Below are 288,358 nucleotides of genomic sequence, written 5' to 3' on the forward strand. Positions count from 1 at the left end.
TAAAAGACATTTGATTACTCTCACGTAATTTTGTAATTTGATATATATTAGGTTTTTAATTTCAATTCAAATATAAATTTATGATAATGATAATGTCAATATTTCTTAAGTATGATTTAAGAGAACGCCTGCGACTCTTCGTTATCTATTCTATTTAATTTCTAGCGAGTAGAGTTTAAGCTATTTGTTAAAAAAAGAAATCTAAACAAAACAAAATTACGTGAAAAGACAAGAGTATCTCGAAACGACCTGATAATTATCCCAAAATGTATTGAATCTATTGCTAAACGTCGGGGCCGTTTCGCCGCGAAGAAACCAAGCTCTTCGAAAGCCTCCTCCTTCTACTTCTCATATAAAAACATCTCTCTCTCTCTCTCTCTCTCTCTCTCTGCGTGTATTGCAGACTTTGATGTGCAAGCTTGGAGTTGAACAAGCATGATAAATTCAAAGACAGACAAACTGGTGAGAAGGACAACCATGGTGGCAACTGTCACTGCTTCCTATTTTCTCTTGACCGCTGACTATGGCTCAGAACCCAACGCTCTCGATCCTGTATGTTTTTCTTTTTCTATAAGAATTTTATTTACTTATTTATTTCAAAGGGTCCATTTGGTTGCAAATCAATAAATGAAATGAAATGAAACTGTATTGTTGTTGTTGTTGTACATGTGTAATTCTGCAATTTCTTAGCATCGGAGTGAAGCAGAAGCTTTTGGATGGGTTAGTTTAGAATTTATGATATGGGTTTTCTGCAATTTTTTCTCTCTGTATACTGGATTCTTTTACTTGATATCATCTCTATTCGCACTTGCCTTTATTTCCTCAATTGCAGCATATTTCTTTCAAATTTTTATATTTTCTGTGCATGATATCCTATTTAGTTCACAATTTGGGGTCTTTTATATAATTGGGTTTCTTAATGTTTCTAGTTATGGAGCAAATTTGGGGGAATAGGATTTTTGTCCTTTGTCCATTTCAATCTCGAAAAATATAATCTTGATTTTTTTTTTTCTTAGGGCAACTAGTTTTGATCTCCATCATAGATACATCAATGCGATAGTTGGATACTGTGGGTGGAACAAGTGCTGCCTACGATAGACTGCAGTGCCTAGAGTATTGTTAGCCATGCCTTGTTTAGAATGTCAAATTTTCAAGATGTGAGAATAACTGAATGCTAAGATGAAGACGTTGAGAGACAGATATTTGTAGTCATAATGGATGAGTCCAAATTGGGGATGAGATTTACGAAGTGATATGAATGGTTTGGTTGCATCCATTGAAGATCCATGTGAGGGGAGGATCATTCAAGGTAAACTTTAGAAAGAAGACGATGGCCTATATATGGAAAATTGGCGACACAGAGACAGGATAGGCTCTCCTCCCACCCCAAATAAAAATGGGACAAAAAGAGTTAAGAGGCACAACGTTCTTGGTATTGATCAACCAGAACTGATAGTGTTGGAGATTTCTTGAGAAGAAGTGATCAATTTCTTTTTTGTTTGTACTCTGAACTTTTGAATCTCTTTGCGGGTGTAAAACGTTTGGAATCTAATGTGAAAACGTTTTTGCTTGGTCATGATTTGTAATGGGAATCATTGAGTAGCTTCTAGTGTCATTTTTTTTTTTTTTTTTATAAGTAAGAGATAAATATTATTGATATGAATCAGATAGGCATAAGCCATGTAAACCGGAAGTATAGCTTCTAGTGTACTGAGGTGCAACAATGGGATAAGGGGAATGATTTAAACTCGAAGAACGAAATGAAAGAACTACCAAAACTATGATTGATTGCAACATGTTTGTCTAATTAATATTAAAAGTTACACTAGAGACAAAATTTTGCAAAGGGGCATTTTTATTTTTGGTGGCGTGGCAAATGCAATGCAAAGTCCCATCCTAGCTAACAACAGTACTGTAGACTGAAAGTCAGGATTATATAGCCATCTGAAATGGTCCTCAGTTGACCAGAATGACAAGTTTAATCTAGGATTCATCTTGGTTCTACAGATTACTACCCCTTTAACTGTAGGACCTTTATTTTTGGAAGTGATAAATATATTGATGCAACCTTTTTGTTTCACCCTGTTGTGGTTGCCTTCAATAATAGGGACATGGAATGGAATTCCTGACACAAGCATTACAGGTGCCAGAACCTTGACATATGACCATGAGAAGCCAGAATGCTTTCTAATTATATGGTAAATGTGATATTCTGATAGCAAGAAAGGTTAAGCATTGATAGAAAGAGAAAATTTAGGAGCTTATCCTGGAAATGGAGTGCTAGATGAACACCTACTATACCTCAATAATTTTCATAGAAATCTTTGTTACTTGCATCTCAGTTACAATTAGATTTTCCCTCCTGAGGAGGATATAGGCATTTGGGTTGTGTGAAATATTGCCAGTGGTAGTTTCTGAGTTCAAATTTCTCATCATAGAACCCGTAGATGGCATTTGGGGTTCAGAATCTTTAGTGAATCACTTGAAGTTTTTACCTGTAAATTTTCAGCTGCTTTTACTTATGTGTTTTATATATGTTGATTTTCTGTCAATCTTTATGAACTGATATACTTGTTTCCTCTTTTGTTCTCTCTCTCTCTCTCTCTCTCTCTCTCTCTCTCTCTCTCTCTCTCTAACACACGTGTGTGCAGTCACACATAAGCATGCAACGTTAAAGATTTGTTTTATTTTGGACTTCTTGATGAAACAAATTTTCAATGGCAGATTAAGAAGGCAATACTGTCAGCACAAAATTCTGTTAAGGAGTACGTACTTGGACCAAACAAGGAATCTCAAGACAGTCAATTGGGGAAGCTGGGATCCCGTGGCACCAAGGAGCATCCTTAGTTAACGGCAGTTCACTTTGCATAGGGAACTTTATGGGTTTTAGAGAGGTTTTTACAACAATTGTCGAGTATTTGAAAGTTGTATGTAACATGGAACGTAGATCTTTTGGCACATCTTTTATTTTGTCTCATGGATTTCATATATTCGGATCTCTGGCTGAAACCAAAACTTTACATCATGTTGACATTACATGCTATGGATTGGAGAGCATGTACATTTTGTTGAAGCCTTTTCCTTTTGGGTTATGCTGTTCTCTAGAGTTAATGTTATATACTATACTCTCATTTGACTCTCCTCACTCTACTGATGTGGCATTGTCCATCAATTACTAGATCAACCATTATGTATGAAATAATAAATTTAAGAATTGCTAGATGATGTGCTTTGTAGTATTACTCTTCTTTCTTTTTCCAAGGTTGCTTTGATGAAATGAGAAGGCTGCATTTTCAGACCAACTTTTATAGTTCAATCCAAGAGGAGAATGAGAAAATCTTGAGGGCCGTGCCAAAAAAGCGATCATACGTTCCAAGTGCAAGAGTTGAGGGGGATAATAACTCGTAGGTTGGGGGGCCATAAAGCTATTAAGTTCTGTAAAATTTAGGTCTTTCATCCGCCCTCTCAAAGGTAAGGACATTCTTTCATGCTCACGGACAGTAAAAATTATATTTAAATCCATGATGCTATCAAGGATTTTGGTCTAGCTATAAATTATAGGAAAATGCTTGTCCCACCGAGAGTGAGTGTCAGGAAAGGTTACCAATTGTGCATGTATTTTTACTTTTTTTTTTTTTTTTTGAAGATGTGAATCCATTCATCATAGCGAAGTTACAAATGTGATTTAACAAATCAGGACAATCCCAACTGTAAACCAACCTACGCATCTGCACTGGAGTACCCCGCACACTAAGTGACGGACTTTGTCTTTAACTTCTAAACCTCTCCGAAGAGAGAAAAACACTCTGTATAAAACAGAGCTAAACAACCTTTCTTCCAAAGAAGAAAGATACACCCACACTCCATCCTCCCAAGGAGGAGGAGTACATCCACACTCTCTCCTCTCCAAAGAGGAAGAGAAACCACACCTACCATCCTCCAAAGAGGAGTAGGACTAAAACCCACATTCCTCTAAAAAGGAGTGGGACTCCAACCCATTTATTATTAACATCCTAAAACAGAACAACAGATTTAAAACAAAAGCTAAAAAACTGAAAAGCCCAACCCAATCCAAGCCGATCCAAGCCCAGCTAAAAACTGTCTTGTATGCACGTGGAGGCCCAGTCCAAACCAAGCCCAGCTTATGTGCACGTGGGGGCCCAGCCCAAGCCAACCCGTTAGGGTTGCATCGTCTGCTTCTCCCGCCGCCACCCCCGTTAACCGTCCTGCACAGGAGCCGGCCAACCACCACGATGCGTGGAGAGCACCACCGACGCAGATGAAAGCACGACAGCCCATAAACCCACACGCCCAAACCAGATCAGCAAGCTCCTTCGCCCCGGCCAAAACCGATACCAGGTTCAACCCCTTCACCATCGCCAGCCCATAACCACCGAACCCTCCTTCCACCACTTCGGCTAGACTAGACAGAGGCCGGAGACAAAATCAAACAAGCCGGCGAGGGTTTATTCCAGACACCCAATCTAAAGACCATATCTAGCAGAACAAACTACCCAAAACGAAAACAAAAAATGAAACAGAAAAAACCAAAACGAAAATAAAATCAAGGAGAGCACTGCATCACCCGATTCCGGCCACCATCCCAAGGAGTGACGCGCCATGAGTTATATTCGGACTCCACCCCAAAACCCCTTTGAAACCCCCATGCAGCTCGGCATACCACCCGAAAACACCCTCTGTTTTCCATGGTTAAAACAGAGGTCCTTCACCCCACGGGAAATACCCAAAACCCAACATGCAAAAATCCTCTCCAGGAGCTAAATCCGATCAAACTCACACCGTAATCCTCTGAGCAAACCCCACAGAAGACTATACCTCACCAGTCAGGAGCATCACCCAAACACGGGACCGAGAACCTCCACCCCCAAAATAATCAATCTCCGCCCAGCTGGGTGTAAAAACGGAGAAGAGGCCTCAGGACGGAACACATCCTCTGGTGGAGGCGATAGAACACGGATTTTATTTTAGAAGAAAAGAAAAGTGAAACAGAAAAGAGAGGGGTTGGAGGAGGAGGGAGGAGGAGCCGGAGCCCCACCTCCCTCGGACGGTATTCAGCGTCTATTTCCTAGAGAGAAGTTGGAGATTCTCTCACTAGAAGTTAGGAAAATAATAACTTATGTGCATGTATTTTTACTTAATGATTAAATGAAGTATTTTATAATGATTTTTTATTTTTTTTTAAAAATATTTAAGTGGTTTAAAAAATGTTTGAAAAAAAAATTTACACATTCGGTGACTTTTCTATGTGGATCTAGCATTGTCTTAAATTATAAAAGACTACCTAATTTTCAAAAAATCAAATTTCTTTTAATACGATTGATTCATAAAACTTAAAATTTTCCCTATGTTTACTAATAGGTATACCTCTAATTTCTAAATTAAATCTCATAACTCTATGTTTACTAATTTCATATAGTTTAATGAACGAAAGATCCTGAGTTCCTGTCCCTGTGGCTGTAGATAAGAGAGGAGACATTGAGAATATAGTCTTTCAAAAAAAAAAAGAGATGAGAATATAGTGGTTGTCTCTGATGCTCACCGTCTTAAATATACACGTACGATTCCCGCCCTCAATGCAAATTTGCACCTCACTCCATTTTGTTTATCCAAACAATAAAAGAAAATGAAAAGGAAGAACGTGTAAAAACCTCCTTCACAGAATAACCGTTTCTAACGAACTAATCCACTGTGTCTGTATGTCCGTCCCTGAACTCTCTCTTACTCAGAACTCTGAAACCCTACAACATAATATGCTCTTTCTCTGTCTGTCTCTGACTTCCACAAATGACACAACCATTAGACCCCATCAAACCCATTTTCAAACTCTCTCTTTCTTCCTCCTTTGCTCCCAAATCTTTCCCCAAGCTTCAGCCTTTATCCCTTCCCTCTTCCATACCCAAAACCTCCCTCTCCTTCAAACTCCAGTCCTCCTCACAATCCCAGAACCCCAACCCGCCTCCCTTCTTTGATCTCGCCAAAACCCTGATCTCTGTCCTCCGCATCGTACCCGATTGGGCCGACGGCGTAAAAGAGCGTGGAATGCGCCAAAGCCGCACCCTCTACAACCATGAAGAATGGGTTCACCATCGGAGCTCGCTTCGCCATTTGCGCCACGTCTTCTCGAGCCTGTCGTCGCGGGTGATTCTGTCGCTGGTGCCGCCCGTGATCGCCTTCACTTCTTTCGCTGTGTTGATCGCCGTTTATAATTCCGCGGTGTCGTTGCACTGGTTGCCGGGTTTCTTGCCAGTTTTGAAGGCCTCGTCGTTGCCGTACCAGTTGACGGCGCCGGCGCTCGCTCTCTTGTTGGTTTTTCGGACCGAGGCTTCGTACTCGAGGTTTGAGGAGGGGAGGAAGGCATGGATCAAAGTGATTTCGGTGACCAACGATTTAGCAACGCAGGTGATTTCTGGGGTTGATATTTCGGGTAATGATGCGCCGCTCAAGAAGGCGCTTTTGCAATATATTATGGCATTTCCAGTTTCGCTTAAGGTTGGTTCTAATTTTCCAATTTACTTTCTTCCTCTTGCTGTTGCTGGTATCATGTTCTGCTTAATTGTTTTTCTCGGCGACCTGTAACCATACCCATTTTTTTGCTTGAACAGAAGGTGTACAAATTTATGAATTTGATATTATTGCGCTTTTCAGAAGATTTCAGATTCATTTCTTTTTGCAGTTTAGCGATTGTAATTTGCTTACGTCTAGGTTGGTAACACAACTTACTGATGTGAACAGTCTAAATGCAGTGTCATGTGATTTATGGCTCAAATGCTAGGCAAGACCTCCAAAATTTTCTTGAAGTGGATGATCTAGAGATAGTACTCAATTCAACGCATCGGCCCTGTTGCATTATCGAATTCATCTCTCAAAGCCTTCGGTTGCTAAAGTTGGAGGAATCAAGGAGCAACTTGTTGGTAATTTCCTTCTTGGATTAATTAAGTTTTCTAAGCCTTCCATTTCAACCACCAAAGTTTCTACAAGTGATCCAGAGTATTTCTGCTTTTTCTTTAGGGTATTTTATTTCATCCCAAGATGTTGGATATGGTTTTGCAGTTATCTTGATTGGTAGACTTATGATTCTTAATATTCAGCCTTTTTGCTTTCTTCAATGGTAGCAGATGTTTGTGGATAACTTCGAGAATTGACTTATGTTACAAACTAAAATTGACACTACTATTTTACTTGCCTACGCACACTCAAGTTCCCCAAAGCCGTATGCTTTCTTCAAAGTCCTTTTTAATCGACATCTTAGTTTTCTACATGCGATGCAGGAGTCAAAGATTTCATGTTTGCACGAAGGAATTGGTGTTTGTGAACAACTAGTGGGTATCCCTATCCCACTTTCCTACACTCGCTTGACTTCAAGGTTTCTGGTCCTCTGGCATCTCACCCTTCCTATCATACTGTGGGATGATTGCCATTGGATTGTGGTTCCCGCTACTTTCATTAGCGCTGCATCATTGTTCTGCATAGAAGAAGTATGTACCTCTGCTGTCTGCCATTTAATGTGTGATTGTATTTACGTGCTAGAGAAGTTCATTGTCATGTGGTTGCCCTTTTTGAATTTCTTGAAAGGGGAGAATGACACTGGATTTCAATCAGTTTTCCTTCTCATTATTATGGAAGTGCTATTGTTATAACTAAATTTTATCCCTGACACTACTGATGTGGCAAGGGCACAATAGAAACTAATATTAATGTGAAGTTATGCAGTCTGAAGGATAGTTTTTAGTAACATGCTCTCTCTCTCTCTCTCTCTCTCGTGCATATTTTTCAAATGAAGCACAGGTTCAGTATGCATTTTTTGATAGGTAAATGTAAATTTTATTGATAATAACAATAGGTATAGCCCAAACACACGGGTAAGTACAGCTTTGATATTCTAACATGATGAGAATTGGTTTTTGTAGGTTGGTGTTCTAATTGAGGAGCCATTTCCAATGCTTGCACTTGACGACCTTTGCAAGCTGGTTCACAACAACATTCGGGAAGCAATTGCAACTGACAAAATAATTCAAGCTCAGCTTACTGCAAAGTTAAGGAATCACTCTAAGGAACTCTCACCAAATGGCTGGCCTAATTCTTAGATGGATTGGAAACCATTTTCTTTTTTACAGTTCTTTGGAGTTGCAGCAAGGTGAATTGTCTGTCAACTTTCACTCACAATTTTGGCCACAGAGCATGGTGCCTCTATATTTCCCTGTTTGTGGCGGTGGTGGCTGGTTACCTGCATCTTCTGTCATCTAATTTACATACTGTGGTGGGGCTTTAGCATTAAAGAATGTAGATATGATATGGTTTAGACCCAAAAATTTGCTTTGGATTATGGTGTATATATGTATATAATAGTCAGGTGTTAATAGAATAAATCTCCTATAAGCTGTTATCAGTTTCTTTATTGATTGGTTTTAGATTATTTCAATAGCTCCAAAGAAGATTACTAACCGTGCATATATTACAATCTCTTTATATGGAAAGATTTCATTGTGTTGTGCCTCAAAGTAGAAAATGCCTCTTTAGTTCCTATGATAGTTCAATTTCTTGTGTTTTGTCAGTATTTTTCGTAATATAATTAACAAAAATTAGATGGAGGGACTGGTTTAAAACATTGTTGTGTAAAGTATTGTGAGAAGTGATATGTGTTTATTATCTTTCAAAGTTAAAACCCTCTGGACCAACAAATGAATTTCCCTTTTTCTATTTACTTATTTTCTCTATCTTCTTATGTTTAAGAGAATATCTTCAAACCAAATGTGGTGTAAAGCCATGTTTCACACCACCCAATAGAGAGGCTGACACCTCATTCTTTCATTGCTTTTGAAGATAAAGTCTATCAAACGGGATTAAACCCCAATTACAAGTTGAATCTCTCGTTTCCTATATGTTGTTTTTGTGTTGGGAGCATGCAGCTACCAGTCGGACGTGTGAGCATGTTTATTTTACACCCACAAATAATCGAAAGACACATAAAGACGGTAACAAAATGAAGAATGAATTTGCATGCAGTGAATCTCCTCCCCCACTCGTCGTCTCTGTCCTCCGCCTCCCCCCCCCCCCCCCCCCCCCCCCAACTCTTCCCCAAAAAGAAACCCGATCTTGATCTCAGAATAATGCTCGACCCCTCCTTGTCTCCTCCCCACTCCCCTCAAAACCCGATCTTGATCTCTATTCGTCGTTCTTGAACTTCTTTTTTGCAAATAAAAGTTTTAGAGAAGTAAATACAAGCAACATAATCAACAAATATCTACTAAATAAAAAAAATCCTCTTTTTTAATAACGAGTAAAGCTGTTGAACAATTTTTCCAAGAATATATGTGTGTGTTCGTGTGTTACTGATTTGCTTGTTATATGTGATTTAATACTAAAAGTATAGAGCATCTGCTTTTTTGCTTCTTCTTCTTTTTTTATTCTCTAAGATTTTGGGTTGGTTTCTAGGTTTATGTAGCCTATATGGGAAGTAAAATTGGCAGAAACTCAAACGAGATTCTGAGTCAGGACCATCAAGTGCTTGCATCTATTCATGGTGGAAGCTAAGGTGTTTATGTGCTTCTCCAGTCTTTTGCATTATTGGGTTTGTCACTTTTTGCATGACTATCTTATATATGTTTGAGAATATTATTGTAAGTAGTTGGTTGTGGAAAAGCATTGAGCTAGCACAGGCATCTCACGTTTACAGTTACAAACATGGTTGCAGAGGCTTTGCTGCCAAGTTGATGGAAGACCAAGCTTTCCAGATTTCTAGTGAGCATATTTCTTTTCAAATTCCCCTATTTCTGCGACAAGAAGCAGATGATCAATCTTTTTGATAAATCAGAACAAGCACATACAGATTGTAGCTTGGTGTTTCAACAAGTATTTTTAGTATCTGTTGAGAGAGACGAAGATGAGTTCGCCAGAGGAGAAGAAAGAGAGACCGTCAGACGAGGGGACAAAGGAAGAGGAGAGAGAGGTTGCATATGAAGGGAGATGTATCGAGAGAGCTTCAGGGGAGAAAAGCGAATATGGAAGAGAAAGAAAGAGAAAAGGGTGAGGGTAGAATACGGGGGAATGAAGGAAAATTAACGAGAATGAACTTGCATATACCGTAAGTGCCATGCGTATGCTATGTGTTACAATTTAAAGAAATGAAGACTTGTATATTGATTATATTGAGTTTTCTCTTAAAATATTTGATTTACAGTGTGCTATTTATGGAGAAAGAGAGCCCTACACTTATTCAAGCATAGCAATGAGCAGGTGGTGTGCACTGGCATGCCTAGACCACCTATGATACAGTTACAATAGAAAATGATTCCTCAATACAAAATGCAAAAGTTAAAATAGAATTACACAAAAAATAGTCTAGAAGTATCTGCAAGCAAGGATGGTTGAAGGTCTTCTCGTGGAGTCGAGGTGGATTCTTTTGCAGTGGACTCATTGCCTGGAGCTAAGGTGGAAACAATGGGAATTGTAGTGCTTTTACCCTCCCACGAGTCCAACATGAGCACCATGGTGAGACTTGATTGAATATGTAGAAACATAGAGGTGGCAAGAGCTTTGGTAAGAGCATTCGCAAGTTAATCAAGAGAGGAGATGAAAGCAACATTGAGTGTTTTTGCTGAGACACGATCACACACAACATGGAAGTCAATTTCCATTTGCTTGATTTGGGAATGTAGAACAAGATTTGCATAGAGGTATGTCACACCTAGGTTGTCACACCACAATGTAGAAGGCGTAGAGAGAAAAATGCCAAGATCTTTGAGTAGCGACTGAATCCATAAGATCTTGGCAGTGGTGTTGGCAAGTGCTTTGTACTCAGCTTCAGTACTTGAGTGGACAACAAATTTCTACTTCTTGGAGCCCCATGAGATGATGTTAGAACCAAGGAAGACACAGAAACCTCCCATAGAAGATCGGTCATTTGGGCAACCTGTCCAATTAGCATCCGAAAAAGCATGCAAAGAGTAACTTGGACATGGCTAAATATGGAGACCAAGGTTGAAAGTGTGCTTAAGGTACCTAAGAATTCTCTTCAATGCCTACCAATGAGGAAGCTTGGGTGCATGCATAAACTGGCATACCTTGTTGATAGAAAATGCCACATTTGGACAGGTAAGAGACAAGTAGTGGAGACTCCCAATAGTACTTCGATAGAGGGTAGGATTAGTGAAGGCAAGTCCATCAGTGAGGGATAAATGAGTGGAAGTGGACATAGGCGATGTAATGGGCTTGGTCAGATCCATATGAGTACGTTTTAGCAGATCACCAATATATTTGTGTTGGGATAAATGAAGGTCAGTGGGAAGTGAGTTAATTTCAAGACCAAGAAAGAAACGTAGTGGCCCAAGGTCTTTTACAGAAAATCATAAACTGAGAGAATGAAGTACAGAGGAGATGGCATGCGAGTGAGAACCAATAAGTATTATGTTATCGACATAAACAAGGAAAAAGAGTGTAACATAGTCATGCTTGTAAATGAAAAGAGATGGATCTGCATTAGAAGATGTAAAACCGAGTTCAAGGAGACAATTACTTAGGTTAGAGAACCATGCCCTTGGTGTTTGCTTAAGGCCATAGATGGCCTTATTCAACCGACACAGGTGAGTGGGAAAGTCTGGATTAGTGAAGCCAATAGGTTGGGTCATGTACACTTGCTTGTGGAGATCACCATGTAGAAATGCTAAATGTCCCATTTCTTTGTAATAGAAATGGACAAAATTGTGTGGATAGTTGTCAGTTTGACAACTGGACTAAAGGTTTTGGAGTAGTCAACCTCAGCCTATTGGTGATAGCCTTTTGCTATCAAACGAGTTTTACGATGCTCAATTAAACCATTAGATAATCTCTTGGTCTTGAAAACCCAACGACAACCCACCAAATTAGTGGTATTAGAGCAAGGAACAAGAGACCATGTATTGGTTTGTAATAAAGCTTGAAATTCTTGGGATATGGTAGTATACCACTCAAATTTGGCTGCCTTTGTGTAGGAGTTTGGTTCTTCAGAAATGGAGGTGGTATTGGTGAGATAGCTACGTGGTGGTGGCCAAAGTACCTTTCCATCAATGTATTGACGTGGACTAATGGAGTTGGTTTTAGATCTGGTGACAATTGGAGAAGACAAAGAAGAATCATTTAGAGAATCGGTGGAAAGTGAAGGGGGAACAGTAGAGGGGGGTAGGAATGAAGAAGATAAAGATGAGGTGTCGAGATAAGATGAAGTGGTAATGATTGAGATGTTGTATCAGGCCTAGTGGGCTAGGCTTGTGAAGAGTTAGGTGAGTGATGTGAGTTAGAGACAACAAAAGGGGTAAAAGGAAGAGTAGTGGGTCGTGTGGGCCAGGTTGGGAAGGTATGTGAGTGAGGAGGGGCAGACATGGGAGATGGACCCAGTATTGACAGAATAGTAGATTTAGATGGATCCTGAGTTGAGGAAGTAGATAAGGGAAAAATGGTTTTGTTAAAAATGACATCACACGAAAAATAAATTCGGCCAATAGGGATATGGAGGCACCATACCCTTTGTGAGAATCACCATATCCTAAAAAGAGACATGGAAGGGAACGTAGGTCCAGTTTGTGATGGTTGTAACGTTTGAGATGAGGGCAACATGTAGTACCAAAAACCTTAAGAAATTTATAATCAAGAAGCTTTAAAAACAGTTTCTCATAGGGAGATTTATTGTGTAGAATAGGGATAGGAAGCCGATTTATTAAGTATATAATTGTGTGAAAAGCATCGACCCAAAATAATTGAGGTAAAGAAGCTTGGGCCATGAGGGCAAGGCCCGTTTCAACAATGTGTCGATGTTTATGTTTCACAGCCCCATTTTGTTGATGGGTGTTAGAGCAAGATAGTCTATGGGAAATGCTTTGTTTTTTAAGAAGGGTGTGGAGGGAACGATATTCACCACCCCAATCACTCTGAATAGAGAGGATTTTGGCATTAAACAAGAGTTCAACATGCTTTTGAAAATTAATGAAAACTAAGAAAACATCAAATTTTTGAACTAGTAGGTACCACCATGTATATCTTGTGAAATCATCTAGGAAGGACACATAATATCCAAAACCTTCTAGAGAAAGAACAGGGGGCAAGGCCCCATACATCTGTGTAAATAAGCTAAAGTGGTTTAGTAGAAAGCCGATGTGAGGTCCAAAAGGGTAGTTGAGTACTCTTGGCTTGGCGACAAGTTGGATAGACAAGAGAAATAGTAGTGTTGAAAAAAGGAAGTAAATTGGACTTGATGATACACTGCACAAGTTGAAGAGAGAGATGCTTGAGTCTTGCATGCCACTGTGAGGAAGAAGTACACTCACCAACGAAAGCTTAAGGAGAAGAAGAAGACTTAGGCAACGGAAAAGAGTAGAGGCCATTATGCATAGGACCATGAAGAAGAGGAGTCCTCATCTTGGAGTCCTTCACAATGAAAAAGGAACTGTGAAACTAGAAAAGAAGTTGTCAAAACAAAATTGTCTAACAAAAATTAAATTCTTGGTGATGTAAGGAACATGCAGTAATTTTTTTAGAAGAAAAGAACGAGAAGAAGTGGAAAAGGCAGAGTCACCAATATTGGAGATCGGAAGACCACAACCATCACCAACTTGTATCTTTATCAGTACCACCATATGGAGCCAAAGTCAGGTTAAGGTTGGAGAAGTCGGATGTTAGGTGGTTGGTGGTTGTAGTGTCTAGTTACCAAGCTATATCAGGAGTAAAGGCTGAGGTGGTATAGTGGGCTGTGAGAGAGCGAGGTGGGTCACTTTGATATTTTTAATTGAAGCGATGATAGCATTTGAGGGCAATGTGACCCACTTTGCCACAAACCTGGCAAGTAGGTTTTGAGTGGGGAAGGGATGAGGGCATCTGGGTAGGGGAGTTAGGAGAGTATGTAGGAGAAGAAGAGAAGCTGTTTTGACCTCATTCACACCCACACTAGTTATCGCGATAGGTACCACGATGAGTACCATGACCTCGAGTAGAAAGGAGGTGGATATGTTGGCTGAGGGATTAAAGGAAGAAGAGAGATGGGTGTTATGGGCTAGGCAACTTTCATGAGTGAGTAAGAGACTGTAGAGCTCTTCAGTGGAGAGGGGTTCAAGTTTGGCAGTAACAGATGTTATGACTGCATCATATCCACTGTTAAGGTTTGCAAGCAGATAGGGGTGAAAACCGACCCCTTCGGCGAGGTTTTTGGGCAGAACCGCCGCTGATCGATGAGAGGAAAAACGGTGGACGAATCGACCGTAACCGGTCGACGGGGAGGAGAACAACCGGCCGTATCGACTCCGGCGGTTCTCTGGCGGTTTACGGTCGGTTCTCGATTTCCCTCCGGCTGCGTCGTTCATCTGAGAGAGTAGAGAGAGAGAGTTGCAGAGGAGAGAGAAAGGGTTAGAAATGCAGAAACGAAAAGGAGAGGAAGAAGACGATACGCATATTATGTAATATCTAAACGGCGCCTTTTGGTTTAATACCAGACGACGCCGTTCTAATTTTTTTTTCTGACCTTATAGACAAAACGACGCCGTTCTACTTAAACTTAAGTAGAACGGCGTCGTTTCATATTAATAAAATAAAAAAAAAGAGTATTATTACATTGGCTGGTTTAGCGGTTTGAGCTGGCCTCAAACCGCTACCGAACCGACGATAGGTGGTTTTGCTAAAACGTTGCCGCCCGCCGACCGGTTCCTTGGCAGTTTCGGCCTGTTCTGGCTTCCGGTGGCCGGTCTGAGTCGGTCACGGCCGGTTTCTCGATTTCTTGTACATCCCTACAAGCAGATAGGAAAAGAATTCAACTAAGGTCAGGGTAGAGCCAACAACATTCATGGTGCTAGAAAGGTGCTTGAACTTTTGGAAGTATTCAGAAACAGAGTTAGACCCTTTAGAAATGATGGCTAGCTGATATCATAGTTGGATGATACGGGCATGAGATTGAGAGATGAAAAGTTTGTCAAGGGCATTCCAGACATCATGAGTAGTGGAATAACCTACAACTTGAGCAATAAGGTTACCAGATATAGATGAAATTAAGGCACTCAAGATAAGCTAGTTAGTTTGAGTCCATGACAGAAAAGCTAGCTTAGGAGTATTATCATAAAGAGAGGGAGAAGGGACAACGCTACTGCCATCAACAAAGTGAAAGACCTGCTGGCCTTTGAGATACGAGATCATTTGGGCACACCATAAGAAAAAATTATCTTGGGAAAGTTTGATAGTGACGAGATGGGAGAGATGAGGAAGAAGAGGGGTAGAGGAGGATGGGTTTTGATTCAAAGTTTTGAGAGGGGAAGACTCTTCCGCCATGATTTAGACATTAGTCTTGAAATAGCTCTGATGCCATAAAGAAATGAAGGCTTGTATATTGATTTTTCTCTTACGATATTTGATTTACAGTGTGCTATTTATAGAGAAAGAGAGCCCTGCACTTAGTCAGGCATAGCAAAGAGCAGGTGGTGTGCATGGCATGCCTAGACCACCTATGATACAATTACAACAAAAAATGATTCCTCAATACAAAATGCAGAAGGTAAAACAAAATTACATAGAAAATAGTCTAGAAGAATATGCTAACAAGGATAGTTGAAGGCCTTCTCATGGAGTTGAGGTAGATTATTTGTAGTGGACTTGTTGCTTGGAGCTAAGGCGGAGACAATGGGAATTGTAGTGCTTTTACAATTTTACTAGAGAGTGTATAATGGAGATGAACATCTCGACCGATTTGAAGCTTTTTCCTTTTGTGTTTAGCGCCCTCTCTTTTCTAAACCACTACCGTCGCATCATTACTGCTTTGTTTTTTGTTCATAACATTGGTAATATCTCTCGTTCTCTTTATGTCTGTTATTATCTCTTTCTCTAAATTGGTAAAAAAAAAAAAAAAAAGAACACATCTAAATATCCAGAAAAGGGCTAAAAATCCTTGGGTGTTGGTAGCTCTTGATTTTAATGGAAGCTTTCTGATGAGTGTGCGAAAGTGCACTCTAAATACCCTATTATTGGATTAAAATGCTAAAATATAAAGAGAAATCATAGAAATTAATGTGTACTCTTGAATTGATTTTCTATTTACGTTGGGATATTCATAAACAGTTTTTTATGTTTAATTTCAAAGAATATAAAAGAGCAAGTCAAAATTCAATCAAATTCAAAGAAGGACTTTCATGGGATGATATTTTTAATTTATGTATTTGATTTTCAATCACTAAAACTCTTTTGTTTTATCATTCTCAATTCATCGTTAATGTTTTCTTCTCCAAATGATCATAAAATTTATTATGTTTATGGATTTAGTCATGTTTTTTCTATTGAATGAATTAGTTCTTTAATTATATTTGGATCAATTATTTATCTATCTTGATTTAGTTCTTTGCTGTAATATCGCTCACTGAATATATTGTCGTCATTAGATTTTCTCAATATGGATAATAATTTACGTATTTAAAAGTGGTGAATGATTTTTCAAAGAGTTACATTTGGTTTAATTTTGGTTTATAAATCTATACCTTCCGATTGAGAATTTCAGAAATTGAATTCTCAATTGAGTTATTCAATAAATTAAGAATAATTAAAATACTAGATTTGTGCAAGGGATTCTCGACGCTTTACTGTTTGTCAAATTTGAGTATTTTTTTCTTTTAGTCACTTTGCTTCACTTTAATTTGCATTTAAAATTAATCTTTATTTCTCATAATTCATTTAATATTTTTATTTAGTTTCTTTGTTCCTTTTGCTATTCTTTTAATTTGACTCAATGTGGAATCGACACTCCAAAGTTGTGCTACAATTACCACGTTATTCTTTAGGCGTAATCAAATTTTGATGCCATTGTTGAGGAGACAGTAGAAAAATTGTTAGATATTTTTTCTTTTCACTAGTTTGTAAAGACGATAACTTCGTTTCATTTTTTAGCTTGCTGCATCTTTATTTTATTTTCTTTTTATTTTTATATTTTTTTTAGTGTTACATTTTTCTCTTCCTTGCATCCACATGTATAGAGACACCTTGAGTCGGTTTGCTTGTAGACATGTGTTAGAGTCAGAGTTAGAGTCTAATTTTTCTAATCATTTGTTTGATAATTTTTCTAATTCTGAAGAAATGAGTGAACACAGAGATCAACCCACTAGGACCCTTCAGGATTACCTTCACCCTATACACATAGCCACACCATTATGCATCATGTTTCTAGCTAATACTCGCCAACTAGATTTTAAAACATGGATGATACAATTACTCCCTACTTTTCATGGCTTGGAAAATGAAAATCCATATGTGCACATTAGGGAGTTTGATGAAGTAGTTGTAACTTTTCATAGTCAAAATGCAAATGATGACATTGTAAGACTTAAGTTCTTTCCTTTTTCTTTGAAAGATAAAGCTAAGAGTTGGCTATACTCACTGATACCACGATATATTGAGTCATGGAATAAGATAACTTAGGTCTTTTTTAATAAATACTTTCCCCAACATAAGACCAATGCTTTAAAAAGGCAAATCTCCACCTTTGCACAACAGGATAGTGAGACTTTGTATCAGTCTTTTGATAGATTTAAGGAGCTATTGAGTATGTATTCTCACCATAGGCATGAGAATTGGCCCTTAGTGAACTAGTTTTATTAGGGACTTACACCTAGAGGGCACTAATTTGTGGAGATGATGTGTAATGATGAGTTCTTACAGAAAGATCCTGATGAGACTATAGAATACCTCAATGAACTTGTTGAAAAAACTCACACTTGGACTGGACCTTGTGCTACTGAGAGCACAAATAGGTTACGACCTGCAGGAAATCTAATTGGTGGTGAAATTTACCATTTCAGGGAAGAGGATAACCAAAAGGCTAAAGTTGAGATGCTCACTAGGGAGTTAGAGGTGTTAAAGACTAAGGACTTAAAGCCAACACACGTGGCTAATCATCCAAAGTCTTTTGAACCATATTTTGTATGTGGCGAGATAGATCACCTCGTCTAAAAATGTTCCACATTTGCTGAGATGAGAGAGATGTATGAGGAGTAATGTAATGCTTTAGGTATGTATACGAAGCTTGTTGCACATTTTTCTAATACCTACAATCCTGGGTGGCATAATCATCCCAATTTTAGCTGGAAGTCTGAAAACCAGCCGCTTGCACAACTCCCTATATCATATCTTACACCTTCATCTTCTAAGAACTTATTAGAAGATACTTTACATGCCTTTATTGAGGCACATAGTAAAACTAATAAAAAGTTTGAATATTTGATTATGCAGATTGTTGAAGAAAATAAGGAGATAAAAAGCCATGTATCCAAGATGATGAGCTACTTGAGTGTGAATGAGCGTGGTAAGTTTCCTTTTCAATCTCAATCCACACCCAAGGTCAACATATGTCACAAGGAAATTTGAAAGATGTCAATACTATTGTGACAAGAAGTGGTAAGTCCTTACACATCCCAACAACTGATAAGCCGAAGAATGTTGAAGAGGAACAAAACAATGATAGTACCTAGTTGTCCAAAGAAGCCGAGGTAATCAAGAGCTCAGTTAAGGTACCATTTTTTCAAACTTTAAAATTTGGTATGTGAACTTTGGATTCTAGTAATGAAAGCTTGGAGAACCTCAGGAAGGTAAAGATTAACTTTCATTTTTTTCTTGTTATTAAACAAGTTCTTACTTATGCAAAACTTCTCAAGGATTTGTGTACAGTTAAGAGCAATCACCATGTTAAGAAGACAGTATTTCTAATAGAGCGAGTTAGTGCTCTAATTGAGCAGCAAATTCCTCTTAAGTATAAGGATCTTGATTGTCCAACTATTGTATGTAATATTGGGAATCATGAATTTAGGCAAGCCTTGCTAGATTTAGGAGCTAGTGTTAATTTGATGCTTTATTCCATTTATTTCCAGCTTGATTTGGGTGAAATTAAACAAATTTTTGTTGTGCTTCAATTGGTTGACTGTTCCGATAAGAAACTGAGAGGGATAGTTGAGGATGTCTTGATCCAAATTGACAAATTTCATTATCCTGTTGATTTCTTAATCCTTGACACTAGTTCTGTTGTTGACTTTAATTATAAAATCCTCTTAATTTTAGGTAGACCTTTTCTCGCTACTGCTAACGCTCTTATTAATTGCAAGAATGGTATAATGAAACTCTCTTTTGGGAATATGACTCTCGAGTTGAATATTTTCCATATTGAAAAACAACTAATAGAGGATGACGAGTGCCACCAAACTTACATGATTGTCACACTTATAGACAAGGGAATTCACACAACTTATGATTTGATCCCATTGAATATTTTCTTGTTAATTTTGAATTTGATACTATTAGTGATTCATCTAATATTGTTGATATTTGTGTTATTTTAGATAAAACTCAAGATTATGGAACACGGGTATGGCAATCGAAATTTGAGGAGTTGCCTAAGAAAGGTGAAAGATAGATTCCTGTAAGTATAAGAGCACCAAGAGTTAAATGAAAACCTTTGCCCAAGTAAAAAATCTATAAAGTTAAAATGAAAACGTTTTATGGTAAAAATATTCTTAGGAAGAGGTTTGAGCTTAATGACCGAGTATACTTATATAATTTTTGATTTCACAAGCACCAAAGAAAACTTCAGTTTAGGTGGACTGGCCCCTTTGTAGTGAAAAATATTTTTGAAAATGGGGCGGTAGAAATAGAGGATCCTAAGTATGGCAGATCTTTAAAGTAAATAGTCAACGTCTTAAAGTATTAATTGATAGACAAGTTCCGGAAGTGGAAGACATTTTACTTGTAAATCCAGTCTATCAACCTTGACCACATCACCAGGTATGTTTTTCTTTATTTGTTTTATTTGTTTTGTTTTATTTTCATTTTCTTTTTTTTTTTTTTGCTTTTCTTTTTTTTTTTGCTGTTATTTTCTTTGTTTTTGTTTGCATGATAGTTTTATTTCATCATTTCAGGTTACCATCTTTGATACTTAACGAGTTACACACGTCACTTATCAGGTGTATTCTACTATTTTTAATTACTCCCCATTCCATTTTGATTCTTAAATATTGAAGACAATGTTTTATTTAAGTTGAGGGGTGATGGTGCAAATTCAATATTTAAAATACTTATTGAAACTCTATGATATATTTTCATCCTTGTTGGAACTCCTTCTTTGAAAAAGGTCGAAAAGTCTTTATTGCTGAACATCGCATTCTTCAATAGAAGAAACCCAACAGAAAACCACCTCTCAAGCACTATACTTGTCAAGTTGTGCAAATAAGAGCTCAAATTTTTGGTAGTGAAGGCAACTCTCATGCTTCTATGATAGTTCTATCTCTTTCATTTTCAGACACTACCAAGATGAGGTCTATGTACAAGCAAACATTTCACCAGTGTCTTCCCTTGCAAATCATGATATTTGGTATATGGGTAGAGTTAATCAAAGAATAACTGGTTATTATAATTTAATTCAGTTCGATGGCTTGGAAAACACGATTCACAACTTGGCCACCTCCCTTCTTTGCTTAAGGCTCTAGCTATGCTTTCCAAGCATTTAAGGTTTCCTTTTATTTTTCCATTTTTGCTTTTGATTTTTGTCGATGAACTTGCTTTCGATCCTATTTGATTGCTTGAAAAAGAAAAGTAAGTTTAAAAAATTGGAATCTATAATTTGATTTATAATTGGAATCAAAGGGGAACTCCTTTATCGTTAGGGTAGTTAGGACTATAGCTATCAAGAATTTTCGAAGAATTCCTCCCGACATTATTAAAAAATACTTCTTTAATTTTTAAATAAAAAATAATTTTGTCGGGATCTATCATCGAGACCCTATATTGGGACATATAGCATTTTCACTACCTTTAATGACCATGTCAGGTAAAAACAATAATTAATGTAAGAATTAAGGCATAATTACTTCATTTGGTTGCTTTAGTTTGCTATGACTACGAACTAGCCTATGGTACAACATTCTAAAATTGGTGTATAATTAATTGACTCCTTCATCCACTTGTTAAACTTATTAATGGGAAACCTCCCTCCGTGTAGGTAGGTGGCCCCCCACCAAGTAATTGAGAGCCTCCCATCGATAGTCCATCACCGTGGAGATCATGGGTACCCTACGAAAGGAGAGGTGGTTCCTTCCATCTTCCAGGGTGACTCAAGACACATTTGAAGGGAAAGTTGACATCCTCCTATCTTGCAAGCTGACTAGTAAGCACCTCATTATGAGAAGGTCTCTGCTTGAGGTGGCTTGTGGAGGGAAATCCAAACCCTCCACAAATTAGTGGGGCGGCTCGCAGCCACCATGTGATGAGAGGAAGGGGTAGTGGATGAGAGGAAGGGTTCAGAATATTATACTACTATTCATTGTTATCATTATTTTTTACTTACTTTTTATTATTATCAACTACTATTTAATATTTTATTATTATTTTTTTATTACTATTCAAAGAATATTTAAGATAATCTCAATGTTCAAATGCAACCGAATTACCCCTTACGAAGACAAACAAATGTTTCCCAAAAGTTCATAAAAAACATAAAATACCTTTTTAGGTTAAAAAAATAGTAAGAATAACAAAGAAGGTAAGCAAACAATCAAAATTAAAAAAAAAAAATAATAAAAAGTTGATATAATTAAAAAAAACAATCTTGATGAAATTAATAAATTAAAAAAATAAACCTAGCAAATAGAAAAGGTTTAAAGACTTTAAAATTAACGATAAAAAAATAACAGCATGAAAAACAAAACCAAGAATTAAACGTTGACACAATTAAAAAGTCTATAAAACGTTAAAAATTCTCTTTTTGATCTTTGAAGTTTTTTATTTTTATCGGTATTTTGTCAACTTGCTTACTCCTTCCTTCCGTCATAAGAAAAAGAAAGAGAATGAGGCTAAACAGAATCCTTCATGAGATTTCCAGACGAATAGAGAATAACTTCATCCGAGATCTGTCTCCTAGTATTACAACAATCACTTTCAGTAAAGAAATATGCAGGCAAAGTGCTCTCACCAAGGATCTGTAGCATAATTTGTTCAGCAGTAGTCCTTTCTACACTCCTACAGTTTACATCACAAGTTTCTACCACAGATTCTTGTCCATATTCTCCCTAAAGAGCTTTTGAATCACCAAAACTTCTCCAAAACACCGCACAGTTCACTTGGAAGTAAAAATCTGTAATTTGATTAAACCAAAATCATAGACCCAAATCCCTTTCTGGTCATTTCTACTTCCAAAGTTGCCTCCTTGTGCCAACCATTACATGATGGCTATTTATAAGTTCTGATTTTGTGTGTTCAAAACTCAAATGGAGACAAATTCCTATAATGTTTTACAAAGTATATAACAATACAGGCAAACCTCTCACTAAGCATTCTTAGACCTGTAAAGTTTGCCGATGCTTTAACCACTAGACAAAAATTAATAGCTACCATGCCGAGCTGAATTTGCCCTCTGAAATTATTAGGTACATCCCTGCATTATCATTTGATAGAATCATAAGAGTACATCTTCAAACATCTGAAACAAATGTGAGGAAAGACATCTGCAAATGAGGCTGCATGCTCAGATCAGAGAACCATGCTGGCCTTTTCCATTGTAAACAAAAGTGAGGAGGGAAAGCTCAATCAGCTAAATTGTTTCCTTCTCTCAATCCATAGGAAGATGAAAACCCAAACTTTTACCATTTGTCACATTCGTTACATTTCAAATGAGCTCTAGTCACTTACATTAAAGATAAGCCTCGAGCACCACATTCTCATTCGAGGTTCTGGACTGTAACTTCTTTACTTTTAATCTTTTATCTATACTATTTATTGCCACTAGCAGACTTTCGCCATTACTTCCATGCCAAATGGGCAAAACTTCCACGACAATTTTTTGCAATAGATTTTGCTCGATACCCTCTTTAAGAAGCTCTTCAATATCCCCAAAGTTCCCCCTCACATCCAGCAGAACACTGCAAAACCCTTGACGCTTACAATATTCCAGAATTGCCTTCAGATTTATCTGATCCATAACCACTGTTTCAATTCCCTGTAGAACCGTTTCCTGCTGTACATCCATCTTTTTGTCTGTGAAGATTATCATCTTAGCAGTTTCCTCAGTGGAAAGGCCTGGAATTTTGATTGGAGGATGAGAAGTTCTTGCTGTTAGAATCCAAAGGGGTTGCTTGGCTCCAGGTTCTTGGGATGCTGGAATGGAGAACTTATCATCTAATAAGGTGGGAGAAAGTATAACTGCATCATATTCCTGCAACAATTGTGAGTAGTAGCCACCAGGCTCTTTCACTCCTTTGCCAAGCTGATCTAACACATTGCCATTAACCGAGAGAGAGTATCTGCAGGTCACAGTGTCATTTAAATTGAACTTAAATCTTTTATATTTACACAGACTTGAGATAAAACTGCAAGTTGTAAGTAAAGTCAGAATATAAGAACCAACAAGCAACATTTTTAAACAACCAATTGAAGGCTTTAACCAACTATTACATGATCAAAGACATTATTTCCATTATAGAAAAAATATGTAACTATTTGGGGAAGTTCAGGTTCATTAACACAAGCCCTGACTTTGCATGAACAATAGGTAGGCTCCTATGCCTGGAGGTTACAACACTGCAATACCACAAGGAATACAACCTGCTAGAACATGCAGCAAAGCTGCGAAACCCCAACACGAGTATGCCACAAATACAATGCTCAAAGAAATCACAGGCACCTTGTACCTTACACAACCAGTACATGCAGATGTCTTGTATATAAATCCAACCAGCCAGCAGAAGAAATGCGACCAGATTACCATAATGTAAACAGAAAAATAAATGCAACTCAACAACCAGCCTGGAGATTATCTCAAAGAAGGTAACTTTACCTTAGTGTTAAAAAGGGATTTCCAGTCAACATTTGATGGATATAGGCCTCATTAAGCCTCTTGCATAATTCTTCTTCCACACCCACACTCACGTCAATTCCTGCATCTCTCAGTTTGTCCACCCCCTTCAAAGCCACTATAGGGTTTGGATCCACCATACCAACGACTACCTTTATCACTTTGGCTTTAATCAAGGCTTCAGTGCAGGGAGGAGTTCTCCCATAGTGATTACATGGTTCCAAGCTCACATATGCTGTTGCATTCTCAGCCAAATCCCCAGCATCTCTCAGAGCAAACACCTGCAAATTTCATCTTTTGATACCATATATACAGCAAAGGTTTTACATCAACAAGACTTACATTATTCTCCCTCTAATTACGATATCAAGTCAGAAACAAAGAACTCTTTATATATACATATATATAAAGGAAAACTGCACTCTCAACAAACGATTTACTACCATAAAATACAAACTTAAATAGATTAATCCGAGAAGTTTCTTGTTTAAAAATTATACTCCATCAGTCAAGTCGCCGTTAATTGATTTGATGAAACAAATCAAATAATTATAAAGTTATTTACATCAGCAAATGTGAAAAGAGAGGAGAAAAAAAAACCACAAAACGCACAACAGAATATCTGAATAAGTACATTTCATTTTCTTTAGACATGAAGAACTAAAAGAAAGTTATTTACCTCAGCATGAGGCTGTCCAGCTTTTGGGTGAAACCCTTCCCCAACAATTTTCCCATCCTTGACAATCACACATCCCACCATGGGATTGGGACTGGTACACCCAATTGCCTTCCTGGCAAGCTCCACACACCTCCTCATGTAAAACCCATCATCATTATCTTGAGCCATTCTTCCACATCTGACCCTAATCAAACCAGTACGCTTTTTCAAAGTAGTTCGTGATTTGGAGACCCTATTAAATAAATTGCAAAACCCGGACTGAGAACTGTGGCTCGAGACAAGTTTGAAGGACGGGAAAATATGAGGAGAGGGCGAGTAATTTGGTGGTATGAGAGTGTGATTTGGAATTGAAAGTCTTTGAATTTGCATAACTTTTTTCTTTCGTTTTTTGGAGATAAACCAAACGAGAAAATGCACAGTTCGAGCGCAAGTCTACAACCGATGTAACGCCCCAATCCGAAGTCTGGTTGGCAAATACAGCAACTTTAGTACTCTCAACGTGAAGTTAAAATTTTCCACAATAAATACCAGATAAACTAATTTCACAATAACAATCTATTACTTTGCGGTATCAAAATATAATTATTCATATCGCGAAATCTCCAAAGCAAGACGAGTTACAAAACTGGCAGAGTAATCTAAAATCATTGAGTTCAGAGTCCTTATTGCCTTCAGAAAACATACCTTTAAGGGTTTTGAGTCAGCTTTCCGAAGGCTAAAATATAGTAGAGAGTGGCATTCACTTCCTTCGGTTCGCCCTTCTCTCTTCCCTCTGTCGCACGCGCGTCTTCACTTTCCTATGTGGCTTTTTACAGTAAAACGCATGCGTTTTACTCAAAAATCAGTCGGAGACTTTTTCCCCCAAATCAGTCCATTCGAATTTCTCAGAGAAGGTCTCCCACCAACTTCGCCTCGCCCCTCCCGCTCGGTTCTCAACCCAACTTTGTACGTTTTCACTTGGCAAAAAACATCTGTTTTGAAGGTAGAAGATCAAAATGATCAATTTTGAATGTTCACATACTGACAATAAAATGGTAGAAGATCAAAATTGTTAGAATACACAGCGGAAAGTACCTCAGGCTTAGCTTAAAGAAATGCTCCACAAGTTTCTCCAGCACGACAAAAAACCAAGCATTTTCTCTTAGTGGTAAAGTGTACTACGTAGTTATAAAATTAGAGTAACACTTAATAAATCCACAGCCTATAAACTATTTCAAGAGAGAACAAGTGAGAGAGATTTTCACTATTGTGATTGATGCATCAATATCAAAAGGAGGGGGGCTATATATAGCCCCCCTACACGGCTGGCCATAAAGGCCAGCCTCAATACGCTGGAAACGCATGGCTTGTTTACCGGCTGTGTAACGCATGGCTTTAAGCCATGCGTTATAACGCATGCAACCAAAGGGGGGGTCTGCCCGTGTGGGCGCCCCCTCCATTTAACATCTCCCACTCGCACACAATGGGCATGACCCTAGGTCTGCATCTCTCTAATGTTCTCAATCTTGTTCACACAAGTAAATAGGCCGTGCGACCACCAAGCATATCTTCAGAAAGGTGGGAGTACATACACTAAATCTCTCCCAGAGAAGACTAGCATAGTAACATCCCTAAAGTGTTTGGTTATGTCCTAGACTCATTCGATCGCATCAGTTCAAGCATTTTCGAAACCCTCTTGAGTTTCAGAAAACTCAGAACAATGCTTGACTATCTCTAAATCATTTCAATATGTTCACAACCTTAGTCGCTACCAGTATGTAGCGTCATAGTTTGACGTCAGCAAACACTATCGAAGATGCGATATCGAAGAATCTTCCCTTTGCACTCATATCAGTCAATTTTGGTCAAACCGCTTTCCCAGCAATGCCTCTTTAGACCGTATTAATCATGGCCATAGACAACATGCCAAAGTAGCAGACATTATAACCTCCATCTTGTGACATAGTCAAAAGTAAAGGATACTTAAAAAAAATGAGACTCACACAGTGAGAAAGAGGAGAACCATTTACTCACTTACTCATTTGGTCGAATAAGCACATGTAGTATGAAATACATGCTACGGTGGATTTCTCTTTTTTAAAGAGCATATGTCTATATCAACACCGTACATATCTTAGTCTAGTCGCTCCTTAAGCGTCTAACCCGAGTTCCTCTATTTGCTCGCCTCCAAGGTGTCAAAGAGGATCTCACATCTGGCTAACCACAGGCTACATAGGTTGTGGGGTAACCCATGCATAGTCCTCTCATTGGACCTGATCTTAGCTCCCACTAAAACCGACATATCTTTGTGTCAACTAACTTTTTCACTTAGACAAGTATCTTAGAACACAATGTCTCATCTCTACTCGCTTCTCAAGCGCTAGAGGCGATCGCTCGTGTGAGTGAGCCGATCTAAACCTGTTGACATATCTTGTGTGTGAATTAGAAAGACAATACGATAAAGACAATAACTGAATCATATTGTATTAATATCCCAAAGGAAAGGTTACATCTCAATGTCATTTGAAACACAAAAAACATTTACAATCTACGTAGTCCTAGATTCCTAACATGAGCCTCAAAGACATCTCTTGCTATAGGCTTCGTTAAGGGATCAGCAACCATGCGACTTGTAGAGAGGTGTTTCAGAACCACTTCCTTTTGCGCTACCATGTCTCTGATGTAGTGATATCTGATATCTATGTGTTTGGTTCTTCCATGGTACTTAGAGTCCTTAGCATATGCGAGAGCAGCCGTGCTATCGCAGAATATTGTCACTGAATCTGAAGAATCCATGCCAATGTCTAAATGCTTGAGGAATCTTCGTAACCAAACAGCTTCTTGAACCGCTGCAGAACAAGCTATGTATTCTGCCTCCATGGTGGATAAAGCTATACAGGGTTGTTTTTTGCTGCTCCATGTAATGGTGCCATTGTTGAGCAGAAAAGCATACCCAGTGGTTGATTTACGCTCATCTAGGTCACTGCCCCAGTCGGCATCGCTGTAACCTTTTAGCTGCAAATCTGAACCTTGATAGCACAGCACATAGTCTGCAGTTCCCTTGAGATATCACATAATCCTCTTGATTGCTTTCCAGTGAGCCAGTCCGGGGTTAGATTGGAATCTACTCACTAAGCCAACTGCATAGCATATGTCAGGCCGAGTACACATCATTGCGTACATCAGACTACTCACAGCATTAGCATAAGGGACACGGGCCATCTTTTCCTTTTCCATTTGAGTCTTAGGACATAACTCTTTAGACAAGTTCTCGCTTTTTGCAACAGGGGTGTCAATGGGTTTACATTCACTCATTAGGAAACGCTCGAGGACTTTCTTTATGTAAGTCTGTTGGGACAAACACAAAAGTCTCTTTGAGCGATCTCTGTAGATCTTAACTCCCAGAATGTATTCTGCTTCACCCATATCCTTCATCTCAAACTTGAAGGATAACCACTCTTTTGTGGCGACTATCAACCCTTTATCATTTCCAGCTAGTAGTATGTCGTCAACATATAATGACAACATAATGAAACTCTTCTTGGACCTTTTGACATAGACACAATGGTCCTCTATGATCATCGTAAACCCATTCGAAAGAACGGCTCGATGGAATCTGAGGTACCATTGCCTAGATGATTGTTTTAGGCCATATATTGATCGTTTGAGCTTGCACACTTTGCGCTCTTGACCTTTGACCACAAAACCCGTTGGTTGATCCATATAAATCTCCTCATCTAGTTCTCCATTGAGAAATGCTGTCTTAACATCCATTTGGTAGAGTTCCAAATCCATGTTTGCTACTATAGCTAGAATCAGGCGAATTGAAGCAAATCTCACCACTGGTGAAAAAGTTTCCTCATAGTCTATACCCTCATGTTGGGTATATCCTTTCGCCACTAAGCGAGCTTTGTACTTATCTATCGATCCATCCGACTTGCGTTTGACTTTAAGAACCCATTTGTTCCCAATAGTCTTACGCCCTGTCGGTAGATCAACCAGATCCCAGACCTGGTTAGTCTTCATAGACTCAATTTCATCATTAAGAGCTTTCATCCACTCATCTTTAGTAGAAGATGAGAGAGCCTCATGAATTTTCCTAGGCTCATCATCATCATGCGGAGCTACCATAAAAGCTTCCCCTTCAATCTCAAAACGACGACGGGGAATACTTTCACGTGTGCTTCTACGCGGCTGAGGTTGTTGTGATTGATTGACAAGCAGTGTGCTCCTACTCGGATTTAAGTCCCTTTTATCATTTGTAGGAGCTTGAAGAATTTCTTCCTCATTCTCAACTAAATTCCTTGGAGCACTTTCCTCTTGTTCCACAATCTCATGAAGTTCTAAACTCCTGTCAACCTCACCTCTACTTGGAAATTCATTTTCAATGAAGTCCACATCTCGTGATTCAATCTCAGTTACACTTCCATCAGTTTGTTCACCTATTAACACATACCCTTTAGAGTGTTCTGAGTACCTTATAAAGATACACTTCTTCCCTCTAGGGCCTAATTTCCCATACTTATGAGAAAGATCATGAACAAAACCCGTTGAACCCCATGGCCGCAAGTTACTCAAATTGGGTTTCTCGCCGGTCCATAGTTCATATGGAGTGGAAGTTACTGATTTGGAGGGCACTCGGTTAAGAATGTAGGCAGCAGTCAAAAGTGCATCCCCCCAAAAAGAAATTGGTAGGTTTGCTTGCGCCATCATTGACCTAACCATCTCAAGCAGTGTTCGATTTCTCCTTTCTGCCACGCCATTTTGCTGTGGTGTACTTGACATCGTTAACTGTCTTTTGATTCCTTTTTCATCACAGAGCCTTTTAAATTGCTCAGAGAGATATTCTCGTCCTCGGTCAGTTCTTAGAGTTTTTAAACTCTTATCTACTTGATTCTCAACCATTCTTAGATATCGCCTAAAACATTCCAATGCTTCAGACTTATGGGAGATTAAGTAGATATGACCGTAACGTGAAAAATCATCTATAAAAGTGATGAAGTAGACACCTCCGTGTCTTGCCCTCACACTCATTGGACCACAGATATCTGAGTGAACTAATTGCAGTGGAAAAGATGCCCTAGTGGCTTTTCCAAACGATTTTCTCTTAGCTTTTCCCATTAGACAATGTTCACACGTGGGCAAGATGACCTTAGCGAGATTGCCTATTAGGCCTTCTCTAACTAATCGAGTTATTCTATCTTTCCCTATATGGCCAAGCCTAGCATGCCATGTGTATAAATCCAAATTATCAATAGATGAAGAAAGAAAAGCAATAGATTCATTTATATTATAATAAACCAAATCCAATATCATAAAACTGTCTTGAAGAAAAGCATTGCCATAAAACACATGGCCTAAATGAAAGGAAACATAATTGTTTTCAAAAACAATCCTAAAACCAAGTTTTAATAGAGTGACAACTGAAAGTAAGTTTCGTCAGATCTCGGGAGCGTATAGCACATTGTGGAGAAAAAGAGTGCGGCCACCCCGCAAGTCCAGCTTGTAGGTACCAAGTCCCAATACCTCCACGCTAGCTCCATTCCCCACCTTGATATCACGGCTCCCAGTTGGAATCCGGCGATACTCCACAAATCCGACTCTATCTCGCGCTATGTGCTCGGTCGCTCCTGAATCAACAGTCCACAAAGGATAGGAGTCAGCAACCATCACATGGCTAGTTACAAAAACAATGCGAGAAAAGTCAGAGTGTACCTTCTTCGGCTCAGTGCAGTCACGAGTGAAGTGGCCAATTTTTCTGCAGTTGAAGCACTCTAATTTTGACTTGTTTTTCCCGCGCTTGCCCCTCTTGGTGCGCTGAGAAGTTCCTGGCACTTTTTTAATATGTCCAGCAGCCACTCCATTCTTGGACTTTTTGCGCTTAGACCTTGATGCCTTGCGCGAACCAGCATTAGCCACATAGGCCGTATGATTGGGCTTAGCAGCCTCTAGGCGCTCAGCCTCCAATTCCAAATGACGCGAGACATCATCAAAGTCTTTGATATTCTCGTTATGCGTCAAATTCTGGCTCATGTTCTCCCAAGAATTCGGTAGTGATCTTATCACTGCCTGTACTTGCTGTTCATCTGTCAGGTTGTTTCCTGCCGACCTAAGTTCGCGGATCATAGTTGACATAGCCCTAAGATGCTGCTTCATCGTATGGTCAGAGCGCATCTTATAGGAGTCGAACCTCATGGTTAATCCACGCAACCTAGTGGCTGAAGTCCCACCAAACTTCAACTTCAAAGCCTCCCACATGCTTTGGGCAGTGTCATAGACCTCGAACTCACACATTAGATCATTGTGCATGCTGCTTAACATAATTATGCGCGCGCACCGATTTTTCTTAGCCCATTGGGTATAGGCTTGTTGATCTATCTTGTGTTGTTCTGAGTTCCCTTCCTCAGGCATAGTAAGGGTGTGAGATAAGGCCTCCAAGACCTCTTGCTCATCTAAGACATATTGAATCTTGCGATGCCATATGTCATAGTTTTCCCCATCTAATTTCTCCCCTTTGTTTAAGTCAGCAACAATAATTTTGGATGCCATTTCACTACAATACGCAAAGAAGGGATATTACTCACACACCTAAGAAATCTGCCGCGTCCTTTCAAGTTAGAAAAAGAATAATTTAGACATGTCGCAAGATCGAAAAATCGCTAGACTTCATAATCATCTCTTGCGCCACAATATCCAATTATTAGATTTCTAACTCAATTCCCGCGCAAATTTTAAAAACGAATATGGGAGAATTTATCATCATAAATCTCAACCATACTCCCACTATCTTAAGTAGTCATCTAGGCCTAGTCACATGTAAAGACATAACCTACTAAAACCGCAGTAACCTTTTGGGCCAGTCTACAAGGACAGCTACCCAGACCATAGTAACCTGTTGGGCCAGTCTACAAAGACAGCCAGACTACAGCAACCTGTTGGGCCAGTCTACAAAGATGGTTCATATGAGACCATTACAGTCCATTTTTCTTGTCCCATCAGTGCATTTACAGTTCTTACTGGGGCCACTGTAGTCCTTTTGGCTATGCAGTGCATTTACAGTTCTTACTGGGGTCACCATGGTCTTTTGGCTATACAATGCATTTACAGTTCTTACTGGGGTCACTGCAATTCTTTCAGCCTATCATTCACATTGACAATTCTAACTAAGACTACTTAGTGGGATTTTCTATTTTATCACTAAAAGAAATAAAGACTAATGTCTAAACATTCAAGTCTAACATTCATAGATGATAAAATAATCATATTTCCACATGTTCAATACACACATACATGTTATCACATTTAATCTCAAAATTAAATAAAAGATCACATGTAATATAACATTATGGAAAAAAAATAGCATGAAAACAAATATTCACATGTTATCACATTTAATCTCATAATTGAATAAAAGATCAGATGTAATATAACAATATATCTAAACATATATTGAATCATGCCAAATTTTTTTTTATTTTTTATTTTTTTTATTTTTTTTTATTTTTATTTTCGGGTTTAAAAAAAAATACAGAAAAAAAAATTATGGGCTTAAAAAAAATAGCCCATTCCTTTTGTTCTGCTTAAACCCAAAACAAAGTGGCCCAAAGGGCCCAAGCCCAGCCCGGCCCACAAAGGATAGATGACTAAAGTCATCTTCTTCCTCCCGCGAGTTACTGTTCACGTGAACAGTAACTCGAAAAAAAAAAAAATTCAGCTGCTGCTTTTGGACATCACCGGCCCCCCCGATCACCGGAAATCGCTTCCAAAGGAAGCTGGGTGCTGCCGCAGCACCTAGGTGGTGCTGGCAGCACCTCACGGTGCGCGCTGCACCCTGGCGCAGCATCGCTACACCGAGCTGGTGCTGCTTTGGCGCAGCATCTCACGGTGCGCGCAGCACCGAGCCGGCGCTGCTCTGGTGCGCGGCTCTGGTGCTGGCAGCACCCCTCAGGTGCGCGCAGCACCGAGGCAGTGTTGGCAGCACCCCTCAGGTGCGCGCAGCACCGAGGCAGTGCTTGCAGCACCGTCATGGTGCCCCCACGATGCTCCGTGTACTGTGGGCTCCAGTCGGTGCATGCGGCACTGTGGTGCGCGAAGCACCATTGCAGGGGTGCTGCGCAGCACCCTACGGTGCGCGCTGCACCACCATGCTCAGGTGGTGCGCGCTGCACCACCAGGTGGAGGAGTGGTGCGCGCTGCACCACCGTGTAAGGGTGGTGAGCGCTGCACCACTGCAGCGGCTTCGGCCAAAAAAAAAAAAAAAACTTTTTTTTTTTTTTTTTAAAACTGCAACACCACATGTGTGAAAAAAAAATAATCACAATTTACATGCATATTCCAAAAAGAAACTGGAAGCAATTATAGTACACGCTCTGATACCAATGTTAGAATGCACAGCGGAAAGTACCTCAGGCTTAGCTTAAAGAAATGCTCCACAAGTTTCTCCAGCGCGACAAAAAACCAAGCGTTTTCTCTTAGTGGTAAAGTGTACTACATAGTTATAAAACTAGAGTAACACTTAATAAATCTACAGCCTATAAACTATTTCAAGAGAGAACAAGTGAGAGAGAGATTTTCACTATTGTGATTGATGCATCAATATCAAAAGGAGGGGGGCTATATATAGCCCCCCTACACGGCTGGCCTTAAAGGCCAGCCTTCAATACGCTGGAAACGCATGGCTTAAAGCCGCGTTTACCGGCTGTGTAACGCATGGCTTTAAGCCATGCGTTATAACGCATGCAACCAAAGGGGGGGTCTGCCCGTGTGGGCGCCCCCTCCATTTAACAAAAATGATTCAAACTTACTATGGAATTTGACTTTTCTTTAGTCCTCACACTGCGGCAATTCGGCAAATACCTTTCCTTCAAAGAACTGCATTCCATAATCCTCACTGCCTGCAATGACAACTTCCATATGAATAACAGACCAATGAAAATAATCAATCAGTAAGCCAAATGGTTTGAAATTACACCAGATTTGCTCTTTATAGGCAATAATGATGCTGATGAAGAAGTAAACGCTTCTCAATACGCTTTTAACTTCGAATCCTCCAAAAACGCTTCTCAGTACGCCCACTTTTTCCGCAAAGTTTCGTATACCAAATCAAGAAACAATCTCCTTGTATCCTATAACACTCATAAAATACCCTTTATAAATAAACTCTTCCGGAATAACGTATTACCAAAACTCGGGTGACCAAGAAACAAATCTCATTTTCACTGATAAAGTGGCAAAATAAATTCCATAGAAAAAACCACATTCTCTCGTAATCATAATTCGTGCTAAAAGAAAAAAAAATAAAGTCAATACCGGCATCCAACGTCAAATTTGTAGAGATCAGATTTAAGAAAATACAATCAATCACTAATTTTCTTTGAAATACTCGAATAATAATTGGTTGCCAACATCTTTGTTCAACCTCATGTGGATGTCAAGAAGAGAAAAACAAATAATCGCTCCCTGTAATGTTAGAATCTTTTCAAAAAAAAAAAATAAATTAATAGGTTTTTGATGTCTTACTAGATTAGTCTCATCATAGGATCAAAACTGCAATTTTATTAATCATTTAAGAAGTACCTTTAATTGTATATCATTATTCCTTAAATATCCAATAAAATAGAATATTAATCTAATTAGAAAATAACAATTATAGATAGAATAAAACTAAGAAATACTAATCTAACTAGAAAATCAATAAATTAGGAAAAGATAACTATCAATTAAAATATCTCCACTAATTATGGAACATCCTTCTAATTTGTATCGATTGCCAGCTCCCCTGAAGAACTTAACTCTGGCAATGTTTGACCATTGTAAATAGCAAATAGATGTGGATGTAAACGCTGGACTTCCAATGCTTGCAACCAAATTGATTCCCAGTTTGGATGATTTTTTCACTGCACTAAAAACTTGTAATACCCTCCTCGACGAGTTGTAAGAAATTAGTGATCAAGTATGGAGGCAAGCTCATCTCGAGTAGCTGTATTTGTTGGGACATGAAGAGTTTGTATCTGTGATGCCTCTAGAGCTGGTAATGTGGAAAAATCATTTTCATCTCCCTTAAATTTAGTAAGATTTTTTATTTTAAAAGTTGGGCTAATACCAAAATCAGAGGGCAAATCAATGATATATGCATTGGTGCCCAATTTCTTGGCGACTTTAAAAGGACCCGCTTGTCGTGCATGAAACTTGGTAAAACTCTTCGGACGAAATTGCTCTGATCTTAAACGAATAAGAACCATATCAGCCATATTGAATTGCCTATTTTTGCACCTTGCATTTGTAGAAGTTGCATAAGAATTTGTATGAAAGGTAAGGTGTTGTTTGCACTCTTCATGAATGTCCCTCATATATGTAGAAAAATCTAGTGCAGCTCCGCTTGGTCTGAGAGGCAACGATAATGAATTGTTATCAATTGGAGTGTTAGGTTAAAAACCATAAACCATTTCGAATGAGGTGCACCCTGTTGATATGTTAACATAATTATTGAAAGCAAATTTTGCTTGAGGAAGTACTATATCCCAATTGGTGACATGATCTGTGACGAGGCAACATAATAAATTCCCAAGCTCATGTTGGTTACTTCAATTTGGCCATCTATTTGGCAATGGAATGCACTAGAATACCTCATCTTCATCCCCATTTTTGTCCACAATGTCTTCCGAAAATAACTTACAAATTTTATGTCCCTGTTAGATACAATAAAAGCTGGAATACCATGTAATCAGATTACTTCTTACAAGAATAATGCAGTAATCTTTGAGGCATCATAAGTCTTGTGACATGGAATGAAATGCAACATTTTTTAAAAACGATCCACGACCGCCATAATTGAGTCATGTTGTCGAAAATTTTTTGGCAACTTAAGAACAAAGTCCATGCTAATATGTTACCATGGCTTGTCCGGAATGGAGAGTGGTGTATAGAGCCTTACTTGTTACTTGGTTCTTTTATTTATTTGGAAAATCTGACAATGATCAACCACTGTATGCACATCTCTACGCATCCAAGGCTAATAGAATCGATCAGCAATAATAGCAAAAGTTTTTATCAAATCTGAAATGCCCAGCTAAACCCTCACCATGGAGTTCTATAATTAGGAACTCGCAGAAAGACCCACAAGGAATGCACAGCTATGTTCTGTAAAATAGATATACATCTTTCAAAGAATATTCATCACTAGATATGTGTACATGAGTAGACAAATTACTCCACACATTGCCGAAGTCCTCATCTTTAGCATACTACGTTTTAAGACTTTCAAATCCTATAAAATTAGTTGAAAACATATGCAACAAGTAGGGTCTCTTGCTTAAGGCATCAACTAACTTATTTTCAATCCTCAACGTATGCCTGGTAACAAACTCAAACTGCTGCAAATAGTCAATCCAGTGAGCATGTCGGGCATTTAGCTTACTTTGAGAATTTAGATGCTTTAAAGAATCATGATCAATGTAAAGAATAAAGTCTCTATGAATCAAATATGGTCGCCAATACTTGAGAGTTTGAATTAAAGCATAAAATCCCATGTCATATACCGAGTATTGCCGGCGAGTGTTATTAAGCTTCTCACTGTAAAAAGCGATGGGGTGACCTTCTTGACTCAATACACCACCTATTCCTACATGTGAGGCATCACAAGCCACTTAAAATACTTTAGAGAAATTAGGCAACTTAAGAACTGGTGCTTGCCCCATCTTTTCTTTAATTTCAGTGAAAGCCTTGACAGCTGCGGCACTCCATGAAAAATTCTTTGCTTTCAAGCACTCAGTGATTGGGGCCATTATAGTGCTAAACCTGCAAATAAAACGGCGATAAATGTGGCCAAATAGTTGAAGCTCCTGACTTTGAAAAAATTCTAGGGCATTGGCCCAATTATGAACAACTTGCACCTTTGCGAAGTCAGCCTCGATACCTTGATCAGAAATTATAATTGAAAAATTTTGCACTTTTCTTCATAAATGAACACTTGTCCTGATTAATATAGATCTGCTCAGCTCTCAAAGTCTTCAATATCTTCCCAACATGGCCTAAATGGTCCTATAAACTTCGGTTAAAGATTAAGATATCATCAAAATAAACAAAAATAAATTTACCCAAGAATGGCTTGAGAGCTTGTCATAACGCGCATGAAGGTACTTGACATATTGGTTAATTCGAAGGGCATGGCTAGCCATTCAAACAAACTATCTTTCGTTTTGAAGGCCATCTTCCACTCGTCACCTGGGTGAATATGGATTTGGTGGTATCCACTTTGAAGGTCGATCTTAGTGAAAATAGAGGAACTACTTAGCAAATCCAACATGTCATTAAGATGGGGAATGGGAAAACGGTATTTCACTATTATTTTATTAATTGCTCGGCTATCTATACACATCATTCAACTACCATCCTTTTTAGGCGTAAGTAAAACTAGAACAGCGCAGTGGTTAAGACTCTCTTGAATAAAACCTTTGTTTAACAATTGTTGAATTTGCAGGTTGAGCTCTCCATTTTCTGTTGGGCTCATGTGATAGTGCGGTAAATTAAGCAAGGTTGATTCGGGGATCAAGTTTATAGCATGTTGCACATCCCGTATTGGAGGTAGTTGCTTCAGCATCTCATTCGACATAATGTCTTGAAATTCCTCCAACATTGTGGCGAGTTTCGTTGGAACATAACCATCATCTTGTTTCATTTCGTGCCTTACTACCATTAGTAGCATAGCTTCATCATGTATGATTCGAGAAAATTGATGCATGGTCAAAACTGGGACAACTTTCTTTTTTATCTCAAATTAGAGATCTGCAAAGGATCCAAAACAAATTTCTTACCTTTAAAATTAAAAGAGTAAGTGTTAGCATACCCATCATAAGAAATCCTTCGATCATAGAGCAATGGACGCCCCAATAGCGTGTGACAAATGGTCATAGGGCTCATGTCGCACCAAGCCTCGTCCACATATTTTTTTCCCAATAAAAATTTAACCAAACATCGTTGCTTCACTAGGACTAAGTTCTCTTCATTAACCCAACTAATCTGATAAGGAGTAGGATGCTTTTCAACTTTCAGCCTCAAAGGTTATATTGCAGTTTTGAAAATCACATTCATGTCGCTGCCATTATCAATAATGACATTCAAAACTCGACCATTATGTTCCATGCGTGTGTGAAAAATATTGGTACACAACCACTCGGGATTAGCCTGGAGCTCTTTCTTAGTTCCGGTCAACACTAAATAAATCACGCAACTAGGTAAATCCGATGCAGCCAACTTTTCTTCTTCATCGTGACTACCCCCATCAATCTCCTCTTCATCCGTTTCTTCAACAACGTCCATTACCAATAATTCTTTTTCACACATGAAGGCTAAATTTTTATCTCTTGTAGGACACATAATAGCATATTGTCCAAAACCTTTACATTTATAACATTGTGGCCCTTTGCTGGTAGCTTTTGCTTTCCTTTCCGGTATTCAAACACCGCGCCCCTGGGTTAATCTTTTAGCAATGTTGGCCTTTGGAATGAAGGCGTTGTGACACGTTCTAGTCTTGGATATGTTGATATTGTTTTCCTCCCAATCGAGGTCCCCATTTGTTTCTCAATACGTAGTGCCAATTGATACGCCTCCTCTACATTGATTAAACGTGCAATCAACATCTCCTTGTGTAGATTGCTACGTAATCTGGTATGGTATCAAGCTAAAGTTTTATGTCCAGTGTCCACAATCTTGCTGCGGATAGTCAACTCTTGGAAGCGGTCTATAAATTGATCAACACTCAATGACCCTTGCCTGAGTTGTAACATCTCTTCGAATATCATTTACTCATAATCAATGGGCAAATATTTTTCCTTTAGTCGCTCCTTCATTTCCTCACAATTAGAAACTGCTGGAAGTCGAGTACGGCGTAATTGTTCTTCCACACTTCCCCACCATGCTCGTGCATGCCCCTTTAATTTCATCTGAACATAACAAATCTTTCGATCCTCTGATATAGCAAACCAATCAAAATAATCCTCAACAGCCATTAACCAGTTTTCAAAAGCATTGGGCTCTAATTTCCCATAAAAATATGGCACATCAGCCTTAATATTCTTAGTCAGTTCATCAAGAGGTTGATAATCTGTGTCATGTCCACCATGATCTCAATGAAAATTTTGTCCATGACTTCGAATTAGAGGCCGACGATCCTCAAATCCCCGGTCTTCTTCATCTTCCCAATCTTCATCAACATCTCTATCACTTTCGTCCAACACCTCCCTATGAATTGGGCCACACCCTCTTAGATTGAAAGGCCTAAACTCCTCTCGAGCTTGACGCTCATCCATGGCATCTAGTTGGTGAGTGAGTTGCTCTAAAACTGTGGCAATTTAATTGATTTGTTGCTGTAAATTGGGTTGTTCCATACCTTGATTGTTCAAATTTTGGTTGTTTTCCATGGCGTATGAAGTACCACGACGGGTTACAAGCATAGGGTGCTAAGCTTCTTAAAGAAGGAACCTAGCTTTGATGCCAAAATTGGTGCCAACTTCCTGGTTCAACCTCACGTCGATGCAAAGAAGAGAAAAGTACAAAATCTCTCCATAAAAATAGATTAACAGGTTTCTGATGTCTCACCATACTAGTCCCATCTTAGAATCAAACATGTAATTTTATTAATCATTCAAGAAGTGCCTTTAATTGTACATCATTGATCCTTAAGTAGCCAACAAAATAGAATACTAATCTAACTAAGAAATAACAATGACAGATATAATAAAACTAGAAAATACTAATCTAACTTAGAAATAACAATTGCAGATAGAATAAAATTAGGAAATACTAATCTAACTATGAAAGTAATAAATTAGAAAAAGATAACTATCAATTAAAATATCTCCACTAATTATGGAGCATCCTCCTAATTTGCATCAATAATTGCCCAAAACATCCATTAAAATTGAGACTTTCTCTTTGTTAGCATAAATCTAACAGAAATTCTCTTCATAGAAGGAAGATCGAGGAGAAGCACTATACATGGGTGAATCCTATCAAAACTCTAAGAATTAGAATGCCGTAGATAATGGTTAGTAACTGGTAATACGAAAAATTAAGACTTATAAAATTTTCTGGAAATGAGAGAGAGAGAGAGAGAGAGAGAGAGAGAGAGAGAGAGAGAGAGAGAGAGAGAGAGAGAGAGAGAGAGAGAGAGAGAGAGAGAGAGAGTGTGTGTGTGTGTGTGTGTGTGTGACTAGTTCACATGGTTTACCTTGCCTTGTCAGTTTTACTTACAAACATGGTTACGTAGGACATTGTGAAAGCTCTAGATTTTTTTTATTTTTTTTTAGAAAATCTTCAAATCAGCTTCTGTAAGGAAAATCTTTCCAAACAAGAATGGGTTCAATTTTTAAATTTACGGTAGAAGATACCCGAGTAAGGAAAAATACCTTACCGTGGCACAGATTAACTTATTGGGTTCTCTTCTGTAGATCTCTGGAGTCTAGATGCCGGATTCCCTTTCACAGATTTCTAGAGTTTTGTAGAGAAAGACGAAGTGGGTTTGGTTTCGAGTCGTTTAAGTGCAAAACCGATCGTGACATGGCAGTTAGACTGGGTTTGCCAGGTCACGTGGTGTGTGGTGTTGGAGAGAGAACTGGACTAAGTATAAATTTCCTTAGATGGATATGATAGTGGACTTGAGAGTGTCTGCTTCTCACATGCATTCGTGCCTGCCCACGTGTATAAGAGACCTATGAGATTACTAATGTACCCTCTCCTATTTATACACCTCAATCCCCCAATTACCCTTTTTAAGACTAATATTAGGTACAAGTCTCAAATAGACAAGTTCCTTTTGTAATAAAATGAATCTCATTATTAAAAAATATTTTTTTACACATTTTTAAGGTGGGATCTATTTTTTTACAAAAATTTATTCAAAATTTGTCTATTTCAATTTATACAAATTATTTCTCCTTCAATATAGCCCATTAGTTTGGGAGCCCTAAATCCCCATGTTCTTCCAACTCTCATTTTCCTTAATTATAAACATCTTTGGAGTTTTTAGGATTACGTGGGGATATTGAGATAATTTTAAATATTCTGTAAATAGTAATAAAAAATAAAAAAATTGTAGATAATAATAAACAGATTGTGAATAGTAGTGTATTTCACTGACCAAAGACAGCCCTACTAATCTGATTTAGTGTGGGTTTGAGAAAATATATCATGTCCATTTCATACTATTTATTGTGTATTTAATACTAATTATAAATTTGTTTAGATTTATTTTATGTGTCGGCTCTCTAATTAATTCAAATCCTTTTGCTCGTCATTGATAGCAATTGTGTTATAAAAAAATATTCATAATTTTTTGATTATTTAATTATATGTGTGATCAATGAGATAATAAAATATAATAAATAAGAAGAGGATAAATAATATTTTCAAGTAAAAAAGAATAAATTAAATTTTAATGTTAAATTATAAAATTAAAAAATAAGGTTAAAAAATGATTATTTGCGCTAATATGGCGAAAAACATAGAGCGAAACAAGCATTCCTCCATTTTTTAACACATTTTGTTGCAGATCTAGAAATAGAAGAGTGAAGGACGACGGCAAGCAAGTGGTGTGGGAGAGAAGAAGATAGAACCCTAGCACACGTGAAGGGTACTTGTTCTGAACTGAAGAATGGTCAAAGTTGAGCTCCTTAGTTGGGTGAAGTTCTGTCGTGCGTCTTTTGTTATGTCGTGGGTCTTATTATTTTGTTGAATTTGTCTTATTTAAGTTGAGTTGATATGTTCTATGGGCAGTATGCCCAATTCCCTTTAAGTCATATGAGAGTCAGTAATTAAGTCCATGGCCATTTCATGGCCCAGTTGTGAGGTATGAGGCCTTTTTTATTGTATGTCTAGAACCTGGGATGTTTTTATGCGAATACAAGTAAAACCCTAGTTTTCCCTTCTATCTTTGATTCTTGGAGGCGCCCCTCCCTCGAAGTATACATATGTCATTTTCATTTTTCACTACATTATCATTATTTTTTCCCAATTTATTAGCTGTATCACAAGTGGTATCAGAGATACCGATTCTTTGTGGATCATTATTACAACTATGGTTGAAGTCACAAGGATGAATCAATTGCAAGATGGATTTAATGCTGTTAAAAAATCTAATGAAGTGTCGGAGATGGAGGTCATGTCCATAAAAAGATAGCTAGAAGTTGTAGCTCAGCAGCTTGTACCCTTGACTACATAAATGCACAGGAGGAATAGTAACATTGAATCTTCCTCAAATGTATAGAACCGAGAAGAACCTGCCCTACATCAACACATGGGTGAGATCCAAATAAGAACCCTCAGATTCGACTTCCCTGTCTTCCATGGTGAAGACCCTGCAAGATGGATATACAAGATACATCAATTCTTTATGTTCCATGATACACAACCACAACACCGAATAAGGCTTGCCTCTTTTCATATGGAGGGTAAAGGTCTCACTTGGTTCCAAGATTTAAAGGAATTTGGACAACTTAGCCCCCGTTTGGTTACATAGTTCATATGAGATGAAATGAGATGTTTTGTTGAAAGTTAAAAAAATATTATTATAATATAATTTTTTAATATTAATTTTGTTTTAAAATTTGAAAAAATTGAATTGTTTATTATATTTTGTATGAAAATTTAAAAAACTTGTAATGATTAGATGAGATGATATAGTTTGGTATTTAGTAACCAAACCAGGCCTTATTGAGACTCTTTTATTAAGGCCTTATTGGTGATATTTGGTTCTAGTGCCTATGATGATCTGATGCAAGCACTCACCAAGTTAAGATAAAATGGTACTTGGAAGATTATAAAGCCAAATTTGACACCATATCTAATCGATTGAAGGGGTTTTCGAATACTTATAAACTCAACGATTTCCTTAGTGGCCTTAGGGATGACATTCGCTTGTCGGTAAGGATGTTCAACCCTCTCAACCTGACTTCCACCTATAGCCTAGCGAAGATTCAAAAAGAAACTGTCAACCTTACCAAAAAAAATATCATAAGATTGGCCTGAAGTACTCTTTAGACCTTGGCATCCTTAAAAACCCCAACTAGCCACCATCTTTCCACCCCAAACAAACAATTGAACCCAACAAAACCTTCCCCAAACCATCCCTGCCTATACAAAAAATTAACCATCAACAAATGAAGGAAATGAGATACAAGGGACTATGTTACTATTGTGAAGCAATATGGAACATCGGGCACAAATGCCAAAGCCCAAGGCTGTATTTCTGGAAGATGTTTTATTGGAAACTGAACTTAATGATTCCTGTGATGAGGAGCAGTGTGACAAGATTATGGAAACACCAACTGTGGAAATGACTGTGGACCAAGGAGGGCTAGAAATTTCACTCCATACATTGACAGGTTCTCACAACCTAAGAACCATGTGGGTGAAAGAAAGAATTGGGACTCAATGGATTACTATCTTGGTGGATACAGGTTCTACCCACAGTTTTTTAGATCTAGCAATCATAAATAGAAACCAATTGCCTCTAGATTCTATGGAGAAGGTGAAGGTGCAAGTTGCAAATGGGGTTTTAATTCCTAGAGAAGGGAAATGCAATGGCATGAAGGTTTTAATCTAGGGGATTGTTTTACAATGGATGTGTATGTATTGGTCTTAGCGGGCTATGATATGGTGTTGGGAATCAATTGGTTAAGATATTTTGGGTCAATTTTATGAAATTTTGAAAAGTTGTTGATGAAGTTTAAACAGCAATGAAAGGATGTATCCATTTAGGGGCTGTCCGGGGTAAAAATGGTTGAAGAAGAGTCATTCAAGAAGCTGAATGGGCTAGAAAAATAAAGTAATTTTACAAGTGATTGAAGAGACTATTGGGACAAAACTGACATCTACTGAAGAGTTCCACCAGTCTTACAGCCACTGTTAGTGCAATTTGAAGATGTTTTTTCAAAACCTAAGGGGCTGCCCCCATCCCTGTCCCACGACCATGCCATTCACTTAATCCCAAATACTAAACAAATTTCTATAAGACCTTACCAATGCCCCTATTATCGAACGGAAAAGATTGAAAACTAAGTGCAGGAGCTACTGTCTACCGGGGTTATTAAGCTCAGCCAAAGCCCCTATTCGTCCCTAGTGTTATTGGTTAGAAAAGTCAATGAGACTTGGAGGTTGTGTGTGGATTATCGGGACCTAAATAGTGTCACCATTAAGGATGGGTATCCTATTCCAGTCTTGGAGGAGCTCATGGATGAGTTGCAAGAGGCCATCATTTTTTCAAAACTGGATTTAAGATCGGGTTACCACCAAATTTGAGTTAAGCCTGAAGATGAACAAAAAACTGTGTTTAGGACGCATGAAGGCCACTACGAGTTCCTAATTATGCTATTTGGAATAACTAACACTTCCATTAACTTTCCAAAGTCTCATGGATGAGGTATTCTGACCCCATTTGAGAAAGTTTATTCTTCTTCTTCCTTTTTTATTTTATTTTTATTTTTTTTATATGATACTCTCGTGTACAAAAAAACAGTAGTGGAACACGTGAAGCACCTCCAAACCAGCCTTGATTCACTAAGGTAGCACAAGTTATATGTCAGGCGATCAAAGTGCCACTTTGGGTGCAAGAGGATAGTCTATTTAGGCCACCTTATCTCGGTAGAAGGTGTACAGGAAGATTATGATAAGCTTCAAGCAATGAGAAATTGGCCTTTACCTAAATCCCTCAAGGCTCTAAGAGGGATTTTTAGGGCTAACGAGATATTACTGCAGGTTCATAAGAGGCTATGGTGGGATTGCCTTCCCCCTAATATGAATGTTGAAGAAGGATGATTTTAGGTGGAGTGAGGAAGCTACACTAGCTTTTCACAAGCTGAAGGAGGCGATGACACAGCCACCCATCTTGGCTCTTCCAAATTTCTCAAGACCCTTCACTATTGATTGCGATGCCTCTAGAAATGCCATTGGGGTAGTTTTAATGTAGCAGGGCAAGTTGATAGCTTTTTTCAACCAAGCCTTGCAGGGAAGAGCACTTATAATGTCAATTTATAAGAAGGAATTATTCACCCTAATTTCAATTATGCTTAAATGGAGACCTTACCTAATAGGGCAAACCTTTATGGTGCGCATCAACCAGCAAATTCTTAAACATCTTTTGGATCAAAAGGTTGAGACCCCAATGCAACAACGCTTGATTATCAAGTTGCTAGGGTATGATTTCATGGTGGAATACAAAAGGGGGTCAGAAAATAGAGTCTTCGATGCCTTATCAAGGAAGAATATGGTTGGGGATGGTGAATTAATGTCGATCACATTTTCCAATGTGCATTGGATTGAAGATTTAAAGGTTGCCTGTGTCATTGATGCACATGTACAAAACTTTCTTACATTACATCATGAGGGTAAGTTAGACCCTAAGTACATAGTAAGGGATTGGCTCTTGATGTACAAGAACAAATTATATGTTCCAAAACGGGGTTAAAAAATAAGTTGTTGGGATTGTCACACAACAGCCTGTGGGGTGGTCACTCAGGCTACGAAAAAACCATCCAGCGAATGATGAGAGACTTCTATGGGAAGGCTTAAAAAGGGATGTCAAGGCATTAATCAGGAGTTGTGACTTATGCCAATGAGTCAAAATAGACAACACCCTTCCTAGTGGGCTACTTCAGCCGCTGCCTGTACTGACATGACTATGGACTCACATCACCATGGATTTCGTGGAAGGGCTGCCTACTTCACAAAGGTTCAATGCATTATAGGTGGTGGTTGACAGGCTGACTAAGTACAACCACATTATTCTTCTAAAACATCCATATACAGTTAGGGACATTACTAAATTGTTTTTCAAACATGTGTTCAAGTTGCATGGGCTGCCACAGTCTATTGTATCTAACTGTGACAACACATTTTTTAGCCAATTTTGGCAAGAAGTATTTTCCTTGCAGGGGGTTCAACTATCTCTAAGTACGGCATACCATAATTAAATCGAAGGACAATCTAAAGTTGTGAACAAAACCGTCGAGAACTATCTCAAGTGCTTCAGTGGAGACCAACCTAAAGAATGGGCTAGGTGGATACCATTAGTTGAGTGGTGGTACAACTCCACTCAACATTCATCAATGAGACTGACCCCCTATGAGGCTCTCTATGGGCAACCCCTACTTAGGTTATTGTATTATGTGTTAGGGACCGTGCAAGGGGACACCATGGATGCCACTCTAAAGACTTAGGACCAGATCACAAAACTCATCAAACACAATTTGTAAAAGGCGCAAGATCGGATCCAGCCATATAGGTAGAGCACCGTGGCACAGAGGGAAAATCTTAAGCTAGCCCCTCGGTTTTTTGGGCCATTTCGTATGTTGCAAAGCGTAGGACTTGTGGCCTACAAGCTGGATTTGCCGACCTCCTCAAGGATCCACTCCACCTTCCATATCTCTCAATCAAGCTCGGTTCTAAGGCCATTGCCCTTACCCACGCTACCACCAGTAGATGACCAAGGAACGATTCGGCTAGAGCTTGAAGAAATACTAAATTGTCACATGATTAAGGTGGCCAACCACGTGTAGGCGGAGCTTCTAGTTCGCTGGCAAGGCCAAGGGGCCAACGATGCCACTTGGGAAACTTACTCACGCTTGAAGGAGGAGTTTCCCCACCTTGCGAACAAGGTGTTTTGTTTAGGGGGAATATGTAACACACGCCATTGCATATTTGAAAATAGAAGAGTGAAGGACGGCGACAAGCAAGTGGTGTGGGAGAGATGAAGATAGAACCCTAGCAAATGTGAATGGTATGTGTTTTGAACTGAAGGATGGTCAAAGTTGAACTCCTTAGTTGGGTGGAGTCCTGAAGAATGATGGGCTACAAGCATGTGGGCCGATGGCCTTTTTTTATGTTATGGGTCTTGTATTGTCATTGGGTCTTGTTAGTTTGTTAGTATGTCTTATTTAAGTTGAGTTGGTATGATCTATTGGCCACATGCCCGATTCTGTTTAAATCATGTAAGAGTCAATAGTTAAGTCTAGGGCCATTTCATGGCCCAATAGTGAGATATGAGGTCCTTCTTATTATATGTTTGGAACTTGGGCTGTTTTTGTGCGAATACAAGTAAAACCCTAGTTTTCCCTTCTATCACTGATTCTTGGAGGCGCCCCACTCGAAGTGGGCATCTATCATTTCTAGTTTCTACTACATTATCATTATTCTCACCCAATTTATCAATTGTGTCACACATTTCAATCCATGTGTGTTCCTTTCTCTTGCTTCCTCAATATCCACCACTTTGTCGTCCTCGCCATCGGCCCAGAAGTTTTTTTTCCCACTTCGAAGTGGTTCTCATGCAGATCCCCCAAACAATGCTAGAATGCAGATCTTCACTTGTTTTTGTTTTTTTTTTTCCTTCTTCATTTTCTTTTTTGACCAGAAAAGATCACAAACATGACTATCAAAAAACAAGAAAGAAGGCTTTTGTCTGGTGGAGGATATTGAGATGCTTACTTCTTTGCTGCATTTATAGATCATCCATCATATGGGGATTTCTCACTAGAGTCTTCAGGAGAATTCACTTGTTATTATGAAAGCCATTTGTTCGGCTTGAGAACAAGAGTCTAGTTATAGTCCTTTGATTCAAGAGATTCATACATTGTTATCTCATTTTCCTTGTTTTGATATTTTTTTTATGTTAATAGATAAGGTAATTAGGTAGCGCATTGATTGATACAACATGCACGCTTTGTGACTAATACTCTTAAATGGTGGCAAAAACTTCCCAAATTTATTTTAAGTAGCCTTGTAGTGGGTGTTGTTGGCCTTTCTGCTATGCAACGTCTATATGCTTGTATGTGCTTGTATGTTGAAGACTTTCCTTGTATCTATTCATTTATAATGAATGAGCAATACTTATTTTTTTCAAAAATAAAAAATAAAAACTAGTGAAGACTTGTAGAGCAATTTTCTTTGCTGTCAAGCCATTGCAAATAGAAAGTGGAGAGAGGATGGGGGGGGGGGGGGGGGTAAGAGATATTGGTGGTATAAGGTTGTTTGTGGGATTGAGGTACTGGGGAATTGCGGGCAAAGAAGCTGATGAAAGGCTCTCTGTCTAGGGATCTCTCAAGTTGGAAAATGAGGGGGACAGGGGTTCGGGGAAAGGGGGATGGAGAGTTGGGGATGAAAAAATAAAAAAGAAAAAAAAAATTAATTGATGTGATAGTGTCTCCAATAGTTTTCGAAGGTATTTGAGATAATTTTTTTTTAGGGGTAGCAGTAGGGGCCCACACTTGCCCATGCGGGGGCTAGTTTACCCAAGCAGGGCCATGCCCTTCCATCGCTCCACTCTATATAATAAAAAAGTTTTAAGTATTTATATAAATATAATGTATATAAATATATATGATTTGTTGAAAACTTGAAGTTATATTCAAGTTATTTGATTGCCTAGGCAATGCAATCCAAAATATAACTATAATAAAGTTTTTGAATTTTTTTTTTGTATTTATAAATTTTAATTTACAATTTAAATTATGTTATAACTTAGATCTAAAAAAATATTTTTAGACTGAAAAATAGTTTTTAGACCCAATAGACCATCGACAATATTGGCCTGGGTAGGGGGTAGAGCGGATGAGGCGTTCGGCCTTGCCCCCCAGCACCCCCAGCCTTGCCTCTCGAGGGGCAGGGTGTGTGGGGTGTGGGATGCAGGAAAGCGTCCACCCCGCCTCGCACCATGCTAGTATCATCCCTATTTTTTTTGACATGTCGTTAGAAACGTTACCTAACATCAAGTAGATTTTGGTCTCGTTTGGTTAAAACAGATAAGATGAGATGAGAAATTTATAAATAATATTGAAATAATTTTAATTAAAATTTTTATGAAATTTTGAAAATTAGAGAAAAAAATTCTAAAGTTAAAAAGAGAGTTATAATATAATTTTTTAATATAATTTTTATTTTAAAATTTATAAAAATTGAATTAGTTTTTATAATTTTGTAATGATGAGGGAATGATTAAAAGAAAAAGTTTAAAAATTTAAGATTTAAAAATATTTATATGTTAAAATGAAACTAAACGAGATGAAATGGGGTTTCTCAACGAAAATAAGGCCTCTTTTTTTCTTTCTTAACCCTAAGGTCCCTAACCACGTAGCAAGAAAAAAATAAACCCCAACTTCCCCCCAAAATTTCAGTTACCTCCAATCCACGCACGCAGATTGAATCTCTCTCTCCCTCTTCCTGTCACACAGAGAATTTGTGGTGTCTTGCTACAAGTCCAATACATCATGGCCTTGTTGAACAAAAACCTCGGAACTAGAGAAGACGCTAGGAACTCCGAGGACGAGGATGATGAGCTGGAGCAGCTGGAGTCCGAAGTGATGGAAATGGCGCAAAAGATTCTCGATTACAGAGCCACTCTCCCGGATCAGCTCCGGACCACTCTCGCTTCGGTCCTCGCAGCTCAGAGACCCGTTTTCCCTAATGGGTTGGAACCAGCCCTATCCGGAGGTCCTATTTCTGGTATATCTCATGTTTTTCTAGCTCTCACTTTTTGCTTAATTATATTTGTTTAGCACGGTGGTACTCGGTCGTGGTCTTGTTTGGTAGCCAAGAAAATGAATGAGGAAAAAATGATGTAATGTTTTTTCATTTTTACATGTTTTCTGCTATTCCCAAATTAAAGGTAGAAGAAAAATTTTCGGTGGAGTGGTGTATTAGGCTCTAGGCTAATAGGCTCACGTGACTGTAAATGTGGCTACCTTGGGTCGTATAATGAAAATCTGAAAATCGTAAAAGAAAAAGTTATCTGAAAACAATATTTCAAGATTTTCAGTCCTGGCATATTTTTTATGGGGGAATTTTCTGCCTCTTCTTTTGTAGTCATAAATGGGAAATAATGATAAAAAAAGATTTAGTTCGAAAATTGTTATATGAAGTTCTGCGCTTAGCTTGTGTAACTTAGAACATGATTGATTAATATTGGAATTTGAGGAAAAAAAATTACTTAACAAAAAAGCAAATTGAGGAACATAATATTATGGATGATGCAATCAAATGGGTTTGGCTTGTGGCATCAAAAACTTGGTGCAAGGGAAAATGATGCTTAAGTTCAAATCAGCTGGTTTACCTTTCAAAAAATATAACTCGGTTGAAAGTTTTAACTGTAGAAGTCGAGTAGGGTTGATTGATTTTGTAGCTCAGCCAAGGATTGTCCGTCCTTTGAAACAAAGAGGCCTGGTTAGCCATTAGCCACCAGAAAATGTAACTGTAGACGTTGTTCACTGGGAGAAAGGAGATTAGAGGGATTATTCGTTTAGGGGAAATGAAGTAACTATTAATTTCGGTTTAGGGAAGATGCTGGGTATTTTCATTTGATTTCTTATTTAGTTGAGAAGATGGAATAAGGATGGAATGCGAGATAAATACTTGGACGTGATGTAATCTGTCTGAGGTGGAGAGGGTTGCAAGTGGAATTTGATGCATTGATTCTGAAGGTGGAAATTCTAAGAGCAGCCAAGCTGACCTTCCAAAAAGGACTCCTTTTCTCAGTCCTACTAAATCCCATGCCTGCTCGTAACTCTGTTGCTAAGAAATCAGATTTGTGAATGTGTGCAGATGTTATCTATGGTAACATAGAATGTAGCACTTGCAATTAGAATTACTAATAACAGTTTTTTTCTTGCTTTCTTCCTTTGCCTGCTAAAATATTTCCTAAGCAAACTTCTTAAACTAGAATTGAACTTTAATCCGTTGGTGTTTGCTTTTGAGGCTTCAGTGACTTCCTTATTGTTTATAGTTCAGTTACTCCCTCTGGAGTGGTTTGAGACACTCACCTTGTATCTGTGATACAGATGCAGGACAGGTCAGTTCTAGTGAGGGGGCACAACAGTTAGAAGGGGATCAAGAGGCTACTGAGAAAATACGGTTGCTTAAAGATAAAATTTCAAACAATGTCTCAGCTATGCCTGTTGTTCTGAAGAGGATGAAGGAGTGTTTATCTAAGATTGACAAATTGGATTCTTACAATGGAATTGTGCATCCTGCATTCAAGAGGAAAGGGACTAGCTGACAATTTTATCATGCTTGCTTTATTTATATACCAGTTGATTTGAAGAGGAATGTCAAGAGTGTTCAAATGATTGATCACTTAATTTGCTAAATGGGGACATGCATCCAGCGTTGGAAGTGATAGGGATCTACTGCAAAGTGTTGTCTCCTACAATGGATTTCAGAGTTTCCCATGTATTGTAATTACTCCAAAAAGGGATTGCTTTACGGTCTGTACCATATTGTGTTGATAATATCCACAGAGCTCCCCTTGCATCTATTGATTCATTACATCAAATGAAGAGACGATGCTAATTATTGTAGGATGTTTATATAGTTTACACTATCTATTTTTCTTTCTTCTGTTGCTTGCTTCTTAAATATATGATGAAAACTAAGAGCCGTCTGGTAAGTAGTCAAATTACATTTCTTTTCCATTTATCCGTGGAAATTGTTGCATGATTTTACAAATTTACAACAGTTGGTTTAGATAGGGAAGCTGCCGTTTGACAACGCCGGTATGCGCCAATGAGAGTGGGAACAGACCGGTTACCGAAAGCCTGATATCGCTTAGTAGAACTGGCAAAATCAAATTACTTATGCAGTTTCAGCATTTCCCAGCAATCATTTCTTTTTTCCTGGGAAACAAAAAGTAGGAAAAGACATACGGGGTATATGGTACTGCAATTAAGTGTGAAGCTAAAATGAGGAGTATTTTACACGTCAGCACAAACACCATCCACAAGGGGCATTTTTTTAAACAAGATAATGTTGAATGTGTTCCAATGTGCAGCCAAATCGTGGAATATATCAAGAGTATCAAACAACAGTTAATTTAACCACTTTCACATATAGAATCAAAGTGCTAAACATTTACAGCTAATTACATCATCATCAGAAGTTAATTTGGGTATAGAAGAAGTTATTATTACCCCACCAATATTCCCCACGTTGCCAACATCGACGATCACGGTGCTCAGCCCCTTTCCCACAACAAAAATGCTTTTCCCAACAGCAACTATCTGGCAGGGTGGTCTTGTAAGCAAAGGTGACAACCTACCAACTGGCACCCATTCCCTGGTTTCCTTCTGCCACATTATCAGCCTGGTTCCTGAACTCTGATCCAATACGTACAGGGTCCCATCCAAAACAACTGCCGGTCCCCGCCATCCCGACACCAAATCGGCATCTGCATGCTGCCACCTGCCACTTGATGGTTCATAAACCACTGCATGCACATCAGAAGCTACAGCAGAAGTGCCACTGCGAGTATAAATCCTCCTATCCATGACTATGGAATCTTCAATTTCAGGAATAATTTTTGGGTCTGATTGAGACTTCCAATCGTTTGTATGAGGGTCATAAATATCCAACGAATGTGGATTGCTTGAATTTGAATCTAACCCACCAATGGCATAGATTTTCTCATCTAAAACTTCACAAGCAAAATAACACCTGAATACATGAAACTTCAAAATGATTTTCAGTCTTCCAGCGCCAGGGAAAAGAAAATGATCTTTGAGGAAGAAACAAAGTTACAGGGAAACACATACTAGTAGTGTACATGCATCATGCTTGACCATTAAATTACCTTAAAATAAAAATAAACTTGATATTTAAACAATCTCTGGCCAGAGTTTCATTGGGAGATAGCGATTAAAAGATTAATATTCATCTAATCACTCAAATGCATACAAGGAAAAGAATTTCATTGTCCTATTGAGGTCAATCAAACTGCCTCATGCCAAATTAGAGAGGGAAAAAGGCCAGATCCAACAAGCGGACATTGTATTGAGAGAGAGAGAGAGAGAGAGAGAGAGAGAGAGAGAGAGAGAGAGAGAGAGAGAGAGAGAGAGAGAGAGAGAATGCAAGGGATTTTAAAAGGACTTTACCACCAACCAAGAAAAAAATGCAAGGGCTAAAATAGGACATACAAAAGGGAAATCTTGCCAACCTGTTTTCTTTCCCAAACTCAACAAGAAGATGTTGGAAAGCCCATTCAAGGAAGTTTTTTTGGGAGGGTAGGTAACTGTGCCTTTTATTGTTACTACACCCCTCCCCAAATGTTTAAATCCAAGCAAAAAAAACTTGAACCCAACTGCACAATATAGACCGAAAAAATCTATTTGTAAGTTGGTTTATTGACAAGGGAATCCCCTTTCTCCTTTCTCTAATAATAAGAGTTCCAAACCTATCTCACTAATAATAAGAATGGGGCAGTTGTAGTGCAAAAGCGCCCCTATCGAATTCAGCACTTCATAAACAAGAGTCACACACTCTTTAAACACCCAATTTTGAAAGTAAGATGCTGAAAATTGGATCATTTGTACTTCTGACTCAAAATAAATTCTAAAAAGAAAATATTGTTCTTATATATGACATGATGCAGAAAAAGATAAAGCAGTCAATCCTATTTTTCATGTCTCACTGTGTGAACAGGTTACAGCAAACGAATGATATTAACATTTTTTATAAGTGAAATAATCAGTATTAAGAAAGCACCAAAGACACCCGATATCTTTGGGACAAAATTAATGTCACTAATCCAATGATATTAATCATGAGGAACAGAATCTTACGACTTCCACAGATTCCATAAAGAGTAGGCTATCAGAATTGAATGTGAAGAACACAGCATTTACCAGTGTGCAGTGCAAGTGAGGAGTGTTACCTTGCAGTTGACAATGGAGCTGCATCACTCCAGGAACTCATTGAAGCATCATAGCAATAGACTTCATTGGTAGCATCTTCAGACCAACTACAGCCACCCAATAAGTATACTTTCTTTCCCAATACTTCAAAACCAATCCCTTTTCTCTTCACGCTGCGGGGTGGAAGCCCTTCAATGGGTTTCCAGCATCTTCTTGATGAGTTGGGGTCCAGCACATAACAGCAAGCCCGATCAAACTTGTCTCGACACAGTGCATAAACCCAAGTCTCATCAAGTTTATGCTTTTGGCGGTGAGAATGCCACTTTTCACTGCAAACTAGGTCTCTCCATCTTTTTGAGACACACTTGAGCAGTGTATGGTACTTTCGAGGAACTCTTGCTAGGCAGAGAAGAGCAATGTCATCTGGAAGTCCACATATAAGAGGAGGTTCAGTCAATTCTACTTGACTGACACCGTCTGATCCACTATCTAGATGTTCCATTGCAATACTGTGCATGGGTGAAAGCCTGCAAGATGTGAAAAAGAACCATAAGCCTCAAACATGCAGCATTTTGTAGAACCTGACAACCCAACCACATGCTTGGGGCTTCAATACCTAAACCAGTATTTGCAATTTAACTATGCTAAATCCTCAGTGGTATGATAGACGATAGAAAAGACTCTTAAGTGCCCTGGCTTATGATTCATTGAATGAAAATTATCCTGTAATTTATTGATAAAATATGCAAAATCATAGGAAACATATTATTTGAAGTTGTAAAACTTATCCATTTCTTCATATAGACTAATAAGTTTCCATTAATGAAACCTTGGTTTTTCCTTACCTCCCTATCTCATCCGTAAGCAGCAAAACCAAATCCTAAACAAATTGGGGGCTCAAAAAGAATACCGGATTCAAGTTTCAGCATTTGGAGATATCCCAAGAATTAATATACTAAGATATATAAATCAACGCAACTGCTAAAAAAAATCTAAATACGATTTGAAATCCAAAAATGTAGAACACGACGAACTCAATTCAATTTGCACATTCCCACGAGATCACTCAGCATACCGAAACACAGAGTTATGAAGATAACAATCGCATTCTAAGAAAAAATTCTTTCAGAGAAAACCTCTCTCTTGATGAAAAAGAAAAGTAAAAAAGTTTAGGTAAACTAGCCACTCTTTTCAGATCAGGGAGATAACCCAGGTGTCTATCCTGGTTTCATTCCAATTATATGTTCAAAAGGAGTAACAAATTAAAGAAACAAACAATAATCATTTGCTTGATTCCGAAACGATCAAACGAAAAATAAAGATGGCAGTACATTTTAACGGCCAGCGCAAACCAAGTGTTGGAGAAAAGGGGGTGAAATTTTCATTTATTTTCCAGGACGAATTATCAGCAGCCAAACCGAGCGAAATAATTATCAAGCTAATTGATTGGAAAGCCACCATAATTTCATACATTGCACATGCGAATCGAAAAGAAGGTGTACAGATATTATCTATCGAATAAAAAAACTACAAATTGTTAAGACAATAAGAAAACTCGAAGCAAACGGAAGGTGTAAAATCGCAAAATATTTTCCAAAAGAAGAAGGGATTTTTGGGGGAACAGATGACAAACCTGTGAAAATTAAGATTTGAGGCCGTGGCTTCGATTTCTCGGTGTGGAATGAAGCGGGTAAAGCTATTAATGTCTAACGCAGCACGTACCATACAGGTCCGTCGTCAGGGGCAGATTGAAAAATTCATTATTCACTCGTCATTTCCTCCTACGCTATACGCAAATACGAAAATACGTGATTTGCCATTTTTATTTTATTATTTAAATACATAAATATATAAATAGCGAGAGGCAGATTTCGTAAAAAGTAAAGTTTCGACGACCCGATTTGCACTTTGCACGGGTTTGGGCCGGTTCAATGTTTACGGCGTCACTTAAATCCACGGTGATTCATCGAATTTTAAGGTCTTAGAAGAATATTAAACGACCGAAAAATATAGTTACAAATATAATCGTGCATTAATATGTGTATTAATATGATGTAATTGATTAAAAAATAAATTTTATTAAAAATAATATTAATTTAAATTTTAAGTATGAATAAATCAATCTTTATATACAGATTAGTGTACAACTGTACTTGTATGAAATAAAACTCTTAAACTATTAAAGTTTCGTTTAGTTGTTAAATTCAATATTAATTCATTTTAATTTTATTTTAAGTCAAATTTAATATTAAAATATTAAATTATTAAATTCATCTTAAATTAAATATATTTTTCTATAAAACTTATAATTTTTTTCAACTAGTGAAATTTATAATTTTTTTAATTTTTAGTTTTGCTATATATAAATACAGTTGTATACTAATCTGTGTACTAATACTGATTCATTCATACTTAAAATTTAACTTAATATTATTTTTAATAAAATTCATTTTTTAATTAATTATATCATATTAATAGACAGATTAATGCATAATTATATTTATAACTATATTTTTCTTTTCGTAAATATTTATAAACTCAAAAATAACTTATAAACGGTTGAACCGTTCTCCCCCAAATTACAGTTCCAATATAAATTTGCCACGTAGATATAACTTGTTAATAACTGTACAATCGCATTGTAGACAAATAAAAAATTTTCACTTCAGTCCTCCCTCCCTCTCTCTAGAAAAACCCTCCAGCGTCTCCCTCCCCTTTCTCTCCCAAGAAATCACCCATCACCCATCAACCATCACCCATCTGTGCCATTTCCTTGCAGGTGGTTGTCCCCACCGAAAAGCAATTTTGAGCTTTATGTTTTTATTCTTATTTTTATTTTTGTTTTTTAAAGAACGTAGTGTCTTGTCTAGGGCTGTGCTCCGATTCCGACGGAGTCGGAATCGGAATTTCGACTTCCGACTCCGACTTTTTGTCGGAGTCGAAATCGACCTCCGAGTCCGATTCCGAGAGGAATCGGAGTTCGATTCCGTTCGGAATTCGGAATGGATTTCCGATCGAGTTCGGAATTCCGACTTCCGACTTTAATGCCGACTTTGATACTTTTTTTTTTTTGTTTTAAAATTCATTTTATCCTTATTTTCAAAGCTTGGAAATTATATAATGACTTGAACACATTAAAGCATATAATTAATTAATGCAGAGAAGAAATTTTCCTGGTATAACGAGTATTATGGACAATATTTTTAATCACGTTAAAGCGTATAATTAATTAATAAATTAATTAATTTTCCTGGTATTGTCGAGTATTATGGACAATATTTTCAATCACGTTAAAGCATATAATTAATTAATGAATTAATTAATTTTCCTGGTATACGAGTATTATGGACAATATTTTCAATGCAAAAGGTCAAATATATTTGAGCACGTTAGACTGCATAATTAATTATTATTCATAAATCAGAAAGTCCTAAACAATTAATAATAGGAATAACAACCTATTTCAAAGTTGCAGTAAACAGTCCATAAAAATAAACATTTTGATTCAACCAAAATAAAAAACATAATTTGCACTTTGCAACATCGTACTTGGTCATTTGAAGTACCTGAAATTAAGATAAAAAAGTATTCAATCAATAAATATAACTAAATATTGATACAGAAAATTGAACACAATAAAAGTAAAATTTAATTACCATTAATACCAATAAAGATTAAGTTAATTCTGACATCAACTTATCTTTATCCATACTCCATCATTCATCGAAAACTATACTGGGGTTCACAATTACATTTGTGAAATGATAAAAAAATATAAATTAAATAAATTTCCGAAATCATAAAAACAATTAAAATAATCAATAATAAAAAATCAAGTAAAATAAGGTTACCATCTTCAAGCCTATAGCTCTCATCATCAATGCCAATGCTATCTAGTCCAAGGGGTGTATCACTGATCCAGTTCTGTGTGCAAACGAGGGCCTCCACGGTTGACGGTGCCAAAGAACTCCGGAAAGCATCCAAGACTCGACCTCCAGTGCTAAACGCCGACTCAGATGCAACCGTTGTAATAGGAATGGCTAGCACATCTCGGGCAATACGAGAAAGGATAGGATACTTGATGGAATTAGCCTTCCACCAAATGCATATCTCAAATGCAGGACTAGGTGCCTCGACCTCTTCCATAAAATACCGTTCAAGCTCTGAAGTACACCCCATAATATTCTTCGATGCAACGAGCTGATGATACTCGTTCATGATGTCATAATTCCTACGACGTCGAGGCAATGTGTCAGTCGGGCTAAAGTCATCAGAGGGAGGTGTCGGAGTCACGTGTGAGGTACCCGCTGAAGATGAAGGCTGTCCACTATTTTTGTAGTGGTTGTACAAGTCATCGAGATCAGTTTTCAGCGCTGTAATAAAAAATGCAGCCTTCATTGCCCCGAGGACGGAATTTGCCCAATATTCTATCACGGCCAACTTGATTCGGGGGTCAAGGATCACAGCTACAAAGAGTAATCTATTTATCTTCTCAATTTGCCCCCAATATTTATTATATTTGGACAACATCCTCTGAGCCATACCAGATAACAGTCCGCTAGGGTCATCGCAACCATCTTCCAAGTGGTGGTGTAGTGTCGAGATCTGACTGAACCACAAGTTTGCAGTCGTGTATGCGGATCCAGATATTTTCATAGTAATATCATAAAAAATCTGCAAAAATGTGACAAAGAATCCTACACTCGTCCAATCATGTGTGTCCGGCGGACCGAGCCCCTTTCCTGCAGGCTCCAGCAAAGCATACCGCAGACCCCCATCTTCCACCTCCATCCGCTCAAACACTTTTTGGTACCTCTGTGCCACATCCAACATCATGTATGTAGAGTTCCATCGAGTGGGAACGTCCAAGCACAGCGTCCGAGAATGTTTTATCCCAAGTTGTTCTTCTATTGCCCTGAATTTTTTCAGCCTTTGCGGGGAAGCCCTCACATACCGCACAATGTTGCGGACTTTTGTAATAGAATCGTTAACCTCTTTTAACCCCTCAGTCACAATCAGGTTGATTATGTGAGCACAACAACGAATATGGATAAACTCATGGTCCCGGATGACATCATCTCTCACTCTCGTATTCCGCTTGAACCATTCAATTGCAGTATCATTAGCACTGGCATTGTCAACTGTAATGCATAAAACCTTCTGTATTCCCCAATCTTTTAAGCAATCATCCATCGCTGCCCCAATTGATGCACCCTTATGATCAATTATTTCTTTGAATCCAATAATCTGTTTTTTTAAAGTCCATGAACTGTCTATGTAGTGTGCTGTAATACACATGTATGAAACATTCTGTATAGACGTCCATGTGTCAGTCGTAAATGAGACTCTCTAGCCAGTCGTCACAAACATTTGTCTCATCTCAGCCTTCTCTTTCAAATGCCTTTTCATACAATCTCGCATCACTGTATACCGTGACGGCATTGGGAATCGTGGCTCAATAAGCTTGATAAACGATCGGAACCCTGTTTTCTCAACTGTAGTAAAAGGCATCTCATCTTTGATGATCATCTCGGTAAGCGCATCTCTCAACATCTTCTCACTATATTGAGGGATGACCATTTTCTTGGATTGCGTACCATCAGTTGCAGTAGAAGTTTCATAACTTAGCGTTGTCTGATCTCAGGCCGCCAATCCTTTCGCTATCTTATACCTCTGGCAACTATTTAGATGTGATATCAAACCAGCAGTGCCTTGTTTCTTTGAATGACATGCAACTTCTGTGCCACAATGGCTGCAAGCTGCGTGCGGCTCCGAGGGATCACCGTCAACTTTTGTGAAATGTTCCCACGTCCACGACCTTTTTTTATTTGATCGTGGACGTGGTGGTCTGGTCCTCGTGGATGAAGGTGGTGGTACATCCGGCTCATCCCCAAGCCCCATCTCCTCCTCATCATTAAATGTATCCTCATCTTCTATGTTTACCAGGAGTGGGAATCGACTACTTGCACATGAAGTTTGTGTTCTGGAAGTGGGTCTGGATCTCGGTGCTGGGGACGGAATTGTGGCATCCTGATCTTGTTCTGGCATCCCATATGGTTATTCCTCCATAGCTTGAAATCTGACACATTTAGTTAGATTCACCATAATTAAGGGATCATGGTGAATCATATAATAAATGGATGGCAATACAGCTAAATGAATATGTTACCCACCATCACTTAATGATGATGCTGAAAATTAATATATGCGATAACACATTTATATATATATATATATATATATATATTGTCTGGAGTACTTAATTAAGAACTTATTAATTAATGCCTCTGCATTAGTTTCCTTATTAATTACTAAGAAAATACTCAATTTCCGATGAACACATCTTTATTTTTTATTTTTACAAAGTTTGGTAAATAATTAAGAATTTACTACTGTATATATGGATCAATAACAATCTACACATATGAGCATGACTGGCCTATATAATAAACTAAATAGTTTTCAGGCATGCAAAATTAAGTACTAGATCATCTGTATTATATATATGTTATGTAATCAACATATATATGATCTCCAATTGACATTTAAAAATATAGATGAACTTCTATCATGGATATTGATGATGAGACTTGATTAATTGGAAGACTACTGGTAAAGTCAACTTCAAATTACTAATCTCTAGCTAGCATGCATACATGAGCTCTGAGTTAGCGGGTGATTAATCCTGTTTCCACACTTTTAATTGGATGATGATGATATTGATAGTTGATACTGATAACTATAATAATGATAATATAGTTTATCATGCTTTCAAATCTCTCATGAAAATTGATCCAATATTAGTCATTCATACATATTACAAGCTAAGCTAGGTAGCTAGCTAGGAAACCATATTTCAGCCATTCATATTAACAAAGTTAAACTGTTTTTCAGGTCAGTCACTTTATTTCCTGCTGCTTCTAGAAAAAGTGAAGGTAGACTAAACTAATATTATTGTTAGTTTAAAATAGATCATTAGTAGCTCTAAATAGTAATAGTTTTTGGGAGGATAATAAAAGTAGAATCAAGATGAGATCAGCTAAGGGAGGATCGGGAAGAAGTTTTAAAAGAAAGAAAAGAGAAACATTTCCCAGTAAATAAATGAAAAAGATTGGATAAAAGGGGAAATATTGTAAAATGAAAGTAAAAGCGATATAAGATAGAGGGTGGCTAGCTTCTTCATAGATGGGAGAAAAGTTAGTAAAGAAATAACAGATGAAAAGTAGAAGAGAAAGTAGAGAAGATAATGATCTTTTGGTGATTCTAAGGTTGCAACATAATTAAGGGTTCCACAATTTAAAGTAGAAAAGGTAATGATCTTTCGGTGATTCTAAGGTACCAACATAATTAAGGTTTCTCAGAATAGATTCTCATCTATGATTTTCTTAAACCTTGCTATTTTGTTATGCCTTGTTAACTTTAACTTATTTAACAAAAGGCTTCACAAAGCATGAAAAGTAGTGCACGTTTGATATTTCTTAGGAAATATTTTCTTTTTTCCATCTAAAGTAAAAGGTTGCTTCAACTTTGCACAACCCGTGCCTTATGGATCATGCATTAATGTTATTTAGCATTCCCAACCTTCAAGTTCTCAAATATTGTAAGAAGCATTATTCAAGCCCGATAAATGCAATAAAGTAACTTTGGACTTCTTTTTCAGACTAAGCAGCTTGCATATTATAAATGTTTTGCTTCCAAGGGTGAAAATGTCCAGTTGTATGGGGTTTGGGAAAGTTCTGTTTAGTGGCCAGATTGATCATTAATTTCCTTTTCGTAATATGACAAGAGAGATCATAAAACTATTTTAAGATCAACCTAATATATATGATTGATTTATTAATCTTATAACATGGTCTATCATTAATGCAGAGAAGAAATATGCATGCACTCCTACTAGTACTTAAATTTATTATCTAATTCAGGAGCTGGATGATAATATACAAGCTACTATATATTGCCATGATCCTTGGGAAGCAAAATCTAATGATATTTATATATGATATATCGCAAGTACTGGATCACAAGTGGAAACAAATGATATTTTCTCAACTTTGATCCTTCTTTTGCTACATGAAAAAAGAAGTACGTAGTGGGCAACGAGACTCTCGTTGTGACATTTTCACAAACAGGTGGCCTTCTATAACTATCACCAGCAGTACGTAGTGGCCGATCGAGTACGTACCCACCGGGCCACCAAGTTACCAACGCAGGACTCTATTAATCTTATGAGATCTATACCCACCGGGCCACCAAGTTACCAACGCAGGATCTATACTCTATTAATATACAAGCTATTAATCTCACCGATTGGGAAAATATACCTGGATTTGGCACTGCGGCCGTGTGGCGATGCTACATCTGGCAGTCTACGGCCGACGTAGGTCCGTCGGGGGCTGCGGCGTGCGGCGTGAGAGCAACGAGCTACGTAGGTGTCAACTGTCAAGGTGAGACCGTGAGACAGACTTGAGAGCACTGAGAGTAAAGCAAGATTGTGTTCTTGCAGTGATGGCAGTCGGGACTCGGGAAGAACGGTGCCGTGATTCAAAACGGCGTCGTTCCCATTTAAATGGAACGACGCCGTTCCAGTCAATAAGGGTGCAAAACGACGTCGTTTTGCACTTGGATATTTTTTTAAAAAAATAAGTCGGAATTCGAAACTCGGAATTCGGAACCAAAACGGTTACCGAATCCGATTCCGACTTCCGACTCGGAATCGGAGTAATTCCGATTCCGATTCCGAGTTCCGAAACTTCCGACTCCGCCGGAGTAGGAATCGGAGCGGAACCGGACGGAATCGGAGGTTTCGGAATTTTGCACACCCCTAGTCTTGTCTTGGTGCCTTTTCCCCTCCATCGCATCTTCTATGAACAATATCCTTCCTGCACTGGCATTTGCAACAGCTTGGATTTTTGGGTTAGTTTTAATATCAGGATCATTTATACATGTGGTGGTTGGAGAAGTAATGTTGATGACTCTAATCCAAGTACGGGAGCTCAATTTGCCAGGGGCGAAAGAAAGATCAGACCACCCTGCTCAATCTGCTAGTGCAACAAATAAGCAAGATCTCATGAAGGGTTCTCTACTGATTATAGCATCTTCTTCTTCTTCTTCTTCTTCTTCTTCTTTTTATTTTTTTTTATTTTTTATTTTTATTTTTTAATTTCCTGTGCTCCTTTTCCTTTTTCCTTCACTGATCATGGTTGCTTCTTGCAGGCAATCCACGATGCAGACTGGTAGTTGAAGTTGAAGAGCCTGCGCAGGCTGGTAATTGGAGGATCCGACTTCAATCCACAACGAAGAAACTGAAACCTGAGAGCAGAACTCTGCAACTTAAAAGCATTGTCATTGCACAATGCAAATTAAAGAAAAATGCTTCAAAAAAAAATTATATTGACCTAGTTAAACTTTTCAAATTTGAGATTTATGCTACAATAAATATTAGTTACTCTTTATATTAGGATAGCTCCTGTACACGGGCTAAAAGAGCATTTGATTATTTCTTTACCTAACACTTCTCTTTCACTTCGCTTTCCCTCGGTTTGTCCTCGCCAGAACATAAACTTTTTTTTTCTCTTTCCCAGTTTCTTCATCTCATCTTATTATTTTATCCATTTTTCTATTACTTCTAGGTTCTTCCCATTTCTCATTCCCCTACAATTATTTTTTATTAAATAATTAAGTTAAAGAAAAAAATAATTAAAAAATAATAATTTTATTTTTAAAAATTAATATATGAAAGTGTATTTATAAAATATTAAACAAAAACTTATCAAATATTATTAAAAATAAATAATGTGTATATTATTATTTAGAGTTAAAATGACTAGTCTAATGTGGATTAATCTATTTAGAAGTCTATATTATAACTAAAAGACCACATTAAAATTCTCTTTTAGATTTGATAATAGATAGCCCATTGCCAATGCTCGGGGTCAGTTCTGCCTCATCTTCTTGGCTAGCTTCTTCTTTATCATGAAGGTCTTGTGTGACGGCATTTTCGTTGGAGTTTTAGTATATAGAAGTACAGTCGCGTACTAATCTGTATATTAATTTTGATTCATTCATACTTAAATTTTAAATTAACACTGTTTTAAATAAAATCTACTTTTTGATCAATCATATTATATTGGTGCACAGATTAGTACACAATTATACTTACAATTATATTTTTCCTTTTCGTTAAGGGAGGTCAGTGCCAACGAGAAGAGCTGCAGATGGAAACCCTATTCTTTTGTCGTGATTGTTTTGTCTAAGTTGGCAAAGATTCTTTCCGAAATTCGGGAGTTTTCTTAATGGGGCTTAAATCCATTTTTCAAGGGGTGAAAAGGATGTGCGTTTTATCGTCCAGTATAATGAGTCCATTGTACTTTTTGTAAAATTGCTGATGTGGTAAGAGTGTTATTAGGGGACTGTTAATGCCTCGACGACAGATGAATAAAGTAAAAGTCCATTGAAATCATCTATTGAGAAGTTTCCTGTTTTAAAAAATGATGACAATAAAGTAAAAGTAAATATGGAACGAGAAAACAATTACACACAATACAAGATTTACATGGTTCGGCAAATTGTCTACATCCATGAGAGCTGCAGAGGATTTTATTATTGAAGAATATCACATTACAATAATGGATTAATCACTGTACGTCCACAGTGTTTCTGCAGTATGACCATATGATATAATAATCATATATATAGTCAAACGGCAGAAAAAATCCTAGATCTGTGTAAAATGCATGTTCGCTCGAGCGGCGTGTCGAGCGCGCGTCGAGCGAACTTCCTTCCCACATTCGCTCGAGCTCACTGTTGAGCTGATATCGAGCATTCAACTCTACCTGAATTTGCTCAAGCGGCCAATGTCTCCGCTCGAGTGGTGTGGACCAGACTCCACAGTACTCAACAATTCTCCCACTTGGAGACTAGTACACTCGTTGTATCACCATCTTCCTCAAACATGATATCCTCCACCTTTGTAATTCACTGCCCCTGTCTTCATGCTAGAAGACCAACTGAAGTTGCGCACAACTTCAGTTTCTCAAGTGTAACACCATTTGTCAACATATCAGCAGGGTTCTTGCTTCCACAAATCTTCTCAAGTAACAACTGTCCGTCATCTAACAATGATTGTATGAAGTGATACCTGATCTGAATGTGCTCGGTCCTAGAATGAAATACTGGATTCTTAGCAATGAATATGGCACTCTGACTATCACTGTAGAGAGTGCATTTCTGATTGTTTTTACCCAATTCCTCCAAGAAGCCTTGTAGCCATATCATCTCATTTGCAACCTCTGACACTGCAATATACTCAGCTTCTGTAGTAGACAAAGAAGCTGTTTTCTATAGATTAGAACCCCCATGACACTGCAGTACCACCAAGTGTATAAATAAAGCTCGTAATACTTTTTCTGCTATCAATATCTCCAGCTAGATCAACATCAATATAGTCCTGCACCTCCAAGCTCTCTCTAGAGAAACAAACACAGGTTTCTAAGGAGCCCTTTAGGTACCTCAAAATCCATTTCACTGCTTCCCAATATTGATTTCTGGAGTTACTCATGTATCTACTCACAACTTCCACTGCATGGGCAATATCTGGTCTTGTTTAAACCATAGCATATATAAGTGAATCAATAGCTGAGGCATAAGGAATCTTACTCATGTAATCTTGTTCCTCCTTTGACTCAGGTGACTGATTCTTGCTGAGTCTGAAGTGACTATCCAAGGGTGTGCCACTTGGTTTGACCTTGTCCATATTGAACCTGCTGAGTACCTTTTCACATACTCAGCCTGTGAGAGTCTAAACGTACCTTTGACTCTATCTCTGACAATTCTCATGCCAAGGATTTGCTTTGCAACTCCCAAATTCTTCATTGCAAAATGCTCTGACATCTGCTTCTTCAGATTATTGATCTCATCAATACTAGCCCCTGCAATAAGCATGTCATCCACATAAAACAACAAAATAATGTAAGAATTGTCAAAATGCCTGACATAGCAACAGTAATCTGCCTGATATCTAATGTATCCTGCACTATGTATGAAGTTATCAAATTTCTTGTACTATTTTCTAGGAGCTTGCTTCAGGCCATACAAGCTCTTCTTCAATCTGTAAACTGAACCTTCATTTCCTTGTAGCACAAACCCCTTAGGCTGGTGCATGTAGATGTCTTCTTCAAGGTCTTCATGAAGAAAAGCTATCTTCATATCTAACTGCTCAAGAAATAAATCTTCAGTAGAAACCATAGCCAGTACCATCCTGATGGTTGTGATCTTCACCACAGGAGAAAAGATCTCAGAGTAATCAATACCCTGTTCCTGCTGAAAGCCTTTTACAACAAGTCTGGCCTTGTACCTCATACTGCCATCATACTCAATTTTCACTCAATACACCCATTTGTTGTTTAATGCCTTCTTTCCTGATGGAAGTTCTGTCAACTCCCATGTCTGATTCCCTAACAGGAAATCCATCTCATCTTTCATGGCCAACTCCCACTTGCTAGAATTTTCATCTTGCAAGATTTTTTTGTAACTCTGTGGTTCTCCACCATCTGTTAATAGAATGTAATTCAAAGTAGGTGAGAAACGCTGTGGAGGACGTATAGTTCTAACTAACCTGGGAATTGCAACTGTAAGAGTGGACGATTCTGAAATTGCCTGCAGAATACGAGGAGTGGGTGCACTGGACCCACTCTCTTCGTCACTCACATCTCTACACTGCACTGTGGCCTCTGGTAGGTCATCCAATCTTACAAACTCGGGCTCTTGAGGAGCTACTACAGAAGCTGTACTAGACTTATCCTTGTACATAATTTTCTCATTGAAAATCGCATTCCTGCTTCTTATAATCTTTCGACCATTATCATTCCAGAAACGATTGCCAAAAGCCTCGTCTCCATAGCCAATAAAATAACATTTCTTTGACTTAGCCTCAAGTTTAATACGAGCATTAGAATCAATAAACACATAAGAAAGACAGCCAAAAGTTTTAAGGTGAGAAAATTTGACCTCTTTCCCGCTCTAAACCTCCTTAGGCAGTCCACAATCCAGTGGAACTGATGACCCTCTGTTTATCAAGTAAACAACAGTACTGACTGCATTTGCCCAGAAAGTGGGTGGTAGTCCAGTGTGCAACCTCATGCTTCTAGCACGCTCATTAATGGTTCTGTTTATACGCTCAGCAACTCCATTTTGTTGTGGTGTCCTAGGAATGGTCTTCTCCATTCAGATACCCAGAGCTGCACAATATTCCTTGAACCCACCATCGACATACTCACCACCATTGTTAGACCTCAAACATTTTAGTTTTAAGCCTGTCTTTGTCTCAACCATGGCTTTCCAAATTTTGAATACATTAAATACATCAGATTTATGATTCAAGAAATAAACTCATACCTTCCTACTATGGTCATCAATGAACGTGACATAGTAGCGAGAACCTCCAAGAGATGCCACTGGGAAAGGACCCCACACATCTGTGTGCACAAGATCCAATCTTCCTGTCTTAGGCGTTCTGCCACTTTTCAAGAAGCTGACCTTTTTTTGTTTTTCTATAACACAACTGTCACACATACTGAGATCAACAGACTTCAGTTCTAATAGCTAACATCTAGACAGAAGTTCTTTCATACCCTTCTGACTCATATGGCCAAGCCTGCAATGCCACAAATCTGTTGTGCTCTCTGCAACGGTAGTAGCAATAGTGTCAATCAAACCAGTAGTCATTTATAGTATACCAGTTTTCTTACCCCGAGCTAATACCAATGCCCCTTTTGTGACATTACAGGTGCTATCTGAGAACACCACTGAATGACTACATTCATCGAGCTGCCCAACATAAATGAGGTTCTTCTTCAACTCAGGAATGTGCATGACCTTTTGCAAGGTCCATTTGTTCTTGCCAGGGAGTGCAATATCAATATCTCTCATCTCCACTAAGTTCAAAGCCTCTCCATCAACCAAATATACCTTTCCAAAATCACCTGCAATATAGTTCTGCATTAGCTCCCGGTGGGAAGATGTATGGAAGGAAGCCCCTAAATCCAGTATCCAGTCATTAACTGGACAATGAAATAGTGCATCCTGTACTTCTTCAGTTACCACATTAGCATTATAATTTTCGGTCTTCTTAGGATTTTTGCAGTTCTTCTTTATGTGGCCAGCTTTGCCACAATTCCAGCAAGTTGCCTGCTGTCCAAGCCTCGACTTACTCTTGCTCCTGTACTTTGATTTTGATCTTCCCCTGTTTGAGTTCTTGTCATTTGATCTCTTTCGAGAATCAACATTTAGAGTTGAATTCAAACCCAAGGTCTCGCCTGAATCTTTCCTGCGCATCTCCTCAGCCAAAATCAAATTACGAATATTATCATATTTCAATTTAGATTTACTAGCAGAATTACTGACAGCCATTTTCATGGCTTCCCAACTATTTGGCAGTGAAGCCAATAGTATCAGTGCATGTATCTCATCATCAAATTCAATTTCAACAAACGACAATTGATTTGTGATAGTATTAAAATCATTCAGGTGTTGTGCAACAGACGTACCATTTGCCATTTTCAAATTGAATAACTTTTTCATCAAATGTACCTTGTTATTCGCTGACAACTTTTCATACATACCTGACAAAGCCGCCTTGAGATCCATAATCGTCTTCTCCTTGATGACGTTGTGTGCAACGGATCTCGACAGGGTTAATCGAATAACCCTCAGAACCTGTTGATCTAACAGGTTCCAATTAGCATCATCCATCTTTTCCAGTTATTTTCCCACTAGTGGAAGATGAATTTTCTTCCCATAGAGGTAGTTCTCTATCTGCATCCTCCAGTATCCAAAATCCGTGCCATCAAACTTCTCGATTCTCAATACTTTCAATTCATCTCCAGCCATCGTTTTTTTTTTCTCAGACCCGAACCTGGCTCTTGATACCAATTGTTGTAAAAAATGATAACAATAAAGTGAAAGTAAATATGGAACGAGAAAACAATCACACACGACACAAGATTTACATGGTTCGGCAAATTGCTTACATCCACAGGAGTTGCAGAGGATTTTATTATTGAGGAATATCACACTATAATGATGGATCAATCACTGTACGTCCACACTGTTTTTACAGTACGGCCATATGATATAATAATCATATATATAGTCAAATGGCGAAAAAAAAAACCCGTGATCTGTGTAAAATGCATGTTATGTCAAGCGCTTCGAGCGAACTTACTTCTCACATCCGCTTGAGCTCATTGTCGAGCTGACATTGAACATTCAACTCTGCCTAACTTCGCTCGAGCGGCCAATGCCTCCGCTCGAGCGGTGTTGACCAGACTCTACAGTACTCAACACTTCCCAACTCGGACTACATAGTTTTGGCCCCGAGTCCTTGCGATTTGGGTAAATCTAGTTCCCTTTTTTCTTTTTCTTTTTTAAATAACAATCTAGTTCCTTTATTAACATGCATGGAGGTATATCAAGAAATATGCCACACTGCTATTGAAAATATCGATTGATAGACTATAGTAATCTAGACTCAAATTTCTTCTACAAGTATGAGAGAGAGGTTAGGCATTATTTGTTTTTACATATGAGATGAGATGAGTAGAGATTAAAGTTGAAAGTTAAATAAAATATTATTTTGCATATTTTTTTAATATTATTTTTATTTTGAGATTTAAAAAAATTGAATCGTTTATTTGATTTTTATTTTGAGATTTGAAAAAGTTGAATTATTTATTTTATTTTATATGAGAATTTGGAAAAGTTATAACGGTGAGATGAGATGAGATAGTTTGTGAAAACAATAGATTTTAGTGTTTATATATAATGTATAATATGCATCTAATACATATAAACTTCAGATTTTAGTACTTCTTTTTGATGGGGTGAAAAGAACTCAGTCCAAAATTTTAAACTTTATGTTATGATTCTAGAAACATTAGGAATTGGGTTTATGTCTAAGAGGGCAATTGTAATTAGTCCAGGGTTATGCTTGTAATTTTTTATTCTATATCTTTTTATCTTATAGGACTTAGTCATGGGCCACGTTTGGAAAGGTGGGTTAGGGCATGTTTGGCGTTGCGTTGGAAGTCTTAAAAAGTACTTAAATATTCTTAGAAACTCTTTAATGAAAAATTTAGGTCGTTTGGGTTTTAAATATTTAAGCACTTTTAATCTCAAATAAATTAAAAAGACGTTTGAGGAAAAGCATCATTTTGGTGCTTTTTCTCAAATGTGTTTTTTCAAATAATGCGAAATGTAATTCGAATTTTAAAAAGACTGTCAATAGACAAAAATATCCTTACAACTTTAAGATAATTACAACTTTCAAACTTTTAAAGATATGATCATAATTTTTAAAAATTCAAATAATCGTCATTTCTACCTCAGAAAGTACTTTTTTAATTTGTTTCCAAACAAACGTAATATGTTTGAAAGTGCTTTAAAAATATGATTACCAAATAGTAAATAAATTTTTAATAGTAGAACTTATTACTTAAATTATAAGTTATAAATTCTAAAGCTATAAGCTATATTTTTCACCACAATCCCAAATATGCACTTATGTGTTAGTGGGTCAGTTAAGTCCTTTAAGTCGTCAGTTATTTCCTTAGTCCAGTAAATATGAGTTGAATGAGTCCAATGTCTATTATTGTTTCCATTTATAAATATTGCACTTGATCATTAATGAAATGCATTGGATTTTATCCAAAATATTGTTTAGTGTTTGGAGGTCAGGCCCCTCGAAGTTCCTAGCTATATTTACTTAATTACATATTACAATTATGCACATAACAAATGGTCTCAGAGTCACGTTCCTAGGCAATGGTGGAGGGTATTTGTCACTCTCGACTTGCTGATCCAGTGTCTATTCTGAAGGGCGAGACAACTCAATGGAGAGAGGAGCAAGAGCGGCAACAGTAGTAGCTAGAGATGGTGCTAAAGCAGATTAGTAATTTGGTTGCCAGCTATAATCAATTGGTTGTTACAACAAGAGCTAATAATTCAGGTGAGGGCTCCTCTGAACCAGTGATGAAAATCAATAATAATCCTCTATTTGATGGAAATACAGGGATTCAAGAATAGACATTTAGGTTGGATTTTCCAAGGTTTGGTGGTTTGGAACTCGTGGAATGGATTCTCAAGGCCCAACAATTTTATGCTTACTATAATACTCTAGAAGAACTCAAATTGCAAATTGCTTCTTTACATATGGAATGTAAGGCTCTCTCATGGTATTGTTGGTTGATGGATTCTAGCCTAGTCCATTCTGGGAGGAATTTGTGGTGGTTCTCAATGTCCATTTTGGGCCTTCGGCTTATAAGGACCTGATTAGGGATTTCACAAAGCTCCACTAGACAAACTTAGTGGAGGAATACAAAACCGAATTTGAGATTCTATTCAATAGGATCAGTGGACTTTTTTGTTTTGATAAATAAACGATTTATATTGATCAATGACAGAGCCACTATTACAACTCTAACGCCCTAACTAGGTAGGCACATTAGAGACAAGAAAATCATGCAGGGCCATGCCATTAAAATCCACAGCAATAGTCCAGTTACAAAGTGTTCTAAAAAATAAAAGTTTAAGCTCCTCCACTGATCTTTCCTGGTCTTCAAAGGTCCGTTCATCTCGCTCCTGCCACACGCACCACATAATGCATAGGAGAATCATCTTCCAGATGGCTTTAATTGGTTTTCTGCCCTGTATATTTGACTAGCTGGCCAATGTTACCTCTACAGTTTTAGGCATCACCCAAGCCATATCCAGTCACGAGAATACCTCATTCCAAAGAGCCATTGTTGTATCACAGTGTATAAGGAGGTGGTCTACCGACTATCCTCCTCTTCTGCACATGCAACACCAGTCTGTAATAATGATCATCATTTTCCTCTAATTATCTATGATAAGTATCTTTCCCAGGGAAGCAATCCATACAAAGAATGAGACTTTAGGAGGAGCCTTATGTCTCCAGATTTTTCTCCAAGGATACCAAGAATTGGGCTTTTGGGTGAGGGCCTTATAGAAGGATCGAACTAAAAAGCTTTGAATCAGTATTTTTTTAAGTGGACTATGAGATGACTTGCGGATTGTGGTGACCATGTTTAAGCCTACAACACTGTCAGCTGCTTTTGGACTTGCAAGGTTACAAGAAGAAGAGGTGCATCATAGGTTCAAATACTAAAAACCACCCGATCTACCCTCAACCCAATACCCCTAGACTACCTGCACTTGCACCCATACTAAAACTATCCCCACCTCCACCAAGTTCTGAAGCAAGAAATCCCCAGCCTAACAACCCACCACTTATCCCCAACATAAGACCCACCATACCTATTAAGAGAATCTCCCCATCCCAAATGTAAGAAAGGCGAGAAAAATTACTATGCTATTACCATGATGAAAAATTCCAGTTGGGACATAGGTGTCAAGCACCTAAATTATTTTTGTTGAAAGGACTAGAACCAGAAGGAGAAGATGTAGTATGTGAGGGTATTCCCAAACAGGTGATGGGAGCCGTCCAAGAGCCTACTGAAAAAGGAGAGTTATTAAGAATTTCCCTTCATGCTATTTCGGGCACATCGTTCTCACAGACTATGTGATTATGGGATGTAGTAAGAGACCAATCAATCGTTGTCCTAATTGATATAAGAAGCAACCTAACAGTAATGGTGGCAAGGTACCAAGTTTGGAATGTTGTGAGGTAGTCCCATTTCAACTACAAGGTCAATCATTTTTAGCACATTTATACTCACTACCCTTGGTAGCATTTGACCTTGTATTAGGTGTGAATTAGCTCTATTAGTTGGGACCAATTCTTTGGGATTTCACTAAACTTACTATGAAATTTATGTGGTATGAAAAATTAGTTCAGTTACAAGGATTTAGTCTATCGGATTTCACAAGGGATGATTCTATTTGGGAGGAATCGAGTGAGCATCAGAGGAAGTTTCCAAACCTTGCAAGCAAGGTCTTTTGAAGTGGGGGAGTATGTTATAATTCTAGAAGCAATAGGAATCAAGTTTATGTCTAAGGGGGCAATTGTAATTAGTCCAGGGTTATTTTTGTAATTTCTTATTTCATTTCTTTTTATCTAATAGGACTTGGTCATGGGCCACATTTAGAAAGGTGGGTTTATGTGTTAGTGGGTTAGTTAAGCCCTTTAAGTCCTCTGTTATTTCCTTAGTCCAGTAAGTATGGTTTGGATGAGTCCAATCTTAGTTATTGTTACTGTTTATAAATATTACACTTGATCATTAATGAAAGACATCATATTTTTAAAGACATCATATTTTATCCAAAATATTGTTAAGTGTTTGGAGGTTAGGCCCTCAAAGTGCCGAGCTATATTTACTTAATTACATATTACAATTACGCACACAACACTTTAACACAATAAGCAAACCTTTTTTTTATCCTATTTGTACGTTATAGAATTTACCAGTTTGTAGACATCTTAGTTTCATGATGTTTTGAAATGATTTTTTTTTCCTATTTATTTTTCAATAATAATGATTGTTTAGATTCTCATCTTGACTTTATCAAATTCTTATCAATTAGATTTTACTTTTACATTTTAATTCTGCAGTGTTTGAAGTTTTGTTAATTCGATTTATATATTTGATGGGTTGCCACTCAAAGAATTGTGCTGCATCTTATTGATTAAAAATTTTGGGAAGAAAATAGGAATAGTTGAATGTCATGCACTTAACCAATTGTTTGCCTTCTTAAGAAGTTGACATTCTTAAATTGTTTGCCTTTTAAATGACGATAGTATTGTATGCTATTTTTTTAGCATGAAGCTCGAAGGGCAAAAAGGAAGATAAGGTGTCGGGTTATAATGACCCGCCAAACATATCCTTGATGGATTGTTCAAACTCTATGAAGGTCATGTTTTTGTTTATAGGTTTTTTTGTCAACCTTTTCTTGATATTGTTGGCAAATTGAGACTAATGCTATTGCTTTGCTTTTTATCTAGGCTTATGATGCTATGCCAAGAATATCTGTTGTTGGGCTAGAACCTCTATATGCTCCTCCAACCCCAAATGCCCATCCAAATCCATATCCTACACCAAGTCCCTATCGTCTCCCTCCAACCCCTAATGCCCATCCAAATCCCTATCCTGATCCAAGTCCCTATCCCTGTCATGCAAACCTATATGGTCCAACTCCATATGCTAATGAAAATTTATACATGCAACCAAATCCCTATGCTCCACCTCCAAACCCATGTGTTACTCCTAGAAATCATAATGCTCCATCTTTAAGCACCAATGCTCATTCAACTTGTTACCCCTATATTTGGGGTTGTTAGGTAATATAATACATTCTTTGATTATTTTATTATGCGTAATATTATTAATCAAATTTTAACTTTATTTAATGGGTTCGTCAAAGTTAATTAACTTATTAGCTTTTAACCACTTTGTAGCCCCAATTAGCATAGATGCATCAAGAAAAGTTGAGGAATTTGCTGAAAGTGGGCATGACAATACTTCATAAACAACTAGTAAGAGTGTGATGGTGGAGCTCCCTGCAAGTAAGAAAGGTACAAGTTTCCACTCAAGCGAGCATGTGGATTGTGCACTATTTAAACTAGTGAGTCAATTGTAAGACTTTATATTTTAAAAATTCCTTATTGAATTCTTGGTTGTTTAACTATATGTGCTTATTATTACATGTCAGAGGAAGATTGTGAGATGGATGCTGAGAGGGGTATTGATGAGAATGGTAGTGTGAAAAATCCTAAACCTACACTTGTTGATGAACCCAGATCTGGGATGACTTTCAAGGATGAAGCTACACTAAATGCTTATTACAAGCGTTATGCAAAGGAAGAGGGATTTGATATGAGGATACAAAGGACTAAATGAGGGACAATGAAATATATAACACTTGGTTGTTCAAGGGGTGGTCAGCATACAAATAGTGGTAGTAATGTATCGAAGCCATGTCCCATAACAAAGCCAAAATGTAAGGCAAAAATCAATGCTCGGTTTGTTAATTGTTAGTGGTGATTAACTACTGTAGAACTTGCACACAGTCATGGATTGAACCCACATAAATTTGGATATTTTAGATGTCGTCACTTGATAAATGGAAGTTATAATTGAATGACAGGGCTGGGATAAGGATGAATAAGAGCTCTGGTGCATTTGTTGTTGAAGTGGGAGCCTATGAGAACCTTGAGTTCATAGAAAAAGATTTTCAAAATTTCACTGACAAGGCAAGACACCTTTGCCAAGGGTGGCACTCTTGGAATATTTTGATAGGATGCATGATATGCATTGTAATTTTCATGCCACTATGGACTTGGATGAAGAAAATAGATTAAGAAATGTATTTTGGGCTGATGCACGAAGTAGGACATTGTACCTATACTTTGGTGATGTCGTAACATTTGATACGACTTATTTGACTAATAGGTACGAGATGCTGTTTATACTATTTGTTGGTATAATTCATCATGGTCAATCCATACTTCTAGGCATAGGGTCGATATCTAGTGAAGATACAGAGATGTTTGTATGGTTGTTTCAAGCATAGTTGAAGTGTACGGATGTTCAAGCCCCAACAAAAATCATAATAGATCAAGACTGTGATGTTAGCTTTAAGGGAAGATGGAATTCTGATACTTGTGAATTAAAAAAAGAAAAACAATAAAGATAGAATTGCTTGTAAAAGAAGAATAATATGCCTATTCTGAGGGACTATGTCTGTTGATACAATTAACTAATTAATTAATTAAGTTCTATGTTGTCATTTATAATGTTGTAAATAATGTAAAAGACCATTGATTTCATAATGGACAGACTTTAGGCAAAATTACTTCAGGAATTGGCATGGGAGAGATGATGATGCACATATGCCACTTTGATCATGTTACTTGACTGTTTATGATTTTGGCATCGATTACATTGAATGACTTGCATGGGGTTTATAGAATCATATATGTTTTTGGAAAAAAATATGCGGCAATAGGCAGGATAAAGACATGTCGTGAGTAGGAAATATGGCAGAATAAAGTAGTTAGAGCACTAGCAATGAGTTATTTATCTTCATCTTTATCCTCAAATTTGAATAAATTTTCCTTAAAATCATCTACATTGGCTTATTTATATGTAAAATTATGAATAACTATAAACAGTCTTTATTCATCTTTGAAGATGTCATTTTTCTTCTTCAAATATTATTTTTATTGTTTTTTTTTTCTCTCAATCGGAACGGCTCTTTCCTTCCTCTTTCGCTCGTTTCTTTTCCTTTCTCTTCATGCTCGTTTCTTCTTCTCTGCTCTTTGCTCTCTCGTTGCTTAAGGCATGGCTCTCTCATTGCTCTCTCTCTTTGCTCCCGGTTCTCTCTCTGCTCTTCACGGCTCTCTCTGCTCTCTTTGCCTTCATCAACAACAGCTGATCCATCAACAACACTGTTTGAAAACCCTAGCCAAAGGTGATTTTGTCTTCCATTACTTGTTTTGATGGTACAAATTTTTCATTATTTCCCCTGATTTTGTGCTACCTTAGAATGATTTAGGGGGTTTTTCTTTTTGAAATGATTTCTCCTGAATTCCCCTGATTTTATGCATACAATAGGCTCTTCTATCAATTTTTTTATTTTTATTTTTTATGATCAATGATCTTGTACATGCCTTTAGCCTAGATTGCACGAAATAAGTTGGAGAATTTGACACTGATTTGGGAAATTTCTGGGAATATTGGCATGCACTAAGTTAGATTGCACGAAATGAGTCACTGTAATTGCATGAAATTAGTAGTCTCTTCTCTCAATTTTTTTGATGATCAATGATCTTGTACATGCCTTTAGACTAGATTGGAGGATGTGAGTTGGAGAATTTGATACTGATTTGGGGAATTTCTGGAGTTTCTTGGAATATTGGCAGGAAATTAATCTTAAAATGTACATTGGAGGATGTAGATTGTACAAAATCACTAACTTAGATTGCACGATTCACTAACTCATTATTTGATATTGGCATGCATAAACATGAATGCAAATAAATTGAGGATAAAAAAACAGATACATATGACAAGAGACAAACTTGGAATTCATTCAACCAATAATTTATATTCCCATCAGTTCAACCTGGAATCGTTTGTATCAAATACATGAACTGCTAAACAACCCAAACTAAACTCTATCTGTTTATAGTCATGGCAACCACCGCGACCAATTTCACCTCAAGTTGGAGGTAGAACCAGATTTTACTTCCCATCGTGTCTTTTAGTTTTTCCCAGCAGTAAGTCACCAAATTTTCTGTTTTTATTTTTATTTTTTTTGTTTTGTTTCTTTCTCATTCCCTGTTGTAATTTTCTAAGGTTGCACCTTCTTGTATAGTAACAAACAAAATTATTTAGACTAGATGCAAACTTCATTAGTAACTCATTATTTGATATTGGCATGCTTATAAAAACAAAATACAGCTGGTTGCTATCCATTTTTTTTTTTTGTATGCCTTTAGACTAGATGCATAAATTGTTTATGTATGCCTTTAGCCACATTGATTGTTTATTTATGCACAATATGTTTATGTAATCTGGTAAGATATTCAGCATGCAGTTTGCATATAATCTCTCATGTGCATTGCATACATTGTTTCCCATGTGCTGTTTGAGTAACATTTATCCTTTAATATTTTGTTGAAAGATGAACTGTTTAATTGATGATGATCCCTTCTTCACCACACTGTTGGAAAGTGATGAAATTGATATTAACAACCCCCATATGGGCAGTGCAAGTGTTGATGTCCAAGTGACACAACCCCAACGGAAAAAAAAAGGAAACAAAAATCCTAAAGGGGTGTGTCATTTACTGCAGAGAAAGATACTATCCTCGTTTCAGCTTGGCTTAACATTAGTATGGATCACATACGGGAGACTGACCAATCATCTACACAAATGTGGAGTAGAATTTATGAGTACTACTCCACATATAAAAAACCTAATTGTCAAGAACGGTCTATAGCCTCTTTGACCAATCGATGGTCAATCATTCAAAAATGCATCAATAAATTCTATGGTAGCTTAGCCCAAGTTGAAGGCATGCATCCAAGCGGTGCAAACAAAAAGGACAAGGTATAATGCTTTTTACTGCTATTTTGTGGTTCTAATTATTAAGTATTTGCAATGACATTAGTACTAATTGTGGAAACTATTTTTGTAGATTGATAAGACAAAAATCTTATACCGAGAGAACCTCAAACATAACTTTACCATGGATCATTGTTGGAATCTATTGAGGCACCAACCGAAATGGCAAGCACACATGGACTTCATAAAAAAGAAAAATGGGTCAAGTTCAGGTATTACTCCAAACTCAATAACTTTAGGGGAAGACATTGAAAATGTGCCCGTCAATTGTAGGAGACCTCCCTGCAAGAAAGTTGAAAAAGTAAGAGAGAAAGAAAGAAAAGTAATGAAAGACAACATTTAGTAATTAAGGAGGCCTTAAGCCAAATGATAGATGATAGGAAGACTTGTATGATGGAGAGAAAAGAATCCCAATTGAAGTATGAGAATGAAATTAGATCTGAGTTTTATTTATTAAGAAGAAAAAACTTGATTTGAAAATTAAGGCTAAAGAAGATATATCTGACTTAGTAACTCCTAAAAAGAGAAAGATTGATATTTAAAGATATTGATTCGCTGAATGGTGAGCAGCAAGAGTATTTCTATAATCTTCAAATTGAGATCATTAAGGAACAAAGGAATAGGGCCATATCTCGTACATAGTTTTGGCTATGGTTACAAATTTTGGATTTTTTGAAATTGTAAATACTGTGGTGACATATTTTGGGTCTTTTTGTACTGCTGGTTGCACCAAATTCGATTATTTTTTTGTACTGCTGGTTGCTATCATTGACATGGAAACTGTTGGGAGTTGCTGTGGAGCTAGTGGTTATTGCTGTGGAGCTGAATGGTGCTGTCGTGGATCTGCTGTGGAGCTACCAAGTTGTATTAAAATCAACTTTGTGGATTTTCTATTAAGTTGATTTTTATATATGGGATTTATTTAAATTTGTAAGGAGGTTCTTTTGGTCGGAGGTTGAATTTGTATGACATATATTTTGCAAACACTGAATTTGTATGGAGTAGAATTGTCCAAGTTGTGAATTTGTATGAAATTAGAAATCACATAGAGTATGTGTAGATTTTTCTGTGTTGCTAAATATATATATATATATATATATAGTATATTGAATTTATTGGACTTGGATGTGGAATTTGACTTAAATTTATTGGACTATCTAGGTTTTAGGAAAAAATAATATTTTATTATTATTTGGTCAAAAAATACATAATCCAATATAGGAATTTTCTTCATATGCAAAATCAATCTTTAAAAGATGTAATTTTGCATATGAAGTTGTATAAACCATTACTAATACCCTTAGGCGGGGAGTTCAAATGGAGTGAAAGAGGCCCCTGGCATCCAAAGGTGAGGATTATACCTAGGTAGGGGACAACTTTTGACGAGCTAGAGACATGCTCTCTAAACACCTATAGCAAGAGACATGCTCCGGTAGGACACATTCGACAAGAGGCATAGTTCAGTAGGACACCTTCGGCTACAAGCATATGTTGGTAGGTAGGGGCGGTTCAATATATTTTGTTTTAACTTAAAAAATGATAATAATATTTAAATGTTAAATAATGAAATTTTATTGAAAATGTTTTAGATGCAAAACAACTATTAGGTCTCGTTTGGATGTTGAGTTGAGTTTCAATTAGTTGCGATGAGTCGAGTTCTTTATGAATGGTGAATTGAGATGGTGGAATGAGTTTTGTGAGGCTCATCTAAGATAATTTTATATATGTTTGGATGTTAAAATGAGTTTAGATTTTTTATAAGAAGTTGAAAAATATTGTGGGTCCTGCATGTAAAGAAATTTTGAGTTAGAAAAGGTTGTGAGTTCTATGTGTAAAGAGATTTTAAGTTGAGATGAGTTTAATAATTTAAAAGTTAAGTATTTGAATATTAGATTTGGCCTAAAATTGGACTAAGTTCCAAACGGGGCCTTAATTAAGATCTCAGTTCAGTCCAAGTTCCAAACTGGGCCTTTTAATGTATAGTTTTGCTTAAAATTATAAGTACTATAATAATTTGAAAGATAATCTAATTTTTCTATAAATCGAGTATTATCTCGTATTCATAATACTTCTTTTAATACTTAATTTTGAAAACAAATCAATGTCATTAATATCAAAATACACATAATATTCAAGAGTAAATAATCATTTTCCTACTTCTATTCCAGTTTCACCCTTGTTTTAAAATTTTATACATTTTGAGTAAAACTTTTATATTTACTGGTTTTTTAGGCAAAGTTTTTTTTTTCCATCTTTTATGCTATAACCAATATTTTTTTTCTATATATAAATAATTTCTTTTTTGAGAGGCATAATTGTTTTTTTTTTTTGAGGGGGGGGGGGGGGGGGGGCTACTCAAGGTGGAGGGTGGTGGCTTTAGTTGCCTACCCCTTGAGTCGGTGTTGTCGGTAGGAAACCTATGCGAGGTGTATCATGTTAGGATACTTCTTGTGAGACTATTCTTCATATTCTATTATTACCCTTCCAGATAAAATGTAAACTCTTGAAAAATATGTTCTTAGGCATCAAAGGTATTTCCTAAAGAATAAAACAATGCAGATGGAAGAACTGTTTTCCTCACTTAACTTTGGAGGATCGTATGTTGTTGTATTATAGATATTATTGGATAAACCAATCTTGTTACAAATATTTGAAAGTATTTAAATGTACAGAGAGTTTGTTATTTCCTAGATTTGTTGCCGTGAACTTGGTCCTTATCTTCATGCTTGTTTTGAACTTGATCTTTATCTGTTTGTTGAGATTCGGGTGTGCCATTATCTTGAGCAATATCTGTTGGTTGAACTTTATCTGTTTGTTGTGGATCAGTTGTGCCATTACGCCCCCTCAATCGCAATGGGAGCTCGTGGACATTGAGATTGTCTCGGGGAGTGCAAAACCGGGCAGTTAGAAGTGCTTTGGTGAATGAGTCCACTATTTGATCGGTGCTGGAGATGAACCGAACTTGAAGTTGATGTTGGGCAACTTGATCACGTACGAAGTGGATGTCCAGTTCAATGTGCTTTGTAAGTGAGTGATAGATGGGGTTGGCCGTGAGGTGCATGGCCCCTATATTATCGCACCAGAGTGTAGGTGGATTCGGACTTGAGATGCCGAGTTCAGAGAGGAGAGATCGGAGCCACATAACTTCAGTCGTGGTATTGGCAACCGCTCGATATTCAGCTTTGGTGCTTGAACGGGATAACGTTGGTTGTTTGCGCGAGCTCCAGGATATTAGATTGGAACCAAGGTATACACAATAGCCACTTACATATCTTCTGTCGTCAGGACAGCCGGCCCAGTCGGCGTCGGAGAAGGCATGGATGTGGGTGGATGAGGTGTGGCAGATGAGAATGCCATGGTGGATGGTTTGTTGGAGATAACGAAGAATTCGTTTGACTGCGGTCCAATGGTCTGTCTTGGGACGCTGCATGAACTGGCATACTTTGCTGATGGCAAAAGTGGGGTCTGGTCTTGTAAATGAGAGATACTGGAGAGAGCCAACTGTGCTGCGATAAAGAGTTGGATCAATGAAAGGATCATCTTTGAAGAGTGATAAATTGGCTGTTGTGGACATGGGGGAGTTCACTGGCTTGGCATGTAGCATATTGGTCTTTTTAAGCAGGTCAAAAATATACTTATGCTATGAGAGGAAAAGTCCACGGTCATCCTGTAAGGCCTCAATGCCCAAAAAATAGTGTAGTGGCCCAAAATCTTTTAGGGCAAAATCTTGTTGAAGATTTGTGATGATTGAGTGTAACAGAGATTTGTGAGGCCCAGTTATGATGATGTCATCGACATATATCAATAAAAAAATGACAGCCTAATGTGACCTGAAAATAAATAAGGAAGTATCGGCCTTGGAGGCAGTGAGCCTATTTCTACTAGTTTATTGCTAAGTCTTGAGAACCAAACCCGAGGTGCTTGTTTGGGCTCATAAAGAGATTTGTAAAGGTGACACACATACTCAGGACATGATGGATCAGAGAATCCGGGAGGTTGGGTCATGTAAACTGTCTCTTGTAGGTTGCCATGTAAAAAGGCATTTTTGACATCGAGTTGTCGAATGGGCCAATTTTGTGACATTGCAAAAGAGGGAACAGTACGAATAGTCGTGGGTTTTATCACTGGACTAAATGTATCATCATAATCAATACCTGGTAATTGGTGAAACCCTTTCGCAACGAGATGAGCTTTTTAGCGTTCAATGGACCCACCAGCTCGTTTCTTGATTCGATAGACCCACTTACAACCCACAAGGTTTATATTGGGCTTTGGAGGGACTAGGACCCATGTGCCGTTGTCAAGTAGGGCCTGAAATTCCTCATTCATGGCTTGTCTCCAATGTGGGCTTTGTGAGGCAGAGGAGAAGGAAGTGGGCTCAATTTCTTGGGTTTCGGTGAGTAAGGCTCGTGGAGTGGGAGTCATATCAGGTGGAAGATTTTAGGGCTTGTGGATATTATTTTTGGATCTTGTGGTCATGGGGTGGAAATTTTGAGTTACGGAAATGGGCTCGGGTTGGGTGTTTGGGCTTGAGTTAGGGCATGATTCATTTGATAGGGAGTGCGGTGGGTCTGATGAAAAAGAAAGAGCATTTGTCGAGAAGGGAGGTGGTGAAATACAGAGGGATGAGGGCAGTGCAGTGAGAGAGATTTGAGCGACGGGAGAAGGGGGATTCATTTGTTGGAATGGAACACGGGTTTCATCGAAGATGACGTGCCGGGAGATGAAGATTCGACTGGTTGATTGTTGCAGGCAACGGTATCCTCGATGGTTGGGGCTATAGCCAAGCAAGACACAAAGATCTGAGCGGTTATCCATTTTGTGGGAATTATAGGGATGAAGATAGGGCTAGCAAGCGCACTCGAAGGTACGGAGGAAGGTATAGTCAGGAGTTTGTTTGAAGAGGAGCTCAAGTGGAGTTTTGTGGTGAAGGACGGGAGAGGGGAGGCGATATATGAGATAGGTGGCGGTGGTGAAAGCATCATCCCAATATTGGTGTAGGATTGATGCAGTGGCCATTAGGGTGAGGCCGGTTTCTACAATGTGGCAATGACGCCGCTCGATAGACCCATTTTGTTCCTGAGTGTGTGGGCATGACAGACGATGAACGATGCCGGAGGTAAGAAGATGTGATTTTAAGGCTTGAAATTCACCTCCAAAATCGGTTTGGACGCTTTTGATTTTGCAATCAAAGTAACGTTCGATTTGAAGTTGGAAATTGATGAAGGTATGTGCAACTTTTGATTTTGCATCAATAGGGAATAGCCATATGAATTTAGAGAAATCATCAATGATTCTTAATTAATATTTATTTCCATGAATAGATTCAGTGGGCGAGGGCCCCCATACATCCATAAAGAGTAACTCAAACGGGGTAGATGAAATAGAATTCGACAAATGAAAAGGTAATTTATGACTTTTTCCTAATTGACAAGCATGACAAATTGGAAAACTTTTATTATTGCTGACTGATAGACGATGCTTTGAGAGGATTTCTTTCACTGTGAGTAAAGCAGGGTGTCCGAGTGGTGCATGCCATTGAGGAACCGATACTCTTTCGCCAATGTAAAAAACTGGACTGGTGGAGGGAGGGGTGAGTGTTTGCAAAGTGTAGAGGCGATTTTTACTCGGTCCTCTGAGAAGGGTAGCACCCGAGGATGGATCCTTGATACAGAAAAAGAATGGGTGAAATTCAAAATAAACGTTATTATCGTTTGTGAATTGAGAAACTGACAATAAGTTCTTTTTGATTTCAGGAGCATATAAGATTTTGCTGAGAAAGAAAGACTTTGAAGCTGAATAAAGACAAGAAGAGCCAGTGTGAAGAATTTTCAAACCTTGTCCATTGCCCACTTGAATTTGATCAAGTCCAATGTAGGGGTCAGCATTAAGGAAGAGGTTATTGAGATTGGAGGTAATGTGATTGGTTGCACCAGTGTCAGGGTACCAGTTTTGATCATATATGGGAGCAGGGGGAGGAGGTGTGTCGGATTGGGTTATGTTTGCTTGAGTGTTGGAGGTGGAAGGAGATTGGTATTGGTGGTTGAATCTAAACCAACAAGTTGCGGCTGTATGGCCAATTTTGGAGCAGATTTGACATTGGGGTCTGTTTGGATGTGATGGTTGGTGAGATGAGAAATTTTGGAATCCACACCCCCTGCCTTTGGACCGATTGCCATAATAAGGAGTACCTCTATGTGAAGGTAAACCAGATGACCTCGACTAGGGTAGTAGGTGGCAATGTTGGCTGATGGTAGACTGAATTCATTGGATGCATTCTGTTGGCTTAGGCGATTTTCATAAGTGAGGAGTCAGCATATAGGTCATCAAGTGAGATAGGATCTAATCTAGTTGTAATGGAGGTGACAAGTGAGTCATATGAGGAGGGAAGACCAGCAAGGAGGTAAGAGGTGATTTCTGAGGAGCTAAGGGGATGACTAATGGCAGAGAGGGTGTTTGAAAGTTGTTTGACTTTGGTGAAATAATCGGTGATTGTGAGGGATGCCTTTTTGAGAGTAGATAGTTGGAAACGAATGCTGAGGATTCGGGCAGAGGAAGTGGAAGAGAATGCTTTCTCTAATGCAAGCCATACATCTCTAGAAGTGGTAAGACCAACAACTTGGGTGAGAAGGGATTTGGTGAGGGAAGAAATGAGGGCACTTAAAATTATTTGATCTTGTTGGGACCAGTGAATGTATTGGGGATTAGGGACATGTGTGGAGGAGGAAGGAATTGTGATGGGTGGGCAGGGAATGGAGTCGTCTAGGTAACCAAATAGATTTTGGCCACGAAGATATGGTATTAATTGAGCTCTCCAAAGAAGGTAGTTATCTTGGGTGAGTTTGATTGTGATGAAGTGATGGAGTTGGGTGGGGAGAATAGAAGCAGCAACAGCGGAGGGAGAAGAATTGCTGGAAGAGGAGCTGACAAAGGATTTGCTGGAGGCCATGGATGAAAAGACGTATGTCTTTGTGAGGCTCTTGATACCATAAAGAATAAAACAATGTAGATGGAAGAACTGTTTTCCTCACTTAACTTTGGAGGATCGTATGCTGTTGTATTTATAGATATTATTGGATAAACCAATCTTGTTACAAATATTTGAAAGTATTTAAATGTACAGAGTTTGTTATTTCCTAGATTTGTTGCCGTGAACTTGATCATTATCTTCATGCTTGTTTTGAACTTGATCTTTATCTATTTGTTGAGATTCGAGTGTGCCATTATCTTGAGCAATATCTATTGGTTGAACTTTATCCGTTTGTTGTGGATCAATTGTGCCATTATTTCCTACTAGAATCATCTGGTGTCTTTCCTTAGCTTCACAAGTGGTGTATGGTAAAGCCTGTGGTGGAGTTGGATTAGTAGAAAATTGACTCAGCATTTGTCATCATCTGTGGGAGATACTGACTATTTCCTATTAAAATCCACTATTGAGACAAGATCTAGATGTCGAGAAGCTCCCATACCCAAAGTGATAGACACGATCACATTGGAAATGCACATAGCCAACCGAATGGATAGGAGCTTTTCAAAGATGAAGGAGAAACTACACAAATGACCCAAGCTATGTAAGCGCTCCAACGTAAAAGCGAGGAGTTGAAACATGACTTTGAGAATAAGGATGCCGAGTCAAGGGAGGGGGAGATCTTTGATGTGACCAACAACGTGACGAAGAGACTCAAAGTGAAAGTGGCCAGACCAAGACAACTGTGATGAAAAGAAGAGGATATAAGACCATCTCAAAGAAATGTTGGAGAAATATGAGGAAATGACGAAGAGAACGGGTATGTTGTATTAAGTGGATTATTTGCCTAAGATTTGCCGTTCAGAGATAATGATGGTCTCTCTATCCCTAAATTCAAGGTTCCTTAGATGGAGAGAGAGGATTGAATATATATGAGAGAGAGAGAGAGAGAGAGAGAGAGAGAGAGAGAGAGAGAGAGAGAGAGAGAGAGAGAGAACCCTAAGGATCCCAAACTAGTCGCCACCCCTAGACTGGCAAGTGACATCTCACCTCTGTCACAAACAAGACTAACGGGCCCCGATGACCTCGTTGAAGGCAATCTAGAACAGGTCCTCCCTTCGAAGACCTAGGCTTTAGTAAGATTCTCTGTCTTTCTCAAATAAGACATCGACTGTTGATTTTGTGCCTTTGCCACAGTCACAGACAAGTCTGACAAGCTCGAACGACTACATTGAAGGCCCTCCGATGTCGATCCCCCTCTAGCAAATAAGATTTGGTTTTGCACTTTAATCTTGCCAAGATCTACTAGGGCCGTTCAAACCTATGGCCACAACAAACAACACTGACAGGCTCCGATGACCCCCAAAGGACACTCTGGTGACGACACTTCATTCGGTGATTGGGGTTCACCATAATACCTCTCGATCCTTCGATCTTCAATAATTTGTAGAGGATCTTTTTATGACGTTTTAGAATTTAGTCATGGGTGTTTTGGTAGTCTTCAATTCAGGTAAACTCAGTCGTCGCTGACACTGAATTTTATAGCAAATCTTCATCCAAAAGCCTAAAATCTGCACAAAAGGCTTATGTTCATATTTTTTGCTTAAATATTTGAAATGAAGCTTGGGAAGCCCCTGCATCTTATAACAAAGGTTTTAAATTAATATGGGTCAGTTGATGCGCTTTTGGGTGAAATCGAAGGCTTTTGAAATTTTACCAGAAGTACGAAGGTCCTCATTAAAAATTGTGGAGAGGAGCATAAGAGCTTGGAGATCTATTACTATGAGTCATAGTGGTATAGAGTGGCTGGTGGCTACAATGGAAGCAATGTACAAGATGGGAGAAATTCAGAATTCACAAAATCTTTATGCGAAATAAACAGAACCTTCATAGCTCAACAATGCTCCAATGTGCATGATAGGTTTCTAACTATCACCGATTATGATGGAGGAGGTTGGTAAAGTGTTGTAGTCATTCTTGAAAGGGTACAAAGGTCTCGATTGGGAGAAGTTTGTTGTTGAATTATGAAGAACTGATTAAATGTTTTCTTTCCAGTCATGTTGATAGGTCAAGAAAGGAAAGACAGAACATCAACTTTGAGTTGAAACAAAAAGCCCAAGCACAATCACGGTGGCGAGGTGATCATATGCAGCAGCTTCGAAGGAGGGTCATGTTTCGGTGACTCAGAGTAAGGGGAATTGTAAAAGTGGTTTGCATATCACACAAGCTCAGAACCAGCAGAAGGAGGATGATTCCTCTGAAAGAGAGGAGTATGGCAGTATGGTTGAAAAAGTGATGCACAATACATTTAAGGAGATGGAAACCTAACATGTCGAGTTGAAGGCAGCAATCGCTTTCTTGTCCACGAAAATAAACTTGCTTTTAGCTGGAAGCAATAGGGCTATTAGAAACCAGCCCAAGATAGGCCCAAATCCTTTAAAATTAGACAAAGGAAAACGAAAAATTGGATTCAATCCTGTCCCTCTAACCAAATCCAGGAGAGTGTGGCGGGTTTAAAAGGAAAACCAGGTCATTTGAAGTGGGTTCTACGTCTGGTATCGTCATGGAGACATCTGTAATGGAATGCCATTTGCCACAGGTGACACAGGAAAGGCCGATAGTCGATGCTACACCCATAGCAAGTGTTCTCAAGGAAAATGGTGTAACATCAAGGTTAGATGTAGCGTCAGTCAAAGTTTCACATAGAGGGTCGTCAGAGGTGAAGGAACTTATTATACTGCAAAGACTTGCTGCCAACCCAAAACCTCTAATGGTGACCTTGACCTCACCTTTGGAGAGAACCAATGGAGTTGTTGAGGACATTAGGGGGAAAAATGTGTCATTGGTGCCTTGTGAGGATGCATGTTTAGGGCCTGATGATCAGTTGGGAACTAGGCCTGGGGAAGATGTTGTCCCCTTGGTATCTCTTCCTCCGTTAAACAATTTAGCTAGATCATCATTGGATTGGGTTTTGCCAAAGGTTAAGGAGATACAACATTGTGTTGGGATTACATGTGGAGGGTTTGAAGAACAATTAATTGCTCTACTCATTGCAATTGAAGTGTGCCACTCGCTTGAAACAAAATCAAGTTTTAAGAAGAGAAGAGAGTTAAAGTATCTTTCTTAGGCAATCAACTACGACACAAAGGGAGATAGTACAAGTAGAGGAAAGACTAAAGAGAAGGCATAAAGCCTTCCTCAATCCTCGTAGGATTATTTGGGTGGAGTATTAATTATGTGGGAAACAAAAAGTCGTGGTAGGTACAGTGACTTGCTTTGCTTTAGGGAGGTGTGTTTTGTCCCAGTAGGGCTTGGTGTATATTGGATAGGGTTCTAATTTCTCCATCTTGGGTGATGTTTATTAGGGGCTATCTATTATGGGCTAGATGTTCTCTCTAGTATACATATAGTGTACTTGGTTATACCTATTATTATTAATACATTTTTACTTATAAAAAAAGAGGTTCCTCATGTAGATCTTTACGATGGGTCCAAGGACCTCGTTGAGCACCTGGAAACCTAGAAGCTCACATGATGTTGCAGGGGCTATCTATATAAATAGCATGCAAGGCCTTCCCCCCTTGACCCTCAATGGGATGACCAAGGAAGCATGCTAGTTGGGTCGATCACGGGTTTGATGAATTGCATCTACAGTTCCTCATATAGTTCATAGCCAACAAGAGAAGGAGAAGGCCAGCTACCTACCTTCTCACGATGATATAACGTGAATTCGGAGAGATAGCAAGGCCTTCTCTTGATCCTCGAGGGGATGACTAGGGGATAGTTTTGGAGCTTGCGAACCGAGTTGATTACGAGTTTTGATGAATTAGGTCAATAATTCCTCATGCAGTTCATGCCAACAAGAGAAGGAGGCCAATCGCCTTCTTACAGTGAAGCAACATGAGGATAAAACTTTAACCAGGATGAAAAGATCACATTGGCCACCTTGCTTAGAGGCATGTGGCCCAAGAGCCTATTTATGTTGGAGTTGGCACGAAAGACACTAGCAACTTTGTGAGAGTTTAGGGAGTGGGCCAACGACCTTGTCAATGTTAAGAGCATTGGGCTTAGTTAAGCCACAAGAAGGGGGGATATTGTGGAGCAAAGAAGGAAGGGAGAAAGTCCACAAGATGAGAAAGAGAAAAGTGACAGAAGGATGATCGAAGAAGAAGATACAAATGTAGTGATTGATGACAAGAGAAGGCATTACAGGCATTCACTTGAAATGCTAGAGCTATGCACACAAACGAGTGTGCAAGTGGAAGAAGAGCAGCCTTGGCAATCAAGTGAGGAGAGAAGAATGTGCCAAGATCGGATGATTTCTGCACCTATTACAAGACATGAAGTCACAACACAATGAAATGCTTTACCCTAAAGAACCAGATTGTGGAGATGTGAAGAAATGAGGAGTTGGAGCCCTTTGTGGTTGAGCCCCAACCCTAGCCAAAACCTCCAATTACAGAGGAAAAGGAAAGAGATTGCAAGGAGTGCTAAGGAGGTAGAGTGGAAGTCTGAGAAGACAAGACAAAAGTATGAAGAAACACTTGAAATGCTAGAGTGAAATTGCTAGAGCTGTGCACACAAACAAGAGTGTGTAAGCCAAAGAAGAGCCTTGGAGGTAATCAAGTGAGGAAGAGAAGAATTTGCCAAGATCGGATGATTTCTGCACCTATTACAAGACACAAAGTCACAGCACAATATGCTATACTCTCAAGAACCAAATTTTGGAGATGTGAAGAAATGAGGAGCTGGAGCCCTTTGTGGTCAAGCACCAACCCCGGACAAAACAAAAGATTATAGAAGAAAAAGAGAGATTGTAATGAGCGCTAAGGAGGTGGAGTGGAAGTCTAAGAAGACAATACAAAAGTCAGAGGGGAAAAAAAAAACACACACAACAAGGGGTGGACACTCGCCCCATTGACAAAGTCAAGCAATAGGCACCCCTTGACGAGAACCGCACCATAGCCAAGGGCTTTTCTGACGAGGGGTGTGATGTCATTTGTAAGTTATGAGGAAAAATGTGTGTTAAACTTATTAATGACTAACCCAAGAGCGGGGTTGAATTAAGTTGTTTTAAAAAATTAACAATTGTTCAATATAAACTATGAATAAAATACAAAGCATCAGCAAATAGAATGAGTAAAGGTAAGAAAGATGCAAACTCAATACTTTAACGAGATTCAATCTTACTACCTACATTCTTGCCTCAAGCTACCCCAATTTCCAAATTCACTAATCAAAATCTCCTTCAGGTGTAATTATAAATCTGTTACATCTTTGAGCAATACAGTTTTAAAAAATCCATATAGAACAGCTTCTATGCTTACAAACATATTACGAGTGGTGATTCAATTGTTCCTACTACACTCACAAGGGTTAAACACATCATTTTATTGTTTATACAAAAGTTGAAAGTGAGTAGTTTATTAGAGTATAATTCTTAATGAGTGAAATGAATCTCCAAATTTCTAAATCTTGAGCCTCAAAGAATATCCTCTCATTCTAGCTTTTCAAAATGTGTAATTGTTTCCACAAAATAGTGGAGGCTAAGCAATGGATTAACCTTTACCAAATGTAGCTGAAATGTTAGCCATAAAATTTTTAACTTAAAAGATAATTAATCTTATAATAAAACCATTGTTTTAATATCAATTGTTGTTCAAATAACTAACTAGTAGTAAATATTGACAATCTAACAATCATAAATTAAATACACAAAATAAAATGTGAATAGAATAATAGTAATCAACAGTAAATATAAAAAGCAATGGTAAGAGAGATACAAACTTAATATTAGTCTCACTGTCTACGTCTTTGCGCCTCAAGTTATCTCTTGAGAATTTTCAAATTCATTATTCAAACTCCTTTAGGTAGAGATAGAAATACACTTTTGAGCAACACTGAATTCGTGTAGAACACCTTTTACAGTTCAATTGTCTTACAAGTGATGATTTAGCTATTCCCAGTGTAAAATTTCTACTACACTCAAAAAGATTTAAACACATTTTTATTATTTGTATAAGAGTTGATGATCGTGGATATAGGTTATCATAGTACATTCTTTAATGAGTAAAATGAAAACAGTAGAACATAAACTATATCTTTTAAAATAAACAAGTGTTAAAACTCAATGCTTATAAAAAAAAAAAAAAAGAATGAATGAATGAAATCTTTCGATAAATAAATATTGTAAAGTTTGTAATTGTTGTGTGATTTTTAAAATGCGATTTATAGACATGTTCATTTTCAAAACAAAAACAAAAATCAATTGTAAAAAAAAAAAAGTCACAATTTTTACCTTTTTGCAGTCAAAAGGAAAATAATGAACTATTCAAAATTTTCAAACAAAAACTTCTACATTTTGTATGTCAAAAAGATCATTAATCACTTTTAAAACTTTTAAATATATCTTGCACAAGTGAAAATGACAATCAATCATCTTTCAAATTTTAAACTTTTAATTATATCATGCATATATGAAAAATGACAATCATTTTTGTTTTGAAAATGAACATGTCTATAAATCGCATTTTAAAAATCACACAACAATTACAAACTTTACAATATTTATTTATCGAAAGATTTCATTCATTCATTCTTTTTTTTTAAACATATCACGCATATGTGAAAAATGCAAAATGATATCTCATGAGAAAATATTTTAGCCTTAAACTTTTTTGAATTTTAAAAGAGATGTACATAAATACTCTAAGAGTTTTATTTGTAAATTTGTTCCATTTCTTGCCTATTCTTGATTTGTCAATATCCTTAACTCCATTTTCTGGATAATTTAAAACTCCTTTATGCTTGATCTCATTTGTTGTCATCAAAACCCTTACGTAAATATAGAGTTATATGATGTTGAACCCCAAATTTCAGGCATCATATTATTTTATATATATCTACATATGGAATTTGATCATAACAAACAAGTTCAAGCATAAATGAGTCACACAATAAAGTCAAGCACATCAATGTATCAAACAAGAACAAGAAAGGGAATAAGCTCACAAAAACTCGAGTAAATTCTGTACATCTCTTCCACATTTTGAAAAATGATTAAGACTCATAAAACATTAAGCTACATTTTCTACATGTGCATTGTGCATGATATATGTGAAAATTAAAAATTTTGAATTTTTAAAAGATGATGGATTGTCATTTTTTACATGTGCACGACATAATTGAAATTTTGAATTTTGAAATTTTAAAGATGATTGATTGCTATATCTCACATGTACATGATAAGTTTGAAAAGTGAGTGATACTCTTTTTGACATACGCATAATGTTTTTGTTGGAAAATTCTAAATGATTCATGTTCTTTTTTACATATGCAAAAAGTAGAAGATTTGGTTTAAAAAATTTTAAAGGTGATTAATGTTGTCTTTAACAATGTAAAAATGAGAAACTTTTTGACATTTGAATATTTTGAAATTTGAAAAGAAAGTCTCATATGTCTATTAGTAGTAGTTTACTTGAGATCTTCAAAATCACAACACAACACACATCAATTACAAGCTTACGGTTTCAATCTCTTCTTTAAGCATTGATACAAACATTAGAATATTATTAAAGCATAATGGAATGAGTAAATCCATATACCTTACACCAAAAGAAAATCTTCAGCAGAATTGTTCCATCCTTTCAATAAAGAAATAAGAAGTAGACATAGAAGAAGAGGAAGCAGAAGAGGAAGATTAAAAAAAAAATACAGAAAAAAACCAATCAAAAGATTATTAAAATATTGCATAATGAAGAACCTCCTATCCTGATTGCAACGAATGCTCTTCAACGCTAGTTTTAGACTTTTTGCAATTTCCACTCTAAGCATTCATTTTCAACAGCAAGAAACCCACTAAAACAATTAATATAGTCAATATGCAATCAATATGAGTATTATTAAAACATAGCATAATAAACAATTCCATTCCTTGATTGCACTGAAAGTTCCACAGGTACTTTACAACTTCTAATTTGTTGTACTAAAAAATTAAACCCTAGAAGACTAAGCTAATCCTCAGTTGTATCATGCAAGATGAGTCAAAATTATGTGAATTCGATATGTTGGCCAGGTTGTGTTGGATCCAATGTATTCCAATAGTAGAGTTTTTAGTAGATTTATAATTTTAAATATTATTTGTGTTGTTGATATTGTTTTTGCGGCTATGAATATTATTTAGTGCAATGGGGGCGTGCCCGTTGTTCTGTACTTTGTTATTGAGAATTGTTTGAGGTGGTAGCGATGCCATGGGCATCCCATAGTGGTGGAATTTGCGGTTTTTGTTTTGTTGATATTATTTTTTATATTTTTCAAATCATATTTTTAGTAGTGTACATTTGTTAATTTTAGCAATCAGCAGATTTAATTAAAAAAAAAAAGAACATGTTTGATACCACCATTAGAACACTATTAAAGCATAATGGATTGAACAAGTCCTTACCGCTGTTGCACCAAAAGAAAATCTTCAATGGAGCTTTTCATTCTTTTCAACAAAGAAATGATTAAAAATAGAAAGAAGATGCAAAAGAAGAGAGAGAGAAAGAGGAACTAGAAGAAGAAGAATATAGAAAAAATATTGGAAAAAAACCAATCAAAAGATTGTTAAAATATTCCATGATAAAGAATATCATACCTTGATTTCAATAAAAAAATTTCAGCACGAGAGTTTTAAACTTTTTGCAATCTCCACTCTAAGCATTCTTTTTCGACAACAAAAAACCCTCTAAATCTCAATACAACATCAATATAATAGTATTATTAAAACATAACATAATAAAAAATTTCGTGCCTTGATTGCAGTAAAAGATCTTCAATTAGAGAGTTTCACACTTTTGATAATCTTCCCTCTAACTACTCTCTTTTAAGGCAGTGGAAAATCATTAGCCCCTCCAACAGTATTACGTTACAATCTCGAATTCATTATATCAATCATTTAACTCTAAATAGACCATGATAATCATCAGTTGTATCATCTAAAAAGGAGTTAAGGAGTTAATATTATGTGAATTTGATAGGTTGGCCAGGTTGTGTAGGATTCTTTATACTTCAGTAGTATAGTTTTTAGTAAATTTGTAGCTTTAAATATTACTTGAGCTGTTGTTATTGATTTTGCATGTATAAATATTATTTATTGCGATGGTGCCGTGGCCATTGTTTTGTACTTTGTTTTTAATAATTGTTTGAGGTGGTAGTGCTGCCATGGATCCATGCTTGTGGACTTTGTTGTTTTGAGTACTGTTCATGGTTGTGAATTTATGGTTTTGGTTTTGTCAATATAATTTTTTATATTTTTCAAATAATAGTTTTACTAGTGTTCATTGTTAATTTCAACAATGAGAAGATTTAATTAAGAAAAGAGAATACGTTTGATTCTAATATTGAAATATTATTACAGGATAACGGAACAAATAAATACCTCTATTGCACCAAAAGAAAATCTTCAACAGAATTGTTCCATCCTTTCAACAAATAAATGAGAAGTAGATGCAGAAGAAGAGAAAGCAGAAGAGGGAATAGAAGAAGAAGAAAATAAAAAAAATACAGAAAAAAACCAATCAAAAGATTATTAAAATATTGCCTAATGAAGAATCTCATACCTTGATTGCAACGGAAGATCTTCAACATAAGTTTTAGACTTTTTGCAATCGCCACTCTAAGGATAGGTTTGGTAAGTAAGATGAGAATTTTGAGTTAAGATGAAAATTTAAATTATTTTTTTTTAGTATTATTATTGTTTTGGGATTTGAAAAGGTTAAATTGGAATTTGAAAATTTTAAGTTATTTATTGTATTTTATGTGAAATTTTGGAAAAGTTGTAATGATGAGATAAAAATTTTGAGTTGAAACATTTTTATCAAACCTGCCCTAAACATTCATTTTTGACAGCAAGAAAACTCACTAAACCTCAATATGACATCAATATAAGAGTATTATTAAAACATAATATAATAAACAATTTCATACCTTGATTGCAGTAAAAGATCTTCAATTAGAGAGTTTCACACTTTTGGCAATTTCCACTCTAACTATTCTTTTAAGGCAGTGGAAAATCCGTAGACCCCTCCAACAGTATAACGTTACAATCTCGAATTCATTATACTAATCATCTAACTCTAATAGACCATGATAATTCTCAGTTGCATAATCTAAAAGGATTTAATTATCATATGAATTCGATATGTTGGCCAGGTGGTGTATGATTCTTTATATTTTAGTAGTAGAGCTTTTAGTAGATTTATAGCTTTAAATATTATTTAACCAGTTTGTATTGAATTTACGTCTATGAATATTATTTATTGCAATGGCGCCGTGGCCATTGTTGTGTGCTTTGATTTTGATAATTGTTTGAGGTGCTGCCATGTACCCATGGTGATAAACTTTGTTGTTTTGAGTATTGTTCATGTTTATGAATTTGTGGTTTTGGTTTTGTCAATATTATTTTTTATATTTTTCAAATCATATTTTTACTGGTGCATATTGTTAATTTCAGCAATGAGAAAATTTAATTGAGAAAGGACAATATGTATAATTCCAATATTAGAATACTATTATTAATGGATGACGGAATAAATAAATCCACACTTCTATTACACCAAAAGAAAATCTTCAACAAAATTGTTTCATCCTTTCAACAAAGACATGAGAAGTAGTCTAGTAGACATAGAAGAAGAGAAAGCGGAAGAGGAAGTAGAAGAAGGAAAAGAAATGAAAATATTATTAAAATATTGCATAATAAAGAATCTCATACCATGATTACAACGAAAGATCTTTAGCATGAGAATTTTAGAATTTTCGCAATCTTCACTCTAAGCATCCATTTTGGGCTGCAAAAAATCCTCCAAAACAACTAATATAGTCTATAAGACATCAATATAAAAGTATTATTAAAACATAGCATAATAAATATTTTCATACCTTGTTACTTAACAAGAGAGCTTTCACACTTTCGGCAATCTCCACTCAAAAGTAATCTTTTACTTTAAAACCTCTAATCTTTTGTACTAAAAAATTAACTCTAATAGATCATGCTAATCCTCAATTGTATCCTCTAAGAGGAGTCAACATTATGTGAATCTCATATGTTGGCCAAGTGGTGTGGGATTCGTTGTATTTCAGTTATAGAGTTTTTTGATTTCTTACTTTAAGTATTATTTGTGCTGTCGGAATTAATTTTGTAGCTATGAATTGTTTATTGAGTAATGAGGTCGTTGTTGTGTACTTTGTTATTGAGAATTGTTTGAGGTGATAGTGATGCCATGGACTCATAGTGGTGGACTTTGTTGCTTTGAGTATTGTTCATGAATGTGGATTTGTGGTTTTGGATTTGTTGATATTATTTTTTATATTTTTTTTACTGGATTACATTATTAATCTCAGCAATGAGAGGATTTAATTTAAAAAAGAGAACACGTTAGATACCAACATTAGAATATTATTAAAAGCATAATGGAATGAGTAAATCCATATCTATATTGCACTAAAGAAAATCTTCAACGGTTCCATCCTTTCAACAAAGAAATGAGGAGTAGTCTGGTAAACATAAAAGAAGAGAAAGCAAAAGAGGAAGTAGAAGAAGAATATAGAAAAAATACAGAAAAAGATTATTAAAATATTGCATAATGAGGAATCTCATACCTTGATTCCAACGGAAGATCTTTAAAACGAGTTTTAGACTTTTTGCAATCTCTACTCTTAAGTATTCATTTTCGATAGCAAGAAACCCACTAAAACAACTAATATAGTCAATATGACATCAATGTAAGAGTATTATTAAAACATAGTATAATAAACAATTCCATACATTGATTGCACTGAAAGATCCTTGACAAGAGTTTCAATCTTTTGGTAATCTTCACTCTGTATTTTTTTACAACGGTAGAAAATCCATAGCCCGCTCCACAAGTATTACTTTACAACTTCTAATTCGTTGTACTAAAAAACTAGCTCTAGAAGACTATGCTAATCCTCAGTTGTATCGTGCAAGATGAGTCAAAATTATGTGAATTCGATATGTCGGCCTAGTGGTGTTGGATTCTTTGTATTCCAATAGTAGAATTTTTAGCAGATTTATAGTTTTTAAATATTATTTGTGTTGTTGACATTGTTTTTGCAACTATGAATATTATTTATTGCAATGGCAGCATGCCCCTTTTTGTGTACTTTGTTATTGAGAATTGTTTGAGGTGGTAGTGATGTCATGGACCCATGATGGTGGACTTTGTTTATTTGAGTATTATTTCATAATTGTGAATTTGTGGTTTTTGATTTGTCAATATTATTTTTTATATTTTATCAAATCATGTTTTTAGTAGTGTACATTTGTTAATTTCAGCAATGAGTAGATTTAATTTTTTAAAAAAAAAAAAAAAACATGTTTGACACCAACATTAGAACACTATTAAAGCATAATGGAATGAATAAGTCCATACCTCTGTTGCATCAAAAGAAAATCTTCAACGGAGCTATTCGATCCTTTCAATAAAGAAATGAGGAGTAGAAATAGAAAGAAGATATAGAAGAAGAGAAAGAGGAAGAGGAACTAGAAGAAGAAGAAGATAGAAAAAATATTGGAAAAAAAGCAACCAAAAGATTATTAAAATATTCCGTAATAAAGAATACATATCTTGATTTTAATAAAAGATCTTTAGCGTGAGAGTTTTAAACTTTTTGCAATCTCCACTCTAAGAATTCATTTTTTACAGCAAAACACCCACTAAACCTCAATATGACATCAATACAAGAGTATCATTAAAACATAACATAATAAACAATTTCGTACCTTGATTGCAATAAAAGATCTTCAACTAGAGAGTTTTACACTTTTCGCAATCTCCACTCTAACTATTCTTTTAAGGCGGTGGAAAATCCGTAGCCCCCTCCTCCATGATAATTCTCATTTGTATAATCTAAAATGAGTTAATATTATGTGAATTCGATAGGTTGGCCAGGCGGTGTAGGATTCTTTTATACTTCACTAGTAGAGTTTTTAGTAGATTTGTAGCTTTAAATATTATTTGATCTGTTGGTATTGATTTTGTGTCTATGAATATTATTTAATACGATGTTGTCGTGGCCATTGTTGTGTACTTTGATTTTGTTAATTGTTTGAGGTGGTGCCATGGACCCCATGGTGGTGGACTTCGTTGTTTTGAGTACTGTTCATGGTTGTGAATTTGTGGTTTTGGTTTTGTCAATGTTATTTTTTATATTTTTCAAATCATATTTTTAGCAATGTACAGTGTTAATTTCAGCAATGAGAAGATTTAATTAAGAAAAGAGAATACGTTTGATTCTAATATTAGAATATTATTAAAGGATGATGGAATAAATAAATCCATACTTCTACACCAAAAGAAAATCTTCAATGGAGCTTTTACATCCTTTCAACAAAGAAATGAGAAGTAGAAATAGAAGGAAGTCGTAGAAAAAGAGTGAGAAACAGGATCTAGAAGAATAATAATATAGGAAAAAACCCAATGAAAAGATTATTAAAATATAGCGTAATAAAGAATCCCATACCATGATTGCAACAAAAGATATTTGGCACGAGAGTTTTAGAATTTTCGCAATCTCCACTCTAAGCATCCATTTTGGACTGCAAAAAATCCTCTAAAACAACTAATATAGTCTATACGACATCAATATAAAAATATTTTTAAAACATAGCATAACAAATATTTTCATACCTTGCCTGTACTTAAAGCTCTTTAACAAGAGAGTTTCACACTTTCAGCAATCTCCACTCAAAAGTAATCTTTTATGATGGTGGAAAATCTATGGCCCGCTCCATAAATATTACCTTAAAACCTCTAATCTTTTGTACTAAAAAACTAACTCTAGTAAATCATGCTAATCCTCAATTGTATCATCCAAGATGAGTCAACATTATGTGAATCCAAGATGTTGGCCAAGTGGTGTGGGACTCATTGTCTTTCAGTGGTAGAGTTTTTAGATTTGTAGCTTTAAGTATTATTTGTGCCATTGGCATTGATTTTGCAGCTATGAATATTATTTTATTCCGATGGCGGCATGGTCGTTGTTGTGTACTTTGTTATTGAGAATTGTTTGAGGTGGTAGTGATGTCATGGACCCATGGTGGTGGACTTTGTTGCTTTGAGTATTGTTTATGAATGTGGATTTGTGGTTCTGGATTTATCGATATTGATTCTTATATTTTTTTATTGGATTACATTATTAATCTCAGCAACGAGAGGATTTAATTTAAAAAAGAGAACACATTAGATACCAACATTAGAATATTATTAAAGCATAATGGAATGAGTAAATCCATTCCTCTATTGCACCAAAAGAAAATCTTCAACGGAATTGTTCCATCATTTCAACAAAGAAATGAGAAGTAGTCCAGTAAACATAGAAGAAGAGAAAGCTGAAGAGGAAGTAGAAGAAGAAGATAGAAGAAATATAGAAAAAAGATTATTAAAATATTGCATAATGAAGAATCTCATACCTTGATTCCAACGGAGGATCTTCAACATAGTTTTAAACTTTTTGCAATCTCCAATCTAAGCATTCATTTTCGACAACAAGAAACCCACTAAAACAACTAATATATTCAATATGACATCAATATAAAGTATTATTAAAACATAGCATAATAAACAATTTCATACCTTGATTGCACTAAAAGATCTTCAAACAGGAAGTTTCACAATTTTGACAATCTCTACTCTTAAGTATTCTTTTATGACAGTAGAAAATCAATAGCCCGCTCCATTAGTATTACGTTACAACCTCTAATTTATAGTACTTAACATCTAACTCTATTAGACCATGCTAATCTTCAGTTGTATAACCTAAAAGGAGTCAACATTATGTGAATTCGATAGGTTGGACCGGTAGTGTTGGATTCGATATACTGCGGTAGTAGAGTTTTTAATAGATTTGTAACTTTAAATAATATTTGTGCAGGTTGCATATATTTTGCATCTATGAATATTATTTACTGCAATGACAGATTGGCCATAATTGTGTACTTTGATTTTGGTACTTGTTTGAGGTGGTAGTGATGCTATGGACCCATGGTGGTGGACTTTGTTGCTTTGAATATTGTTTATGATTGTGGATTTGTAATTTTGAGTTTTTGTCAATATTATTTTTTATATTTTTCAAATCATATTTTTACTGGTGTACATTGTTAATTTCAGCAATGAAAAGATTTAATTAAAAATAGAGAACATGTTTGATACCAATATTAGAATATTATTAAAGCATTATGGAATCAATAAATTCATATGTCTACTGCAACAAACGAAAATCATTAACTGAGCTATTCCATCTTTTCAATAAAGAAATTAGAAGTAGAAGTAGAAAGATGACATAGAATAAGAGAAAAAAGAAGACGAAGGACAAAAAAGAAGGTAGAAAAAATATAGAAAAAGAAAATCAATCAAAAGATTATTAAAATATTATTTAATAAAAATTGTCAAAAGATCGTTCCATCCTTTCATGAAAGAAATGAGAAGTAGAAGTAGAAAGTAGTAGAAGAAGAACAAGGAGGAAGACGGGGAAGAAGATGAAGAGAGTGAAAAGAGCAAAAAGCATTAGGAGGTGAAGAAGCGAGCCTTGAAGAGAATGAGAGAAAAAGAAAGTGGAGAAAAAATTAATAATAAATATATTGTATAAAAAAGACTGGGGCAGATAGAGGTGTGCATCAAAAGTATTAAATGCTCCAACCTGTTACTAAAACCATTTTGACCTCCTAAGCCATGTCTATTTAAAAATATGTACTACATTTTATATAAATGTCTATATATAAAGACTAATAAAACATAGTGTAATAAAGAGTTTCATACCGTGATTGCACCAAAAGATTTTCAATGAGAGAGTTTCACACTTTTGGCAATCTCTACTGTAAGTATTCTTTTCGTAGGTGGAGAACCCACTAAAACTATAGCTCATTCCATAAGTATTGCATTACAACCTTTAATTTTTTACACTCATATTGTATAAGGATTAAAAAAACAAACTCTACCAAACCATGTTGATCGTCAGTTGTATTATTCAAGTGGAGTCAACATTATATGTGAATTCCATATGTTGGGCAGGTGGTGTTTAAGTCATGTTAAATACATATTGAGAAAATACAGCTTTAATTAGTAGACTTGTACCTTATGATAGACAGATAGTGTTGGATTTGTTGTACTATTTGTGGAATTTTAAGTAGAATTGTAGCTTTAAATATTGATTGGGTTGTTGGTGTTGGTTTTGAAGCTATGGGTCTATGTTGTTTTGATTCTTGAATATTATTCATGATTGTTAATTTATGATTTTGTTTGTCGTGTTTTTCTATTTTTTGTTCTATATTTTGATTGATTTAAATTTCTAATTTGATAATTATCAAAGTTTAATGAAATAAATAAATCTATACATCTATTGTAATTTGTACCAACAAAATATCTTCAACGGGGACACCCTTTTGGCAAAGGAAATAGCTGACCAACCATTTTCAACGCTACATAAGGAAAAACAAATTTCTTTTTTAAAAAATGACTAACTAAAACGTATATTACGAACCCAAAGCATAATATGCCTATGTTGCCCCAATCTCTTCATACTTAGTTGGAATGAGCATAAATTCTACTAAATGGAGGTTTCTTCTAAATAAAGCTTTTACAGACAGAAACTCGTATACGGTATTTTTTTTTTTTTTTTTGGCTGAATAGTCATATACAATATTTATTAGGACTGCTAGGATGGACACCAAATGTACACCTTACAAGGGCTTCTAGCATAATATTTAAAATTAGACATGAAATTCAACAAGTTTAGAAGATTTGATCTCATCTTAACATTAAAGTCCGGCTGCATAAACAGTAGAGAGAGAGAATCTGGCTCGCCCAACTCAACTACTTCTAATTCGAACATCAACCTTGATGTTCTGTTGAGTACTTGGGAATTATTTTGGCATCCACAAGCAGCGTGTGTTTTAATTTAAATCAAACAAAGAAAAGGAATAGCATTGAAAATCATCATGCAGAAAGGTTACTATAAACAGAATCGATGAGACTGCAACTCAAGAATTAAGTGAAACCAAAATCATTCAAGGAGATTAGTTTTGAGATACCTCCCTCTTTTATCTTGCTGCTTGTGAATGAACCGGTTTCCTGCAAGGCAAGAATATTGTTAGACAAGCAGGTGACTTTGAGAGAGAGAGAGAGATCTTCCCTTCAAGAATCGAAAATGCTCATTTGGATGACACTTTGGTCCCAGCATTGAACTATGGGTTCCAAACCTCTCTATCCATAAGTTGTGAGAGATGAATTTGTAAAAAGGAGAATGATGACATTCACAGTATGTATGTAAGTAATGGTGTGTGTGTTCATATAAGATTTCTTCCTCAAAAGAAATTGGAATTATTGAATTGCACTTTCAATAAAAGAATTACACAAGAACAGAAAGGATTGTCCCCACATAAATTTGCGCCCAACTAACTAACGTCAAGAAACCATAGAAGACAATCCTTGAGTAAAACTTTGAAGGGGTGAAAAAATTGAAAATCAAATAAGGAGTTTTCCACAACCTTTTGCTCAGCTCCAGAAACTATGTACTTTGCAACATCAGTAGAGCAAGTAAGCTTATCTGCTTTCTCATCAAGGATCTCAATGGAGAATTCCTACTTAAAAGACATAACAAGCTCTAGCTTGTCCAAGCTGTCCAGGCTCAAGTATTTTTAAAAATTATTTAAGTTAAGTGAAAAAACATTAATTTTCTTTGATCATGGGCTAGATTTTGTGAAACGTGTATATCAAGATAGAACGTTATCCAACAGGCAGGATTGTTCAATATACAAAAGATACTAGCATGTACAGTATAATTTGTGATTTGTTGTTTCCCCAAACAATTTAAGAGGGACACATAACACAGTAACTTTGGAAGACATCTATCAATTACCTTAGAGGCATCAATTTTATCAAATTTCTGAAGTAGTTCAAGCACTCAGTCCATTATTTTATCCAGGCTGGTTATTGTTGATGAGCACATCTTGCGACTCAATTGCTTGAGCACATTCCAATTGTCAGCTAATAACCACCTTTCAGCTTATACCTCCACCCTCACATACCTCAAGATGGAATCTCTTAATACTCTGCCTTTTCAAAAGAGCTGAGAAAGTAGGAAAAAGTTAAACAATACAACTCTGTTCCAATATGAAGCAAAATTTATATGATAAAAAGGATATGAGTAACAGAACGGAAACTAGTTAATAACGAGAGTGGAATGAAGAAAGGAACTCGTAAGTTTGAACCAGTTAGGAAGGTTCTCAACATCTACAATGTTTCTTTTATTCTGTATAAGTGCATATACAATACCCATATTATGCAAAAGTAAATGATGTTTATAATTATGAAAAACTTGACTTAGCTCGGACTTATACAAACTTCAACATTTTGGCAAAGATTCAACTTCACCTAAATATGTAGCCTACACTTGTATGCGGCAAGTAAGGTCTAGCATGTGAAAACTACTCGATCCATCACCAAATACAGGAGGTTTTACCAGAAGAGGAAAATAGCAAGAACCTACAGAAGAATACTAACCTCTAGTAGTATCTAAGCATTGCATACCTGTTGGTGATTGGGACCACAAGTATTTTATGGCACCAAGGAAACACCTAGGTAAAAAGTGAATGCAAAACAAGCAATTGAAATTTGCATGTGCGAAACCTTGAAATTTACAAATTGCTTACAAGCCTATTAAAAAACACATACTGATAAGCAATAGCATGCACGAGTACATGGCAAAACTATTTGAATCTAGTCCAGGAAACTTCCCAGTTAATTAAACAGGTTTTGTATGCTCTCTTCAATAGCAGATCTTGGACGCTCGATCAAGTTGATTTTGGATCAAGGAAATCAACACGGGGATGCTACAAATAGAGAGGGGTTTAGAACTCCAGAGGGAGTCAGAAACACCTCTGGACTCTTGCAGAGGAACGAGAAAGACCAAAGCAGAAACATAAAAAAGAAAAGGAAAAAAAAAAAAAGCCCAACCTATCAAACAGATTTGCCGTGGGAGTAAAGGAGGAGAACAGGGGAGTGAGTCTTCTTGTATTAGAGCTTGTACCGTCCGTCTACGTTCTTGAAATACGTCTTCAGCCCCTGAGATTGCTCATTCATTGTAGATGAAGACGATGTCATGCACCGTGGACGTCGTGCCGACGCACCCTGTTTACGCAGTCGTTGTTCCCGTTGTGCATCATCATCTCGACTCTTTCCGTCTCTCTGCTGATCTCTCCTTGTGTAAAATCTTTCACGCTCTGACATTTTCGTAGCTCTCTCTCTCTGATTCTATTGATTCTTCTCTTCCGAGTCACTGTATTTCTCTCTCTACGGAGTATATTTATTCTAAGAGTATACAACGGTAACATGAAATGAGGAATCCAACGCCTGTTCTCTATAGTTAAGTTTTGAATTTTCTAGGCCGTTGGTTTTAAAATTTAAATTCTCCACACTTGTATTCGTTTATGTTTATAATTTTCTTGGCGTTAATATGCTAGTAATTCTAAGCCGAGCATGGAACCCTAAACCGCCATCGCCTGTCACAAGACAACGTTGCCAAAAACCAATACCTCGTCTAATTTCAATTTGCACCACTTCAGCAAACTGAAATGGCTAGAGATCATCGTACCAATAAATAAAAATAATGAGAGCAAGAATAAAGTCAATCGAAAACCCATAGAATATGAAAGCTCATTGTAATAGGAAGGAATGGAAAAGTGATAGTTTGACAATGACAAGGTCTGGTTAGACAAAAAATGAATATGAGACATAAAGCTGTAAGATAATACATAAATTAAGGTGAATAGATGTAAAGAGGGATAGAGGCAACAAAGAGGGGGATCTACTTCCTTTAAGGTTTGGAGAGACTATTGGATAGAAAGAAGGAACCAGAGAGTTTCGATATTACTTTCTAAGAGCTAAGTGATTATAGAAAGTTTAGTGAGAATGAAAAGTTTGTATTCAACTATGTTTATAGTGAATTTTACACTCAAAATCTTTAGACATAGATCTCAATACTGAACTATGTAAATATTTTTATGTTCTTTATTTTCAGCCATATATCATTAAACAAATCATGAATGATCACTCCAAATATACCACCACCAAGAATCACCACATGAGAGGAGATGCCTGAGTTTTGATCTCACCACCTCGATTCAACATTGAGAAAACTGCACTGATACCTCCAAGCTATCATCCTTTCTGCCGTGAGACATCCAAATCATTGAGTTTTAGTACTCAACATTCAACACCTCTAATTATAGAGTAAAATGGATAAAGAAAAATGCCACATGCATGTTATACCTTGAAATGATTGAAGTAAAATTATTTAAATAAAAAATGGCAGGTAAGAGTCACCTTACGATTGATGGGTAGGGAAATTAAGTGCAAATCCAAGTATCTGTTTAACTACTCCAAGGCAATTTTGCACATTAATACATTAGTCCAACTTACTTGTCACCCTTTTAACTAGGTCAGGTGCGATCTCTACAGTTTTTTATCTAAGTAATGATATCCGCACAACACATGATTTCACAATATATTTCATAGCACATGTTATAAAATAAGGATATTCTTGTAAAATGATTTACTTTTATAATGAAGTTTACAAAAATATCGTTCCTTTTAAAATATTATTGTGTAAAATGTTATAAAAGATGATGTGTTTATTATTATTTTTAATCCCTAAAACGGTGAATAATCAATTCTAATGCTTTGATATTTCTTTAGAAACAAACTGATCTGGTTTCCTTTTCGGGAAATGAAGATGCCCCAAAAATGTCATTTGATGTGGCAGTTTTGAAATCACTTTCCAATTAATTCTTAGCAAAAGGATACCGTTTAATTTCAAGAATTTTAACATTTTCTTCTACCTTTCATTATGCATTGAAAAGAACCCGTAATTGTTGAGGTATGAAGAGTGAAAATCTGCTTAATTTAATTTTGAAAACTATAAATCAAGTTGAGTTTTAGGACTCGTTTGGACACTGTGTATCTTAAAATTTTGTAAATAGTAATAAAACGATCTGTAAATAGTAATAAAATTATTTGAATTAAAGTATTTTATTGCGTTTCGAAAAATGAGAGAATTTTTTTTCAAATAAATATATTATAAAGTTAAAAAATTATTTGAATATAATTTTTGTTTTGCCTTTACCTTCTAGCAATGAATCGACATTGTGGTGACCACTACCAATCACGAAAGGAGTGAAATTCGCAATTATGGCTATCGATGAGTTCAGTAGGTGGAATCAGAAGCCCTAGTTACCGTTACAACTTGGAATACAATGGGAGAACGTACGTTCCCTCGGAGCACGGTGAACTATGACTCTACTCAAGCCACCCGCAAGCCATCAGACAAATACAAGTAGAAGCCGTAAACAAGACATTTATAGGGAGCAAGTTTTGAAAAACATGTGACCAGTCTTCTACTTAAAACTACTGAAGACGACAAAGCTACATAGTTGGAGGTCTCTTCTTGTATCATTGTAAACCAGTTCACAGCTTCGATGTGACGGGTGGATTTGGACTTCTATCCTTCCTAATTAGGCCCTCTTGAGTTAATGATACAAGAAGCCGCCATTTAAGACATGCAAAGACCAATTGATGACACAAGATTCATTTGGAAGGAGAGAAGTACCAAATGAACAATGTTATTCATCTTAAATGTTGTCATCTTTAGGAACACTTGCTGATGCGATGTTTTTCAAATAGTTTTATATATCAACGACTTAAAATATGTCATATATAATAATCGTGATTAGGAATGATAAGATCTAAGATGAAGAGTATCATTTCTTATAAATTTGTAATGAAGTCTTTACCTCTCCCTTTCTATCGAACATTTGGCCCGAAACAAAGCCCCGTGCATTGTTGGCAACAGGACTGTAGATCTAACAAAAAAAAAAAAAAAAACCTAGACTCATTAGCACCTCAACAAATCTAAGCATGAGAACTAAACGTTGCCAGACATGTACCACAAAAAATATCCAATTATCAGCTCTGACCGACCGGTGGAACCACATCCTGAAAAGGAAATATGAAAACAAATTACGATAGTTAATGAAAAAATGTGGCAAAGAAAATACTCTTCAATCAATATTGCCAATGAAGTCAAACGCATATACTACATGTATGTTAAGATAATCTAGTTTGCCAACAAGAGATACATCCAAGTCATGACCAGAAATATCATTTCTGAAAAATGAGAGATAGGCCTGCTACCCACCCTATGCGGGTGAGGTGCCAGGCAGGGTTGCTGGGCTGGCTAGATGCGGGTACCACCCAAAACCCCAAGGAGAGCAGCGAATCCATTCAGAAACACATTTAAATAATGGATACAGAGAGTAAGCAGCTCTCTAGACTGAAACAGTAGCCTCACTTAACTTTGTGCTTCTCATAAGAAAGCTAAAACCAGGCCCATACTGCATACAAACATGTTCTCAAAAATATTTTAAACATTTGTCAAATAACTTGGTCACTAATTACTTCATTACACTGGTAGGACGGAGATACTTACGAGTGGTTTAGACTAACAGAAATCGTCTCCAAATCCATCCTACGGTGGGGATTCAAACTTACATTAAGAAATATTAGATCTGATGCATATGCCACAACACATCTACAAGCAACCAAAACAGGATGCTAAGAAAAATAATAGAAAAAATAAAGCTAATCGAGCCTTCGGCCAGAGCGTCATTAATCATCTGATGAAGAGGGTAGTCCAGATAATCATAAATTATAAATACAAGAAAAAATCTGAATTATTCGTTTAATCATAGATCATCATGGCCTTACTAATCAAGTTCACATGGTATACTAGCAATTCAATTGTGTAAATTGTCAAACAGAGATGTGATGTGGCAGGTTGCCAAAATACACTAGCAAATTTTTTATTTTTATTTTTATTTTTTATCAAGACAGTAAAATGTTTCCTCGAAATCAAAGCAGACAAAAGGACAATGGACCATATCGCATGAGCAATACAAATACTCATCCCGCTTTGTTCTAATCCAAGCAAAGCATAATCAACCAGTAAACTTGGAGACAAGTTTGTTAAAAGGCTTGCTTACCTATGCAAAGCCTGGTCATCAGAGAGTTTATCCCTTGCTCTCAACCAATACCTCAAACTGCAAGACAGTAAACACGTACCCGTAGGATTGGCATGTAAACATGGATATGCACGCCACCAAACAAATTTCCAGAATTTGTGAGGTGCATATTCAGCCCTAAAAAAAGATGAGTATCTAACACATTAAACGAGGATAACCTTGGAGGAGATTTAAACCCATATGTTGAAGTGCTGGGCTCACAAAAACGAATCTCTATGGGCCAAGGGATATATTTTCCTGTCACCACCATGTTCCGATAAGTCCTGAATCCAGGAAAACTACAATTAGTTATTTAATACGAGTTTTTCCTTGTTACTGCACCTTAAACATTGTATTTTGATTGTGATCTTTGAGAGAAGGGGGGGGGGGGGGGGGGGGGGGGGGGGGGGGGGGAGGGTTGGAACAAATGAAGTAACTAAAAAAAAAAAACATAAAGACAACGGCAAAAGGCTACTAATAGATATCCATCTCTTTCGTTTTCTGAAAATAGAAGCATAGAATTGATAGCATTAAAAAGTTCGCTTTAGCCAAAGCTGACAGATCATATGTAAAGCAAAACTTTTCAGTGCGTAACTAGCAGATGAACCAGAATTTACAACATGGTTGCCATTCCCTTCATTCTTGGGCTTTAGCAAAGCACCTACAGCCTACCCTGATTTCCTTTAAAGGAGGCTCACAAGCTTATCAGAGTAGTATCCAACATGCGTGAAAGCACATTTATTGAATGTTTGTTTCTATTGATGAAGGCTTGCATGCATCTTTTGTTTTTAACATGGAGGAACACTATGCTTTAGGAAGGTATTCTGTAATTTGAGAATTGTTGAAATGGTTCTTCCAAAACTGGAGCAGACAGCCTCTTTATGGACAAGTGCTCCCAGGTTGCATCCACATAACATATGAATCTCAGAAGAATGTGGGAGACTTAGACCAACCAAAAGGCTGGTATGCATTTATACACACTTAGTAAAACAATTCTTCATGTTTATGAAGGTATAATAATAAGCCCAAGTGTATCCTAGGACTCCCATGCAGCATGGATAATAGAATAGTCAATGTGGCAATACCAAAATAGCATCTTCTTCTGATACTTTTTTTTATAGGTATCTTCTTCTGATAATGCAATTTTATTAAAAGTAGGGATGGGCAAAGCCAAAGTAGACAGCAAGTACAAAAAAAGGAAGCATAGCAATAAGAAGAAAAAGAGCAAAGTCTTTCTCTCATCTCCAAAGTAAGTAAAGGTGGACAAATATGCTAGTTGCCAGTGCCCATCTGCAGCCAGGCATGTCATGTTTAAGCCAACATTCATGTCATCCCTAACCATCTTTCTTTAAACATATATTCGCTGCCAGGGGAATGGTGAATTCCATATAGATCATAATTTCGTCAAAAAAAAAATCCTAAAATGGTTTTGCTTGCTAACTGGGGTAGCCTTATACCAAAACCAAAAGTTACAAAATGTGAAGTAAAGAACTTCTATTTTTTGAATTTCATTATAAAGTTCACCCATACGAGAGTGAGGAATGAAAACCAACAATCGACTTCACACTTTATTGGATCACGGTATAAATTTCTCCAATTAATTTCCAAAATCTCAATTGAACAAGGACTGTAGGGCTTAAAAGAATAAGGCATGTCCAACACTGTAAACTCAAAAAGGTTATAAGCAGAGGCAAAGGCACACATGAGTATTGGTAACGATGATGGTTATACCCGTCCATACATGCACATCCGCATGAAAACAATCATATAACAATTTACAAATAGAGCGCAATAGCAGTTAACTATATAATCTTACCTTGGAAGAAGTGGATTGGTAACGAAGCTCTCATGAACCTCCTCCATTGGCCGAAGCTGCAAGTCAAAGTTCAATAATAACTACAGAAATAAACAGGAAACACTAAGGAAAGTGAATATTATTTACCATCTCTGGCGGGGGTACAGCAGGCATTGTTACTTCTTGGTGGTCAAACCCTTCTTCTTCTTTCTGCAAAATCAACTTAACTTGGTTATATTTATTTACTTTCGAGAACTAAGTTAAGCTTTATTGATAATAAAAAAGTGTGTAATCCAGGAAAACGTGGAGTATACAGGATATCCACCCAAGCTAAAAAGTGAAAAAAAGAGAAAAAGTCCTGATTACTAGAAATAGAAAAACAAGATTGGGCAATCATACATAAGAAAAGAGTTCTAAAGAAAACATCCTTCTACCACCATTTCCTCACAATCCACTAAAGTTCACTCATTCTTTTCCCACCAAATGCCCACCACATAACACAAGATGGGATCAACTTCCATTTAGTAGCCCCATTTAGAAAACAAAATTTCTCTCCTACATAACGAAAGGTCTTCCACTCTATACAGCATAACCAAATTAAGCTTGAACCATCCAAAAATAGTGTTCCCTAAAGCACTTGCAACATGAAACACAAAGATGGTCAAATGTCTCCCCATTTCTCTTGCACGTACAGCACCAATGCACGACTACAATTTGACTCTTTCTATGACTATTAAGTAAGGTTCTTCCCGAGTGCTTGAGTTCAAACAAACAACGCCATCCTCAGTGGAGCCTTATTCCTCCAAATTTCCTTCCAATGAAAGAGAAACTACCATGAGGAGATAATGCTCTTTAAAATGATCTAACATCAAAAGTCCACTCGCTTTGATTGAGTCCAATGAAGCCTATCCACCCCATCCCTTCTCCATCATATGGAGTACAATACATCACAAAAACAAGTGATAATCCCCACCTCCCCACCTACTAAAATTCTCCGACTAGATTACCTTTAGGGCCTTCTCGCCACACAATGCATCAGGCCAGAACCTTATCTTAGAACCATCCCCGCCCCAAATCTGGTAAAGAGAGAGAACTCCTCCCAACCCATCCAAATATTCTAGACCAACACCATGCAAACCATTAACTGCAAGAGAACACCACCCACTCATTCACACCTGTATTTCGCATCCACCACTACCCTACAATAATTTTAACATTCTAAAAAAAAAATAGCAACATAACCACTTTCCCAATAAAGCTCTATTAAACAAGATAAGGTTTCTAAAGCCCAAGCCTCCCTCGAAAATTGGAGAGCACACAATAGACCACTTTACCAAATGGAACTCGGTTCTCATCATTTAAACCTCCCCACAAAATGTCCCTCTACAACTTCTCCAAATGATGAGCAATACCCACCAGAGCAGGAAACAGTGACATGAAATAAGTAGGTAAATTTGATAGAGTACTCTTAATCAAAGTTGTTGTTTTCCCCTCAGACAAATATAACTGCTACCATACTGCCAAATGATGCTCCAACTGAATGATATCATCCTACAAACATCTTGCCTTTAAAGCAACACCAACGGGAGGATGAAGAAACCTGCACCCAAGGATAGTGGCCAAGCTATAAACATTTTCTATAGAACCAATGGGAACCGATCTCGAATTTTCCAAGTTGATCTTCAAAAATAATAACTGCAATGAGCAAGGAGTATAAAGAATCCCCTCACAAAAACTTAATGTATCTTTTGCAAACAGAAGATGAAGAAATAACCAGCCCATTAACAGCCCTTGGTCCCATAGAAAAGCTCGATAATAAACCCACATCCTCCATTGCTGATATCATTTTACTCGTAGCTTTCATGGCAATGACCAAAAAAACCATTAGGAGTGCCATTCACTAATACCAAGAAACACACCATAGAGCTGCAGAAAGCTATCCAACTACAACATCTCTCCCCAAAACCACACATCCTCATCATATACAATAGAAAATCCCAATTAGCATGGTCATATGTTTTTTCTATACCCAGCCTACATAATAATCTAGGTACTCCAAATTGAAATCAGGAATCAAGGCACTCGTTCGGCATGAGTACCGAGTCCAATATTTACCTCCCCTTGACAAAAATGTTTTGTTGAGATTGGAGATAATCTTCTCCAACAACAATTTCAACCTATTTTCCAAAACTTTAGCAATGATTTTGCAAACCCACCAACAAGACTAATAGGGTGAAGATCCTTAACATCAAGGGCCTTTGGTTTATTCAGGCTAAGAGCAAGAAAAGTTGTATTAAATTTCTAACAAGCTTACTCTAGCATGGAAACACCTTTATAATGACTTCCTTGACTATCTCACAACATGTTTGGATAAAGGTCAAAGAAAAACCAACAGGACCTGAGGCTTTATTAGCAGTAAGAGATCTCTCCACTTCTGAAACCAAAGTATCCTGAAATCTTCTCTCCAAACAATTCTTCCCATCCTCATAAAGAGAATCAAACGAAAGCCTATCCAACATGGGTCTCTAGTCATACTGTTCAATCTATAAACTCTTGTAAAAGACCTTGGTTACAATCACGGCCAAATTCAAGGATTCCAACTGTTTTTTTTATAAGTAAAAATTTATTAATGCCAATAGGCGTAGCCAAGTACACTAGATGTATACAAGAGAAAACACCTAGTTGGGGTGCAATAAAAAGATAAAACTCATCTAGGAAAATGGACCTAACAAAGCCCTAGCACAAGCCCAAAGACACGCCTGCACCAAACCACCACCAGCGCACCAATGCCTATCCCACCAAACCAGATTTTGCCCTTACACCAAGCCACTGTAAATTCCCCAACACACTCCTCAATACTTGTAAACTCCGAAAGGGCCTACTCCACCAAACCCGTATTCCAACTGTTAGAAACTGGTAACATATCAAAGGCAAGAAAAGTGCATGATGATCATAAGATTTTAGAACTGCTGGTCAAAAGTCCAACTCCAACTCAAAATAATGCAACCAAATTCTTACTTGAAATGAAGCGAGCAGTGTGAATATCATGTTTCCCTTTTGGATTGCATCTACTCTTCGGGTAGCAAAGCTTTTTCCATCACAAAGCCGATGAACTTCATATATAAATGGCTCTACAAAAGCATATGTATACCATTAATGACTGTCTCACTTATTTGTTATATTTGATGAAAAGGATAATAGACAAAGGTACCTGAAAATTTGTAGCATCTTTATTAAATAAATTTAAGCAGTGGGTTAAAATTATGAAGATATATCATTAATTCCTGTAGCAGAAAACAGTATATATACCAACAGTGCATAGATATACAACCTGCTGAGAATTTTGACATGCAAACTGCAAGCACAAAAACCATTTGAAAACCATAGTTTGTTCATACTTCTAGTTCATTATGATTCACTCAAAAGTATATTGGATTTCCATGGAGACAACAAGAGGCTCAAAGACAAGCATGCTTAAACATAAAAAGAAATTCTGAAACAGGGCCTAAATTAGAAACGGAGCCAACTAGGAACCTCCAATCACTTTTCTGCTGAATTCACTATCAAGTCTTAGTTGTGTATTTCTTAAGATGAAAGGGACCAATATAGAAGGAGGGAAAGTCATAGGATGAATCTACCAAAGATCTTTTTTTTCTTTTCTCAACAATGTAAAAGGTAAAAGGTAACCTAAAAGATAGAGACGTCCAAAATATTCATTATTATAAAGTCTAGTCTCAAGATGGTAGGGAACAAATTTTTCTCTCACAACTATATGTTTAAATTTAGCTAGACTAGGAAGTACATGTATCTGCACTCAAAATGTAAACGAAGTATTCCTAAAGAATTGCAATTGAAAAGAAAGAGAAACAAGAAAATCTACAAATGTAATTGTATAAGGGATGCCAAGCTCACAGACCACTCTAACAAAGATCACCAAAACACTGATTGCAGGTCAATAATAATTGATAACTCCTCACCACTAGATGTAAAGTTATTTATTTCCTTTCCCATCACCCGCATTGATCAAAGGGGACAACATGCCAAAATTAGAACTCCTTTACTTTCCAAAACCATTAGCCCACTCAAACAGCAGATCGATTTGCTTCTTTGGCACCACCCATTTGATTCCAAACACAGTAAGGACAAAAGATCACAGATCGCTTGCTATTACATAATTATTCGAAAAATGATCTCCATTCACAGTTCCACAAGTACACTACACATAAACTCCCATCTACTTGAATAAAGTTCTTTTATTGGGATTTTGTGGTGTCAGGATTTTCCCTAAAGCTCCTGTCCATATGAGAGAGAGAGAGAGAGAGAGAGAGAGAGAGAGAGAGAGAGAGTGAGTTTAGCATTAGCATTATTAGGAACCTTGCAACACTGAATATCCGTCCAAGGAACTGCACTCACTGGAACCTCTTAATAGCTCATATAAAGAACAAACATTGAATCTTCCTAGATGATGGAGGTTACATCGATTGGTTGCATGAGGTAGAACATATTTTTTATTACAAGAATGTCCCGGATCGTATGAAGGTCAAAATGGTTGTCATCAAGCTGAAGGGTTGAGCATATGCTTGGTGGGAGCAATTAAAGTGGTCTGAGAAACGACAAGGCAAAGCCAAGATTGGTGATTGGGACAAGATGAAGGGCAGGCTCAAATAGCTATGGAGATTTGAGATAATGAGGAATTTGCTTGAAAAGGCAAAATCCCAATTGTTTCATAAAAATAAAATACGTAATAAAATAAGATGCTTGCCAAAAATTTGGCTCACATCATAATCAAAATCATATCTAAAAGTGAAAGTTAAATATTTCCATAAAAAGCAAAAAATAACTTAAATTGACGCTTTCAAGAGGAAAAGAGTTGATTTCTCTCTGTTTTGCATCTTTTCTCATTCTCAATCCCTAGTTTCCTTTGATTAACTAGCCGTCGGAACAATTTTAATTCTATCCAGCGTTAGATGATCAACTCTTCCACATGTTGGAGTTTTTGAATATATTATTCAAATAGAATCATCAGACTCCAACTCTCCAGCATGAAAGGTCCTATAAACCTGATATTTCATGAACGGACTTCAACATCGTCAATAAACCTCAAATAAAAATATACAGGAGCATTTTTACCATAGTAAATAAATAAAGAATTGAGAAACAAACTTTCAGATGTAATTCCCACACCAAACAGTATGCTAACACACTCTTCTACACCATCCCGGCCATGAAGTCAATACAGCCTACAAACCTCCCCTAGCCTGCCCTAATATTTCTATAAATACTACCCCCATGAATACTCCTCACCAACTCTATTATCCATTGGCCTCACTTTAAAGCATATGATGCCTACCACTTCTAGAATATCTCCAAACCTAAAGGAACACTTCCACCTACCCAACTTCCCTCTCTGGCTCACCATTACAAGTTAAAAAGCATGGGAGATCATGGAACCCATTGCCTGAACTACCTAAAAGAAATACTGGAAGGGCTGAAATTAATCAACACCAAGAAGTGTAGAGTAAAAACAAACTTTTTTTTTTAATTGGCACCAAGTGTTAGGGACAAAAATCGTCCAATAGGCCGAAACAAGAGAAAGAATCATCCATAGCCCACGGTGGTGATTCGGGCCTTGAGGATGCAGTCTGGAGACCACAATGACAGTTTGGGGGAGTCAGTACGGTGCCCATACATACATCCATAGCAGTAAATGATAAATGAATATAGGAAATATAAAGAGAGAATGGGACACACAGATTTCCGTGGTTTGGCATAGAGCCTATATCCAAGGATTTGGAGGGAAAATCCACTATAATGGTCTCTCACATCTCACTATACAATGGGATCAGTGACCCCTTTAGCCTAGAGTAGATCATATCTCTGGAGTCTCTCGCGGTGAAGTTGAAGAAGCCCTCTCAATGATCCAGCCAAAGTTACCTAGGAGCCTCTCTCTCTCTCTCTCTCTCTCTCTCTCTCTCTCTCTCTCTCTCTCTCTCTCTCTCTCTCTCTCTCTCTCTCTCTCTCTCTCACACACACACACACACACACACACACACACACACTAGATCGTCCCCTCTCCTTTGGGTAGGAAAGCCCCCTTTATTGAGGCCTTGGTTGGTGAGGAATATTAGCTTTATGTCACATCACCATCTCACTTTGTGTCTAACTTCATTTCCCAAGCTCCTGACACTTTTCCTTGTCTTATCATCTTTTCCTTTTTCTATTCCCTCCTACTTTTGATGAGGGTCTGCCAATGGACTAGGCTTAGAATGCTATTTTGGACCTAGTATTTTTACCCCCAACACCAGGTGTCCGGGATCAAAGTTCCGACTAATTATGGGGGTGAACAAACAGTCAGCAAGGAGTTTCCCAAAAATGCACCTCGGATAATTCAAAAAAAAAGTCCCCCAGTCCGATGGCCCCTAGAAACTGTTCTAACCTTCAACTTGGAGGGAGCATCAGACATGGCCCTTACCACTTAAGCCAACCCCCCAACCCCTAGGGGTTGGTTAAAATGCTCGAAACAATCATATCCCTCCATGTTTCTCCAAGCACCATCTCTTTGACAGATAAACTAAGCAATCCTAGTTACATGAAGAAGCTTTTTTAATATCTAACTTCAAAACCAACCTGGTAGTGTGACTTTTGAACCCCAAATATTCATTTGAAACAAGCAATGAACCCAAGGTCTGTCTCCCTGCCACAAAAGCATGTTGACACCCTGAAATTTACTTCTCCAGCACCATATTCATTCTTTTAGCCAGAACCTTTGCCATAGTTTTATAAATACTCCCTACCAAATCAATGGGCCAAATATTTGATGACATAGCACCAAGTTTTTTAGGAATCAGCATAGTGAAAGAAGCATTTAGAGACTTCTCAAGCCTCCAGGTATTACAAAATTTATTAAAGAAAGACACAACATTTCCATCTACAACCACCCAACAATGTTGGAACAAAGCCATGGTGAACCAATCCAACCCAAATTTTATCTACTCTCATATCACTGAGAGTTCCTAACACTTCTTCCTTCTCAAATATTTCCAAAGATATCTTGTCGGCCAAATCAATAGAAGGGAACTATGTTACCCCATTCTTACGTGTACTTTTATTGAATGATTATTTTAATTTAATTAAAATATTGGTTCTTTTGTTTTAAATTTATTGAATATTAATTGGATTTATTAGTTGTGAAATTTATTTTAAGGTGCTTTCTTAGTATTAATTATTATTTTGTGTTTAAATTGCTATTTAATTTAATTTAGTTTATTTTTATATTTAAAAATTTGTTGTTAGTTTTTACTAGTTATTTATTATATTTTAGCAAGGTAATGTGTTTAAATTATTTTATTCAATTTATAGCTTTTAAAATTGTTTTCTTTGGATCAATTTTTGAACCTTAGATGTGAGGATTGGACCTCATTTCTTTCCCTTCCTGTTTCTTTTTTCTTTCTTTTCTTCTTTCTTTTTCCTTCTTCCTCCTTATTTCTCCCCAGCCCCATGCAACGTCTCTCCCTCCCTCTCAGACTGTTTCCTTCATCTACCCAGCCCACCGCCGCTCGCTGGAGTGGCCCTCACCACCCCCACCGACCGGCGCACCTATCCACCGATTTCTAGCCTCTCCCGCGCCACCATTAACCAACACGAGCTCTTCCAAGCCGCGGTGTCATTTTGCTATAGCGCCTCCGTCGTTCCACCTCCGGCCACCACTTCATCACTGACCTCTTGCCAACCTAAACTACCCATTTCCAGTTCCGATCCGTCGCCGGAGCCTACGAGCTCAACTCCGTTTTGGCCTTTTTTCACTTCCACCGCCGTTTTCACCGCCACCCACGGCCAACCCTCATTTCCACTAGTTTCATAAACGCCTCTAAGCCATTCCCTATCAATCCCAAGTCTTGGTTTGTCCCCATTCAAAAGTGGGTATTTTTACAACCCACAGCCATAGTGTTTTTACACTGTTATGTTGCTTTTCCTCCACCTTTTGCAGCCCATTGATCCTTCGAAAAATATTATATAGCGCTGTAAGTATTTTCCAAACTTCATTTTAGATTTAAATATATTATTACTTTTACAATAAATTGTAACTGGTTGGTTATTCCGGACTGAGTCCAAGGAGTCAGGAGTCGGATGGATTTGAGGATGGAGTTACTTATTTTTTGTTGATGTTGAGATTTGTTGGATAAATTGTGTTTTGATGTGTGCATTGCATAGAGCATGCATGTTCATGTTTAAAAAGGAAAAATTGGATTTTTCGCATAATGACATACATGTACATGTGTTGAATAATGAAAACTGGGTTTTCGTGCGTAAATGGATTTTTGGGTGCGTGTGTATCACGACCCCAAGCCGAGATGGGGTATTATCTCGGTGGAGCTCATCTGGTCACTCGGGAGCATAATATATTGAGTGACATCCCCTGAGTTGTCACTGGGCTACAACGAGAGCGAGCGGGAGGGTAACACTCTCGTACCGACTCCCTGGCCCCTCTGCTAGCGGGGCTAGAGGATGCTTGGCTACGTACGCGCTAGGCGCTAAACTGGAAATTGCTCGTTACGAAGTCACACGCATGGTCGTTACCCATAGTGTAATAAAGGGAGCCAGGGTGTGCGAATGACCCCTAAGGGAGCTCATGGTGCATTCGATTAATGAAGAAGGAATATTTTGGGCCAAATGTGACTTTTGGAGTGAGTTGGAAAATGAATTATTTTTGGGCCAAATGTGATTTTTTCCATGAGTTGGAAAGTAAATATTTTTTAAAAATATTATTTTTGGATCTCATGCATATGGCATCCTGTTCATGCATATTGTTGAGTTTTACTATATTTTTATCTTGTGGGTGTTTGGATTATTACTTACCTGTGGTACCGTCTTTGGTATCATAGATTTTGGTGCAGATGAGTAGGAGGAGGCTGAGCCTGAGGAGGCGGCTCCGCCGGAGTGCTGGTTTGGGGTTGTATTGTTGGAAAATATTTTCCATTGCCCTTATTTTATGTATTTTGGATTTGTGACAATGTTAAAGTTGTAGTATTTCATTACGCTTGTTTTAAACGAGTTTGTATTTAAACAAAATTCTGATACTTAGTTGAAAGACTTTTTATTACCGCTGCGTTATTTTTATGTACACGTGTTGCATGTACACACACTTGGCACTCAATGATGGGATGCGTGATCCGTGTTGTTATCATCCCGACGCCTCGATTTCCACGTGTCCATATGTGAGAGTTGGGGGCGTCACAGGAACTGCAACCTTACTGTTACAAACCCTAGAAAAGTCGCCTTAGGACAAGCCTCGACACTGCCCTTGGGAGGCAAGGACAGCACCTTGGCTAACCCACAAGTATGCCTTGGCTCGTGGGGTGACACGCACGGGGCGCCCAGCATGCATGCATGCCTTGGCCCGCGCGGTGGCACACACGGGGCGCCCAGCATGGGGGCTAGCGAGAGCTTGCCTGCGCGCGCAGCCTGGTGCCGCACGCCCATGCAAGTCTCAGTGCGCAGGCCCATGCGCATCTTGGTGGGCCGCGTGGCCCTTGGACGCACCCATGCGCCACAAGGCCTTGTGCGGCACTTCCAGCCCACCCAGCCACACTTCAGTAAGGATAGTGGCATGCCCACCAGGCATGCCATCCAGTGCACGGCTCCAGCCCGTGCCTTGCAGAGCAGGTTAGTGGCATGCCCACTAGGCATGCCATCCAGCGCACGGCTCCAGCCCGTGCCTTGCAGAGCGGGTCAGTGGCATGCCCACCAGGCATGTCATCCAACGCATGACTCCAGCCCATGCCTTGCAGACTCAGCGCCTAGGCCACCAGCCTAGACCATGTCGTGCACCACCATGGCTCACCATCAGCAAGCCATGCTACACCACCTGACCATGGACCAACCCAAAGACCGCCGTGCACCCACTTAGCCCACCATGGGCCATGCATGCCACGGCTAGCCTTGGTCCATGACCACTATCATGTTATTTATTTTATTTATTTAATTTTATTTATTTATTTATTTTCAAGGGACCTATTGGGGGTTTCCAATTTGTATTACTTATAAATAGGACATCTTTCATTTGCTTTAGAATCTTTTGGCAAACTCCTAGAGGGAAGACTATTGTTTGAGAGATCACAAACCGGTGCCTTGCACTTGGGCTTTTTGGGTGAAATTCGTGAATCCCAAAGAGAGAATTACACTTTGCAATTCGTAAATAAGTGTGATTCATTCATCTTGTTATTTGCAACTTGGTGCAATCCGTGAATCCAAGTTGAGTTCTTCAATATATGAGGTTTATTCAATTATTGTGCAACTTGTGAATCAAGTATTGAATTATTATCGTTTATGCTTTTGTTCATTCAAGTTCATAAGTTTGTGCTTTTGTTCTTGAGTGTTCTTCATTGTTCTCGAGTGTTCTTCATAATTTTTGCTCTTCCAATCCATCCAATCCATAAAATCTCCCAACGCTTGTGTTTGTCAATTTTCCATAAATTGTTTGCTCCATCTTATTAGCCTTGGCCGAAATTCCCTTCCTTTGGGAATTGAATTCAAATTTTGGCAATCCTTGCCTAATTTGAATTGCCTTATCCGCCCACTCATCTTGCCAATTAAGGTTCCTATACTTTAGGAATCCTAATTGACCAAGCCCTCCTTCCATAGCCGGCCATACACCTCATCTTTGACTTCCAAGATTTTAGGAAACTTTCCTAAAATCCCTCACAAGCCAAACTCGGCCAGCCCTAGCCTCCCACTCCCAAAACACTAAACCTCCATCCTAGCCGTCCCTCATACATCTTCTAAATCCTAAACCCCATATTCCAAGTGGCTCCAACCCTAGCCCACTCTAGTGCCCGTGCGCCCATCACCATTGAAACCCCCACAATCCCTTGCCCATTCCATCACTCCATACACCCATTTTTGCCTAAACACCTAACCACACCATACCCAAGTGGTCATCTTGACCACTATTGCTCGAGAACCAAGCAAGAGAGGAACAAGAATTCGGTCATCACTAGACCACCATTGGCGTGGAGAACTTATGGTCTAGGGACTTGACCAAGGTCCCTAACACTTATCCTTGGAAACAAGTAGACTGATTCTTTATAATGGTTACCACACAAACAAAAACCAAATCCTTAACCTCTTGTTCTCCATTGTGGTTTGACCTTGCTATATGAATGAGCTAATCAAAGAAACTAATCTAGTACTATTTGTCAATAGGTCTGAAGACCTTTTCCATTGGATTTCTTTCATTATTTATAGAGAGTTACATATTTGTTGCTAGATATTTCAGCACCTAATTGCTGCTAGATTTTCTGTACACATTAAGTATTTCCCACGTTATCTACAGCCCAGATTTTCTGTACACGTTAAGTGTTTCCCACATTATCTACAGCCTAATTATCTATTATATACAATCTAGATATACAGGCCTAAATTATCCCCGTAACATCCCCCCTCAAATTGACGCTGGTAGATCAAGAAGCATCAATTTGTCAACCAAGAATTGATGTCGATGCCGAGAAAGAGCTTTAGTGAATATGTCTACAGTTTGACGTTCGGTGGAAATGTGAGGGAGAGTAATCATATGTTTGTCAAAAGATTCACGTATGGAATGGCAATCAACTTCGATATGTTTCGTACGCTCATGGAAGACAGGATTAGCAGCGATTTGAATAGCACTGGTATTATCAGCATGAAGAGGAGTGGAATGCAACTGAGGAAAACCAAGTTCACCCTATAACCCACGAAGTCATGTGATCTCAAAGCATGCGGAAGACATAGCACGATACTCAAACTCAGTGGAGGACTTGGAAACTCTGTCCTGCTTCTTACTCTTCCAAGAAATGAGTGCATTGCCTAAGAACATTCACCAGCCAGTAACAGAGCGACTAGTATCCACACACCCGGCCCAATTAGCATCACCATACTCCACCAACTGTAAGAAGATTCTTTAGGAAAGAACAACCCACGTGTAAAGGTGCCCTTCAGATATAGAATAATGCGGCGAAAAACGACTAAATGAAGATGTCGGGGAGCCTGCATAAATTGACTGACTTGCTACACAGCAAAAGAAATGTTAGAACGAATAATCGTCATGTAGTTCAAACTCCCGACAAGCTGCCGATACAAGGATGAATTTGATAGAAGCTCACCTTCCTTCTGACGAAGCTTAAGATTTACCTCTAAGGGAGTAAGAACAAAGTTACCCGATTGGAGACCAACCAATAAAATCATTTCTCGTGTGTATTTGTGCAGGTGTAACAATGTACCAGTCGGAGTAAGCTGCACCTTAAGTACTGCAGGGGACCAAGATCTTTCATGTGAAAAGAGGCTTTGAGATACTGTTGTAATTGCTTAATTAACTCACTATCGGAGCCAGTAATCACAATGTCATCAACATATACCAGAAGCAATACAATTCCTGCAGAAGTCTTGCAAAGAAAAAGAGAGGAATCAAACTACTGAGCAAAATGAAAAGCAAGCAGTATAGAGCGAAATTTATCAAACCATGCACGTGGAGCCTATTTTAGTCCATACAAGGATCAGCGTAGCCAACCAACCTCTAAGGAAGGTGTAGCAAACATGTCGGGAGGTGGAGACATATAAATTTATTCCTTCAAATCCCTATCTAGAAAAACATTTTTCACATCCATCTGCCGAAGAGACCACCATTGTGACGCAGCAAGTGCCAAGATAGTCCGCACAGTAATCATTTTGGCAACATGTGCAAATATCTCTTCATAATCAGTACCATACTCCTATCGGTTCCCAAGAACCACGAGACGGGCCTTATATCTGTCCAATAAGCCATCAGCTCGAAACTTGACTGAGTACACCCATTTACAACCAATAGGTTTGACACTAGAGGGACAAATCACAAGATCTCAAGTGTGATTGTTTTGAAAAGCTTGGATTTCTTATTGCATGGCCTGCTGCCAACATGCTTGGGTGGCTGCCTGGGTATAAGAGTGAGGAACAGAATAAGTGGAAAGAGTGATAGTAAGCGAGATATAAGGAAAACTATACCTATCCAGTGGATGTGTAACCCAGGTAGAGTGCCGAGATATAGGAACCGCAGAATCAGATGACAGATCAATGTCTGGAAGGGGCGTTGAAGAAGGGGCAAGACGTCGATGATACACCATACCTAGTTTAAATCGCTTAATAGAAGAGGACACATCATCAAAAGCGGGAAGAAGGATAATAGGAGGATCAGAAATAACTTGAGACTAAAAGAAATATTGATTTTCGAAGAAAATCACATTCTGTGAGATTCAAAATTTGTTTACATGAGCATCATAACAAACAAATCATTTCTGAGTATGACTATATCTCATAAAGGCACAGGTAAAAGACTGTGTAGCAAGCTTGTGACGCTCAACAGGTGGCAGATGAACAAAACAAACACACCTAAAAGTATGAAACGATTGATACTCAAGAGGTATGCCAAATAATCAAAAATAGGGAGAATCTTAATCTAGAGTGGTAGTGGGCAAACGATTGATCAAATAGACAGCAGTAGATAAAGCTTCTACCCAGAGCTTAAAAGGTACAGAAGAATCAATCAACAAAGTACGAACAACATCTAAGAGATGACGATTCTTACACTCGGCGACTCCATTTTGTTGAGAAGTATAAGAACAAGAACGTTGGGAAATGATCCCCTTTTGCTGAAGAAAAGTCTAAAAATAATGAGACATGTACTCCGTCCTAAGTCAAAGCATAAAGTTTTAATACAAGTAATGAACTGTGTCTCAACAAGTGCAACGAATTTTCAAAAGACAAAAAATACGTTAACTTTAGAACGGAGAAAATATATCCAGGTTAATCGACTATAATCATTGATAAACGTCACAAAATAACAATACTGGCCATGAGAAATAACAGGACTCACACCCCAAACGTTAGTATGCACAATCTCAAAACAATTAGAAGCACAACTACCATGCGCAGGAAAAGGTAAAGTTTTACTTTTACCAAAATGACAAGTAGCACAATCAAAAGATACTGGAGAAGAAGAAAAAAAAGAATTTTTATTGCCCAAAAAATCATGTTTAATAAGATGACCCAAGACAACAGAATTATGATGACCTAATTTCTTATGCCAGACTTCATTAGTTTTGGCAGTAGCCATACAAGCAAGAGAAACAACATTAGGAATAGAAAACTATAAAGGAAATAAACATCTCACTTTAGGCCCATTTGCGATCATCGTTCCTGACACTTGATTCTACACAAGACAACCACCACAAGAAAAGTGAACATCATAATTCTTATCTATCAATTGTCCAACAGAAATCAAATTGGTAGACAATCTAGGAGAGACAAAAATATTGCTGAATGAAGAGCCCAATTTACCAACAGTAGAAATAGGAAGAATACTACCATTAGCGATCTGAATATTTTGCGAGCCTTTATACTTACGAACCCCATGGAGACCCGTTGTATTACTAGTTATACGATTAGAAACACCCAAATCAACAATCCACGAAGTTGAGTTATGCAAGTTTTGGTCTCAATACCTCTTTCCATTGGTTTCTTTCATTTATATAGAATAGAGTTACATCAGAGAGCCGGCATTTTCAGCCTGATTTTAGCAGTTGATTGCTGTTGTTTACCCTATACACATTAAGTATCTAAAGTCTATTTACAACCACCTATTTCTCTGCTATATCATCTAGAAATAGAAAGGCCTAAAAGTCAATTTACATCCACCTATTTCTCTACTATACCATGTAGAAATAGAAAGGCCTAAAATTATCTCTGTAACATCCCCCCTCAAATTGATGCTGGTGGATCAAGAAGTATCAATTTGTCAATCAAGAACTAATGCCGGTGCCGAGAAAGAGCTTTAGTGAATATGTCTGCAGTTTGGCTTTTAGTGAAAATGTGAGGGAGAGTAATCATATGTTTGTCAAAGGATTCACGAATGGAATGACAATCGACTTTGATATATTTCGTACGCTCATGGAAGACAAGATTAGCGGCAATATGAATAGCACTGGTATTATCAGCATGAAGAGGAGTAGGATGCAGCTGAGGAAAACCAAGTTCCCCCAATAACCCACGAAGCCATGTGATCTTAGCGCATGCGGAAGACATAGCACGATTCTCAAACTCAATAGAGGACTTGGAAACTCTGTCTTGCTTCTTACTCTTCCAAAAAATGAGTGCATTGCCTAAGAACATGCACCACCCAGTAATAGAGCAGCGAGCATCCGCACATTCGGCCTAATCAGCATCACTATACCCCACCAACTGTAAGGAGGATTCTTTAGGAAAGAACAACCCGCATGTAGTGGTCCCCTTCAGATATTGGATAATGCGACAGACAGCAGTTAAATGAAGATGTCAATGAGCTTGCATAAATTGACTAACTTACTGCACGGCAAATGAAATGTCAGGACGAGTAATTGTCAAATAGTTCAAACTCCCAACAAGCTGCCGATACAAAGATGGATCTGATAGAAGTTCTCCTTCCTGACAAAGGTTAAGATTTATCTCCAAGGGAGTAAAAACAGAGTTACCCGATTAGAGACCACCCAATAAAATAATATCCTGCGTGTATTTGTGCTGGTGTAACAATGTACCAGTTGGAGTAAGCTGCACATCAAGGCCAAGAAAGTACTGCAGGACCAAGATCTTTCATGTGAAAAGAGGCCTTGAGATGCTATTGTAATTGCTTAATTAACTCAGTATCGGAGCCAATAATCACAATGTCATTAACATATACGAGAAACAAAACAATTCCTGCAGAAGTCTTGCGAAGAAAAATAAAGGAATCAAACTGACTCTAGTAAAATGAAAAACAAGCAGGTTAGAGCAAAATTTGTCAAACCATGCACACGAAGCCTGTTTCAGTCCATACAAGAATCAGCGTAACCAACAAACCTCTGAGGAAGGTGTAGCAAACATGCCAGGAGGTGGGGACATATAGATTTCTTCCTTCAAATCCCTATGTAGAAAAAGCATTCTTCACATCCATCTGCCGGAAAGACCACCCTTGTGATGCAGCAAGTGCCAAGATAGTCCGTACAGTAGTCATTCTGACAACAGGTGCAAATGTCTCTTCATAATCAATACCATACTCCTATTGGTTCCCAAGAACCACGAGACAGGCCTTATATCTATCCAGTGAGCCATCAGCTCGAAACTTGACTGAGTATATCCATTTACAACCAATAGGTTTGACATTAGAGGGACAAATTACAATGTCCCAAGTGTGATTGTCTTGAAGAGCTTGGATTTCCTCTTGCATTGCTTACTGCCAACACGCTTGGGTGAATGCCTGGATATAAGAGTGAGGAACAGAAATAGTATCGAGAGTGGCAGTAAGCGAGATGTGAGGAAAACCATACCTATCTGGTGGATGTGTAACCCGAGTGGAGTGCCGAGGTATAGGAACCGCAGAATCAGATGATAGATCAATGTCTGGAAAGGGAGTTGAAGAAGGAGGAAGACGACGACGATGATATACCATACCTGGTTGAAATCGCTTAATAGAGGAAGACACGTCATCAAAAGCGGAAAAAAGAGTAATAGGAGGATCAGAAATAACCTAAAAATGAAAAAAATATTGATTTTCAAATAAAATCACATTCCATGAGATTCGGAATTTATTTACATGAGCATTATAACAAACAAATCCTTTCAAAGTAGAACTATATCCCATAAAGACACACGTAACAGACTGTGCAGCAAGCTTGTGACACTCAACAGGTGGCAGATGAACAAAACAAACACACCCAAAGGTATGGAAGGATTGATATTCAGGAGATATGCCAAATAATCGAAAATAAGGAGAATCATAATCTAGTATGGTGGTAGGTAAACAATTGATCAAATAGACAGCAGTAGATAAAGCTTCTACCCAAAACTTAGAAGGTACAAAAGAATCCATCAAAAATATACGGACGACTTCTAGTAGATGACGATTCTTATGCTTAGCGACTCCATTTTGTTGAGGAGTATAAGGACAAGAACGCTGAGAAATGATCCCCTTTTGCTAAAGAAAAGTTTGGAAAGAATGAGACATGTACACCCTCCTGAGTCAGAGCATAAAGTTTTGATACAAGTATTGACCTGTGTCTCGACAAGCGCAACAAATTTTTGAAAGACAGAAAATACGTCTGCTTTAGAACGGAGAAAATATATCCAGGTGAATCGACTATAATCATCAATAAACGTCACAAAATAACGATACTGACCATGAGAAATAACAGGACTCACACCCCAAACATCAGTATGCACAATCTCAAAATAGTTAGAAGCACGACTACCATGCGTAGGAAAATTTGAAGTTTTACTTTTACCAAGACGACAGGTAGCACAATCAAAAGATACAGGAGAAGAAGAAAATGAGTCTTTATTGCCCAAAAAACCATGTTTTATAAGATGAGTCAAGACAATAGAATTAGGATGATCTAATTTCTTATGCCAAACTTCATTAGTATTGGTAGTAGCCGTACAAGCAAGAGAAACAAAATTAGGAATAGAAAACTGTAAGGGAAATAAACGTCCTACTTTAGGTCTCTTCGTGATCACCATCCTCGACACCCGATACTGTACAAGACAACCACCACGAGAAAAGTGAACATCACAACTATTATCTACCAATTTTCCAACATAAATCAAATTGGTAGAGAATCCAGGAGAGACAAAAACATCGCCAAATGAAGAGCCCAAATTACCAACAACAGTAATAGGAAGAGTACTGCCATTAACGATCTGAATATTTTGCGTGCCTCTATACTTACGAATACCATGAAGACCCATCGTCTTACCAGTCATATGATTAGAAGCACTCGAATCAACAATCCAAGAAGTTGAATTAGTACCCGTACCTTGAAGGCCTAAGGCCGTGAAAGCAGGCACAATCATCTGTTGGACCATTGCTGGTGTGAGAACAGATGAATCAGAGCTTACAGTAGGCGGCACAAAATAAGCAGAAGATTGAACAGCAGCCTAAAAAGCTTGGGATTGGCGATTCTGAGGCCGTATTCGACAGTCTTTGAGGATATGGCCCTCTTTTTTGCAGGAGAAAATATTGGGAGCAGCCACTATTCACCACTCCACACCACACATCCTATAAAAAATATCTATATATCCTATGAAAAGCATCTCTACATTCTATAAAAAGCTATAAGTGTGCTGTGAAAATGAATAGTGGCTGATGCATAGTAAATCCCTTTTTGCAGTAGTTACAAACTTTCTTAGAACAATTGCAAGCAATATGACCAAATTCCTTGCAACTGAAACATTGCAACTTGTTCCTCCCTCGCCCTTGTGCTACATAGGCTACATTCACAATCTCGGAAAAGACATTCTCAGAAGTCATACTCATCTGCGTAAATAATTGTTTTTCTTCATGCAACAAATCTCCCAAACAAATGTCGAAAGAAGGAACCGGATCACGGATCAATAAACCAGTTCGAACAGGCTCAAATTCGGGTCAAAGCTTCATTAAAAATTGATTGCATTGACTCTCAGCATGAACTGCTTGAAGAGCAGCAAGGGCAGTAGTGGAAACCTTAGCATGAGCAATGGCAGAATACTTGGTCCAAAGGTTAATAAAACTAAAATAAAATTGTGCGATAGGTAAATTGCCTTGACTATAATTACTAATTTCCAACTCTAATTGGAACTTCCGAGCACTATGATCTTGGAAGTAAATACGGTGAAGATAATCCCACATAGCCTGAGCCATAGTAAAAGACCAAAGATTGGTAACAAGATGGGGCTCAATCGTTCCCAACAGCCAGAAGATCACCTTAGCATCCTTTACCTCCCATTGGGCAAATTCCTTATCATCAGTGGAAACTCGAACAGAACTATTAATATGATTTGATAATTCTTTCCCTTTCAAAAACATCTTAAACTGAAATTCCCATGTAGGAAAATGTTTGCCAGTAAATCGTACAATAGTATTTTCAATAGACATTATGAAAGTCTATGAACAAAAAAATAAATAAATAAATAACCGAATAAGAGAGGCCCAAACACGTAATGCAAATGATATAAGCCTATGGAAATAATTTGCAATACAGATTATCAGCCCAAATTATCAACACAAAAGAGGACCCAATCACGTATTGCAGCATAAGGTTCCCAAAATGATAATAGGAATATCAATTGGGCCAACGCAAAATGATCCACTCAAAGTAATAGAATCCCACTCGAAATTAGCCCACGGGAATAATAATAATTATTATAAAAAAAAAAAACTCACGGCAAGAAGCTCTTCACTATTGGGCTCACACGTATTGTCTTTGCTCTCCCATTGAGCAAAAGAGACTCACGGCAGGAGGAAAGACGCACGGCCCACAAAAAAGAAAGACCCACGAGAAAGAAAAAAAAAAATTGCCCACGAAAAGGAAGCCTGAAGGTGCCGTGAACAATGGCAGGAAAAAAAAAAAAAACACGGCAAGACCCAAAAAAAATATGACCTAGAAAGAAAACATTGTCGATAGCCACACAGAAGTGGTCGACCACCACACAGTTGCACACAGAACCTGCCGACAGCCTCAAAGCCACCCACAAACTGTTACGGAGATACTTTTATGTTACAAAGTTATTTTTAGTAACTACCTAAACCTAGATAGTATAGCAGATAAATAGGTTGGATATAAATAGACTTAATGTGTAAATATGTCTGTGTATAGTAACACCAGCAGCAATTAAGCACTGGAATCACGCTGAACATTGAGCGCCCTCTGTAACTCTCTTTATATAAATGAAGGAAACAAAAGGAAAGAGGTATTCAGACCAAAAACTGACATGGTATCAGAGTCCCATCTCTGCTTCCGGAGTCTCTATTGGTCTTAATCCTCGAGTTTTTAGTGAGTCGACACAGGAGGAATTTTTTTCCTAACTATTCCTGCAAGGTTTCTTCTTGCTTTCGGTAGTTTTGTTGGAGTCAGAGCTGTCTGGGTTGTCTCAGCTTCTAGGCTCCATCATTTGGTGGCTGTCAAAATTTTTCAGAGTTGCGCAGGTCTGTTCTGGTTGTGGGCTAATCTTCTCGGTGGTTTTCTTTTGGTGGCTGCACCTATCTCGGTCTGTTGGCACTTTCTGGTGGTGCCTAAGTGATTCTCTCGGTGCTCTTGGTTGTCGTGAGCCATCTTTTAGTTGTGGGTCATTTGCTTGCAGTTGTCGGCTTCTCTTATTTTGCCGTGGGCAGGTTTCTTCTTGCTTCCATGAGCTTCATTTTGGTGCTATTTTGGTGGGCAGGCTTCTTATTTTGGTGGGCAGATTTCTTCTTGTTTCCGTGGGCTTATCTTATTTTGCCGTGGCTTTGGGCTTTTATTTCACTTGGTGATTGGCACTGTTTTGACTAGGGCTGTACGCCGACACGACCCGACCCGACCCGACCCGCAAAGTGTTCCGACCCGACCCGCAAAGAGCGTGTTCCGACCCGATATGTGACTATACCGAACGGAACTCTTCCGATTTTATACCGTTACCGATTACCCGAACCGAACTGATTCGGGTCGGTTTCGGTTATTCCGATGTTGGACGATTCAAGCCACTTGGAGATGATGCTTCAGCCTTGCCTAAAGGACAGACCATAAATGTTGGAACCAAGGATGATGTTTCTGCTGTTAAGAAAGTTAGTTGCTCTCCAGTCTAATTATAGATAGTTATAGATCAGGGAGGCTAAACCTATCTTGCTGCGCTTGAAATCTGAGGTTTCCATCCACAACTGCGCTTGAACTTACAGTTTTTTAATTACTGACAATGATATATATATATATAAAGACGCGTAATTACTAAAGAGAAAAGCTGGCCTCCCCCGATGACCCCATCTTCGTTAATCGAGTCAATTTCAAGAGCATGAAAATCACGACCCATGCGGCGTAAGAGCGTCATAGGACAATGGCGAAATGGTTGCAACCGTTGGTTGATGATCATCGAAACCTGAATAATACTTATTCTTGCATGGAATGTAAGACTAGTACATCTTGTCGTAAGGGCAGGTGTGGAAAGGTGAGAAATTGGGAGCTTACAGAGAACTGGAGAAGTGCGACGGAGTGACTAGTCCAACAAAGATGAGAGATGAGAATAACTCGACGAACAGGGCCTGTAACTTCACTAGCTCCCTCCTCCGACATTTCCCATGTTCAGATTCGTTCTCTTCCTCCGCAAACACAAACGGACAACAGAAACATGCCACAAGTGAGAGAGAGATGCCCGGTATACCCAGCCATGTACGCGGTTTCAAGAGACACTACCAATGGAAAACGGAAAGCGGGTAATTACCCGATTTCTAACCGCTTTTCAAGAACGGTTACGGAAACTTCCGAATTCTCTTTCACACCATTTCGAGTCGGTTAATTCATGGCGGGTCGGGTCGAAATTTTCGGCCTAGGCTGATTCCCGGTTATTTTGTTCACCCCTAGTTTTGACTTAGGCTTGCTTATTTTGCCGTGGCTTTGGGCTTTTATTTCACTTGGTGATTGGCACTGTTTTGATTTAGGCTTGCTATTATTATTATTATTATTTTGAGATTGCTTGAGCTGATTTTTTTTAATAGACTCTCATCATGTCTATTGAAAATACTATTGTACGATTTACTAGCAAACATTTTCCTACATGGGAATTTTAGTTTAAGATGTTTTTGAAAGGGAAAGAATTATCAAATCATATTGACAATTCTGTTCGAGTTTCCACTGATGATAAGGAATTTGCCCAATGGGAGGTCAAGGATGCTAAGGTGATCTCTTGGCTGTTGGAAACGATTGAGCCTCATCTTGTTGCCAATCTTCGGTGTTTTACTACGGCTCAGGCTGTGTGAGATTATCTTCACCGTATTTACCACCAAGATCATAGTGCTTGGAAGTTCCAATTAGAGTTGGAAATTAGTAATTATAGTCAAGGCAATTTACCTATTTCAATTTTATTCTGGTTTTACTAACCTTTGGAGCGAGTATTCTGCCATTGCTCATGCTAAGGTTCCCACTGCGGCCATCGCGGCTCTTCAAGCAGTTCATGCTGAGAGTCAACGCGATCAGTTTTTAATGAAGTTTCGACTCGAATTTGAGCCTGTTCGAGCTGGTTTATTGAACCGTGACCCGGTTCTTTCTTTGGACATTTGTTTGGGAGATTTGTTGCGTGAAGAACAGCGGTTATCCACTCAAATGAGTATGACTTCCGAGAAGGTCTTTTCCAAGACTGTCAGTGTAGCCTATGCAGCACAAGGGAGAGGGAGAAACAAGTTGCAATGTTTCAGTTGTAAGGAATTTGGTCATATTGCTCGCAACTGTTCTAAGAAAGTTTGTAACTACTGCAAGAAAGAGGGTCATATCATCAAAGACTATCGAATACGGCCTCAAAATCACCAATCCCAAGCTTTTCAAGCTGTTGTTTAGTCTTCAGCTTCTTCTTCTTCTAAGCCGCCTACTATAAGCTCTGATTTATCGGTTCTCACACCAGCAATGGTCCAACAGATGATTGTGTCTGCTTTCACGACCTTAGGCCTGCAAGGTACAGGTACTAACTCAACTTCTTGGATTGTTGATTCGGGCGCTTCTAATCATATGACTGGTAATACGACAGGTCTTCGTAAGTATAAAGGTACGCAAAATATTCGGATCGCTGATGGCAGTACTCTTCCTATTACTATTGTTGGTAATTTGGGCTCTTCATTTCGCGATGTTTTTGTCTCTCTTGTATTGTCTACCAATTTGATTTATTTTGGACTATTGGTAGATAATAGTTGTGATATTCACTTTTCTTGTGATGGTTGTCTTGTGCAGGATCAGGTGTCGGGGACGGTGATCGCGAAGGGACCTAAAGTAGGACGTTTATTTCTCTTACAGTTTTCTATTCCTAATGTTCTTTTTCTTGCCTGTACGGCTACTGCCAATACTAATAAAGTTTGGTATAAGAAATTAGGTCATCCTAATTCTGTTGTCTTGACTCATCTAACGAAACATGGTTTTTTGGGCAATAAAGACTCATTTTCTTCTTCTCCTGTATCTTTTGATTGTGTTACCTGTCGTCTTGGTAAAAGTAAAACTTTACCTTTTCCTACGCATGGTAGTCGTGCTTCTAACTATTTTGAGATTGTGCATACTGACGTTTGGGGTGCGAGTCCTGTTATTTCTCATGGTCAGTATCGTTATTTTGTGACGTTTATTGATGATTATAGTCGATTCACCTGAATATATTTTCTCCATTCTAAAGATGATGTATTTTCTGTTTTTCAAAAATTTGTTGCGCTTGTCGAGACACAGTTCAATACTTGTATCAAAACTTTACGCTCCGACTCAAGGGTATGAAGGTGAGATGTCGGACTGGGTGTTTAAAAAGGTAAAGGATATTCAACATATTGTGGGTATGAAGTGTGTGGGGTATGAAGAACAGTTTATGGCTCTCCTCACAGCCATTGAGGTGGGTCACTCGCATTCTAAGAATAAGGGAGCTAAGAAACGTAGGGAGCTCAAGAGACTAGATTGGTCATTGAAAGAGGGAAGTTCAAGCCGTGAAAGGGCCAAAGGGAAGGGTACGTGTATTTCTTTATGAAGGCAAAAATTGTGTCTTGGAATGTTCGGGGGCTGAACGAGAGTAATAAGCGAGCGAGAATAAAAAACTTGCTTCGAGATTGGCGGGCGGATATTGTTTGTTTACAAGAAACCAAGTTGAAATTGGTGACTAGAAAAATAGTGAGAAGTGTTTGGCATTGTCCTTATGTAGATTGGGTGTATCTGGCCTCGAATGGGGCTTCGGGTGGTATTCTTGTGATGTGGGACAAAATGGTAGTGATGAAGATGGAGGAGTTCGTTGGGGGGATTACACGGTGGCATGTTCTTTTGAGATGGTAGAAGATAATTTTTTGTGGGCTTTTGCAGGAATTTATGGACCGAATGTAGATAACAGCAGACATCTTTTATGGGAAGAACTTGCTGGTGTACACAACTGGTGGGACCTGCCTATGTGCATAGGAGGGGATTTTAACATTATAAGGTTCCCTAGTGAAAGATCTGGTGACAGTCGCCTACGACCAGCCATGACAGAGTTTTCCGATTGCATTTTTGACTTGAATATGGTGGATCTCCCACTCATGGGGGGTCGTTTTACTTGGTCTAATAGTCAGATGTGGTCCAGGCTGGATAGATTTTTAATATCGCCGGATTGGGAATGCCATTATCCGGAGGTATGACAGAGGAGATTACCGCGCCTATGCTCAGATCATTTTCCAATTTTGTTGGATGGAGGAGGCATTCATAGTGGGCGTAGTTATTTCAAGTTTGAAAATATGTGGCTGAAAAGTGAGGGCTTTGTGGACAAGGTAAGGAATTGGTGGTCTTCTTATCAGTTTAATGGTACTCCCTCTCATATTCTTGCAGGCAAACTTAAGGCGCTTAAGGAGGATTTAAAACTTTGGAACACACAAAGTTTTGGAGATGTAGGGGAACAAAAGAAAAATAAGATGGAGGAGTTACAGGTTCTAGCAAGGCTTAATGAAGATAGATTGCTTACCGCAGAGGAAGTTTCTAGAAAGGCAATGTTGACTGCCGATCTGGAAAGGGTATTATCACTTGAAGAGATCTCTTGGAAACAGAAGTCAAGAGCTTTGTGGCTGAAAGAAGGGGACCGAAATACAAAATTCTTCCATAGAGTGGCAAATTTTCATAGGAGGATTAATACCATTGAAATGCTGAAAATCAATGGTAGTGAATGTATGGAGCTTCCTGTGATCAGGGAACACGTGCTGAATTTTTTTGAACAGCTTTTTACAAAAAGAGAGGGATGGAGGCCAAAAGTGGATGGACTTGAATTTGATTCGATTGAGCCACAGACCGCATCATGGTTGGAAAGAGCTTTTGAGTCATTTATCTAATGAAGAGGTGTGGCTTTGGGGAACGTTGGTGTAGGTGGATTAGATGGTGTATCTCAACGGCAAAATTTTCAGTGTTGATCAATGGCAGTCCAGAAGGTTTCTTTAACAGTTCGAGGGGGTTAAGACAGGGATATCCTCTATCCCCATTTCTCTTTGTCATCATCATGGAGGTTCTGAGTAGGATGCTAATGGCGTTAGTTACCAATGGGCTGCTGGCTGGATTTTCAGTGGGTGATCTGAACAGGGGCCAAATCTCAATATCCCACTTACTTTTTGCAGATGACACTTTAATCTTCTGTGAGGCTGAACAAGAACAACTTAGGACACTGAAAGCACTTCTGTTATGCTTCGAAGCAGCATCGGGTTTGAGAGTGAACTTTGATAAATCAGAGTTAGTTCCTGTTGGGAATGTCAGTAGCACGAGTCAGTTGGCTAGTACTTTGGGTTGTAAGGTCGCTACTCTCCCTATGACCTATTTGGGACTACCATTGGGGGCTGCTTCACGAGTTGTTTCTATCTGGAATCCAGTGATTGAGAAGATAGAGCGAAGATTGGTTGGGTGGAAGAGATTGTATTTGTCGAAAGGAGGCTGTGTGACCCTGATAAAGAGTATTCTTTCTAACTTACCTACTTACTTTCTATCTCTATTCCCTATTCCAGTTTCCGTGGCAACACGGATAGAAAGATTGTACCGTGATTTCCTTTGGAGTGGGATGGGAGATGAATTCAAGTTTCACTTAATCAGTTGGGATAAGGTATGCAGACCAATTTCTTCTGGTGGGTTGGGGATAAAGAACTTAAGAAAATTCAATCGGGCATTGCTCGGGAAGTGGTTATGGAGATACAATAGGGAACCGGAAGCGTTATGGAAATTAGTAGTTGAGAGCAAACATGGCAGCTTATGGGGGGAATGGTGTACTAAAGAGGGGCCTGAGCCTTATGGGGTGGGGATTTGGAAGCATATAAGAAGAGGGTGGGGGGTGTTTGCCAACCGTACGAAACTTTTGGTGGGGGAGGGCACACACATAAAATTTTGGAGAGATATCTGGTGTGGGGAGGAGGCTTTGAAGGATTCCTTCCTGTCGGTTTTCCGAGTGGCTTGTGATCTAGAAGCTTCGGTGGCGAATCTTCTGGTTCGTTCAGGGGACCAAGTCCATTGGAACATCACTTTCTGTAGAACAGCACAAGATTGGGAAGTAAATAGTTTCACGGAGTTTTTCAGCCTAGTGTACTCTATGAAGATGAATGGAAGACATGAAGATAAGCTGTGGTGGAAACCGGTGGGTAAGGGTATTTTCTCGGTCCGCTCTTTTTATAAGGCCCTTACAACTTTTCCAACTCCTCCTTTCCCATGGAAAAGCTTGTGGAGGAATAAGGCGCCGTCCAAGTCACTTTTCTTCACATGGACAGCAGCGTTGGGAAAGATCTTGACTACTGATAATTTGCGAAAGTGTCGGATCATCATCACAGATTGGTGTTGTATGTGTAAGAAAACTGGTGAGACAGTGAACCATCTCCTGCTACATTGTGAGATAGCCAGAGCTTTGTGGTGTGAGGTTTTCAGTCGAGTAGGGTTAAGTTGGGTAATGCCGGAGTCAGTGGTAGATTTATTGGCCAATTGGGCGATGCCGGGTGGAGATTCACGAATCAAAGCGGTGTGGAAGATGGTCCCTATTTGTATTATGTAGTGTATTTGGCAAAAGCGCAATGAGAGAACATTCGAAGATAAGGAGCGGACAAACGAGGAGCTTCGTTATATTTTTTTCAGTACTTTGTTCCTGTGGACTCTAGCTATAGACTTTAATGGACTAAATGTACATGAGTTCCTTGCAACCTCTATAGCAACCTAGATAGGTCTTATCTCTTGTATACCATCTTCTGTACTTGGGCTATGCCTATTATAATTAATACTACAGTTTTACTTATCAAAAAAAAAAAATGTCTCATTCTTTCCAAACTTTTCTTCAGCAAAAGGGGATAATTTCTCAACATTCTTGTCCTTATACTCCTCAACAAAATGGAGTCGCTGAGCGTAAGAATCATCATCTTTTAAATGTCCGTACGTTATTGATTGATTCTTCTATACCTTCTAAGTTTTGGGTAGAAGCTTTTGATCAATCGTTTACCTACTACCACACTAAATTATGATTCTCCCTATTTTCGATTATTTGGTATATCTCCTGAATATCAATCCTTTGTTTGCTATGATGCTCATGCAAATAAATTCCGAATCTCACGGAATGTGATTTTCTTCGAAAATGAATATTTCTTTTAGTCTCAAGTTATTTCTGATCCTCCTATTACTCTTCTTCCCGCTTTTGATAATGTGTCTTCTTCTATTAAGCGATTTCAACCAGGTTTGGTGTATCATCAACGTCTTCCCCCTTCTTTAACGCCCCTTACAAACACTGATCCGTCATCTGATTCTGCGGTTCCTATACCTCGGAACTCTACCGAGGTTAAACATCCACCAAATAGGTATGGTTTTCCTCACATCTCGCTTACTGCCACTCTCGATACTATTTTTGTTCCTCACTCTTATACCCAGACATCCACCCAAGCATGTTGGCAGCAGGCCATGCAAGAGAAAATCCAAGCTCTTCAAGACAATTACACTTGGGACATTGTAATTTGTCCCTCTAATGTCAAACCTATTGGTTGTAAATGACCACTGTGCGGACTATCTTGGCACTAGTTGCGTCGCAAGGGTGGTCTCTCCGGCAGATGGATGTGAAGAATACTTTTCTACATGGGGATTTGAAGGAAGAAATATATATGTACCCACCTCCCGGCATGTTTGCTACACTTTCCTTAGAGGTTTGTCGGCTACGCCAATCCTTGTATGGACTGAAACAGGCTCCGTGTGCATGGTTTGACAAATTTCGCTCTAACTTGCTTGCTTTTCATTTTACTCAAGAGTCAGTTTGATTCCTCTCTTTTTCTTCGCAAAAATTCTGCAGGAATCGTATTGCTTCTCGTATATGTCGATGACATTGTGATTACTGGCTCCGCTACTGAGTTAATTAAGCAATTACAATAGCATCTCAATGACTCTTTTCACATGAAAAATCTTGGTCTCCTGCAGTACTTTCTTGGCCTTGAGGTGAAACTTACTCCAACTGGTATGTTGTTACACCAGCACAAATACACACAGGATGTTATTTTATTGGGTGGTCTCCAATAGGGTAACTCTGTTTTTACTCCCTTGGAGATAAATCTTAAGCTTCTTCAGGAAGAAGGGGAGCTTCTATCAAATCCATCCTTGTATCGGCAGCTTGTTTGGAGTTTGAACTATTTGACGATTACTCCTCCTAACATTTCGTTTGCTGTGCAGCAAATCAATCAATTTATGCAGGCTCCTCGACATCTTCATTTAGCTGCTGTCCATCGCATTATCTGATATCTGAAGGGCACTACTACACGCGGGCTGCTCTTTCCTAAAGAATCCTCCTTACAGTTGGTGGGGTATAGTAATGCTGATTGGGCTGGATGTGCGAATACTCGCCGCTCTATTACTGGGTGGTGCATGTTCTTAGGCAATGCACTCATTTCTTGGAAGAGTAAGAAGCAAGACAAAATTTCCAAGTCCTCTACTGAATTTGAGAATCGTGTTATGTCTTCCGCATGCTCTGAGATCACATGACTTCGTGGGTTATTGGGGAAACTTGGTTTTCGTCAACTGCATCCCACTCATCTTCATGCTGATAATACTAGTACTATTCAGATCGCCGCAAATCTTGTCTTCCATGAGCGTATGAAACATATTGAAGTCGATTGTCATTCCATACTTGAATCCTTTGACAAACATATGATTACTCTCCCTCACATATCCACTGAACGTCAAACTGCCGACATATTCACTAAAGCTCTTTCTCAGCACTGGCATCAGTTCTTGGTTGACAAATTGATGCTTCTTTATCCACCAGCATCAATTTGAGGGGGGATGTTACAGAGATACTTTTATGTTACAAAGTTATTTTTAGTAACTTTCTCAACCTAGATAGTATAGCAGATAAATAGGTTGGATGTAAATAGACTTAACGTGTAAATATGCCTGTGTACAATAACACCAGCAGCAATTAAGCGCTAGAATCACGATGAACATTGAGCGCCCTCTGTAACTCTCTTTATATAAATGAAGGAAACAAAAGGAAAAAGGTATTCAAACCAAAAACTGACAGAAACACCGTCAACCACCATAGAAAATGTCTATTGACACAAAAACATCACCTGCAGCTGCCGACAGCCACCAAGAGGACAAATCCACAAGTCAGAACCCCACAAGCACCGAGAAAACACTCACAACAAACTCATAAACTCACCACCATGTGAGAACAGAGAAGAAAAAAAAATTATTGTCACAACTCAGAAATCCTCAAGGATTAAGACCACAGAGAAATGATAATCAGAATAGAAGCTCTGATACCATGTTAGTTTTGGTCTCAATACCTCTTTCCATTGGTTTCTTTCATTTATATAGAATAGAGTTACATCAGAGAGCCAGCATTTTCAGCGTGATTTCAGCAATTGATTGTTGTTGTTTACACTGTACACATTAGGTATCTACACGTTAAGTCTATTTACAACCACCTATTTCTCTACTATACCATCTAGAAATAGAAAGGCCTAAAATTATCTCTATAACAAGTTAGTATTCGTACCTTGCAAGCCTAAGGCATTAAAAGTAGACACAGTCATCTATTAGACCATTGCTGGTGTGAGAAGAATTAGAGCTTATAGTAGGTGGCGCAGAAGAAAAAGAAGAGGACTGAACAGCAGCCTGAAATGCTTGGGTTGGCGATTCTAAGGCCACACTTGACAGTCTTTAATGATATGACCATCTTTCTTGCAGTAGTTACAAACTTTTTTATGGTAATTGCGGGCAATATGACCAAATTCCTTACAATTGAAACACTGCAACTTGTTCCTCCCTCTCCCTTGTGCTGCATAGGCTACATTCACAACCTCATAAAAGACTTTCTCAAAATTCATACCCACCTGAGTGAATAACCATTGTTCTTCACATAATAAATCTCCCAAACAAATATCCCAAGAAGGAACGGGACTATGGTTTAATAAACCAGCTCGAACAGGCTCAAATTCAGGGCAAAGTTTCATCAAAAACTTATCGCGTTGACTCTCAATATGAACCGCTTGAAGAGCCGAGAGGGCTGCAGGGGGAACCTTAGCATGAATAATAGCAAAATACTCACTCCAAAGATTAATAAAACCAGAATAAAATTGTTCAATATTCAAATTACCTTGAGTATAATTGCTAATTTTCACCTCCAATTGGAATTTCCGAGCACTGTGATTCTAGTGATAAATGCGATGGAGATAGTCCCACATAGCTTGAGCCATAGTAAAACAACGAAGATTGGTCACAAGATAGGGCTCAATCGTCCCCAACAGTCAAGAGACTACTTTAGCATCTTTGACCTCCCATTGTGCAAGTTCTTTTTCATAAGTGGGAACTTGACCAAAACCATCAATATGAGTTGATAATTCTTTCCATTTCAAAAACATTTTAAACTGAAATTCCCACATAGGAAAATTCCTTCCAGTAAATCAAATAATAGCATTCTCAATAGATATGATGAAAGCCACTTAAAATAGCAAGAAATCCAACCAGAAAATTTCAGAAAGCAATGGTAATAAGCAACGCACGGCAATAAGCAGCAATAATTCTCAAAAGAGAAGCCAAAGCAAAACGGGACACCCAAACCAAGTTCACACCAGGAAGCTAGCCCAAGCCCACGTCAAAATGGCCCAATGAAAATACCGTAACAAAGAGAGATTAGGAAACTATAAATCGCCGTGAATATAGTCACCTTCATCAGCCACACCAGGAGGAGTCCAAGCTGCCGACCACCATTTAGCCACCCACAGAATCTGCCAACAACCTCACAGCCACCCACAGACGCTGTTAACCACCACAACTGGCACAGAAACAGCACTCACAACTCCAAAGAACGCCGACAGCCACCAAAGTGATGAGGCCAGAAGTTGAAAACCACCACAGACATGCGAGAGAGCACTTCAGGGAACACCACAGCCACTAAAAACCAGACAAACGTGCAAGAATAGAGAAAAGAAAAATTTCCTATCGTCGCACCTCACAAATCCTCAAGGATAAAGACCACAGAGAAACGATAGTCAAAGTAGGAGCTCTGATACCATGTCAATAGGTCTAAATACCTTTTCCACCGGGTTTCTTTCATTATTTATAGAGAGTTACATATTTGTTGCTAGATATTTCAGTGCCTAATTGCTGCCAGATTTTCTGTACAAGTTAAGTATTTCCCACGTTATCTACAGCCTAATTATCTGCTATATACAATATAGATATACAGGCCAAAATTATCCCCGTAACACTACTATCACCTTTCTTCTGCCCCACATCCCGTGATTTTTTATTCTAATATATTCTCCTGTTATAAGTCAACCTCTTTCCTTCGATGTTTAAACCCATGAGCCAACTCAAAAGTATTTTTATTTACCCTACCTCTCCAAAATCCCTGCTTGTTCCGATCCTTTAAATTCACTTTCAGAGCTTTCAATTTTCTAGCTATCACAGAACTATATGCATGAGTGCACCAATTTCTGGACTTCTATCAACAAAACTATCCACTTTAAGCCACAAGTTTCAAAATTGAAAGCACCTTCACCTCCCATAATACCACCCGCTTCTAAAAGAATAGGGCAATGATCAAACATCAGTTTGAGAAAAAGTTGTTGAATTACGTCTGATCAATACTCCTCTCACCAAAAAAAATGATCAATTTAACTTGTAGAAGGTTGATCCATAATATAAGACCAAGCAAACAAACCACCATCTAAAGGGAGATCAACAAGATTTCAATTCAAAAGCCCCCACCTAACACCAAGCCACTCCTTACCTATATCTATTTCTTCATAAACTACTACTCAATCTGTCATCATACAACCAGATATGACACCAAGAATCTCCCTATAGCTACATCAATCTTCTCAGCCACCTCCTTGTTCACATATCTAGTCTGTCCATCTCTAAAGTCTAACTTCTGAAGGGAACATCATCTATGACTTTCACATGCAAATATAATTTTAGTACTCTGCAAAACTACCTCGACTTCATTTATTATTTCAATAAATTCTAATTAAAAAATAAGGGTACTTTCAGTAGGTCATATAAATGTATTCATGGATTCAGGAAAGTAGACATCTGCTATGGAACATCCTAAAATTGATGGACAAAATAAGTGGGGGAAATGATAGCCTTGTAAAGAAACATTATTCCACAAAAGTTCACCACAGGCTCATAGAAATATTCTTACCATCAAAGTCCCCACCAACAAGAAAATACGCATGCAAACCATGGACAACCGTTAGAAAATCAACAGTTTTTGATGCTGCAGCCAGTGCTTGCACATCACACATCATGTTAAAGACTGTAAAAATGCTGCATCTATTGTTAGTTTCATCATGTATTTGACGTCCCTGTCCAACTAAATTCAAACTATATGTATAAAATAACATATTGAGCTGCAGATACTATACCCAAAACGTAATTAAGAGAGAACAATTGGATGGATATTCTTATAGCTATAAACCTGAAATCATGCAGAAAGAAATATGATAGACTGAAGTTTTTGGTTGAGCAAAACAAGACAAGAAAGAAGATGGATTTGAAATAATGGAAGTCAATCTAATGTCCAGGAGTATCTTGAAAGTTCTCTAAAGATGATATCAAGATCAATCACCATGTTGACATTGAAAAATAATATTCCAGCACACATTGACATGTTCACCATTCAACTTTATAGATCATTACAAGAAAGTTATAATTTCTCAACTTCTAGAGACAAATGATCGCGGGGAATTCAACACTGATGAGACATGTATATAGGCTATAGCATATGTGCAAATAGATAAGAGGAAGATTCTGCCTTAGTACAGGCTGTAACAATATGTGAATACTTAATTCCTGTGCTAACTGGAGATTTTTATTGTCTTACAAAAATATGCCAGCTGTATAATCATTTAAGAAAAAGGGAAATCAGCTTAATCTTACCTGTCCAATAAGTTGTCCGCCAAAAACCCTTCCAGAATTGGGTGCATCTGGCAAGTTGATCCCCTGGAATATATCTACCTTCAAGAGGAAACAAAAAATACAAAAGAGCACAGAATTCAATTTTAGCATAAACCAAAAATTCAGAATCTCTCCATATGGGCATATGAAAGCATCTCCTAGAACATAAAATAATTTCTGGAACATAAATAAGAACATTTTGCCAAATACTCCGTGCATCAATTTTATTTCATAGCATTTTAGCTCACTATAGACAACTGCTGGAGATTAAAATGGACAAGTTTCAGCCTGTGTCAATCATCTAGGTGCACTTGAACTTGTGTTGGAGCATTCCAGCTTATTTCAATTTATATTGATCCATATCTTTGGCCATACATATTCTATTCCTGGGAAAGCCATCTACAATTTTGCAGCAATGACTACAATGAAGACCAATAAGTGTAGAACTGTGTGTTACCGTATACAATTTTAGGAGTTTATACAATCTATTAATATTAGCTATTAGCTGTATAGATTATCTTACCATGTATAGATGCTGAATTTTAGGAATCAGTTAGACTCTGTGTATAGCACGTACCTTTGTGTATAGATGGAATGAACGACAATGAATAGACATATAGTCACAGAGTCATTTTTCCAAAGAGTGCTCTCGGTTTCTCTTGGGTTTTCTGAGTGTTTTGACATGGTATCAAGAGCAAGGTTCATAGTTTGACTGTCTTTCATGAATTTTTTTTCCTTTCTTGCATTACCAGCATCTTCTAAGTGGAGCTCGTTCTTCTTGGCATTTTCGGCACTGTCTGAGTGCTTCTTGAGGTTATCGGCGCCGTTTATTGCTGCATCAGTGGATTTCGGTTCCTAGTTCCGTGTTTTTGGTTCCCAGGAATCTATCGGTGCTATTGGCTCCAAGTCAATTTTTTTTGCATTTCGGAATCTTCAGTTTTGTGGGCTGAGTGAATCGGCGTTATCTGGGTTTTTTGGTGATTATCGGCGTGGTGTGTCCATCATTTGGACTTTCGGCAGTTCGTGGGAGAGTGGGCAGTTCGTGTAGGTGTAGGTGCTTTTGTGGTGGGCAGTTCGGCACGTGTAGGTGCTTCTGTCGGCAGTTCGTGGGAGAGTGGGCAGGTATAATTTTTTTTTTTTTGTTATACTTATCATATTTACGGGCATCATGTCTTTTGAATCGTTTGCCGTGAAATTCACGGGTAAGAACTACTCTGCATGGGAATTTCAATTTCGTTTATTTGTTATGGGAAAAGAGTTATGGGGTCATATAGATGGGAGTGCTCCTACACCTCAAGATGACGCGGCTTTGTCTAAGTGGCAAATTAAGAATGCTCAAGTTATAACTTGGATCCTTAGCTCGGTTGAGCCTCATCTTGTTCTCAATTTGAGGCCTTATAAAATTGCTGCTAATATGTGGAATTATCTCAATACGGTTTACAATCAAGACAACTCTGCTAGGCATTTTCAATTGGAGTATGAGATGGCTAATTTCACACAAGGAAGTCTCTCAATTGAGGAATATTTTTCTGGTTTTCAAACTCTTTGGGCTGACTATTCGGACATTGTTTATGCTAATGTTCCCGCTGCAGCTCTCTCTGTTGTCCAAGCAGTGCATGCAACCAGCAAACGAGATCAATTCTTGATGAAACTACAGCCCGACTTTGAAATTGCACAGTCTAATCTGATGAATCGTGCTCCTGTCCCATATCTAGATGCTTGTTTGAGTAAACTTCTTCGTGAGGAGCAATGTCTACTCACTCAAGCTTCCATGGCACACCAGGCTCCTGCTAGTGTACCTATTTCTGTGGCTTATGCAGCACAGTGGAGGCATAAGGGGAGAGACATGCATGCTGTCCAGTGTTTTAGTGGTAAAGCTCTTGGTCATATTGCTCGGGATTGTCCCAAGAAATTTTGTAACTACTGCAAGAAACAAGGTCATAGCATCTCTGCTTGTCCCATTCAACCTGAACGGAAGCAGGGTACTGCTTATCATGCCTCCACTGGTGCCGGTTGTTCCTATTCCTGTTCCTACAGCCTTAGAAAACCCGAACACACTCACTCCTGAAATGGTACAACAAATGATCACTTCTACTTTTTCTGCTTTTGGGCTCTCGGATAATCATCAAGTTTCTTCTACACCATGGTATTTTGACTCCAAAGCTTATAATCATATGACCAATATTATTGTTCACCTTTCTAATGTCAGAAATTATGATGGAAATCTGAAAATTAACACCGCTGATGGCAGCTTTTTGCCTATCAGTGCTGTTGGTGATCTTTCCTCTTCCTTAACTGATGTTTTTGTGTCTCCTGCTCTCTCCACAAATCTTCTTTCTGTTGGTCAATTGGTTGATAATAATTGTAATGTCAATTTCTCTCGTTCTGGTTGTGTTGTGCAGGATCAAGTGTCCGGGAAGCTGATCGTGAAGGGGCCTAAAATGGGATGACTCTTTCCTCTCAATGTTTCTCCTTCTCCATTTATCCCTAGTTTTCTTTTACTTTCCTTTGCATGTAATGTTGTTAGTCTTGGAAATAAGATGTGGCATAGACGTCTAGGCCACCCAAACTTAGATGTTTTGCGTACTTTATTTAATTCTGGTTTATTGGGCAATAAAGCATGTTCTTCTCTTGATCTTTCTTTTGATTGTACAACATGCAAGCTTGGCAAAAGTAAAGTTCTACCTTTTCCTTCTCATGCATCTCGTGCCTCACAATGTTTCGATATTATTCATAGTGATATTTGGGGGATTGCACCTGTTGTTTCTCATGCGCATTATAAGTACTTTGTTACTTTTATTGATGATTTTAGTCGTTTTACTTGGGTTTACTTACTACGGGCTAAGGTAGAAGTTCTTTCAGTCTTTCAGCGCTTCCTTGCCCTTCTTGAGACTCAATTCTCTGCCAGCATCAAGATCTTGCGATCTGATTGTGGAGGTGAATATATTTCTAATGAGTTTCAAACCTTTCTCCAAAGCAAAAGGATCATCTCTCAACGTTCTTGTCCTTCAACACCACAACAAAACGGTGTTGCTGAGAGGAAAAATCGTCACCTCCTTGATGTGGTAAGAACCCTTTTACTTGAATCATCTGTTCCTCCTCGGTTTTGGTGTGAGGCACTTTCTACTTCACTTCATTTGATCAATCGCTTACCATCTCCTACGTTAAATCATGTTTCTCCTTTCTTTAAGTTGTTTGGTCATTCTCCTTTATATTCTGATCTTCGTACATTTGGCTGCGTTTGTTTTGTGCATCTCCCTGCTCATGAATGACATAAACTTACTGCTCAGTCTGTTAAGTGTGCTTTTCTTGGTTATGCTATCTATCAAAAGGGTTATGTTTGTTATGATCCTCATGCTCGTCGTATACAGGTTTCTAGGAATGTGGTTTTCTTTAAAAATCAATATTTCTTTCTATCTCATTTTGAGCCACCATCTGCATCTTTATCTCTTTTGCCTAGCTTTTCTGATTCCCCTACAATTGTGGAAATGTTTAAACCTGGTTTTGTATATGGAAGACGTAGTCGACATGAGTCTAGTTCCACTTCCTCAGTGCCCCCTCCCGATCATGACCTGACGCTTGATCCCGCTTCTGCTCCTGCTCCTGCTTCCACCACTCTTCGTCGATCTACTCGTACTTCTCGACCCCCTGATTGGTATGGTTTCTATTCTCCTGTCTCTCTTGTCGCTACTTTATCCTCTATTTCCATTCCTTCTTGCTACAAACAGGCCATGGAACATGAGTGTTGGCAAAATGCAATGCAAATAGAACTTCAAGCACTTGAGGAGAATCACACTTGGGATATTGTTCCTTGTCCTCCTACAGTCAAACCTATTAGGAGTAAGGAGTAAATGGGTTTTCTCTATAAAACTTCGTTCTGATGGTTCTTTGGACTGGTACAAAGCTCACCTCATAGTTCTGGGTAACAAGCAGCAATATGGGGTTGATTATGAGGAAACAATTGCTTCTGTTGCCAAAATGATCATGGTTCGAACCATCTTAGCTATTGCCGCTTCATAGTCATGGCAACTGCATCAGATGGATGTGAAGACCGCCTTTCTTCATGGTGATTTCCAAGAAGAGATTTACATGAAGCTCCCCTCTGGTATGACTACTTCTTCTTCTCATGATGTCTGTAAGCTACAGCGTTCTCTGTATAGGCTCAAGCAGGCGCCCAAGGCTTGGGTTGAGAAGTTTCGCAGTACAATTCTTTCATTCAGTTTTACACAAAGTCAATATGATTCTTCTCTCTTCTTCCACACGTCTGCATCGGGTATAGTCATTCTCTTGGTTTATGTGGATGATATTATCATTATTGGCACTGACTGTGGTTTGATTACTAAGCTTCAGCAGCTGTTACATGCAACTTTCCATATGAAAGATCTTGGCCAGCTCACATACTTCTTAGGATTAGAAGTTCATCATCGGGCTAATGGTATTTTCGTGAACCAGCATAAGTATATTCCAGATCTTATCACTTTGGCTGGTTTGGAGGACACTTCTTCTGTTGATACTCCTATGGAGGTAAATGTTAAATACAAGAAAGATGAAGGGGACCTTCTAGATGATCCTACTCTCTATCAGCGCCTAGTTGGGAGTCTTATCTACTTGACCACTACTCGACCTGATATCTCCTATGTTGTTCATCAGGTTAGTCAGTTTATGTCTTCTCCTCGGCATCTCCATCTTGCTGCAGTTCGACGCATCATCCGCTATCTTTGAGGTTCACCTACTGGCTACTCGTGGGTTGTTCTTTCCTACCGGCTCCTCACTTCAACTCGTTGCCTATAGTGATGCTGATTGGGCTGGGTGTCCGGATACACGTCAATCTACTACGGGTTGGTGTATATTTTTAGGTGATACCTTAATTTCTTGAAGATGCAAGAAACAAGATCGTGTGTCTAAATCCTCTACTGAGGCAGAGTATCGTGCCATGTCTACTGCTTGTTCTAAAATTGTATGGCTACACGGTCTTCTTGAGGAGCTTGGGTTTCCTCAGACTACTTCTACCCCTCTTCATGCTGATAACACGAGTGCTATTCAGATTGCCACCAATCCCGTTTTCCATGAACGCACCAAGCACATTGAGGTTGATTGTCATTCTATTCGAGACACCTTGGAAAGTCAGGTGATATCTCTTCCTCACATCTCTTCTGATCTCCAAGTGGCTGATGTCTTCACCAAATCTATGACTCGAAAGCGGCATCAATTTCTTGTTGGCAAATTGTTGCTGGTTGACTTACCAGCATCAATTTGATGGGGGATGTTACCGTATACAATTTTAGGAATTTATACAATCTATTAATATTAGCTGTATAGATTATCTTACCATGTATAGATGCTGAATTTTAGGAATCAGTTAGACTCCGTGTATAGCACGTACCTTTGTGTATAGATGGAATGAACGACAATGAATAGACATATACTCACAGAGTCATTTTTCCAAAGAGTGCTCTCGGTTTCTCTTGGGTTTTCTGAGTGTTTTGACACTGTGAAAGCCTGGTTTAAGGTAGTTGGTGGTAAAAGAGAAGAAAATATTAAAGAAATTATTATATTAAAGAAAAGAAGGGTGGATAATTAGCCATTCTGAATGACAAGAGTCCTGCAGCTGGCCAACCATGCTTGGATTGAAGGCATTATGAGTTGACTATATACTATTTCCAGGAGATTCTCTTTTTATGGCCCTTAAAAACTATATATCCACTAGTTATATTCGTCTGAGAAGTATAATATATTTTACGTAAAAGTTTATTAACTTTCTATAAAAGTAATTATATCTTTGTAAGGAAGGAATTTAAGCATATAAAAGGACAATAGCATATTGTACTTGTAGTAGTATTGAAATTAAAGGGGTGTTTGGGGTGGGATTATGGAAGTCTATTCAGTTGGGATGGGGGGACTTTGTCAAAAACATTAATTTCAAAGTGGGGACCAGGAAAAATATTTTTTCCTGGCATGATGTTTGGTGCGGGGATTTAGCTCTTAAATTTGCATATCCTAACCTTTTCAGGATTGCTAGAAACAAAGGGGCTGCAGTGGCTGACTCTTATATGTTTTCTAATAATATAATGCATTGGACTGTGGAATTTACTAGAGAATTATGAAGTTGCTGATTTCTTTGTACAATTATATGATACAAAAATTGATCAGAACAGGGAGGATAGGCTGCTGTGGGTACATGATCATAATTCCAGATTCTCAGTGAAATCTTTTTACAAGGTGCTAAATAGTCATGGCATATAACATACCCCTGGAAATGAATCTCGAGAGCAAGGGTGCCCAGTAAAGTTGCATTTTTCTGCTGGTTGGTGTTGCTTGAGAAAATTTTAACTATAGATAATTTGAAGAAAAGCGGTTTATATGTGATTGATTGGTGCTTATGTATAAAAAAGATGGCGAATCTGTTAATCACCTTTTCCTTCATTGTGAGATGGTAACAGTCTTGTGGAATGAATTATTTGCAAGGGTAGGCATTACTTGGGTGATGCCTTTGCATGTGGTAGACTTCTTGGCTAGCTGGCAAGGTTCAGTGTGTTTGTTTTGGTGTTTATGGCTAGAGAGAAATGGGAGGTTTTTCGAAGATTGTGAACAACATACTATGGGGGAATTTAGGGATTTTTTATTTAGCACTTTAAATTTTTGGGTGAAAAACCTTGTAAGGGACAAGAATACTTGTTATGCTTCATCTTAGTTCTGATTGTATTTAGGTGTATTCTCTTGTATACATCCTTTGTACTTGGGCAATGCCTATTTACTTGGAATAAAATCTCTTATTACCTATCAAAAAAATATTGAACAAGATATATTAGCAACAAAATTAATCAGTAAATGCTCACAGAAGCATAATAACTCAACATCAAAAGAGAACATTCTCAAACAATGTTTGGGTAACATACTTCTATTGGCTCCAAGTTTAATATACTCTCCATAGATAAGCAGGTCTCAAGACTTTTATCTCTGCTCCATATCGATTTTTTCTGTAGCAAACTACAATGTTCATGGGGTAGCACTAAGCATGTCAGCTGCCATAACAAACAACACATCAGGTCCTCAAACTAGGCATGCACATTAACAACATGTAGAGCTAAATCTCATAAGCTTGAGCAATCTGCATAATGCATAGGTTACAGGGAAACAACAGATAACAAAAAAAGAAACGCATGATTGTGAATATATATTGCAGCTACCTTGGACAAAGCAATTACATTCCCATGATGGATGTATGTAGATATGCCTGTCAAAACAAGTTCACATTTAATCGTCCACATAATTGTGGGCAGCATCTTGAGCATGTATACACCAACGGAAGTAATACAAGAAGAATGATAAATTTAACTTGGTTGAAAAATATATCAGGTGATGAAATCATGAAACTACAGTGTTCAAGAAAAAAGTAACAACATGGCAACTACCTAGTTCATACACCCTTCTGTAAAAACCATCATTTAAAGACAGAGTAAGGTAAGTAATAATATTATAATGCATTAAAGCCTATTTATAATGCATGATCTTCAAATATGAACTGCTCAACATGCTTAAGAAGATAATAACACAAACAAACCAAATAACAGGAGAAGATGCATGCAATCAAAAAATTTAAAGGGTAAGTTACTTACTGTAACCAAAATAATCATAGCACTTCAATTGGAACTTTGTATGACTTTCTTCATCACCAGTAGTGGATCTGAAAACTTCAGCCTGTGAACTCGGAGGTTAAAATTTTAAGTTTTCTAAAAGTTAATCATTTGAAAAAGGTCATCATCTCAATCTCAGTTGGGCTTACCTCTCCTTCCCATATAAAGTAAACTCCATCTCCACTTTCACCCTCGCAAACAATATACTCTCCACCATCTACACCCAAATATATTAAACAAACTGTTAGGTTTAGCAACAAATAGAAAAGGTTGAGCCAGAACCTCAACGACTGAATTGGGCTTCAAATCTTCATGCCCTTTTTCGTTAACACAATAAAATAAACACAATACAAGATCTGAGCAGTTGCTAATGGCTACAACTTACACACTAACAAGGACACTACTGACACAGCAAGACTGACCCAAACATGTAAAAAGGAAATGACCCACAATGCATAAATTAAAGAAAATAAAACGCTTAAATAGCACCACGCACTGAAAGCAAGTGTAACAAGAGGAAAAAAAAAATGAAAGATGAATGACAAACATTCTTCTTCAAAAGACCTTTCCCACAAGTTTCAAACATTTCTTCAAACGGGGAAAGTCTTCCCGCATTTTTTTTCCTCATCTACTGAATTAGTCCTAACTTTGAATGCTACCCTAAGAGATAGGGTCTCCACTTTTTGACCATTGTGGCCCATGCTAATAGCTCTTTCTTGTATGTTGACATGTAAATTCTTCCCTTAATGACTTGAGTGAGAAAAGATTTGGGCATATGCTCCTACATGAGAACTGCCCCAATGCCATCTCCAAAGGCATCACACTTGGTGATAAAAGATTTGGTAAAGTCAGATAGGTCTAAAACTAGTGGTATAGACGAAGTTGTTTTGAGTTCTTTGAAGGCTTGTAAAGTTCTTTCTGTCCAATAGAAGGAATCCGAAGTGAAGCAATTAGGGAAGCACAACTCCCCCATACCCTTTTCTAACTTCTCGTTCTAACTTGTGAGGCCAAAGAACCCTCATAAGCCTAGGGATGTATGGATAGGCTGATTTATCATAGTAGAGTTTGTGGAAAGATCAGCCCTTCACCCCTAGTATGATATTAGATGCCCTAAGTAGTTGAGTTCATGTGGCATATTAGTGTATTACCATAATTGAGGACCCCTCAGCAAACAATTGATGACTCCTTAACACTGTGAAAGCTACCTTTTGGAGCTCCAATGACCTACTAGAGTATTACCCATAATTGAAGATATCATTAAAAGGTACTAGGATGAACCTTTATAGATAGGCTTGAATGTATTAACTATTAAGCAAACATGAATTCTTGTAAGGTGGAGGGAGCATTGGTAAGGCAAAAGGCACTACTATGAATTTGTACCTGATCTTAAGTCTGTATTTGAGAAGATAGTGGCCCACTTAACTCATCTAGAAGTTCACCAATCACAGGTGGTAATCTATATTATATTTTACAGTCTCCCTATAAGAGACTTATATAGTCCAGTTATGATATGCTTTTCTCACTGACAATGCATATAAGGAGAAAAGGACTTCAATATCCTGAAGCATCTCCTGCACTATGTCCTTGATCTCACTTTTCTCTAAGTATGGATATCTACATTGTGTCACACATTTGTTTGGACCCCTCTTTAAGCTGGATTTTGTGACTATGCTATTTAGGGGTGGTCATCCCATCGGTTTTGAAAATGTCTTGGAACTTTCCAAACAACGTTAAAACTCTGGTTCAATAGGTTCAGTTAAGATAGAGGTGATGGTGTTACTGAGCCTCCCTTCTATCTATTCTAACTGGCCTGTAAAAGGTTTCTCCTTCCTTGAGGGACATCTCAGAGGGCTTAATCTCTGTTGTAGAATGTCTCTTCCACCAAGTAAGTTTAAGGCGGACACTTGCCCCTTTGGGCAGATTTTTCCTTGCCTTCTCTCTCCCCTCTGCCCTTCTTAGATTAGCCCACAGCCACCCTTGTGTGGCACACATTTCTTTCAGAGGTTGGCTTATCACAAATCAAATGGAAACTAAGCAAAAAATGGCCAAATCAATAAATTGAATCTCTCTCAAGAAAAAATCACCGAGATGACAGAGTAAGAAACAAATTAAACCTTGTCCGAATTCAAAACAGTGCATCAAATGGAAACAAAAACAAAATCAAAGAGAGCAAGTGAGTGTAATCAATCAGAGACAAATAAGAGAAACTATCCAGGTGGATCAGTGGTGGACTAGACCGCAAAAAGGAAACCCATTTTTACCAAACAGCTGGAAACTTTCTTTCCAAGCCATCAAAAGTTGAACGGGCACCAAAGGCATTTTTCTAGAGAGAAGAAGAAGAAACCAAGAAATAAAGGCTGAGCAGCGGGGGCCTGACCGGCGGCAAGAGATGTATGAGAGAGAGAGAGAGAGAGAGAGAGCTTGCATTTCAGATGTACGAAATGAAACCCTAAAAGACTCAATTCTCGATCAGTTTAAACTTTCAAATGATATGTTTTTTATTACATGTTATTTTATATACAGACATGCGGGTATATACCAGATGGATTTTTATTGAATATGCCTCCGCCTGCCTATGGTTTGGAACTTCAGGAATCCACCAGCTCGCCTGGGGTAATGGGTGGAAAACTTGAGAAGAAGACTAGATTTCCCTAGGTTTTGTGAGGAAGACCCTGCAGGATGGGTTTATAGAGCCCAACAATTATTAACTTATCATTAGAAACTAGCCTAACACAAACTTCTTATTGCTTCCTTCCATATGGAATGAAAATCCCTAACCTTGTATCACTGGTTGGTGGACTCAGGGTCCTTGACCATGGAGGAGTTCACAATGGCCTCGATGGTGAGGTTTGGGCCTTCATCCTCTAAAGATCCAGTAGCCATGATCACCAAGCTTAAGCAGATAAATTTAGTAGAAGAATACCGGACACCAATTGAGAATAACAGAGAATTTTCAGAGTAGCTATTTTAAAAGTGGACTGAAAAGGAAGATAAGGACTACTGTGAATATGTTCAAAACCCAAACCTTACCTATGCCTTTGGATTGGCATAATTATAAGAGGAAAATGTGACTTTGGAGTGCAAAACAACAGAACTGAAGGCTCAGGAGCAGGAGCGCTTCCAAACAATTTCCTTGCCTCCTCAGTATATTCCAGCACTACCACAACAAATCTTAGCAACCTCAAATTCACTAGAAGACCAAGATTACCAAGTCCAAAGACTTTCAATTTCAAATGAAATAAAGGAAGAGAAAGGTTTGTGTTATAATTAAGAAGATAAGTGGTACCCTAGGCACAAGTGTTAACAACCTAAAATTTATTTACTTGAAGGTGTGGAAACGAAGGCTAAGGAGGAGTTCGGCTCTACTTCAGTTAATAAAGCTGGCATTGAAGTAGAGATGCAGAAAACTGGAAAGAGATTGAGGAAAAACTAGAATTTTCCTTACATGCTATCACAAGGACTCTTGAACCAAGCACCATGATACCATGGGAAGATTGAGAATCACTCCTTTGTCTTACTCATTGACATGGGAGTACACACATTTTTCTTGCTGTAAATGTGGCAAGGATGAAATTCCAGTGCATTCCAGGGAGGGTAAATTTTCAGTCATGGTATCATTGGGGAGAGACTCTTCCTTCCTCATGTTGCAGTGATGCAGTCCATGTTAACATTCAAGGTAACACCTTCCAACTATTCTTATTATTTACTAAACCTAGCTAAATGCAACATTTTCCTTGACATCAACTGGTTAAGATCCTTAGTTCAATTTTGCAGCACTTCACTAAGCTAACTATGCACTTTAAGTGAGAGGGGAAGGATATTCTACCATGAGGGATAACCCGTACTAAAGTGTCCTTTGAAAATGGAAACAAATTGAAGGCTACTTAGTTTAGGAAGAAGAGACTCTTACTACGACTTGTTGAGTAAACAACATCCTTTCCTCATACAAACACATACCCCCAAATCCAGCAGCTAAGAAACAGATATTTTGACGTATTCTCAAGTTTTCCACCACCTAGGGTTAACCATCATGAAACTTCCTTACGGAAGGACCCAAAACCAGTTTATGTTGGACCTTATCGGAAGGCTGCATAGTCTGGAAAGAAGACTCTTACTACAATTCATTGAGACCCCAACACCCTTTCATCATACAAACAAAGACGACCACCACCCCCCCCCCCCCCCCCCCCAAAACAACACACACACACAAAATGCAGCAGGTAATAAATAGATATCTCAATGTATTCTTTGAGCCCAAAGGTCTTTCACCACCTAGGGTTCACGTCCATGAAACCCTCTAACAGAAGGACTCAAAACCAGTTAGTGCTGGATCTTCTAAGTATCCGTATTACCAGAAAAACAGAAATAAAGAATTATGCAAAGCATAGCCCATTGTCCCAACCATAGCCCATTGTCCTCCCCAATTTTATTAGTGAGAAAGGCAGATTATCAATGAAGGATATGCATAGATTATAGGGTATTAAACGAAAACAATTTGGAGGACAAATAACCTATACTTTGATTGAGGAACCAACCACTCCTAACTCTAACCAACTTTACATTCCTTCTGTGAAAGAATGTGATGCAACCAGCATGGGAATAGGATCAGTCCTCATGAAAGAAGACCGACGAATAGTCTTCATGATTCCAGCACAAAAAGACAAGAATTCTGTCCATATATGACAAAGAGTTATTAGTAATGATGGTAAGAAGTGAAAACCTTATCTTTAGGGCAGCAGCTTGAAATTAAAATGGATCGACAGGGCTTAAAGTACCTTATAAGCAAAGAATGGGCACTCCAGCTCAAACAGAATTGAATCACTAAATTACATGCTAATGATTTTGCAGTCAAATATGAGGGTGGCAAGGGATAATAAGGCAGCCGATTCTTTGGCTAGGATCAATGAAACAGAAAATTAAAGAAGCATCTACGCCCATTTTATGTAATTCTTCCATATAATTTTTAGGTCCATCTTTCCTTTGACACAGACTCCAAAATCAAGTTATGCAATGCATGCACAACAGTCACGTGGATTCATTCAGAGTAACATAATACATATCTCAAATGAAAAAAGTATTCTATGGAGCTTCTACAACCTCCTATTCCCACACAGAATTGGATTAATCTTGGCGTCGGTTTTGTGGAAGGACTCCAGAGTTCCCACAGCAGCATTGTGGTGTGGTAGTAGTTGAAAAGCTTCTAAATATGCTCATTACATCTTTCTCTCTCATCTCTACATAGCAGCACAGGTAGCTCAAATATTTTATGTCAACCTCTTCAAATTACATGAGGTATTTCCATCTCTAGCTCTTAATTGTATCTAGGTGTTCTTCCTCTTGGCTGCAAAAAATTCCTAGGGGCCATCGGGCTGGGGGTACTTCTCCTTGAATTAACTGAGGTGCACTTGCGGGAACCTTCTCCATTCATTAACACAGAGGATATGCACAGATTACAGCGTATTAAACGAAAACAATGCTGAGGACAAACGACCTATAATAGTGATTGATATGACAATACGAGCAGTCTTCATGCAAGAATGTCGACCAATAGCCTTCAGGATTCAGGCACTAAAGGAGAAGAATCATGTCCACATATGAAAAGCTCGTGACACTTCATTTAGTCAAATGGCAGCAGAAAAATTCAAAGATACCAAAGCAACAGAATTCCATTAACAATCATGAATCACAACGATTTATTCTTCTAAAAAAAAAAAAAAAAAGATAATACGAATTCACCGTAACGTTTGACGAGGACAACTTCTGCGATCTTCTTCAGAGATGAGCCCGGTAGTCGTTGAAGCAACGAGACGCAGCCCAAAAACTCGATCACTGCTAATCAAACCCGCCCCCCAAAAACAAAAACAAGAAAATTCACCCAACATTTCCCACACATGAAAACAAAACGATCAAACCATTGAAAAAGAATAGAAACGCTCGATTCACACGCAAAGTTTTCTCACTTCTACCACATTTCTTTTCATTTCCTGGGAAACCAAGCGGAGCCGTAGCTCTCTCTCACCTGCTTCGGCGTCCATGGACAAGATGATTTTGGGGTCGTTGAAGTCGGAGCCTGTAGTATTTTTTTTTTTTTTTTTCCTTCTTGAAAAGTCACAGACGTTAGAGAGAAAGCGCTGACAGAACTTGAAAAGACGTTGAAGACGAAAATCGCATTTTCATGGAGGGAATAGTACTTTAATGCACGTGACGTAAGACAGCCAAGGAAGCCCATTCTATTCTGTCACACAATATACTAATCCCACCACTGAGTGGACAATTATTCAATAAAAACTCTGTTCTGATCTTCGAATCATACATCATTTTTTTATTTTATTTTTATCACATGCGATATATAAATAATGAGTAATAAAAAATTAATTAATTTAAAAAGAATAAAAAAATTAAAAATAAAAATAAAGATAAATTTGTTAGATAAAGATAACGACTAAAAGTATTAGTAGTGAGCTCAACAAACTTTAGCTAGAAAATTCATTTTTACAAATTTTAGCTTGTCACTTTTTACAACACTAAATAATAAACTCAACAAATCTTTCATTATTATATTAAAATACTGATTTTAAACTCCGATTTCTGTAATTTTATATGTTCAGTTTCAGTATAATATACCACTAGAAATTCTCAACCTCCATAGCAAATAAACACACTCAGAGTGGTTTATCATCTTTGATTTATCAAATTCAATATACCAAAATCACATCTAGAAATTCAATCAAAGGTTGAGAATTCAAAAAAAAAAATGGAGTTCAAACAGAGATGAATCCAGAAAAATTCCATCCTGTACCAAAACTGATTCCACAAATCGCATAAAAAAATTAATATTTTACTGCAACTGAGAAATAATAAGAAATCGCATCTAGTGAGACTCCGTCCGGTGCACAGGAGTTGATCTCATTCAATGCTGCAGCTGGAAAGTAATATTTTACTCTAAAAATAATATTTAGCTAGTCTCTTTGCCTCAATAAATTTGACCAATCAAATGATTGATGGTCAAATTTACTATTTGACTGGTCAAATTTACTGTATATTTATTGAGTCCATTTTGACACTTTATTTCACATTTTAACTATGTTTTAGTTATAATTTAATTTTATTGAGCCTACTATTAATGCTCTAATAAAATTCTCACCTCAACGCATCCAATGGAACAAGCAAAGACCGTGAAAAATAAAACACGTGTCTAATTGGTGGTAATTTTAATTTTTAAACATTTTATTTTCTATCGATCGCTTAGGCTACAAATACAATTTTGTGGTGGCAATACAAGACTCAACTTGAACAAACAGTCCAAGCAGTCCACGAATCCACGTTATCAACTATACTACAGGATAATACCACTAAATTCACTCATTTTTTTTAACAAAATTTTATATTAAATCACTTTTTATATATTTCTTATATGTTCTATTAATATGATTAATTACATTATTTTTTTAATATAAAATAACTGTTTTGAATAATCACATTAATAAAATACGTAAAAAATATACAAAAGTGATTGATATAACGAAACTCTTTTTTTAATAGAGTTCAAAACTTACATTTTTAAGATTACAAATATCATTTTAGATCTTTATATTTTTTTTCTTCCGTTAGGAGCTATCATTTGGTGAAATTAAAAAGAAAAGAAATTGAAAAGGTAATTATATTAAAATTACAGTTAAAAATGGGTAACAAGAAATTAGTCTGGGTGCAGATTTCATACCTATACTAGGAAAATGACCATCATAAAAAGGCAATTTTCCATGTGACGGGGGCTTGCAATATTAATGAGTTCAAAGTCCTCAAAAATGTAGGACAAATGTTTGTGTTAATGTTGAAAAATCATACAATAGGTTAGAAGGGAGAAAAAGAGTCATTCTCAGCCCATTATAACTATCCGTGCCTCGATCAGCATGGTTTGAGGCCTTTGATAGCAGTTTGGAGCATCTGTATATGTATGCATGATAGTGAATAAGAAATAAATATAAAAAAAATAAAGAAATTGAGATACAAATTTACGTAATTCGACGTAATACTTACGTCTACAAGTACTTGGGGAGGAAAATTCATTATAACATAAGTATTTTATAATTTCTCATTTTTTATTGTGCAATAAAAGTCAAAAATCTATTTGTTGGAGAAGATATTTCCATCGGAGCTCTCATTATTGAGGTTGAAGAAATTCAAGAAAAAGTCAAAATCCTCTTTCTCATCTAGTCCGATCCATTTTTATCCCTTGGGCTTAAGAGTGGTAGGAATGTCAACTTTATTCCACTCCTCGTTGGCATGACTAACTTACTTTTCCTCATTTTTCAATTTTTTTTCTCATCTATTCTTTTTTTTCCCACACTTTCTTTTTCATTGTCCATTCTTTCTCTTTCTTCCTTTGTCTTTTAGTTGTTTCTTTTTTTCATTTTTCATTTTTTTTTCCCATCCATTCTTTCTTTTGCCTCTTACACTTTCTTTTTCATTGTCCCTTCTTTCTCTTTCTTCCTTTGTCTTTTTCATTGTCCCTTCTTTCTCTTTCTTCCTTTTCTTTTTCATTCTCCCTTCTTTCTCTTTCTTCCTTTGTCTTTTAGTGAAATTTTTTAATGGGCTAAACTTTATTTGGCTTTGGGATATTTTATCTCATTCAATCTACTTCTCAAAAAAGAAAGAGTAGTGATACTTGTACTTACACTTTACTTACAATTTTACTTACAAAACTCATTTTGTTAATTTTCTTTCAAATTTCAAATTTTATAATTTTCAGCATATCAATAACTGACATGCAGAAAAGTAAATTTTTATAAATTTTTCGTAAGCATATTTAGCATTTTTTCAAAAAATAAACATTGAACTGTCCTATAGAAATAAAAGCTAAATAGTTGAACCGTTGCCTGACGTGGAGAGGCCATGCGCATGAAGGTTTTATCCGATAGCAGGGGCTGATGGGTGGCAGCAAATCGGACTTATTAACTTCAGAGCTGAAGTAAAATGCGAAGGGCATGGTCAAGAGAATAAAAGTAAATTATTTGATAGCACGTCGAGTTACATTTTATGAGTTTATTTTGATATAACTAAAACATTTTTAAGCTAGGGAGGAATGAAGGAAAATAAGAAAATATAACTAAACAACTAAGGAAATAAGCCGGGATTGGGGGATACGCTAAAACCCCGATCAAAGGAGGGCAAAATGGCATGGTCAGGGGACGATGTCTGGTGGTTACGCATCGTTGCCTCTTAGTGGCTGTTGGCTAGAGGTGATGGAGAGAGTATGGATGTTCTAATGGTATGGAACGTGTAGTGTTGTGGCTGGTAGAGAGATGTAGATCTAACTTCCCAGAGAGAAGAAAAACAATGAAAAAAAATCAAAGGAAAAAAGAGAGAATATGGCAAAAAAAAATTAAAAAAGAAAAAGAAAAAAAGAGCAGTATATGGGTCAGATTTGGTCAGATTTAGAGGACTGGACGAAGGGAGAGCCAAGAGAACCCAGAGCTTCTCCCTTCCTCCGGTGTCACTTTTCCGGTGAGAGGAAGCTTGAGGTTTTTTTGAGAGCTTGTGGCTGCATATCATGAATCATTACTTGCTCGGTTCCCAGGTTACAGTTCACTTGAATCTGAAGCTAATCCACCAATGGCATAGATTTTTTCATCAAACTTCATAAGCAAAATAGAATATACCAGAAGAGGAGGAAACCCAGCACACAGGTTGTATACAATAGATCTACCAAACTAGCAAGGGGAACTTCTTAGGTTCACATTTTTATTACAATTGCTATAACTTACCATTCAATAATGCATATAAAAGGAAACTCTGGGGGGCAAAATCTTGGCATGTAAATGAATCACCAGGATGTTGCTATAATGCTCCTCTGAATGATATTGTAAAGCAATTCAAAGCTTTGATTTGACGGGTGGATTTGGACTTCTAGGCTTCCTGATTAGTCCCTCTTGAACTAATGATACAACAAGCTGCAATCAGGACGTGCATAAATCAGTTCATTAACATACTTTCACCTTCCTTTTTGCTTTCTGTGCGACACACTTTCACATGGATGGAGAGAAACAACAGCAAAAACGGAACCATAGAGGTTTAGAAACTGTTTCTGCTACGAATATATAATGCAATCTTTACCTCTCCCTTTCTGTTGAACATTTTGCCTGAAACAAAGCCACGCGCATTGTAGGTGGTAGGACTGTGGATCTGTTAAAAACCAGACGCATAAGGACCTAAACAAAACTTTGAGCATGAGCGCTGTACACAACATCACATGTACCTCAAATAATATCCAGTCATCAGCTCTGAGAGGCCGGTGGAACCACATTCTGAGATAGAAATGAAAATAAATTATAATAATCTATACAAAATAAGTAACAAAGAAGTAGTTTTCAAACAATTTTGACTGTTACAACATGAACTCTTTTTTCACAAGTTTGACAGTGGACTCGAACTCATTTATCACAATTGACAGCATGAATGTAAACTGTAAAGATGATTTCTGTTTTTCAATATAGATACATGATACATCCATGTCACTCCCAGAAACAATACGAGCAGTGTGTCCATTAAGCAACACAATGTAGGGGTGAGCACTGACTTAGTCGGAGTCGGAGTCGGATTCCCCTAAATTCGACTCCAACTCCGACTTTGTCGAAGTTCAAATCTGAACTCCAACTCTGACACCGACTTATTGGAGCAGAATCGAATTTGGGCTTTCAACTATGGGCTGCTTCTTTTTTTTAGCTTCATATTTAACCCATTTAAAAAAGAATTTTTTGTAGGCTTTCAAAAAAAATTAATTTTTTTTTTTTTTTTTTTAATGTCAGAGAACCTCTCCAAGACAGGGCTCTTCAAACCCATCCCTGCAGAGTAAACCCCGGTTCCATGCACCGTGCACTCTCGGAAGTTTCCCTACACAAAATTGGTTAAATCGCTGGCTTTTCACCAGGGGTTGTGACCCCAAAGGATTGTTTGCACCCATGAGATGTTGAACCTTGAACCTTGAAGGAAGTGAGACCCCAAGACCAAGGCCTTCACCACTTGGGCCAACCCCTTGGGTTTCAAAAAAAATTAAAAACTAAAACTAAATCATTCACTACAAATTTACTTCTATAATAATATCTAACTTATTTTTATATAGACATGTACTATAGTGTCTAATTACATGTTATCATACTATAGTATTACATATTATTTTTATTATCTAATTACATCTTATTATACTATAGTATTACATGCTATTATATTTTACTAGTGTCTGACTTATTTATAATTTATTTCTATACCAAACTTATTTCTAGTGTCTAATTACATATTATTATACTTTAGTAAATTAGTATTATGTGTTATTAACTTATGGAAAATTCTTCTTGCAAGCGAGTTTGCGCACCAAAGCTAATATTTAAGGCATCCATTTAATGAAATGATGTGCATTGAAGATAAAAATGGTTTGTATGAGATAGAGGACCTTTTCTTCTTTCAATTGTATTTTTTCTAATTTTTTTTCAATAAAAAAAATTAGTGGTACGCGATTTGGTGCGTCAAATTGCTTGTACCTAGCAAGACTCTTAACTTATTATACTAGGCTTATTAGTTATTTCTATACTAGTGCCTAATTTATTTCTATACAAGACTTGTACTATAATGTCTAATTACATGTTATTATACTAATGTCTAACTTATTTCTAACTCAATTATATACTAGATTTTCTAGTGTCTAATTACATGTTATTATATTTTAGTCAATTGGTATTATGTATTATTAACTTATTACACTAGACTTATTTAAATATTAGTGTCTAACTTATTTTTGTACTTGATTATGTATGTAGTAATATTATAATGTTTACATATACTAAACTATCGTTAGTCTATTTATATTATAGTATAAGTAGATTATTTGATAATAATTAGCTCATACTAGTATATTATTGAATTTAACTATATAAGTTCTAATTATATAACTATATAATTATACTAGTATATATGATAAATCTATAGATAAATACAAATTTTTATAACATAAATACAATATAGGAGTCAGAGGGCAAAGTCGGAGCCGGTCCAATGACACCTCCGACTTCGACTCTGACTGAAAAATTAAAAAAGAAATCTGACTCCATTTCCAAAACGGAGTCGGATTCGAAGTATGATTTTCAAATTTTTGCTTAGCCCTAACACAATGGACGAATCCATCCACATAGAAAGAGAGAGCAGTTCTCTATGCTGAAACTGTGACCTCACTTAATTTTGTGACTACCATTTGAATTCTCAAGCCAGTTAAAGCAAGGAATGATTCGGTCACCCTTTTCAAATGCATAAGCAGATGACAGTCATCGCACAATGAGGCCATATATTATCAGCCTTATACTGACTATAAACATATTCTCATAAAAATTTTGAAATATTTGTCAAACAGTTTGGTTAAGGGACAGAGATACTTACGAGTGATCTAGACTAACAGAGCTCGTCTTCAAACCCTTCCTACGGTGGGGATTCAAACTGACACTAAGAAATATTAAATCTGATGTATATGCTGCAACACATCTGCAAGTGATCCTAACAGCAAGTTAAAGAACTAGAAGAGAAATAAAGCAAAATAAATTGGACTTGTCCAGAACAACATCAATTATCACGAGTCAAAATCAGATATGTAATTCATGAGTGATGTGTCATACCATCATTTACTTACCAACTTTACCTTATGCCCTTAGGATTTATATGCAAAAAGCCGACAAGACACATCACAAGTCATGGCAAGTCCTAAATTAGGTGGATTACTGCACTGGTAAAATGTCAAAAGAACTCGTATAAATACCAACCCACCCATCCTTTTAAGACTTGGTACACCAACAAAAGATTTTCATCCTGACCTCTAGCACGAGTTAAAATCTTTAATCCTGACCCCTACCATTCCAGATCGTTGAATAATGCTAGCAATTAAGTTGTGTAAATTAGTAGAACAGACAAACAAAAATATGGCATGTTAGTGCAATCAGGCTCTATCAAAATGTAAAAGATCAACAAAGTACAAGGTTTCCACAAAATCAGAGACGACAAAGATACACTAGACCTTATTGCTCATACAATAAAAAGACTCGTTCAGAACAGTTTATATCCTCCAAGCAAAGCAGAACCAACCAGAAAACTTGGTACATATTTGTAAAAAGGCTTCCTTACCTATGCAAGGCCTGATCATCTGAGAGTTTACCTTTGGCTCTAAACCAAAACCTCAAACTGCAGTAGAGTCAACATGCAACACATAAAGATAGATCCAAATGCAAACAAGTTTCCAAAAGAAGTGACATGCATATTCAGCCACAAGAAAAGGTGGACATCCAAAACACTAAACCGGGCTAACCTTGGAGCAGATTTAGTCTGATTGGTTGAATTGTTGGGCTCACAAAAACGTATCTCAATGGGCCAAGGGACAAATTTGGATGTGGCCACCTTGTTCCGATAAGTCCTGAATCAACAAAAACTAACATTTTATTCATTTAACGTGGAAACTTTAGATTCAATAATCCACCCAAACAAAACCTTTACACATTCAATTGTTAGGCTTGCAATTAAAATATGATCTTTTAGGTAAAATAAATAACAAGGAAACTCCATCATAATTGGGGCAAAATACACATAAGGGAAAAAACAACTGAAAATGAATGTAAGGAGAACAGCAAAGAACTACTTAAAAATATCCAATGCCACTCTTTTAGTTACTAAAAATTGAAGAACATTATTAATGGTATCAAAAAAATCACTTCCACTATTTTTTTGTTATAAGCAACACTTATGCCATTATATTTCTTAATCCCTATAGTTGGGTGTTTCCTATCGTATACTTTGTGTACATGAGTTGCACCTGTTTGTGCCTTGAATAAAATTTACCTTATCCAAAAAAAATAAAATCAATTTCACAAAGTTGACAAGTCATAAGTATAGCTAACTTTTCTGCTGCATATCTTTGATAGAAAGAATATATACACATGAATATGGTTCACGCAACATTCTTAGGCTTCAGCACTTCAGGATATCCTGGTTTCCCTTACAGGAGGAGTCGCACAACAGGACCCAATGTGGAAGAAAGCATGGTTTATTTGCATGATTGCATCTGTGCATATTACTCATTTATGTCAGAAGAACAGCCGTTTTAAATGCCTGGTATGAAAGTATGCATCTTGTAGGTCACAAGTGTGCCGGTAAAGGATTCAACGCCGCCACAAATAGGGTCATTGGACACTAGCATCTTTGTTCATGTCATTGTCACTATGCCTCCTAAGGGAGCAGTAGGGCCTCAAGCTCCAGTTGCAGATGGGGTTGGTTCTTCTGTCCAGGGTTATTTTTTAGTTGAAGATGGGGGTCCATCCAGGATTTTGAATACTTTGGAAGTAACAGTCGAGCCTCTTCTAGAAAATGCAAACGGGGTTACAAAAGGTTGTGTTTCCCCTACCTGTTTTGTGTCTCCTCAGGGAGCAATAGGGTCTGAGCAATCTAGGAGTGGAATACATACAAGCAATATTGATGGAGGGGAGGAACCTATAATGGTGATAGAAATAATGGACAACAACCATATTGTTGTCGAGCAACCATATGGAGGGAAGGAAAGTTTGTCGTTGGTGCCTCGTGTGGAGGAAGGTTTAGAGTCGGGAGTGTAGTTAGGTACTGTGTCTAAGGATAATGCCGTTCCCTTGGTTTCTCGACCTCCGTTAAACGATATAGCAGGGTCACCATTGGATTGGGTTCTTAATAAAGTTAACGGGTTTAAGCAAATTGTGGGGATCTCAGATGATGCACATGAAGACCAAATTAAAGCTCTATTCACTGCGATTGAGGTGAGCCATTCGCTTGAAACCAAATCAAGTTTCAAAAAAAGCAGGGAGTTGAAGCGTCTTTCATGGGCAATTAACTACGACATGATGGGACGTAGTTCAAGTTGAGGGAAGAATAAAGGGAGGGCATTGTGAAGACACTCTAGGGATTTGAATTAGTTGTACAGGAAACAAGGGGCTGGGGTTGGGGAGGTGTGTTCCATTCCAATTCGGGTTTGGTGTATTTTGGGTAGTTTTCACGGGCTTTTGGGTCATTTGGAGCACTCTAGTATGGGCTATGTGTTTTCTTGTATACGTCCAATGTACTTGGTTACTCCTGTTGATATATATATATAATATTTTTACTTATCAAAAAAAAAAAAAAGTATGCATGTTGTAGGTACTCATAAAACATTTATTCATATTTATGACTCTATAACAAACACAAGAACAACTCCTAGGGGTTGGCTCAAGTGGTAAAGGTCTTAGGCTTGGGGGTATGCTCTCACAGGTCTAAGGTTCAAGTCCCCATTGGTGCAAACAATCTCTAGGGGCTATCGGATTAGGGGATTTTCCCCTTGAATTACCCGAGTTGCACTTGCGGGAAACTCCTTGCTGAGAGCCTGTGCACCCCCGGGATTAGTCAGGATACTGTTCCCAGATGCCCGGTGCCAATAAAAAATAAACAAATACAAGAACATTTGTTTCTATAGCCTGGTAGAAATAAACCATTAACTGTACCAAGTGTATCAGAAGACTCAAAGCAAAAAAATAAAGAATTTAATAACTCCTCCATATTTTTATTTCACAATGCATAAACAGATTCCAAAAGTAATTCTTTTAAACCTAATAGCTCTGAATGATTGGACGCCTCAAGGCTTCATAGGGAGCGGCAAAGGCACCCATAGGGTATGGTTAATGGTTTTTCTCGTCAAATAGCTGAGTTACTATCACCCCCATACAGGGCAAAAATGCACATCAACCAGAGACTTACAAACAAAACAATCATACAACAAAATGCAACAACAGAGGAAAGAAGAATTATTTATATCTACCAAGTGGAGATAAAAAATCATATGCAAGGGCAGATAGCAGAGAACTACAAATCGCATACAAAATCTTACCTTGGAAGGCGCGGATCAGTCAGCCGTCTCTCGCGTAGCTCTTCCATTGACAAAAGCTGAAAGTCAGAGTTCAATAATTACAACAGAAATATATAGGAAAAACTTTAATTAAAAAGGAAGCCACATATTAGTTACCATCTCTGGCGGAGGTACAGAAGGCATTGTTGCTTCCTGGTGATCAAACCCATCTTCTTCTTTCTGGAAAATCAACTTAACCCAATTATACTTGCGACCAAAATAATTTTCATGTGTGCCATCCTTCAGACACATTTATATTTACTATATCAAGGGAAGCAAAGTGCATGCTTATCAAAGAGTTTTAGAACCACTGGCCAAAATTCCAAATCCAACTGACAGAAAATGTTGAATCCAACTGCATACTTGAAATGAAGCCAGCAATGTGAATATGATGTTTCCCCTTTGAATTGCATCTACTCTTCGGGTAGCAAAGCTTTTGCCATCACGCAGTCGATGAACTTGATATAAAATCGGCACTACACAAGCATATTTACCCTTAATAACTTTCTGACTTATTTGTTATTTTTTATGAAAAGGATAATGTACAAAGGTACAAGGAAATTTAAAGTATCTTTATGCAATAAATTTAAGCTGTGGGTTAAAACTATCAAGGTAAAAAAACTGATGAAGAAGCAACAGTAGATACTCATACGGCATGAATATACAGCATGTTGAGTCAGAAGTTTGACAAGTGAACTTCAAGCACTCACATCATCAGAAAGCCATGGGTAGTTCATACTTCTACTTCATCACGATTATCTTGAAATGAAGAATACTGTGGATTTTTTACACAGACAACAAGAGGCTCAAAGACAAGCAAGCTTAAACACATAAAGAAATTTTTAAACACAGCCTAAACTTAATACAGAGCCAACTAGGGATCTCCAATCGCATGTTCAGTCAAATCAAGTCTGTCCATATAGCCATCAGTCTTCTGAACCATTTATTCACATAGCTTGTCTGACCATCTTCAAAAATCCGACCTTTCAGGTGAACAGCTCTTACGGCTTTTGCACTCAAAAAGAAAATTTTCCTATTTGAAGCAAAGGCTGACAACAAGAGGCTCAAAGACAAGCAATTCTGTGAATATAGCCACCAATCTTATGGACCAGCCTTTTATTTACATAGCTTGTCTGTCCATCTTCAAAAATCTAACTTTTCAACAGAACATCATTTAGGGCTTTCACATTCAAATATAAATTTTTTTTCCTCTGCAAATGTACCTTGTCTATGTTTAGTATGTCATAGCATTCTAATTCAAAAAAGCAAGGATGGTAACTGGAAGTCGCATAAATGTACCCACTGGTTCTAGAAAGTTCATGTCTTTTATGGAACATCCTACTAAAGAAAATATGGATAAAATATGAAATAGAGGAAATAACAACATTTGAGAGAAGCTTTATGCACAAAAACTTCAATCAAGCTCAAATAAGATACTTACTGTCAAAATCCCCAATGAGAAGAAAATATGTATGCAAACTATGGACAACCTTTAGGCAATCAACAGTTTTTGATGCAGCAGCGAGTGCCTACACATCACACATCATCTTAAAGTCAGTATGTAAAATATATATACACACACGCTACTTTTAATTCCATGTCACATTTGGCATCCGTGTCCAACTAGAAAACTCAAATATGTGTAAAATAACACTTTGAGCTGCAGATACTTTCCCCTAAACATAATAATGCAAGATAAGAATTGGATGAATATTCTTATAGTTGGTAGCCAAGAGACACTTATAAAAGTTTTTTTTTTTTTTTTAAATTGGCACCGGGTGTCCAGGAACAGTGTCCCGACTACTCCCGGGGGTGAATCAACGGCAATAAAAACAAGCTTATCTTAAATTGAAATCATGAACAGAAAAATTTAGATGCCAAGAAACCCTATAAAAATGTTACTCTATATGCCATACTGCTATGGCTTGTAGAAAGAGATTATCTTAGAGAATTTGCAAGTGATGAGATGTGTGGGTTGCACATGTATAAACTAGGTAAGAGCAAGATTCAGCCTTACTAAAGGCTATCATTACATGCGGATCTTTACAAATATGTGCCAGTTGAATACATCAGGAAAAAAAAAAAAAAAGGAAGGTAGCTTGATCTTGCCTGTCCAACAAGTTGCCCTCCGAAAACCTTTCCAAACTTCGGTGCATCTGGTAAGGTGATCCCCCGGAATATGTTTACCTTCAAGAGGGCAAAAGAACACAGAAATTTTAGCATAAACAATAACTCAGAATCTCTCTCTATATGGGAATATGACAACATTTTCTGTAACATTAAATCATTTCTATAAGGTGATGCGAGAGAAACTTGATCATATTTAGCCTAAAAATCTGTGCACAGAAAATGAAATGACAGAGATAACAATTAAAATGTTGAAATTCATATCCCTATGAGTCTAACCAGCAAGAGCCAGTTTTTTGTTTCTAACATTATTACCTATAAAAATAAATAAATAAATAAATAAAATAAATAAAAAGCAAGAACCAAAGCTGTCAATTTAATTTTCCTTCTCTCTCTCTCTAGGCTTCAATTTTATTTTATTTTGTTTCAGGTCAGAATAGACAACTGCTGGAGACTAAGATGGACAAGTGTCAGCCCATGTCAATCATCTCAGTTCACTTCAGCTTGTGTTGGAGCATTTCAGCTATTTCAGTTTATATTGAGTCGTTGACCAATATCTTTGGCCACATATAGCCTATCCCTCGGAAAGCCTTCCACAATTTTGTGTATAAAGTTACAATGAAGAGCAATGAATACAGCACTGTAAAGGACTGCTTACAAGTAAAACTGTAAAAGGCCTCAAAGAACAAGAGAAGGTCCAATAGAAAATTTGGCTCTCACTAGTAATGTGTCCTGTGCAAATTCAAAGGGATGCTCAAATGGCGAAGATTCAAAAAAGAAGGATGTAGCATCAACCATGTGAATGAAAAGAAAAGAGTGGTGCACCTGACCCCAAAAAGCTTGGAACTAAAGTTACTCGTCAAACAATAAATGCTCAGACCTAAATCTTCATGAGTTTAACAGTGATTTGATCTTTACTATTTCCAATATTTCCACACTAGGCTTATGACTTACCTTCTTTTAAAGCCCTTAAAAAGCTATATATCTATTGTTATTTATACTTGTTGATAAGTATAATAAAGTTTAAGTGGAATCACACTTTTTACCCACAAACTACTGACTAGTTTTCATTCTACATCCCACACTACCAAAAGATTCACCCAAAAATACCTATATTTTCTTATTTTCACCCTTGGTTAAGATCTAGTTTTTAAGATTGTACCACATGGTCAGTTTTTAGTTCATCTTAACAACCAGATGTCAGCCGAGAGTGAAGATTGAAATGTGTAAATTGAAACTTTTGATAGTTTGGAGTGCGTAAAGTGAAAAATAGGAGGTAGTTTGTAAGTGAAAAGTATAATGTCCCCAATATTTTATATGAATATTTATTAGCTTTCAACAAATGTATTTGGAGAGAAAGGAATAATAGAAATTTTGAGGATCAAGAATGAATGACAGAGGAGCTCAACTTTCTTTTTCAACACCCCACTCCTCTAGAGGACATCCATAGACTTTGATGGGCTTACTCTCCATGATTATCTAGTATCTCTTTCTATTTATAGCTAGATGAATTTCTTGTACACATCTCGTTGTACTTGGACTGCGCCTTTCTACGAATTAATTTAAAGGAGCAACTTTTTTGCAGTGTCACATCTTTAAAATTAAGCTAGTTACTCTCTCTCTGCTTCCTCTCCGTACACTTTCTCATTGATGATCATCTCTAGTGCTTAACTACGAGATAATCATGGTTTTCTCGAAACAGATTCTTATAGAATCTAAAGTTTTTGAATTAACTAAGGAAGGTTGCCGATGGACTCACATAACAGAGAGAAGTTGGAAGGTTACAAAAGCATTAGTCCAAGAGATGTCCACGGTGAATTGGTTCTTTAGAGCCCATGAGACATGTTCGACCGGAGATAAGAAGGATTTCTTTACAACCTACATAAATGGTAACAAAAGTTACATTGCCCAGAGATGCTCCAATGCTCAGGGTAGATATATGGCATTAGTGGAATATGGCAATGGTGACTGACGGAATTTCATTTTCATACCGGAAGACATGGAGGGGAAAGGGTGTAACAAAATGGTGGTTGCACTGCAGGAAGTTTATGGCAGCTGGGGGAAGGGGAAAAAGGTTGGGCTGTCAAGGTCTCTAAAATCAACCCACAGTGAACTGGTTCAAAAAAACAAAACTCAACACTCTGCCTACGTCTTATGCAGAGGTGGTTCAATCATTGGGGCTTACTGCTGGCAGTCATGAAGCTCGGGGAGATGCAGCAGCAGTGGTACCCAGGGTGGAGGGCAATTATGGGATTTTGAAAGCAAAGGAGATAGCCATTGAGGGAGAAGGAAGGAGACATGTGCCGCTTACTCAAGTCTGCAGAAATAGCACAGTGAGGGATGAATATCTTTCCTTTGAAAAATATTTGCTACAGTTAAAAAACTTAGTAGTCGATTGGGATTGGGATTGGGCTTGGTCTTGAGCCCATCATCCTCAGGTTTGGGCAAAAGCAGGCCAAGCAAAAATAGGATTGGTCAGGAGAGGCGTTACACTCGGGCCGAGAACGGGAAAGCCCCAACCCAACCCAAAAGTTGGTAGGCTAAAAACCTGAGGCCTCCCAAAAAGGGTCGTGTGTCTGCTATCGGCAACGATATGCCACCCAACACTGATCGGCAACCACACAGAACTCACTGACAGGAGAGGAAGGTGAACCAATGGGTGAAGCCCTAGACAATGGGTCACTAGAGATGACGACGTCGATGTAGTTTGTAGCCGAGACAGTATGTTTCAGAGGTATGAGAGGGTTGCAGGTAACGAAAAAGGGCCAGAAGGAGCCGATGACAACCCAGAACCCATCACCAGCAGTAGGAGATCTGGTGGTGGGCCCATGGTCGACGGCTTACTGGAGGTGACGTCGCTAGTGGAGATTGATGCCGGGAATGTCCATTTTGAACGTAAAAAGGGTTCTCGGATTGGAGGTCCTAGCTCTAGCTTAGCAATGACGGATTTTTCTGAATTTATTTGTGAGCAAGAACTTCTGGACATTCCTCTAATGGTTAGCACATTCATATGGTCTAGTAATAGAGAACATCCAGCTTGATCAAGACTTGATAGATTCTTTATTTTGCATGATTGGGAAGCACATTTTCTGGACCTAATCCAAAAACGGCTTACAAGGTTATGTTCGGATTAGTTCCCCATTCTCATTGATTGTGGAGGCATCTATGGAGGTAAAAGATACTTTAAGTTTGAGAACATGTGACTGAAATCAGAAGGCTTTGTTGAGCGAGTTAGACAATGGCCGTCTTCCTATCTCATACAAGGAACCCGAGTTATGTGTTGGCTTGTAGATAAAGGTTCTCAAGGTGGACTTGAAAAGTGGAATGAGCAGATTTTCGGGAATGAGGAACACCCAAAATAGTCCCTCTTCGACGAATTGCAGGGCATGGAAGACATGGAGGAGGAGATGAGGCTTTTAGAAGAAGAAAATGCTCACAAAAAGCATCTCATCTTGGATATTGAAAGGTTGTCTTTAATGGAAGAGACTTCATATAGACAAAAATCGAGGGCTTTATGGTTAAAAGAAGGGGATAAATGCACCAAGTTCTTCCATTGCATGGCTAATTCAAATAGAAGACACAATATCATTGAGTCCTAATTGATAGATGGAAGGATTACATCAAATCTGACTGAGATCATGGATCACATTACCAAGTACCATGCACAACTACATTCGAAGCAATTTTCTTGGAGACAATGTCTGGATGGCCTTGTTTTTTAGTCTATTGACCGACAAGAAGCAAGTTGGCTAGAGAGGCCATTTGAGGAGGCGGAGATTCAAAAGGTGGTAAGAAGTATGGCAGGTAACAAAGCTCCAAGTCCGGACAGGTTCACTATGGCCTTCTTTAAGGCATGTTGGGAGGTAGTTAAAGATGACATCATGAGCTTCTTCCATGAGTTTCATGGACAGGGTAAGTTTGGAAAAAGCCTAAATGCTACCTTCATTGTTCTTATTCCAAAGAAGCCGAGGGTGGTGGAGATTAAAGACTTTCATCCTATTAGCTTGGTGAGCAGTATGTACAAAATCCTTTCGAAGATATTGACTAATAGATTGAGTATGGTATTGGAAAAGATCACTCACCTCATTTGAGCACCATTCTCCCCACCATAAGACCCCCCACCCTCCTTAGAACACCATCTCAACCTTCCTTCCGTGGAAATTTGGAAAATTTGTAATGATTATATGAGATAAGTTGGATGCTTTTTTGTATCCAAAGCGGGCTCAAAATTTTTTTCCTTCACACTTTATTCCATTGGTCGATTGTAATAGACTTTAATGGCATGAACATACATGATTTTCTTGTATCTTTAGATAGTCATGCCTAGGTGTGGCTTTTGTATATGTCTCGTGTACTTGGCTTCACCTATTATCAATAAAATTCTTATTAACTGTTCAAAAATAAATGAAGTAAACATGAATACAATAACAAAGTCACAATAAGCCTATTTGTACTTGTTAAAAGAACGAAAAATCTATAAGTGCTCCATCGCAGAAGCATAAGCACCAAACATCAACGAGAAAAGATTTTCAGACAACTTTCAGGAAACATACTTCTATTGGCTCCAAGTGTAATATACTCTCCACAAGTGAGCACGTCTCTAGAGTGTCATCAGCACTCCATATTGACCTTGTCTGAAGCAAACTACAGTGCTCATGAGGTAGCACCAAGCATGTCAGCTGCCATAACAAACAGCACATCAGGTACAAAAACTGCAGACACACACATTCACATTATCTAAGGTAAATTCGCTTCACCTATTTTAATAAAATTCTTATTTACTGATAAAAAAACATTATCTAGAGGTAAATATCATAGAGTTACCACTTGCTGTGGAACCCATTATAGTTTTAAAAAAAAAAAATTTGATAAGTAATAATCTTTATTGATTAGAAAGAAACTAGGCAGTGCCCAAGTACATAGAAAGTATACAAAGTGAGTTTTAGTTTTAAAAAAGTTATGTCATTTTTAATTTTTTATCATTGAGAGCCCACTGCAATGGTGTGTACGGTGTGCCAAAAAACAGGCTTGTAAATAGATTTTTACAATGGCATAAGCATGAGCAATCTACATGATGAATATGTTACGCGAAAGCAACAGAAAAAGAAAATGAAACACATTTGTGTATTTTTATTGCAGCTACCTTAGACAAAGCAATTACATTTGCATGATGAACTGATGTAGGTGTGCCTGCCAACACAAGTTCAAGTTAGTCTTACACATAATTTTCTTTTGATAAGTAAGAAAAATTTATTGATAATCAACAAAAATAAGAATAGGCATTACAAAGTACACAGAGGGTATACTTAAGTACACCAAAAGAGGGGAAGAAATACAAAAACTCCTAAATACTAAAATTGGGAGCACAAAGGTGAACTATCGCCCAGTGGTAAAGATTAGTAAAAAAAAAAAATAAAGCCTTAAACTCTTCCACTGTTCTTGATTTGTCTTCAAAATCTCAAGCATTTCTTTTCCCCCCTATCCACCACATCAAGCAAATTTGAGTCATTTGCCATAGGGTTTCACTATGACTCCCAAAACCACCCTTTCTAGCATGCCAAGACATTTACCACTTTTTTGGGCATCACCTATACTAGCCTATATGGGCTAAGCACTGCTTGCCACAAAGAGGTGGCTACCTCGCATTGAAGTAAAAGGAAATCCACCGATTCCCATCCCATTTGCACATAATTGTCTGCAGTATCTTGACTCTTGAGCATATATTCACATAAAGCAAGGCAAGAAGCCAGATAAACTTAAGACCATTGACCAATATTAACAACAACTTATATGAAACTACTGCATACATGATAAAAAGTATCAATATAGCAACCTCCTAACACCACTTCATAAAAAACATTATCTAAAGAGATCCAGTGTAATAACGTTGTAAAATGCTTAAACCTATTTATAATAAACAATCTTCTAATGCGAACTGGCCACATGCTTTAGATGATATAATTTTTTTTTAGTAACTTCAGAAGTTACTAACGAGAAAAACAAAACCACATAATACACAAAAATTAGCTTATAATTAAAACATTAATAGAAGTTTCTCACTGTAACCAAAGTAATCATATCGCGTCAATTGGAATTCTGGACGACTTTCTTCTTCGCCAGCTATGGATCCGACAACTTCAGCCTGTGAATCAGGAGATTAAACTTTAATTGCTTTAAACTTGATCATTGTAGGAAAGTGGTCGTCACAATCTCAAGGAAGCTTACTTGTCCTTCCCAAATAAAGTAAACTCCATCTCCACTTTCACCCTCGCGAACAACATGCTCACCACCATCTGCATCCGAATATATTAAACAAGTCATTGCTTATTGCTAATCCCCGCCAAAAATGTTTTAAAAAATGGTGAAATATTTTATCAATCGGCATCGAAATGACCAAACTCTGTTTTGGGTTCGTAAGAAAAATAAATCTTTATGCCAAATGGCACTAGATAAATTAAGAAAAACGAATCGGGCAAAGCAGCAAAGTTCCATACATTAATTCATGAACTAAAAGTAATTTTTAGAAAGAAAGAATTTATCAGAATTCGAAATCACCGTATCGTTTGACTAGGACAACTCCTGCGATCTTCTTAAGAGACGAGCCCGGTAGCCGTTGTAGCAACACGACGCAGCCCAAAAACTCAATCACTGCAAAACAAACAGAAACAAAACTACCAAACCATTCGACAAGAAATTAAACACTAGGTTCGCACGCATTTCACTCTATCAGCCAGTTCCTTTCTCTATTTCATTTTCTCGACAACCAAACGAGGCCATAGCTTCTCTCACCTGCTTCAGCGTCCATGGACAACATGATTTCGATCAACGGCGAAAGAAAGTGCCAACAGTCTCCGTTGCCGTCTCGCCTTTCGAGGAGATGATTTATTCCGACGGGGAGGGGGGCAAGTTAAGTGGTTTGATTGCTGCGGTGGCATAGCCAATGGGGGCTTATTCTCCATCTTCTCTGTCGTATATCATATTTATTTTTATTTTTTTAATATTTTTTAATTTTATTTTTTTAAATTAATTAAATTCGTCTATTCTTTATATATTCATCACATGTTTAATAAAAAATATTAAAAATTATATATAATATGTACGTGAAAATGATTCGCAAAATTCTTTTTGATATCGGCCTGTACAAGTCTGATTAGATCACGTGGAAATTATGATTTTTGTGTTCTTTTCTTTAGATGCCATACAATCGTGTGTAATGCCATTGGAATCTACGTATTCAGTAACATCATGTGGTGGAACGTGAAAAAATCGTATGTCCCATATCAATTATGCCACGTCAGCTATTATAAAAATAATAATAATAATAATAATAAAAAAAAAAAAAAAGAGACAGAAAAGTTGAAATGCAGGAAACTGTGATCACCAAAATCTTTGGTTGGCGTGTTCTACAAGCTTCAAGCTTGGGCAAGCAAAAATGGAAGTCTGAGCAGGTTTTGGCTTGGATTTGCAGCTGATTTGGGGCATCTTCTTCATGCAGCTAATTTGGGGCGTCTCCTTCATGTTGCTGATTCGGGTCTCCTCCATCCAACTGATTCCGAACATTTTGTTTCATGCAGCTGATTCTAAGCAGGTTTTTGTTTTGTACAAAAGTGGCCTGATTTTTTTTTGGGATTTCATCTAGTTTAAAATGTTGAAAGAAGCACGCACCACAAGGAATTGAACCCAAAGGCCAGAGCCGTGGAATAAGTACCACCTCGAAGATTCAAGAGCAAGGATTGATCACCATCTATTTTCCTTCGGCATTGTCGTTTGTAAAAAGAAACTTGGTAATCCCTTCGGGCTTCTTCTGCGTGTGGGTCTTCTGTAGCGTGTGTATATTTTTTATTTAGATTAATGGGGGAGATATGAATCTGTATGGGATGTGGGTCTTCGTGCTTCATACGCACGCCTGTCAAAACACTGTAAACTCTAATTTTATGGTTTTTTTTTTAATTTTGTTGGATCTGTGCATCTTAGTCACATTGTTACTGAGATTGCGTTCGGACAGCAACTGGTAGGTTATAGTCCATGCATCGTAGACCTCTGTTTGAAGCAGTGTTAAAAAGCTAGAAGTTGCCTTCAAGTTTAAACGTGTTAAGCTTTGTTAAGAAGCTGGAAGTTACCTTAAGCTTCAAATGTTTGAAGCTCTGTTTGTTAAAAACCTAGAAGTAGGCTTGAGCTTCAAACGTTTGAAGCATTGTTAAAAACCTGGAAGTTGCCGTAAGCTTCAAACGTTTGAAGTTTTGTGGAAAACCTGGAAGTTGCCTTAAGCTCTGTATGAAGCTTTGTTAAAAACCGAAGTTGCCTTAAGCTCTGTTTGATTTATTATTAAAAACCCCTATGGTTTGCGTTAAGCTCTGTTTGATGGAGCAGGAGTCTCGAGTCTCCATTTGGTTGAGGTGTTCGTGATCGTGAAATAGGGGATGCATGCATGCAGACACAGACCTATGAATGGTTTGAAATGAAAAACTCTGTAAGTTATAATCTCTACATTTTGTGTAATGCCAACAAAATCTCTGTGTCTAAACATTTATTTTTTACTAACAGATAATATGATGAGATTATAGCACTATGCTTGGTCTCAGTTGAAAGGCAAAGAGATTATGATGAGAAATTTTGTAGCATCATATGTTTATTTGTTTCGCGAATTGTTTTTGTTTATAGTCCTTCAAATATATTTGTTATTATCTTTATAATAATAATAATAATAACAGTCCTTCAAATATATTTGTACTAAAGTTTTTAATAATAATAATAACAATTCTTCAAATATATTTGTTATTATTTTTATATTATTTCAATTCTTCAAATATATTTGTTATAATATATTTGAAGAATATATTATTTTTATAATAACAATTCTTCAAATATAAAACTAATAATATTATTTCAATGAGAACATTATAGGTGGTGGTGTTGGGCCAAAGTATGCTTTTTCATGCTGTGTTTTATCTCTTCATAAAGTTCAAATGGGATTCATGGAAAGATGACACAGATAAAATTTGACTGACCACCTGTAACGCCTTCTGTTGTCATCTTTTTCAACATTTGACACTATCCAATGCCCAATCTCCATATGCAATAACAATATAAAAATAATTACATGTTTATATCATGATATAGGCAGGAAAAAAAAAAAGAATTTACACTTGGTATTGAAGCTGAGTTTATGACCTTTAATTTCATTGATGGGGCTTATTCCTTGAACCCCCTGTGGTTATTTGCTTATTTCCATGAAATGGTTGAATTATAATATTTCTCCAAGTTATTTGCTTTTTTGCTCCTTGATTATAATGAATTCGTAGACATATCTATGATACACTTTATGGGACATGTGCTTATTACCCATGCATATTACCTAGTAATATTAATTTGTTACTATGGGATTGACTTTAAACACTTTCTTCGATTGACTTTTCAGTGTTCAGAATTTTAATTTATTAGCATGGGAATAAGGGATGAAAACTCATCTCTCTCAACACCATCCAGTGTAGATCCCTTGACCAAGGTATGTTATATGATTTTTATAGGTTGTTACGTCAATAGCATGGTTGCTAATTATCATACGTATTTTTATGTTAGGACATCCCAACTACTGCTCCAAACTTTCCAATTTACATGCACGGTTACTATAGAGCCCCACCTGCATGGTCATCGGCTATTATGCCATATCCAAATGCACACCAACTTCAAGCCAACATTCAGATGGTGATGATCGAACTTTGTTTGCCCCCCCCCTCCCTTTTAATTAAATTTTAATTGCTTTTGTTTTTATCAGAATGCTAGTTACCCTTTTCATCATGGGATGGGCCTTCCGAATCCTGTCATGGCTACAAGCTCCGGATTGGCCGAAAAATTTGGTAAAGGGGATACACCTAGTGAAAGTACAGTGCCTTGTTCATCATCTAGAGTTCAGTCTCAAGGTGAACAGGATAGGCCAGATTCAAGGGAAACAAGCGATGGCACTGCCGGGTCACCCCAGTTAGACGAAAAGGGATTTGGTGATATAATTGAAGAGCCAAAAACAGGGATGGAGTTTAAATCTTTAGAGGAATTAAATAGCTATTATAAGTTATATGCTAAAAAATGTGGGTTTGGATCCATAACACAAAGGAGTGAGAGGGATGAAAAAGGGAGTGTCAGATATGTCACTCTTGACTGTGCTCGTGGGGGAAAGGCTCGGAATAAAACGATGAACATAGGCAAACCACGGCCGACAGCTAAGACTGACTGTAAGGCAAGAATTAATGCCTTAAAAGTTGAGGGAAAGATGAAGTTGACCACAGTTAATAATATACACAATCACAGACTGAGCCCACAGAAATCGCGCTTCTTTCGTTGTAATCGTGAAGTAAGTGAGGCTGTAGAAAGAGTACTAGATACTAATGACCTGGCTGGCATCTAAATGAACAAGAGCTTCGGGTCTCTTGTTGTTGGCGCGGGAGGGTTTGAGAACCTGCCATTTTTGGAAAAGGATTGTCGCAACTACATAGATAAGGCAAGACATCTGCGACTTGGATCAGGTGGTGCTGGAGCGCTTCGAGACTATTTCTCTCGGATGCAGTACAAGAATCCCGGATTTTTTTACTTGATGGATTTAGATGATGATGGGAGGTTAAGGAATGTATTTTGGGCAGATCCACGCAGTAGGGCAGCATATCAAGATTTTGGTGATGTGGTAACATTTGACACTACGTACTTAACGAATAGATACGGGATGCCCTTCGCACCCTTTGTTGGTGTAAATCATCATGGCCAGTCCATTCTCTTGGGGGCAGGGTTAATTTCCAGTGAGGACACGACACTTTTATTTGGTTATTTCAGACTTGGCTGCAGTGTATGGATGGTCTAGCCCCACCAGCTATTATTACTGACCAGGAAGGAGCAATGAAGAATGCAATCGCTGTTGTATTTCCAAAAAGTCGGCATAGATTTTGCTTGTGGCATATACTTAAGAAAGTCCCTAAGAAACTTGGCTCTCATCGTGCCTACAAAAGTGGCCTGAAAAGTCAGCTAATGAAATGTGTGTATGACACTCAAAATATTGAAGAATTTGAGAACTCCTGGGAACAGTTAATTAGCACATACAGCTTGCAAGAGAATGGCTGGTTACAAAGTTTGTACTCTGAGCGCACATATTAGGTACCGGTCTTCCTGAAGGAGTATTTTTGGGCTGGCATGAGTACCACACAACGGAGCGAGAGCATGAATGCATTTTTTGATGGGTATGTTCATGCGAAGACAAAATTGAAGGAGTTCGTCGACCAATATGACAATGCATTGAGAAAGAAAATCGAGAATGAAATCAGCACGGACTTCCACTCCTTTAGCGTTACAATTCCATGCATATCTAGATCTCCTATAGAGAAGATATTCCAAGAGTTGTACACGAATGCAAAATTTAGAGAAGTTCAGCAACAAGTTATGGGTGTGCTCGATGTGGATCCATATCTACTTAGACGGGATGATGTGAAGAAGACATATCTAGTAGAAGATGAAGTTCGTGTTGAGGAGTTTTGTAAACATGTTACATATTATGTGGACTTTAATGAGGAAGACTGCGAAGTTAAGTGTTCGTGTGGGTTATTTCAGATGAAGGGGATATTATGCAAGCATGTCTTGGCCATATTCAAATGTAATGGGATAAAATCTTTACCAGCGAGGTACATTTTAGATCGATGGAGGAAAGACATCAAACGGAGATACACTTTAATCCACAGTACATATGACTCAGGGCATCAGCGAGAAGATACTAACAGATATTCAACTTTATTGAATATTTGTTATCAGATGATTACTCGTGCAGCGGGTTCAAAAGAGCATACTAAAGATGCGAAAAAAAAGTTAAATGCAATGATTGAGTTATATGGCGACAACCAAGAACCCCCTTCAATGACCAAAATAGGGGAGGAGACAACCATCGTTGGTAGTTCGCAACAAGTTATTAGTCCACGAGTTGTGCGAGGAAAAGGTAGACCTCCATCCCTGAGGAGAGCATCCAGGATGGAGCAACACATCCGGAAAGGAAAAGCGAAGACGAAGAAAGCAAATTTATTGGGAAAACTTAAAGAGGTTTGAATTTTGAAATATAAAAATTATTTTTAATATTCAATTATTATTTGTTTTGATTTATTTATGCAAATCATGTGATTACAACGAATTTGTAATTTTTTTGTGTATATCAGAGAGATGGAGGATGTACGCCAGCCCAAGACACATGTAGGAATTTATTTGGGCCAGCAGAGATAGATAGAAACATGCAGGTATACATATCTTGGCCATATAAAAAAGATAGACTTTTTTTTAACATTAACCACTAATGGGTCATGTACCAATTATATTTGCCATACTTTTCTGTTTACATAAATCAATAGACTATTCGAGTCAGCTCAACATTTGACATTAGCGAAAATCAAAATATGGCTGGGAGTCAAGAAAGTGAAATATTTCTAAACTTTTGATATTTTATACGTTATATTGATGTTAGCCTTAATATTTTATATTGTCATATTTTTTTCTGATAAATAATATTTTATATTGTCATATTTAACAGATACTATTTGGGTTGGATGGATCACAACCTGTACTAGAAGGATTGGATGGATCACAACTGCAGAAATGATATGGTGGTTATTCACTTTTGTAATTATTTTGGTGGAAATCAAATTTTGGCTTAATTGGTGGTTGTAGTTAATTTTGTGGAAAGAATTGTATTGGTGGTTATATCCATTTCTAATTATTTTTGTGGGAAGTAAGTCCTACATTAATTGGTGGCAAGTGGATTATTTGTGTAAAGCTTCCCAGGGGGTGGAACAAATGTTTGTAAATATTTGGTAAATGGGAATAAAATCCTGGTGAATTGGTGGTTGTAGTTAATTTTGTGGTTTGAAATAGCATGGTGAATAAAGTTTTGTAATTATTTAAGTGTTCGACTAGTCTTGGCAGGTTTTATGGGAAGTTTGTAGAGATTTTATTGGTTGTTTATTCCCATTTGTGGTTATAAACTTTGTACAGGACAAGTGGTGAAAGTTTATGTATATTGTGCGAGGACAGGTGGTGAAAGTTGTTGTAAATTGATTATGGACATGTAGTTATCGGATGAAAGTTTTTGTAAATTGATCATGGACAGGTCTATGTAAATGCACACAAGTCACACTTGCATCTGAATTCCAAACCCCGTGCTTAGTGAGTTGAAAGATTCTAAACGTATAAAGGCAAGTTAGCAATAACAATATGAAGCTTCCTATCCCATCCTGCGTCTGGAGCTTTTCAAAACCACTACCCAGGCGGGTTCAATTACTATGGCTTGTCTTACTCGTTTCTAGCATATATATGCTTGCATGAAAGGGTAGTCAATGCACATGTTCAGGAGACGCACTCGGATGGCTGGGAAAATTTAACTTTTTATAAAAACTGGTTTCAAGTGTTCACCAAGAAGAGACATTACACTTGAAACTGCAGTGCTATGGCCACTTAAACACTTAAACAATTCAGTCCCTCTAAATTAAAAGAGCTAAATTACAAATTAGATATCCAAATATTTACAATACTTAACTATACTTATGGCAATAACTAAAGCCACTTACAACACTTAAACAGTTCATAATTAGCACGTAAACCACTACCAAGAAAAGAACAAACAGTAGAAATAAGTTGTCTAAATAATTACAACACTTAATTATACAAACAACACAACTAAATAACTTATAACAATTAAACTACAAATTCAACTAACATAAACCACTACCAAGTCAATAAATAACAACAAAAGACAAGTACAAAACCCCAATACACCCGGGGGTAGTGTGCGTGAACGCCTTAGGACAGATTCTCTCTCAAGAAGCATCAACTCCAGTTGTTGGACCTCCTCATTTCGCTCGGATAGCACCATCTCTCGCTTCTCAATGTCATCCAGTATCTTACGGAGCTCATTCTCCCTTTTTTCGACATCGCTGACTCTCTTCTCAAGCTCTTCCTCCTTCCTTAATAATTTATTTTTTCTTTCTTCTAGATCTGCAGTGAATTCATTAAAGTCTGCCCACTTGAAAAATTTACAGTATGGTAATTCCTGATATTTGCACAGATACATAAAAAGAGTTAGATGTTTGTAATATGATGGCAATGTAAACCCTATGTAGTATTAATTAAATTCTTGTAATTACCTTTGTGTTGTACTTAGGATACCCTAAGAAGGGTCGTCCAGGATTTGCTTTAGTTTTTGAGTATCTCAATATTGCTTCAACCTCACAGAAGCACAAGGGAGGAGGCAAAGTACATTTGCACCAGGATGAAGAAGACAGTGATGATGTAGTAGAGATTCTAGCATTAACCATAATCACAATGGAAACGAACACATCAAAAGACACACATAAACCATACATCTATGTTCTTTTCCCACTACTTCATCATGCTGAAGAAGTGTAGTAGAAATAAATGGTCAATCAAGCAATTTTGAATTTTATCAAAGTATCCTTCATGAATTCCCACTTACAACACTTAAATCATCTACACAGTTGAATAATCAAAGACCCAAGTTTACTTGTAATTACAGATGAACACTTAAAGCTTTTTTAGAATAATAGCTGCATATGGATGACTTTCTACGTTAAATATGACTGTAACTAATATGTTACTATGTTAAATCACTATTTATCTTAAAAACAATCAAACCAAACCAATTTATTTCTAACGCAGATCAATATACTTGGTGATTTTAGTATATGCAAATTAAGGGTCAAAAACAGCCCAAGTACATTCTTAAAAGACCTAAAAAATGTTGACAAGGTTCCTCTAATAAAACTGATCCTAAGCTCTGTTTTGAACTACTTTATGTAACTTTAGCAGTCCATCGATCCCAAATGTACTTCCTTATTACATGGTGAGTAAAATTGATGCAAGAAAACAGTAACCATATGAAAATTAAGGAATTAAACAGCCCAAGTACATTCTTAACAGACCTAAAAAACATTGATAAGGTTCCTCTACTGAAACTGATCCTAAGCAATGTTTTCAACTACTTTATGTAACTTTAGCAGTCCATCGATACTTCCTCATTACATGTTGGGATCAAATTGATGCAAGAAAATAGTAACCATTTGAAGTCAATGTACTTGTCTATAAATAAGAACATTATCTTTCCCGACATAATTAGAGACTGGAAAAGTATAACAATGACAAATTAACAGACTAAGAAAATAATGCACGAAAAAAATCAGAATACTTGCCTTCCTTCTGGACTGGACAAGGGCGACAGTCTTCCTTCTTCCTTGATGGCCATATTCTAGGATTAGAGTTTCGAGCTGAGGGGAAAAGGGCTGGGTTAGGGTTACGGATTCGGGCTAAGGGGAAAAGGGCTGGGTTAGGGTTACGGATTCGGGTTGAGGGGAAAATGGCTGGGTTAGGGTTACGGATTCGGGTTGAGGGGAAAGGGATTGGGCTAGGGTTACGGATTCGGGTTGAGGGGAAAGGGGTTGGGCTAGGGTTACAGATTCGGGTTGAGGGTTAGGGTTACGGAAATGTGTGGGTTAGGGTGGGTTAGGGAATGGGAATGGGAATGGGAAATGGAAGGGATTCGAGGTAGGGAAATTGCATTCTCGAAACAATGGAAGTCTGGGGATGAAGGGAAATGGAAGGGGATCTAGGGACAGAAAAACAGAGAGGGATGATCTTTGAAACACAGAGAAGGAGAAAGGAAGAGTCTTCGATGGAGAGAAACACTTCAAGGAAGAAGGAATGGGCTTCGGGTCTTCGAGGTTCTTCTAAAATCGAAACACGGGGAAGGAAGGGGACGGAGGAATGAAGGGGCTTCGGCTTCGATGGACTTTCGAAAGTTGAAACAGAGCGATTAGTTTGAAAGGAGACGGAAGGGGCTGGCTTCAATGGAGAGGGAGCTGAGCTTTGGGAAAGGAAGGAGACGGAAGGTCAAGGGAGCTTCAGGTCTTCAGAAGGTAAAAGGTCAGAAGGTAAAAGGTGGGAAACTACCAAAATGAATTTCAATTAAAACGGCCCCGTTTTCATTAATGCCACCTCAGCACCGTTTGCACGCCGACTGCAAGTAGACTTTTTCGTCCCCTATATTTTAAGAAATTAAGAATTAGTGCATATGCATGTGCATGTGGTTTTTCTTATTTAATGATTAAAAAAATCAAATTGAATAGATCTATTTGTCCAGTTATTTATATAAATTAATTGCATAAAATATTAAATGAGAGGAAACAATGATCTATGTCGCGATATCTAACAATAAAAAGTAATGAGAAACTATATTTACAACTGTAAATTATGTAATTATCGCGTAATCATTTTTTAAAAAGTAAATAAACATAAAACCTATTAAAATTAATTTTAATAGTATATCACACTCTGTTTTTAAAATAATTATGTAACGTTTATGTACATCACGGTTGTATGTAGAATTATTCAAAAGTAATAGCAAATATTACCAACTTAAACCAAGAGATACGATACTATATTTATGGATATTTAAGTGTGGCGTCCCCGACTCCCACGTACAGAAAGATGGGAATCGTGAATACAAAAATGATAACAACACGAGTCATGCACCCCAAATGATAAGTACGAAGTGCATGTATAAGTAAAAGTGAACAACAAAAAGTCACAGCAAATAATTAAAAGATAGTCATCTAAGTATCAAAATATTAAATATAGATTCACCAAAATAAAAACATTTCAAAAAGTTATACAATTATCTAGTAAAATACAATAAAACCAAAATACATAGTCAAAAGGGAAAATAAATCCCAAAGTCAACAAGCGACCTCAAGTCACTCCTCCAGTAAGGCCAAAACCTTAGGCTCGACGTCCTCATTTGTATCAAAATTTACAATTCTATAAAACGGAACCGCATGGTTTGAATACCACGTGAGATTATAAGTCTCAGCAAGTAATCAACCAAACAACCAAAGAGATCAAAACATATTTAAACAACAAACAAGTATGCATGCACATGCTAAAATATGCATGAGACCAAAAACATCATTTTTTCTAAAATGACTATTTTTCTAATGCACGCCAAAAATCTCATTTGGCCCAAAACAAGTCAATTAAAACAAACATTAGCCATTTTTCCAAAAAATGGCCCAACTATAAAACTACCATTTTTCTAAAAAATGGTTCATATATCCATTTATCAAAATCCATCATTTTTCTGAAAAATGACCTATTATCCAATTATGCCGTATGCACTATGATCTCCTATAGGGACCATTCACACACCTTGGCTCCCTTCGTTACACCATGAGTAACGACCGTACATATGACTTCATAACAACTAATGTTTAGCTCTGCACCCAATGCGTTCATGACCAAGCATTCTCTATCTCCCGCCAATAGAGAGGTCACAAAGTCAGCACGAGAGCGTTACCATCTCGTCTGATCTAGTTGTCGCTCGGCGACAACTCAAGGGATATCACTTAATTTACATGCTCCCAATTGACCAAATGAGCTTCACCAAAATAATACCTTATCTCAGCTTGGAGTCGTGATATGCACACACCAAAAGATATTTTCTCAACATAAAAACCTAATTTTCATAAATAACACATGAAATTGCCTGTGACAGTAAAATGAATGTCATGACATGATAAACAACCAAATAAAATACCCAATCACAACCCAACTTTACAAATCAACCCATCTTCCAAATTCAACCCAAAATCCAAACTCTGTGGACCCAACACCCGGTACAACCAAACAAATTGCAGAAAAATATGTTAGAGTAAAAACATATTTAAATCTCATTAAATTCTTTGAAAAATTACTTACAATGGTGAAAGGAAATTCTGGAATATTAAGAGTGACACCAAAAGTGGCAAAACAGTGATTTTACAAGTGATGGCCGTGGGTTTCAAGTAAAGGAAATGGAGGGAGAGCTTGGCTAGCTATGGCGTGGCATGGAGGGGTTAAGGAATGTGTTGGGAGGCAAGTGGTGGCATTGGGGAAAGCGTATAGTGGTGCTATGGCGGCAAATCTAGACTTAAGGGGTGAAACCCGTGTGATAGAGAGTGAGGGAGAGTGTGGTTGAAGGAGGCCATGCGGCTTCGTGGGAGCTGGGGAAGTGAGAAGGGAGGCCAATAATGGTGCTCGGTGGGGCTAGGACCGGTGTACGGTGGCGATAAGGCCTGTGCAATGGTGAAGCTGTGTAGAGGAGAAGACCCATTTCAGAAAAAATGGAGGGAGCTGTGCGTGGGGCTAGGTACGGGCTGGAGGTGCTCACCGGCGAAAAGGGAAGTTGTCAGCGTAAGGTGGTGGCTAAGGGTTAGCTCACGAAGATGCTAAGAACTGTGCATGGTGGAGCTGTGTGAGGAGTTACGTGTGTGCAGGGAGAGGACGACAGCGAGATGGAGGCTGGTGATGGTCGCTGGCTTGAGGGTGAACCAGAGAGGTAGGCGGTGGCAAGGTTGGGTGGCGGACGGCAGGGTTGGGTTGAGAGAAGGGATTCGGTGAGGGGAGGGGGTGTTGCACAGGCTGAATGAAAGGGAGGACAGAGAGAAAATGAAAGGAAGATGAGAAAAAAGAGAAATGGACTTGGGTTTTAATCCAAGTCCTTCATTTTGGGGTCTTCAAATTGATCTAACAGTGAAAAAATAAACATAGAGTTAACTAAGTTAAAATAAATAAAAAAGACAATTAAAACACAACAACTTAGTAACAATAAAATAAAATAGAAAAAACCAACAGTAAAAATTATTTGAAATAAAGAGCCAATAAATAATAGGCAATAATTAATAATAAGAAAAAGTACATTAAAATAAATTACACAATTTAAATAGTAAAAACAATAAAATACTATAATAATAATAATAATAATAATAATAATAATAATAATCAATTTAAAATAAAGAAACCAATAAGATAAATAGTAAAATAACTAATTAAAAATACAAGAAAATGAGGGATGTCACGTAAGTATATAAACATTATGGGTAAAATGTAATGGAAATTAATTTGTTTCATGAAATTGGAAATGAAAATAATCAACCGAAAATAAAAGATGGTATCTGTGACTTGTAGTTCAACGATATATATCCTCTAAGTAACAAATAGGAAGGTGAGATTGTGCGTGAGTTGTAACAAGAAGTCCCATCTTTGTAGAAAAAAGAGAGAGAGAATTAGAAGTCATAGATTTAAAGCATGTTTAGGTATTAACCTGAGATGATAATTCTATATATAGTAGTAAAACAGTTTAAGTTAAGATATTTTATTGAGTTATTGTAAAATGAGAGAGAGAAAATTGAATAAAAATATTGTAAAGTTTAAATATAAACTTTTTAATATTATTTTTATTTTAAAATTTTAAAAAAATTGTATTATTTTTTGTGTTTTGTTTAGAAGTTTAATAAAGTTGAAATAATTAGATAATGATTAAATTAAAAATTAAAATTTTTTTGTGTTTTAGTGATATTTGAGAAGAAAATTATAAGAAGTTTTAAGATGAAATAAGATGAGATCATCTCACTTCTCAAACAAAGCCCTTAATCATTACGGGTGTTATGTGCATGTTGCCATGTTGCAATGAGCCCTCAATCTTGAAACCGTACCTAAGAACTACCATCAATGCCCGAAGAAATTGCTCTTTTACCCTACAAGAGCATAGGAAAGTGAGAGAAACTACAAGAACAAATTGAATCAGGATTTGATCTCTCTGGCGAAAGGAATAAAATGATGCATATTGGGTAGCCAAAGGAGAAATAAAATCTATATTTGAGAATGTAGTTTTATCTTAATAAGCAAATGGTGAGTTGTCAAGTGTGAGATGGAGTCATATGTCTAGGCTGGAAATGTAGTCTGAAGTAGAGGAAGCATGGTCATAACCTTTGTTAGAAATTCTAGATTAGAGTACATAGCAGATACGTTTTCCTTGAGTGGCAAATCATGGATCTAATGCGGTTGTTCCACAGACTTTTTTACGGGTGTTGTTCATCCAAAATCATCCTCATCGATGATGGAGTGTGCTACATGGTAATAATTCAGAACAATACGTACATGTTCCATAACCTAAATACCGACTCATCGAGACTATAAAGAACTAACACTTAAAGAGAGAGATTTCTGTTGAGAAAATCTTACCACCGGTCCATCTACTATCCCTAAAATAACAACCCTCCAATAAGTGTTTGCCATGTAGCTCTTTCATTACATATTCCATATGCTTGCCTACAACTAATCACGCTTTGTGAAAAAAGCTCCTCCCTCATGAAATCCCTCTCCCTCTTCCACTGAAGCCCCCACCCTCCACCACTCCAATTGACCATCGACATATCATCATCACTTAGAAATATCAATTTATGTGGAAGAAGAGGAACATACTCAGAAGGCTTCAAACCTAAGCTCTAAAAATCAATTCATTAATAGGATGGTAACGCAACCACTGGGTTATAGATCGCCCAATGTTCTACTCATTCTTGACCCTTTCCAAAAGCTTTCCAAACAAATTTAGCAAGTTTTTACTCATGTTATCACCATCCATGAATTGTATGCTCCTAGTATGATGCAAATAATCCAATAATGCAGCTTGGGCTTCTTTCCTCACGGCACAATGAAATTTACCAACATTTTTGCTATTAGCAAAAGAAGCTTCACCCAAGTCTTCACAGATTTCAATTTGAAAAGTTCTTTTTGTTCTATAATACCTAGGGTTTTGGGCAATGAGGAAAGCCCTCATTGGCCTAAATGGGGCCATTAATAATCCAAGGAGGCTTTGCACCGATATTTGAAGAAACACATTTGAGAATAGATAGTATTCTCTGTTTTGGAGATTCAGTGGTAGCCATATCTATGATTGAGAGTTGCTTTAAGTTCGATTCATTGAGCCGCTTCAGGTTCGAGGCTTGAAAAGCCTGGAACAATGGGAATAATAGGAAAAATGAGAAAACAAAATCGAGAGTTCATATTCAAGAAAAAAAAATAAAGAGAAAATCTCAACAGCGTTGTCCTGCTGTGGGGATGACAAACTTGCTTTAGTACGGTGACAGTCTAGGTTTGGTGCGGCGGCAATCTGGTTCTTGTGTAGACTATGGTCGTGTAGATTTTGTAGCATTGATTTGGGACTCGTTTCTCTTCTAATTTTAGACTTTTGTTGGTTTGATAAGATGAAATCATATTTATTGTGTTTGGTATAAAACTTCATATGTGGCTTATTTTGATTGGGGGTTGTTAAATGCCCAATATTAGCCCAACCGTTTCAAAGAGGAACTGATTTATATTTGTGCCTAAAAGTATCTCATCCAGAAGAAGGGAGGTGCTGAATAGCCCCTCTAAGTGTAACGCTAAACTAGCCTTAAAGGCCAACCATCAAGGCTCATAGTGGACAAAACCCCTTTATTACATCTCCTACTCACAAATAGTGGGTAAAACCTCAGATCTGCATATCTCAATATGTTCTCAATCTTGTTCATACTAACAGATAGCTTGTGCGATCACCAAGCACACTTGTAAAAGAAAAAGGGGAGCACTAAGTCTCTTGGAGAGAAGGCCATCATAGCAACATGTCAAAAAGCGTCTCATTATGCTCCAACTCATTTGGTAGTATCAGACTAAACATTCATAATCCATCTCGAGTCCAAATGACTCAACGAAATGCCCAATCTCCATAAAATATGATATACAACTATGTCACAATTTCCAAGAAGCAAAATAACTTGTCAGCAGCAAGTACAAGCACAATATTGATGTGTTAACAAATAGTCTTCCTTTTACTCTCATGTCATTCAGTTTTAGTCCAATCGCTTTCCCATCAACGTCTATTTAGACCGTATCATTCATAGTCATAGACAACATACCAAAATAGTAGATACTAAAAGTTCAACCTCATGACTATATCAAAGATCTTCTAATGGTATAAATAAATTTAAGTCATAAATAATGACCTATTGGACTCACATGGTGAGTAAGTAGGGATCCATTCACTAACCTCTATTATTGGTCGTAAAAGTACATATCGTATAAAATACATGCTTCTCTTTCCAAAAAGAGCACATGTCTAATCTCAATATACCGTATAGATCTTAGTCTAGTCATTATCTCTATGTCTAACATGAGTCCCTCTATTTGTTTGCCATCCAAAGTGCCAAAAATGATCTTGCATCTAGCTAAACCAAAAGCCACATGGATTGTGGATTACCCATATACAGTCTTAACAAATAACAAAGATATCATCTTAGCCGAGCTAAAGCGTCATATAAATTTGTGTCAACCATCTCTATATGCTACATAAGCATCAAGGGACACAATGTATCATCTCCTCTCGCTACCTAAGCGCTAGAGATGATCGCTCATATGAATAAGCCAAAATAAGCTTGTCAACATACCCTTTTCACCATAACTCTCAAAAGTCATGGTGAATGTGTGTGCTCATTAAATGTTCCAAGTTAGACCACATGATCACATAACATATCACTATCATATTCCAGAAGAGCAATAGCAAGGAGAGAAATCATATGGTCATCTACAAATGATTAAACCACAAGTCTTTAGTGATGTTTAATGACCATTCATGTCCATGCATAATCTCATATGTAGTAACCTTCCAAAAAATATGTACCTATCAACATACTCTACTTTTATACATAAAAAACATATGCAAAACCGTAAACTCAGTGACTCATCACGAATCTCATTTAGGGTCAAACTCATAATATTAACCTTAGATTCTAGTAAGCAATTTCAATCGCGACTTTTAAGAATCTACAAGATGACCATAAAATATCATTAAAAAAATTTAATTTGTGACTTCAGGATTTTATATGAATCTCTTGTACTCAATGATAACATGTGAGATAACTAACCTTTATTTTTCATTAAGGGTAAAGAGATTAGGGCTTTTGATCCTAAGGACAATCACAACAATCTAGTCATTACTCTTAATGACATATCCAAATCACGTCAAACTTTCTTAATCAAATAAGCCATATTTACCCTCTAACGAAATATCAACATCTAACTCTCATGAGGAAATCATAATGGAAACATCAAATGGTATAGGTAAAAATAGATTCTTTGGTATTTACCATCTCATTGATTGTCAATGAATTTTGAACAAGAGCTCCTATAAACTTTTTTTCTTATAAACAGTTTCACAAGACAAAGTCTAGGCTAATTTTCAAAAATCCATGTCCACTAATGAACACTACTGATTAGACGACAATTAATAATTTAAGACTACTAGATTGTCATCTCTCTTAGGAAGACACTTTTTTAAGATTGTCAATAGTGTTCAAAGAACTTATTTTATTCAATAGGTCATTAATAATAACGGCTAGTTACATTGGATATCTTTGAACTGATTGTTAGTTTAGGCTGTATGAAAACAATACCAGTACCACAACTACAAGATTTAAATGCCCACACACATGCAAGTAGGAATTTGGTTGTAGTTATGAAGTTCATCCCACGAGCATTTAATTTTTCTACAGTAAACCCTTACTGATAAATGATCTTGTGAAAGTGAAGAAAGCTCCTTTTGTAATTGAAAATGTTTTGGCCCATTTTCTTGAAAATGTGGTTCTTTGACTCTTCCTACATTTCTTTTACTATCATTGCATATATGATTGTCCACAATATCTTTCAATATAGAATTCAAGATCCAATACAATATCATATTGTTGCAACACTCCCATACTTCGTATAGAGGATCGCAATCTATTGGTTGATTTATCACTCCCTTGATAAAACTCATCTTGTTCTTAGCCTTCAAAAGCTATTTGCATTGACATACGCCATGTGTGGTAATTGTCCCCCATGAGGACTTGAGAAATAAGTACAGAATACGTCGAATTTCCATTTTGAAAATGATATGGACTTGCACATTGATCGTCATTGTGTATCTGAACAGAGCCTGAAGTTGCCATCACAGCCGAGAAAGAGACGAAACCCTAGGATACCCTCTCTGATACCATGTTACAAATGAAAAGAAGAGGAGAGAAACTCTTTGGGAGAGAGAAAATTTTATTCTATATTTCTACGTGTTATACTTACATCAAGTCTATGTTTTTATACATGTAAAATGATAAAAGTGAGAAAATTGAAGGGAAAGAAATTGACTGTTTACTAAAGTAAAGTAAACTAACTTGTAAAAGTAGACTACTTACCTCTTAGTCATGGATTTAATTGAAATAAATCATTTTATTTAAATCTCTAATCGAAATAAATTGTACAAACTACAGGCCAACAATTACATACATAGGCTCAGATTACTTTTCTCTTTTTTTTTTTTTTTTTTTTTTGTTGATTTTCTTCTTCTTTCATATATATATATATATATATATAAAATTGTATTGAACTATTGATGTATTGTTATTTAGATTTTTTTTTATTTATTTACATTTTCCATTCTTTCATGTATTAATGCAGTTGTATTTTTATTTAGAATTTTTCTTTTTATTTTTGAAATAAATTGATTACAACTTAGTTTGACTTATATATAATTATATCTATTGAATGGTTATTTATTTTGTGCTTAGAGATTAACTTAAAAGTCATATTTCATGAGTAATTGAATTCATATATATCTAACTTTATTTTATATGTTTCAATTTGATTTTAAATTTAGGTTTATGAATTATGTTGAAATTAAAAATTATCAACTTATTCTTCAAAAGAAAAAAAAGTTAATATTTCAAAAAATACTTCTAAAATTCCAAGGGTTGAATCTGAGAAAAATCTTGATCTTAACTTTCCAATTTTGGAGTCTGGAGAGATTCATTTTATATCTTCAACACTTGATTTTAAAGAGGTTGATATATCTTCACTACAAAGAAATCCAAGATTATGTCCTCCTATATGGGACTATCCAGTCAATCAACGTGATGGAATAAGAAGAGCTTACTTGAAAATGGGTCCATATAAAATACGTCTATCAAAATATCAATTTTCTGGTTCTGAAAAGTATCCTCGTCGCTTTCAAGTTTTTTAATTTGTACAATTTGCATCTTAGCTAAAGTATTCTCCATCAAAGGATACTGCATATTGTTTTCCTTATTATTTTTTTACAATGAAAGCATCTGGACGTTTTGGATGGGAAGCATTATGCCTTTTTGAAAGTTGAAAGAAGATTAATGATGGAAAGCATTATGCCTTTTTGAATCCTCTCCTTGCTCTTATTACAATAATGCTGTGAAATATTGTGAGGATTTACTAAAATAATCACAGTATATTGATAAAGTAATGAATAAAAATTACAATAGAACAAAATCTTGATGATTTTATTTCTTTAAAAGAAAGTAAGTTATAATTTTAGACTCTGTGTTTATTGTGTTTGATATATTTGTACGAGTGGTTTTATATTATTTCAATGATATATTGTTCTTGACACATGATATACTTTTTTAATACATAGGTTGTATTAAACGTATTCTATTTTTATTTTAGATCTTACGTTTAATTGTTCTATATCGTAGAAAAAATTGTATAGAAATATAACAAAAAACATCTTGTTATATTTTTAACTTTACTTGCCCCTCCTAAAACAAATTCCTGATTCCATCACTGAGAAGAGATGTGTGCAATTGTCACGACAGGGCATCCTAGAATGCAAAGGGCATCAAGTCCTTCCTAATGGACTTAGCAAATGCGAAGGCCTGAGGATCAGGTTCAAGGGAAGCCAAGTTCAGAGTCTTGGAGTCGATCACGAGATGCTTGAGCATATAATCCCTTAGCTGCTCAAGATCCTCCTTATAACTGTAGGCCTAGGCCTTGTCCTGAATGGCCCTAGTGCACCTAGCCTGAGATATGACAGCCTCTCAATAGTTGTAACTTATGTCCAGGCTGGACTCCATGGTTGAAATGCAGACGTCACAAGCCAGGATGGTGTTGGTCGATGCAAGCAGCTTCGACTCCAGAGAGCGAACCTGGGCCTCAAGCTTCTACACAAGGACTTTCCAGCGTTGGACAGATCGTGTAAGCTCAAAATGCTTGGACAACAACTGTGAGTGTCACCCGGCCTCCGAGGAGCGTTGTTTGATCAAATGCACCCTCTCGACCCAGAGCTCCACAAGCCACCTTGGTGCCGATTCCAACTCCCCCACTTGCCTCTCTAGGTCTCGTTGGAGACTGGCCCATTCATTCCCGAGATGCTCGCACTCCATGCTTGCTTGGGTGAATTCTTTTGTTGCCCTGCCCAACTAGCCCTCCATGTCAGTCTTCTCATCCCAAAGCTGCCTGCCCCTCTCCTACAAAATCCTGTTACGCTCCCTCAATGCGTCTAAGTCCTTCTCTAGGGTATCATGTTCACGATTCACATCTTCACTTCTTGGTTCGCCTTGTGAGCTTTCAAGCGGGTGAGCAGTGCTAGGGAACGAAGCACTCAGTTTTCCTCTTCGAGTTCCCCTCACTCCCCCACGATCATGGAGGTCAGTTGATCCGCAGACTGCACCACGAACAATGTTAAAGGAAAAGAAAGTTAAAAGAGTCAGACGGAACATGTACGGAAAATACATGTGCAAAAAGAGGCCTTAATTTCTGGGCTTCCTGCTCAATTGCCTCGGCCTGAGCACCTGTCGCCTCGGGCTCCTCTGTTCTAGCATAGAAGGACGGCTTGGCACCCCCAATTTCCATGAGGGCCCAGACCATCCCTAAAGGGACTTAGAGGAGGGGCTCGGGTTAGTGGCCTTCGGTAGCTTGCCCCTGGTGTCGGCTTCTATTGGCTGGACCGCCAACCCCTCAAAGGAAGCAACCCCCGAGTACGGCTTGGGAGGTTCCTTGACCACCATGGAAACTTTAACCTGCATTGAATTCCTCTTGGTTTTGACGGTGGCATTCGTCCCTAAGGGGACTGCGGTGCAGCCTTCTCCAAAACCAAGTAGGAGCCAATCTTTAGTTCCGAAGACTGACTAAGAGAAGGTGAAGAGATGGAAATGTAGTCGTCACTCAAATCCACGGCGAGAGGGGGGGGCCAGGTTAGTCTCTTCTCAGACAAAAAGTCATGGACTGGCAGTGGAGATAGGAGCTTCAGGCATCGAGACCTGAGGCTTGGATTGCATTGGGGGACATGATTCTTTGAAAGCAAGGAACGACTCCACCTGCGTGGGGGGTCCTTGGGGTGCCAATTTGAGGAAGGCGTCGACGAAGGCCATCTAAAGATCCTCGTCACCTTCCACCACAACAGTCGTAGATGCCAAGTCAAGGGAGTCATCATCGCTGTAAAGGGAGGGCACAATTCCTCTTGCACGGGGCCTTTTGAGGGGGTTGTTTTGGGGCCTCAAGGTGGGAAGCCCTCCCCTCACTTATCAGGACAATGTGGGAACATGAACCTCTGGCCTCACCCCTGAAGGCTCCATTGGCCGCATCACAAGCTGCCCGATGTCACTTCTCCTTGCCACCGGCTACAGGAGGGTTGGAGTTGCATTTTCAATGTCAAGGTGAGGGGGAATCCCTTAGGAAGTCCCGCCCCAACACATACAAATGGTTGAGAGTGGTTAAGAACCTCGCAATGTTGGCGTCAGTCAACACCACGTCGGTTTCAGTGTCGATTGGGTGGACCACCACCCAAGCCTGCACAGCCGCTAGTCTGGCCTCCTCCCGCCAAGTCAAAGTAATGGACAAGCTCTTGCTATTGGGTACATACGACCAAATGGCCCAGACCAAGAATTCCTGGTGGGCTCCCTCCCCATTAGGGTATTTCCACCCCTAGCCAATGACGAAGAAGAAACTCCAAGACCAATCTTTGATGTGGGAGTGTCGTTTCTCAAGACTGGAATGTGCTTCTTAGAGGAGCTTACTTGAAAACTGAACAGGCTTCCGTCGAGACGTAGCACCCGATTCATGGACAAGAACTCCCTAACAATCAAGTCAGGGTGCTCCTCCGGACTAGAGCTAAGCACCATACGAAAGACCACACAGCTAGCAACCAAGAGCCACCAAGCATTCGAGTAAAGTTGTGTCATGGCTAGCCGTAAGAAGTTGAGAACTTCCTAAATAGGACGACAGAAAGAGAGTCGCAAGCCGTTTGCAAACATTGGGGGGTAGAGCGCAACCTGAGATGCCATTCCATCCGAATCCACCACATTGAGGCAGAGTCTAGGAATCTCCAGAATCGCTGATTCTGGTATGTCATGAATCCTCAATGCACGGAGGTTAGACACTGGCAACTCCCAACTCTGACTTGCAAGGAGAGAACTAGGTAGAGGAAGACAAGCACGAACATGGGGAAGGAAGTGAGAAAGGCAGAAGACAAGAGGAGAATGGAGTTTTAAATAGAGAAGCGTGTGTGATGGTTGGCCTGCCGTAGGAAGTGAAATGACCAACCGTTAGGAACTAAAGGGGCTTGACGAATCTTGAGATTCACACTGAGTGGCATCATGGTGAACCCAACTAGCATGTCGGCAAGAGTGAGTACAAAGCAGGCACCATACACGTGGGGGACATGAACCAATGCGCAACCAGACCATGAGGCTCCTGCAAACCATTATAGAGGCAACCAGACCGTCGTGGGGTGTTGGGCATGTGCAAGGAAAGATCAATCTAAAGAAAGCAGTAAAAACTTTGAATTCTCACTAGACCATGGTGGGAATTCATGGGATACTGTGAGAGAGGTTGTTCCTCCCGCAACAGACTGAGACATGAAGGCCTGACCCCATAGGGTGAAGGTAGGCGTCAAGATAGCCTAGTAATAGGAACTTAGGACGGGCTCGACCTAGGAGGCATAAGGAGGAGTGGCAAAGTTGCATGCAAAAAGTGTGAGCCATCCAAGCCATAAGGCCTGACACCTTTAATGGTCGGCAAACCATGCACACAAGGTTAGGTGTTGTGCATGCAAAAAGAGAGGTCATGCCAAGATAGGAGGGTACAAATAAGGTCTCAGACTCGTTAAGGTGGCCAAGATCAGGCATGGTCAGCTTGCCGCTTGGCAGAAGGCAAGAGGACAGTACAATTCGAGTACGAAGTAGCATGACCAAGATCTACTTGGCAGGAGATCGCCCACCCATAGTGCCTCACCCAATACGCCAAGGCACTATAGCTAATAGGTACGGGGGTCCAAAAAAAAAAACATGATTCTCCTTCTCTAAAAAAATCTAGTCATTAAGATTAACACTGACTTAGGTATCAGAGGTGATCCTCACCACCCTGAGTCCTAATCTCTTCAATTCTTGCATGTGAATCAGGGAACAATGAAGTTGCTCGGGCCACAAAACACGAACTCAACATTCATAATTAATTTTTGCTTTTAAGAAAATATTATAAAAGTAATTGGAAAAACCAAAAATTATTAAAAACACTCAGAACAAGCTAAAAAATAAAAATGATATTAAAAATAAGAGATAAAAAGTAATCGAAAGTAATGAAAATACATAAAAATAAAATGGGAAAGCATCATAAAAAGTAAAACGATCTATAACCTTTAGATAAGAAAAAATATAAAACAACAATATAATAATATATTTGAAAAATAATATTTGTATAAATAAATTGAAATAAGAAAAGATTCGAAAAATGTGAAACCTAGAAAATAACAAAAGAATAAGAAAAAATAAAAAGAAAATAAAGGGATCAACTTTCGGCATGATCTAATCTAGGTAAATAATTGAAGATTCGAAGTTTGAAAAATCTTTTTTTGACAAAATATTTTAATATTAAAAAAATATATAAAAAAGTAAAGGGCGACCACAATTGGGCCTCACGGCCCACACAGGTCGCCATCTCAATATGAATAGAAAACACAGTTCGTCTGATCATGAGCTGCTGCAAGGAAAATAATCAACTTCACCACTACCCAAAGGCCGAATGGTCATGGCACGATTCTTTGGCAAATAATTGGAGGAAGGGTCCCCTGTGCAAAGCTTGGAGAGAAAAAGGGGTGGTAAAACTAAAAATAAGAAGATAAATGTTTTAATTAAAAACAAATCTCATTAAATTAAATTTATTAACTGATTTAATAAGAAATGTTAAATTATAAAACTACTTCTATTATAAAGTAACTGTAACGTAATTTATAGATTTATTTTTATAAAATTGTTTTGTAACCATAATATTTTTCAAATTAGACAATATCGTATAACATTGAATTGGAAATAAGAAAAAAAATAACTAAAAACTTTTATTTACAGAGAAACGATATTTGCAAGTTTAGAATGTATAAACCTCGCATACCCCTTTTTAAAAAATGGTAAAATCTGGAATTTACATAAAAAAAATTAATTTTTTAATAATAGATTCTACTTTAAAAAAAGAATATGCGAGATTTGCATACTTTAAGACTATATCTAACATTATTTTTATTTATAAGTTTAATCTTTTAAGATAATCTTGACTCAACTCGGTATTAGAGGTTAATCTCTTATTTTTAAAATAAAATAGAAAACTTATGCTTTTTAATCTTTAAAATTGTTAACACTGTCTCCCTGTCTTACATCATATATTTCCACATCAATATATGATTTATTATTTTATTTAAATATACACATATTTAAATATTACTAGATGGCAGCAATGTGCAAAGCACGTTTATCTAATTTTATGAAATGATTATTTGTAAAAAATAATATATATTTTATAAAAATGATTGATTTCACTTAATAATTTAAGACATATTTGAAAAAATAAAACATTAGTTCAAAATATCATATAATCCAATACATGTTTATAACATCCATAATTTTAGCAAAGATGCATACAAAAAATTTAATAAAAGTCCAACACAAACGGTAGCTCAAAATATGTGTCATTTGATATTTGTATTATAATTCATCAATTTGTGTCATCCTGAAGAGGATCAATAAAGAATACATTGAAATTCTTACGTTTCTGTTGGTTGAGTCAATCAGGGTCAATATAAAATTAAATCATCCATTCTTTTTATAAAATTTGTGCTATAATATTTTCTATATATAGCATATATATAAATCATAAAATATATTTTGAAGTTGTTAGCCAAATTTACTCTATCTTGATTAACTCAAGAATCACGGTTTTTGTCACGTGCCCATCATAGCAAGTTCATGTGTGGAATATGACTTAGTAAAAGCTACATCCTACTAATATTAAAAATAAATAAATAAAAAATTTTAAAAAAACTTTGATTAAACACACTTGTATTATATGAGATTTTTAAATTTGGAATACTCAATAATATGAGTTAAGGAAATGTATAATACACGTGTATTTTACTTAGGAATTTACATCTTATGCACCTAATACATGTGTATATGTTAAGGAGAAAGAGAAAAATATAATAACTAATCTTTAATTACTTATTATTATATAAACTATTCAGTATTGTAATTATTGTGATTAATAAATTATATTATAACATAAATTCAGAATATATATTTGTATTGTTATTATTCTCGGCTTTAAACTAACATTAAATAAATAAAAATCATGTAACTTTTTAATATAAGAATTATGATCTATATAAAATTTGTATGTCTTTTATTAAAAAATTGTGTATGTTCATTAATCACTTATGACTCCCCAGACCAGGTGGTTCACCCAGCCATCCATATATATTTAGATACCCTATTTTTGTTAGCATCTTGAGCCCTGCTACATACAGGCAACTTGTACACTCAAAATGTGCACGAATCTGATGTTAGCATTATTTATTATTTATTTTTTAAAAGAAAAACAACGAAGATGAAGAACAAAGCTTCGGCCTCCGGCATAAATCTAAAGCCCTTTTCTACCTTTCCAAAAAGAATTACTCATCTACTACTCATGACTTCATTTTTTTATTTTATTTCTTCTTAATCTGCCTTGTTCCCTTATTTCAACTTTTCTACCCTTTCAGAAAGAATTACCATCTTTCATTCCCTTACCAAACTCATCCCTGAGAGAAAACATGTCCAAAGATTAAACTTGAGTCATCTCCTCCAACGAAAAGCCACTGTAAATGGCGCCGACGGGTGTATTCTTACATACAAATTCTCTTTCTCTCACTCTCTCTCTCTTGAAGATAGTTAAGGAGAGATACACATTGCCTCCTACCGATTGAGAGTTTTATTTTGGAGCAAAAGGAACCAAGAAAAGATGAAAGAGAAATTTCCAGAGGCTTCTTACATTTCTTTTTTAATCAAGACAGTGGAAGAGGAGAAAAAAAAAAAACCATGTGAGTGCCGTTGGGAAGTTTGGTTTTTCTTGAATCTTAAAGCAAGCTTCTGCGATCTTGTGCTTAAGCTTCTGGACAGTGGATAAGTCATCTATTTTATTCAAGGACATAAAAAATAGAATGGAAAAAAAGAAATTAAAGAAAAGATGAGAAAGAAGAGATTTGGAAGAGGGGAGACGAATGGGTGATCGAAAAGAAAAATTCTAAACATAAGTTCATATACCACACACCATCTATTTTTTTATTTTTTTCTTTTATCGAATGTTTGGCATATGCATAATAAATAGAAAAATTGAATTAGTTTAAAAGAAAAAATTTTAAAAATAAAAAAATATTAGGTATATAGTGATGAAATTTATGAATAGTAATACTCGATCGAAAATAGATCTGAGAAGCTGATGCTTTCTTCTTCTTTATGTTTTTTTTTAATATAAAAAACTAACTGCAGCAGGCCACTTCCGCTTCGTACGCAGATTGGTTTCCAAAACGGAGTGTAGCTTTTTTCATCTTGATATGCTCTCCATGTAACTTTTCGTCTCATATCATTGAATGTTCTCTCTCTCTTAGCATTTATGTATTCATTCCATATGTTATATTCACATGGATATAAACAAACGGTGTTAATTTTAATAGAAAATATGAAAAACCGTTAAAACAAGATTTTCCATTATATACACATTTTTTATATATAAAAATAAGATAAAAAGATAAAAATAATAAATTACATATTAATTAAGTAGATACAATAATCTAAGACTTCCATATAAAACTTCGGAAAAATATAGTTGCAAACATAATTGTCTACTAATCTGTACATCAATGTGATGTGATTGGTCAAAAAGTAGATTTTAGTGAAAATAATGTTAATTTAAATTTTAAGTATGAATAAATCAATATTAATACACAGATTAATGCGTAACTATACTTATATAGAGCAAAACTCTAAAACTTCGGATGCTATCCCGATTTGATGAAATGTTCACTGAGGTCTTAAATTTTACCTATAAATAGAATATTAAAATTAGAATAATGCTATTTTTTCTCTTCATTTTATCTTTTCATTTTAATCATTAATGCATTTAATTTTTTTTTATTTACTGATTAAGAAAGTGATGATTAATTTATTAATATTTTTTTTATACTTTTTAAAAATATTTAAAGATAAAAAAGAATATGAATAAAAAAATAAAAAAAATAAATTTTGCTCGGGTGCACTCCCACTACTGGCGGCCAAGCAGTTCTCTTTAAACTGTCTATGGGAACGCATAAAAAGTAAGAATAGTTGTACGTAAATAAATCAATCGAAAGTTCAAACCACTGATTATTATTATACTGAAACGAACGGAATCTAAGCATTAGAGCAGGGTAGACTCTTGAATCTTGAAGCCTGGCAAACTAAAAGAAATGGGTTTGACTAGCAGTTGGAGGTATTCCAGAGCCTCAAAACTCTGTTCTCGTCTCTCGTTCGATTTTCAATCTTTATTCTGCTCCCTTTCTTCTCTCGGTTTTCTGTTTTTAAATATTTCGTTTTTTTTTTTTTCTGGGTACTATTGTTTATTTGTCTTCAACTGAATTCCCACTACCTAGTCCACCGGTACAAAAAACAATCACAAGCATCTCTAACTTTCCCCCAATTCGAACCACCACCAAAAGCTTTGTCCGTGTCTATGGATTTTCCAAATTCCTTGATGAAAAGTTGCAACATCGTGCTTCTATTTTCTTGTTTTGTAATATGTCGGAATGGGTCCAAGTAATCATGCCTTTCTGCTGCTTTACCTTCTGATCTTCATCGCTGTTGTTCCCCAAAAACCGTACGAGTATTAGCCCGAGTCTTTGTTTTGAAGTTTCAGAACTGGGTGTCCATCAGTTTCAAATTTCGACAGTTGGGTTTGATCGTTGCAGGATGAAGTTGTATTCTTGATCTGAAACTCAATTCCGTGCTCGTTACATATTTCCGAAAAGCGACTTCAAACTTTTCAGCGTTCTGATAACTGGTACATCCGTAGATGCACTTCGGGCTTCATATATCTGTTTTTTTGGTTTATACCGTAAATCCTCCATTCAGTGCTCAGTTTGCTGCTATAATTAGCTCACCTTTCATCTTGTAAAGCAGTATTTTGCCTCTGGAATTATCAACTTTCATCAGTTCCATCTGTTGCAAGCTTATGTTCGTCTTCCATCCCAGATTATCATTGGGCGGCTCATTTGAAGTTCGCCAACTATAGGTTTCCATCTATTCCTCCCCATGATAGTTATATATAGTGTTTTCTCAACTAATATCGCAAACTATTTTTTGTTAATTAGGTGCTTCACCCTTGATCCTGGATAAGAAATAAAATGTTCACTCCACTTTAAAATCGCATTGTTTTTTCCATGTTAAATTCACATATCAAGAAGCTGATATTTTGACCTAATATATATATATATATAGATATATATGTGTACTTGCCTCAATATATATATTTGGAATAATGTTCCTTGATATCTTTTAACGCACTTACTATATAGGTGTTTATGTCAATCGTATGTGGCCTTCCTATCCTTGAGTGTGTATACTGTCTGGCCTGTGCTCGCTGGGTGTGGCAGAAATGCCTCTATACTGCAGGCCATGAAAGTGAAAACTGGGGCCTAGCCACAGCTGAAGAATTTGAGCCTGTTCCACGCCTTTGTCGCCTAATCTTAGCTAATTATGAAGATGATATTTGCAACCCACTTTGGGCTCCTCCTGGTGGTTATGGAATTAATCCTGACTGGGTAGTCGTACGTAAGAATTATGAAGCAACGGTGGGCCATGTTACTCCTTATATGATTTACCTTGATCATGATCATGCTGATATAGTTCTTGCAGTTAGGGGACTCAATTTAGCGAAGGAAAGTGATTATGCAGTTTTACTTGATAACAAACTGGGGCAGACAAAATTTGGTGGTGGGTATGTCCACAATGGGCTATTGAAGGCAGCAGAGTGGGTTTTTGATGCGGAGTGTGAGGTTTTGAGGGAATTGGTTGGGAGGAACCCAAATTATACCCTGACATTTACTGGTCATTCCCTAGGAGCAGGAGTGGTAGCGTTGTTGACATTGGTGGTAGTTCAGAATCAGGGCAAACTGGGTAACATTGAGAGAAAGAGGATCAGATGCTATGCCATAGCTCCTGCTCGGTGTATGTCACTAAATTTGGCAGTCAGATATGCAGATATTATCAATTCTATTGTACTCCAGGTACAATCATCAAATCCTTTTGTTCCATTTTAGATTTTTGTGCTTTGCTGTCCATACTTTTGGTTAATATTTAATTATTTATATTAAAAATAAAAGTGTGATTTTCTCAGTGGAATGGTTTTATTTGCATTTTAGCTTTACATCATAGTACAGCTGAAATGGTATGTTGTAAGTATTTATCATATTGATTATTCATAATAATAATTTTGGAAATGTGTACTGTCAACTTCAAAATGCTAAAAAGAAAAATTACTTGTGTCCAATTTCCACCAATACAAAATGAGTAATGCTAGGTACAAGCCTCATACAAGCCCTTTGTAAAAAAGTTCTTACGACCAAAGCACCATACAATAATAAATTCACACCTTCCTAGTTTAATAACTATTTTTGTTGAGATGGATATCATGTGATGGAGTGATATATTTAGAACAGCACAACATCTTGAAAAGCGCATCAACAAATTAGCTGCCATAAATGGGATGGATTTGTGAAGATAAGATGGGGGTTGATTAAGGGGTTTAAATGCCATTAAAAGGTTACTTATTTTTCTGTGTTACCTAATGGTTTTTACTGATGTCCTTTCTGCCTATGGATGATTGCATGTGCTAATGCTTTTAACATGAATTATCTTAATGCACCAGGATGATTTCTTACCTCGGACCACCACTGCCCTGGAAGATGTATTTAAATCACTTATCTGGTAAAAAGTAGTATGCCACAGTCTACCTCCTTTTCACTTGGTATTAACTTGTTTGCATGATTAAAGTTTTACTAAACACATGCTTAACAAACAGTCTGGGGTACTTAAGCAAAGAATGACTTCTTTGGTCTTGGAATGTTTCATTATGTCATATATATGGATGTCCCTCAGAGGGAAATATTTTTCCTTTCTTTCAAGGTGATGGGGAAAGGGTTTCCAGATAATTTCGAGAATTATAAGAATTGAAGCCTCATGTACCTCTGATAGATGGTGAAGGAATTTCTTTTAATGTGACACGAAAATTAGTTTCTTTCAACCTTTAAAGATAATCATATTTGACTTGCTACCTTTATTTTTTTCCTTTCTTGTTTGGCTGGAGAGAGCCAGTGGAGGGGGCCAAGAGGAAGTCCCTAAAAATTGTATCAAAATCTGTTCTATATTGCACCTTGAAAATTGAAAACTGATGCTTTCTTGTGGTCAGTTCGCAACCACACCAAAGATGTATCCCTGTTTATTTCTATGAACAAATATAGCTCCGGTATGATTAATTCATGAAATCAATGCTTCATACACATGAATTTTAGTTGGTCACTGATCATATTCTCTTATACAATTCAGAGTGTACCATCCAGGTGAGATTCTAATGCGGATTTCTTTCATTTGGACAGTTTGCCATGTTTACTGTGCTTAATGTGCCTGAAGGATACATGCACACTGGAGGAGAAGATGCTTAAAGATCCAAGGAGGCTCTATGCACCAGGTCGGCTTTACCACATTGTTGAGCGGAAGCCCTTAAGGTATAATAGTTTTCATGTTGAGTATCATAATTCTTGCCTGGGGAAGACAACTCCAGCCCTAGTCAGGTTGTTAAAGCAAGGACTTTTGTGGTTGTTCCTTCCCAAACATTTCCTCAAATAAGAATAGTCGCCAACTTGATGTTTGTATGTCCTTCACTGATGGAGGGAAGCACAAAATCATGATGGGTAATGTAGGGGACTGGGTATGTATAAGAGCCAGTGAGAAGAGAGCGGGAGAGTTTATTTTAATGGTAATAGTGGAAGAGATTAGTTACCGTGGAGGAGACATCTTACTACTTTGTTTATCTAGGTGTGTTGCCAATTTGGCACATGCAGGAAACCTGCTCCTGGAAGATTGTTACTGTTTGCAGGCTTTAGGCATACCTCCATCATACTATATGGGTATCATCTTGGGATGCAAGAAGATTCTCTCTCTCTCTCTCTATCTGTGGGTGGGTAGGGAACCTGGTTTGCTGGAGTCTGGACTTGGCTTCACCAAAGGTGGCCTGTGACACCTGACAATCACTTTTATGAGCCTCTACTCTTTACTTTAGTCATCAAGAATCTGTGAATGCAATGATGCTTTAATTACTGGGAATTAGGATGTAAAACACTGAGCTCAAATAAGCCTCTGAGGACCAACTCTGATGCTAGCCATGAAGTTAACTTACATGGGCCAGCTTTCGTATTGCTACAATTTATGGATTGCCATGTAGACCCATCAAATTTGCACAAAAGGCACAATAAATGTTTCTTCTAGTTTTTCAGAGATTGTGGTATTGTAAACTTGTTTTAGGCGCACTTATGGAATGATATCAGGTGGATTTTATGCACCTAAGATCAATAATTTCATTATTTAGTGCTATCTGTGTCGTGGCCCTTCTTTTGAGGACAGTACACGTTTGGTGCTTAATATACAGTTTATTTTCCCTGTTGCAGGTTAGGGCGATTTCCGCCAGTTGTGAGGACAGCAGTACCCGTGGATGGGAGGTTTGAGCACATAGTTCTTTCCTGCAATGCAACTGCTGACCATGCTATCATTTGGATAGAGAGGGAATCACAAAGGGCTCTTCACGTAAGTTACCAGCAATAGAATTTGCCCCTGGAAAACAACTTTAATACCACAGTTTTCAGTGCCCAGCCAAGAAGAAGACAGTTTGTTCATCAGGGTCTTGAAAGTATACAATCCCATCACTTAGTGTTTGTTAACTGCTTTTATTAACATTATGCATGTATCAATCAATACACACAACTTGCACGGTCGAGGTAATTTGATACAAGCACCTAAGTATCCATTAAATTACCTTAGAAGTTTCCATAATGATCCAGAAACCACCCCCTTTTCTCCTCAATTTTGATTATACCATGCTTTAGGAAAGGAATCGGGTCCTACATCCACGCCTTTGACATCAAAGGTTAGCCGTTTGATAGGACACATTTGGAAAGCTGCCCACTTCTAATTGTTTTTTCGATAGTATTTGTAAAGCTTTTTTTTTGCTTTTTTCATTAGCGGTTGTAAAATATATTTGGCTTTTTTGAGCCTTATATTTACTTATCAAACCGCTTCCATAATTTTATGTAAAAGGTTATACTATTCCAATATTTCAATTTAGGTTATGCTACCGTGCTAATTCTGGTATGAATCTATGTATTCCAGCTAGTTTAAATTGATTAATTGAGTTTTTGTCTAGGATTTATATGTTCTCCTTATTACCTAAAATTTAACTTTCTTATAAATGCTAATCCCATGTCTTGACAGTGGAGATAAACTCTAAATACACTTGCAGTTTAGATGGTTGAATATTGAAAGCTTATTTTCTGCTTACCGTTGGTTTTTAAACTTTATTTTTGATTAATTCAGTTAATGCTGGAGAACGACAAGATAATGGAGATTCCCGTAACGCAGAGGATGGAGCGTCAGGAGTCTCTTGTACGAGAACATAGCCAAGAATACAAGGCAGCACTCCAGAGAGCCATTGCATTAGATATCCCTCAGGCATACTCGCCTCCTTCGTATGGAACGTTTCATGAAACGGAAGGTGAGAACTCTGGCAGATCGAATGAGGAGATCTCATTGTTGTCCTCTAAGGAAAGAAGGGAAAGTTGGGAGGGATTTGTTGGGCGTCTATTTGATGTGGATGAGTCCGGTGACATGGTGTTCAAACAGCCATAGACAATCAAAAGAATTTCACAATGTAACTTAGCAAACAATTTAGTCATTCTTTGATTCATATCGAGCACCCTTCGTTTGGGTTCATGATTATGTTGAAATGAGAAGGAAGAAAATATGATAGGGGACATGAAGAGCTGTGCATGTATTTACAGCATTGAAAAATTGTAAATATGACTTTTAATCTTCAATGTTAAGTAGGCCACGATTCTTTTAAGAAAAATTCTTTATACAGTCGCTTGAGGTAAGCGCTGTGCAAACGGTTGTTGATGTGGCAAAATATTTTCAATTCACCGTTTTGAAGATGATAGCCTTTTGAAGTCTCCCTTCCTCCTCAGTTTCTATTCTCCCCATTTTCATCTTTCATTTAAGAGTTCCGTTCCTGTGAAGTCTCCCTCCCTCCTCTCTCTCTCTCCTTCCCACAGTCACAAACGCTAGCCATTTCACAGATCAATATTTTTTTTTTGGCTTTGTTTTCGTGGGATTGGGAAATGGTTCATGGGTACGTGATTTCGTGGGGTTGTTTTCGATGCAGCAATTTTGTGCAGCAGATCAATATTCTAAATTTACTGAGGAAGGCACATACATTTTTTTTTTTTGGTGAGCTGTGAAATGGAATATTTGAGTTTTGAAGGAAAACGAATGGGAGAGATGGGACAATTGAGGAAGAAGAGAGAATGGAGGGAAGAAAAGGATTTGAGGACGGTGAAGGAAGGAAATCGAGCATGGTTGGGTGAAGAAGATGAAGATGGAGCGTGCTGTGGGAAAGACGAAGAAATGGGTATGAAAAATAAAAGACGAAGAAATGGGTCTGAAAGGTCAAACTCTTGAAAGTCTACTTTTATTTTATTTTATTTTATTTTATTTTTTTGATAAAAGCTTTGCCACATCCGCACCGTTTACATACCGCTTACATAGCGGTGTTTGTACCTAGCAGGATTGTTCTTTTAATGCCCTCTTTTGCACTTTCCGATAAGAAATAGATTGTCAAAATTCGGCAATCAGCTGGTGCAAAGTGTGACGCCCCCAAATTCCGTTTGGGATCGAACGGACATTTAAAGTGTCGAGACATGCAACACAAGGTTACCTGCCCCCGTTCATGACATATAAGATGCAATATTCCTAACATGCATCTAACATTATGCAATATTCGCAACGGATAATTTTTTTTTTAGCAATACTATGCACCAAACTAAAAATATCCCAAATAATTAAAACATACTTCATATATAAAGATCCATTGAATAACTAAGATCACAGCACTAGTTCAAAATAGTTATGATCCAAAAGTACTGGAGATCCAACTCCATCGTACAAGTAGTAATTTAACTACTATATTAACATTAACGACGCACCGTCGTTCAGTCGACTGTGTCTAGTTGGTCAGCTCCTGATTCTCCTTCAGGTCCTGTAACAAGATCTACCATTCGGGGGAATGATAGTTGGGACTACCACAGTGAGATTTGATTACAAATCTCAGTAAGTTAACAAAAAAACTTCCACACAGGCTAATGATGCATGGATGACAGTAAAAGCATAAATGCATAATCAAATTCATAAGTAATTAAAGCATAACTTAGCGTACAATATAGTATAATTGACATAACTTAAATTGAAACATGAACTGAACTTGACTTGACATGAACTTGATCTGAAACTTGACTTAGCATGAACTTGCTCTGAAACTTGAATTAACATGAAAAATACATACTCCACAGTTGTTGTGACCCCATGTATTATACGTGTAAATACATACTTTACAGTTGTTGTGGCCCAATGTATTCTACGCAAACTTGACTTAACATGAAAAATACATACACCACAGTTGTTGTGGCCCCATGTATTCTACGTGTAAATACATACTCCATAGTTGTTGTGGCCCCATGTATTCTACACATCACAATGCAGTTAAATACATACTCCACAGTTGTTGTGGCCCCATGTATTCTACACAAACTGAATGTACTCAAGATGAAACGTGACTGGAATACAAAAGGACTGGAGCCCTGACGTAACATAACGTGATTTGAACATAAATTGAAATACATGACCAACTTGAGATAGAAACATTTCGTAACATGACATAACATATAATAGACAACATATTTAACATGACATACTTGTAATGTACAGTAATACATGACAGAATATATTATGTAACAGATAAAAATTGATGACAGAATAAATTCTGTATAATAGACAATTACGTGATAATTTGGCATGGCATGACATATATGATAACATACATACATACACTGTAGTTCCTTTACTTAGCACACATACACAGTAGACTGCTAGTAAGTTAAAAGCTAACTTACCTCGATCTCCGCATTTCTTATAAAACTTCAAGTGCGATCACGAGGAACTGTAATTAGTGATTATAAAAGTTAGAACTAAATCACTAATAATTTGAAATATGGAAAATACTAACTTAAAGAGTAAAATTTTCATTTTACTCTTTACATGTGGGAAAATGACCGTTTTACCCATAACTTAAGGATTTTGCATACTAACTCCAAAAGTTTTCAAAATTTACATTCCTCATGTAAATTTTGTCCTAAACTTAAATATCAACTCAGAAAAATTTAAAACAAAACACAACTATGAAAAACACACTATGGCCGAAACATCCATAGGCCATTTCCCTTAATTTTTGTTGCAATTTCTTCCAACTTCAAAACTCATGCTTAAACCAAAATTTTGCAACAAACATCTTCCAATCCTAAGTTCAAAACCATACTTAAAACATCCATTTAGAAAAAGCTAATAATTAACACCAAACTTTTTTGTAAAAAGATCCAAGCACTTGAATCACAAGTTTTGACCTTAAATCAAAACATTTCCAAGAATTTCAAAAATCAAATCTTACTTCTAACATATTCATAATATCATCCTAACATCAACCACGCTTTAAATCATCAAACTAAAGTCACCAAAATCACAAAATAACATTTGTAGCTTTTGGTTTAACACTTAGTCCAAAAACAGAAACTTTTTTCCCAACTAGTTTTGATCAATTTCTTGATCTATGACTTATAAATATATGATCTTCAAACAAAACCATCAGATGGTTTAAAAAGATGTCCTAAAACATATATAAGCTTCTAATTCAAGATCACATGGTTAGAAATTAATCAAAACATAAATTTAGCCAAGAATATCCACACTTTGGCTTATCTGAATATCTCTTTGCATAAAATTTCATATCTTTGAAACTAACATCAAATATCTTCAAAATAATAATATAACATGTATATAAGATGCTTAGGATCATCCAATAAAATTATTAAAGTCATTAGAATAGGTTTAGACCACCAAAGAGTTAAACTTTCTCAAAACAGAAACTGTTTTTCTTCTTTCAGTTTCTAAGTTTCTAAATCTAAGAAAATCTTTCATCAAAACCTTTAATCATGCAAAAATCCTCCACCAATAGTCACATATACATGTTAACAATACTCCATAAAAATTTCGGACCAATATCTATCCATTAGCTTGGTCAAAAACTCCAAACTATAACATATTCTCCAGTTTATCTTTCAGAATGACCTTTCTGTAGTTTATATAATATTTGACTGACCAAATGATCTTCAAATGGGGAAAATAAGATATCCATGTAAACTAGACTAAAAAAGGAACAACTTATATGAAGGAGAGTTTATGATAAAACACTTACAAAAGCTTCGAAATAGGCGTGCAAAAGAACTCCTAAAAGCTGTCCGAGCGAAAGTATTTGATATTCTTTTAAAGGAACGTGTAAATGAAGATCAGTTTGTAGGTGATGGCTGGAGCTACTTATGGACGAGATAAGGAAGATGATAAGGCTGGAGTTGAGAGTTGAGTATAGTTTTCTCCTACCCAAAATATCTATAAAAGATTATCTCATAATATTCTATCCAATAATATCTACAAAAAATCAACTTAAGATATTTTTATCTAATAATATCTATAAAAATCAACTCAAAATATTTTTACCCAATAATATTCACGAAAATTACTTCAAGATATTTCTTTTTATTTTTATTTTTATCCAGTAATATCCACAAAATCAGCTTAGGCTATTTTCCAAAAGTGGAGAGTATACTTGGAAGAGTAAGGTGACTAAAATCTTTCTATGTGTCCTATTAAAACTTTCTAACTATTTCCAATAATCAAAAACATACTTCTGATACCATAGTGAGTAATAACATCAATTATACGATTAATAGATTAGTGAAAACTTATCGGGTCTTCACGAGATTCCTAAAGCCAATAAAAATTTCACCGTTAAATTTCTAGCGGGCTGTTACACAAAGCACATGCTAGCATTTGATGAATTGACAGAGGAAAATGCAAACAAAAACAAAAATAAAAGCCTTACTTCGTTTTGGATAATCAATACCTCACATTTACCAAGATAAAAGTTTAGTTCCTGAACAAAAGAGTAGTGCTAGCGTGCAGTCCAGCTTGACCGTTGGGTGTGCCCATTAATACAATATTTTTTTCACATTTTTTAACATATTTTAATTTTTTTTAAAAATAAAAAAATAAAAAAATATATTAATATATTAAAAATTGCTTTATTAATTATTAAGTATAAAAAATAATTAAAAAAATTTAAATACATGAGTGGTCAAAATAAGAACTAAATCCAGGTGGCATACTAACATTTTCCCTTAACAAAGACTGCCAAAATCCGGACGCACACAAGCTTCACTTCACACTTTAAGAAAGCTTGTAACTTTCCGCGAGTGTGTTCTGAACTTCAATATAGGCAATATCTCACGCTGACCCAAGACAAAAGTCAAAGCAATATTAACCGGATCAAAGTTCAATTTGTGCATCTCAAGTGTGGAAGAAAGATACATGAAGGCCCCCACATAGTTTATTATTGTATATATAAGTATTACCGTCAGCAAAAACGAGCAATATTTCATCCTACCATTACAAAATGAGATTTTGCAAACATAAAGTAATTGAATATGTGTATTTACTCTCATGCTGTAATTACTCGTGTACACATTGTATGTAAAGAACTCTATCAATGAAGAACATTCTTTTGGCAATTCTCTTATTTTTTTTTTTTATTCTTACGAGCATGGTGTGCCCACTCATCCCTCAAGATTTTAATCCTAATCAAAACTCAAGTAGTCGATGTTGTTCATGCACGAGGATTAAAAAGATGAAAGGAAAGAACCCACTCAATTGATTAAACAACAACAATGTGAATTCAAAATGGAGGGCTTTACCAAGAGAATCTTTGAAGAGAACTGCTAAATTCATGAGATTGAATAAAAATAACTCACACATTGACATAACTTGATATGGTACGTCAGATCGTAATGTTCTTTATACTGTAAAATAAATTTGGCATATCACTAGAAGTCAAGTCAGTTGTTTCTCATCTTCAAAACCTGACAAAATAACACTCCAGATATATCGTTCACTTTCCCATCGACTTCTCACCTGCCAAACAGAGCTTAAGCACAACTTTGTGACTCTACTATTATAAATTGGAACCACCGTCTATGGAGGCAACCAAGGTGTTGAGTCATCGGCAGCGATGGAGGGGTTGTAGGTTTGATGAAGAAAGAAGTGATGGTTTGGTTAGGGGTTAGCTAAGTGAACTAGAGATCCATTTTTGGTTGGGCCTACAGGCTTTCATAAAGTTAGGTCTTTTAATTATTTAAGTCCAATGTCTATCATATAGTTTACAATCTATTATTTTATTCCATTGTAAGGGTTTCAACCCATAGTTGTGTTCGGTTCTATTTAGCCCATGTTAAGTCCATTAGGAGTACATTTGTCATTTTCATTAGATACATAACTCAGTAGCTCTTTCCATACTCAAGAAGAGTTTGTTATGATGAAGGAGAATACAGCTTCATGTGTGGGGGATTCTATATTTCTCTCTTTCTCTAATTTGGAGGTTATTCACCCTCGAAGTGAGCTCATTATTATTCCATAGATTCAGTGTATAACAAGTTGGTACCAGAGCTGATCATCCTCAACAGCTGATCACCACCATGGCTAAGGGCACCCACATCAATCAATTGCAAGATGGGTTGAATAGGTTGAAGAAGGCGACGACATCTTAGTTGAAAACATTAGAAACTGAGGTGTTAGCAATTAAGAGACAATCAAATTTAGTAGTTCAGTAGCTGGCAGCCTTGAGCTTGGAACTGCAGAAGAAGAACTCGGGACATCAGCATGGAGAATCCTCATCATGAGTGCATCACAGAGCAAAAGGATATGGTAAGGTCAGTGGAGACATTATGCTCAAGTTAGTAAGGATTGATTTTGCTTCCTTCCAAGAGAAGGATCCCTTAGGTTGACTTCATAAGGCTAATCATTTTTTTATTCCATAATACTCTACCTCACCACAAGATGAGATTGGCTTCCTTCCACATGGAAGAATAGGCACCATGGTGTGGTTCAAGACCTAGAAGAATAGTGGCCATCACAAATTGGGATACCTTTGCTAAGGTATTCCTAATTAGGTTTGGCCATAACTCATACAATAACCCCATGGAAGACCTAACAAAATTGAGGCAAACAAGTTTTGTTGAGGAGTAAGAGGTGGAGGTTGAGACTCTATCCAATAGATTGTGTAGGTTGTCTGACTCACATAAGTTGAGCTGTTTTTGGAGAAGTCTGAAGGATGAAATCAGACTGTCTGCCTAAATATTCAACCCTCCAGACCTCTTAACAACTTTTAGTTTGGCTAAGATACAATGAAACTTGGAACTAGGGAAATATCAAAGAAATTAATCCTCAAGTTGGCCATAGTGCCAGTTCAAAATATTAGTCCCAATCAAATGAAAGAAAGAAAGGAAAAAAGGTTATGCTGATTCCAAGTGGAATCCAAACTGCAAGTGCAAGAATCCAGAATTGTTCTTAAAAGAGGAGGTGGATATTGAGGGGGATGATGAGTTAAGGGTGGCCAATTAGTTACCACAAACTGATTTGGTTAAGGAAATTGTGGAATTCCCAAAAGTGACCTCTAAACCCTAGATTTCCCTCCATGCTTTAATAAGATCATCCAACTCTAGGACCATGAGGCATCCAATTCTAGGACCATGAGGGTTAAAGGGAAGGCTGCAGGATAATGGATTATGATTTTAATTGACTCGGACAACACTCAATTTTCTAGACCCTGTTGTGGCAAAGAAACCTAGATTCCTTATTTTCTTGAAAAAATGTGAAGGTTAGGTTGGCTAATAGTGACCAACTATTCAGTGAAGAAAAATGGATGGGAGTTAAGGTGAGCATCCAGGGAGTTTCTTTCACCTTGGATCTATTTGTACTAGAGTTCATTGGGTGTGATTGGTTTTGGAGTGTAGTGGTTGAAAATCTTAGGTATTGTCTCATGGAATTTTAAACAAATCACCATACAATTTTCTTTACAAGAGTATAACATCACTTTGTCAGGAATGGTATCTACTTAGTGTTGGAAGAAAGTCCTTGGAACAAACTCAATAAGTTAGAAAGTGAGTGATATTGCAATTGATAGACGAAGGGGAACTCTCCATTGAGCATACTTATTTTGAGCCTTCAAAATGAGTATTAGAGCAATATGATGATGTATTTCAAGAACCAATGTGTCTTCCCCCATTTAGGACCTAGGACCACCCCATTAACTTGTTGCCAAAGGCTAAACCAATGTCTGTAAGACCTTATAGGTGCCTATTTTTTCAGAATGATAAGATAGAAATGTTTGTTAGGGAGCTTATGAACTCTAGAGTAATTTAGCCCAGCCAAAACCCCTATTCCTCTCCAGTTTTGTTGGTAAAGAAAGCATATGAGACTTAAAGGATGTGTATGGACTATAGGGTTCTAAATCAAGTCACTGTCAAGGATAAATTCTCCATACCAATGGTAGAGGAACTACTAGATGAGCTAAGTGGATCAAGGTTATTTTCTAAGTTGGACCTCAAATTTATCATAAAATCAGAGTAAAGTCTGAAAATGTGCACAAGATCGTCTTTCGCACCCATGAAAGTTATTATGAATTTTTAGTCATGATTTTTGGATTGATTAATGCCCCATCCACCTTTCAAAGTTTGATGAATTGGGTTTCCAGACCTTTTTTTAAAAGAAATATTTTTATTTTTTTTAAATGACATATTAGTGTATAGTAAGAATGAAGAAAAACACCTAAGGCACTAAGAACTTACTTTAGACATGTTGAGGAAGCATCAATTATCTGCAAAATGGTCCAAGTGCAGGTTTGGGTGACAAGAAATTGGCTATTTAGGCAATCTAATTTTTGCCAAGGGATTAGAGTAGACAAAAAAAAATTAAAGGTTATGATTGATTAGCTTGAACCTATAACCCTAAAAACTCTTAAGCGGATTCCTAGGCCTCGCGGGCTATTATAGAATATTCATTAAAAATTATGAGGATATTTTTCTACCCTCACTACCCTGCCAAAGAAGAATAGTTTTCAATGGAATGAAACTGCAGAGACAACTTTTATAAGATTGAAGGAGGAACTCACCCACCCACTGGTAAGGCTGTTCAGCCGACTCGAGCAGGTCCAAAAATAGTATTTCTAACCCGATCCGAATCAAGGCACATTCCGATATCCATATTCATACCCGTAACTGATGACCTGATTACCCGTACCGTGTTTCTTTCCGGAAGAACAGTTATTTCCAACCTGTTATTTTCTCCCAAACGAACGATATACATCAACCGTGCCTCTTGACGAAGATCAATGACGATGCATTGCTTCAATGTGATGAAATGATTATATTAAATAGCCCTTGAGTAGATGCATTAAATAGCCCTATATCTTCGACTTTACAAAATACAAAAGTTTTCCTATCTTTGTTTCTTTTGCCCCAAGTTGGGAATAAGGTCTCTCTATTTTAAATATGGGAGATCATTTTATGTTATATTCATTTGTGAAATGACTAAAATATCTCATATTCACTTGGCTAAAATATTACATATTTACTTGAAATAACGAAGTATCTCAAAGAGGGAAAGTTTGTGCTGAATTGATTAAAATTTGCTTCAATTCAAAGTAAGGAATATGGCTTTTCTTATTAGCTAGGGACACAAAATAAGGTATCATGATTGTAGCTGCGGCCAGCTTGTCGATGGTTCTTCAAAACAATTGTCCATCATTGCGGTTGAAAACCTCCTGAAAATTGAATTGAAACTCTGAAACGTTAGGAGAAACATTCCATCAATTCAGTACATAGTTTTATCCATTTCTTTGACCTAATTAGCAACTTGGCCATCAGTGCCCTGAAGTTTAGTATGCTCTTTGTTTGGTTTAACTTGAAGATCAGGAACTGCTTCCCCTGCAATTGGAAGTAAGACAAGGGTAACTTTTAATCCTCCACAGCAAAGTTGATGAGTTCTAGGACAACCACCACATGCTCCAGATCAAGTCATTCAGTGACCACAAATGAACTAATTTTCACAATCAGTGACATTTTGCATTCTAAGCATTAATGAAGTAGACAGCCAAGAAGTTGATATGTAGATGTTACTGGTATGCCTGATCAGAAGGTATTCTGAGCATGGAATTCTTTTCAGATTTGACCAAAGGTTATTGGAATTACGTAAAATTTGAGAGGACAGTAAGACTGTCTTTAGATTCATGAAATAAACTAATGGTTTCAATTGTCTTCGCCAAGGCTTGGGAACTTTGGTTACCTGTGACTGATGAGGAAGGTCCAGGAAAACTCAATTAAAGCGTCAATTCATTCAATAGAGAATATAAGGCGCATAAAATGCACTAAGAAGCCAAGTTGGTCAAATCCAAAGAAAACAGCAAGGATTTGGCTCATTTGCAAAGAATATCATACTTCACCAATGAGAGTTATGCTCCAATAGAATGTGCCATACTTAAAAACAAAAGAAGTTATTGGGGTCGGAAACCATGTAGGAAACTGAAAACATCACCCTAAGTTTCATTGACTGCGACCTATCAAAAACAAGTTTCACCGACTGCGATGTACAACTGAAGTGGGTGACCCAAATATGCAGGAAGAAACTTTGCTGAAGAAATTTAACCAAACACAATAGTGTGAATTGAAGTAAATCCCAAGGTACATAATGCAATCAAGAACATGATAACTGAACTAGGCCCATGCATATTATTGCTTAAAACTCGTAGTCAGCAACTGTAGGGGCATTAAGTTAAATGGACAACGATAGCAAAATCTGAGTATTACAAGGGCTCTTTTACTTTGTAGGCAGTAGACCTTCAATGAATTCAGAAGGGTGTGTTGTGTATATCTTATATATGGACTTCCTGAGGGTAGGACTTAGCAAAAAGATACACTATAGCAATGCTCGTATAGAAGGGGGAAAGCAAGGGAAGACTTACCATGCATCCTCTTGACAAATCGCTTGAACTCCATGAAGTTGTCTCTCTCCATGAGAACTGGGCTGAGCCTAAGGTAGGTAAAGGCAGATAAGTGCCTCCCATCTGGATCATTCCTGGGTTTGGCATTCTCCAGTATCTTATTGTAGCCTTCTCTATCATGGCAAGGAAGAGCATTCTCACTAGCTACTGGAATGCAAACATCCCATGCAGCATTCAGCACCTGGATATATATATATATATATATTCCTTAAATGAGTCAAAAGCTTTATTCAACATAACATAAATTACAAAGAGACTGACAATTGAATCTGAAGCAGATCCATTATCCTAATTAGACTTGGTTGTTAACTTTCCCTTCAAGATTCCACTATGTTAAACTAGGAGTATATTAAACCCTAATCAAATACATATTGTATTTCAAAGGAATGACTCGTATACAGTGTCTCAAGAGATATTAGAACAAAGAACATATTGTTGGTCAAAAAAGAAAATATGAAAACATGTCAATTGTCATGATGATCCAGCCACAATCGACAGAACTTGAATTCTCAATCCAATCACATGGGTCGTTGAATAAGAACAACATTTAACCAGAAGATTATTTGAATGATCCTAATCACAGAGGCTTTTCAGACTCAAAACTACATGGGAATTTGGTTGAAATAACATTATGAACTCTAGGACTAGTATTCTCCACATTGAACTGTAAATACGTCTGATGTTCCTACAAGGAAACCCTTGTCGCCAGGATATAAAACTATAAACTGACTACTAAAAAACATTATGAATTTCTGACATGAGTACCTGCCAAACTAATCCCTCAGGGTCTGCCAGTGCTTCAGGGAAGTCCTCATGCTGGTCCAATGTACGCAATTCGACGCATGTGAAATTCAGAGCAGCCTCATGCTTTTCTAACATTGTTGCAATTGGTGCATAACCATCACAATTTGAAGGGTTGTAAAATCCAGCAGTCAGCTCAGCAGCATGGCTGGCCGTTTTGTACCACCAATGGATGCCTGATAGCTACTCATTAACCAAATAAGCAAAGGTTATTTATTAGCAAAAATGATAGTCATTCGCTTCAAGTAAAACAGGATAAACAGACAAACGGTGTTACACCCTTGCCCGAAGAAACTATGGCTCCCATGTTGGAGTTGAAGGAAAATGGTAAAGGAGATGTAGGCTCCACTGAAGTTGCACGTATAGGTTCGCCCGAGGCGAAGGGACTTGCTATCACTCTAAAAGCTCCAATGGGGATGGAAAGAAACAACGGAGTGGATGAGGAGGTACGGGACTTGTCATTGGTGCCTTGCATGGAGGAAAGTCAAGAATTGGGAATGTAGTTGGATAATGTGTCCAAGGACAATATTACTTCCTTGGTCTCTCTTCCTCCTATAATAGATTAGATTCTGCCTAAAGTTAACGAGATTCTGCCTTTCGTGGGAATTTCACATGGAGGATGCGAAGACCAGTTCAATGAACTAATCACCATGATAGAGGCAAGCCACGCGCTTGAAACCAAGAGTTTCAAGAAAAATAGGGAATTACAGCGTCTTTCTTGGGCAATCAACTACGATGCTAAGGGAGGTAGCTCAAGTAGAGAGAAGTCTAAAGGGAGGGCAATGTGAAGACGGGAAACATAAAGGATTGGGGCTGGGGTTGGGGTTGGGTATTAGTTCTACGGGAAAAAAGGGGTTGAGGTTCAAAGTAATTTTTTGGGTATTTCGGGATGTTTTGGGATTAGTTTATTTTGGATTGTTTTTTACGGGCTTTTTGGGTCATTAGGGGCTTTTTAATATGGGTAAGGTGTTTTCTTGTATACGTTCAGTGTACTTGGTTATTTATTTATATGTATATATATATATAATATTTTTACTTAAAAAAAAAAAAAAGCAAAAATGATAAAAGAAACAGGTTTCTCATTGTAACTATGGCCTTTTACCAAATGAAAGCAACTAACCTTCACAGCAATGCAAGTACCCTCAAAAGCTAAATTAGCTAGGGCAAGTACACGATCTCCATGATCAATCAATACATGAGAGTACCATTTAAGGAAGAATCTGCCATAATAGCTATCATAATCACCTCCATCGCAAAAGAATCCAGTCTCATGTGGTGCAGAATTATAAAAACCTGCATTATCTGGTCCTCTGGCCCAAAATGAGTGTCCCCTTGCTTCTGCTGCTTTTGTAAGACTCTTCATCAAGTACTTATCATAGCACTGAACTGAAATAGGTCACTTCAAGGCATACAAGACTTTGATATATTTTATAAAATTAACTGAAATTTGTGACGGTGGATCCACATCATGACTATAGGACATATTGAGGATCTTAACAAAACACTTTCGAGAAAATCATAATTATGGAGAACTTTGCAGCAACTAATGACATACACACCAATCACCATTTACTCACAAAGGAAAAAAGAAAGAAGAGTACCTGGAATTCCCCAATACCAGGGTATCTCCAACCATGCTTTGCTGGATAAGAAGGATACCGCAGCTCTCCACATGGTCCTAGTCCAACTTCAATCTCAGAGATGATTCCATTCTCAAAAAACTCATCAAATTCTACCCGAAAGCTTCTCATGTAGTCGAAGTAAACCTGAGTGTTTTTTTTTAGATAATAACAAACCAAAAGGTAAAATTACACTTACCCTATCATAGAAGATCAAAATATTTTTCTGTATATTTAACTATAGAGAACAGAGTTTTTTAGATGATTAGTATAAGGTTTATCCAAGGATTCAATGGTGCCTGTATGTGCAGATAACATAGTTAGCAATATGTTTTTTTTTTTATCAGTAAATAAAAACTTTATTAATGAGAAAGTAGTCACAGCCCTAGCCTACAAGATCAACACCCATGCGTGATTGTCTAAAGATACAAGGAAGTCATGAATGTTCATGCCATTAAAATCTATTACAGAACATAAAATGGGATGGTGAAAGGAAAGGAACAATTACATATTTCTTTAACTTAGATCCTCTATACAGAAAGATGAAGATCCAAAACAACCTAAAAATCATAGTTAAATGAATTACCTCAACAGCAGTCCGGCCTTTTAAAACCCGTTCCTTATCAATTCCCCATGAGAGGCATTCAGTATTGCGCCTCCCTTCTTTATTAGTGAAATATATGTCAGGATTGCTCTGACCAATTTCTACCACCCAACAAGGGAGCGGAATGTGCATATCATCACCAACATTACCTCCACATTCATGAAACGACATTACAACCTGAACCAATTTTGGGTTAAGAAATGACATTTAGGCCCAACTTGAGGTTCTCAAAAGAGAAATAGTAGAGGATTTTTTTTCAGTAAGTTATAGCAGAAAATAATCCTGAAAATAACTTAGTTCTTACTTCCATATCGAGCTTATTACTGTCTCCCAACAAAAATAATTGAACAAGTTTCTTTGCATTGTTAATTTTTAACTTATCAAAAAAGAGTTTCTTTGCATGTGTACTTTTGTCTATCATTTCGTTGGAAATAATTATATTTATATAATCCTTGCGATGCCAGTTTCTATGCCTATTTTGGCTTTTTCTATTTTCCCTTTAGATGGACCAACATATAAAGGTTTTGTCGGCAAGGGGTGGGAGGGAGAAACAGAGATGGTCCATAGTAAGTTGAGATTTGGATGGCCAATGGCCATAGTTGAAATCTTTTTAGTCTCCAATTAAATTTATTTTTCCCATTTTGTAGATAAGTACATATATCCATCACTTTTAAAGATGCTATAGAATAACTAAATATCTACAGTTATTAACCTCTTTTTTTTTTTTTGAGTTTATTCCAATATAATTACCCAATTAGAAACAATTTTATCTGCATTTGTCCAAATCAGCAGATTCTACTTGTCAGGTTACAAATGAGCTTGAACCTGCTTAGTTCTTGATTTAAATCTTAAAGATAATTTCCGTTACTTATCAAAAAATTGAAAAAAAAAAATTATCGAATTGATGTTGTACTCACTTCTCAAAATCAACCCACAACCAACACAGGTTCACGGTCATACAAACAGTAACTATCTCACCAATGTTTTTTATCTACACACATTACAAAGAGTGCATGCAAAGCAACATTTACGTGCCTCAAAGCAGAGATGTAAGGATGTAGACAGCTAAAAGAAACATGGCTGTTGCCTATATTAAAAAAGAAAAAAAAGAAAAAAAAAAAGCATAGCTGTTCAAGCAACATAGATAACATATTACTTACCTGCAACTTGAGCTTGAGGTCACGCACAATCTGGAAGAGCCTAGCATAGCCACTCCAATTATATACCTGTGGAGCATGTGCCTCTACGATTCCCCACCAGCAATCAATCATAACACCATCAACATTAGCTGACTTCAAGATCTTTAGCTGATTCAGAAGACCTTCTACATCATCCAATTCGCAGTTCATATTTATGATGCCCAGCTGCCATTTCCCCCATTGTAATAAATAAGAATAACTTACTAAACTGCAGCCATTACTGGCAATTACATAACAGTACTGAATAAGCAGTGATTCTATGCATAAGGTTCCATATAGAAACTTTTGAAAAATTACTTGCTCTCCCTTTCAGAAAGCAAGCCATGGCAGTTTAGACATAATTGGACTCCTGAAAAATAGAATACGACTACATCCAGTCACAAAACAGAAATAGAATTAAAAGACTCACCGGTAGCATCACATATACGGGAACATAAGAAGTACCAGCAAAGTCACGCTCCTGAAACTTTTGGGTTGTGCTAACAGCCTATCAAAAGAGACTAAAAATTATTGAAAAAATGGTGAGAGGGTCATCTTTTAAAGAAATCCAAATAGTCCAAAAATCAACGAAGCCACTAAAGACGTTTTCTTGTAGTTACTTCTTTCTACGAATGCATTTTAATTTCTACAAATAAGTTCATCAACCTTCACCGTCATTCTAAACTCCCACCTCCAATTTCACTTGACAACATCCGCCTGCCAAAAAATTTCTTTCCACTTCTTAGAAATATGAGCATATTTAATACACTTCTTTCTTCGAATTGTCTCTTACTGATATTATTCCGTTTTCATTTGCGCAGAAATATATTACAATACGATGCTTAACATATGCTAAAAAATGCACAAATTTTCAACTCAGTTGCTAAAACAGCACTACCACACGAAACAACCCCATCACGAACGAAGAATCACCAGCAAGACAAAATTATCAAAATTTGGAAACTCAAAGATATAATAATTTATCAAAATGAAAATTAAACAGAAAAGAATGGATTGTTACCGGCTGGTCGTCAACAGCATCCACAGAATCACCCACTAGAGGATAATCCTCAGTCCTCTCTGCTCTCTCTCTCACCATGGCCCAAGCTCGAGACGGAGAGCTAGACGATACAAAGCACCCCTTCACGCCGCACGAATTTAAGTCCACTGAGCTCCTAAAACCTAAGGAAACTCTAAGAAAAGCAGAAAGTTTATGAGAATTTTGCGGAGAAAAAGCCGTTGTTGCAGCAGGGAATGCATTGGGAGCCCTGAGGCAATTGAAGACTTGAATCGAGGTAATAGCCATCTCTAAAATGCTCTTTTTCAGCGACGCTGGAGTTGGAAAACACTTTCAAAACACTGTTTCTTTCCAATGAAAATCAGAAACTTCCTTTCCCGAAAATAAGAGATCATGCTGCATAACTGCAAACCGTGAAGAGAAACTTTCACTCAAAGCTGCTAACGAAACAAAAAGAGTGAATTTATTTAATTACAATTCATTGGAGTATACCATACGGTCTTTGCTTGCTTCGCCTTTAAAGAAAAAATCTAGTTGAAAGCCATTGGATCAATATGCACGTTCCTTCATTTAATGTGATTATTTAGAAAATCAAATTTTAATGAAAATTATGTAAATTTTAATTTTAATATGAAAGTAATAATGCAGCATTAGATCGATATGTAAATTCAATTGTACCTGATGAAACTCTCAAAAGTTTTCTCGTGAACCAAGCAGACAAGTGGAGAAAGTGGCGGGGAACGGAACCCGTGAAGATGGATTACGGATCCTAGATATTATTATTTAATTACATAGTTTATTTATTCAAAGTGAAGCTGAAACAAAAAACAAAAAGACAAAAAGAAGGTTTCTTTTAACAACCTCTAAAGAGAGGAAGGGCAACGGTAAAAGACCATCGTTTACCGTACACGTGGTGGATGATAAGGCTAGGCGGCTCGTTCAAGCTGGGATTGGGCTTAACTCCAATTTAGCATTGGGCCACGATGTTCTCTGTCCATTTACAGTATTAGTATTGGATGGATCGTACCAACATTCAAAATTTGATTAATAAGTAATTTTTTATTTTTAACTAATCATTTAAAATTTGAAGTCTATACTAAATTAGTAATCATATTTTCTATAATAATCAAATATTATTATTTTATATTATATTTATTTCTTTAATTAATTTTTATTTTATTTTCATAATTTCTAATAACCTCCAATAATCATATTCATTTCCATTTCACAATCTAACAATATATAAAATAACAATCTCATACGTATATAGATGGTAAAATCTCTTATGTAAATAAAAATCTCACATGTACAATCCAACATTGCTTGTTATAATCCAACAATCCAACACAAATAATAGTCATAATCCAACATTGCATGTTTTATCTCATATGAGAAAATCACATGATCACAAGCACTAAATTATATAAATGAAAGAGGCAAGGAAAAAAAATACAAATAAACAAGAATTTCACCAACATATAACAGTCCAAAATAATAGCTCTACATGTGGTAATAGTTGCTATCCAAAATAACAACCCAACAGAACAAAAGCCATATATTAGTACAATCCAACAACCCAAAATAACAAAAATTGTAAAGTGTTTAATTACAATATTAAGTGTATAAGAACATGTTGAGATAGAGATGGCTACACATCTTCAAAAAGTTGAGATGAAGATGGAGATAGAGATATAGATGAAAATCGCTTCCGTGATTTCTCAAAATTCCATTTTTGATGATTCAAGAAATATTCTTGCTACATTCCATTCATGCCAGTAAGATCTAACTTCATTATCTCCATACCTATCTTCATTTTCTTCATATCATTCTTCCTCTTTTTCTCCACTAGTAATCATCCCTATCAGAATGAAAATTGTTAACCGCTTCTCTTCTCTTAATAGTGCTTTTGGCTCTATCATTTCTCATACGAGTTAAGGCCTCAACAAATTTAGCATCAGAAGCTTCTTTAACCTTCATCTTTTTCTTCCTTTCTTTCTCAACTTTCTTGTATAGAAGTCTCTAAAAAATGACCTCTATGTTGTCATCTATCGTGCCCGTCTCCTAGTGAAGTCGACTCTGCAATAGTTGAGTGTTTCCTATGTGGTTTCCTTTTCATTGACAACATTAATAAATGTTGATGCCAATTTAGTTGGTGTCTCAATAGACACCAACAATGTTCCACGTTATAGGTAGCCTTTTCAATCTCTCTATATATGATTTTGACTCTTTCGATGTAAATATGCGAATGTAGTGAGAATGTGATAAGAGAATTTCAGCAACAAAGTTTAGAATAAAATGTAGGTAGAAACTCATATATTGTCCTGCTCCATCACACCACTTGAATGCAATGATTCTATTTGGGCCACAATAGCACAAAACTTATTTGTGCATTTTTTGATCATCAAATATCGACTAGTCAATGACCCCCCAGAATGATTTGCCATGCTAGGTTTCTTATAGTTATTGTAATAATCGTTAACTCTCTCTCATATTTGTGAAGATTTTTGGTTCGTCCCTCGTATAGTATCTATACTAATATTGAGCCAAGTCAACACGAGGAGATTTTCCTCCTCTATTATGAAAGACACATCTTGTTGCGTTGTGTTTTCTTACTAAGTGACATTTGTTCACCTTCCAATTGTGTTGTTTAGAGTACAACATTATCATGTCAGCTAGCCGTTGGGGTGCTGGAGATATATTGCTAACCACTTTGCAACAGAGTGGTAAATAATGGATCTTTATCAAATGTAGTATTCATCCTTGATTCAAGTATAATTGTACAAAATTAGATCTAGACTCATAATTCTAATATGCTCAATAAACAAAGACTCATACAAAGTCTTTAGTAAATATTAGATAACAAGGTAAAGTTCAAATTGGGCAACACAAATTTGTAGCATTCAATGTAAATCATCTTATCTGTACTATCAGTTCTTGTTTATTGATCCCAAAATAAAAAATAAAAAATCTGTGCTAAAGTGTTTGCCTTACAATGATGACAGACATATTCAATATAAATTATCCTAAAATAAAGTGTTAAGGAAACGAAATGTGTAATTCTAATAATAACCCCAAAATAAGGGAAATAAACAAGATTTTGTGCATTTGAGCATTATTGAAGAATCCAAAGCATGTCTCCAGTAACAAAGTAAAAGGAAGCGCATAATTTTGAGTGAATAGTTAGCCCTATAAAAATTTCAAACCAATAGTTAACCCTATAAACTTTCTATAAGCATAAACTTTATTTGCTCTACAATAACAAATATCCATATTCCTTTTAATTCATCATGTAATGACCACATAATAGAACCACAACTAATGAAACAAAACAATAAATTAAGAAAGACAGGAAATCAAGACAACATGATTTTATCACACCAGGAAAAAAAAGCATATTGAACTACTTAATTAGAGCCGCAAGGGTCGCATAGGATCATATAGATAAATAGGTTTAAAATATTTATGGACTATAGCCATAAGAGTATTAGCCCCAGTAAAATTCTTATAATTAGAAAAAAGGAACTTTCTAGTTCACTTAGAAAAGAATTATCATTGTAAATCTCAAAATTTTTATTTTCAATATCCAAATATATGAAATAACTATCCTTATCATGCTTTAATATCATCTATTTGGTTTGCTACATCATGGATCCAACTCAAGCAGTCTATATGGCTCACGTCTCCTCTGCAACATGTATACTCCATATTCACAGTGCTTCCCCATCCAAAACTACATTCAAGTTGATCTTGCTCTACCTTTTCATTTAAATTTTTTCTCTTGCAAGTCTAGGTTATATAAATAACCATTTTACTGAAATACATTGTAAGGAAAATACCCCATGGAATCCAATTAATTAGGTCATTTGATCACTGAGATTATCATCAATTCGAAGAATCTACCCAACTAAACCCTAGTTGCTTTATGATACAATTTTTTTCATCAACATTCTAATTTCTACTGCAACATCCCATTGTCCAACATCAGCATACATACTATACAGTAACACATATAGTGCAAAATGTTGACAATGTCGTAAAATGCTAAGGTTTGCTTTCAAAAATACACCAAAAAGCCACACCAATTGCTATCATTACCAGTAAGATTGAGTTTGTATATAGAAGTCATTTCTCATCGATGTGCCATATATTTAATATTAATATGATAGCATCTTAGATTCTTAGTGTCCATTGAAAAAACAGGAGATTGCAATGAAAAACCCCAATTCATATATATTAGTTTTGACCAATTCATAATGGCCACAGATGTTATAGATGGCATATGCAATGAACCCTTAATTTTTTGTAAAGCAGAATGGAAGCTTTACATAATTACAATCAGTTTGATTTTACAAGCTAGAAAGATAGATTAATTTCTCAATACGATTGCAATTAGCGAGACAAAATCCAACATTTCAAAAGGACGTACATATTGTGGTAAAGAAAGTTCGAGTGAGACCAACAATTAATAAATTATTAACATCTTCCTCACCAATTTCTATCCCCCATTGAAAAATAAACATGAAATAAATAGGGACAGAGTCCCATAAACCTCCCTAGTCAATAAACAACATGTATAGCATAGCCCTTTTGTTCGAGTCCATGGAGGAGCTTGAAAAAGCAGCCATCATGGTGAACAACCAAATCAAGGTATAAGACTGAATTTCTATATACTGTATGCATACATGTTCCACAAAAAAGACCTTAGGCAGTGAATATTGAGCAATATATATATATATGTATATATATATCATTTTCACCCGAATTTCACTCAACACAAATTAAACCTAAGACTAAGAGAAGAAGAGAAAATTAAACGTGTGGAATTTGATTTTGAGAAGGGGCTTTGGTGTGAGCAGTGCCAGGGAGGAGTCCTTGACGGAGAGAAGCTGGCAACAAAGAAGAGCCTTGCCATGCTGGAGAGAAGGAGAAGAAGCTGGAGCCATGTCGTGCTGGAGAGAAGCTGCATATAAAGTGATACTATAAAAACTATGTGGGAAAGAAGTTGGCGATAGGGCTTGTCGTGCTACAGAGAAGGAGAAGAGGAAAGGAGCCGTGCATAAGAGAATAAGGGAAGAAGAAGAAAGAGTCGCGGGAAAGAAGCCTTTGTGCACATGGTTTATAGAATATAATAAAAAATATATTCGACCTTGCTACAGGGCACTTCATATTTGACTGGTAGGATATAATTACTATAGCTCATATTTTAGATGATTTTAGTTTGACCAATTAAATGTGGGCCAAATGTAGATGATATTAGCTAAACCGGAAGATACACTGGCATTGCCAGTGCTCTTATGTTGAACAAAAAACATTTTTGAGAAATTATAATTTACCTCTCAATAGTAAGTTTTTACTTTTTTTGGTCAATTTTACTTCTAAATCAAAGAAATTTTAAATCTCCATGCCCCATACATTAAGAGATTTGACTGTTAAAATTGAGTAATATTAAATACAGTCATAGATTATGCAAGCGACGTGCATTCCTTTTGAAAAAGAGTGAAATTCACTATTAAAAAATTAATTTTTAATATAAATCACATATTTACTCACTTTTTTAAAAATGAATGCATGGTACTTGCACATTTTATAACTATAAATATAATTTCTCTTTAATTTAAATCGGGAGCTAAGAGATAAATTTGATAATCACAAAGTCATATTATAAAATTAGAAGCACTTTGAGAGCGGGAAATATAGGCCATGTTTGATTATGAAATGTTTTGAATATATTTTTGAGATTGAGACTTGAGAAAGGAAATTAAATTTTAAATAATTTTTTTAAGCAAGTTTTGCATTGAAGTTTGTAAAAGTAGATAAGTCAAATTGAAAAATTATATAATTTTTTAAAAATATTTTTACTTTTGAGTTTGTAAAAATAGCATCGATGTAACCAAACATGTCTATAATTATCTTTGTTAAGTCCAGATCTTAAATCTCCTAATGGAATCACTATAATTAGCTCATAGACAATAACCTCAATAGCATATCTAGAGCAAGAAGCTCCCAATCTGAATGAGGCCCTTTTTTTCATGGGCAAGGTAATATTTCATTCAATAAAACCAAGATACATCCAACAAGAAGTGGAGATTCTCGACAATAATTCCACCTCAGCCCACATGGTATCATCTAGAAGCACAAAAAATGTTTTAAGTTAATGACTAGGAAAAACAAGAAATGAATCAATGACTTGATGGTTTTTATTTGGCTCCATGATTGAACCAAGAGAAAGGCCATCATAAATATGATTTTCAAGTAGTTCAAAGATTTGGACCCGGCCAGTTTGGTTACCAAACCCTTCTTAACTAATTTCATCTCATCATTATAACTTTTTCAAATCCCCCTACAAATTTCTAAATTTTTATATAAAATATAATAAAAAATTCAATTTTTTCAAATCTCAACACACTCATAATATTTAAAACTAATATTCTAACAATATTTTATTCAACTCAACTCAGTTCAACCCAGCATCCAAACACAACCCTGGAGAGATTCACAATGAGGTTGGGTAATTTGAGATTTTTGTAGAGGAATATACTTTGATGCATGTTCAACAAGGAGGGTCGATGGATGTTACATAGTCTAACAATCTCAATTAGTAAAAGAATCTGCATCAATTATAGATAGGCTGGTGTTTCCAAATGCATTGAGTTTGTAATTTGGATAAACAGTGCGATGGCGCATGAAATCCATATATGGTAAGTTATTGATGAAAAAAGTGGGTCTAGGGTTTAAAATAAAAAAAGTTGTAAAGTAGTACTCGAAATCCATTCATACAAAAATAATACAAGAGATCAATTACTTCTATCTATACAAATTTCTTAAATGTAGGCAAACAAATGGAGTGGGATCTTATGATGCCAAGTACTCAAGATGGATAAAGAACTATTTTTTAGAAAAGATAAGCAAACCCAATTTATGTAAAAAAGATTATTAAATCTCATAAAACGTGAAAGTTATCAACGTAATATAACCACATTTAGATGCATGAATTTTATTTTGTTTTATAACATTTGAACTCATTCAAATAGGAAACGACCAAGATACAAATTACAATGAATGTTATTTGTCAAGTCAATGATGTACTAATCAATGCAAATACTTAATTAAGGCGCAACATCTTATTAAAATCTTATTAAAAATAACATCTAGACAAGTATTCTATCATTGAAGGGTATTATCAATGTTACGAGCATGTCGTGCTAGCATATGTGAAGCTTCATTATCCTATCGTCCCAAATGTAAAATTTCATATTATGAAAAATGATGAAGAAGGCATTGTATTTCCATAATTAAAGGCCCCTGCGGTGAAAAAGATGCATTTCCAAATTTAATAACTTCAACAACATTCCATGAGTCAACTTCTATAATTAAACTGCAAAAATCCATGCCCAAAATCCTTTGTAAACTTTTCAGTGCTACCAAAGATTCAATCTCACCCATCTCAAAGAGCCTCACTTCTTTACGACTTAAAACAAACAATACATTTCTAGCACCATCTTTAAGAATAATACCAATCCCAACAGTCGCTTTATTCTTAAATAAAACCCCATTAAAATTCACCTTAACCTTATCATGTGATGGGGGTTGCCACAAAAGCACATTTTCCTTTTTCACAATCCGAGTGTATGCTTGAATAGTATTAAAACTTGTTATATACTCAAGATAATAGTCAACAACTTCTAATATTGTACTTGAAGTATCTTCAAACAACCAAAAATTTCTAAATTTCCATATGCCCCAACAGATTGTAAGGAAAATAGGGACTGAAGACATATCAACTTCCTTCACATTCCATAGTAAAATATCAAACCGATTAGTACCACCTAATAACTGAAAAAAGTGGCTATTTCTAAACTCCTAGATCTGAGAAACATTAAAACATAAACATAAAGCATGGATTACATATTCATTCTTCAAATGACAATGAGCATAGATCTCATCAGTGACTATACTCATTTTCTGAAAATTAACCATTTTAGGTAAGCTATTGGTACAAGCCCTCTAAGCAAAAATTCTCACTTTATTAGGGAGAGACAAATGACATAGCTTCCTCCACAAAACCATATGACATTGTGAATATGAACTTCCTACACTACCATTCCTATGTACCATCTCTATAGTAAAATGATATCTAGATTTTACATAATACATACTTGATTTATTTGCACTCCAAACAAGCTAATCAAGTGTCCAGAAATGGAGAGGAATATGGAGAATCTTCTTAGCCACATAAGATGGAAAAATATTTATAATCAAAGCTTCATTCCTTGTTCTAAAAAAAGAGTTAAATAACATATTAGCAATGGCATTCAAGGGTAATAATTGAGAAGACACAGAACTAAAAAGCCCCAAACTTGTTGAAGCCCATCGATCTGTCCATACATTAATATTTTTTCAGTACCAACATGCCATAGACAATCCTGAATAAGAATATCCTATGTCGTGAAAATGCTTCTACAAAAATAGGACGGGTTATACCCAAGTTGTGACCGTAGAAAAAGTGTACTGGAAAAACACTTGGCTTTAAAAACCTTGAACAACAATGAATCAGAATTATATAGTAATCTCCAACCTTGTTTAGCAAGTAAGGACAAATTAAAAATCTCCAAATTATGAAAACTCATCCCACCAACCAATTTGGATTCACACACCAACTAACCCAATGAACTTTACACTCAAACCCAAGTTGATCCCATCAAAATCTAGTCAGCATACTTTTTAGTGCCTTGCAAAAGATTTTGATAGTTGAAAATAGCTCATAGTATATGTAGGTAATACTTAAACCATAGCCTTAATGAGAATTTCTCGACCAGCTTATGATAAAAGTTTTGCCTTTCAGCCTTATACTTTGTTCCAACCTCTTGATTTTAAATTTTGGAAAGTAGTATAACGAGAACGCCTAATAAAGGATGGTAACCCCAAATACTAAGTATGGTATTGAATGGACTGTACATTCCAAAGTGCCTTAATAGCAGTCACCTCTTCCTCCCCAACGTTTTTACTAATTAATAACTTTATTTTCTCCAAATTTACCTTTTGGCCAAATACAATTGCATAAATAGTGATATTAAGTGTTGTAGTGCAAAATTTTCTACCATATTAGCACTACAAAATAGTAAGCAAGTTTGGTTTTTCAATTTATATCAATTCATCTTAACTCATTTTATTTAATCATTGTAATTTTTTTAAATTTTAACACAAAATATAATAGACAATTCAAAATTTTTAAATCTCAAAATAATAATAATAATAATAATAAAATATTTTAACAATATTTTATTCCACATTTATCTCAACTAAATTAAACTAAACGTCCAAACATAACCTAAATTGTCATCAACAAAAAATAAGTGAGTAGTCATTAAAGAACCATTATATACTCTAACATCCTTTATCATTTATTGATTCTCGACATCATGAATGAGAGAGGATAACCCTTTAGCAGATAAAATAAATAAATATAGATATATTAATAGATTACGTTCTCGGATACCCCAACTAGGAAAAATTAAAGATGATATCCATTTGAGCCTTGGTTTTATTGTCATATAATCCTAGGGAATATTGACATCTCAGAAAAGATAAAATAAAAATAAATAAATAAAACAAATATCAGTATCAAATTAACTTCTAAAACTAAGCATCTGCACATGATGCTCCCTACACCTAAATGATAGGCGTTATATATACTTCTCCCATGTGAATATCACGTGGCCAGAGTTGAAAATCTTTAATATGTATAATTTAAACTTAATTTCTTTAAAAAAAATTATGACGCTCTAAATTATGTTCCTCACTGATTAATCGCGTGTGTGTGCGCGGAGGCTGGCCAGAGGTTGACGTATGAGCTCTAGAATAATGGCTAAAAAATGTTTGGATATTGATTTTTATTGGCGGTTGACCTGACGCTTTGAGTACCAAGAAAAAGAGTGAAAGAGACAAAAAAAAGGTTGTAAAAAAATACAGGCGTAGAATATAATAATATATACATGTATAAGATCTGATTTGGTTTGATAGAAAACTAATTATTATAATTTTTTTAAATTTTTTATATAAAATATAATAAATAATTTAATATGTTTTAAATTTTAAAATAAAAATTATATTAAAAAATTATATTCTAATAATATTTTATTTAATTTTTAACTTTTATTTGATCTCATCTTTTCTGTATAACTAAACAAGACCTAAATTAAAAGATCTTGATGAATCTAATCCCCTCTTCACTCCAAAATTATTCAAACTCAACATTCAACAGAAAAATTAATCAATTATAAGTATTTTTTTTTTAAATTTTGATCACATGCGTGTTTTTTTATTGGATTGTATTTCAAATGTGTTTTGTATTCTTATTTTATTTTATTTATCTTAAAATGATATGAGAAAACTTGACACTAATTAATTTCTTTGATATGTTTGTGATTGAAAGTCCTTCTCTTTGCTCTGAGAGAGTGAGAGAGTAAAGTGAGAGTTTCTTTGTATCTTGATACAAAGAATAGTGTCTCTCAGTGGGAACTAAGAGTATAATATCTCTTTTCATAGTGAATGATGGCAGGAGATGAATTGTCTAAGCGATTAGAAGGCTTTCAATTAACAGATGTGGAGAATGAAGTAATGGTGTTACCCAATGAAGTAGACGAGGAGACTGAAATTCGAGAAAAGCATTGTCTTCTTTCTCTGATACTAATGGAGAAATGAGCCAATAAGGAAGCATTAAAAAAAAAAAACAATATCACAGATTTGGAAGTAGGATGGATGGGTTTCTTTCAAAGATATGGAAGATCATATGTTTCTTATTCAGTTCCAACATTAATTAGACATAGAGAAAATTATTCTGGGAATGCCTTAGTTCTTTGACAGATGCATTGTGGCTATTCAATCATTTAATGGAAGTATTCATTTTAATGAATTTGTATTCAATTAAGAACCATTTTGGGTGCAAATTCATCATCTTCCATTTAATGATATGAATCAGGAGGTAGGTGGGCAAGTTGGATCCATCATAGGAAATGTGTTGAAGATTGATGTAGATTCGAAAGGTTGGGGCTGTGGCAGGTGCCTGAGAGTCCAGGTTGAAGTAGACTTATACAAAACATTGGTTCGAGGTAAGAGAACTACAATAGGAGAGAAGTATGCTTGGGTTCAATTCAAGTATGAAAGGCTACAATCATTTTGTTTTAAATGTGGTGTTCTGAAACACAAGGGAATGAGCTGCTTTGGGCAATCGTATGATAACAAAAATGGTGAAAAATCTTAGCTGCAATATGGATCTTGGCTAAGAGCTCAACCAATGAATTCTACTAACTTTGATGTCAAGAAATATGGTGGTAGGCAGAATTCAGATCACCGTAATCAATTTCAGTTCAATAAGAGTAATGGCATGGAGGATCAATCTTTCAAATTTGGTCGAGAAGATAAGGATGAGGATTCTGTGGCTTCTTGTGAGGTATCTACTCTTGATTTATTGGGTAATTTAAATTTTGATTTCTCTGAGTCTTTATTTGATAAGTTAAGGGATGGAAAATTTTAAATACCAAATAACAGTCCAAATGGATAATCATCAGATGGATTTGAATAGTCCTGAAAAAGGGGAGGAGATGAGAGGGGAAGAAGTTTCTGTTATGAACTTAATTGAGGGTAGTGTTGAAATTAACTGCCAGCTGGAGTTTGACCAGTGTTGCCCAGATGACTAACACAAGAGGGGTGGTGAATTGAGTTGTATTAAAAAAATAACAATTATAAATCAAATATATAATATAAAATATAAACAAAATATGAAATAACAATAAATATAAAGAGTAAGGGTAAGAGAGAAGCAAACTCAGTATGTTAACGAGGTTAGGCCCCACTGCCTACGTTCTCGCCTCAAGCTACCCCTTGAGGATTCTCAAATTCACTGTTCAACCTCCTTCAGGTGGAGATAGAAACCTATTACACCTTTGAACAACACCGCTACAAAGGATCCGTGTAGAACACCCTCTACACTTGCAATCACCTTACACGTGGTGATTCAACTATTCCCCGTATAGAATACTTTCTACACACACAAGGGTTATACACACCCTTTTTCTGATACAAGAGCTGATAGTGGGTAGGTTATCAGAAAACACTTCTCAATGAGTGAAATAAGAACAATACAGCGCAAACTATATCTCTCAAAATGAACAAGGATTAAGGCTCAATATTTAAAGAAGATAGAATGAAAGCTTTGAATGAATGTTGTATGCTCTTGGTGTTGTGAATGTGAAGCTCTCAAATGATCTATTTATAGGCATATGAGACTTCATATTCAAATTAAAAAAGATTCATATGTCAAAAACAATATAATTCACTTTTTCAAAAAATTCAAATAAAAGATTCTTCTTTTTCAATTGTCAAAGACAACATCATTCACTTTTTCAAAAAAATCAAACCTAATATTTTACTTTTGGCATATGACAAAATGAGCACACTTTTCTTTTAAAAAAAAATTCAAACCTAATTTTGTACTTTTTGCATATGACAAAAGGAGCACACTTTTCTTTTCAAAAAATTCAAACCTAATCTTTTACTTTTTGTATATGACAAAAAGAGCACACTTTACTTTTCAAAATTTTCAAACAAAATCATCTACCTTTTGTATAAGTCTAAAAAAGCATCAATCACTTTTAAAAATATTCAAATAAAATATGCACATGCGAAATATGACAATCAATCATCTTTAATATTTTCAAAGTTCAACCCTTTAATCAAGGCATGCACATGTAAAAGATGACAATCAATCATTTTTAATATTTTCAAAATTCAACCATTTAATCAAGACATGCACATGTAAAAGATGACAATCAATCATGTTTCAAAATTCTCAAATTTAATTTTCAAAAAAATTCATGCACATGTGGAAAATGTATTTTAATGTTTTATGATAAAATATTAATTTTGAACATTAATCCTAATTTCGAATTTTAAGAGATTTACAACATTATTCTATGACTTTAATGTGAACTTATTTCCTTCTTGCTCATGCTTGGTTCTTTGATGTGCTTGACTCCATTGTGTGGACAACTTGAGTTTGAAACTCCTTTATTCTTTGAATTCATTTGTTATCATCAAAATTCATGTGTAGATTTATAATCACATGAAACTTGAAACCTTGGGTTCAACAATCTCCCCCTTTTTGATGATGACAAATACTTGATAGAACTTGAAACCTGTATTAATACTTAAGCCCCCCGTGAAAATATACGTTAGTTTTTCAAGCAAAAGTATAAATATAATTCCAAATATATATAACAAGTTTAGCAATTTAAACAATGTTAATGTCTAGTCTAAAACTTCTCCCCCTTTTGGCATCATTAAAAAGGATCGGCAGCAAGTAAATGGACTGAAGAAAATGATGCGTTTAATAGTCATTGTAGATAGTTGAAAAAGGAGCCGTCCGTGACCCGACAAATGCTGCAAGTCTCGAGGCCTAACTCTATGAATTTAGTGCGACTGGAGATTTAAACAATCGCTTGATGTTGTTGATAAAGGTGATTGAAGGTTCTGAATTTCTATACAAAAAATGATCATTTTCATCTATCGGATGCCAAAAAAAATACATCGCTTCTTGACCTGAGTTCTGTTTTTCCACAACGATAGAATGACTGAGCAATTCTCTTTCACTAATGTTCCAGACTTGAATCAGGAACCCTTGACGCATCAATCATCAATCTTCTCTCCTGAGGCCGTAAATACCATGATAGGTGTGACGCCCCCAAATTCCGTTTGGGATCGGACGGACATTTGAAGCGTCGAGACATGCAACACAAGGTTACCTGCTCCCGTTCATGACATATAAGATGCAATATTCCTAACATGCATATAACAATATGCAATATTCGCAGCGGATAAATTTTTTCTTTAGCAATACTATGCACCAAATTGAAAATATCCCAAATGCTTAAAACATATTTCATACATAAAAATCTATTGAACAACTAAGATCACAACACTAGTCCAAAATGGTTATAATCCAAAAAGTACTAGAGATGCAACTCAATCGTACAAGTAGTAATTTACGTTAATTACTATATTAACATTTATGTCGCACCGTCGCTTAGTCAACTGTGTCTAGTTGATCAGCTCCTGATTCTCCTTCAGGTCCTGTAACAAGATCTACCATTCGGGGGGAATGGTAATTGGGACTACCAAAGTGAGATTTGATTACAAATCTCAGTAAGTTAACAAAAAACTTCCACACAAGCTAATAATGCATGAATGACAGTAAAAACATAAATACATAATCAAATTCATAAGTAATTAAAGCATAACTTGGCGTACAACATAGCATAATTGACATAATTTAAATTGAAACATGAACTGAACTTGACTTGACATGAACTTGATCTGAAACTTGACTTAGTATGAACTTACTCTGAAACTTGAATTAACATGAAAAATACATACTCCACAGTTGTTGTGGCCCCATGTATTCTATGTGTAAATACATACTCCACAGTTGTTGTGGCCCCATGTATTCTACACAAACTTGACTTAACATGAAAAATACATACTCCACAGTTGTTGTGGCCCCATGTATTTTACACAAACTTGACCTAACATGAAAAATACATACTCCACAGTTGTTGTGGCCCTATGTATTCTACGTGTAAATACATACTCCACAGTTGTTGTGGCCCCATGTATTCTACACAAACTGAATGTATTCAAGATGAAACGTGATTGGAATACGAAAGGACTGGAACCCTGACGTAACATAACGTGATTTGAACATAACTTGAAATACATGACCAACTTGAGATAGAAACATTTCGTAACATGGCATAACATATAATAGACAACATATTTAACATGACATACTTGTAATGTACAATAATACATGACAGAATATATTATGTAACAGATAAAAATTGATGACAGAATAAATTCTGTATAATAGACAATTACGTAATGACTTGACATAGCATGAAATATATTATAACATACATACATACACTGTAGTTCCTTTACTTAGCACACATACACAGTAGACTGCTAGTAAGTTAAAAGCTAACTTACCTCGATCTCTGCGTTTCTTATAAAATTTCAAGTACGATCACGAGGAACTGTAATTAGTGATTCTAAAAGTTAGAACTAAATCACTAATAATTTGAAATATGAAAAATACTAACTTAAAGAGTAAAATTTTCATTTTACTCTCTACAAGTGGGAAAATGACCGTTTTACACATAACTTAAGGATTTTGCATACTAACTCCAAAAGTTTCCAAAATTTACATTCCTCATGTAAATTTTGTCCTAAACTTAAATATCAACTCAGAAAAATTTAAAATAAAACACAACTATGAAGAACACACTATGGCCGAAACATCCATAGGCCATTTCCTTTGATTTTTGTTGCAATTCCTTCTAACTTCAAAACTCATGCTTAAACCAAAATTTTGCAACAAACATCTTCCAATCCTAAGTTCAAAACCATACTTAAAACATCCATTTAGAAAAAGCTAATAATTAACACCAAACTTTTTTTTTTTGTAAAAAGATCCAAGCACTTGAATGACAAGTTTTGACCTTAAATCAAAACATCTCCAAGAATTTTAAAAATCAAATCTTACTTCTAACATATTCATAATATCATCCTAACATCAACCATGCTTTAAATCATCAAACTGAAGTCACCAAAATCACAAAATAACATTTGGAGTTTTTGGTTTTACACTTAGTCCAAAAACAGAAACTTTTTCCTCAACTAGTTTTGATAAATCTCTTGATCTATGACTTATAAATATATGATCTTCAAACCAAATCATCACATGGTTTAAAAATATGTCCTAAAACATATATAAGCTTCTAATTCAAGATCACATGGTTAGAAATTAACCAAAACATAAATTTAGCCAAGAATATCCACACTTTGGCTTATTTGAATATCTCTTTGCATAAAATTTCATATCTTTGAAACTAACACCAAATATCTTCAAAATAATAATATAACATGTATATAAGATGCTTAGGATCCTCCAATAAAATTATCAAAGTCATTGGAATAGGTTTAGACCACTAAAGAGTTAAACTTTCTCAAAACAGAAAATGTTTTTCTTCTTCCGGTTTCTAAGTTTCTAAATCTAAGAAAATCTTTCATCAAAACCTTTAATCATGCAAAAATCCTCAACCAATAGTCAGATATACATGTTAACAATACTCCATAAAAATTCGGGACCAATATCTATCCATTAGCTTGGTCAAAAACTCCAAGCTATAACATATTCTCCAGTTTATCTTCCAGAATGACCTTTCTATAGTTTACATAATATTTGACTGACCAAATGATCTTCAAATGGGGAAAATAAGATATCCATGTAAAGTAGACTAAAAAAGGAATAACTTATATGAAGGAGACTTTATGATAAAACACTTACAAAAGCTTCGAAATGGGTGTGCAAAAGACCTCCTAAAAGCTGTCCGAGAGAGAGTGTTTGATATTCTTTCAATGGAAAGTGTAAATGAAGATAATTTCGTGGGGAGAGGTGGCTGGAGATACTTATGGATGAGATATGGAAGAGATGAGGCTGGAGTTGAGAGTTGAGTGTAGTTTTCTCCTACCCAAAATATCTATAAAAGATTATCTCATAATATTCTATCCAATAGTATCTACAAAAAATCAACTTAAGATATTTTTATCTAATAATATCTATAAAAATCAACTCAAAATATTTTTACCCAATAATATTCATGAAAATTACCTCAAGATATTTCTTTTTATCCAATAATATCTACAGTTTTGAACAGACGTTTTGTCCAAAAATATGAAAAAATGTTATTGCGCCATAAGACTTTAAATAACCCTCCGAGTCTAATGGCACAAACCATAATACATTTTGACACTTCTAACTATCTCCAATAATCAAAAACACACTTCTGATACCATAATAAATAATAACACTAACTATGTAGTTAGACAAAAACCTATACGATTAATGGATTCGTGAAAACTTATGGGGTTTTCACGAGGTTCCTAAAGTTAATAGAAATTTCACAATTGAATTTCTAACGGGCTGTTACAATCTCCCCTCCTAAAAAAAAGATTTCATCCTCGAAATCGAAATAAGTAAGAAATAACAAGTCAAGGAATATGTGTTGCTTACCAACCTGGTGTCTATCCTGTATATATTTGCCTTTGAGATTATGTCATTCCTTAACTCTCTTATTTTAATCAACAATTATATTATACTTCTTTCCACAAGGTTGGCCAAGTTGTATCGACACACTCTCCAAACCTAAAATTATAAGTAAATAATCTTCCGAAACTCTTCTTTAGAAAAACATAGGCGATATACTTTAAGTGTTCTTGTAAATACCAAAGTTAGTAGAGAATTCATCAAAATTAAGCCGTTATCCTCTCTCTCTCTCTCTGTTTTTTTTTTTTAAATCGGTGGCCTCTGTTTTAGACCAGACAACTCTGATGCGCATGATTTTTATAGGTCTTCTGTAGTTGTCAGGCGCCGCATAGCTATGACACTACTTTGTTCTTCTGTAATTGTCAGGCACCGCAGTTATGATACTACATTGCTCTTGTCTCTTGTAGAGAAATGATTCACGAGAGATGATTCGTCATAATTTTCTCTATAAAAGAATTATTCAGTTCATCTTCTTTCTCATCTCATCTTCTTCACTTTTCTGAAATTAGTCTGCATTCTTACTCTGCAATCTCTCTCTGCTTACTCACTTTGCAATGGCTCAGCAATCTTCTCATTACCAAAACATGAGGTATTCTGCACCTCGTTCACCAGTTGTTTATGCTTCTTCCGTAGGTGCTATAATGCAATCCAATAATGATCTAACTAATAAGTCAGATAATGAACTTATCTACGAGCTTGTGAGTCTTGGTACTCGATACTCATCAGCCATTGTCGCATATTCTCAACGACTGCAATCCAGGACTGGTGGGGTTGACAAACTCCACGAGAAAATTTCTATCCTTCAGAGGCTTCTTATAGAATCCAACATGAAGATAGAAGCAGTAAAGCGAGAGAACAGAGATTTAAAATATTTGCTTAACTCTTCTTTTCGAGTGGCTACTCCTTTAGATAGGAAAGGCATGCAGATTTTTGAAGAGCAAGAGCGTTTAAAGATTGAGGCAAAGAGCCTCAAATTTCTGTAATTTTGCTTTATGATAATAAAATAATACTTCACAAATATTCTTATTTGTGTTTCTATCTTCTGGTAGATGTTTTATGTGCTCCATTTTATTTCTTTCAGGGATTTTCATATATATGACATGATCCAATGACTCATATAAATATGCATTTAATCATGTATATCCAAACTCTCAGTAATCTTCAAGTTAATAAAAACCTCAAAGAGTTCTACTAGTTTAGGACTAACTTACTTCTTTATAATCGCAACAATCAGTCTTCTTCCTATGTGGTACTTCGATAACTGACCAGTTAATAACTTAAACTTGAGACTTTCTCTCTTATGATTGTCATAACTCTTCTATCCATCATGTAAATGATTTGTTCCTAATGTTCACATAAATCCTCAAAACTAAGATTTTACTCCCCATAAAATAGTATCCAAAAAGAAGATCAATCTATGTATCCATAAAAATAATGCTTTGCCAGAGATCATTTACTAGCAGAGTGGTAAAACTATTATCATAAATGAATCCTACTATGGCTAAAGATTCTCCTAATCAAATTACTCTTCCAAACACAATTTCTATCGTATTTTCAGAATCAAAACAAATTTTCAAATATGTAGAATACCATTCATCAACCCTAAATATCCTTTCTCATATTATTAAAAGGTATTTTATACTTACATTGGTATGAACAATAATACTTATAATGAGAATTGTTACTCTTACCACTAGGGTAACAATTCAGCTTCCAAACTGAATTCTCAAGTACTACTTCAATTAATAGAAACAAGGACTCGTTTGAATCAAACAATGTACAATTTACCAACCTCAATGGCTTGAAATACTCCAAAATAACCATAATGTAATACTGCCATCAATTGTAATCAAACCAACGTTAACTATGTTTACTTCAACTAATCCTTCATCCATCGGGAAATTCTGATCCTCTTGATTATTATCTCCCTTAGGATTCTGAGGTATTCTATCATGAGTCATGTGTCCCTTCTTGAAACACACGAGTATATGTATTAAAACCACATACTACCTTTCATACTTTAAGAAATTCAAGCCTACTGACGACTAAAATTTCAAGCCTAATGTTTGGTGCATTTCCTAAGGACATGTGGATTTACTGCCCAGAGACGTATTTGCTCTGATACCACCCTGTGACGCTCCCAAATTCCGTTTGGGATCGGACGGACATTTGAAGCGTCGAAACATACAACACAAGGTTACCTGCTCCCATTCATGACATATAAGATGCAATATTCCTAACATGCATCTAACAATATGCAATATTCGCAGCGGATAAATTTTTTCTTTAGCAATACTATGCACCAAATTGAAAATATCCCAAATGCTTAAAACATATTTCATACATAAAAATCCATTGAACAACTAAGATCACAACACTAGTCCAAAATGGTTATGATCCAAAAAGTACTAGAGATGCAACTCAATCGTACAAGTAGTAATTTACGTTAATTACTATATTAACATTTATGTCGCACCGTCGCTTAGTCAACTGTGTCTAGTTGATCAGCTCCTGATTCTCCTTCAGGTCCTGTAACAAGATCTACCATTCGGGAGGAATGGTAATTGGGACTACCAAAGTGAGATTTGATTACAAATCTCAGTAAGTTAACAAAAAACTTCCACACAAGCTAATAATGCATGGATGACAGTAAAAGCATAAATACATAATCAAATTCATAAGTAATTAAAGCATAACTTGGTGTACAACATAGCATAATTGACATAACTTAAATTGAAACATGAACTGAACTTGACTTGACATGAACTTGATCTGAAACTTGACTTAGTATGAACTTACTCTGAAACTTGAATTAACATGAAAAATACATACTCCACAGTTGTTGTGGCCCCATGTATTCTATGTGTAAATACATACTCCACAGTTGTTGTGGCCCCATGTATTCTACACAAACTTGACTTAACATGAAAAATACATACTCCACAGTTGTTGTGGCCCCATGTATTTTACACAAACTTGACCTAACATGAAAAATACATACTCCACAGTTGTTGTGGCCCTATGTATTCTACGTGTAAATACATACTCCACGGTTGTTGTGGCTCTATGTATTCTACACATCACAATGCAGTTAAATACATACTCCACAGTTGTTGTGGCCCCATGTATTCTACACAAACTGAATGTATTCAAGATGAAACGTGATTGGAATACGAAAGGACTGGAGCCCTGACGTAACATAACGTGATTTGAACATAACTTGAAATACATGACCAACTTGAGATAGAAACATTTCGTAACATGACATAACATATAATAGACAACATATTTAACATGACATACTTGTAATGTACAGTAATACATGACAGAATATATTATGTAACAGATAAAAATTGATGACAGAATAAATTCTGTATAATAGACAATTACGTAATGACTTGACATAGCATGAAATATATTATAACATACATACATACACTGTAGTTCCTTTACTTAGCACACATACACAGTAGACTGCTAGTAAGTTAAAAGCCAACTTACCTCGATCTCCGCGTTTCTTATAAAACTTCAAGTACGATCACGAGGAACTGTAATTAGTGATTCTAAAAGTTAGAACTAAATCACTAATAATTTGAAATATGAAAAATACTAACTTAAAGAGTAAAATTTTCATTTTACTCTCTACATGTGAGAAAATGACTGTTTTATACATAACTTAAGGATTTTGCATACTAACTCCAAAAGTTTCCAAAATTTACATTCCTCATGTAAATTTTGTCCTAAACTTAAATATCAACTCAGAAAAATTTAAAATAAAACACAACTATGAAGAACACACTATGGCCGAAACATCCATAGGCCATTTCCTTTGATTTTTGTTGCAATTCCTTCTAACTTCAAAACTCATGCTTAAACCAAAATTTTGCAACAAACATCTTCCAATCCTAAGTTCAAAACCATACTTAAAACATCCATTTAGAAAAAGCTAATAATTAACACCAAACTTTTTTTTTGTAAAAAGATCCAAACACTTGAATGACAAGTTTTGACCCTAAATCAAAACATCTCCAAGAATTTTAAAAATCAAATCTTACTTCTAACATATTCATAATATCATCCTAACATCAACCATGCTTTAAATCATCAAACTGAAGTCACCAAAATCACAAAATAACATTTGGAGTTTTTGGTTTTACACTTAGTCCAAAAACAGAAACTTTTTCCTCAACTAGTTTTGATAAATCTCTTGATCTATGACTTATAAATATATGATCTTCAAACCAAATCATCACATGGTTTAAAAATATGTCCTAAAACATATATAAGCTTCTAATTCAAGATCACATGGTTAGAAATTAACCAAAACATAAATTTAGCCAAAAATATCCACACTTTGGCTTATTTGAATATCTCTTTGCATAAAATTTCATATCTTTGAAATTAACACCAAATATCTTCAAAATAATAATATAACATGTATATAAGATGCTTAGGATCCTCCAATAAAATTATCAAAGTCATTGGAATAGGTTTAGACCACTAAAGAGTTAAACTTTCTCAAAACAGAAACTGTTTTTCTTCTTCCTGTTTCTAAGTTTCAAAATCTAAGAAAATATTTCATCAAAACCTTTAATCATGCAAAAATCCTCAACCAATAGTCACATATACATGTTAACAATACTCCATAAAAATTTTGGACCAATATCTATCCATTAGCTTGGTCAAAAACTCCAAACTATAACATATTCTCCAGTTTATCTTCCAGAATGACCTTTCTATAGTTTACACAATATTTTACTGACCAAATGATCTTCAAATGGGGCAAATAAGATATCCATGCAAACTAGACTGAAAAAGGAACAACTTATATGAAGGAGACTTTATGATAAAACACTTACAAAAACTTCGAAATGGGTGTGCAAAAGACCTCCTAAAAGCTGTCCGAGAGAGAGTGTTTGATATTATTTCAATGGAAAGTGTAAATGAAGATAATTTCGTGGGGAGAGGTGGCTAGAGATACTTATGGATGAGATATGGAAGAGATGAGGCTGGAGTTGAGAGTTGAGTGTAGTTTTCTCCTACCCAAAATATCTATAAAAGATTATCTCATAATATTCTATCCAATAGTATCTACAAAAAATCAACTTAAGATATTTTTATCTAATAATATCTATAAAAATCAACTCAAAATATTTTTACCCAATAATATTCATGAAAATTACCTCAAGATATTTCTTTTTATCCAATAATATCTACAGTTTTGAACAGACGTTTTGTCCAAAAATATGAAAAAATGTTATTGCGCCATAAGACTTTAAATAACCCTCCGAGTCTAATGGCACAAACCATAATACATTTTGACACTTCTAACTATCTCCAATAATTAAAAACACACTTCTGATACCATAATAAATAATAATACTAACTATGTAGTTAGACAAAAACCTATACGATTAATGGATTCGTGAAAACTTATGGGGTTTTCACGAGGTTCCTAAAGTTAATAGAAATTTCACAATTGAATTTCTAGCGGGCTGTTACAATAGGAGTAGAGAACCGTTTTCCTAGTAAGGCTGATTCTGAGATTATTGCAGAATCAAGAATACTCAGTAGTCAATATGCTGCCTCTGTTATGATCATGTCTCGGAGGTTAATGGTGAGGGTGAGTGAGATTGATCATCTTAATATGCAAATATCTGAGTTACGACAGAAGCTTGCTAATAAGGATAGTGAGAATAAAAGGCTAAAGTAAGAAAACCAAGAGTTGAAAAAATTTACAGATTGGTATGCTCATGATCTGCAACCACGAATAGAGGAGCTGGAACGAGAAAGGGGTCAACATCGGCAGATAACAGCAGAGTTCCATCGTTTACTAGAAAAATAGGGACAATCTACTGTTAATCTTGCTGGCTTAGTAAGAAAACTTTTGACAATGTGTGTCTAGCATATCTTGTATTTCTTTTGACTAAATAAGATTTGAAGAGACAATAGTTTGTCTTATTCTTTATACTATCTCTATAAAATCAGTCTTGAAGTTCATCCACTCCGCATCAAGTTTTCTTCTCATCTCTATAACTCATCTGCATTCCTTCAACATTCTCGTTTTAAGCCTTCTATTCTTTTCTTAATGGCTCGTTCTTCTAACATTTCTCTATATCCATCAATGAGGCATTCTGCATCTCAACCTCCTGTCCTTTCTGCAGCTACCATTGGTGCCATGTTGCAGCAAGAAAATAATAATCTGACTAACAAGTCAGATTCTGGTGCTATTTATGACTTGGTGAGTCTTGGGACTCACCAAGTCATAAATAAGTCACCAAGTCTTGGGACTAATAAGTCAGATTCTGGTGCTATTTAGGACTCGCTACTCTTCCTCTATTGTTGCTTTTTCTCAGCGGCTACAAGCCAAAAATCATGAAGTTGAAAAGATCAAAGAACAAATTGTTGTATTTCAACGAATGGTTCAAGAGTCTCACACAAGGGAATGAATCATTCGGCATAAAAATAAACAGTTGAAATCTTTATTAGATTCTTCATTCCGCTTGCCGGTTCCCATGGATAAGAATGACATGATATTGTATGAAGAGAATGAGCGTCTCAAACATGAGGCTAAGAATCTCAAGTTTATGTAAAAGTATTTAAAAAATCTATCTCTATTTTTATTAACTCTAATCTATCTTTTAAGAGATATTCATAGCATGCATCATACATATTTCTCTTCTGATCATACATAATCTATCTTCTGGTAAAAGATTTGTGAAAATATCTGCTAACTGATCATGTATGTTTGTGAATTCTAGTACTATATCGCCTTTCTGCACATGATCTCGAAGAAAATGATATCTTATTTCAATATGCTTAGTTCTAGAATGTTGTATTGGGTTCTTTGAAAGATTTATAGCACTTGTATTATCACATTTGATTGGAATGTGATTATACATGAGTTTAAAATCTTCAAGTTGTTGCTTCATGTAGAGAACTTGAGCACAACAACTACCCGCAGCAACATATTCTGCCTCAGCAGTAGATAGTGCAACAGAATTTGGTTTTTTACTAAACTAGGAAACTAGTGCATGACCTAAAAAATGGCATGCTCCACTAGTGCTTTTTCGATCTATTTTACAACCAGCATAATCTATATCTGTGTAGCTGATTAGATTGAAAGATGTGTGCTTAGGGTACCATAACCCTAGGTTAATTGTACCACTAAGATATCTAAGAATGCGCTTAACTGCAATTAAATGTGATTCTTTTGGAGATGATTGAAAGCGTGCACATAAGCACACACTAAACATAATATCTGGTCTACTGTCTGTTAAATATAATAAGTTACCAATCATACCTCGATATATTTTCGAGTCAACTGGTTTACCGGATTCATCTTTATCAAGTTTAGTTGATGGGCTCATTGGTGTTCCAATTTCCTTAGCATTTTCCATCTCAAACTTTTTCAGTAATTCCTTAATATATTTTGATTGATTGATGAATGTCCCACTTTTTGCTTGCTTAATTTGCAATCCGATAAAGAATGTAAGTTCTCCCATCATGCTCATCTCAAATTCTTCCTACATAGTCTTAGCAAAAACTTGACACATATTTTCATTAGTAGCACCGAATATTATATCATCAACATAAATCCGAATCAAAAGAATATCATCATTTTCATATTTAATGAAAAGAGTTGTGTCGATTTTTCCTCTTGAAAAACTTTTTTCAATCAAGAAACCACTGAGTCTCTCGTACCAAATTCTAGGAGCTTGTTTAAGTCCATATAGTGCTTTTGTGAGTTTGAAAACATGATTTGGGGAAATATGATTTTCAAAATCTGGAAGTTGCTCAACATGTATCTCTTCATTTATAAAATCATTTAAAAAAGCACTTTTAACATCCATTTGAAAAAGTTTAAAATCTTTATAACAAGCATATGCAAGTAGCATTCGAATAGCTTCTAATCTTGCGACAGGTGCATATGTCTCATCATAATCGATTCCTTCTTTTTGATTAAAACCTTGGGCTACAAGTCGAGCCTTATTTCTAGTAATGACTCCGGACTCATCTTTCTTGTTTCTAAAAACCCATTTTGTTCCAATAATAATATGATTTTTGGGTTTAGGAACAAGTGTCCAAACATCATTTCTTTCAAATTGATTCAACTCTTCTTGCATAGCTAGAATCCAAGATTCATCAAGAAGTGCGTCATCAATATTTTTGGGTTCAATTTGAGATAGAAACTCAGTATGATTGCAAATATTTCTAAGAGATGATCGAGTACTTACACCTTGTGAAGGTTCTTTCAAAATTTATTCCACTGGATGATCTTTCACAAATTTCCACTGTTTAGTTGCATTTTGTATTAAATTTTGATGATATTTCCTGATGGCTCCATGTTGAACTTCCTAGATTGTTTTCTCTTTGTTGAGATTGAGATTTTCCGTGTTATTTATACCTCCTGTTTCTTCATCAATAGATTTCTTGGAGAGTGGAGAATTAGATTCATCAAATACTACATGCATAGATTCTTGTACAGTCAAAGTTTTTTTATTGAATACTCTATAAGCTTTACTATTAGTAGAATAGCCAACAAAGATACCTTTATCAGATTTTGCATCAAACTTGCCTAAATTATCCCTGTCATTCAAAATAAAACATTTACATCTAAATACATGAAAGTAACCAATGTTGGGCTTTTTCTCATTCCAAAGCTCATAAGGGGTTTTATCTAACTTAGACCTTAGCATAACTCTATTTATAACATAACATGCAGTACTTACCGCTTCAGCTCAAAAATAACTAGGCAAGTTGTTCTCATTGAGCATTATTCTTGCTATCTCTTGAAGAGATCTATTTTTCCTCTCTACTACCCCATTTTGTTGAGGAGTTCGAGGAGCAGAAAAATTATGTACAAAACCATTTTCATCACAAAATGTTTCAATATTTTTATTAACAAACTCTTTTCCCCTATCACTTCGGATACTTGAAATAGTATAGCTCTTTTCATTTTGAATTCTCTTGCATAACTTGGTAAAGGCATTATGTGCCTCATCTTTATGAGCAAGAAAGATGACCCAAGTATATCTAGAGAAATCATCAACAATAACAAATGGATAATATTTTCCTCCTAAACTTGCAACTCTATTTGGTCCAAAAAGATCCATGTGTATCAGTTGCAATGGTCTAATAGTGGAAATATGTTTTTTAGTTTTAAAAGAAGTTTTTGTTTATTTACCAAATTGACATGCATCACAAATTTTGTCTTTAAGAAAATTTGTTTTTGGTAAACCTCTCACAAGATCATTTTTTGAAAGTTTGGAAATAAGTTCCATGTTGGTATGACCTAATCTTCTATACCATAACCAACTAGTTTCATTTTGAACTGAAAAGCAAATAGCATCTTGTGAGGTAATTTCTTCAAAATCGATTGTATAAACATTATTGTTTCTAAAAGCAATAAAACAAATATTACAATCATGATCATTCAAAATAATGCACTTATCCATTTTGAAAGTAACTGTAAATCTTTTATCACATAATTGACTTATGCTCAAAAGATTATGTTTTAGACTTTCAACAAGTAGAACATTTTCAATTATGAGAGAAGATTCATTACCAATTTTACCTATTCCCACGATCTTCCCTTTCGAGTTGTCTCCAAATGTCACGTGTCCTTCTTCTTTAGATCTAAGATCAAAGAACTTAGTCTTGTCTCCCGTCATGTGTCTTGAACATCCACTATCTAAAAACCACTTGTTTTTGCTTGTGGATGACTTCATGCATACCTATAAAAATAATTAAAATGATTTTTCTTGGTACCCAAGTTCTTCGGGTCCTTTATTTATTAGTATTAGAAGAAACAAGATTTTTAGGTACCCATATGACCCTAATAGTCATTGTATGATTTCTTCTAATAGGACAAGTATGATAATTATGACAATTTCTATTATAAAAATTGCAAATAGCATGTGACATATATGAAGAACTTGAATGATTATAATAATATCTTTTTTTGACAAAATTATTTTTATGAAAAGAATTTTGATTATTGGTCTTTGATATAGAAGGATTATCAAAAATATTTTTATAAGGTTTGTATTTTTGTTTTGGCATATATTACAAGCATGCCTTATCAAAAATACATCTTTGACTACCAAGAAGTTTTTCAAAATTTCTTTTTCCATTTGTAAAGTTTTCAACAATATTTTCTAAATCGGTTTTCTTCTTATTCAATTCAAGATTTTCATATTTCAAAATGATATTTTCTTTTCTTAAAATATCAATTTCATTTGTTAAAGAAAAATTTTTTCTTTTTCAAAGCAGTATATTTGATACCTAATTTTTTAAATTCCTCATAAATCTCTTCTAAAACATTTTGCAATTCTTCATATGAAGGAACTTCAATATTATCAAGATTTGTTACCTCAATATCATCTTTAGCCATAAGACAAAGATTTACTGATTCTCCATTACTTGCTTTACTATCTGAGTTACTTGAATCATCATCCCATGTAGCTTTCATTACTTTCTTGCCCTTGTTTCAATCTTTCTTTAGTAGAGGACAATCTGGCTTGATATGACCAGACTTATTATATTTATAACAAATTAAAGTGTCATTTTTACCTGAATCTTTCTTGGAAAACTTTTTGAAAGATTTTCTCGGAGGAATTTTATTTTTCTTTAAGAAACTCTGAATTCTTCTTGTTATCATCGCAACTTCTTTATCTTTGTCTTCATTTTTCTCATCTTCATCACTTTCACTTTCATGAGGAACAGCTTTAAGTACCAAACTCTTCTTTGGCTTTCCTTCTTCTTCTCCTCTTTTCAATGTGTACTCATGGGTGATAAGTGACCCGATGAGTTCATTCACTTCGAGCTTCTTGAGGTCTCTAACTTCAAGAATCGCTGTCACTTTTGATTCCCAGCGTTTTGGTAGAGAGTTGAGAATTTTTCTTACTATCTCCACCTTGGAATAAATTTTGCCAAGAGCTGTCAACCTGTTTATAATGTTAGTAAAACGAGTGTGCATATTAGAAATAGATTCATCATCATTCATCTTAAACATTTCATATTCATGAGTAAGAATATAAATTTTTGATTCATTGACTTGCGAAGTTCCTTCATAAGTAACTTCCAAGTTATCCCAAATTTTTTTTACCGTAGCACAAGTCATTATTCTATTAAACTCATTTCCATTGAGAGCATTAAATAATAAATTCATAGCAGTTAAATTCAAAGTATAAAGTCTATCGTCTTCACGATCAAACTCTTCTTCTTCCTTTTTGACCTTTACTCCATCAACCACTTTTGTTGGAATATAATGTCCATTTACAATACATTTTCAGATTTCTCGACCTTGAGTCTGAAGGAATATTCTCATTCTAACTTTCCAGAATGAGTAATTATCTCCACAAAAGAGTGGAGGCCGACTGCTAGATTGACCTTCACCGAATGAAGCTGAAATGTTAGCCATAAGATCTTAACTCAAAAGATAGTTAATCTTATAATAGAGCTCTTAGCTCTGATACCAATTGTTGCCCAGATGACTAACACAAGAGAGGTGGTGAATTGAGTTGTATTAAAAAAATAACAATTATAAATCAAATATATAATATAAAATATAAACAAAATATGAAATAACAATAAATATAAAGAGAAGGGTAAAAGAGAAACAAACTCAGTATGTTAACGAGGTTCGGCCCCACTGCCTACGTCCTCGCCTCAAGTTACCCCTTGAGGATTCCCAAATTCACTATTCAACCTCTTTCAGATGGAGATAGAAACTTATTACACCTTTGAACAATACCGCTACAAAGGATCCATGTAGAACACCCTCTACACTTGCAATCACCTTACACGTGGTGATTCAACTATTCCCTGTGTAGAATACTTTCTACATGCACAAGGGTTATACACACCATTTTTCTGATACAAGAGCTAATAGTGGGTAGGTTATCAGAAAACACTTCTCAATGAGTGAAATAAGAACAATACAGCGCAAACTATATCTCTCAAAATGAACAAAGATTAAGTCTCAATGTTTAGAGAAGATAGAATGAAAACTTTGAAGGAATGTTGTATGCTCTTGGTGTTGTGAATGTGAAGCTCTCAAATGATCTATTTATAAGCATATAAGACTTCATATTCAAATTAAAAAAGATTCACATATCAAAAACAATATCATTCACTTTTTTCAAAAAATTTAAATAAAAGGTTCTTCTTTTTCAATTGTCAAAGACAACATCATTCACTTTTTTTAAAAAAAAAATCAAACCTAATATTTTACTTTTGGCATATGACAAAAGGAGCACACTTTTCTTTTCAAAAAAATTCAAACCTAATCTTTTACTTTTTGTATATGACAAAAGGAGCACACTTTACTTTTCAAATTTTTCAAACAAAATCATCTACCTTTTGTATAAGTCTAAAAAAGCATCAATCACTTTTGAAAATATTCAAATAAAACATGCACATGTGAAAGATGACAATCAATCATCTTTAGTATTTTCAAAGTTCAACCCTTTAATCAAGGCATGCACATGTAAAAGATGACAATCAATCATCTTTAATATTTTCAAAGTTCAACTCTTTAATCAAGGCATGCACATGTAAAAGATGACAATCAATCATCTTTCAAAATTTTCAAATTTAATTTTCAAAAAAATTCATGCACATGTGGAAAATGTATTTTAATGTTTTATGATAAAATATTAATTTTGAGCATTAATCCTAATTTCGAATTTTAAGATATTTACAACATTACTCTATGACTTTAATGTGAACTTGTTTCCTTCTTGCTCATGCTTGGTTCTTTGATGTGCTTGACTCCATTATGTGGACAACTTGAGGTTGAAACTCCTTTATTATTTGAATTCATTTGTTATCATCAAAATCTATGTGTAGATTTATAATTACATGAAACTTGAAACCTTGGGTTCAACAACCAGGAAAGAAATCATGGAAAAAATAGTCCTTCAAATAAGGAGGGCAGGAAATCCTCATGGAAAAAGAGAGCTAGAACAAAAGCTTTTCTCACATCTCTAAGCCAGTAGCAGAGTTTGATAGTAAGAAAATGAAAGAAGATAATAGGTATGTGGGGGTGGAGTTACCAGATTCGAAGAGTTCCAAAGCTGGAAATGGATTGGATATGTCCTTTGATAAGGATACAGTGGTGCGCCTCCACCACCAGCCATGAATTGCTTAAGTTGGAACTATCAGGGGCTTGGGAACCCCCAGACAGTTCATGAGCTTTACCTCTAGGTAAAAACTAAGATCCCACATTTTGTTTTCCTCATAAAAACAAAGTGTATAAGAAATAAATTGGGTTATGATTGTAGCATTGTGGTGAACAGTGGGGGATCAAGTGGAGGCTTGGCTCTATTTTGGCATAATTTAAAGGAAGTCAGCCTTAATTCTTATAGTCAGAATCATATTTCAGTTACAATAGTAGAAGAAGAGTGTGTTAGACAGGTGATGCTTACATGGTTTTATGGCTTTCCAAGTACTGCTCATAGAGAAGAAGGCTGGGAATTGTTCAAACTTATTAAACCAAATGTGGATATGGCGTGGATTTGTATGGGTGATTTTAATGAAATACTCCATCAACATGAAAAATATAGGGCTACTCTAAGGGCTTATCAACAGATGGAGAAATTCAGAATAGGAGTAGAGGAATGTGGGTTGAGTGATATGGGTTACAGAGGAAATAAATACACTTGGTGTAATAATAGAGAAGGGTCTTTATTCACTAAGGAAAGGCTAGACAGGGTTTCTGGGAGTAGCTTGCTTGTGGATTGTTTCGAAAGTATCTGTTTTTACTTTTCCTACTCTGTCATCAGACCACAGTTTGTTCGTGGTTGAGGTTAGAAAGAACAGACAAGATAGGATTAATACAGACAAGCCTTTTAGATATGAAGTGAGCTAGGACAAAAAGGAAGATTACAAGAAGTTGATTGAAGACAATTGAAAGAGACCAACTCTGTGTAATTCAAGGTTAGAGGCAGTTGCAAAGGGTCTACAGTTATGCAAAGAGTCATTGATCAAGTGGAGCAAAAAAGAGGCCAGAAAGGGAAATGGGGCTATTCTAAAGAAGTTGCAAGAAATTTCTAGTATGCAGAATACTAACACAGGCAACCTTAATTAGTGCATTAAACATAAACAGAAAGAGGTGGAAAGTTTACTAGAAAAGGACAATCTCAAATGGAAACAAAGGGCTAAACAAATATTGTTGCAAGATGGAGATAGGAATACCAAGTATTTTCATGCTTGTGAAAACCAAAGGAGAATGGTGTATGCTATAAAGACTATTGAGAGGGAGGATGGATCTGTTACAAACTCTACTAAGGAAATTGCAGGTTTGTTCTTAAACCACTACCGGGGCTTGTTTGCTACTTCGAGTCCTATGAATATAGCTAACTGTGTTGGGCCTTTGAAGACTAAGGTAACAAAAGAAATTAATGTGTCTTTGACTAAGAGATTCTTAGAGGAAGAAGTGAAAGCAGTAGTTTTACAAATGAATCAATTAAGTTCTCCAGGGCCATATGGATTCCACAACTGGTTTTTATCAAAACCATTGAGATATAGTTGGTAAGGAGGTTAGTGGAGCTGTGCTAGATGTTCTTAATTCAAAAGGTGATGTTAGCCCAATTAATGGAACTTACATTGTTCACATTCCCAAGAAGAAGAATGCTAGGAAGGTTGCTCATTTCAGACCAATCTCCCTTTGTAAGTTCTCTATAAGATAATTTCAAAAGTTTTGGCTAATAGGCTGAAAGAAGTTTTACAAGAAGTTATATCTCCAACACAGAGTGCTGTTATTCTTGGAAGGCTTATTATGGACAATGTAATTGTGGACTATGAAGCTATGCATCTAATGGACAAGAAACTCAGAGGTAAAAATAGTTTTATGACTTTAAAACTTGACATGAGCAAAGCTTATAATAGAGTGGAATGAGATTTTTTGCATGCAGTAATGGTGAAGATGGGCTTTCATTCGAAATGGATAAGCTTGATTATGAAATGCATTAACTTAGTGACTTATTTCATACTCATTAATGGTTCTCCTCAAACTACTTTTCAAGCTTCAAGGGGTATTAGGCAAGGTGATCCATTGTCACCTTACTTATTTATTCTTTGTTTAGATGCACTAAGTGCTCTTCTCAATCGAGTTGAGGAAACCAAATTGATCACTGGCATCCAATAGCCAATGGTAAAATTTCTACTAACCATTTGTTTTTTTACAGATGACATCTTGTTATTTTATAAATCAAATGCATTGGAATAGAGTCGAATAAAGGAGATTCTTGGTATCTATGAACAAGCATCTGGACAAAGGCTTAATTTGGATTAAACTTATGTGCATTTCAGTAGAAATACAAAGGATGATGTAAAGAGATTCATTTTGAGTATAGAAGGAGTAAGGGCTTCTAATTCTTTTGAAACTTATCTTGGTTTGCCAACCATTATAGGTAGATAAAAAAGGAATGCTTTCTGTAACATTTTAGATAGAGTGAGAAGTAGAATTAGCAACTGAAAAATGAAGTTTCTTTCTCAAGCTAGGAAGGAGATCTTGTTCAAAGCTGTCATTCAATCTCTTCCAACTTATTATATGGGTGTTTTCAAACTTCCAAGTTCCTTGCTCAAAGATATTAACAAAGTCATGAAGTAGTTTTGGTGGAGTCAAAAGCAATGGGAAGGCAATGTTCACTGGGTTTCATGGAGGCAAATGAGAAAGGTTAAGTTTGTTGGAGGTTTGGGATTTCGAGATTTGGAAAGCTTTAACATGGCTTTACTTGTAAAACAAGGTTTCAGAATTATTCAAAGACCTAAGACTCTGGCTAGTAAGATTTTGAAACTAAACTCCCTCATTCTTCCTTCCTTGATGCCAAGATTGGAACTAATCCCTCTTATATATGAGGAGCATTCATGCTGCTAAAAAGTTAGTAGAGGAATGATTCTTATGGAGAGTTGGTAATGGTGCTCACATAAGAATTTGGAAGGATAGATGGCTTCCTCAACCATCTTTCTTTCGAATTCAAAGTTCAGTCCAAGTATTAGACAATGACGTTTTTGTGTCTGACCTTATTGATATAGAACATAAGAGTTGGAACACTCATTTACTTGATTATGTCTTTAACAGCACTGAAGTAGAAATTGTGAGGAAGTTGTCTTTGAGTATTTTTAACTGCCCTAATAGAATTATTTGGAGGTGCTCAAACAATGGTGTGTTCTATATCAAGAGTGCATACCATTTGCATATGGAGATGATGGAAAGGGAGAGAAGGCAAATGTTGAGCTCTAGTACTAATAAAGGTTTCTGGGTTAAGCTTTGGAAGTTGAACATTCCTAATGCAACTAAAGTCTTTGTCTGGAGGGCTTGTCTAGAATCATTGCCTACAAAGGATAATCTGATTAAGAGCAAAATTGTAGAGTCTTCAGCCTATCCCATTTGTTTGAGTAATACAGAAATAATAGTTCATGTCTTGTGGGATTGCCCAACAGCTAAAGATGTTTGGAGTGATTTCTTAAGGTAAGTTCAGAAAAGTAGTTTCACTAGTTCTGATTTTATATAATTGTTAATCTACATGGATGGAGTATTAGAGCAGAGTCGTTAGAGAAGTTCATCATGACAGCAAAGAAGAATGGCAGAGAAGAAATTCTTTCATTTTTTAATAATTTTTCATCCATCCTAAGAAGGTTTTGCAGCAGGCTTAGCAACTATTGACAGGATTCCAAGACAGTCAAGTTCTATAGCATGTTGTAACAGCCCACTAGAAATTCAATTGTGAAATTTCTATTAACTTTAGGAACCTCGTGAAGACCCCATAAGTTTTCACGAATCCATTAATCGTATAGGTTTTTGTCTAACTAGATAGTTAGTGTTATTATTTACTATGGTATCATAAGTGTGTTTTTGATTATTGGAGATATTTAGAAGTGTCAAAATGTATTATGGTTTGTGCCATTAGACTCGGAAGGTTATTTAAGGTCTTATGGCGCAATAACATTTTTTCATATTTTCGGACAAAACGTCTGTTCAAAACTGTAGATATTATTGGATAAAAATATCTTAAGCTAATTTTGTGGATATTATTAGATAAAAATATTTTAAGCTAATTTCGTGGATATTATTGGGTAAAAATATCTTGAATTGATTTTTGTAGATATTATTAGGTAAGAGAGTCCTACACTCCACTCTCACTCCGGGTAAGAGAGTCTTACACTTAACTTTCACTTCAGGTAAGAGAGTCCTACACTTAACTCTCACTCCAGCCTCATCTCTTCCATATCTCATCCATAAGTATCTCCAGCCACCTCTCCCCACGAAATTATTTTCATTTATACTTTCCATTAAAAGAATATCAAACACTCTCTCTCGGACAGCTTTTAGGAGTTCTTTTGCATGCCCATTTCGAAGCTTTTGTAAGTATTTTATTATAAAGTATCCTTCATATAAGTTGTTCCTTTTTTAGTTTGGTTTACATGGATATCTTATTTGTCCCATTTTAAGATCATTTGGTCAGTTAAATATTATGTAAACTATAAAAAGGTCATTCTGAAAGATAAACTGGAGAATATGTTATAGTTTGGAGTTTTTGACCAAGCTAATGGATAGATATTGGTCCGAAATTTTTATGGAGTATTGTTAACATGTATATATGACTATTGCTTGAGGATTTTTGCATGATTAAAGATTTTGATAAAATATTTTCTTAGATTTAGAAACTTAAAAACTAGAAGAGAAAAAACAGTTTCTGTTTTGAGAAAGTTTAACTCTTTGGTGGTCTAAACCTATTCCAACGACTTTAATAATTTTATTGGAGGATCCTAAGCATCTTATATACATGTTATATTATTATTTTGAAGATATTTGATGTTAGTTTCAAACATATGAAATTTTATGTAAAGAGATATTCAAATAAGCCAAAGCGTGGATGTTCTTGGCTAAATTTATGTTTTTGTTAATTTTTAATCATGTGATCTTGAATTAGAAGCTTATATATGTTTTAAGACATCTTTTTAAACCATGTGATGGTTTGGTTTGAAGATCACATATTTATAAGTCATAGATCAGAAAGTTGATCAAAACAAGTTGGAAACAAAAATCAATAGAAATAGCATATGAGAATTTCGACCCTATAGAGTTTTAATAGTTGTGATTAGTTTTAAATTTTTCTAAACTGATATTTGAGTTGAGGATAAAATTTACATGAGGCATGTAAATTTTGGTGACTTTTGGAGTTAGTATGCAAAATCTTTAAGTTATGAGTAAAACGGTCATTTTCTTACATATAGAGAGTAAAATGAAAATTTTACTCTTTAAGTTAGTATTTTATATATTTCAATTTATTAGTGATATTTTATATATTTCAATTTATTAGTGATTTAGTGCTAACTTTTAGAATCACTAATTACAGTTTCTCGTGATCGCGCTTAAAGTTTTATAAGAAACGCGGAGATCGAGGTAAGTTAGCTTTTAACTTACTAGCATTCTACTATGTATGCGTGTTAAGTAAATGAACTACAGTGTATGTATGTGTGTTATCATATATGTCATGCCATGCCAAGTTATCACGTAATTGTCTATTATACAGAATTTATTCTGTCATCAATTTTTATCTATTACATAATATATTCTATCATGTATTACTGTACCTTACAAGTACGTCATGCTAAGTATACCATCTATTACATGTATGTCAAGTCATGTAATATTTACTGTTGCAAGTATGTCATGTTAAATATGTTGTCTATTATATGTTATGCCATGTTACGAAATGTTTCTATCTCAAGCTGGTCATGTATTTCAAGTTATGTTCAAGTCACGTTATGTTACGTCAGAGCTTCAGTCATTTCATTTTTCAGTCACGTTTCATCTTGATTACTTATGTATGGGGTCACAGCAATTGTGACACGTAAAATACATGGGGCCACAACAACTGTGGAGTATGTATTTAAGCAGTTAAAGAATAAGTTTCCGTAGAATACATGGGGCCACAACAACTGTGGAGTATGTATTTTTCATATTAAGTCAAGTTTGTGTAGAATACATGGGGCCACAACAACTGTAGAGTATGTATTTACACGTAGAATACATGGGGCCACAACAACTGTGGAGTATGTATTTTTCATGTTAAGTCAAGTTTGTGTAGAATACATGGGCCACAACAACTATGGAGTGTATATTTACACGTAGAATATATGGGACCACAACAACTGTAGAGTATGTATTTTTCATGTTAAGTCAAATTTCAGATCAAGTTCATGTCAAGTCAAGTTCAGTTCATGTTTCAATTTAAGTTATGTCAATTATGCTATGTTGTACGCCAAGTTATGCTTTAATTACTTATGAATTTGATTATGCATTTATACTTTTATTGTCATCCATACATCATTAGCTTGTGTGGAAGTTTTTTTGTTAACTTACTGAGATTTGTAATCAAATCTCACTTTGGTAGTCCCAACTACCATTCCTCCCGAATGGTAGATTTTGTTACAGGACCTGAACGAGAATCAGGAGCTGATCAACTAGACACAGTTGACTAAACGACGGTGCGACGTTAATGTTAATATAGTAGTTAACGTAAATTACTACTTGTACAATGGAGTTGCATCTCTAATACTTTTTGGATCATAATCATTTTTAGACTAGTGTTGTGATCTATTCAATGGGTCTTTATGTATAAAGTATGTTTTAAGCATTTGGGATATTTTCAATTTGGTGCATAGTATTGCTAAAGAAAAAAATTATCCACTGCGAATATTGCATAATGTTAGATGCATGTTAGGAACATTGCATCTTATATGTCATGAATGGGGGCAGGTAACCTTGTGTTGCATGTTTCGACGCTTCAAATGTTCGTCCGATCCCAAACGGAATTTGGAGGCGTCACACATGTTCTCAGAGATCCACCTGTAAGTAGCAACTCAAATTGGGTTCCACCACCTACAAATGTTTATAAAGTAAATTGGGATGCTATAATTAAGCAAAAGATTGGTAAAGTTGGCATTGTCATTGTCATAATGGATTTTGAAGGAAAGGATAGTAGCATCTAGAAGTTTATAGAAACTCATGTTTACTGATGCATTCACAACAGAATCTCAATGAGCACTTCAAGCAGTATGGTTTGCAAATGAAATAGGCTTAAGGAGCATCATACTAGAAGGGGATGCACTAAATGTAGTTAACAACTTAAAATTTGATTCTTCTAAGTCATCATTTCTCAAGTGTTCTGTTATAGGATGCTAAGCAGGTTTTGACTCATTTTGATTCTTGGGATATTGTTCATGTCACAAGGCGTGTTAATATGGCTGCACACATTTTAGCCAAGTATGCCTTAAGTAGTGATGAGGATGAAGTTAGATTGGACTATAGTCATTCATGTATTATCCCTTTTATTTGATTCATTTATTTGAATAAAGATTACTTTGATTAAAAAAGAAAAAAATAAAAAAAAGATATGGTGGTGATTGGTATATATATGGACGATAGAAAAATTGAAGGATAAAGTATAGTTTTTTTTTTAATTATTATTTGAGAGATGAGTATTTTCACTTTATTTAATTAAATAGAGAAATGAATATTTTTTATTAAAAACTCTTAAAAATTATTTATATCCAAGAATTAAAATCTTAGATCTTAAAACGAATATACCAACAAGACAAAGATCCTAATCAATTGAGTCAACAAATAAATTTCCTAAGAAACGAAATAATTGAAAAGCATGAGAGTCCACATGCAATGGAAAATAAAAGACTCTAATTATAACCAACAAGGAAAAAGCATAACCACTAAGGAAAAAATATAAGACTGATGCTAGGTTGTCGTGATAATTGGCGTGCTAATTAGTATAAATTTAATTTTTTATATTTTTTAAGATATTTAAATATTTTTAAAAAATAAAAAAATATATGAAAAAATTTTTTTGTCATCCTTATACTTCACACATCACATTTATTTTATTTTATTTTTTTATTTTTTCTATAATAAATATGTAGTGTGTGGATGATAAATAGAATAATTGAATTAATTTAATAAGAATAAAATAAAATAAAAAATAAAAAATAATATTTTAATATATAAAATATATAGTATAAAATGATACGTAATATTCCTTAAAAAATATATATATCAATATATTAAAATTTATATTTTTAATTATTAAATAAATTTTCAAATGGGGGGCAAAGGTACACGCACTGAGAAGACGTGGTTTGGCCAGTAATCTTTGGACAAATAAATGATCTGGTAAAAAACCACGTGGTCATTTTCGAAAGTTGTGTCATTGTACCAACATGTAGATTTTTCCTATGATGTTACTCGTCGTTTAAAGATTCACTCATAAATTTCTTTGTCTTTTTCCATTAATTATTTTTTAATCATTGAGAAAAAATTAAAAAAAGGACAAACATACTGTGGTTTCAACGTTCGACAGTAGATCTAGATTTCTTTTAGATTTTTGGTTCGAGCCGTGCTACCACGAGAATAATTGGTCATTCTTATTTTTATTTTATTTTTTCTTATCTAAAAATATTTCTTTTATAAACAAATTTATAATATTATTAAAAAATATTTTATTAATCACTAATAACTCGTTTGATTTTAAAAATAAGATAAGATAATTTTAGATAAAAATTAAAATTAAAATAAAATCTTATTATTATTTTAAAATTTAAAATATTTAAATTTTTTATTATATTTTTTATAAAAATTTAATAAAATTATAATAATAAAATAAAATAAAATGATATAAAAACTCTCTGAATTCAAACGAGCTCTAAATAAATAAAAATAAAAATTTACCCATTAAGACTAGCTTTATTATTTGAGAAATGATATTTGCAGTTGTGATTGTGCAAGTGGCGTGCAGTCGCTTTGAAAAAAAGAATTAATATGAGACCTACATGAAAAAAAAACTAACCTTTTAATCGTGGACCCCATTCTTTTTCAAAACGATTGTGCGGCGTTTGCAATTTTACGACTGTATGTAGCATTGCTCTTATTATTTTTGTTCAAGTATATTTTGAGGCGAGAAAGATGGAAAATATATAATATTTATTTTGTATCTTTGTTTTATAAAAAAGAACTCATAAGAGTAATAAATATATATTATATAATGAATTTATTCTCTCTTATTTTAAGTCTTAAAATAAAATAACAAACTCATAAAGATTCTAATAAATGGAAATAAATAGCATTTGTTTATACAATTATTGATGGTTATAACTTATATGAAGATTTTCAAATGGCATGCTCTTTTAGAAGCTTAATTCACCCTTCAAAATATTCAAGAATTATACAAAAATATTATTTTTTAAATACTTTTATATGATAGATTTTTAAAAAATAAATTTTATCCCCTAATATCTTTTATTTTCAAATTTTATCCAAAATTAACATCCTAATTGCGCCCTAACATTTGCAAAAAATGAAGGGCCATAATTAATTAGTCCTCCACTAATTATTTTTTATAATTATTACTTATTATCTGTATACTACATATTAATATATAATTTTTTATTTTTATTTTTATATATATATATATTTAAATAAAATTTCTCAAATTTATAAATTACGTATTGAGATGTTTACACCTTTTAGTTTTTGAATAAAGAAATGATAAATTTACTATTTTATAATAATTTGTTTATAATTATACAATAAAATAATATTATTTTATTTTTTATTTTGAATTTAGATAGATTTAAATTTAATAAAAAATATTATTATATTTAAAATTGGTTATAAACTGTAGATAGATTGGCTTATCAAACCTGTTTTGCATGACTCACCTATTTTCTTTTATTTTTATAACTATGACCCACATACAGAGGGGTCAAATCAGTTACGTGCATATGGACAACGTGATCCGGTGAAGTGTTAGATCTGGTTTTGAAATTAACAACTTTTTTACTTTTATATTTTACGCGTGATATAGGCTGATGATTAGAACATTTTCTAGAAGACGTCTAAAGTGTGTTTTCATTCCTCCTTCAATATGTTTTATTATTATTTATTATTTTATAATAATTTTTTATTTATATTTTTATTATTATTCACAACATACTTAATACTTTCCCACACTCAAATCCAATCAAGATCTTTAGACTTACGACTTTTCTATTTACTTTAAAAATAATTTAAAGATGAATTTATAGGATTTTATGAGAGTGAACCTCCCTTTGTATACTTATAACAAAATAATATTATAAATTGATATAATTTTATTTAATTATTAAATTTATTTCATAATAAAAATTATTTTTTAACTTAACGAATCATATTAAATCAAATTAGTTTATGAGATTATTTTTTATATAATCTCTTTATAATTAAAATATTTTCATATTAATTAAAAATTTAAGGCTACTTAAGTCAGCTAATTAGTTAATACTATAATTAGGTATAATTTAGACAGTGAAATAAGATGAAATAATTTTAAATAAAAATTTAATTTGAATAAAATATTTTTAAAATATTATTTTTTTAATATATATTATTATTATTTTAAAATTAAAAAATTAAATTATTTATTATATTTTATTTAAAAATTTTAAAAACTTATAATAATAAAATAAAATTAAATAAAATGAGACGAGAGAGACCATTTTCTATCAATTAACAGCAATTAATTAAAAATTAATTATCAAAATTAGGACATGACTTTGGCGAGGCAAGCTATGAAAACTATGCCACCGGTTCCATACCACGAAAATCATCGTTCTTGTAAAAGCCTGAAGCCACATGCAAAAAACGCTTTTGCAAGACCCAATGAGAAAACTCGCGCCCCAGCTAAACTGTCATATTTCGATAGATCGGACTCCAAACATTCATCGCTTTGGCCTGTAATAATCATGCAGAGTTGAGATATCACAAATATTAATGTCTTCCAGGTCAATCAGTCAAGCCTCTTTCTCTCTCTCCTATTGCTCCTACATGGCCCCCCGTGACAGCCTGGTCTTTGATCTGTTCTTTCAACAAGCTAAAAACCCGCAACAAACATCACATGAGATCAAATACAGCAAGAAACAGAAGCTAAGGACAATCGAAAACAATAGGGCACCCCTAAAAATATTCACTGCGGATGCGAACCCCAAGACAAGCACCTCTGTGTGTGTGTGTGATCTCTCTCTCGGACTGACTCGTGATTTGAAGAATGCATGGACGCATTTTTTTTCCTTTTAATTCAATGCATGCTTGCATGTTTACTGTTTAGTCTTCATCCTGGCCACGAACCCGGGAATAATCGAATAATCCTAGCTTGCTCCATGTTATTGTGACAATTAAAAGATGCCAAACGTACAGTCATGTCCTGACATCTGCCCGTGATAGCCAGCGATTTAATTTATTAATTGTTTTCCTCTTCTTTTATTTTTTTCTTCCTTTGTTCCGTTGTTTGAGCAATAAATGAAGAAACTCACAACAAACTGAACAAAAACAAAGTAAAAAACAGAAGAGAGGGTAGAAACGAAAACATATAGGACATCCCAGAAAAATATATAGCCACTCACTGCATTCACCCAAAAGAAGTAGCTCTCTCTCTCTCTCTCTCTCTCTCTCTCTCTCTGTGGGGCCGACTGATAAAAACTCTCATTTGAATTGCATTAAAGTATAGACATTAGATTGACAAAGCACTAATATTAGCACTTTAATGAATGATTCTATATATGTACACAAGTCTGACTAATATTGTCTCCGACAAATTGAACATACTTGTGATCAAGAGTGCTAGTACTGTTGCTATATATATATATATATATATATAGAATAACTCTGTCCGAAAGGAACTATAGAAAAAGGAAAGAAAGTATTATTTGCATGCATGTCAGATTAAGAAGAAAACAAAGAAAACCAATTCGAATATGCTCAGATTTTTTTTTTATATATTCATTCTTATATGCTAGAAGGGATCTTATATCAAGGCAAGATAAGGTATATACATATAATGCCATTAATTGCTCATGTGAAGAATGGAGCAAAGCGACAGCCATTTCTATAATATCCTACTCATGAGAGAATATTAACCACTGGAGGGGTCGGTGAAAGCTGGACAAAAGGAGTGGGTTGTGTTTATTCACAAAAAGACAATTCATGATGGCACTCTCACTTAGCCCACCCAGCAATAATGAACTCCAGCTCCTTCCTAATAAATCATCATGTACGTACGTACACTCTTCCTTGAGAATTCTAGCCCCCCCACCCCTACGGATAATTATTTCATTCAAATAAAAGCCAGGCCATCTCTGCACCACCAGTCTCTGATCACTGATTCCCTTTTCAACGTATTAATAACCATTGAAGCTTTGGAGTGTGGGAGTGGAGACATTATGATTTTTACCCCCCTAAACTATCAATCACACGCATTCACATTCTAATTAAAAGAAATGAAAAGCCTGTTCTTATCCTCACTTGCTAGTTTCTAGACGTCGCTACTATTTTATCCTATGAAATCTATAATATTGTATGGTATTAAATATATGATGTTCAAGCAGGATGTAGTGGAAACTTCAAACATGATGATTAGGTATGCAAGTGGTGGGGAAAAAAAGTTAAAAAGAAAACTTTCTTATAAGTACAATGCAAGTAATTGTACCAATATTTAAGATTTTATTGGGAGTATGTACCATTTAATTCGGCAATTTATTAAGAATTTTTTCAAGTTTTAATTTAAAGTTGTGTATGAATACTGCAGGACCTATCTTATATGTCTATATATATATATATATATATATTTATCTATGACTTAAGATCCTCGATTTTAAATCTAAATTTAAAGACGAGAAATCATTATTATTTGCTAGCTTAATGTAAGATGATGCAGATATAACATGCATATCTTAGAGATCATAGATTATAACTTTCATAAAGTCAAGAACAACAAAATAAGTAAAACACTTTACTGAACATTAATATCAATAAAAAGATTGTTTACCATACAAGTACAATTGTTCATCCTTATAGTCATTCTCAGAGGGAGAAGTACTTACACTTGCCTCCCCTCTCCATTCTTTTAAAAAAGTACAATTGTTCATGCTTTATGGAGTATGTATGTGAAAGAGAGGTAGAGTCAATTGTCCATGCTTTGTGGATCTGTTAGCAACTAATGTTTCAACTGAATCTGATAGCCCAGTGCAGAAGTGGTCCAGAAATGAGGTAGATTTCATAGAATTATGGAAGAAACTAAATGAGGGGTTAAAGGTTGAAGAGGTAGAGTTGGTAGCTTATACGATGAGAAGGATCAGATATGGTTAAGAAGAAACTATCTAATTTTTTAAAACAAGTTTGAGCAGCTGAGCAAGGTGTTTCAAATTGCAAAACAAGGATCGGAGGATTTCACATTAGTACACAGTTTTCGACAAGAGCATAAACGCACCATAAATACTGAGAGAAGCTTGGTCAACTGGAAAAAGCAAAATGATATGGTAGTTAAAGCCAATTGAGATGTCAAAGAAAGTGGGAATTGGAATTATAATTAGAGATGTTGAAGGGGACATGTTGGCTTCTCTGTGCTTAAATACTAATCATATCATGAAATCAGTCATAGCAGAAGCCATTGCTTTGTGAAGAGTCATGGGTTTACGTATCGAGTTGGGGCTACAAAGTGTGGTTTTGGAAGGTGATTCCCATATAGTAGTTAAGGCTACAAATTAACAAATATAGATTATAGATCGAACCGCGATTAATGATGATGCGCGAAGTATGCTCAATGAAATATCAAGATGAAGTGTCACTTTCACATATAGAGAAGTTAATGGTGTGGCTCAGAAGCATGAAAAGCTAGCTCTCTCCTATTTAGAAGAGAGAGTCTGGGTAGAGAAAGGTCCATATATGCAGATTTTAAATTCACTTTTGAGTGAAAATACTGTAATGACTAAATGCTTTGATTTTTATTAATAAAGTTATATCCTTTATTTTAACAAAGCACAACAATAGATGGTACAATTAGAGAGAGAGAGACAGACCAATGGGGTTGTTGTATTTCTAGGGTTTCGGCAAGAACACCTAATAATGCAACAAATACCAAGATTGATTCAAGAAATCATAAACAGAAAACACAATCAGATTGTAAATAAGAAAATATAATGAAAATATCAAGAACACGAGGATTTTACGTGGTTCGATCCTTTCAGATCTACGTCCACAGGGGGAACTGGCTAGAGATCATCTTATTCAAACTTCAAATCACAATAAAAGTACAGGTTACAAGATTCAGGCTATCAGAATGACCTTAACTCCCTCAATCTCTCAAAAATTTTCAAGTTTCTCTCAAAGCCCCTTTTTTTTAGTGTATCAGATACAACTCTCTCTTTTTCTACAGTGGCCATCACATGACCTTTTATATGACCGACCAAAAATAAAAGACATAACCCTAATGCATCTTATCTAAACACGTGGTCATGTAATAACCACCAGATTAAAAGAACAAAATTAAAAAGACAAAATTACAAATATATCCTTCTAGATACAAATTGTTGACATGGTACACATAAGGGGTGATATGAGATTTGAAGGTAGAGGCACATCTCATTTGATCCTATGGCACTATAGGGGTACTACTTGCACCCTGACCCCTTCTTGCATCCCGCCCCTGCATAGGTGAGGAGTTTGCCCCCCAAAATCTGCCACTGCATATCGGGAGCGAGCCCCCATCCGTGTGCTGAGGTGGGGGCAGACCCATAGTTTGTCTACTGCCCACTCACGATTGTTCCAACCCAAAAAAACACAACAAATTCAAACACAAGGTGTAAATGAACAAAGTTACAAAATATCACAACACAACAATGAACAATCCAACAATCCAACAAAGTTACAAAATATCACAATACAACAATGAACAATCCAACAAAGTTACAAAATATCACAACACAATAATGAACAAAGTTACAAAATAGAAATCAAATTCACAACAATACATATCAAATTAGTAGGACGAAAACAACAAGAAGAAAAAATGAAAACTAGCAAAAACACAAACCTAAACACAATACATATCGACTGCGAGAGAGTCTGAGATTGAGATGAAAAGAAGAGAAAGAGCCAATGAGGAGGATGAGAAGAAGAGGATGTGGGCCACACCATCATAACGACTGCAAGAGGGAGAAAGGGCAATGGCGTAGAGAGTTGAGAGGCAAGAGAGAGAGGGGGGAAGATTGAAGAGAGAATAGACTGCGTATGGGGAAGAGGGGAATTGGGGTTAACTTAACCCCAAAACGACATCGTTTTGACGTTTGTTTGTTTGTTTTTTTAAATATTCATTACCAAAATGATGTTACTTAAGTAACGAATAATTACATGTGTGTGTATATATGTATTGGATTGAGCTTAAGCCCAACTTGAGATGCAGGTTTGGAGGGAGAGCAAGCTTGTGAGTGGGGTGAGCTGCCCCGCCCAAACAAAGCCGGGGCGGTGGACACATGTTACCCCTATGGCACTATAGATTTGCACCAGGATCAACAAGCTTTTTATTAATTTCAACCGATGGAAAGAAAAGAGAATATTGTAACAATGATATCACTGATCAATTAGATGAGAAAAAAGATTGAGAAGTAGATTAATCCTGGTATAAAAAAATAAAAAATATGCATTAAAGACTGTAAAACGTGAACGTGAAATTAAATAATAGAAAAAAAATATCTAAAGTAAACCTACGTACAAAGATTCCTAGAAATTTTTAGGATACCTCGTTTTCACATTAAATAGGTAGAATTTGTCATGTTCTTTAATATCTAATTAATTTAATACTGCTAATATAAGATTTTTATATCATACACGGTTTATGTGGTATAATTTAATTTAAAAAATAAAAATTAAGTATTTCTATTTTAGTGACGTGGATGATATACTCTATACACGGATTCAAGAATATAATAACTATAATTATATAATCTTATATATTTTGATTTATATTCTGAATTAAAAGAACTAATTAATATTGTCGATAGCTAGAATTCATTAAAATCAGTTATAAAGATAAATTCCATCGACATTAAAAAAAAAAAATAGAGAATGATATTTAACTCTTGATATATATGGTATCATCATACATAACGCAGTATAAAAATTAACTAATCCGAACATAACAACATCTTTTTTAATCAATACTTATATATATATATATATATATAAGTTTTCACCATCCCACCGAAAACATGTGTTCGATTCCCCGAATCCCAATTACTCATAAAATAGTGTAGTAAAAATAAGAAAGGAAAATATTAGATGTTGAGTTAATTTAAAAGTTGAAAATTGAATGAAATATTATTATAATATTATTTTTTAATATTATTATTATTTTAAAATTTAAAAAAATTAAATTGTTTATTATATTTTATATTAAAAGTTAAAAAAATTATAATAATTAGATAAAATAAGTTCAGAAGAGTTGAGAAACACAACGACAACCAATTTGTTTTCTCATTTTTTATCATATATTTATTTTAATTTTTTTATTATTTTTATTTAATGGTTAAAAAATAAATATCAATATATTGATGTATTTTTTTAAAATTTTAAATATATTAAAAAATTATGAAAAAGTAGAAAATTAAAAAGTGATGTGGGCACACCCGGCAGAGTAGCATTACCCAAACAAGAAAAGCTTTCAAAGTTGGCTTTTATTTTGTATTCTATATGCAAATATTGTAGTTTTCTTCTGTACCAAAATTATCAGCTGCTGTAGGCAAAGAGTGGATTCGCCTTTAAGAGGGCCCAAACAAGAAAAGTTATTATAATAAGGCTGCTGCAAGGACAATTTGGCATGCTCCTCATTATTATATTTCTTTTCTCTTAAAAATAAATAAATACTCTTCTCTTTCATCAATTCTCGAGGTCCATGATTCGATGTTATTATATCATTGATCATAGATTTTTTATTTTTATATGTAAAATTATATTTTTTAAAAATTAATTTTAAATATAAAAAGAATTCTTATATTGAATTATATATATTTTATCATATAATAATAAAATAATAAAGAAAAAGAGAAAAAAAAGAAAAAAAGAGAAAAAAGAGAAAGTTAAGAAGAGAGAAAAAAATAAAATATAGTCTAAAAAAGAAAAAGGAGATCTTTATCTTTAAATAAAAACTATATATAATTATTTATAATTATAGATATTAATAAATTAATACAAATTATTTTAAAAATATATTCTTTAAATTTAAAGACAATTAATTTTTATAATTGTGATAAAAACATTTGGTACAAGAGAACGCAGGAAAAGTCATGGGTCGTCAGGTGGTGGGGTTGGTTTTCGAAAATCCCATCAAATAATAAAGAATTTATGTATGAGGCCAGGTATAATGCCAGATTCCTTTGTATTCTAGGAATTAATTTGATGTGTTTTATTATTATTATTAGTGACTGTTATCAATATTTTATTATTATTATTATTATTTTTTAGTTTTTGCTTATAATTTTTTTAATTGGGTCTTTATTTTTCAACCTCAAAACTCAGAAGCCACAGTGGTCTACTGGATTTTCTTTCCAAATAACAGTTCCATCTCACATCATCAGAGGCTATAACAACCCAAGTGGGTCTGAGTTAAATTGTCTCTGATTGGTTTCTAAAACCATGAATTCTTGATAGAAAGCCAGAGGAGTTTCTTTTTTTCACTCCACCGAAGAGCAAATAATATTCATCAGCTGGGTCAGCTGGAAAAGTGGAAATCAGTGCCTTTGGAGTAAGGGGCTGATAACTTGATGACCTTCCAATTTCTATAAGATCAGTTAAAGAGTTGCTTGTTGGAAATGGCAAATGGCAGTCAAACCCGAGATGGGGTGCCAGAGAACCTAAGAAATCAGCTTGCTGTTGCTGTGAGGAGTATCCAATGGAGTTATGCAATTTTCTGGTCGCTGTCAACAACAGAACAAGGGTACTGCCTCTTTCTTGTTTTGATGTATCGTTTCCTTTTTTCATTTGGCCATGGTGTTTCATTTCCTTTTGCCAGTGTTCTCTGGTGCAATCTGGCTTCTTTACTCCAATATCAGTATTTTTATAGATTCCTGGAATCTAATCTAAATGATCACCTTCTGTGTTTAGTTACCTGAAGAAGTGCCATCCCAAAATGGGAACTTTCCTTTTAAGTCAAAACTCAGAGTAGTTCTTGTAAATATTGTTTGTTTTTCTCCAACATATCGTATAAATATGTTATTCTGCAGAAGAAATTGATGAAAGTATGCTAAGTAGCATATGGGTATATGTTAAGAACAGATGCTTGTACCTGCAGGCTGCAAGTCATTAGTTTCAAGCTCAGCCATTTCTTTCTGGTGAAATCTATACTACCTAGTCCATGAATATGTAATTGAAAGTGATATAGAGGAAATGAAAGTGAGATAACAAGGCATCCGCTTGAGCTTAAATCCATCTCAAAAGTTATTTCCTTCTTGTAAAGAATATATCTTGAAAAGGAAAGTTGAAAATTTGTAAAATGAAAATTTGGAAATGAAATTTGAAACTGTTTGTAGAGGCGAATGTTATTGTTTGCCCAGGAATTCACAGTTTATAACCATGTGCAATTATGCCCCTGGGTACGTGTGGTTCACTTAAACAACAATACCTTTTGACATAAAATACTCAAGGTACATGCGTTTTCCTTCATATTTTTTGTTGCTTACTTAAGGCGATGTGTTGTGATTAATATTTTCAGGGTACTTGAATGGGGTGATGGGTACTATAATGGTGACATCAAAACTAGAAAAACAGTCCAAGCCATGGAACTTAAGGCTGATAAAATAGGCTTACAGAGAAGCCAGCAATTGAGAGAGCTTTTCCAGTCTCTCTTGGAAGGCGAAACTGAACAACAAGCTAAAAGGCCCTCAGCAGCATTGTCACCGGAGGATCTCACAGATGCTGAGTGGTATTACTTGGTTTGCATGTCCTTTGTCTTCAGTCCTGGCCAAGGGTACCTATCTTTTTCTCTGATAATATGGATATATTATTAACCAGTACATCCTGATGTAATTTTCTTAATCAGTTCCATTAGTTTACCCTTCATACCTTTCAAACTTTGATATTTCAATCATTCTTCCTGCTTTTCTTGCACAGTTTGCCGGGAAGGGCGTTAGCAAATGGTCAAACCATCTGGTTATGCAATGCTCAATATGCGGACAGCAAAGTGTTCTCTAGATCTTTGCTAGCCAAGGTTGGTTTTCCTTGGCAGATATCTGTTTCAAATTTGTGACTGTTTAAATTGGTAATTTAGTCAATTCATATTGCAAGCAGCTAAAGAAACTGACTTTCTGTGTTTCTATGTAAACTTGTTTTCATGTAACTGCGAATTGATCAATGCTTTCAGAGTGCATCTATTCAGGTATGATAATTTGTCTTTGTAAATCTATAACATAACTGTAACCTTTACCACTAGGGGCAATATCCTTTTGTACTTTTTGAAAATGGTTTCTGTTTTCATAATTGGGATAAGACAGGCCACAGTTCAGGTTTTTAGGGTGACTGTCTTTTCTACAATTAAGGATGTCCCAAAATAATATTTAGTTTCATGCTTTATTTGTTCCCTCTGCTTGTACGTTAACGTTAGCCATCAGATATGTCCAGAGTAATACATAGATTACTTTTGGATTGGAGAAAACAATGTATATATTCTAGTGGGGTTTGCCGGGTTTGACTCATTCTACACGCTTTTAGATTCCAACACCCTTAACACAATTTATACAACTTAGGCAGATACTCAAATCCAGATATGTTTAGGGCTAGCTAAAATCTAAGATGTTATTACTGTGTAATAATTATATTCAGGGAACTATGCCTTCATTTCTGGTTTGAGACATTGTTGTGATATAGTTTGTTGTGTCTGCTTTGCAGACTGTGGTATGTTTTCCTTATCTGGGGGGTGTGATAGAGCTGGGTGTGACTGAACTGGTAATATTTTTTTGTGAAACTTCTCCTCATTGTCTAGCATAGAAATTTAGGCAGCAGTACAACTGATTTAGCATTTTGCTCGTCTGTACTCTGTTAGGTCACTGAGGACCCTAGCCTTCTTCAACACATCAAAGTTTCCTTATTAGAGTTGTCAAAGCCAGTATGTTCCGAAAAATCTTCCTCTGTTTCTCATAAAGCAGATGATGACAGAGATCCAATGTGTGCCAAGGTTAATCAGGAAGTAATGAACACTTCTCCTTTGGAGAACCTATATTCCCCATCCGAAGAAATCAAGTTTGATCAGGAAGGAATCAATGAATTAGGTGGAAATATCAATGAAGAAATCAACATGGATTCTCCTGATGATTGTTCCAATGGCTGCGAGCACAATTACCAGACAGAAGACTCTTTCATGCTTGAAGGTCCAAATGGCGGGGCTTCTCAAGTTCAGAGCTGGCATGCCATGGATGACGACTTCAGCAATGGAGTTCAAGATTCCATGAATTCCAGTGACTGTATATCTGAAGCTTTTGTGAATCAAGAAAAGCCTCTCTCTACTCTTAAGCAAGAAGATAACCACAATCATTTGAAAGAACTTCAGAACTCCAATCACACAAGACTAAGTTCCTTGGATCTTGGAGCGGATGATGACCTGCAGTACAGAAGAATTCTTTCTTCTATTCTGGGACGCTCACCTCGGTTGATTGAAAAATCATGTTTTCAATATAGTGATTGCAAATCCAGTTTTCTGAGTTGGAAGAAAGAAGCAATTGGTAGTGCTTATAGGCCACAGATACAGCAGAGAATGCTAAAAAAGATACTATTCTCGGTCCCTCTTATGTACGGTGGTTGCTCTCTTAGGTCCCAGAAAGAAAGTGGTGGAAAAGATTGGCTTTGGAAATTGGAAAGGGATGATATTTGCATGGGACATGTTTTGTCAGACAATAGAAGAGAGAATGAGAACTTTCTGGTCCTCAGGTCAATGGTTCCTTCTATCACTGAGGTAATTCAATTGTGATTTTCTAGAGTTTATATTAACCTTGGCCATAAATAAAAAGATCATATTCTTTTCTAGGATTCTTCCACTTTTCAAAAAAATTCTCTCCTTTTTTGCGGAAGTCTCTCTTTTTGTTTTTGTTTTTGTTTTTTTTTGTTTTTGTATTTTGTCTTTTTTGAATGGAAGTCTCAAATATTCAAAGCGAGTGCTTCAAAAAATGAAATCTTTGATAAAATGCATTTATGTTATTTGGTTTGCCAAGTGATCAAATGGTGGGGCTTGGAATGAGTTGTAGACTGATACATTCCATGTTAGATTCTGCACAAGGAGTTCCCCTGTATTGCCTGATACATGGTTTTTAATGGGTTGAGTCATGTATCCAGGTTCTACTCCTCAGAGATGGGTCCAGTTGGCCATGCCTTTATGAGGTCTCACGTCATCAAAAATAAAATAAACAAATTATTTTATATGGTTTAATTGCAAGTACTGAGAGTGCAGTAATTTCTTAAATTATTTCCTGGGAGTCAACTGAATTGAGTTTCCCTTTATGTCTAATTCTAATGCACTGGATCATGCTTATGCAGATTAACAAAGCATCGATTCTTAGTGACACAATCAAATACCTGAAAGAGCTTGAGGCAAGGGTAGAAGAGTTGGAATCTTGCATGGTTTCAGTAGATTTTGAAGCAAGAGCCAGAAGGAAATACCTTGATATGGTAGAGCAGATTTCTGATAATTATGACAGGAAAAAGATTGATAATGGCAGGAAACCTTGGATAAACAAGAGGAAGGCTTGTGACATGGATGAAACTGACCCAGAACTGAACGGAGCTGTTCCTGAAGATGGCCTGCCATTAGATGTGAAAGTCAGCATAAAAGAGCAGGAGGTTCTGATAGAGATGAGATGCCCTTACAGGGAATATATTTTGCTCGATGTCATGGATGCGATAAATAATCTGCATTTGGATGCATACTCAGTTCAATCATCTGCTCCTAATGGCATTCTGACATTGACCTTAAAATCTAAGGTTTGGCCTTCATGCTTATGTAGGGAGACTTCAGTGACTCCCCACTCTGTGTTTGCTCTTTTTTTTTTTTTTTTTTTGCTCTTTACGTCCCTAACTTAGGACAATCAGGATGCATTGGCCATAATTTCAATGAATAATGACTTCTGATGGTAGTGTTATGATTTCTAATGAAAAAATAAAGTGAAGGGGACAAGGTACTGGTTAAATCTTATATAAAAAAGGTACTGGTTAACTTTGCTCTCATTCTGTAAAAGTACTAGCTAGCATTTACTTCATTTTGTATAACTTCGAAATGACATCCGTTATTTGCTGCACCCTATATCCATTAAGGAAAATCTCAGAACCATAGTGACCATTAGAAGTTGCTTCAAAATTCAATATCAGCAATTGATTCTGATTCTTTTCAACTTGGTTTCAGTTTCGAGGAGCAGCAACTGCACCTGTGGGATTGATCAAACAAGCACTTTGGAAAATTGCTTGTAAGTGTTGAGAAGCAATGTTGAAGATAATTATTGTCAACTCATATATTTAGGATTTCTCAGGCTAGTAGCCATAGTTTCTTGAGTTGTTGTGTAGTTATAATTGGAGAACTTTGATCTTCTACCTAACATGCATTCCAAAATAACTTCTCAACCTTAAGTAGCAAATGAGTTTGACCAATGGCTTGTCTGAATGCTTGAGAATGAAACTCTTCAATGTAATTTATGTACCATCAGCTAATATTTGTACCTCTCAATGAAGTGTTTTAACTTGTATGATAGTTTGTTCGGTTTCATTATGTAATTTAACTGATTGTTCTTAATTTAAGTGCTAATAAATTCTACTTTCTTGTTCTTAATCTTAGCATTAATGTGCTTCTTTCTTTGTTCTCGGTTGCTAGGGAGAAGAACGATCCATTCATCGTAATTTTTGCCGATATTCTGCAGAATATCAATCGTGATACTAATACTAAGAGAATGCTTGCTAAGCTTTCTAGACAACTCATAGAATTTATGTGCTTGTTTAGAGCCCTTGTGCATATAACTCTGTATCTGCATCAACAAAAGAATTAAACTGATTATCTTTAGAGGAATGTACCTGGCTATCCATTGAAAAGGGGTTATAAATTTGATAACTTTCTAGCTGAAAATTAAGAAAATCCTCACATATTTTACTCCAAATTTTTTTTTATACCATCTAATCATTACAACTTAATCAAATTTTCATATAAAATATAATAAATAATTCAATTTTTTTAAATTTTAAAATAAAAATAATATTAAAAAATAATATTCTAATAATATTTTATTCAACTTTTAACTTTTATCTTATCTCATCTACGTAACTAAACCAGGTTGTAACTAAAAGCTTACAATTAGAAGCTAACTATTAAAATTGTATTACTTTTACTTTAATTTTGATTCATTTTAATGGTCAAAATTAGATGGGGAGACTATTTATTATTATTATTATTATTATTTAATTTGATGGTGAAATATGTCAGTTTTAATAATTTTAAATGCAAAAGTATGAAATGGCTTATGTATCAAAGAGTATTTTCCCTTATTTATCTCATATTGGTCTGCGAAACAGTGACAAGTTGTCAAATGTGAAATGCCAACTTCATTCATTAAGAAATAATCAATATTTTATTTTTGTTGAAATTAATGCTTGAAGAAACAATAAAAGATTAAAATTTAGATGAAGCAACACCAAATTCCATGTCGTAGGCCCCACAGTTGCATTCATGGTTGTTAGTTCGATGTTCCAAGCTGGATTATAATATGGACATGTGAACTGCATTTAATCAAATTTGTAATGCTGAATGATGTCTCATCTGCACTAAATGCATAATGCATTTTCCACCTTATACACAAGTTATTATTATTATTATTATTATTTTTTAGCAGCTTTCTTTGGCGGCTTTTACTGATTTTTTTTTTCTTTAATTTTTGTTTTCACATCTTAGTTATGGAAGCAAATATAAGAATAGGAGGGTGACACTAAATGCTGGGAGCTACAGTTAGTTATATGTATTGATTGTTTTTTTGGTATTTTTTATATGTATTTTTTTAACATTTTTAAATTTTTTTATTTTAAAAAATTTATAACATTATTAAAAAATACTTCCTTAATCACAAAATAAAAAATAAAAAATAAATAACTACAAGAAATAGACACAATTTCAAATATTCATTTGGAGTTTAGATTGTCCAAAAGTCATAGATGACGGCAATAAATATTGTAGAATTTACATAACGTGTCTATCTCTTTTCAAAATTGGGTTATCTTCAGTCAGGTAGTTAGACTGGATCTCTTTTCCTAGTTGGCAAGAAAGAAGGTAGAGGTGTACATGGCAACTTAATGCTGATCGTTCATATTATGGCCAAAACAGCTTAATCGATTGAACCTGAGACCATTTTGTGAGGAGCTCAAGTCTTCTAATTAAATCACCTTGGGAATGTCAGACAACCATCTAGAATGAAACAGATGTATCTGACTTCATCTTCCTCAAACGATGGATGTTTTATATATGAAACTTAAAAACTTCAACAGGAAATTAAAATAAAATAATGTAAAGGAGTCATTCCTATTTATAATGTCTTGTTTTCTTTGGAGCTAAGGATTCATACAGTCATCGATAGTGTATTTTGCAAATTTCGTGCAAGCTCTTTGAAAAAATGGGACCAAACTGAAAAATATTTAATAATTTTATGGTGGAATCCATATTTTTTTCAAAGGGTTTGCACGCTCCATACTTATGTCTAGCATTACTTGCCAGCCATAAATCCGTGATCTAAGGTTTACTTCCATTCTCTGGCGTGAGCTCCATTGATTGGGGGAGGTTGGTTAAATTGATCAAGTGCATTTCCTCTTTCCCAAACCCACATGGTGGACAGAAATTAACAAATAAAAGACTTTAGAGCTGCTTTGTGGCTAGCTTTTATTCTATCTCCATTCACTGGTAAGTACACAAATCCATGAATAAAAATAATATATGATACAAATGCATAAGTTGGAGGTTGGAGTTCCAACTGTACAAGCTCTTCTCCTATCAACAACCAACAGGTCAAAGCTTTCCAAACTCAACTAACTCCCACTCTGTTTTCTTCCACCATAAAAATAATAAATAAAACAGCAGGAGAAAGTGGAACTTACAAATTCAGTGACCACCAACACACTTTTTTTTCCTTCTTTCCCTCTTCTGAGCACTAACATCACATACAGAAACGCATATAAGAAACCTTGTTTGCACTAATATCTTGACAACTAACAAATGAAAAGTTATCAAATATATGATCAATGCACATTAAAAGCAGCTTCGTATTTCAACCATCAAATCTGGAGTCCAATCCCAGCAAAATCTCTGACAGTAAACCCGACCTTTTCAAACTTCCCCCTCTCATTGCTCTCTCTGAATTTCAAGTAGTCTAAGGAGACAAATGGCTTGTAAAGCCTCATATTTCCTTCTCCAATCACTTCATCTGGTGCTGTGATCACCTTTTCATCCTCAAAGCACCAAAAGAAAGCTAGAGAAAAGCGGTTTGCTGGCTGTTTTAAAATGACCCGATGTTCAGATGACCTGAACTTGTCATTGCTCCAAGCTTGCAACATATCTCCTATGTTCACCACTAGGGTCCCCTCACATGGCCTTATGTCCATCCACTTTCCTTCCTTTGATCTCACTTGAAGCCCTCCTATTTCATCTTGATAGACAATTGTAACACAGCTCATATCAGTATGCATTCCCAGCCCTTCAACCACATCTTCCAAACTCTCTGGTGGAGAGTAGTTATTTATTCGCAAATATCCATGGCAGTTCTTGAATTCAGATTCATAGTACTCCTCAAATCCTTCCCCAAAGCTCATCAGCAATATCTTTATGATTATCTTTGACAACTCTGCCATCTTGCTTCCATATTCCTGTAATATATCACTATCAGAAGAACAGATAGTTAGGTGGAAGAAAAGTAATTATCAACTATGAAAAGAAACAAGCATAAAAAAGAAAATCAGAAGTAGAAAGACTAAGAGGATTGCTGTCTTCCTATATACCTGAATTCAGAGTTCTGTTCAACAAATAGTATATTTGCAGAACTTTGAGCAGAGGCAAAGAAGTTTGGTCCGGCAACTCTAAGGCTCTCGAAGTATGGAGAGGCTATAAAATGAGGAGTATAAGTTTTAACAGAAGAGAAAGGACCCAGCTTAAGTTTAGTGTCAGAAGGGAGGCTGAAGAGCCCTTTTGAGAGCATATAGAGTTTGCTGTAAAGATCTATGGAAATTCCATGATTAATTATGTGGAAGAAACCCCATTTTTTGCAGGCTTCTGCTAGGAAAGACAGGGAAGATGGGTTTATTGGTTGAGAAATATCCACGATGGGAAGTTCTACAGAAGTTTGGGATTCAGACATAATGCCTAGAATATAGAGAAAAGGCATGGTTTGTCCACCTAGTGATGCTATTAAATAGATGGTTGGTTAGAAGCTTATGAAGAGAGACGCGTACACAAGCATGCGGACAAATAGAGTTTGAGAGAGACAATTATACAAGTTGATCATACTATATGCAAAATTAGCATCAATATTGAGATAAGAGAAGTATTACCATGTAATTAAGTGATTCAAAACAGTATAGAAGTCAGTGCACAAAGCAGATCTACTTGTGAAGGTGCTGGATTTTTGATATTAGTTACAAACACCCGCGTGATACACGACTGATTATAGATTAATCTGAACGTGATCTTGGTCTTCTTATTAACATGAGAATGAATGGAGGACATGGCTCATCAAGAAAAAAACATCTACGTTGAAAATTTTATATGTTATAGATTTACACCAAAATGAAAATTATGCCAGCCATGCATCCTTAAAAGAATGGAAAATTAGACTGATGTGTCATTTGAATTTTTTTTTTTTAAATATCAGAACAGAACTTAGATTGTAATGAAAACGAGACTACCATTAAGATTTGACTATATTTTACTTTTATTTTAAGTTGTTTAAGGAAGCAAGTCAACGTGAGCTTAAACTAATTTAATTTGCAGTTATCTGGAGCAAAGACAGGCTGTTAAGTGGGTAGGCTGCCTTTGAGCATTTAAGATTTAACTTATATTTTGTTTTTCGTGGATTCTTGTGAAGAAAGTTTTGACCATCCTTGCTTCTTGCTACAAACAATGAAAATACAAGGACGTGCATACCCTTTATCAATCCCATTAACATGAATTTTGGATCTAAATGGAGGCTTGAAAAACCCTATTTATTTGAATATTCAAAACAGCTGGAGATTGAAATGTTTGAAACATCATTCTATTTTTACTCTATTTTATATTTGAGTTATACCTGGCATCCCTTGATTCAAAATCCTAGTTCTGTCATCTTGGCAATCCCCCATTGAGCAACCGAAAGGCTATCCGTGGTTACATTAAAACAAAAGCACGATCATGTCAAGTTGGAGCTAAAAGCAATTGAACTATAAAGGGGCCATTTTGTCTATTGAACCATGATGAAACTTGAAGACAAGATTAGACTTTCAAAAATAACTTAATATATACACATTTTATTATTAGGATCCTCACAATCTTCCAATGGACCATCCACAATAACATCATTAATTCCCATTTGAATGTCACATGAGGGGGTTTCACACCAATGCAAATCTGTTGGCCACATCCTTGTGGAATTTACACTAACACCAATAGGATTTGGAGAAGCATTCATGTGCTATGAGTTAAGTTTCTTTCCTTGAAATTAATAATCTTGCAATTTGATGAGGCTGTCGTCGTTTCCTTTATAAAAGATATCTAGAGTTCGAATTCTCAATATTTTCTACTCTTTAATTACAAATTGTAAAAAATAAGTCACGGGTTTAGAAAAGAATTAAAAAAAATATACTTATAAACTGACGTCATTTATTTCAAAATATTAAATTAAATATATAAATAAATAAAAAATTTATAATCTCACGAATCACACTTAATGAATCGAACATTCTTTAACAAAAAAGATATATACCTTTCCTCTAAAAAGTCGGAGGGTGGGAGTCAAAAGCAAGTCTAAGATAAGTTTTGTCCATTAATCTAAAGGCCATTTATCATAAAGTCAAGTAAATGGCAGACATAAGCACATACATCATCCTGTCGCCACTTTAATCACCGCCATCCAATTTTCTACCTCAAATCGTTATTTTTGTCCACTACGACACACCGTCTTTATTCCTCCCCAATCCATTGCCATACCACACCGTTTATCCGGTGGGGTCCGGCAATACGACATTCCGCTTTATGTTCCCTAATCTGGCGTACGTCTCGAAAGACTAGAAATTCTTGCCCCAACTTTTCAGCCCTTCATGGAATTTAATCTTTCTCAGAATGCACTGAAAACGTTCACAAAAATTACACACAGCTACGTTTGTTTGAGAAAATTTTAATATGCTCTTAAGTTATAGTTCGATTTTTTTTTTTTTTTTTTTTTTAAGTAATAGTTAATTCCTTCCACAATAAATTAAAGATGCATGTTATGTAAACCCAGATGAGTTTTTCGCTCAAAAGCGAGGATATAACTGCTTGGATATTTAAGATATCCGGTTTGGTGACTAAAGACCAGCCAAATGCAACTGTTGGGCTGTTCAAAAAATGCTTCACAATGAAGAGAACCCAAACGATGTGGCACTATTAAGCGTGATACGGGCTGTTTCTGCATTGGATTGGGAGGAGAGTTAATTCATTGGGGATGAAAAAAAAAAGGATAAATATAGTTGTAAGTACAATTGTGCACTAATCTATACATCAATTTAATGTGATTGGTCAAAAAGTAAATTTTATTAGAAATAGCGTTAATTTAAATTTTAAGTATGAATGAATCAATATTGATATGCAGATTAGTACGTGACTTTGCTTGTATATAACAAAACTTAAAAAAAAGGGGGGTTGAGTTAGAACTTAGAAGTGTCTCTGCTAAGACTCCTCTTGTTAGCTATTCTGTGTGGAAATTATGTGATCTGATAGGCAGTAAGGATGTGGTTCTGTAGGCTGCAGTAGTTTCAGCACGAGGGAGGGAAATGGGCAGTACTTTGGGGCGTTGGAGTTTTACAGGGATATGCAATGTCATGGCGTGCAGTCAAATAATTTGAGGATTGTAGGCACCCTCCCTGCCTGTGCTGATCTTGGTGTCTTGTCTATTGGGACAGATACATTAGTTTTCAATAAGAAGGGTGTTTTATTGTCTCAGAAACATTCAGAACTCACGAGCTTGTCGATGTGTATACAAAATGTAGGAATCTTGAGGCAATAATTCGACTAAACAAAGACTGGACATCATGATATCCCTAAAGGACTATAATTCGTTGGTGTATTTAGAATAAGTCTTCAAAAAATACATTGTGTATATTCGTAAGAGTTTTGTTACATACAAGCACAGTTGCGTACTAATCTGTGTACCAATACTAATTTATTCATACTTAAAATTTGAATAGCCCAATGATAGTCTCTCTGTTTTTTTTTTTTTGGTATAGGTAGTGCTAGGTCTACCGACAATGGGTCCCGATTCTAGGTCCTAAGACGTGTAATCCTCCCTTATTTGCATTTTCTTATTCTAGGTCCTATGCATTTTCTTATTTGCACGCTATATAAGAAGATATGTAGAGAGAGAGAGTAGCTAAATGGGAGGATGAGAAGGAATAGAGGAAAACTTTATGTTAAGTAGCATCATTAACTCAAATTCAATAACTATGCGAATACTCATATAAGTTGTTTGCTACAATTAGGATATCTCATATTTTATTGTTTGAATCTCAATTCATGATATGCAATGCTGATACAAACATAGAAAATCAAAATTCAGATAGAATTTCTTTTGGATTCTTTGCATTTTCCGTTGATCCCCCTATCACTCATGAATTTTGGAAGTGTTATGGAACAACTCATGAAATTTTTGTAGGAGAATAGTGCAAAGGTAGATTCCCTAGCCAACAAAAGTTTGAGTGACGGAGAGGGTTTGGGCTTGAGAAACAGAGACGGAAGAAATCACAAGCCCCTAAATTTGCAATACCCAAATTGGCCAAACTAAATTTCCCTAAATACAATGGTTTGGATGATCCAACAAGTTGGATTTATCGGATGAGGTGCTTATGTGGTACAAACTCTCGAAAGATAGTGAAGAAATTGCATCCTAGGAAGCCTTAAAAAGAGGGACTCTTCGCATATGTTACTGGCCAACCATATTTGAGGATCACTTTGGCATGTTAAGTATGCTGCGACAGACATGAATAGTTTGAAATTACCAGTTGCAATTTGAACAACTTCCAAGTTTGGTTGAGTGGCTCACACCCAACCATCAACTAGTAGGTTTTATAAGTGGCTCCTCAAAGAACCAATCCATATAGATGTGCAGGCGCCTTGTCCTATGTCCATCACTGATGCAATCGGGCTATCCCAATTTTATAAAGCACGACAGAGGAAAAATGAAAAGCACCTATGAAATCAATGCCCCTTTTGCCATCAATCAGTTTGTCAAGAGCAAAAACACCTCCCACTTGATGCCTCAACCCCATTGAGTTATAGGAATTATGGGAAAATGGGCTTTGTTTTAATTATGATGAGAGCTTTGCACTTGGTCATCATTGTAAAAATTTATTCCTAATTGAAGGAATGTACATGGAAGGGGAAGAATTAGATGGTGGGAGTGAAGAAGGAGAACAAGCTGACTTCTCGAATGAGCCAGTGATTTCAATACATGCAATTGTTGGGATGACAACACCACACACCATGAGGATTAAAGACATGATATAGGGCCATGGCACACAATGGCTGCACATAATGGGTCTAATATGGTGGGATTTTGCTAAGTTGATAATGAGTTTGGAGCACACGGGGATCGATGGAGTTGAAGGGGATTGGGGGATTGATACAATAGGTGGTTGGAGATAAGGTAGTGGCAAAGGAATTGTGTAAGCAGAAGTTTGGTCTTCTTTAATAGTTGTTACCCACCACACAAGAGGGTCTTGGAAACTCAACTTTTTCCATTAACTTTGGTGTTGACCCTACAGGACCTACATTGATGCCTCCATGTCTTTTGCAGTTGTCATTGGACTACAAAATTTTTTTTCTTGAATGAATTGGACTTTTACTTTACTAGTCCCACAACCACCAATTCCCTTGCAACCAGGTTTGGGGCCTATTAACATTAGAGCCAACTGATATCCGCACTATCAAAAGGGAAAAATTGAGAACTTGATATCATGCTTGCTGTAATATGGGGTGGTACGACCCAGTACAAGCTCCATTCCTCACCAGTTTTGCTAGTTAAGAAAAGAGATGGCTCTTGGCGTCTTTGCATGGATTATAGAGCTCTCAACTAAATCACAGTAAAAGACAAGTTTTCGATATCTATTATTGATGAGTTGTTGGAGAAATTGAATGGAGCAAGGATTTTCTTAAAATTGGATCTTCGCTCAGGCTACCGTCAGATAAGGATGCATGCCAAGGATGTGGAAAAAACAACATTTCAAACTCACCATGGGCATTACGAGTTCCTTGTGATCCCGTTTGAACTCACTGACGCCCCCTCAATGTTCCAGTCCCTTATGAGTGATATCTTTAAATCTATCTTGTGAATGTATGTGTTGGTATTTTTTGATGATATATTGGTTTGTAGATGATCATGAGAGGATTATTTATCACACCTTAAGATTGTTTTAAACACCTTGAGAGCTAATCAGTTGTATGTGAGAATGGATAAGTATCAGTTTGGACAGGACCAAGTTAACTATTTGAGGCACTTCATCTCGGAATGTGGTATGTCTATGGATCCTAAAAAGGTGTTGGCGTTGACAAAATGGCCCAGGCCAATCTCCATTAAGGCATTACGTGGGGTTCTTAGGTTAACTAGCTACAATGGAAAGTTCATTTGTAATTATGGCCAGATTGTGAATCCTCTTACACAATTGCTTTAAAAGGATGTGTTAGGTTGGAATGAAAGGGCGGAAACCACCTTTAAACAATTGAACCAGGCTATGATAACTGGTCCGTTTATGGCCCTACCTAATTTCCCTAGGCAATTTGTGGTGGTAGGTGATACATCCATTTTTAGCTTGTGTAAGATGGATGACCCATCGCTTATTTTAACTAAGTCCTTCAAGGAAGGAATTTGAGTCTCTCTACATATGAAAAAGAGATCATGGCATTAGTAATCATTATTTAGAAGTGGCGACCATACTTTCTAGGAAACATATTTACAATTCGAACTAACCAAAGGAGTTCATAGTATCTTTGGGGTCAAACCATAGTTATCGAGGCTAAACAAAAATGGTTGGTCAAATTAATGGGCTAAAACTTTGTGATTGAGTACAAAAAAAGTTGTAAAAATCCCGTAGCAGACAACCTCTCTAGGGGTGAGGAGGAAGTCTAGAGGAGTCTTGAGTTTGTGCACTTAACATGCTTTTGGACGAAATCCATATGAGAGGAGGTGCTGATTGATCTTGAGCTACTAACATTAGCAAGAAATATCCAAACTGGAGAGGCAATCAGACCATAGAGCTTTAGATCAGGCCTTATCTTCTACAAGGATCAAATTTACTTGAGAGTTAAATTACCATTGACACAAGCCATCATCAGTGAGTTCCACTTGGGCACCCATGAGGCATCTAATAAGATGTGGCATTGACATAAGGCATTATGTTATTGGTGAGGGTGAGGTCTCAGATTAGGGCCTTGATCAATGGTTAGGATGCCTACCAATGTCATCAAAGTGAGCACACTAAGCCTGCTAGCCTCTTCCAACCATTGCCCATTCTGATCACCATATGTATGGAAATCTCCATAGATTTTATAATTGGACTTCCTACCACCTAAGGAAAAATTGTGATTTTCGTGGTTGTGGATAGGTTGTCTATGTTTGCCCATTTTGTACCTTTCAAACACCCGTTCTCGACAGCATTGGTGGCTCAAAATTTTTTTTTTTGTTTACAATGTGTTTAAATTGCATGGGTTACCCACTTCCATAGTCTATGACTGAGACACCATATTTACTAGCAATTTTTATCAAGAGCTCTTTCAACTACAAGGTATCAAATTCAATTTTAACTCCTCTTATCACCCTTAGATAGACGGGCAAACCGAAGTGGTCAACCGTACTTTTGAGATGTATTTGTGATGTTTCACCAGCTTCACACCATTTGCATGGGTCAAATGACTTCCTTAGGTTGAGTATGTTTACAAGTGTTCACTCTAGTACATGTTGAAACCTATACAAAGTGGTGTACGGTCGAGCTTCACCTATGTTGTTTGCCTACATGTTGGGTATCACAAGAGTGGAAGATGTAGCAAAAACCTTTTCTAACCAGGATTAGCTCCTTAAGGACATGTGCTTCAAGTTACAACAAGTATAAAATTGCATGAAGCAACTGTATGGCCATGGGCACCAAGAAAGAAGGTTCCAACCAATAGACTTGGTTTATGTTCGCTTACAACAATATCGACAAAACACTATGGAGAAAGGAAACAATATTAAGTTGGTTGCTCATTAATATGGTCCATTTTGCATTCTAGAACACATTGGACAGGTTGCATACAATGTTGATCTTTTTACTGGCTTCCATGTATGGGTGGCAATATGTTACACGACCCGTTAACCCAATATGAACACGACACGATAATAGCGGGTTATGGTTTAATCTTAATGGGTTTGGGTCAAAACGGGTTGATCTGTTAAGATACGATTGCTTAACGGGTTGATAACAGGTCAACCCATTATGACACGTTAAGAAAGTTAAGTTATAATTATGCCCTTATACCTAAAAGTAAGATTGTTAGAATTTCAATTTCAATATTTTTATTGTTTAGATTGTAATTGTGAACTTGTAGTTAGCTTTATAATTTTTATAAATATTGTGATTTTAAAATTTATATAAAATTATGCTAAATTTAATTAGGTCAAACAAGTTAATTTCGAGCATATTTAACCCATTTACATAAACAGTTTGAAACGGGTCGTATTATATCGTGTTAACTATTTTGTAATATTCATTAATAAGGTAAAATGGGTTGACACGATACGACCCGTTATGTTAACGGATCATGTTAGGATTTGAGATTTTGACACGATAAGCTTAACGGGTCGGGTTAGAGTTGAGCTATATCGTATAATATACATGCTTTAACATGACGCGGACACGACCCGTTAACACAATTTGACACTCCTACTCCCGCGTATATTTAGTCTTCCATGTATCTTGAGTTATAAAATGAACAGGCTACTCGACAGGTAGTTCAAACTCGACTTGATTAAGCTTGAATTTGACTCGAATTGATTATTAAATGGGTCGTTCACATACATAGAATTAAGCTCAATAATTAAACGATACAAACTCGTATGAAACTCGACTCGTAAGCTCGAACCGTATATATTTATACATAATATAATACATATTATATATTGTATTATATATGTATTATAATTTTATGTATATAGACTTATTTCTTATAAAATTATAGAATTATAGACTATAGTCACTACATATACTAATACTATATATATAATATATCATAGATATATAGAATTAGAAGTTATTATGAATACATTTATAATTATATATATATATATATGATGAGTACAATATTAGCTATAATTTATCCTATCAAAGATTCAAAGGTCATATAAAAATTTATCCTTACAGCTTACATATATACAGTATAACTTATTTGCAGTTGTCAATAGATTGCAGTAGACTAGTAGTATGATAATATTACCTATAAACTATAATTATAACTTATCACCTATGATTCTATTTCTGATTTTCTATCATTCTATGTATGTACTATTACAATATGTCAGTATTACTAGCTATTAATTTTATAACTTTATATAATTAATAAACTTATTACTTTATACTAATATACATTATTAGTATTGTAGTATTAGATGGTGGTGTATTAATAAATATATAGTATTATTAGTATCATAATTTATAGTCTAACATAAATATATAACATAAAAATGGTTCATATATATATATATATGTTATTATAATTTATGTAACATGTTAATATACCGCGTAAGTGTCAATTTAATTTTTTTTTGTTACTTATAAAAAACAATATACCGTGTAAGGGTGCTGTGTAATAGACTAATGGTCATCATTGGATCTGTAAATTGTTGTCTCAGTCGTTTATTTTCATTAAAGAATTTGAAGGAAACCCTACCTTTTAGCATTTGAAATCATCTCTCTCTCTCTCTCAACCTCACAACCATTTCACTTTCAGAGACTCAGAGTCTCGGTACATTTCTAAACCCATAGCTTTATGTGATTTGCAGTTCTTGAAGCCTTTATTCTTGGAGGCTTGCAACCGTTGGCTTGTCAAAACCTGAGAGATTGAGTGTTGAGAGATCAGTACCATCTCGGCGTTTGCGAGAAACCCTAGCAAATAGTTGGCGACCATATTTTCATGGAGCCTTGATTGCAATCTTAGTCTCAGAGATGACAGTCGGGCCTAGGTAGATGTGTCATTAAATGCTAGCATTTATGAGTCTCAACCAACCGGATCCCTGATTCTCTGGTTTTTGGTAGTCTCATTCATCGAATCCTCCATCCATCGCCTTTGGTTCTGGTTTCTAAGCATGTTTTTAGGAACTTCTTCTGATTTGAAACTAGCTATCGCCTTTGATTCTCTCTTAATTATTTCTAAATTATTTTTTTCTAAGTCTAATCATCTAAGATGACTTAGATGAGTATATAGCCCCTGTGCTGCCATACATCAATAGTCACAACTCCTAACATGCTTCTATGATATCGTGACTGTCTATCACTGTGAGTTTATGATTAATATGAAAATTGATTATTTTGATTTTATTTTGTAATGCTAGAAAATGGTCTTATCAGCCCTTGATCTCTCTATTATTTGCATTATATATATATATATATTTTACTTGCATGAATTTATTATTATTCAGATTGAACATTTTGGGAAAAAAAAAAACCTTATAAACAAATAATTTGGATATCTATGCTTGAAGCAAAATTTTCGGTTCACGGAGCTGTGAGTTTTACTTATTTCTCCTCCTTGATTCAGTTTGTTTATGTATATTGTTGACTGGAGATTTGTAGTTGATTAATATAAACTATATG

The 288,358-nt window shown here is 36.2% G+C and overlaps 13 protein-coding genes across 29 annotated transcripts; 7 read left to right on the forward strand and 6 right to left on the reverse strand.

Annotated features, from left to right (window-relative positions):
- The first annotated feature begins 234 nt into the window (after positions 1–234).
- On the forward strand, positions 235–3,073 carry LOC122309842. The gene is made up of 2 exons (XM_043123536.1): positions 235–552; positions 2,725–3,073. The coding sequence occupies exons 1-2, from the start codon at positions 436–438 to the stop codon at positions 2,845–2,847; spliced, it is 240 nt and encodes a 79-aa protein (XP_042979470.1). The 5' UTR covers positions 235–435; the 3' UTR covers positions 2,848–3,073.
- Positions 3,074–5,629: 2,556 nt separating this feature from the next.
- On the forward strand, positions 5,630–8,404 carry LOC122309832 (UPF0187 protein At3g61320, chloroplastic-like). Its single transcript, XM_043123526.1, has 4 exons — positions 5,630–6,510; positions 6,765–6,932; positions 7,290–7,496; positions 7,929–8,404. Exons 1-4 carry the CDS (start codon positions 5,806–5,808, stop codon positions 8,103–8,105), a joined length of 1,257 nt encoding a protein of 418 aa, XP_042979460.1. The 5' UTR covers positions 5,630–5,805; the 3' UTR covers positions 8,106–8,404.
- Positions 8,405–22,238: 13,834 nt separating this feature from the next.
- LOC122309846 (riboflavin biosynthesis protein PYRD, chloroplastic) lies at positions 22,239–33,959 on the reverse strand. 4 transcript variants are annotated; one of them, XM_043123560.1, is made up of 7 exons: positions 33,810–33,959; positions 33,472–33,625; positions 33,305–33,394; positions 25,206–25,492; positions 24,522–24,984; positions 23,825–24,123; positions 22,239–23,291 (listed from the first exon to the last, which is right to left on the reverse strand). In XM_043123560.1, exons 5-7 carry the CDS (start codon positions 24,888–24,890, stop codon positions 22,682–22,684), a joined length of 1,278 nt encoding a protein of 425 aa, XP_042979494.1. In that variant the 5' UTR covers positions 24,891–24,984; positions 25,206–25,492; positions 33,305–33,394; positions 33,472–33,625; positions 33,810–33,959; the 3' UTR covers positions 22,239–22,681. The 4 variants fall into 4 exon arrangements, with proteins under 4 accessions (XP_042979494.1, XP_042979484.1, XP_042979512.1 ...); XM_043123550.1 differs by having other exon boundaries at positions 33,472–33,941; XM_043123578.1 differs by having other exon boundaries at positions 24,522–24,988; positions 33,472–33,941.
- A 14,628-nt stretch (positions 33,960–48,587) lies between these two features.
- LOC122309871 lies at positions 48,588–50,848 on the forward strand. The gene is made up of 2 exons (XM_043123613.1): positions 48,588–48,989; positions 50,321–50,848. Exons 1-2 carry the CDS (start codon positions 48,755–48,757, stop codon positions 50,536–50,538), a joined length of 453 nt encoding a protein of 150 aa, XP_042979547.1. The 5' UTR covers positions 48,588–48,754; the 3' UTR covers positions 50,539–50,848.
- Positions 50,849–51,239: 391 nt separating this feature from the next.
- Positions 51,240–54,985, reverse strand: LOC122309864 (F-box/kelch-repeat protein SKIP4). The gene is made up of 3 exons (XM_043123589.1): positions 54,801–54,985; positions 53,188–53,694; positions 51,240–51,971 (listed from the first exon to the last, which is right to left on the reverse strand). The coding sequence occupies exons 1-3, from the start codon at positions 54,890–54,892 to the stop codon at positions 51,374–51,376; spliced, it is 1,197 nt and encodes a 398-aa protein (XP_042979523.1). The 5' UTR covers positions 54,893–54,985; the 3' UTR covers positions 51,240–51,373.
- A 6,846-nt stretch (positions 54,986–61,831) lies between these two features.
- LOC122309867 lies at positions 61,832–62,757 on the forward strand. The gene is made up of 2 exons (XM_043123603.1): positions 61,832–62,241; positions 62,381–62,757. Exons 1-2 carry the CDS (start codon positions 62,031–62,033, stop codon positions 62,623–62,625), a joined length of 456 nt encoding a protein of 151 aa, XP_042979537.1. The 5' UTR covers positions 61,832–62,030; the 3' UTR covers positions 62,626–62,757.
- A 32,047-nt stretch (positions 62,758–94,804) lies between these two features.
- LOC122309874 (acyl-CoA thioesterase 2-like) lies at positions 94,805–155,869 on the reverse strand. Of its 5 annotated transcripts, XR_006242546.1 has the most exons (18): positions 155,688–155,869; positions 155,405–155,497; positions 149,818–149,885; positions 149,651–149,732; positions 149,222–149,268; positions 148,931–149,056; positions 142,017–142,094; positions 141,280–141,367; positions 112,159–112,271; positions 109,288–109,350; positions 109,162–109,217; positions 107,525–107,629; positions 107,328–107,384; positions 106,233–106,281; positions 106,080–106,148; positions 103,246–104,457; positions 102,149–103,121; positions 94,805–101,361 (listed from the first exon to the last, which is right to left on the reverse strand). XR_006242546.1 is itself a non-coding variant. In XM_043123629.1 (16 exons), coding segments are annotated over exons 1-16 (1,173 nt in total). In that variant the 5' UTR covers positions 155,630–155,866; the 3' UTR covers positions 105,439–105,753. The 5 variants fall into 5 exon arrangements, 2 of the variants coding, with proteins under 2 accessions (XP_042979563.1, XP_042979553.1); XR_006242545.1 differs by having other exon boundaries at positions 94,805–102,358; XR_006242544.1 differs by having other exon boundaries at positions 94,805–103,121.
- A 3,395-nt stretch (positions 155,870–159,264) lies between these two features.
- LOC122309889 (acyl-CoA thioesterase 2) lies at positions 159,265–174,675 on the reverse strand. 2 transcript variants are annotated; one of them, XM_043123654.1, is made up of 17 exons: positions 174,513–174,675; positions 174,279–174,371; positions 173,949–174,016; positions 173,784–173,865; positions 172,867–172,913; positions 172,277–172,402; positions 167,706–167,783; positions 167,038–167,125; positions 165,960–166,072; positions 165,714–165,776; positions 165,579–165,634; positions 163,008–163,112; positions 162,827–162,883; positions 162,092–162,193; positions 159,924–159,972; positions 159,782–159,850; positions 159,265–159,618 (listed from the first exon to the last, which is right to left on the reverse strand). In XM_043123654.1, the coding sequence occupies exons 1-17, from the start codon at positions 174,535–174,537 to the stop codon at positions 159,541–159,543; spliced, it is 1,299 nt and encodes a 432-aa protein (XP_042979588.1). In that variant the 5' UTR covers positions 174,538–174,675; the 3' UTR covers positions 159,265–159,540. The 2 variants fall into 2 exon arrangements, 1 of the variants encoding a protein (XP_042979588.1); XR_006242547.1 differs by lacking the exons at positions 159,265–159,618; positions 159,782–159,850; positions 159,924–159,972 and adding an exon at positions 162,339–162,431 and having other exon boundaries at positions 162,097–162,193.
- Positions 174,676–178,925: 4,250 nt separating this feature from the next.
- On the forward strand, positions 178,926–180,342 carry LOC122304726 (protein FAR-RED ELONGATED HYPOCOTYL 3-like). Its single transcript, XM_043117011.1, has 3 exons — positions 178,926–179,792; positions 179,906–179,983; positions 180,274–180,342. The coding sequence occupies exons 1-3, from the start codon at positions 178,926–178,928 to the stop codon at positions 180,340–180,342; spliced, it is 1,014 nt and encodes a 337-aa protein (XP_042972945.1).
- A 20,714-nt stretch (positions 180,343–201,056) lies between these two features.
- On the forward strand, positions 201,057–206,975 carry LOC122309897. 6 transcript variants are annotated; one of them, XM_043123677.1, is made up of 7 exons: positions 201,094–201,773; positions 201,890–202,004; positions 202,288–202,998; positions 203,640–203,698; positions 204,367–204,495; positions 205,435–205,570; positions 206,357–206,975. In XM_043123677.1, exons 3-7 carry the CDS (start codon positions 202,294–202,296, stop codon positions 206,666–206,668), a joined length of 1,341 nt encoding a protein of 446 aa, XP_042979611.1. In that variant the 5' UTR covers positions 201,094–201,773; positions 201,890–202,004; positions 202,288–202,293; the 3' UTR covers positions 206,669–206,975. The 6 variants fall into 6 exon arrangements, 5 of the variants coding, with proteins under 5 accessions (XP_042979635.1, XP_042979611.1, XP_042979618.1 ...); XM_043123684.1 differs by having other exon boundaries at positions 201,893–202,004; XM_043123701.1 differs by lacking the exon at positions 201,890–202,004 and having other exon boundaries at positions 201,057–201,206.
- Positions 206,976–215,579: 8,604 nt separating this feature from the next.
- On the reverse strand, positions 215,580–223,081 carry LOC122309925 (beta-amylase 2, chloroplastic). 3 transcript variants are annotated; one of them, XM_043123729.1, is made up of 11 exons: positions 222,927–222,974; positions 222,741–222,812; positions 222,252–222,652; positions 221,661–221,738; positions 221,213–221,416; positions 220,035–220,229; positions 219,431–219,595; positions 218,950–219,210; positions 217,794–218,012; positions 216,990–217,209; positions 215,580–215,955 (listed from the first exon to the last, which is right to left on the reverse strand). In XM_043123729.1, the coding sequence occupies exons 3-11, from the start codon at positions 222,534–222,536 to the stop codon at positions 215,873–215,875; spliced, it is 1,710 nt and encodes a 569-aa protein (XP_042979663.1). In that variant the 5' UTR covers positions 222,537–222,652; positions 222,741–222,812; positions 222,927–222,974; the 3' UTR covers positions 215,580–215,872. The 3 variants fall into 3 exon arrangements, with proteins under 3 accessions (XP_042979663.1, XP_042979653.1, XP_042979673.1); XM_043123719.1 differs by lacking the exon at positions 222,741–222,812 and having other exon boundaries at positions 222,927–223,081; XM_043123739.1 differs by lacking the exons at positions 222,741–222,812; positions 222,927–222,974 and having other exon boundaries at positions 221,661–221,751; positions 222,252–222,393.
- Positions 223,082–269,816: 46,735 nt separating this feature from the next.
- On the forward strand, positions 269,817–275,390 carry LOC122309938 (transcription factor EGL1-like). Of its 2 annotated transcripts, XM_043123749.1 has the most exons (9): positions 269,818–270,233; positions 271,008–271,262; positions 271,406–271,502; positions 271,656–271,670; positions 272,180–272,236; positions 272,334–273,239; positions 273,818–274,261; positions 274,680–274,740; positions 275,142–275,390. In XM_043123749.1, the coding sequence occupies exons 1-9, from the start codon at positions 270,109–270,111 to the stop codon at positions 275,165–275,167; spliced, it is 1,986 nt and encodes a 661-aa protein (XP_042979683.1). In that variant the 5' UTR covers positions 269,818–270,108; the 3' UTR covers positions 275,168–275,390. The 2 variants fall into 2 exon arrangements, with proteins under 2 accessions (XP_042979690.1, XP_042979683.1); XM_043123756.1 differs by lacking the exon at positions 272,180–272,236 and having other exon boundaries at positions 269,817–270,233.
- A 1,753-nt stretch (positions 275,391–277,143) lies between these two features.
- Positions 277,144–278,695, reverse strand: LOC122301740 (gibberellin 20-oxidase-like protein). The gene is made up of 2 exons (XM_043113127.1): positions 278,297–278,695; positions 277,144–278,177 (listed from the first exon to the last, which is right to left on the reverse strand). The coding sequence occupies exons 1-2, from the start codon at positions 278,677–278,679 to the stop codon at positions 277,577–277,579; spliced, it is 984 nt and encodes a 327-aa protein (XP_042969061.1). The 5' UTR covers positions 278,680–278,695; the 3' UTR covers positions 277,144–277,576.
- Between the last annotated feature and the right edge of the window lie 9,663 nt (positions 278,696–288,358).

This window comes from Carya illinoinensis, chromosome 1 (genome assembly GCF_018687715.1).
Source record: "Carya illinoinensis cultivar Pawnee chromosome 1, C.illinoinensisPawnee_v1, whole genome shotgun sequence".
In the NCBI taxonomy this organism is placed as follows: domain Eukaryota; kingdom Viridiplantae; phylum Streptophyta; class Magnoliopsida; order Fagales; family Juglandaceae; genus Carya; species Carya illinoinensis.

Coding starts and splice junctions, on each gene's coding strand:
- LOC122309842 (XM_043123536.1), top strand. CDS start 436: ATGATAAATTCAAAGACAGACAAACTGGTGAGAAGGACAACCATGGTG. Junction 553..2,724: donor AACCCAACGCTCTCGATCCT/GTATGTTTTTCT, acceptor TTTCAATGGCAG/ATTAAGAAGGCAATACTGTC.
- LOC122309832 (XM_043123526.1), top strand. CDS start 5,806: ATGACACAACCATTAGACCCCATCAAACCCATTTTCAAACTCTCTCTT. Junction 6,511..6,764: donor CATTTCCAGTTTCGCTTAAG/GTTGGTTCTAAT, acceptor GTCTAAATGCAG/TGTCATGTGATTTATGGCTC. Junction 7,497..7,928: donor CATTGTTCTGCATAGAAGAA/GTATGTACCTCT, acceptor TGGTTTTTGTAG/GTTGGTGTTCTAATTGAGGA.
- LOC122309846 (XM_043123560.1), bottom strand. CDS start 24,890: ATGCAAATTCAAAGACTTTCAATTCCAAATCACACTCTCATACCACCA. Junction 24,124..24,521: donor CTGGACAGCCTCATGCTGAG/GTAAATAACTTT, acceptor TGAAATTTGCAG/GTGTTTGCTCTGAGAGATGC. Junction 23,292..23,824: donor AATCCCTTTTTAACACTAAG/GTAAAGTTACCT, acceptor TGTGACCTGCAG/ATACTCTCTCTCGGTTAATG.
- LOC122309871 (XM_043123613.1), top strand. CDS start 48,755: ATGGCCTTGTTGAACAAAAACCTCGGAACTAGAGAAGACGCTAGGAAC. Junction 48,990..50,320: donor ATCCGGAGGTCCTATTTCTG/GTATATCTCATG, acceptor TCTGTGATACAG/ATGCAGGACAGGTCAGTTCT.
- LOC122309864 (XM_043123589.1), bottom strand. CDS start 54,892: ATGGTACGTGCTGCGTTAGACATTAATAGCTTTACCCGCTTCATTCCA. Junction 53,695..54,800: donor TCAAATCTTAATTTTCACAG/GTTTGTCATCTG, acceptor CACATCTTGCAG/GCTTTCACCCATGCACAGTA. Junction 51,972..53,187: donor GCTCCATTGTCAACTGCAAG/GTAACACTCCTC, acceptor TCATGTATTCAG/GTGTTATTTTGCTTGTGAAG.
- LOC122309867 (XM_043123603.1), top strand. CDS start 62,031: ATGAACAATATCCTTCCTGCACTGGCATTTGCAACAGCTTGGATTTTT. Junction 62,242..62,380: donor TAAGCAAGATCTCATGAAGG/GTTCTCTACTGA, acceptor TGCTTCTTGCAG/GCAATCCACGATGCAGACTG.
- LOC122309874 (XM_043123619.1), bottom strand. Junction 142,095..148,930: donor TAAACTTGGAGCCAATAGAA/GTATGTTACCCA, acceptor TTCCTCTTGAAG/GTAGATATATTCCAGGGGAT. Junction 106,149..106,232: donor ATAATTGGATATTTTTTGTG/GTACATGTCTGG, acceptor TTTTTTTGTTAG/ATCTACAGTCCTGTTGCCAA.
- LOC122309889 (XM_043123654.1), bottom strand. CDS start 174,537: ATGTTGTCCATGGACGCTGAAGCAG. Junction 166,073..167,037: donor TCTCATTGGGGATTTTGACA/GTAAGTATCTTA, acceptor ATGCTTGTGTAG/TGCCGATTTTATATCAAGTT. Junction 163,113..165,578: donor ACTGATCCGCGCCTTCCAAG/GTAAGATTTTGT, acceptor TTGTTGATTCAG/GACTTATCGGAACAAGGTGG.
- LOC122304726 (XM_043117011.1), top strand. CDS start 178,926: ATGAATGCATTTTTTGATGGGTATGTTCATGCGAAGACAAAATTGAAG. Junction 179,793..179,905: donor TATTGGGAAAACTTAAAGAG/GTTTGAATTTTG, acceptor TGTGTATATCAG/AGAGATGGAGGATGTACGCC. Junction 179,984..180,273: donor AGATAGATAGAAACATGCAG/GTATACATATCT, acceptor CATATTTAACAG/ATACTATTTGGGTTGGATGG.
- LOC122309897 (XM_043123701.1), top strand. CDS start 202,294: ATGTCAATCGTATGTGGCCTTCCTATCCTTGAGTGTGTATACTGTCTG. Junction 204,496..205,434: donor GTTGAGCGGAAGCCCTTAAG/GTATAATAGTTT, acceptor TCCCTGTTGCAG/GTTAGGGCGATTTCCGCCAG. Junction 205,571..206,356: donor AATCACAAAGGGCTCTTCAC/GTAAGTTACCAG, acceptor TGATTAATTCAG/TTAATGCTGGAGAACGACAA.
- LOC122309925 (XM_043123719.1), bottom strand. CDS start 222,536: ATGGCTATTACCTCGATTCAAGTCTTCAATTGCCTCAGGGCTCCCAAT. Junction 219,596..220,034: donor AAGGCCGGACTGCTGTTGAG/GTAATTCATTTA, acceptor AAAAACACTCAG/GTTTACTTCGACTACATGAG. Junction 219,211..219,430: donor CTGGTATTGGGGAATTCCAG/GTACTCTTCTTT, acceptor ATTTCAGTTCAG/TGCTATGATAAGTACTTGAT.
- LOC122309938 (XM_043123749.1), top strand. CDS start 270,109: ATGGCAAATGGCAGTCAAACCCGAGATGGGGTGCCAGAGAACCTAAGA. Junction 270,234..271,007: donor CTGTCAACAACAGAACAAGG/GTACTGCCTCTT, acceptor TAATATTTTCAG/GGTACTTGAATGGGGTGATG. Junction 273,240..273,817: donor TGGTTCCTTCTATCACTGAG/GTAATTCAATTG, acceptor ATGCTTATGCAG/ATTAACAAAGCATCGATTCT.
- LOC122301740 (XM_043113127.1), bottom strand. CDS start 278,679: ATGCCTTTTCTCTATATTCTAGGCATTATGTCTGAATCCCAAACTTCT. Junction 278,178..278,296: donor GAACAGAACTCTGAATTCAG/GTATATAGGAAG, acceptor TTCTTCTGATAG/TGATATATTACAGGAATATG.